The 287,927-nt window shown below is 46.8% G+C and overlaps 1 protein-coding gene across 1 annotated transcript; it reads right to left on the bottom strand.

The window, feature by feature from the left end:
- Positions 1-83,981: 83,981 nt before the first annotated feature.
- On the bottom strand, positions 83,982-208,831 carry NIPSNAP2 (nipsnap homolog 2). The gene is made up of 10 exons (XM_078679395.1): positions 208,648-208,831; positions 143,099-143,238; positions 142,976-143,021; positions 127,422-127,516; positions 118,541-118,611; positions 117,334-117,474; positions 105,873-105,904; positions 95,659-95,753; positions 95,006-95,089; positions 83,982-85,081 (listed from the first exon to the last, which is right to left on the bottom strand). Exons 1-10 carry the CDS (start codon positions 208,728-208,730, stop codon positions 85,017-85,019), a joined length of 852 nt encoding a protein of 283 aa, XP_078535521.1. The 5' UTR covers positions 208,731-208,831; the 3' UTR covers positions 83,982-85,016.
- Between the last annotated feature and the right edge of the window lie 79,096 nt (positions 208,832-287,927).

The following is a 287,927-nucleotide window of genomic DNA, read 5'->3' on the forward strand; positions in this document are numbered from 1 at the left end:
GAAGAGGATACATACCCTTAATAAGGGCATTCCTCTGTCTGTCTGACTGTTCGGTTTTAACTCGTTCACCTATCTCGATTAGTTCCCTTTCTTGGGCTCTTTCTGAGGATTCTCTACTTAATTCTGACTTTCTGATTTCTTTTTCGGTTCTTTTATGAGATTCTTTGCGCCATAACTCGATGGCATCTTTCTGTGACTGTCTGGCTTTCTTTTTCCATAATGCTTCTTCTACTCGCATGATGCACTCGGCATCCCATGTACCCGATACGGGCCATTTATACTTTTCTTCTAACTGTTTGGTGTACTCCACCCACAAATCTAGATACAATATGGCACTTATGCCATGCTTTTGATACATAAAATGACCTGGTCTGTCCCTAGGCGGGACAGGAACTGCTTCTTCTAACAGACCTTTTCTAGTTCTTAACTGACGTAATTTTGAGAACAGAGGCATGACTGAACTGTAGTCTAGACACAATACAATGCACAATGAACACGATAATTACTGAAGATACACCACTTTCATACCACGACATTGAAATACATGAATGACATTTGAAATAACAGTTCGGACAAAATACTACCTGGAGTACTGAGAACAGAATACATGAATTTCTCGAGAACAGAACAGACTAGAACAGAAACTAGATGCACTGCTAAAACAGTACGAAACTTACCGGTCTCATAAAGAGACACGTCAGGACCCGCATCCACCTAAGTGGACACTTCGTGTTGGATCTGCGTACCCAAACCCACGGACCAGAGACAATGCAATTGACCCTGTCTAGATACTACCCCAGCAACGGTACTCACCGGGCAGCAAGAACGGACGGCCTCGGACTGGACTGGACTGCTACGACGCCGGACGGACGAACTTCGGACTTCTGTTACGGGTGGGCCTCTGGATACCTCGGACCTTGGACTCTCGGCTTGGGCTCTGGTCGGGACTCGCCGCGTTCCTCCACCGCCTCGTCTGGATGCTGGACCACAACCTCCGTCTCCTCCGTGGGCCTGAGGGATACTTGAAGCAGAAATATCTGCATGTGCACGGTATGGTTCCGTCACGGCTGCAGAGGATCAGGGGGCTTGCGTGGCTTCACCGGCGCGTGGGGAAAGGGCAAGTCCCTATTCGGGCGCCATTATGTGGTAAATAAATAAATAATACCTCTATTTTTGACTAGACATACAATAACAGATAGCTCAATAAATAAGAGTCAAGATTCGAGGTAGCTAGAGTTTGCAGGTTTAATACAGCATAAAGGACAGGAACAGGACAACCTGCACGGGAATAGGATGGCAGCGCTGCCGGGGGCAGGATCGGGACAACAGCTAACTTTTAATAACAGTGCACAAGTATATATAGTTAAACAAAATACATGATGTTCAATACAATAGGCGTAACAGTGGGCAGGGCCTGTAGCAGTCACGAAAGATAAGGCAGAAAGTAGGTGTAACAAGAGGCGTGAACAGGGCGTATACATAGACATGTGATGTAAACGTAACAGAATATGTCATAAATGGGGCGGAAACATGGAGGGGGCTACCTAAGGAGCCGGGACCTCTAACCTAGTGGTGCGCGCAAGCTGGCAATGACGTGTTACTAGGGAGAAGCTGGGGGCTATGACTTCTGCGCTAGAAGGAGAGACTGAAGTCTGGAGAGTCAGAGCGACATGTACCTAAACACTATCTAGTATCTGATGTTTAGAGAACATGTTGATAGAATCCAAAAGTTATCGGGGTAAAGGCTAACAGACTCTAAGACTGGTGCATGCATAATTCTACATGTAGTGCGTGTTGAGGAATATTAAATGACCATTAATACAGTATTTCTCTTACATGGAGACATAAAAGCTAGACTGTGACGGAAGCTATTGATGCGATTCAGTAGCTTAGGAATGCAGGGAAGGAGAGCTGGACAGATAACTAGAATCATAACATACTCTTGGCAGACCAGCAGGCAGAGCCAGGCCGAGCCGGGCACTGTGAGGCAGGAAGTAAGTGAAGGGTCAGGGATACAGGTGGGGGCTGTATCGCTCCTCGGAGAGGGTTCAGGAGACAGGAGCTGAATCTGAGTCCGGGCCCTTTTGAGGCCTAGAAACGGGGACTTTACAATGAAATAACGTGCACACTGTGAAACGTGGCAACATAACTTTACATAGGCCTAATACTCGTAGCTTTCACGAGAACTGGAACTGGCATACTAGAGTTGGACACAACTGTAATTGCGTCGTTAATTGATCATAAGGGAATACATACGCATATTAATCATGCACATATAGCATAAGATGGGGAACACGTAGGGACACAGAACATGGCAAAATTTACTTTTCCACACACGGCCCCACGCCCAGCCACCTCACCTTGGTAAAATATATTTAATTTATACCAGTGCTGCAAGTGCGTGGAGCACAGAATAAAAAGTCATCCCGTTCATTTGAAAACTGTACTTCCGCAGCCTGGAGAAACGCGTGACATCACTGCCTTTGTAGAGTTTACCTTCTAGTGTATGCACGTCGCGTCATGACGCTACGTGCTGGTGGCCATCTTTAGGATGCGCGCGCAGCAGAGAAGGCAATTCGGCGCGAGTCTCGGAGCACAGTTGCATCGGCTCGGCGCTCTCTGGAAGAGCACTTAATAAACACAGCGTGCCACCTGACCACGGTGTACTGTCGTTCCTGGGGGGCCCTGGTAACTTTACAATGGCGACGAGGTCGAGATGAGGACCTAAAGGAAAAAAAAAAAAGAAAAAACGGAAAGAAGCCAACAGGACAGCAGAGAGGCCACAAAAACAGAAACCAAGGGCCATATGTATCACGAGAATCATCTGCCTGTAAGCAGCCACCACATACAGGCAAGTGGACACCAGAGAGCGCGGCAGAGCCTACAGGCACACTGGGGGAGTGAATTGGAGCATAGAGGAAGTAACGTCAGAGCGTGCAGGGGGGCAGACGACCCTAGACACCCCACTACACCAACCTATCAAGGGCAGGAGCACTGGCGACCTATGGGAAGAGCGAAGGGGCAAACACAGAGATCCCCCAGCCAAAAATAGAGAAGCTAGAAGAAGACAGTGCACCAGGCAGCCCCAAAAGCCACAGCAGCACCCCGCCCACAGAAAAGCGCGAAAGGATGGGTGCGCAAGCAGCGTCTGCGACGGCCCCTGTGCAATTTTTACCCAAGCCAGGAGAACCACTCATGAGATGGGAGGATTGGAGAGACTATATCGACAACTATATTGAGGTGTTAGAAGACGAGAACGAGGAAAAGTTTTCAAGCAAAAGAAAGAGGCGAATACTGTTATATAATCTGGGCTCAGGATCTTCAAGAATGTAGTGCCCAAACAACGAGGGAGCACAGATGACGACGTGTATGACCACGCAATTGAGGAATTGAACGAACATTACAAACCGGCGGTTTGTGTTTCAATTGACAGGTACAACTTTTAGCAAAGAAAGCAACGACCAGGGGAGTCAGTGGAAGAGTATGTGGCGGCGTTGAGGAAATTGGCATCCACGTGTAAATACAACACGTTCCAAGATGAATTTATCAAGGATCAGATCGTGATGCACACCACGAGCACCGCGGTGCAGGACAAGCTGTTGGCCAGCGGGGACGCCACACTGCAAGAAGTAATGATAGTTGTCAAAAGAGCGGAATTGGTGCGAAGATGTGCGGAAGCGGCAAAAAGAGAAACCGCAGCAAGTCCGATGGTGAACAGGATAGAAGACGAGGAGCCCCGTAAGGACAGCAGAAGCAGGGGGGCCACGCCGAAGGGACCGAATAGGTGGCAAGGGAACCCGGGACCACCAGGGAAGCAGGTGGGGAACAACAAGAAAGCCTGCTACAGATGCAGAAGTTGGGCACATGAGGCCCACGACAGGAAGTGTCCGGCGTTTCGCGCCAAATGCATGTACTGTGGAATCGTAGGGCACTACGAGAAAGTGTGCCGCAGGAAATCCTCCAGAAGCATGGTTAAGTACATCGACCAAGGACAAGAGGACAGGGAAGAGAATGACCATGAGGAGGAGGACACTGTTCTCTGCATCTACGACCAGGTGTTGAGCGTAGACAGCAAAATGTCAACCAAACCAGTACTGGACATGACAATTGGAGGAGTGCCGATAAGCATAGTGGCAGATACAGGATCGCCCTACACCATAGTCCAGAGAGCGTTGTGGAACGAAACCTTCAAGCCACATTTGGGCCCAGACCTGGAGAAGCTGGACATAAGGCCGGTCACGTACAACGGAGATCGCATACCCATTTTGGAATTCCGAGCGCTTAAATTTGAATTCAGAGGACGCACCGCCAACTGCAAATTGTACATATCCGAAAGGGGACCATCGGTGCTAGGATGGTTAGACCAGGGCTACCTGGGCATCAAACTGGACCCTGGAGGTAAGGAGCAGATCCTCCTCACCGAGCCGGAGGTGTGGCCGAACCTGGACAAGTGGAAGGAAGAGTACCCCAAAGTATTTGGAGGTGCGGTGGGAAAGCTTGAGAAGTTTGCACACAAAATTATCCTCAAGGCAGGCGCCATACCAGTGTCTCACAAGGTGAGAAATGTACCTCTTGCAGTGAGAGAAGCGGTACAAGAAGAACTGCAAGGATTGGAAAGACGAGGAATCATTGAACCAATCACGTGCGCTGAGTGGCTGGCGCCATTGGTAGTGGTCATGAAATCCAGCGGAAAGGTCAGGCTATGCGTGGACCTACGCGAGTTAAATAAGAACATCGTAGTAGAGAAGTTTCCCTTACCAAGAATCGAAGAGATGTTGGCCAAGACGAGAGGGGTCAAGTGGTACTCTAACATTGATCTGACCTCAGCATACCATCAAATCGCACTACACCCGGAGAGCAGGAGGTTGACTTCATTCATTACCCCCTTCGGGTGCTACCAATTCCGACGCATGCCGTTCGGACTGGCATCGGCGGCAGCGGTGTTCCAGAAGTTGATGCACCAGCTGTTCAAGAATATAGACGGCATCCAGTATTTCCAGGATGACATCCTAGTGATGGGACGAGACAAACTAGACCACGACGCCAAACTAACCAAAGTGCTAAGAGTGTTAGAAGAGAAAGGCCTCACGGCAGAGTGGGAGAAGTGCCGCCTGGGCATGGAATCAGTGACCTACTTAGGGCATGAAATCGGAGTGCAAGGGATCACCCCCAAGGCAGACAATGTGAAGGCGATTTGCGAAGCACCTCCACCCACCAGCAAAGAAGAGGTCAGGTCTTTCCTAGGAATGGCCGAGTACTAAATTCGTGCAGCATTTCGCAACAAAGACGCACCACATGAGGAAGTTAACAAGAGAGAGCTCGGTGTTCTGCTGGACTGAGGAAGCGCAAGGGGAATTTGAGAGCATAAAGAAAGATGTGGTAGGTGCAATACCCTTGCAAGGATACGACCCTCATGGAAAAAACTGTACTCACAACGGATGCCAGCGATAAAGGCTTGGGCGCTGTATTGATGCAAGATCGAGGACAAGGGGTAATGGACACGCTAAGTTTTGCGTCTCGCACCTTGAGCGACACAGAAAGAAAATACAGCGTCATTGAAAAGGAGATGCTAGCTGTAGTGTGGGCAATGACAAGATTCAGACAATTCTTGTGGCGCACACGATTTCAGTTAAAAACAGACCACAAGCCCCTAGTAAAGGTCCTAACCTCCAGTGGACATGCGAGCGCCACCCCCAGGATCTCAAAAATGACATTAAAGCTACTGGAATTCAGGTATGATGTGGAGTACATCCCTGGCAGTCGGAACAAAGTAGCAGATTATCTAAGCAGGGCGGTAGCCATGGAACCCGGAGGAGACGACCAGGCAGGCGGGGAAGAGATGGTGGCCCTGATGGAGGATCAAACTAAGGTAATAAGCAACCTGGAGTGGAAGGAAGCATACAACAAGGACCCAGCCATACAGGAAGTGAAAACGAACATAGTACAAGGATGGCCAGAGAAGAAGCGCATCAGTGAAAATCTAAGGATGTACTATGAAGTCAGGGAAGAACTATCTGTGGACGATCAAGGAGTGTTTGTCTACAGGGGGGACAAGGTCATTCCCCCAGCTGGCATAGTTCCCAAACTACTGGCGATACTCCATGAAGGCCACTTGGGGATAGGCAAGATGAAACTAAGGACCAAGCAAGGCTACTGGTGGCCAGGTATGGACCTAAGAGCGGAACGGTATGTCAGAGATTGCCCACAGTGCCAGGGAGCAGACAAGACACTCAAACCACTGCGCCCGGCGCTGGGAAGATTTGATCCTCCACAGAACCCATGGGAGGAGTTGTCCATAGACATATTGGGTCCCAGCTTGGATGGACAAGGCATTCAAAAGTATGTGTGTGTCCTCGTGGATAGATACTCGAAATGGCCGGAGGTGAAGGTGGAGGAAGTAATGGACACAGAGACGATATTAAGGTTTTTGAGCGACACATTCGTGAGAGAGGGCATTCCAAAATCCATCCTGAGTGATAATGGCCCTCAGTTCACCTCAGACAAATGGACCAGCTTCATGGAAAGAAATGGCGTTCTCTCCAAACACACATCAATCTATCACCCAGCAGGGAATGGACTAGTAGTAAATATCTTTATTCGGCAAATTGATCACCATAAAAGCATACATATACATAACATTTTAAATCACCGGTAAAACTTTAAAAGTACGGATAAAAAGGAAGAAATACCACGCAATCACTAATTTGCTACAGCTGAATCAAGCATCAGACCGTCGATCCCCCCGTGTGCAATTTCAGTAGACGGGAGCGCGTCGCCCACGCACTGCCCAGGAATTTTGCCACCCCGCAAATCATGGAGGAGGAAGAAGAGTCAGTAGAGAGTATACGAAGTGCCTGGCTATGGCACCTCAGCCCCAATTCCCTACACACAGGTTTCAGCCAGAATTTCCGCGCCACTTTGTAAGCGGGGCAGGCAAAAAATAGGTGGGCCACAGATTCCTTTGGTGCTGCACATCCAGGGCACGAATACTGGGCGGCACCAGAGTTAGACCACCTCGCCGTGAAGTCATGCACCGGAAGAGTCCCATATCTCAATTTTAGATATAGCGTTCGATCTAAAGGTTTGGTTATCAGGTCAAGGAAGGGTTCCAGTTTTTTCACCCATTTAATTAACAGAAATTGGTCCGTGAGTGAGCCCCCATCCATGACCCTCAGTGCAATACTCTGAACCCAATCCCAATATAACTTTTTAATCACTTCCTTGGGTGGCGGCGTTTGTGACTCCCAAGCATCCCTTAGACCCAAGTTAAGAACCAGGTCTCTCAATTTCTTCAGCCATCCTATTTTTCCCCCCGTGTCCAGCAAAAGAAGATCGTCCAACCCTTCAGCATATTTTGCGAGCTCCTCAGTTCTTCTTAAACGAGTCCAAAAGAGCAATGGGCGTAACCTTACCAAGTCCTTTAAAGATCTTCTGCCCAGATCTAATCTCAGGGGGATCAGCGGGGTAGAAGTAGGAAGAGCCACCACCTTCCTTAGGAAATTATTTTCCGCTGTCGATAGATCTGAGACGTTTTCAAACCCCCAGAGTTCAGAGCCATATAATGCCGCCGGGAGAATCTGGCCCTCATAAATCCCCATGGCAGGGGAGACTGGTTTGCTACTTGACTCACGGAGCTCTCTCAGAGTCACCCCGGATGCTCTTTGGTGACTGAGTAGCATTTTGGCCAAGTGGTCCTTCCATGTCATTCGACTATTTATGCGGACACCAAGATAATCAAATGAGTTGACCAACTCCAGGGGCGCACCATTAAGCAAGAAGTTATTTTTAAATCTTTTAGAGGGGGAAAATGCCATCAGTTTAGTTTTCGAGGTGTTGATGGTTAAGCCTCTGTTGGTACAAAAAGAACTAAACCGGTTCAAGAGTTTTTGCAGACCCACTGGGGATTTGGAGATCAATAAGGTGTCGTCGGCGAAGAGTAGAGTCGGGACTCTTTCCCCCGCCAGGGATGGGCATCCGTCTCCTCCCCTTTCAGATGGTCCACCACTCCATTCACGAATAGGGAGAAAAGAGTCGGAGCCATAACACAGCCCTGGCGTACTCCTCTCCTCACAGGGACCCTATCTGTTAACTGTCCCTGGGATCCCCATCTGACCCTCGCATAATTCCCCTCATGGAGCTTTATGATCAGACTCAGGAGCCTACTGGGAAATCCCATCTCACCTAAGATCTCCCATAGTTTTGCCCGTGGGACCAGGTCAAAAGCCGTCTTGAGATCTATGAAGGCCATGTATAAACTGCCTTTCTTGATGGTAACTGCCTTCCAATAGATGGCAAAAAAGCGAAAGACCTGGTCCATCGTGCCTACCTTCCTTCTAAAGCCAGCTTGAAGGTGGGAGAGAATGCTGGCTTCCTCCATCCAATCGCCTACCCTTGAAATGATGACCCTGCCGACCACTTTCTGAATTATGTCTATCAAGCTGATAGGTCTATAGTTCGCAGGATCATCTCTAGCCCCCTTCTTGAAAACGGTTACCACCTCTGCCCCCTTCCAAGAGTCTGGCACCTGGTGACCCCTAGTTATCAAATTCATAATTGTGGCAATTAACTTGGCCCAAGCCTGCGGCTCTGCAATCAACAGGTCCCCAGTGATCCCATCCGGCCCGGCCGCCTTCTTTGGGGTTAGATGTTTAATCGCCGTCACTACCTCAGTGGTCGAAAATTGGGGGTCATCCACCCCTACGATATCCCCAGCTCCAAAACTAGTTGCCCCGGGGCTGATTAGTTCATCATTACCTCCATATAGGGATGAAAAGTGATTAAACCATTGCTGGCTGGTTATGTGAGCTGCTAATGGTTGCAATTTCCTCTGCCTATTTCTATTAATCAAATCCCAAAAAAGGTTCGGGTTCCTTCTGCTCACAGCGTTGGCTAGGTCCTGCCAATGCTGTTCCTCCCACTCGCGTTTAGCCAGCGATAGTGCTTTTAGGTATTCCTTCCTGGCCGCTCTAACCAGCAAAGGATCCCCAGAAAGCAGGGCTTTTGTCAGATTTTTCCTTTTGCCCTTACACTGATCTGTATACCAGGGATTTTTTGAAGTGGGAGGTGTAGTCAGTTTCCTGTGGCTTTTACCTTTCGAGATAAAAAATTGGCTGACATGATCTATTGTAGCCTTATAAGCTAAGTCGAGGGAAGAGTGCGGCGACATACTAATCTCATTTTCACAGACCCAGGCCTCCAGATCAGAGGACAGACCCTCTACCAGGGATTTAATTGCCCCTAGGTCACCCTCCTTCAGGTTAGCCTTATCCCATTTCAGTCTACGATTGTTGTTATATGGGATAATCTCTTTAGATGTTTTTAGTGGGGCATTCACCCTACTATCTTTAAGAATGCCCCAATTAAACTTGCAACACAGGGGATTATGGTCACTATCCTAACTTGGAAGCACTTCCATGTCAATGAGGTCTGCCCAAAAGCTAACATCCATTATGATGTAGTCGATTCGGGATGGCCCAGTAAGTCTATTGAAGGTCAGTGCTCCTGCCTGGTCTGATATGGTCCTGCCATTAAGGGCTCTTAACTTGTGGTCCCTAGTTAGTGCATTAATTTGAATTGCCCTAGCTGACCATTTCCTAATGGGGGGCAGGGATAGAGTTGGGATGGACCAGTATGAATCTTCATCTTCAATACCCAGGGGGTCATCCCCGAGGAGAGGTTCGAACGTACAATTGAAGTCTCCCCCCACGATAATTTTTGCAGATAAAGGGCAGTTAGCTAAGGCAGAGTCCAGAGCTGTTAAAGTTGAGGAGGCGATGTCCCCTAATGCCCCTCTGGCATAAACATTGAAGAGGTCTAGCCTACCACTCTCCACATTCCCTCTAGAAGAGAGGTGGAGTATGTCCCTACACTCCAAGATGTGGCGTGTGACCACCCAGTCCAGCTCTATTTTAATCCAGACCATAAGGCCACCCGCTGGTCTACCCTTTCCTTTACTTACTGCAGGTAAAAAGTGGGTGGTATACGCCGATTTATATAAGGGTAATAGGCTCCAAGTTTCCTGAAATAGGCACACATCGAACCTCTCAATGAACGTGTGCCACTCCGGTAGATCTAACTTCCTTTTTAACCCTGCAACGTTCCAAGATAGGAGGTTTATTACCCGCCGACCCTTGGGCATTATGGTGTGTCCCCCCTTATTCGCACCCTCATTGCCCACCATGGTCGTACAGCTGTCCCCCTCTTGGACCAAGGGAGTACGGTTTACAGGACAACTAGAGGTGCTGGCCATAGACTTGGCTATCATGGGAGCCTCAGTAATGTTATTAATAATGGCAATTTCTACCAGAGGTGGACTAACTTGCACTGCATCTATACTGCCGCGAAGTCGTGGGGCCTCCTCCCCAAGATGTTCGCATGTCTCCCCCATGGGCGCTAAACTTCAATCGCAATCTTCCAGCCCTGAGAGCTGCGAAAACCGATTGTAAGTGTCCAAGGGAGTGAAGGGTCTTAGATGTTCCATCCTGCTGTCATGGTTCAACCTGTGTCTATAAGGCACCGTAGACCAGGCGGAGTGCTGGTCAGGCACCGGAGCAAAATGTTGGCCATACTGGGGATAATTGTTGTTGTATGGCACGGTGAGGGGTGGCCTGTATGTTTGAAACTTAATTGGATATTTTGGAGGAATAACCTCTGTCCTGGGGTAGAAATGAGTTAGGGCCCGAGGGATAATGCAAGTTTCCCGTTTCCAGGTGGCCAGTTTAAGATATAATCTGCTGCTCTGGGGTCTCTGACGTGCGCTGAGTGGCTGGCGCCATTGGTAGTGGTCATGAAATCCAGCGGAAAGGTCAGACTATGCGTGGACCTACGCGAGTTAAATAAGAACATCGTAGTAGAGAAGTTTCCCTTACCAAGAATCGAAGAGATGTTGGCCAAGACGAGAGGGGTCAAGTGGTACTCTAACATTGATCTGACCTCAGCATACCATCAAATCGCACTACACCCGGAGAGCAGGAGGTTGACTTCATTCATTACCCCCTTCGGGTGCTACCAATTCCGACGCATGCCGTTCGGACTGGCATCGGCGGCAGCGGTGTTCCAGAAGTTGATGCACCAGCTGTTCAAGAATATAGACGGCATCCAGTATTTCCAGGATGACATCCTAGTGATGGGACGAGACAAACTAGACCACGACGCCAAACTGACCAAAGTGCTAAGAGTGTTAGAAGAGAAAGGCCTCACGGCAGAGTGGGAGAAGTGCCGCCTGGGCATGGAATCAGTGACCTACTTAGGGCATGAAATCGGAGTGCAAGGGATCACCCCCAAGGCAGACAATGTGAAGGCGATTTGCGAAGCACCTCCACCCACCAGCAAAGAAGAGGTCAGGTCTTTCCTAGGAATGGCCGAGTACTAAATTCGTGCAGCATTTCGCAACAAAGACGCACCACATGAGGAAGTTAACAAGAGAGAGCTCAGTGTTCTGCTGGACTGAGGAAGCGCAAGGGGAATTTGAGAGCATAAAGAAAGATGTGGTAGGTGCAATACCCTTGCAAGGATACGACCCTCATGGAAAAACTGTACTCACAACGGATGCCAGCGAAAAAGGCTTGGGTGCGGTATTGATGCAAGATCGAGGACAAGGGGTAATGGACACGCTAAGTTTTGCGTCTCGCACCTTGAGCGACACAGAAAGAAAATACAGCGTCATTGAAAAGGAGATTCTAGCTGTAGTGTGGGCAATGACAAGATTCAGACAATTCTTGTGGGGCACACGATTTCAGTTAAAAACAGACCACAAGCCCCTAGTAAAGGTCCTAACCTCCAGTGGACATGCGAGCGCCACCCCCAGGATCTCAAAAATGACATTAAAGCTACTGGAATTCAGGTATGATGTGGAGTACATCCCTGGCAGTCGGAACAAAGTAGCAGATTATCTAAGCAGGGCGGTAGCCATGGAACCCGGAGGAGACGACCAGGCAGGCGGGGAAGAGATGGTGGCCCTGATGGAGGAGCAAATGAAGGTAATAAGCAACCTGGAGTGGAAGGAAGCATACAACGAGGACCCAGCCATACAGGAAGTGAAAACGAACATAGTACAAGGATGGCCAGAGAAGAAGCGCATCAGTGAAAATCTAAGGATGTACTATGAAGTCAGGGAAGAACTATCTGTGGACGATCAAGGAGTGTTTGTCTACAGGGGGGACAAGGTCATTCCCCCAGCTGGCATAGTTCCCAAACTACTGGCGATACTCCATGAAGGCCACTTGGGGATAGGCAAGATGAAACTAAGGACCAAGCAAGGCTACTGGTGGCCAGGTATGGACCTAAGAGCGGAACGGTATGTCAGAGATTGCCCACAGTGCCAGGGAGCAGACAAGACACTCAAACCACTGCGCCCAGCGCTGGGAAGATTTGATCCTCCACAGAACCCATGGGAGGAGTTGTCCATAGACATATTGGGTCCCAGCTTGGATGGACAAGGCATTCAAAAGTATGTGTGTGTCCTCGTGGATAGATACTCGAAATGGCCGGAGGTGAAGGTGGAGGAAGTAATGGACACAAAGGTTTTTGAGCGACACATTCGTGAGAGAGGGCATTCCAAAATCCATCCTGAGTGATAATGGCCCTCAGTTCACCTCAGACAAATGGACCAGCTTCATGGAAAGAAATGGCGTTCTCTCCAAACACACATCAATCTATCACCCAGCAGGGAATGGACTAGTTGAACGGTTCAACCGTGTGGTGATGGGATCCGTGCAAGCAGCGATATCTAATAACAAAGACTGGGAGAAAGAAATCTGGCAAATGAAATGGGCGTACAGAATTACTCCCACAGGAACTGGATATAGTCCCTTCCAAATCTTGAGGGGACGTGACCCCTTCACGAAGGACAACCGAGTATGGAAAGAGAAAACCATAATGAGCAAATGGTCCCCTGCAGTGGTTTAGGCGAACTTGGAGAAGGCACAGGCTGACTACGCAAAGCACTACAACAGGCGAAGGAACGTGAAGGATACCGGACTAGAGGAAGGTGAATGGGTACGAGTCAAGTTGGCAACAATGCAAAGGAAAGGGGATAGCAAATATAGTAAACCCCTGCAGGTGAAGAAGGTGTATGACAGAGCGGCCCTGTTGAGTGACGGTAACGTGTGGTCTCAGGACCGCATGGCGAGATGCAACAAAGTACTACAGTGGAACCAAGGGGGACAAGACCTGAAAGTGCGGAGGAGCCCGAGGCAGGAGATGAACGATTGGATGGAGAGATGGACTTGGGGAATGAAGAAGTCAGTGAGGAGCAAGACGACGGAAGTAGCCCCGGAGCGGAGCGAGAGATGAACAGGAGCAGATCAGCGGAGAGCCAGGCCGTGCAGAATAATAGGGGAGGTAGCGCAGAGACTCCTGAGAGAGAGGCCATGGCTACCCCGGTAAGACTGACCAGCAGGGGAAGAACAGTGGTGAGACCAGCCAGGTTTCGAGACTTTGATATGAACGGCGGACTGTAAGTTAAATGTTTCACTGTTTGGGAAAAAAGGGAGATATGTAGAGTTTACGTTCTAGTGTATGCACGTCGCATCATGACACGACGTGCTGGCGGCCATCTTTAGGATGCGCGCGCAGCAGAGAAGGCAATTCGGCGCGAGTCTCGGAGCACAGTTGCACCGGCTCGGCGCTCTCTGGAACAGCACTTAATAAACACAGCGTGCCACCTGACCACGGTGTCCTGTCGTTCCTGGGGGGCCCTGGTAACTTTACAGCCTTGTGCCTTCAAGCGCTGCTGAAGGGGTTCCGTCTGGAAAAATGTAAGAAACAAACTTTATTTCAATTTGTAAAAGCGGCTGCTGGTTGGTCATGATTTCAGAGTGACGTGATCTGCTGTTAATGGGGTTGAGGGTGTGCCGGGGGCAGCTCACTGTCTGCCTGCCAGCCACAGAACTCGTTAGGATTACGACTTTTCTCCTGTGTCCTGAGCGGACGCGCTGGTTCCCTGAAAAGAATGCTTCTCTGTGATATTGCTGCAGGACCAGCTAAAAAACAGAGTGGCATGTGGAGGGTCTTCGTAATCCCTTCGGGCGAGAAGAAAGTGTATGCTAAGATAGCAAAGTGTACTACCTGTGGGAAGGAGCTGTCCCAGGTACAAGAAAAAAATAGTCATGGGACGTCCTCTATTTGGAAGCATTTGAAGAACATTCATGAGAAGACATGCCATCGAATGATGCTTGAGAGAGAAGCAAATGCTCGTGGCTCTCGTCAACTGTACTTGCAGCTTCAACCTCAGCTACAATAACAGTGACAGACGATTGTCCTAACTTGGCTCATATGACCCATTTGCACTGCTAGCTTCTGGTTGGTTTGAACATTACGTCTGTAGCTGATTTTTTTCATGCATTCAACACTCATCCTTGTTAAACTGTTTTGGCATTATAGCATCCAGAATTGTTGGCTGTAATTTTCACCATTGAAAACAAGTTTGTTTGCTTTCAAATAGTTTCACTAAAGCAATTCTTTTCTCTGTACTTTAGTTTTATAGTAAAATAAAAAACATTATCTCCTAAAAACAAAAGGTTCTATTTAGAACTACACGAAGATATCCAAAAAGAGCTGTGTTTCTGCTTTTATTCCTTTCTCGTAAATATAGTGTTGAAGTGTGTGGATGGCTGTGTTAGTGTATGCATTAGTGAGAAGTATTGTGTGAAAAGCATGGGAATGATTTGTTCATTGTAATGGGAGATATCAATCATAAACTGAATCCAAAAAACTAGATCCCTGGTTTAAAGAAATATTGTGCTTGTATAATATAGTGCCAGCTGACTTAACTAATTGTATTTCTACTAGACAAGATTTACCACCAGGGAAGTATTTGGGGTCATAGGAGTTGTTTAGTATAAATGGTATGTTGGAAATTGATCGAACAGCAAAACAAACCTTTAGAATAAGTACTCAGCACTGCCCCATTGATTATGTGTTTATTTATGTATGGAATTTTGCAACAGTAAAAGGGTTTCAGGTAACACAAAGAGAGGGCAGCGATTATAATCCCCTGCACTTTGAATTACTTAGGAGGTCAATGAGCCACCGTGAAATAGTACTTCCCCAACAAGTGAAGTACCTTAAACGCCTGACTAACAGATGAATATGTAGAAAAATTGTCTAGCCTCCAACAGAAATTAAATATGAAAATAGCAAGGGGGCAGAAAGTGACCTTGTTTGAAGAAACAAAAGCAAAAAACACACAATTGATGGATGGAATGCTGAACAAATCAAAACATTCACCCCCAGTCAAGAGATCTGGGTTAAATCCATCATTCTTTTGCTCACCATGCCACCCCAGTTTAGACCTGGCCATGTGAAGATCAGCCTTGACCCTGTGCCTCATGAGAACAATCCAGCCCGAATTGCCAAGCCGGTCCTCCCTGGACCGGAAACAAGTAACCTGGGACCAGTTTCGGGATTTCAGCCCTCATCAGCCAGGATAGTTTGATTCCAGTGGCATAGTGAGCCCGGAACCCACGTCTGGGCATACCCTTCACACTTAGGGCGAGAAAGCAAAAGACACACAATTGATAGACAGAATGCTGAACAAATCAAAACATTCACCCCCAGTCAAGAGACTTGGAGTCAGTAAAAACATATGTCTGAACTGTTGGAGAACTTGTCTGCAATCAGTTTGCTGCTGTTCAGTAAGGCTGCCTGCCAAGGCTACTCCATCAACTGATCCATCATCAGGGTTCTGAGAGAGCCTGTACTTCATCAGTAGCCATGAGCAAGCCCATGTCTGCCCTGTCAACATATGGTTTCGATCTGTTGACATGAAGCACCCTATGGTGGCGCCTGGGACTTCCAAGATCTACCAAATAGGTACCCTCTCCCTTCTGTTCAACAATAGTGTTAATGTTAATGTTAGTGGTAATTTATAAAAACGCACGTACTCCGTTTGGCTTCATGGCGCTGATAGGCTCACTAGCTATCCAGAGTTGATTCAGTTGTATGCTTGCTGGAACAACCAGGTCTTAAGAGATTTCCTGAATTGCAAAAGGTCAGTGTTAGATCAAATTTCCTGTGGAAAGGAGTTCCAGAGTTTGGGGGCGAGGACTGCAAATCTGCAACCTCCTTGACGAACTCGGTTAAATCTCGGGATAGTAAGGCGTGAGAGGTGGGCAGAACGGAGATTGCAGACGGTGGTATGTCTAGATATCAGCTTATTGATAAACGAAGGGCTACTGCCATGCAGAACCTTAAAGACAAGACATCCTGTCTTAAAGGGCACATCGCTAGATGATGGGATGCCAATGCAATTTCTTTAGCAGGGATGTAGCTGAATGCCAACATGGCTGTCGACAGACCAGCCGAGCTGCATTGTTTTGGACCAGTTGCAGTTGTTTGAACAGATATAGTGGCATGCCAGATGTACCGAATTGGCATAGTCTAGGTGGGACAGGACAGTTGCCACTATAATTTGAATCAAGACATCATGGGTAAAGAAGCGATTAATTTTCCTGATATAGTGTGGGGCCCACTCCACTTGTCTTGGAGAGCTGCTGGGGCCACAGCCTCCAACACCCACACTTTCTGTCCTGGCTGGTAAGCAGTCAGTTCAGCCTAATGGTCATGCCAGGCTTTCTGTAATTCCTGGCTAGCCTCAAGGTTTTTAGTTGCCTTTTTCATGTACTCAGCCATCCGGGAGCGGAGATCAAGTACATGGTCCACAATATCTTGTTTAGGGGGTTTGAGAGGTAACTCCCATCCCTCCTTCACCAGACAAAGTGGTCCTCTGACAGGGTGCCCAAACAGAAGTTCAAATGGGCTGTAGCCAACCCCCTTCTGTGGAACGTCCCTGTATGCAAACAAAAGACAGGGTATCAGGATATCCCATCTCCGCCTGAGCTTTTCTGGGAGACCCTTAATCATACCCTTTAAGGTTTTGTTGAACCTTTCAACTAAACCATTGCATTGTGCATGATAGGGTGTGGTGAACTTGTATTTCACTCCACACTCCTTCCACATTGCAGTCAAGTAGCTAGACATAAAGTTTGCACCTCTGTCAGATACTACCTCCTTAGGGAAACCCACTCTTGAGAAAACTCCCAAGAGGGCTCTTGCCACAACAGGTGCTGTAGTGGTCCTAAGGGGAATTGCCTCTGGGTACCTACTGGCATCATCCACTACAACTAGGATAAACCGGTGCCCCGATGCAGTTTGGGGATCCATTGGTCCAATAATGTCAATTCCTACACGTTCAAAGGGAACCCCCACCACAAGTAATGGTATTAGGGGGGGGCTTTGTAGTGCTACCTACCTTACCACTGGCTTGACAGGTTACACAGGAGCGTCAAAACTCCTTGGTGTCTTCAGACATGTGGGGCCAGTAATAGTGAGGGACAATTCTGACCCAAGTCTTGTTCTGGCCCAGGTGTCCTGCTAAGGGAATATCTTGGACTGGTGTCAATAGGAAGCCCCTGAATACCAAAGGTATGGCCAACCTCCTCGATGCACAAGGCTTGGGGTCTCTACTCTCTGAATACAGGAATCCATGATCCCAGTACATCTTATGGGTGCCACTAGCATTCCCAGCAGCCTCAGCAGCAGCTTGCTGTCTGAGGGGTTCAAGAGAAGGGCAGCTCAACAGCGCCTGACTCAGATCTGCCATGGAAGGGCCCCCTGTCCCTAAGAACTCAACCTGATCATTCCGAAGCTCCTCTGGGACAGTTCCTTCTTCAGGCTCACAATCAGCTTCCTCAGAAGGCTGATCCTCACTCTGAGTCAGGGGGGAAGGCACTGCCCTAACCCTACTGCTCCTTGTCTTGGGAGGCAACGGGTCCATTATTCCAGAATCCAGTCTAACACCTGTCCAGTGTTAGACTTTCTGACCTGTGACCTAGTCACAGCAAACACATGTGCAGGAATTCCGAGCATTGCTGCATGGGTCCTGAACTCCATTTCAGACCAGGCTAAAGTCTCTAGATCATTGCCAAGCAAGCATTCTACAGGGAGGTCTGCATGGATCACAACCTTCTTAAGGCCAGCTACCCCGCCGCAGGAGAAATTAACAACTGCCATGGAATCGGTAGTCCTGACATTGCTGGTGTTGATCACTTGGTAAGTCTCACCAAGTATGACTTGTCCAGGGTTCACAAAGTCTGGTGTCACCATTGTGACACTTGCCCCTGTGTCCCTGTACTAGGCCAGGAACTCATCCGAGCTGACGTGGTTATTCCCAAGCCCAAAAGCGACTTATTGGCGCAATGGAATCTCAAGCCTATCAAGGGTCACCACAAGTGTGGTAACTGCATCGCCTGCTCTAGCACAATAGAAGGCGATCGCGGATTAAGAAAAAGGTCATGTCTGCTCCAATGGTGGAGCATTTCTGCGAGAAGTCTCACAATGAGCAAGAATTCAAATGGTCTGTCCTATACACTGTAAACTCCAGGTCAAAATGCCATGACGTCGAACGCGTTCTGCTACAAAAAGAAGCGTATCTAATTTTAAAATTCAATAGTTCACAGACTGGTTTAAATAACCTGTCTGAGATAGCGCATATTTGACCACATCTGTCCTGATTTGCATCGGTTAGACATCCCTGGCTTGCCCGCTGGTCTTGGTCCTCTATTGCATGAGAACAGGTCACCGACCCAGAGAAGCCACCCAAAATTCTAGTACAATCTAGCGTACTCATTTTTTGTTTTAAAATACATGATACAATAAACAATTGGAAGGACGTACCCATTACCTTTAGACTAAGATAAGGTGCTGTAGACAGCACGTCTAGCCTTTATTTTCAAGCAAATGTGACTCATGGGACTACATGCCCCACAATGCATCAGTATAGCTTTTGCATATAACAAACAGGAAATAGCGGCGGCCATCTTTACTGAGAGAAATTCGAATCCCACAGTACAGAGCAGCAGCTCCAGCCACAGGTATTTGTTCCACTTGCACTAATACCCGCTTGCTGAGTGCTGAATCAGTTAAAATATTCTACTAAGGGTGCGCTTTGTTTTTCTTTGTAGAATGCTGAAATCAACAATTCCATTTATGCGCAAATGAGAGATTAAATCAAGGTAGGCAATCCCTTCTCAAATTCTCCAAGCGAGTGTTTAACATAACGTGCACACCGCTAAGCGTCTGAATATTAATCTTTCCCATATCTCAGAACCCAAACTGATGGTCACGCCGCTTTTAATGGACCCTGCCAGCACTCGGCACTACTGAAAGTAAAAGGTATGCTTCCACTCCCCAACTTGTTTTAGTTAGTGAATATATTGTACCAATCTCGTAATGATAAAAATTAAAAACATCCCTTAAATTCTTTTAGGCTTTTCTGCTTGGCCACGCTATTTCATTTAAACAGACCCCCAAAAGACCCGATCTGAAATTCAACACTGAGCAGCCTTGGTATGTAGCGCACACCGACATTGCAGCTACTGTATGATAAAAAGGAGCCCACACACTAGATTAGTAATTGCAAACACAACAGTGATGGACAGAATGTGGATCAATGTCACACATTCACCCCAGTCCAAAGATCTGGGCCCAAATCCATCGTTTTTCCACTCCACACCACCCTGGGTTAGACAATGGCGATATGCAAATCAGCGCTGACCCTGTGCCCCATGGGAACAGTCCAGTCCGAACTACAAAAGCCATGTCCTTCCCAGAACGGAACCAAGCATCCGAGGACCGGCCCGGCCTCGAGGCAACACCTCTCATCAGCCCGGCCAGCTTGACTCCAGTGGTGTGGAGTGCCTGGGAGTCACGTCTGAGCATCCCCAGTACACTTAGAGCGGTAATTGCAAACACAACAGTGATGGACAGAATGTGGATCAATGTCACACATTCACCCCAGTCGAAAGATCTGGGCCCAAATCCATCGTTTTTCCACTCCACACCACCCTGGGTTAGACAATGGCGATATGCAAATCAGCGCTGACCCTGTGCCCCATGGGAACAGTCCAGTCCGAACTACAAATGCCATGTCCTTCCCAGAACGGAATCAAGCATCCGAGGACCGGCCCGGCCTCGAGGCAACACCTCTCAACAGCCCGGCCAGCTTGACTCCAGTGGTGTGGAGTGCCTGGGACTCACGTCTGAGCATCCCCAGTACACTTAGAGCGGTAATTGCAAACACAACAGTGATGGACAGAATGTGGATCAATGTCACACATTCACCCCAGTCCAAAGATCTGGGCCCAAATCCATCGTTTTTCCACTCCACACCACCCTGGGTTAGACAATGGCGATATGCAAATCAGCGCTGACCCTGTGCCCCATGGGAACAGTCCAGTCCGAACTACAAAAGCCATGTCCTTCCCAGAACGGAATCAAGCATCCGAGGACCGGCCCGGCCTCGAGGCAACACCTCTCATCAGCCCGGCCAGCTTGACTCCAGTGGTGTGGAGTGCCTGGGACTCACGTCTGAGCATCCCCAGTACACTTAGAGCGGTAATTGCAAACACAACAGTGATGGACAGAATGTGGATCAATGTCACACATTCACCCCAGTCCAAAGATCTGGGCCCAAATCCATCGTTTTTCCACTCCACACCACCCTGGGTTAGACAATGGCGATATGCAAATCAGCGCTGACCCTGTGCCCCATGGGAACAGTCCAGTCCGAACTACAAAAGCCATGTCCTTCCCAGAACGGAATCAAGCATCCGAGGACCGGCCCGGCCTCGAGGCAACACCTCTCATCAGCCCGGCCAGCTTGACTCCAGTGGTGTGGAGTGCCTGGGACTCACGTCTGAGCATCCCCAGTACACTTAGAGCGGTAATTGCAAACACAACAGTGATGGACAGAATGTGGATCAATGTCACACATTCACCCCAGTCCAAAGATCTGGGCCCAAATCCATCGTTTTTCCACTCCACACCACCCTGGGTTAGACAATGGCGATATGCAAATCAGCGCTGACCCTGTGCCCCATGGGAACAGTCCAGTCCGAACTACAAAAGCCATGTCCTTCCCAGAACGGAACCAAGCATCCGAGGACCGGCCCGGCCTCGAGGCAACACCTCTCATCAGCCCGGCCAGCTTGACTCCAGTGGTGTGGAGTGCCTGGGAGTCACGTCTGAGCATCCCCAGTACACTTAGAGCGGTAATTGCAAACACAACAGTGATGGACAGAATGTGGATCAATGTCACACATTCACCCCAGTCCAAAGATCTGGGCCCAAATCCATCGTTTTTCCACTCCACACCACCCTGGGTTAGACAATGGCGATATGCAAATCAGCGCTGACCCTGTGCCCCATGGGAACAGTCCAGTCCGAACTACAAAAGCCATGTCCTTCCCAGAACGGAATCAAGCATCCGAGGACCGGCCCGGCCTCGAGGCAACACCTCTCATCAGCCCGGCCAGCTTGACTCCAGTGGTGTGGAATGCCTGGGACTCACGTCTGAGCATCCCCAGTACACTTAGAGCGGTAATTGCAAACACAACAGTGATGGACAGAATGTGGATCAATGTCACACATTCACCCCAGACCAAAGATCTGGGCCCAAATCCATCGTTTTTCCACTCCACACCACCCTGGGTTAGACAATGGCGATATGCAAATCAGCGCTGACCCTGTGCCCCATGGGAACAGTCCAGTCCGAACTACAAAAGCCATGTCCTTCCCAGAACGGAATCAAGCATCCGAGGACCGGCCCGGCCTCGAGGCAACACCTCTCATCAGCCCGGCCAGCTTGACTCCAGTGGTGTGGAGTGCCTGGGACTCACGTCTGAGCATCCCCAGTACACTTAGAGCGGTAATTGCAAACACAACAGTGATGGACAGAATGTGGATCAATGTCACACATTCACGCCAGTCCAAAGATCTGGGCCCAAATCCATCGTTTTTCCACTCCACACCACCCTGGGTTAGACAATGGCGATATGCAAATCAGCGCTGACCCTGTGCCCCATGGGAACAGTCCAGTCCGAACTACAAAAGCCATGTCCTTCCCAGAACGGAATCAAGCATCCGAGGACCGGCCCGGCCTCGAGGCAACACCTCTCATCAGCCCGGCCAGCTTGACTCCAGTGGTGTGGAGTGCCTGGGACTCACGTCTGAGCATCCCCAGTACACTTAGAGCGGTAATTGCAAACACAACAGTGATGGACAGAATGTGGATCAATGTCACACATTCACCCCAGTCCAAAGATCTGGGCCCAAATCCATCGTTTTTCCACTCCACACCACCCTGGGTTAGACAATGGCGATATGCAAATCAGCGCTGACCCTGTGCCCCATGGGAACAGTCCAGTCCGAACTACAAAAGCCATGTCCTTCCCAGAACGGAATCAAGCATCCGAGGACCGGCCCGGCCTCGAGGCAACACCTCTCATCAGCCCGGCCAGCTTGACTCCAGTGGTGTGGAATGCCTGGGACTCACGTCTGAGCATCCCCAGTACACTTAGAGCGGTAATTGCAAACACAACAGTGATGGACAGAATGTGGATCAATGTCACACATTCACCCCAGTCCAAAGATCTGGGCCCAAATCCATCGTTTTTCCACTCCACACCACCCTGGGTTAGACAATGGCGATATGCAAATCAGCGCTGACCCTGTGCCCCATGGGAACAGTCCAGTCCGAACTACAAAAGCCATGTCCTTCCCAGAACGGAATCAAGCATCCGAGGACCGGCCCGGCCTCGAGGCAACACCTCTCATCAGCCCGGCCAGCTTGACTCCAGTGGTGTGGAGTGCCTGGGACTCACGTCTGAGCATCCCCAGTACACTTAGAGCGGTAATTGCAAACACAACAGTGATGGGCAGAATGTGGATCAATGTCACACATTCACCCCAGTCCAAAGATCTGGGCCCAAATCCATCGTTTTTCCACTCCACACCACCCTGGGTTAGACAATGGCGATATGCAAATCAGCGCTGACCCTGTGCCCCATGGGAACAGTCCAGTCCGAACTACAAAAGCCATGTCCTTCCCAGAACGGAATCAAGCATCCGAGGGCCGGCCCGGCCTCGAGGTAACACCTCTCATCAGCCCGGCCAGCTTGACTCCAGTGGTGTGGAGTGCCTGGGACTCACGTCTGAGCATCCCCAGTACACTTAGAGCGGTAATTGCAAACACAACAGTGATGGACAGAATGTGGATCAATGTCACACGTTCACCCCAGTCCAAAGATCTGGGCCCAAATCCATCGTTTTTCCACTCCACACCACCCTGGGTTAGACAATGGCGATATGCAAATCAGCGCTGACCCTGTGCCCCATGGGGTGAATGTGTGACATTGATCCACATTCTGTCCATCATTGTTGTGTTTGCAGTTACCACACACTAGATTAAGCAAAACATTGCTTTTGTATCCCACAGATACAAGATACATACAGCCCTGATGACAGACCAGTGACTCCAGTCTGGTCTAGAAACGCGTCGGCAGTATTGGTTGGGAGATATAAAGTATTACTGTTGCACTAAAGCTAGGACCGGCTGGTCCAGCACTAAAATATACAAGATATTTAATCATTTATCTTCCCAACCCCTAGTTTCTCTCATTTAGTGTTTGTTAGCTTTTTGTTGTTCGTAATTGATATGTTTGTATTATTATTTTTTCAATAATGTCTGATGTGAGAATATTTTTCTATTGTGTGTTCTAATGATTTCTAAATTTGTAAATAGTCTTTGCCCTTAATGTTTGCTAACATTAGTCCAGCTTTGTAAATATTTGCAATCAATGTCTTTTTTTCTGTCAGCAATTTTTTCAAATTATAGAAAATACAAAATGATTGACACAAAATAATGGTGTCCAGGGAAGCGATAATAAAGTGTTTCTTACCCTATATCAAAAAATTGTATTGAGCAACTGTGGTTTGGGCATTTTGTGTTGGTTACTAATGTTATTAGGTCTAGCCCTCACCACATAAAGGACCTAACCCCTTTTGTTCCCAACCTGTGTCCCTGTAGGCATCAGCCTTTTTCTCATTAATTAAAGGTGTTTGTCTGTACTTGCCCAAATTACTGGGACTCACAGAGGAGGTCATATCCATGCCTCCATCACAGACCAAAACAGCTTGAGTTGGCACTCTGACTAGGCCAGAGTCCATCTCAGATTCCAGGGTTAATCCTATTACACCCTTCTGCTGGGAACCACCACTTGTAGCTGAACTAGGGGGAACAGTTGCCTTAGGGGCAAGGGTGGCTGGAGTGGTCTCCTTTTTTGGTGCAATCACTAGTCCAGTGACTATTATTCTTACAAACTTTGCACCATGGTTTCTTTGGGCCTTCTTTCTTTTTGGAATGGGGACCCCCCACCATTAGAAGCTTTTTGGGGACCTTGTGAAGACTTCTGATCTTTACCTTTTTCCCCACCCTTTTGAACTTGCTTCTTTTGGTCACCACCTTGGTTCTGTACCTTGTATGTATGTATGTATGTATTGGTGCTCTTATATAGCGCAAAGGCTGTCACCCAACGGGTATCCTGGCGCTTGGACTTGAGATGACAAATCACAGTGTGCAGACAGTTGTGGAACTAAACAAAAATTCTAACAGTTTCTAGGGAACAAGAAAGTTTTTAAAGCTTTCTTAAAGGGTATGAAGTCTTCTGTGCGGCATAAGTCAAGTGGTGTCGAGTTCCATAATTTTGCCGCAGTAAATCTAAAAGAGCGGCCTCCTAGGCGAATCCTAAGGATCTTGGGAACTATCACCGTACATGCTGAGGCTGAGCGGAGGGGTCTGGTAGGTACATAACATGCAAATAGCTTCTGCAAAGAGGAGGGGCTGTGACCATGAAGGGCTTTGTGTACCAAACAGAGGGCCTTGAACTCAATCCTCTGAGGGATTGGAAGCCAGTGGAGCTCCCTAAGAGCTTGTGAAGACGAGGCAAGCCTACTCCGAGAGAGAGCCAGCTTGGCAGCTAGGTTTTGCACTCGTTGCAGTTTTGCCACCAGGGTCTTTGGAGCCCCCAGAAGTAGTGAGTTACAGTAGTCCAACCTACTTAGTATAATACTTCTCACTACTTCTGGCCTGGACTGTGCCGGGAGCATCGGTAATATTTTCCGCAGCATTCGCAGAAGGCCCATGCAGGTGGCTACTGTTTTATTTACCGACCCGTCCAACTGTGTACTGGAGTCAAACATCACCCCCAAATTTCTGACTGTTTGAGCCGACGTGCCCGCTTCCTGAAAGGTGGAAGGCCAGAAATTCGACGGCAGAGTCCTAGGGGAGAGGTCCGAAGAGCAATGCAGCACTTCGGTTTTGGAACCGTTAAACTGCAAAGAATTACGGCTCAACCAAGCCGCCGTAGTAGCCATACACTGGTGGAAAGTTTCTTGCGACACTGCCTCCTTGCCCTCAAACGCAAAGACCAGTTGCGTGTCGTCCGCGTAGTTGGTGACTGCTATGCCATAAGATTTTATCAACTGGATCAGGGGGCGGAGGTAGAGGTTAAATAGGATCGGGCTGGTGGCTGATCCCTGAGGCATGCCCTGCCCCACCTTTCTGATGTTAGATTTAAAGGGCGGCAGGGCGACCATTTGATGACGGTTATCTAGATAAGAGACCAGCCAATCCAGCGCTAATCCCGAAACCCCTATTTCCTCCAATCTCCTAATCAGGATCGTGTGGCTGACCGTATCGAACGCAGCCGACATGTCGAGAAGTACCAAGAATGCTGCTCGACCTTGGTCGGCCCGCGTCCGCAGGTCATCTAGTACTGTCACCAACGCGGACTCCGTCCTGTGGGCAGGTGGAAAGCCAAACTGGGCTACGTCCAGGCATGCGTTGCTCTCCATGAAACTGGAGAGATGTTTAGTCACCAGTTTCTCCAAGATTTTAATTGGAAATGGGAGCAGCGAAATAGGTCTATAGTTTGCTGGACAAGTGGGATCCAGAGAGTCTTTTTTTAAGAGAGGGGATATTACTGCCATCTTCCAGCAATCCGGGACCTGTGCCAACTCAAGGGACTGACAACAGATGGCAAAAAGCGGTGAAAAGAGTTCTTCGCTGAAAAATTTCCAATATTTCGGTGGAAGAGGATCGAGCGGTGATCCCGAGGAAACTCCCTCTGCCAGAGTGCAGGAATCTTCAAAGGACGGAGGAGGGAAGATGTTTAATTGCGTCGAACTTGCATTTATCCCAGGATCAGCCAAAGGGACGGTATGGTCCAGAATATGGGCCATAGAGTCTTCTGATGAGGCAAGGTTGTTCAGGATCGTTGTACTCTTATCCTCGAAGGACAAAGACAGTGCGTCACATAAGGCTTGGGTGGCGGGAATGTCCTTGACAGTACTGGCGGGAGAAGCCAGAGCTTTCACGATTTTGAATAGAGTCTGGGACATGTTCTCCGCCGCTAAGAGTGATTCCTCTAGGAAACTAGCCTTGGCCTGTTTGATCTGGGCTTTATAGGTTGCCAGGGTTTGTTTAAAAAGAACTTTGTCGGACTCAAGGTATTGCCTTCTCCACTTTCACTCAGCCCGTTTACAGTGGTACTTGAGCTGGTGGAGTTTGTCTGTAAACCATGGCATTACCTGTTTAGTTCTGCTTCTGGTTTTTCGGACGGGAGCCAGCGAATTCAAAGACATTAAAATTCTTTGGCTGAGAAGATCATAGCTGGCCGCCACGTTATCACCCAGCCTAATGCCTTCTGGAAGCAAGGTGGGGCGTGGAGAGAGCTTCAATAGCTTCGACCATAGTCTGCCCTCCTTGGTGGCTCCTAATTTACAGTTCTTCATAACTAGATTGGGGGAGGAGAGATGAAAATGTACAAGTGCGTGGTCCGTCCAGCACTGAGGGAGGATGCTTTGAATGGCCACTTGGTCAGCATCCGCAAAAATAAGATCAAGAGCATGGCCCTTTACATGTGTCTGGGATAGTACCAACTGCTGTAGCTGGATGTTTCCGTTGGCCTGCACCAACTCTTTAAAAGCAGAGTCGGTGGGGCCATCTGGCCATAGATTAAAGTCGCCTAACACTATCATCCTTGTATGCGAGTTGGCAAACTCATAGATAACATCAATGAGTTCCGTAACAGCTGCTAAGGCCCTAGCTGGTGGTCTGTAGCACAGTAGGCCAGAGTGAAGTATGCCCCCCTGGTCATTAATAGCGAAACCCATAAGTTCACACCCTGGAATGGACTTGGTGTCAAGCATGGAGAGATCTAGAGTCTCTCTGAAGATCACCCCCACTCCTCCTCCTCTAGACCCAACCCGAGGATTGTGGCGGATCTTAAAGCCCGGAGGACACGCTAGCCCCAACTCCACAAGACAGTGAGTGGAAGTCCAGGTCTCCGTCATGAAGAGTACATCTAACTCCAGAGAGTCGATGAGCAACATGATTTCTTCAGCATGTTTGCTGAGGGATCTGACATTTAGGAGGCCGCATGACAGAGAGTCCGCCCCTCTGCTAATAGCATGTAGCTGGAGACAAGGATCATTATCGATATTCAGTCTAACAGGAGGAGAGGTCCCGCCGGCGCCCAGCGCGTCCGAAACGCGAACGGGCGCAAACGGGCTTACCTCTGGCGCACCTCCGGCGCGCACCCACTGCGCGTCATCGCTGCGCTCTGACCGTCTATCCATTATTATTAGCCCTACACGTGGGAGGAGTGTGAGGGGAACAACTAGTCCCCTAGCAAAAGATGGAGCCCGTAAATCGGCTGCCACGAATGCCCTCTCCAAGATGGCGGCCGAAAACGCCGCGAAGCACCCAGTATCGGTCCCTAGCTGCCCTGATTCCTGCAAATGCAGGGTGAGCCCAACTTTTAAAGGGCAGGTAAGAGCTAACGCTATGCTAAAAGTACAGAGTACACGGCGCAAGAAAATAATAAGCGGCGCAAATACTATTAAGGGAATTACCAAAGTAAACAATAATGAGTTTAAAACACAGCAACAGCCAGCGCGCTGCAAACAGCAAGTCTACCTGTGCCAGGCAGCCCTGGAGATTAAATAAGCTCTTGCGCGCTCATTCAGACGTGGGAGGAGTGTGAGGGGAACAACTAGTCCCCTAGCAAAAGATGGCGCCCGTGAATCGGCTGCCACGAATGCCCTCTCCAAGACGGCGGCCGAAAACGCCGCGAAGCACCCAGTATCGATCCCTAGCTGCCCTGATTCCTGCAAATGCAGGGTGAGCCCAACTTTTAAAGTGCAGGTAAGAGCTAACGCTATGCTAAAAGTACAGAGTACACGGCGCAAGAAAATAATAAGCGGCGCAAATACTATTAAGGGAATTACCAAAGTAAACAATAATGACTTTAAAACACAGCAACAGCCAGCGCGCTGCAAACAGCAAGTCTGCTTCACCCTGGTTCTGACCCATTTGTCTGCCTTCTTTCCAAATTCTTGGGGAGAGGTCAGATCAGAGTCAACCAGGTGCTGATTCAACAGTTGGTTCTGACAGTTATTAAGAGTTTGTTCTCTCATGATCAGATTATACAATCCTGTATAGTCACACACGTTACTGCCCAGTAACCAGCCCTCCAGATCCTTAGTAGCACAATCTACAAAGTCAATCCAGTCCTGAGTCTGTGCCTTCTGGGTGTCTCTGAACTGTATCCTGTACTATTCAGTGGTTAAGCCAAACCCATCTATCGGAGCACTCTTCAGGACCTTGTACTCAACAGCATCCTCTTCTTCTCCTCTTACAGTGAGGACATTATCTCTACCTTTGTCAGCAAAGGAGAGCCACAAGATTACTGCCCACTGCTCCTGGGGTACCTTCTGTACTTTGCAGGCTATCTCCAGTGCAGTAATCCATTTGTGGATGTCATCCCCATTTTGATAGGGAGGGGCAATCTTGTTTAAGTTTCTATGGTCATGAGACCTATCCCCCCCACCAGGGAAGTTGCTGCCACCAAGGGACTCTAGTCCCAGCTTTTTTCTCTCTCTTTCAAGAGCTAGGGTCACCTTTTCTAAGGCTACTTCTTGTCTCCTTATTTTAAGCTGGGCTTCTCTCATCCTAGCATTATGCTCCCTCTTCTCAAGTGAGGTACCCCTCCTGTGAGCAGAGGCAGAAGACCCTACAGATGTACCAGAATGATTGGACTCGTGTGAAGGAGACCTTTCTCTTCTAGGCACACCACCAATTCTACCTAATGGGACAAAGAGAGGGCCTCTTTGGCCTTCTTCATCCCCAGGCAGATCTGGATTCCACAGGTTTAGGTCACTGACATCTACCTGGTCTGCATCATCATCAGAGTCCTGGTGGGGCAACCCACCAGGGTTCTCTTCTTCTGATATATCCATCCCATTGCTTACCTTGTCAGGATCTGATGCTTTCTTAAAGTCATCAAGCATTAACACCTCTATAAGTCGTTGGGTATTGGGGTTCTGTCCTGGCTTCAGTTTTCTCATGGCACACAAAGTCCTTAACTCTTGCAAAGGAAATGTGTCATACTTAGATGTCTGTCCTTGACTGGCATCTGGAACAGACCCACTGGGTCCCTCCTTTGAAGACATTACTAGTGAGGTGTGGTGTGTGCGCCTACCTACACTTTTTGGTTTCCTACTTAACCTCTCTTGAGTTGTGGTGAGGGTGTGCTAAGTCCTTAACACACACAACTCTAAGTTCAGTAGCACTTACTGTATTATAAGCTTGTATTATATGTACCTATGATACCTTTAGTGGATTTTCAAATTATATTCTCAAGATTATCTGGTAAAACAATGCAAGCTGGAATCCCACACGCTACACACCAATGTGAGAAGTTGGCCTGGCATATGATGTCCACTATTCTAGTGGGCACCTTGCACCAGTCCAACCGACCCTTATTGATGGTAGGTTAGACAACCTTTATAGAAAGCTATCCTAGTGTTAGCTGTGGAAAGCAGCCTTCAGGCTAAGTCTTGAAGGAATGTAAAGCAGCTTGTTTTACCAGTCTATAATCTCTTGAATGATCAAATGAAAGAGCACCACACCAGGTTTATATATATAAAATATATGTATTTATTCCAAACACAACTCATCTAGTCTCTTTATGAGGCTAGAGGCAAAAGTACAATACAAGAACTTAAATAGCATACAGCAAATTAGCACAGTATACGTTTTGCCCTGGGGGCCTCACAGACCATATACTAAGAAAGTGGCATAAGAGCCATGTGAGGGATAGAAGTTAGGCCTAGGGCCTGTAGAACCACTGGGGCAACCAGGAACCACCCAAGGTAGGGACGCAGGAGACCCACGGGGGACGCGTGCAGTGTCTAAACACAGCCGCAAATCACCATTGACTTCTATGACGAAAGTTAAAGTTACAAAGTTAAAGATTAAGGACACTTAGGAGTGGACTACGCTAAAACCCTTTCAGTACTGGACACTTCGAGAGTCAAGACCCACGGGAGCACTGAAGTACTCGTGTTACCTCATCCAGGGATGCCGGGTGCATAGGTGTCTTTTCGTGTCGGGTTTCGTTGTCGATTCCAATGGAGAGCTGCCAAGAAGTGCTGAAGAGTGTCCGGATGAATCCATGGGTGGATCAGAGATCTAAAGAACCTGAAAGCAGAGGGGACAGAGTTTGAGTCACTAGCCATTGACCAGGATGGCAACAGGAAGATGCCAGCCGATGTCGGGTGCTTTTAGGTGAAGACGGTGAAGCTTGACTCTTCAGCCACGAGGTCCAGGAGGCGTCGACGACAACCAGGAGCTGGATTCGAGCTGTCCCACATCGGATGTCGAGTGCTGCTGCATCGGTATCTGGATTGGACCCAAAAAGCCTTGGCAACAGCAACCCACGCAAGATGACAAGATTGGCTTCGGTGCAGACCAGCAAGGTCTGAGGGACTCACTCTTTGGAAGGGAGTCACTCCTTGGCCCCAAGGGAGATTTCTTCCGTCTTCCAGTCGATATGGAATGTCGAAGGTCCAAGATTTATGTTTCAGAATTTCGTCCAGGGTAATCTAAAGTCCTAGTGACTGGTTTCCTATACTTATACCAAGTTTAGGGGTTGGACAAACTCTAGGGTTCCACCTATGGGAGGACCTGGGGAGCGGGTGGTCACACCCCTTCACCTTTGTCCAGTTTCGTGCCAGAGCTGGGGCAGAGTGCCCCAGCAACTGGTTTGAACTGGGAAATGCATGGGACACCTTGTGTGCCCCAGGCATTGTCTGAAAAGCATTCACTGAATGCAACCCACCCTGCCCCAATACACTAAAGCCTGTCTGGGGAAGTGCTGGAACCTCCCTGGACAGGAAACCTATTGTCCAGGCCTCCCCTGCCGGAGTTTTGTCCAGCAGCAGGAGGTCAGACTCATGTCTGTGGCAGCAGCATCCATTTTGTGATGCTGAGGCTCTTTAAAACTATTACTGGGTAAGTAAGAGTGTACATGTCTTCTCCCTCTAGAAGGGTGGAATTCTACCCCCACAGCCAGAACTGGCAGGGGGGGGGGGGTAGGATTCCAAAGTGAGTGTTTGACACCAAACACGACATGTTTTGATAAAGCCATTCCAAAGTTAGCATTAACCGCAAGGATTATAATGCACTTAAGAATATATGATATGGCTATATCATAGAACAGCTATAAGGAAGGGATTCCGAAAGCTGCAGAGGGGCTCAGCTCATGCTTGGCCACCCTCTCACACAAAACCAAGCACTCTGCCTTCAGGATTGTCAAGTCTTGCCATAGGAGTGATTTATAGGTTAATATGTGTCTATATAATAGGTAAATATAGGTATAATATATCTAAGTAAGGGTTGCTAACACCATCTTACCTAGGCTTCAAGGGCAGACCTGTGGTGCCATTTTGGAAGGCTTCCCAGGGGTGACATAATACATGTTTCAGCCCCTGGTATGCCTCTGGGATACCTATGCCCCTGGTACCTAAGGTACCATATACTAGGGACTCACAAGGGTAACCCAGTAACCAATCTGGAGTGTACCTAATGTACAGGTAACCAATTTAGAGAGAGAACAGCTAGGCTGTGGTCCTGATTAGCAGGGCCACAGGCAGACTAAAGTCGTAAAACCAGTGAAACACAGCAAAAAGTGGGGGTAACCATAGGAAGCAAATCCTACTCTCCTACAACATCATCCTCGAACAGTGAGGAAAAATCATTCAATCGACTATAAAAAACCAAAAAACTAAACAAAAGTGTTAAGTATATCACTATGAATCTGACACTATGCATTTCACTTGCTACGATTTATAAATCAGTTGTTTTATCTGGATTAATTATACCAACTAAGCAAACCTATGTAACAAATGTTCTCTAAATTATTATAGCTGGTACAGTACTACAATTAAATGAAAACCACTGTTTAATTTTGGAGATCATCTTCAAAACATCACCTCTAGTAAGCCAAATGATGTTTAAACTGGGAAGGATCCATGTAGACAAATTGACACACAGTAGTATTTTTCTGCAAGAAGAACATTGAAGTTTGGTTGATAAAACAAAAGGGGTTAATTTTGAAGTTTCAAACGCAGTTTTTGCTTTTAACTTGATGCTGCTGGAAGTGCATTATATACATCTAGTTTCAGACTTTAATTAGAGAGTATTTAGATGTTATATTTACTCCTTTGTGGAAGATAAAAGGATTGTTGAATTTTGAAGAAGTTTTTGAAGAAATTATCCCCAATAGGCCGAATGATGTATAAACCACATATGAATCACATAGAATAAACACAGTACAGCAGTTTTTTATCTATGATTCCTGCTTTAATCCATGAATATTTAGAACTTTGGTTGAAGAAAGAAAAGATAAGAGCTCTGTCAATCGAAAGGTCGTTTTGCTTTGAATTTAAGATTCAACCGCTTGGGCGCGGACGCAATTCTGCGCTGTGCGGCCGTTTTGAAGAGTGGGTGGGTTCATGACGGCCCCTGGCCGTCATCAGCACACGAGCACTGTGATGCATGACGGACGGGGGCCGTCATCAGCACGCAAGGGGCTAAATCATTGCATTCCATCCATCCAGTTTTGCTCTTTGAATACACAGTATAGTGTCCAGATGTTGTACTAAGTCAATTGTGAAAAATGATAGCTAAAGCAGTGACAGTTCTTCCTGAAAGTGATATTGGTCCACCTTTGGAATTAGCAATTTGACTTTCCAATTTGGAGCCATCTGCTCTGCATCGCTGTAGCATTACTACAAGGAAATTTCCAGGTATTAATAGAATCAACGCAGGCATAATATCTGATCTGCAGTTTGAACAAGTCATATTTTGGCTAGCCTTTTTCAACAACTTGTCAAAAGGCACAGTTTTAAATCTGGTAATGTTAAATAGAGACCACTCGCGGGATTTATTTCAGTATTAGATGAATAATTACAATCTTCACAGTCATGCTTCAGTGTGTAACTCAGTCCAAATAAATCATCAATATTTACATCTTGTGCTAAAAGTCCAAGGATGACCATAATACATTGCTATGTGTCTTGTTGAGTATTAAGAGTAAATATGAGTGATCCTCTACATATATCTAAAACATCTCAAATAACTGAGGTAGGATGTGTCTGGGGGTGAGTGTTTAAAAAGGTGCAGCACCCTGTCCATTATCTCCTTGTGTTTGTTTTGTTCGCCCTACATTGGGAGAATATGCCCAGATGTGGGTGCCTTGCTCACTTTGCCACTGGATTCAAGCTAGCCTGGGTGATGAGGGGTGTACCCCGAAACCATTCACAGGAAGCTTGTTTCCGGTCCAGGGAAGACCATGAGGAACAGGGTCAAGACTGATTTGCATATGGCTGGGTCTGAACTGGAGTGGCAAAGTGAGCTAAAGAACGATGATGAATTCAACCCAGATCTGTGACTGGGGTGAGTATCTGAAAAGTTTCAGCGCTCCTTCCATCATCTCCTTGTGTTTTATGAGAACTTTTTTTAGAAAGCTTTTCCCTATGCCAGCTTGTCCACTGATGTATAGTAATGTTGGTTTATACGAAGAGCATTCACATTGTTTCCTCTCAAATAGAAATCTAAGCCCTATTTTATATTTAACTCCGCTGTAAATTTCTTTTTGTTCTTAGTACAGTTGTTCTACTAGCTGTTCAAAATACGGTTTCCTGTCTTGCTTGCTGCATCGCATTCTCCACCTTATTCATAGCTATAGCTGCTTCATTTTGAATTATTAGTTCACCAAGACGATCTTGACTTGCTGGTGCAGAACTTTGTCTGCTTTCTGAACTCTCCCAGGCTATTTCATCAGTGATGGTTTCTTCCTGTCAATCTCATCTTTCAAAATCTGTAAGTAGGTTGGAAAGACTGAACACACAATACTGTATCTTACAACGTTAAGTGAGTCTTCATAAGAGTCATAATCTTGAAGTAATTCTGATACAGCACGCCATGGTTTGAACAACTGCAAAAGTTTCTAAGTACAAAAACTCTCTTCTCTCTGGGGTTTAGCAACTAAGCTTTAAGTGGTTAATTAGATTCCATTTGTTGTGTCTCACCAAACAACCGTCACAACCAAGTACTCGATATCTTTCCTCTTCTATGTTTTCAATTACATTATTTCTATATGAATAGTGCTGAAGTACTTCAAAGAAACACGTTTTGAAGAGGAGGACTCCATCTTGGTTAGTATGTATCCAGCATGTTACTTGTCAGAATGTCTGTACTCTCCGGATCAAATTCTGCAAAGTATTGTATTTCTGGAAAATACTTTAATACTCTATTTTGACTGTTTACAAGGCTTAAGCTTACCCACACAATTCCTCTTGACTTGGAGAACAAACCAGCTGAGTGAAACCTGTACGAGCATTCATAGGATCAGATTTCTCAGTGGGAAAGCATTTTCAAATGTAAACTACAATTTTTAAAGATTTTTCTCAGCAGAAATTTTCTTCAACATCTCTTTCATCTCTGCCTTCTCTGATTTAGTAATGTATGAAGTGACGTACCGAGCAACAGCGATAGACAGATTGTAGATTGATATTTGCATTCCACATCTTCAGAATCCCAGTGTTGCAGTAATTGATATACCTGGAAGCCTCTCTTCTTCTGAGGTACGGTGTATTTTTGGGTGATTTTCGTGTCGAGGTGTGTCTTACGGCAGGCAAAAAGCTGTTAGTTCATCCTTCTGAGATAACTGGTCGTGGGATTCCAAAACGATATCTCATGGAAAATTTTCCTTTACATCTGTATTTTGGGCAACAGTATTTTCCATATCCATGATTTTGAAATTGTAGAACTGGTTGTCTCAAACCCTTGTAAGCAGTGTCTTTTGGGATGGCGCATGTCACATACTGTTGTCTGAAAGACAAGACAGACTCATCAGAGTCAGTTCTAAACTTCGAGGCATCTTTTACACATAACACTATGTAAATATGTGACGCACCTCTAGCTTGGTACTCTGCGCCAAAGAAATCAGTTATTTCGCAGAGAGGAGAATTTTTTGTTGCAGATGAAAGCCCTCATCACTTAAAACCTGTGGTAAACATATCTGCAAAGCATTTGCATGGTCCAATGAGCAAAGTTCTCCTGATGTATTCAGATTGATGTCTTTTATGTTTTAGTTTGATTCTGGCAAGAATTCAAGAAGGTCAGCCCATGAATTTGAGCTCACCGTGGCGACAATAACAATACTCGTTGGTGCAACGTTGACACGCCATCAGATTAATCAAGTTATATTCCAGGCTTTCATCTTTTTCTTGAACTTTGTCAACAAATTCCTCTGCTGACATAGTTTGCAGATTTACTCAGGTTTTAAGAATGTGATTTACTGCATAAGATATACCAGACAAGTCACTCTCAAATAGTAGATCAAAAAAATAGACATATACTGGGGGAATCTAGGGTCGTCTGAATAAAGTCTAGTTGTCCTGTACTCGGCTGCTGATAATTTGTACAGGCTGGTCATCATACCTACCACCTACTCCAGTAGGAAACAGATGCCGAAAACAATGAGCTTCTAATCTTTTCTCCCACACACTTATTGGAGCTCCTTTCGATTCTTTGCTTTGAAAGAGATCAATAGCATCACCAATAATATCTTTAGAATGTAAAGGATGAATACTGCAGTCTTCATACATTTCTTCTGATCTGGATGGATCCACCCTTTCAATTTGACCGCTCAATGGTAATGTGTCATCCTCCATATGTGTAATATCTTGCAAAACATCTCCATTTTTATAGTAAATGTTATTTTGTACCAGATATATATTTTTTATTTTACTAACATCTACTAAGTGTGGGAAACTGGCTCTGTATATACTATACCAAAATTATGTATAGTGTGCACAGAGTCAGCAAATGATGTCACACACTCAACTACTGAACCCAGACCAATTTGTTTGTATATAAAAAAATATTATCAAGTTATTTTATTTTTAGAACCAAGTCGGTGCAGGTAAGTGGTTATACTTTGCAGTAAACAGTAACGTTGAATGCAGTTGTGTATACTTTGTTTTGGTTACAGTTAAATCACTTGCAATGTAATACTTTGTAGTACTGTACATAGGCTTTGTAATTACTTTAGTAGTACTGGTGATTTGACTGAGCAGAATACTTTTCATACACAGTGTAGTATACCTGGATACATTCCCTGAATAAAGGTAAGCAAATGTGATTTTGTTATTAGAACACAATTGTATAGGCTTTCATAGATTTTCCAACTCCACACTTCTTATGGGAGGGAATAGAGTTATCGGTTAGCAGATAAGTACAAGTTTATGGGAGTTGGTATTCTGGGGTTAGACTCTGGGTTCCCCCAGGGCCAAGGATGCACTCTCAAAGCACCCTCAGCAGCACTGGGGCGGACAGGTGCAGAATGCTGAGGCACAAAGTTATCCAATGGGGGATAGGGGACCTCCGGTTGGTGGCTGCTCACAAGCAGGCCCAAGGTTGTGGGATTAAAGCTCCTGGTTTGAGGCTCAGGGCAAAGGGGTATCCAGTTTATCACACAAAGTACACCCACAGCAGTGCAGGGGCGGCTGGGTGCAGGGTGCTGGTTTGGTGTCGGAAGCCCTGTTGTTTGCAATGGGGAGTCTCCGGTTTCAACAAAGACTACAGGCTCAGGGACGAAAATCTTCTGGAGGGTACCACTGGTTGGAGAGGTAAGTTGGGATGCCTGGGGATGATGGGACACCGTCAGTTGGGGCACCCATGGCCGTGGGGCTTCGGATGCAGGAGTGTCTTTAGGCATTGGGTTTTCTTACCAGCTCCGGTCGAGATAAGGGGGATCCTCCAGAAAGATGCTGCAGTGTTCGCTGGGAGTTTCAAGGCAGGTCAGAGATCACCAGAGTCAGGATCACCGGGGAGACTTCCTCTTGGTGTTGGGCCACACAAACTTGGGCCGTGGGCATCGGGTGCAGAGTGGTGCAGACTTGCAGATTTGCCCAGAGTCTGTGGGTGAGCAAATCAGGTGCTCACTGGAGACAAAGTCTTTCTTGTGGAAGGCACGGCAGGTCCTCAGTGTTCTTGAGGTTGCTAACTGCAGGACACACCGGGATTTTGCTTCCGAAGGTTCGAGGTGGGCACAGGCTGGTACGACTGGGGCCAAGTCTTAGCTTTGGCACAGCTTCTTCGTTCCTTCTTCTTAGTTGATTCTTGTCTGAGGAGGCAAGGTTCAAGGTAGCCCCTAATACTCGATTTAGGGGCGTTACAGGTAGGTAAAAGGTTGGGACTGTAGTGTAGTTCCTATATTCCCAATAGGCTCTGCGCATTGGAATAATATACACTATAAATTTGACATAGATCTGAGGTCAGTATGTCTCTATCGAGTATACTAAACTTAATTGTGTGTGTGCCAGCTAGCTCAGAGGTCACTAGAAAATTTCTCGAATAAACAAGAAGGGATTAGCTTCTGACAACCGCATAAACATGACAACGTTGTTTCCCCTAAAACCGAAACATATTTTCAGGGTCGTGGAAACGACAATAGATAACTATTTTACTCAGTCAATCGTGCATGCTTAGTTTCTATAGAGTTGAATAGAAATAGAGAGACGGGCGTTTTCAATAAAACGGGTTTATTGAGCAGTCTTATTTCTCATGCAAGAGATATGAACTGTTACAATCGTTAGACAGAATGCGAAGTATAATGTGTATAGCGTAAACAGTAGAATACAATAATACTGTAATAGCATTGTCTGTTGCTACGGCATATATAAAAATATATCCATAAATACCCAGGCTAAAATACTCAACTGGTGCTTCTAAAATACGCCTATCCCAATGTACCTAACCTAGGTCTAGTACCAGGGAAGAAGTAGGTGTTGTCTAGATATAGTTTTAGTTCTGCCAAGAATTGCCAAAGGTGTCTCTAGGTTCTAATCAGCTCCATACCTTTAGAATGAGAGAGGTTGGTATCTCTTTCACGGGACTCGATTTCCCAACACCCCACAAGGGGAGTCAGAAAAACTGGAGCTGGATTCTAGGCAAGAGGATGACCACTTCTAGTCAGTGCGTCAGCTGGAGAGTTGGCTTCCTTCGGCACTTGCTGTAGCGAGCTGCGTCGTGCAAGTAGGTAGTCGAACTGCACCGAACCACACCGTGCTTTGCCATAGCAAGTGAAGGTATATTTATACCTTGAAGGTGTTTAGGAATGCCAGTATTGACGTAAAAATCGGGCATATGAACATCATGGATGAACCCCTAAGGAGTAGATGTAAATGCATAATAATGAGTTTCTTGGAGAAATCAATATCCAGGCTAGGGGAAGTCCTTTCGGCTTAAGGGTCTGGTTTTCCAAGAAATCGCTGTGACGTAGATGAACGGATGGAAGTAGCCATGCCTGTATTTGGGTAGCATGGGCTATGCCTAAATAAGGACTGGTTTTCTATGCCTATATAAGGGCAATGTGAATTGTACCTATATAAGGGCATGAATTCGGAAAATGCATACAGAATCTAAATCAATACACAACAGGACCAATGGGTCCCTTCCTTGGGGTGGGTACACCCCCTATTATACCACCCTCCGGTGGGAGGGGGACATATGCCTCACTCTGGTTGGCTAGGGCCCCCATCTACAAGATGGCGGGGACTGAGAGTTGTGCTTCACCTCGCCTCCCCCACCTCAGGGGTGGGATTGGCAAAGGTGGGCACACCTCTCTTCCTCACTTGGTTTTCCTGCCGATTTTCCCGCCCAAAGTGGGGGTCAGAGCCAGTGGGGGCCAGTTACTGGAAGCAGCAACAGGCCTGGGGAAGCTCACAAAGGCTGCAAGCCTTTGAAGCTTCCCCTTCGTGGACCCTGCCCATCCAGGGGGAGGAGGCTTGGCACCTCATGCCAGGATGTGCATTGTTTCAGACCTCCAAGAGCAGCAGGCTCTCGACCCAGGGGTCCTGAAACATGTCTGGTGGTGGCAGCTGGCGAGCAGCTACTCAGCCTGGACACTAGTGTTAGGTCGTTTTTCAGGGGGCATTTCTAAGATGCCTCTTAGTGCATTTTCATTAAATGCCACACTGGTATCAATGTGAGTTTAAAGTGCTGAGAAGTTTGATACCAAACTTCTCAGTCTTCAGTAAAGCCATCTTGGTGCTGTGGAGTTCGTAATGACAAACTCCCAGCACCATATAGTCTTAATGGCAGTACTGCACTTACAATGTCTAAGAATTGGCTTAGACACTGTAGGGGTACAGGGCTCATGCACCTGTACCCTCACCACTGGTATAGTGCACCCAGCTAAAGGGGTGGCTGATCTTTGCCAGGGTAGTGGGTTGTAGGCGTGGCACACAGGGATGTGTGCCATGTCAACTCTTTACTTTGTTCTGCACCAAAACATGCAGCCTGCAAAGGCAGTGTGTGTGAGTAAAGGTACAAGGCCTCTAAATGTGGCACAATAAGAGCTGCAGCCCTCAGAGGCCTTCCCTGGCCACAGTGCCCTGAGTACCTAGGGTACCTTTTACAAGGGACTGACCGGTGGCCAAAGAGTGCCAATTGGGTTTGATTTTCAATGCAGTTTTAGGGAAACAACATAGGCCCAGAGTACCTGTTTAGCAGGAACCCAGAGCACACTCAGTGAAAGCACATCAGCAGTTTAGCAAAAAGTGGGAGCAACCAGGCAAAAAGAGGGCACTTTCTTACATTAAGTCTTGCCATATTTTTTTATTCTTGGTAGGGACACCATTGACTATAATAACAAGCGCTTCTTCAAAATTTCTCTGCATCTCTATAGTTTTCATATTCTGCTTACAATCTAATAGCAAGTACACATCTCTGCCTTTAAGATCTTTCTGGAGCCCAGTAGGAGGTAACTTCCATTTCTTTGGCTCCATACAGACAATAGCTTGGAATGGATGCATACATTGTATCAGAATTGTTTCATAAACATTTAAATCTTGAAAATGTTGGTGGGACTGAAACTATTTCTAACTTGTTATGGACTGTTCTAGCTGCCATTTCATTTCCCTCCAACTTATCATAACAGTAGTTACATATCATTTGAAGTCTTCTCAAATCAAATTGCTGCGAGGCCTTCGGGTAGTTACGCGCTATACAAGTGCAATTTTTCATTTCATTTCATTTCTTCTACATAGAATTATGTAGGAAATTGTTGCAACTTATCACTGGTCTCTCTTTCGCTTTTCAAATACAAAGCAACATAATGAGTTTGTCTTTTGTAGTAAGTGTTTCGGCAAAAATTGCAAACAGTTTGGTTTCTCTGAATAAATGCTGTTAATCTTTGCAAAGTTCATTACAAAACTTTCAGAACTAATGTCTGCATTCTTTTTTTCTACAGTTCCAGTAGTCACATTTTCATTTTCCCAAGACTCCTGTTCAGGACCAGAAAAACTAAACTGAGCATCCTCACAAACTTTTCCTTCATCTGCTACTTTACCATGCCATAGACTTTTATTCATCTCTTCTAAACATAAACAGGAGTTTTCATATGTCTCCTAACCAAATTTTGCATTTTAGAGTGATGCACAGCTAACATTCTGAAGTGATGAAAGCTACATGTGCACACTTGCTCTAATCGACATGCCAGTGAATGCCCCTGTATATAACTGTACTCCCTAACTTGGCATGGATCTAATCCTTGCAAAATTTAACTTTTTCGCTTGATACTGCTATCTGGAAATTCACGTAAAAGTTCTCTCAGTATGTCAATTGATTGCTGCAGAACACTGCAAATACGACTACAGTTCCACTTGGATGCAGGAGCTTGTCTACGCCTCCCTTGCACCTCTTCAGCTACCATTTCCTCTACATTTCTAAGAACCATCTCCTCTTTTGCAAAAGGAGTACCATCTTTTACCTCCTAATAAGGGCAAGCTGAATCAACTGCATACAATAGTGTGTTCTCTTGTAAATAACTTTCCTCATGAAAATAAAGTTCTGTACTCGAGGTATGCCTACATTCACCTTCAGAAATCTTGCAAAAATTACTGCTGTTGATAAGCCTTTTTCTTCATACACTACTGTTTTGTCTAGTGTCCACATTCTATTCAATATTAAGATACTTTCCTCTTCCACGCAAATGCTTTGTCAACAATGCTCTCAATATGTTGTTTTTGTTTAAATACAACAGTACTTTTCTTCTTTTTAGCAAATTCTGTATTATTGTAGTCAAAACATTTTAGCTCTAAACTCCTTTAACTGTTTCTGTCTTCTTGATAAACTCCCTGTTTTCTTATAACATTTCCTCCGGTCAGAAACGTGTACTCCTTCCTTCATCCTGACCGAAGATAATATTCCATTTCTACATACCACTTAACGTTCATTTTCCTTTTTCTAAAATTTTTCACAAAAACTGCTTAGTGCGCTTATCAGCTACTCTTTTTTTGCTCTAGACATTCTCCAACTCATTTTCTTTTGGAGCTTGAGGTTGGTAGTAGTGTTTTTTCTGTCTACTTCTTGTTTGACTTTTGTCAGGCATTGTAAATGCTCTTTTTAAATAGAAGTGGATTTTTGGAAAACAAATAAATGATACATTTACCCGTACAGAATATACTATTAAAGTAATTACTTTGAAGCAAACTATTAAGTACATAAGTGTTGATTTTAGTATGTTAGTGCAAATAGATGCTCTGCTGGAGCAGGCCTGTGGCATGTTAAAACGACTAGTTGCCTGGATTTGTGAATTATTTGTGCCAGTTCCCCAGTTCATACTTAACTTGCTGTGTCAGTGCCTCTGAGGATGTATTATTGGATATGTAAATAAGTTTGCTAGTACATGGCTGCCTCTCTTAGTTACTCTTTTGATATGTAAATTTGCATGTAACCGGCTGTATAGATCCCTAACTGGCTGTTAGTTAGTATAGGGATATTTAATTTGTGTTCAACTTCCTCCCATACTACTGAATACATAAGAGCTGTATGTGTGTGGCAGTGCATGTTCAAGTGTCTCTGTCAGTGTGTGAGTAGGTGTTTTAGTGGCTCTTTCCTTTTGTATGTAGGTATGTCAATTCCAGTATAGGTTGGAGATTTGATCTATAACTGGAAGTATGGGTCTGGTAGTGTGCATATAACAATCAAACTTAGAAAGCATTTCTTATCTTTTAAGCTCATAGCTCCCAGTCTTAAAGGCTACATGCAGCCTATCTCAGGAGAGAGTTATATGTAGTAGAACAGGACTTGAACGCTGAGCAACATATTCTGATTTTGAGTGGAGTCTACTACGACAACTGCATATGCATGCTGCACTGTAGTAAGCCTCAAACATCTGTGCAGGTTTATTTGTCTGCATTGATGATTTATGCGTGCTAGTTTCCCAGGACACACTTAACTATGTCAGCGCCTATGGGGGTGTGTTATTTTATAAGCAAGTAAGCATGTTGGTACATCAATACCTCAGTTACTTACACCATGAATCTGTATGGAAGAGGCTACATAGATCCATTACTGGCTGTGTTACTTACTATTGGAATATTTAACTGTGTGTGAAGCTGCCTCCCATGATGTTGGATACATAAGAGCAGTATGTCTGTGTGTGAGTAAGTGCATGTCTAAGTATCTCTAGTGTATATGTAACAAGGACCCCCTGTATTCTACAAGAATCAGATTCCTAGACCAGGGATAAACTATGCTTGATATGTAACAATCTAGGCAATCATAGAAATCGCGGATCAATATCAGGACTATTAGTACAAAGGAAATTAGGCTACAACAATATAATAAAATTAATATGTAATTTGTTTTTTATGATTATGTCAATTCTTCGATTGTAGAATTTTTTAACCTGATTCCTTTTGAAATCTCGAAATGTGAGTTTTTGTTTAATTATCAATAAAATACTGGAATTTTATTATATTGTTGTAGCCTAATGTCTAAGTATCTCTAACAGTATGTGGGTAGATGTATTAGTGGCTCTATCCTTTTATATGTAGGCATGTAAGTTCCAGTATAGATAGGAGAGTGCATCTATAACTGGAAATATGGGTCTGGTAGTGTACATATAACAGAATCAAACTTGAGGAGCATCTACCTTTTAAGCTCATACCTTCCTGTCTTATGGCCTACTTACAACGTATCTCAGGAGCCACTTATATGTAATAAAAGAGAACTTGAAGTCTTAGCAACATGTTTTGAATCTGAACTCAGCCTACCTGAACAAGTACACATACGTGCTCTCCTGGAGTAGGTCTGAGACATGATAAAAGGCCTAGTTGACTGGAGTTGGTGGAGGAGTTATTTGTGTCCCAATTCCCCAATTAATAACTAACTTAGTGTCAGTGCCTAGAAGGATGTATTAATGGATATATAAATAAGTATATTGGTACATGGTTGCCTCTCTAAGTTACTCTATTGATCTGTAAATCTGTATGTAACAAACTGTATGGATCCCTAGTTGGATGTGATCGCACTGGGGTATTTAACTATGTGTGCAACTGACTCATACTACTAGATACAGAAGACTTGTATGTGTGCGACAGTATATGGTAAGTATCTGCACCAATGTAGGAAGGGGGAGTCTCTAGTTGGCGCAGTGCAGCACTGGCGACAAGCAGGGACTCTCTCTTCCCTGTCAGGGCTGAGGGTTACCTTCAAGAACAACCTCTGCTTACCCTCTAGGTAGTGTGGCACAAGCAGTCTAGGCTAATCTCTGGGGCACATAGGGTTAAACATTTGCAATATTACACCATCACCACCAACCCACCACACAATGACACCAAACTGTATTTGTAAAAATATATGTTCTTTATATATTGTAAAAAGCAGGCTTGTAAATACAGTCTTGGTTACTTTAAATGCAGGTTCCAGTTACTCTTTATAAATGTCACAGTTCTTTATCAGCTTGTCTTTCTCATTCCCCACATACGATATTGTGGGGGGCTTTTCTGTTCAAGTTTATCAAAAACAAAGGCGGAGTTGCCTGCTGGGGGCCTTGGCGCACCTCCGATGACTGACTGGGCCCGACCGGCCCGGGCTCACGCTTCTAGCGGGAGTGGCGGCAGGTTGGTTCGAGTCAGCCTCTCTGTGCGAGCCGCACGGCTGTGCGCGGCTGGCGGGGGAGAGAGCGGGGGCCCTGGGAGCGCTCTTCACGCGGCTCCGAGGGCTTGGCTGATCAGAGGGCGGTGCGAGCGGGCAGGCCAGATGCTCGCACCGCGGGGGCAACAACAGTACCTTTGTCTTTCTTGAACAGGGTCGAGGCAGCCCGGTCACAGGTCAGCGCGGTGATCCGCGTCGCGGTGTCTTCCTCCTGGGGTTGGAGCGAGCGGCGGCTCGGCTCGAGCTCGGAGGTTGGCGTTGCGGCGCGGGCCGGGCCACAGGGACAGAGCGCCTCGGCGTTTCCACAGAGGGGCACCCGCAGGGGGCGGCGATCCGCAGAGCACACCACAAACAATCCAGGCGGCGTTCTTGTACCCCACGCAGCAGCTGTTTCTCGGACAGCGACGGCGCGTTCAGGGGCACAAGTCACGGAGGGGTGCAAGCAGGCACCGGGCACGACCTTTCTTTACGTTGCGAGCTGCGGCTCGGGGCCAGTCACGGTGCTCAGATCAGCTGGGCTAATCTTTGCGATGCTTCTGGGCCTGGCAGGCGGCAGTCACGGTGTTCAGAGCGGTGGCAACACCCAGAGCGTTGCTGAAGAGCGCGATGGTCACAGCGCGCTCCGCTTTTCCTGGATAGGCGTGCAGAGGGAAAGCAGCGGTCCACAGTGGTTCCTCTGTCAGGGGGTAGCGCCCACTGTTCCTGGGGCGCTGGTCAGGGGGCAAGTTCAACAGCAAGCCCTTGGAGATCTTTCAGCAGAGTTTGGCACAAAGTTCAAAGCAAAAGTCTCTTGTAGTCTCTTCTTTTTCCTCTCCTTTGGCAGCAAGGCACCAGACACAGGCCAGAGACAGCACTCCTCCTTGTAGTCCTTCCAGGTCCTTCTCTTCGGGCAGAGTTTCTTCTGTAGCGCAAACAGGATCTAATTTACAAGGAGCAGGGCTCCTACTTTTATACCCAGTTTCTTTTGTTCTAGCAGGCCAGGGGGGCCTCTGCATAACTGCTCCAGTCTCTGAGCACTTGTTGTGGGTACTTCTGGCTTCTGCATGCAGTATGAGGGCAGGCACATCAGCCGCTCCCCAGGGGGGCGGAGCCGGCATTGTGGAGACAGGGGCAGCTTGAGCACTTTGTTGACAAGCTTCGGTCCTTCCTGGGCCAGGTGCAGGCTGAGTCATCAGTCGCTCCCCAGGAGGGCGGAGCCAGCATTGTGGAGGCAGAGCACAGCCTGATGCATCATTCAGGGGAAACTCCCACCACCCACTAAGGTGTCATCCTGCTATTCACTACCTGTCAACTCCCAGCCCTGTCACTCACACACACCAGACAGTCAGATCCACATCCAAGCAGAGGCGGGCTGAAATGGTTAGGCCAGCAAATGCTAACTTTCTAAAAGTAGCATTTGCAAACCCAGGATATTAAAATAAACTTTACTAAAAGAAGTATTTTATTATTCTGAGTTCAGGCATACTAAACATTAATTTCTACCATGTTCCCTGAGCTTACTGGGATTATAGAGTGTAATAATTCCAGCAGCCCATCTGGCCTAAAGGGAACTAGTAGCCTTACAATAGTGAAAAACGAAATTGGCAGTAATTCACTATTAGGACATGCCACACACATCAGAGCATGTCCTACCTTACACTTACAATGCACCCTGCCCTCAGGCCTACCATAGGGGTGACTAATAGGAAGTTAAGGGAAAGTTTAGGGGCTGGCAAGTGGGTGCACTTGCCCAGCCAGCATGACAGTACCAGACTGCACGCAGGTTCTGCAATGGCAGACCCTAGACACATCTTAAGGCTGCTTCTGTGGGTGGCGCAACCAGCGCTGCAGGCCCACTAGCAGTATTGGCATTCACAAGCCCTGGCACTCCTGGTGCACTTTACGGGGACTAACAGTAAATCCAATGAACCAATCATGGACATCAATCACATGTACATTTTACAGTAGGGAGCACTTGCACTGCGGCACGGGTTGGCCGTGGCGCAGTGCCCTGAGTAGCGGACACCAGCAAAACATCTGAGGCACAACAGCAAAAAGTGGAAGGGAAACTCACGCCAAGGTGCCAGGTCTAACACGTGTCCCTTCCAGCTGAAATGTGGGGGGAACTACCCTTCCCCAGGGAGTTCCACATCACTAAGGCGGAAAAATCTGGACAGACCATCAGCATTGGCGTGATCTGTGCCAGGGCGGTGTTCCACCGTGAAGTCCATACCCTGTAGGGAGATGGACCACCTCAACAGTTTTGGGTTCTCACCCCTCATTTGCATCAACCATCTGAGGGGCCTGTGGTCTGTCTGAACCCGGAAGTGAGACCCAAACAAGTAGGGTCTTAGCTTCTTCAGCGCCCAGACCACAGCAAATGCTTCTCGTTCTATTGCACTCCACCTACTTTCCCGTGGAAGTAACCTCCTACTGATGAAGGCTACAGGTTGGTCCCAGCCCTCCTCAGTCATCTGTGAGAGAACAGCCCCTACACCATGCTCTGAAGCGTCTGTTTGCACTATGAATTCCTTGGAGAAATCAGGAGCCAGGAGCACGGGCGCCGTGTACATGGCAGTCTTCAGGGTGTCAAAAGCCTTCTGACAGGTGTCAGTCCAAATCACATTCCTGGGCTGCTTCTTAGAAGTCAGCTCTGTCAAGGGGGTCACAATAGTGCCATAGCCCTTGACAAACCTCCTGTAATACCCAGTGAGCCCCAGGAAGGCTCTCACTGCAGTCTGGGTCTTGGGGGGTTCCCAAGCCAGGATGGTCGCAATTTTGGGTTGCAAGGGTGCCACCTTGCCACTCCCCACTCGGTGTCCCAAGTACACCACTGAGCCCTGCCCAATCTGGCACTTGCTTGCCTTGATTGTGAGGCCTGCCTTGCGCAGGGCCATCAACACTTCCCAGAGGTGTCGCAGGTGTTCTGGCCAGGTACCACTGAACACCGCGATGTCATCCAGGTAGGCGGCACTGAACTCATCCAGCCCAATCAACACCTGGTTGACCAACCTCTGAAAGGTGGCAGGGGCATTCTTCATCCCAAATGGCATAACCCGGAACTGGAAATGCCCATCTGGTGTGGAGAATGCTGACCTCTCCTTTGCCCCATCGGTCAAGGCGATCTGCCAGTACCCAGACGTTAAATCAAACGTGCTGAGGAACTGGGCAGCCCCTAGCCGATCAATGAGCTCATCAGCTCTGGGGATAGGGTGCGCGTCAGTCTTGGTGACTGAATTGAGTCCTCTGTAGTCCACACAGAACCGGAGTTCAGGTGTGGCTCCCGGCGCAGCAGCCTTTGGGACCAAGACCACGGGGCTGGACCAAGGACTGCTGGAAGACTCAACCACCCTAAGAGCAAGCATCTTGGAGACCTCCTCCTTGATGCAGGCCCTGACCCTGTCAGTCACTCTGTAAGCCTTATGCTTCACAGGTAAGCTGTCTCCTGTGTCCACATCATGGACGCACCAATCTGTGACACTAGGAACCAGGGAGAACAGATCTGGAAACTGCCCCAGCAATTGGCGGCAGTCTTCCTGTTGTTCAGGGGTCAGGGTGGGTGAGAGGTTAACTCCATCCACTGACCCATCTTTCTCACAGGCCACTAAGAGGTCAGGAAGAGGCTCAGACTCCTCTTCCATTCCATCATCAGTGGCCAACAGCATGCCCACTTCGGACCTTTTCAAGTGGGGCTTGAGGCGGTTAACATGTAGGACCCGTAAAGGGTTCCTGGGGGTCTGCATGTCCACCAAGTATGTCACTGGGCTCTTGCGCTCCACAACCTCAAAGGGCCCTGTCCACTTATCCTGAAAGGCACAGGGCTCCACTGGGGCCAAGACATACACCTCTTATCCAGGCTGAAGCTCTACCAGAGTGGCATTCTGGTCGTACCACCGCTTCATCTCTTCCTGGCTGGCTTCCAGATTTGCCTCAGCAAGTTGTCTGAAGCGCCTGGTTTGGTTTCTGAAGGCCAGCATGTAGCTATATACATTCTGGGGAGGTTTCCTGGGAGATTGCTCCCAGCCTTCCTTTACCAAACTCAGTGGTCCTCTCACGGGGTGACCATACAGCAGTTCAAAGGGGCTGAACCCTAGGGACTTCTGTGGCACCTCGCGGTATGCAAAGAGCAGGCATGGTAGGAGGACGTCCCACTTACGCCTCATTGGACCTTCCAGGCCCATGATCATGCCCTTCAGGGTTCGGTTGAATCTTTCAACCAACCCATTTCCTTGGGGATGGTAAGGGGTGGTGAACTTGTAGGTTACACCACACTCTTGCCAAAGGGACTTCATATACTTGGATATAAAGTTGGTCCCCCTGTCGCTCACCACCTCTAGAGGGAATCCCACTCGTGAGAAAATTCCCATCAGTGCACGCCCCACCACGGGGGCCGTCACTGTCCTCAGAGGGATGGCTTCAGGGTACCGGGTGGCATGATCCACCAAGACCAGGATGAACCTGTTGCCCATGGCTGTCTTGGGGTCCAGAGGCCCAACAATGTCAATACCCACTCGTTGGAATGGAGTACTGACCACAGGGAAGGGTTGGAGGGGAGCCTTGTTCTTCCCTCCGCTCTTCCCACTTGCCTGGCAAGTTGGGCAGGTCCTACAATGAGCATCTGAGCTCTTGTGCATTTGGGGCCAGTAGAAGTGGGTGACAAGCCTGTCATAGGTCTTGTCCATCCCCAAATGTCCTGCTAAAGGCACATCATGAGCCAGTCCCAGTAGGAAGGCTCTGAACTTCTGGGGTACCACCAGCACACGGGCTGACCCAGGTTCAGCAGCCTTAGGCTCTGAATACAGGAGGTCATTCTCCCAGTACACATAATGTGTTTTGGCCTGAACACCATTGGCCTGGTCTGCAGCCTGCTGCCGCATACCCACGAGAGAAGGGCATTCTTTCTGCTCCCTGCAGAATTCCTCCCTGGAGGGGCCTCCTTCTTGCTGCCAATGGGTCAGCTCAGGCAGGTCCCCCAGTTCGGCAATCTGTTCCCCAGTAGGCTCCAGGGCATCCCCCTCAAGGTCTGCTTCCTCCTGGACCGCGGGAACTTCAGGGGCCGGTTTCCCGCGCACCCTGCGCCTTCTCCCTAAGGCCGGTTCCTGGGCCTCTCCTTCAGGCCCCAGGACCTCTTGATCACCCCTACTGGCTGCCATTGACCGGGTGGTCACGCACGCCCAGTCAGGTAGACCCACCATCTTCAGGTGAGTCGTTTTCTCCACCTTTTCCCAAGGGGAGTCCTCCAAGTCATTCCCTAGCAAACAGGCAACAGGCATGGCTTTCCTCACACAGACCTGTAGAGTACCAGAGACCCCCCCCCACTCGAAGGGAACTTGAGCCATTGGACATTGGCTCTCTGAGTTGTCAGCATTGACAACCCTACAATAGGCATGGGGTACAACCTGCTCTTGAGACACCAGGTGATGCCTCACTGCAGTCACACTGGCTCCTGTGTCTCTAAGAGCCTCAGCTTTCCTACCATTGATGGTAACCACCTGCCCATATTTTTTAGTGTTAGAGGGCAGGTAGTTTGTAGGGACCATCTCACTGTCTCCTAGTGAGACTAGGGTCATCTGAACAGGATCTACACCCCCCGGGACCATCACTTCTTCTCCTAAGTGAACACTGGTCACTTGTCGGGGCGGAGCACCAGTGGGTGCTGGTTTTCCAAACAGGCGACACTTGGGGTCACTGGCTATGTGCCCCGGGTCACCACATTTGAAACAATTGAAGGGCCCCTTTGGAACAGGTCTACCTGTCGGGCCCCATTCTGCTTTGGGGGTGGGGGAGGCTGAGAACCTTTCTGCTGGTCCCCTTGGGTATTACTTTGGGGGCCTTTTTGGAACCCTTTCTGTTTTCCCTTGTCCCCCCCACTCTTCTGCTGGGGACCCTGCCCACCCTTGGCGGAGTCTCCCACTGGACCCTTGTGGACCCTGGTGCTGAGCCAGCGGTCCGCCTCCTCAGCAAGCTTCCTCGGGTTGGACAGCTTGCTATCAATCAGGTGCTGGCGTAACTCAGGAAAACATTGATCAGACAAGTGCTCCCATGCAACTAAATCAAAGAGACCTTGAAAATCATTCACTTTGTTACCCTTCACCCAACCATCCAGTGCTCTGCAAAAAAAGTCACATACTCCACATATGTATTCCCAGGCCGCTTAGTACACCCCCTAAACTTCTGTCTATACATTTCAGGGGTAAGCCCATACCTGGTCATTAAGGCTTCTTTCATATGGGGATAGGATCTCTGGTCTTCAGTGGGCAAATCTAGCAGGGTGTCCCGCCCTTCGCTAAGGAACCTTCCCCACAACCCCGCTCCCCAATCCTTGTCAGGGACCCGGTGGGAAAACATGGCTACCTCATATGCCCTAAACCACTGTCCTATGTCATCCCCCTTAAAGAACTCTTTAACTACATCTTTGGGGATGTGCACTCTAGACTCTACCTGCACCGGCGTTGCGCTGCCACCAGAGGGAGGATGATCCAAGGTTTTCTCTTTTAGACTCATCTCCCTCATTTTCACTTCATGCTCCATTTGGAGTTTTCGCTCTTCCCGAGCCATTCTTTTGCTTTCAAGCTCCATTTGGCCCTTTAAATTCAATTCTGCCAGCTTCATTTCATGATCCCTGGTTGCCTGTCTGTCTGCCAGCTCCTCTGACGACAGGCCTCTGCCAAAGCTAAGGACGCTGTCTGGTTTTTCCAGACTCACAGGATCCCCAGGTGCACCCTGATCCTCAGGTGCCTTCCTAGATTCAAGCCAGGCTTTCATGGCATTGTAGAACTCAGGTTTGTTTCTGCACCCTGCGTGTGGAACCTTGAGTTTCCTGCAAAAAAAACTCAGTTGCTTCTTTGTGTAGTCATCCAGCTTTGATGCATCCCATTCTAGCTCCAACGCACCAGAGGCTATGGAGTCTCCTCCATCAATGCTGTTTGTGCCAGGCATGACTTCAACACTAGGGATCTTCTTCTTTGGCAAAATTAAAAAAGTCTGTGGCTAAGATACTGGACTGTAATCACTATGCAATGGTCAGTAGCTAAGGTAAAACACTGCAAATGTAAATTCGCGATCCTCACCGCTGCGTCCAATGTAGGAAGGGGGAGTCTCTAGTTGGCGCAGTGCAGCACTGGCGACAAGCAGGGACTCTCTCTTCCCTGTCAGGGCTGAGGGTTACCTTCAAGAACAACCTCTGCTTACCCTCTAGGTAGTGTGGCGCAAGCAGTCTAGGCTAATCTCTGGGGCACATAGGGTTAAACATTTGCAATATTACACCATCACCACCAACCCACCACACAATGACACCAAACTGTATTTGTAAAAATATATGTTCTTTATATATTGTAAAAAGCAGGCTTGTAAATACAGTCTTGGTTACTTTAAATGCAGGTTCCAGTTACTCTTTATAAATGTCACAGTTCTTTATCAGCTTGTCTTTCTCATTCCCGACATACGATATTGTGGGGGGCTTTTCTGTTCAAGTTTATCAAAAACAAAGGCGGAGTTGCCTGCTGGGGGCCTTGGCGCACCTCCGATGACTGACTGGGCCCGACCGGCCCGGGCTCACGCTTCTAGCGGGAGCGGCGGCAGGTTGGTTCGAGTCCGCCTCTCTGTGCGAGCCGCACGGCTGTGCGCGGCTGGCGGGGGAGAGAGCGGGGGCCCTGGGAGCGCTCTTCACGCGGCTCCGAGGGCTTGGCTGATCAGAGGGCGGTGCGAGCGGGCAGGCCAGATGCTCGCACCGCGGGGCAACAACAGTACCTTTGTCTTTCTTAAACAGGGTCGAGGCAGTCCGGTCACAGGTCAGCGCGGTGATCCGCGTCGCGGTGTCTTCCTCCCGGGGTTGGAGCGAGCGGCGGCTCGGCTCGAGGTTGGCGTTGCGGCGCGGGCCGGGCCACAGGGACAGAGCGCCTCGGCGTTTCCACAGAGGGGCACCCGCAGGGGGCGGCGATCCGCAGAGCACACCACAAACAATCCAGGCGGCGTTCTTGTACCCCACGCAGCAGCTGTTTCTCGGACAGCGACGGCGCGTTCAGGGGCACAAGTCACGGAGGGGTGCAAGCAGGCACTGGGCACGACCTTTCTTTACGTTGCGAGCTGCGGCTCGGGCCAGTCACGGTGCTCAGATCAGCTGGGCTAATCTTTGCGATGCTTCTGGGCCTGGCAGGCGGCAGTCACGGTGTTCAGAGCGGTGGCAACACCCAGAGCGTTGCTGAAGAGCGCGATGGTCACAGCGCGCTCCGCTTTTCCTGGATAGGCGTGCAGAGGGAAAGCAGCGGTCCACAGTGGTTCCTCTGTCAGGGGGTAGCGCCCACTGTTCCTGGGGCGCTGGTCAGGGGGCAAGTTCAACAGCAAGCCCTTGGAGATCTTTCAGCAGAGTTTGGCACAAAGTTCAAAGCAAAAGTCTCTTGTAGTCTCTTCTTTTTCCTCTCCTTTGGCAGCAAGGCACCAGACACAGGCCAGAGACAGCACTCCTCCTTGTAGTCCTTCCAGGTCCTTCTCTTCGGGAAGAGTTTCTTCTGTAGCGCAAACAGGATCTAATTTACAAGGAGCAGGGCTCCTACTTTTATACCCATTTATGAGCACTTGTTGTGGGTACTTCTGGCTTCTGAATGCAGTGTGAGGGCAGGCACATCAGCCGCTCCCCAGGGGGGCGGAGCCGGCATTGTGGAGACAGGGGCAGCTTGAGCACTTTGTTGACAAGCTTCGGTCCTTCCTGGGCCAGGTGCAGGCTGAGTCATCAGTCGCTCCCCAGGAGGGCGGAGCCAGCATTGTGGAGGCAGAGCACAGCCTGATGCATCATTCAGGGGAAACTCCCACCACCCACTAAGGTGTCATCCTGCTATTCACTACCTGTCAACTCCCAGCCCTGTCACTCACACACACCAGACAGTCAGATCCACATCCAAGCAGAGGCGGGCTGAAATGGTTAGGCCAGCAAATGCTAACTTTCTAAAAGTAGCATTTGCAAACCCAGGATATTAGAATAAACTTTACTAAAAGAAGTATTTTATTATTCTGAGTTCAGGCATACTAAACATTAATTTCTACCATGTTCCCTGAGCTTACTGGGATTATAGAGTGTAATAATTCCAGCAGCCCATCTGGCCTAAAGGGAACTGGTAGCCTTACAATAGTGAACAACGAAATTGGCAGTAATTCACTATTAGGACATGCCACACACATCAGAGCATGTCCTACCTTACACTTACAATGCACCCTGCCCTCAGGCCTACCATAGGGGTGACTAATATGAAGTTAAGGGAAGGTTTAGGGGCTGGCAAGTGGGTGCACTTGCCCAGCCAGCATGACAGTACCAGACTGCACGCAGGTTCTGCAATGGCAGACCCTAGACACATCTTAAGGCTGCTTCTGTGGGTGGCGCAACCAGCGCTGCAGGCCCACCAGCAGTATTGGCATTCACAAGCCATGGCACTCCTGGTGCACTTTACTGGGGACTAACAGTAAATCCAATGAACCAATCATGGACATCAATCACATGTACATTTTACAGTAGGGAGCACTTGCACTGCGGCACGGGTTGGCCGTGGCGCAGTGCCCTGAGTAGCGGACACCAGCAAAACATCTGAGGCACAACAGCAAAAAGTGGAAGGGAAACTCACGCCAAGGTGCCAGGTCTAACACGTGTCCCTTCCAGCTGAAATGTGGGGGGAACTACCCTTCCCCAGGGAGTTCCACATCACTAAGGCGGAAAAATCTGGACAGACCATCAGCATTGGCGTGATCTGTGCCAGGGCGGTGTTCCACCGTGAAGTCCATACCCTGTAGGGAGATGGACCACCTCAACAGTTTTGGGTTCTCACCCCTCATTTGCATCAACCATCTGAGGGGCCTGTGGTCTGTCTGAACCCGGAAGTGAGACCCAAACAAGTAGGGTCTTAGCTTCTTCAGCGCCCACACCACAGCAAATGCTTCTCGTTCTATTGCACTCCACCTACTTTCCCGTGGAAGTAACCTCCTACTGATGAAGGCTACAGTGCAGTGCCCTGAGTAGCGGACACCAGCAAAACATCTGAGGCACAACAGCAAAAAGTGGTAGGGAAACTCACGCCAAGGTGCCAGGTCTAACAGTAAGTATCTGCCAGTGTGTGAGTAGGTGTTTTAGTGACTCTTTACTTCAATATGTAGGTATGTCAATTTCAATATATGTTGGAGATTAGATCTATAACTGGACATAAGGGTCTGGTAGTGTGCATTTAACTTAATCAAACCTAGAAAGAATCACTTATCTTTAAAGCTCGTAGCTCCCAACCTTATAGGCTACATACAGTCTATCTCAGGAGTTGGTTATTTGTAGTAGAACAGCACTTGAATGCTTAGCAACATGTTCTTATCAGGTCAGCTGCATATACATGCTGTACTGTAGAATGCCTGAATCATCTTTGCAGGTTTACTGGTCTTGTGGTGGTGAGCCTCAGCAAGGCCTACCAGTGCTAGGGGTTCTCCCTTCTCTGCACAGAGTCGTCAGACCAATGGAATAAAGTTGGCACAGAAACTGGAATAGAAAAGACAGAGTTTATTAAACCTCATGAGGTTAAACTACATTCACACAACACCCTTCGGTAGTGTATGAGGTAGCACACTGACTGGAAGGAGCTTGGTCCTTTTATACCCACACAGGGGCTCAAATTAAGGCGGTACAAGTACAGAATGCTGGTTTCAAATACATACAAGGTCATACAGAGAGTGTGCTGGCAACAAGTGGGAGGGGCTGACTGTTAGCTAATTCTGGTGGACACATCCTGACAGTTACAAGTTGGGGACAGCTGTAAGCTCAACTGAGCATGTGCGAAGCAGAAGAGGCTAAATATATCTCGTCTCTAGGCAGATTTCAAGAGCAGTTGACAGGAAGGTAGGACAATGCACATGACGAGCACATGGCAAACACAATGGCTGCCAGAAATACAAAATGGATTCCACACAATGGACAAGATAGTCTCTAAATACAAGATGTCTTCTGCTAATGCTTAACCTAATCGCTGCAAAATTACAACAGACGACCCTTTCAGCATTAGCTGAAGACATTTGTTTATCTGGGGTAATCTAGATATGCATCCTGTACATTGATGCTCATCATCTCAGCTATTTCTTTATTTAATATTTGCTGTGCTTTTAAATCTGCAATATTTCTTTTGGCAGGTGTACAAGCAGTGATGTTTACAAACAATAGGATCCTATCAATTTGTTATTTTTTGTAAATTTTTCAAATATATAGTGAAATACAAAAAATGGTGTGTATTGCTGATCCTTGTGATTGACAAGAAAGAGAACTATGTGTTTTTAAAATACCCCTCACACACTATGAATCCCATAGTAGCATGCTTCATCAGGGGGGTCTTCCCGTCCCCGGGACTGCTTACGAAACATGTCGACCAAGTAGGGTATAGTAAATATCCCTACCACAACCCCATTTTAACATTCCCAGGTAGAGAAGTGAATAAATAGTTTTTTTCTACAAGCCAGGGAATTTTTAACACTTTAATCTATCAGATAATCCTCCCACCCCCTACCACTCACATTCGTTTCACATCACATATAGCTTGACTCCACAACAAGTGCTCCCGCGTATTCCGTAGGTAGTAGCACGCCCCGCCCCGTAGAGGGATGGGAAAACCCCCATGATGAAGCATGACACTATGGGATTCATAGTGTGTGAGGGGTATTTTAAAAACACATAGTGCTCTTTCTTGTCAATCACAAGGAACAGGAACACACACCAATTGTGTATTTTTTGCATTTCACTATATATTTAAAAAAGTTACAAAAAATAACAAATTGATAGGATCCTATTGTTTGTAAACATGTGTACTGAAGGTTGATTCTATCATATACACCTCAACCCTCCCTCTTTTGTTTATTTTGGTACAAGCAGTGACGCAGATGGAGCAAAGCACAGGACCACTTTGTATACAAGTACAGCATGTAAATAGTATCACCAGTAGTATACATAGAATAGTCAGTAGTTTCTAGCCCCAAGTAACAAAGAGTGTCCATAGCCAGTTCGAAAATGTCCATGTACCTGTCTCCGGGTGAATTTCTGCAGCAATCTTATGCAGTTTAGAGATTGCATCATAAACTGAAGGTGAGTGATCAGGTATGAAAACACAGCAACTGCTACCAATGATGCGACATGCACCACCTCGATCAGCCAAAACCACGTCAAGCACCATCTTATTCTGGAGTGCTACAATTCTTGCAATTTGTAGTTCTTCTGTAATGTTCCCAAGTGCCATGGCTGTCTGATTGGGGACAGCTTCCACAACACGAGTCAATCATCTGATCTTTCTGAATTTCAAAGCAGCACCCACAAAGAAGAACAAACCCAAATTGAAATAGACATATTGTTGAAAAGTGGTATCTGTCTGGTCGACTTCATCTGTACTTATTGTTCATTTGTATCTATTCTTAGAAATATTGTACAACTTTAGGTCAAGGTGATATGATGCGGGTGCAAAAAACACAGGGGGTAACAAAAATGATATGTAACATACCCCGGACCACCCAACAGGCAATTGATAGTATCCTTTATTACGACACACGAAGTATGTATTGTGCGACGATGTAAAACTACTGTTATTAGCACCTTCAATAGTTAATGTAGAAATACATTCACTCCGTCCTACGGGAATTCTGCCAACACTGCCAATACATAAATCTGCTTTAGCTCTAGTTACAGAAATCACAAAGGGTCCAGTGTTTTTCATATTCCTTATATTTGTAAAGACATACAGTGTCGAAATATTGTCGGGTTGGTACTCTTCCCATTCCCATTTCGTCCCTTTAGCTTGAGGATAATCATCTTCATCTTGGTAGCATTCTTTATTCAACCAAAAAATGATTCCACCTACTGAGGGCTTTCCGAAAGCAAACAAAAGAGCATACCAAGCTTGACATGAACCATTATGGGAAAACGGCAGAGGAATAAAAGGCGTTCCTCCTTTCTTTTGGTGTGCAGGTATCATCCCACACACCCAACAATTGGTAGTATTCATGGCACTGTGTGTATGATGCAACATCTGGATGAATGTCTTATTCAGGTAGGATGATCGATGCTTCTGCTCATGATAAGGAAACGTATAATAATGGTGTTCCACTGGAGCTGTAGTAGTGGCAACGAAAAGCTGTTGAGCAGGAGCCACTTTCTCAACAAACCAGGTGATTATTGCCATACCCACCAGGGCAACAACAAACCCTACATCACAAATGATTCTTTTGTTATTCATTTCAGCAACAGTGATGATTGATCTTTCTAAAAACTTGTTGAAAACAATCGTTGGAGCGCTTCTCCCTGGGCAGCCGTTGATTTCTTCACCACAGGCCAAGACGGGTGTCACTACACTAATGCAGGGCTGATCCCCCCCCTTGCCACATCGGCTCTCCATTTCACAAACCCTTCCGGTCTCGTTCAACGCTGCAGATTCTTTCCTCAGTCTCAAGTGGTATCGCGATGCTCTAGGAATCGTGTGGTCCGGTAGCTCAACCAGTCTTGTTCAACGCTGAAGATTCTTTCCTCAGTCTCAAGTGGTATCGCGATGCTCTAGGAATCGTGTGGTCCGGGAAGACTTCTGGAGATTTGTCAGGTGAGATAGCTTGACCTTTCTCCGTCTCCAGAATCTCTCGATGGTCGGTCAGCGCAGCAGGTTCCACCGAGGCAGGCGGCACACGCTTGCAATGCGTGCTGTGGACCCAGTTCTTCTTGTTCGTCACTCGAACTGATGTCCTTGTAGTCAGGATCACCTGCTCCAGACCCTGCCACCTCGGTTCCAAGCTGTTCGATCTGTCGAAGACCTTGACCATCACATAGTCGCCTCACCTGTAGAACTGTCAGGAAGAGCTTCTCGAACCTGTTGATGAATAGAGATCAAACTGTCGGTTAACTGTGCCAAATAATCATTCAACAGAACCCAAGGAACATCATGTATGGGGCGTGGCTTAGGAACTACCCAAATATTCATCGGTCTCCCAAAGACCACTTCGTACGGGGTGAGACCTGATCGTGAGTGTGGCACCGATCTTATGGATAATAATGCCAAAGGTAGTGCATCTGGCCACATTAGGGACGTGGAAGCCAGTATTTTTGCCAGCTTCAATTTTAAAGTAGCGTTATACCTTTCCACCAATTCTGCTGATTGCGGGTGGAAGACTGTATGGAATTTTGGTTTGATCCCTAACCCTTTCAGGACATGCTCAACAACTTGCCCAATAAAATGAGGTCCGTTGTCACTCCACAAAAGCTTACAAACACCATACCTAGGAAAACATTCCTTCAGAAGCACCTTTGCTGTGGTAAGAGCAGTATTATCCTTTGTAGGGTACACCTCTATCCATTTACTGAAGGCACATACCACCACTAGGACATATTTTAGATTATTACAGCGCTCAAGCTGGATGCAATTCATCTGCAAAACTTCAAAAGGTGCGGTTGGTGTAGCAAACCCTCATGTAGGCGTTTGTGTCCCTTTTCCAGGATTATACTGCCAACAGATCAAACAGGACTGTACTATTCTTTTAGCTGTGCTGGCAATTTCAGGATGCTCCCAGACTTGTGTAAGCAATTTAGTTATTGCTAGGGCTCCAACATGTGCCAGCCCATGTGCCATTTGAACCATAGGTTGTAAATAGGCTGCAGGCAATTGCCATTTATTCTTGTCTTTGTTACGCCAACAACCCTCATCGTGTAACATTCCTTCTTTAGACCATTGCTCAAGTTCTTCCACAGAGGCAGATCTCTGTATATCCAATATTTCCTCTCTAACATCATGCCAATGCTCAGCTTGTGATTTTACTACGTACATGGATGTAGTGCATGGCTGCATTGCAATTTCACGGGCTACGCGGTCTGCGAAGGCATTGCCTTGTCCTATTTTGTCAATGATTTTCTTGTGTGCGCTACACTTCATAATAGCAACCTTCTTTGGGTATGTAAGTGCAGTCAAGAGATTATGTACTAATTCTCCGTGCATTATCTGCATCCCGTGGGATGTAAGAAAGCCTCTTTCCTTCCAGAGTAGGCCAAAATCATGAACCACTCCAAAAGCATAGCGGCTATCCGTGTAAATGTTCACACACAAGTCAGTGCTAAGTTCACACGCTCGTGTCAAAGCTATTAGTTCAGCTACTTGAGCCGACTTCTGAGTTATGCGAGCTGTTTCCACTACTGTCTCAAGCGTGGTGATTGAATAAGCAGCTGAAGTCGTGCCATCTGGTAACTTCAGACAGGACCCATCAACCCACAGTTCCCCATCTACATCTGGAAGGGGCGTATCTTGCGAATCGACGCAACCCTTTGTCTGTTCCTCAGTAAGGAATATACAATCGTGAGGTGCCTTTGACTGGGACTGAGTCGCAGGATATGGCAACTAAGTGGCTGGGTTCAGTATCGCGCACCTCTTCAAGGTAATAGGAGGTGCTAACAGTGTCAATTCATATCCTGTCAAACGAGCACTAGTTAAGTGTTGTGTCTTTGTCTGATTCAAAATGGCATCTACTGCATGGGGTACTAGCACCAACAGTTTGTGTGACAAAACTATCCCTTCACTCTGACGTATGGACACAGCTGTTAATGGAACAGAACGGAAGCAGCCAGGCAACGCACGAGCAACAGGATCAAGAACTGCAGAAAAATATGCACAGGGTCGCTGCTTGTCACCGTGTGTCTGTACTAAAACTGACAATGCACATCCATCTTTCTCGTGTACATAGAGTGTAAAGGCCTTCATGTAATCTGGTGTGCCTAACACTGGTGCAGAGCAAAGAGCTTGTCTTAACTGACGAAAAGCATTTTGACATTCATCTGTCCATGGAAGGGGAATCGGAGTGTTCTTAGTCAAAAGAGCTAGCAGAGGTTTAACAATGTGTGAAAAACACAATATCCACTGCCTACAAAACGAAGTCAAACCAATGAATGCACGGACATCTTTCTGTGTGAAAGGTACTGGGGTGTCTAAAATTGCTTGAATACGATCTGGTGTCAGTGCACGGCCCTCCTTAGACAGAAGGTGTCCTAAATAAGTCACCTTCGGTCTACAATATTGCAATTTCTTCCGTGATTCTTTATGGTGGTGTGTAGCAAGAAAAGAAAGCAAGGACAAGGTACATTTTTCACACTGCTCAGGCGTATCAGCTGCCAACAAGATGTCATAGACATATTGTATGAGAGCCACTCCTTCAAGCAAAGTGAAGGAATCAAGCAGTCTCTTCAATGCTTGACTGTAAATACTAGGACTCTCAGTATAGCCATGAGGAACTCTACAAAATCTATACGATCGGTTATTCAAAGTGAAACTGAACAAATATCGACTTTCAGGATGAATAGAGATCGAAAAGAAAGCGTTCTTCAAGCCTATAACAGAGAATGTAGTTGTTGTCGGAGGAACCAAAGAGAGTTGTGTCGTTATGTCAGAAACCACAGGGTACTGCGGTACTACAATCTTGTTTACTTCTCAATGATAAATCTATAAATCTTAGTGTCAGTATCTTTTTTCAAAATGGGAAGAATCGGACTATTGCAAACATTGTAAGGAACTTCTTCCACAACCCCCACTTTAATCAAATCGTGAACAATGCGTGTAAGCGCTTCTTCTCCTTCTTTAGAAATTTTATACTGAGGCAGTCTTGGCAAAGAAGCACCCTCCTTGACACTAATATGCACTGGTGGAATAACCATTTGCCCTACATCGGTGTCTGAAGTAGCCCACAAAGCACTAGGGAGTGAAGCTAGTGCAATGTCTTCTTTAACAATACAATATCTCTCAATCACAGGGTAGTTGTCATTCAAAATAACCCGTACTCCTTCCGGAGAACATCGTATCGTAGCCCTGAAATATTTTAAGCATATCAAGACCCACAATATTGTCTGGTGCGTTTGGAGAAAGCAAAAACGGACATGGATCAGTAAACCTATCAACATGAAATGCGAGTGGTTGTAACAATGGGCTACGGGAAGGTGTTCCATCGAAACCTATCGATGTAATGTTTAAGCCAGATAGGGGAGTCCTTGAAACCAATTGTTTAGACAAGGCGCTACGAGTAGCTCCTGTATCAACCAGAACCCAAAACATGTGCTGTAACATAGGGACCCCTCTGATCTACTGGAACTTCAACTGATTCCTTACCCCATCCTAGGCAATCCTATGCATAAGCAGAAACTTGTAAATCAGACGGCACATAGTCGGACATTTGATACTGGTTCCTTCTATCAAAAGTGTTAAACCCATCCTGCCCACGTGTATTCGCATCAAACCTAGCGCGATCATCTAGGCCCTGAATTTCCTGAGCAATTTCTCATTTGTCCCCGACCACGTGGACACTGCTGTGCATGCAGTACTGGACAATCAGAAAGCCAATGTCCAAATTTCTTTCAGTACGCACACTGGTCAACAGATAAATTCGAACGAGTATAAGAAGGAAAAGACGAACCATAAGATCCACGTCCGCCTCTATCATTACCTCTAGAAGGCGGTCCATATGCTTGAGCTAACATAACCTTTGTTTTCAACTCTTTAGATTTTTTATCCTCATTATTTTTAGCTTCTAATTATTGTCGCTCATAATACTGAGCCATGGTTAGGAAAGAAACCGGAGGAGAGGTAGTCCATGAACTCTCACTGGCCTTTAGGCGACTAGCTATTCCTGGCAAAAGGTTTGCGACATATTTATCGACAAACAGATGCCTACCCGTGTCATCTGTTAATGACTGGCCACTAAAATCGTGGAATGCCTCTTCAAAGCGTGTGAAGAAATCTGAAACCGATTCATCTGCCTTTTGCTTACACAACGCTAATACAATCCAGGGGGAATAATCGTCTTTAACTTAACTAATATAGCTGCCGGAAGGTCTAAAATTAACTGATACGGTTTCTGTGCAGGTTCTCTATCTTCATCTAACTGCTCTAAATCTTTCCATAATGTTCCAAATGTCGCACGGTCATCAACTTTATGCACAGTTCTCCACCTATCAGGCGTTAATATTAATCCAAAAAACAAATCAATATCAGGCAAAGTCATGGTACAAGAACTAATTGCACCCTCACCTTCCTCATAAAAGGCTGCTGGATTCTTTCGCGGATCAGGCAATGCATTTTTAAGGGCCATAACATCTGCTCTATTCCAAGGAGTGTAAACCCAATTATAAATAAAATACCCTTTAGTATTTACAAAAGTCTTATCATCATTTGTACCTGTTCCCTTAGGAGGAACATATAAAGGCACGGCTTCCCGCATGGGTTTCACATTAATTACAACATTGTTATCTGTTTCAAGAGTAGAAGTTCGTGCCATGCTGATCTGAGATGTTGGTGCAGCTGCGTCTGCTGCCTTTTTCTCCTCTCGCAAACGGGCTGCTTCAACACGCAGTTTAACCAAGCGTCTGATCGTGCCAGCCACCTGGGAGAAGACAAATAGACCGTCACGTAATTGTTTACAATCAGCTGCTACATCATCGGGCTCCATTTCTACCAAATGTTTCCTAAATCGTTCAATAACCTCTGCAGCAAATACCTCAGTAAAATATATTTGCTCCCTTTCCTGCCAACTTTTGATACTATCTAGAAGTTCAGAAGCAGTAGTAGTACTACGAACGGTTTTACGCGCAGCAGATCTAATCTGAGACGCACGTTCAGCAGATAACATTGAGCGAGTTTCTCTAGCTTTGTCCTGGTCTGTAGAAGAGTCCTCATCTGACTCATAAGGAGCAGAAGGAAGAGTATACGGAGGTGGACAACGATCTAATAAGAGAGAATCATCTTGGGATTTATTAAGAATAGGATAAAGAGGTCTACGAACAGCGTATTGGCCATTTACCTGTAAATGACACTCCCTATCTCCCCTCTCTTTAATTTCTTTAATTTCCCTATTTTTCACTTCCAATGCTTTCGCATGGATGTTCTTTCGCTGTTCTTTTTCAATCAAGGCTTGCTCACGCTTCATTTGTTCACGCACTTCTTTCTCCCACATTCGTACACAGTCAAACATATCTTGCCTAGCCTTTCGCTTAAACATCCGTTGCTCCACATGCTGAATCTTTCGCAAATTAAATGACCCATGTATAGGCCAACGCAACTCAGGATCTTTACGAGTGTATTTGTTCCATAACGTGCTGTACATTATGGACAAAATACCATACTTAATATACATGTCCCTATTAGACCCCCCCTCCGGGGGGCTGGTTGTGCTACGTCGAGTCTCAAATTGGTACCACTAAAAAAGCAACACATCCTACGAAGTGTGCTGGAAACAGGCATGCCAAAAATAGTGCAAAATATGGAGTATTATAATCAAAAGTAGCGCTTAAGGTATTCTTCGTACGTTGCGCTGTTCAAACAATTGTAAATAGAGAAAAATCTCCACCTTACCTGCCTATATGTATTGCAACACATATATATTTATCAAACGAGATTCAATATTGGCCAATCTTTCAAACAAAGCCGCAGTAAGTGTTACTAAACTACCTTACCAATCAAAGGCATCAAAACCAACAGCAAGTGCCACAGAACGGCTCTTACCAATCAAATGGTGTCCAGGTACCAACTGCCAAGTTCTCAAATCAACCAAATGGTCACTGCACGGCGAATCAACAGAGGAGATCTCAGTTGAGGACCGGCGCCACCTGGATGGTCAGATCAGAAAGAAAGGAAAAACGCCGTGGGTGTCAAGACTCTGGTCTCCTCGGGCAGCGATCGCGTCCAAGGCGAGATTCCAATCCTTCGTCGTGACCAGTCTTTCGGGCATCCGAGTCGTCGATGAGCCCGGCGTTGGCAGCGCCAATTTGTGGTGGTGAGCCTCAGCAAGGCCTACCAGTGCTAGGGGTTCTCCCTTATCTGCACAGAGTCCTCAGACCAATGGAAAGAAGTTGGCACAGAAACTGGAATAGAAAAGACAGAGTTTATTAAACCTCATGAGGTGGAACTACATTCACACAACACCCTTCGGTAGTGTATGAGGTAGCACACTGACTGGAAGGAGCTTGGTCCTTTTATACCCACACAGGGGCTCAAATGAAGGCGGTACAAGTACAGAATGCTGGTTTCAAATACATACAAGGTCAAACAGAGAGTTTGCTGGCAACAAGTGGGAGGGGCTGACAGTTAGCTAATTCTGGTGGCCACATCCTGACAGTTACAAGTTGGGGACAGCTGTAATCTCAACTGAGCATGTGCGAAGCAGAAGAGGCTAAATAAATCTTGTCTCTAGGCAGATTTCAAGAGCAGTTGACAGGATGGTAGGACAAAGCACATGGCAAACAAAATGTCTGTCAGAAATACAAAATGGATTCCACACAATGGACAAGATAGTCTCTAAATACAAGATGTCTTCTGCTAATGCTTAACCTAATCACTGCTAAATTTCAACAGTCTGCATGGATGACTTGTTAGTGCCAGTTTACCTGGACACACTTAACTAGCTCATTGCTTATGAGGGTGTGTTATTATATATGTAACTAAGCAAGCTGGTTTTCCAGTAGTGTTTCTCAGCTTGCGCTATTACATACATATCGAATCCCTCCATTTTGTTAATCTTTACATATTTTCATTCTTATGCTCTAATTGCTAATCTGTTTATTTCCATCTTAAACTCTTTTCTATACTCTATTAGTATTTCTAAAACATCCTACTCACTCCCAACTAATTATATTGCTGCAAGATGTCTGATCAGATCTTTTGGTTTCTCTCTGGTATCATATTACGATGATACCCAGATTGTGGTTTCCTTTTCTGACTCCTCTCGCAGCACTGTTCATAGATTTCACAGCTGTATGCTTGCCATAGATGATTGTATGGAAAAAAATTGACTAAAATGAAATTCCAAGAAGACGGAGGTCCTCCTTTTTGGTAAGGATACCTCATTTTGAATACCCTCCTGTTGGCCACAGAAACTAGGACCGTTGCTGTCATCAGCCAAGTAGGTAAAGAACCTAGGGGTTCTCATGGACAACAAGCTTTCCTTTGGGGGATCAGGTCAACGCTACTATTTCCACTTTTTTTTATACACTTAAGTTAGAGAAAAAGATTCTTCCTTGCATCCCTCCATCTTTGCAGAAAAAGGTAGTGTCAGCCTTGATTCTGTCAAAGCTGGATTACTGCAACAGGCTCCACCATAACATGCAAGCACAGTTTAGCAATAAGATTCAGTCTTTCAAAATGCGGCAGTCAAGTCAAGTCAAGTCAAGTCATAAGATTTATATAGCGCCCTACATACCCAGAGGGTTTCAAGGCGCTTAGGAAGGGGAGGAGGATTATTTGTCAAATATCCACGTTTTAAGCTGCTTTCTGAACGCTAGGTGATTCTGGGTGAGGCGAAGGTAAGCGGGGAGTGAGTTCCATGTTTTGGCAGCCAGGTATGAGAAGGATCTGCCTCCCATGGTGGTCTTGTTGATGCGAGGTACAGTGGCGAAGGCTTGGCTGGAAGAGCGAAGTTGGCGGGAGGGGGTGTAGAAGGACAGTCGAGAGTTGAGGCAATCTGGTCCGATGTCGTAGAGTGATTTGTGTGCGTGGGTAAGCAGTCGGAAAGTAATCCTCTTATTGACGGGTAGCCAGTGGAGGTCTTTAAGGTGACCAGAGATGTGTTCGTTGCGTGGGATGTCTAATATGAGCCTGGCTGAGGCGTTTTGGATTCGTTGTAGTTTCTTCTGGAGTTTAGCGGTGGTACCTGCGTAGAGGGTGTTTCCGTAGTCCAGTCGGCTCGTGACTAGAGCGTGGGTGACTGTTTTCCTTGTTTCGGAGGGGATCCAGCGAAATGTTTTTCTGAGCATGCGAAGAATGTTAAAGCAGGAAGAAGATACGGCGCTGACTTGTCTGTTCATTGAGAGTGAAGAATCCAGGATGACGCCAAGGTTCCGTGCGTGGTCTGTCGGGATGGGTGCATTTCCGAGGGCTTCCGGCCACCAGGAGTCGTCCCATGCGGAGGGGGATTTACCTAAGATGAGGACTTCTGTTTTGTCTGAGTTCAGTTTCAGACGGCTTTGTTTCATCCATTCGGCGACTTCTTTCATTCCTTCGTGTAGGTTAGTTTTGGCGGTGCTGGGGTCCTTGGTGAGAGATAGGATCAGTTGAGTGTCATCCGCGTAAGAGATGATGTTGAGGTTGTGTTGGCGGGCGATGGCCGCGAGGGGGCTCATGTATACGTTGAAGAGGGTGGGACTGAGTGAGGATCCTTGTGGTACGCCGCAGATGATTTCAGAGGCCTCGGACTTGAATGGTGGGAGGCGGACTCTCTGGGTTCTTCCGGTGAGGAACGAGGTGATCCATTCCAGTGCCTTTCCTTGGATTCCGATGTTTCTGAGGCGTTGTAAAAGGGTGCTGTGGCAGACTGTGTCGAAGGCTGCAGAGAGGTCGAGGAGGATGAGGGCGACTGTGTCTCCATTGTCCAGTAGAGTTCGAATGTCGTCTGTTGCTGCGATGAGGGCGGTCTCAGTGCTGTGTTTGGCTCGGAAGCCAGATTGTGAGGGGTCGAGTGATTTGTTGGCTTCGAGGTAGGCGGCGAGCTGGTTGTTGACAGCTTTCTCGATGACTTTGGCCGGGAATGGAAGAAGCGAGATGGGGCGGTAGTTTTTGAGTTCGGTGGGGTCTGCTGTTGGTTTTTTCAGAAGGGCGGTGAGTTCAGCGTGTTTCCAGTCTTCTGGGAAGGTAGCGGAGTTGAGGGAGCAGTTGATGACGCCTCGGAGGTGCGGAGCAATGACGGAGTCTGCTTTGTTGAAGATGTGGTGAGGGCATGGGTCTGTGGGGGATCCAGAGTGGATGGAATTCATCAGGCGGATGGTGTCCTCAGTGGAGATTGGGTTCCAGGCGTTAAGGGTGTTAACGGGGGGAAGATGGTCAGCTGATGGTAGGGTGGGTTGGCTTCCGGGTTGGTTGTCAAAGCTGTTGTGGATGTCAGCAATCTTGTTGTGGAAAAAAGAGGCTAGGGAATCGCAGAGGGTTTGAGAGGGGGTGATGTCGTTGGAGTTGGCCGAGGGGTTGGAAAATTCCTTGACGATGTTGAAAAGTTCCTTGCTGTTGTGGGCGTTGTTGTCAAGTCGATCCTTGAATGCTGTTTTCTTGGCTTTTCGGATCAGTTGGTGGTGAGTACGGATGGCGCTTTTGAATGTGTCCTTGTTGCTGGTGGATGGGTCTTTTTTCCAGGCCTTTTCAAGGGAGCGGCACAGTTTCTTGGACTTCTTGAGGTCATCGTTGAACCATGAGGCCTTCTTGATGCCAAGTTTGTGTTGACGTTTTTTCAGTGGTGCTAAGGTGTCGGCGGTGTTGGATAACCAAAGGGTGAGGTTGGAGGCGGCTACGTTGGCGTTAGAAGAGATGGCTGGGGAGGTTTGAAGGAGCGATGTGGAGATCTGCTCTGTGGTGATTTTGTTCCAGTTTCTTTGTAGAGTTGGTTGGAGGTGGATGATGGGTTTCGGCTTGTTGTAGGTGAAGTGAACGCAGCTGTGGTCAGTCCAGAGGAGATCCGTAGTGTGGCTGAAGGAGACATGGTTGCTGGAGGTGAAGATGGGGTCGAGAGTGTGACCTGCGATGTGGGTGGGGGAAGTGACCAGATGTTTAAGTCCGAGGTTGGCGAGGTTGTCCAAGAGGGTGGCGGTGTTGCGGTCGTTGATCTTTTCAATGTGGAAGTTGAGGTCTCCCAGAAGGATGTAGTCTTTGGAGGGGAGCGCGTGTGGGGTGATGAAGTCCGTGATGTCTTCACTGAATTTTGCGCGTGGTCCTGGTGGTCTGTAGAGGAGGGTGCCTCTGAGTGTGGTCTTGGGGTCGATGTGGATCTGGAAGTGAAGGTGTTCGGAGTTAGCGAGGTTGGCGTCAGAGCTGGTTGAGATTCGGATTGATTTCTTATGGACGATAGCGATTCCACCTCCTGTATGGTCGGTGCGGTCCTTGCGTGTGATCTTATAGTCATCAGGGATAGCGATGGCGATGTCAGGGGTGGAGGAAACGTTCATCCATGTTTCCGTTAGGAAGGCGACGTCAGGAGAGATGGTGTCTAGTAGATTCCAAAGGTCAATGGCGTGCCTGTGGACCGAGCGGGTGTTGAGAAGGATGCATTCTAGGTGGTTGGGTTCGGGAATCTGTGTTGTGGTCGTAGCGGAGATGTTGTCGGTGCCGCTAAATTTGCAGGAGAAGCAGGAGAACGGTCCATGGGTGCGTCCAGGAGCGGCTTGGACGCAGTTGGGTGAGCGACCGGGGTTAAGGGCTAGGAGGGTGGCGGCATCGTAGGTAACGCGGGGGGGCTGGGCAGCGCGAGGGGCAGGGGGTCTGGCGCTGGGCGCGGTCCAGGCGCGGACGGGCGTAGACGGGCTTACCTTTGGCGCACCTTCGGCGCGGTCGCTGCGCGTGAACGCTGCGCGCGGGAACTACTGTCATATATGGATAGTGGAGGGGGAGGGGCGAGGGCGGCTCAGCTGGGAGGCGTGGCGGGCTCAAGGGACGGGGCACAACAACAACAAGCTCAAAATGGAGAGGAGGGCAGAGCAGGGCGCCGGGGGATCTTACAAACAATGCGCAGGTCGGGTTGAAATGAGCGAGAGTGAAAAACAGAATGCACGCGCTTTTAAAATGCTTTTACAATGGCAAACTAGTCACAGTGCAGCTTTGAGGTAATTACGATATGAAAAACTAAATGCACGCGCTCTGAAATCGCCAGAGTTGGACACAGTGCAGCCTGAGAAATAATCAAGAAATGATAACTTAATGCACACGCTCTAAGGACGCAAAGCTTATTAGCAGAGCAGTTTGGAAATAACGATACCAAGTTGTACAGGGAGCGCAGGCAGGGGAGCGATCACTCGAGCCAGAAGCCAGGGGTGCTTTGTTGGGAATCCTTTATGGAAGCTTCATTGGCTCCCAATCAGACAGAGAGTAAATTCTAAAGCCCTTTGTATCACCTTCAGGGATCTGCATAATCTTGGCCCAAATTTTCTTAAAGACAAGTTTAAGTGGTATCTTCCAGGGAGGCTTCTCCATTCAAGTGCGGCAAAATACATTGTGATTCCAAAGTTCAAGTGTGCCTCCTGGGGTGGTAGGAGCTTTGAGACAGGGGCCTCCAAATTGTGGAACACGCATCCTCTGCATGTTAGGTCTCTGCCAGACCACCTGTCCTTTCGTAAGGCACTGAAATCATGGATTTTTACTTATTAATTCAGCTTTCTTTTCTCCGAACCCTGCAGTGCCTAGACGTCTCCGGGCATTTGTTTGCGCTACATAAATGTATCTAACATAACATTTAACTTTATATGTACTTATTCATTCTCTACCTAATGAGCAAGTTACTGACCTTCGGTAATGCATTATCTGGTAGAGCCAATATCTAGCTGCAGATTCCGTAACTTTGAATTTCCCAGGTGTCAGGCTGCATACAGAAACTTTTGCATGAGCAGTACCCCTGCACGTCATCGGGTGACGCCGTTCGGCTCTGCATGACGTCATTCGTATCTGTTAGGACGTTGCGGGCACCTATATAGGCACCACACAGGCGTGCAGACAAAATTTATTTTCTTTCCATGCCAGTTGAGGCCAAATCCCTTAGCCTCTTTTAACAGGCCTTTTTTGACATTTTGTCGAGGATTTTTTTTCTTGCGTTGAGGATGTCATCCAGACGTACAGGGTTCAAACCATAATTTGGACTAGTATGCTCAATGCCATTCCAAGTTAAGTGGATTTTAAAAGCACATTAATAGAAAACAATTATCATTCCAAGATGAACTGTTATGATATATTGTTATGTCATCCTACTAAATGTATATATTTACACACAAAAAAAAAAAAAATTCTTCTGTATCACAGTGTTGTTCCCCTCCCCACGGTACCTCCTGGCCCTGATGAAGGTGTGGCCTGACCCAGCCGCTTCACCGAAACGCGCGTAGGCGTCTATGGTGTTGAAGACAGTGATCCTTAGTCATCTTTTGGATCGGCCTTATTTTCCATCTTTTTTTCCATCTGATTTAGCCTCTCTGTAGTCTAAGTGTATTTCCACCTGACCTTCTATTCAGGCATTTGTGTACCATGATTTGTTTTTTAACTAGAGCAATAAGTATGAATGATGTTGTATGACTGTGTCTTGATTGAGGATTGTTGAGGTATGTGTGGTTCTGTGTGGGACTTCACAGTGAATTATGAAATATTTATGAATTGTTATTTTGTATGATTAAGTCGTTTAATCTATGTACTAAAGACTAAATTAATTGCACCATTGTGTGAGCTAAACAATAAAAATGAAAAAATAAAGAGAAAAATGGACTCTATACAAATGTAGTAATTGTCTAACCTGGCACTGCTCTCTGGTCCAAAAAAGGTATTTAAGTACACGGGACTCTAGTATAGGGCCCTTTTATCCACGGCAGGGTCCTTTCTTTCTTATTTGGTTCAAACCATATGGTGCCTGTCATGGCACCATGTCGATAACTGACCCCCACCTCATCTGCTTGTGGTACCTTAAGTGCGACCATGACACAAAGTTGTGCTCGGATTGCCAGGCCATGAATCCGAAGGCCTTGCGGGAGCGATCTTTAAAGCTCCTTGTGGCACAGCAGTCGACACTGTTGAGCGCGACTCCTTTGAGATACCGTTCGAGGAAGAGAAGGTCACGTGATAGCTCCGGGAGCCCCAAGTCCTCTTCTTCTCACTCGAGGTCCTCAGGACACTCAGGGAAGATGCACAAAAAAAAAGATGTCCAAAATGTACTTCAACTTCACCTCATCTTTTATCAGTCGACGAGACAGGTAAAGAGCACCGATGCACTAGGCACAGTTCTCCAGAGCCAGAGAAAGGTTCAGCTCCGCGCCTCCCCCCATTTCCAGAAGCCGGAGCAACCCCCACTCAAATGAAGGAATTATACGAGGCCCTGCAGCGTATATTTGAGCAGGCGTGACCCCTCCAGAGTCCCTTTGGGTCCTGCAGGGTCGGAGGAGGCTCCACCAGATTTTGCACCACCAGCTCCAACCAATCCTCCAGTTGGGTCTCATGGCTCAGATTCTGGGTCGACAGTCATGCCAACGTGACCATACCTGGCCCCACAGGCAGTGCCTAAACCCTCCCAATACCGAACGACTCTCAGTTAGATCGACTTTGGCAGACCCCAGTGGTTCTACATCATTAATTGTGCATTTTGAGGAAGTTTTAGGCATGGGTGAAGATTGGGAGGGGTCTATGGACCCTTTGGAACAACTAGACATTCCTGTGAACATTAGGACTGGTATGAGGATCTTGCGGAAGCCAGTGGACTGGACACATCTCCAAACACTGGCATAGTTCCTCCACCTAGTGTGGCTATGGTGGAGGTGGCATCTTATGCCATGGTGGTGAGGAGGGCAGCAGAGTCTTTGACCTGGAGTTGCCCTCAGTGATGGTCAGGACTAGTCGCTTGCTCAAGGTGCTTCAGCCTGGGGCTTCCACGTCCGAACCCCTTTTGCCCTTTAATGAAGCACTAACAAATGTCATTTTAGGCACGTGGTCCAAGCCTAGCCCAAGGGCTCCTGTGAACAGGACAATCGCACGCCACCATCGCACTGCCCCGGGCAATCCAAGGTTCCTCAGCCAACACCCCAGAGAGCTTGGTAGTTCTTGCTTCAACGTCCCATGGAGCATTCCCTTCCACTCGTTCAGACAGTTAATGCAAGAGGCTGGATGCACTTGGGAAGATGTTTTCTTCAACTGAACTGGGGATCTGATATATGCAATGCCACCAAGTGCCTCAAACGTCTACAAAAAAGTAAGTAGAAAAGCAAAGAAACAGGAGTGTAGGGAAAAGATGAAAATCATTACGACATCTGGCGGAGAACAACTGGCTTCTGGGGTGAAGTTCAGGCTAATCTCATGGGCATGCCCTCTGAAGGGACTGGTCTTTTTGGTGAGACTCCAAGACTCGGCCTTGGAGTGCTTCAAGGATCTTGTGCTATGGCCAGATCCTTGGGCCTCACGGTCACACCTCATGGCCAGTCTAGATTTCGCCTCTTTTGTAGTAATTGAAGGAGTTTCCACCCACATCCTAGGCGTATGGAACCATCCGAGGTACTGCTTATGCAAACGTTTCCAGATCCAGCCTGACGCCTGGAAAATTCATGCAAATGTTTCCAGATCAAGCCTGACGCCTGGAAAATGTAAGGAAGGTAAGGAATCTGCAGCTAGAAGTCTGTATCAGATATTTTTTGTGCTAGAGTTTAATTCACATACCTATTAAATATGATTGTTGGCCTCTTTTTCTGTTGCTCAGTAAAAGTTTAATTTTCTGTATGCACAAAGTTCACAAAAATCCAAGCACAACATGGTACACTACTCTTGAGCAAGGCAACAGTTAATGGCACCTTTACACCTTTGCTTTCAGGTTTACACACACTGAACAAATAACAGGGCTTGCATATTTTTTAAATAATACACCACTTCTAAATGGTCACAGCTGTTAATCCTTTCTTACCCTCCTTAAAAGAAAGCCCAAATCAGTACGAGTTTTGGGCGGCTCCACAGGTCCAGCGCGGCGCTCAGTGCGGCCCGCCGTGTAACCTCGCAGTGGATTATCAGATTCATGCAGTAATGATAAATCTTTTTTTTTAACTGCTCCTATACAGTTTCACTCAGACCACCATAGAATTCATACCATAGTTGTACCCAAACAAACCTCTTTTCTTATTTCTTGTACTACCGATCCACCTTCACCTTTACATTGTTGGTTTTTACTGACTCTTTCCCCATATGCTTGAGTAGCTCTGTTGCTATGGTACCAATATTGTAACATACTCTGCTAACAATAGGTCACAAGTTCAGAGCCTTTCTATGGTTCAATCCTTTTCATTGGTGTTTCAATAGAAGAAAAAAACAGTGCAGATACCAGCCATTCTGGTATCTCGAAAGTTCTGAGACCACTAAACAAAACAAATGTGTTTATGCAGCAAGTGGTTCGGCAAACAATCCCCTTCCCTACCCACCCCTCCCTCTCTCTCTCCACTCACTTCCGAACTATGACAAATATGAAGTGACTACATCAGTTCTTTGCTTAAGAGTGGTCTGTTTGTGGCTGAGAAGCTATCTCAGGTAGGCGGAGAAACCTAGGACACGTCAGTTTCTGGAAATCTTGTGAGTAGGGACAGATAGGGGTGCCTTAAGTCTGAACAAAGCACCCTGTCCAGCCAGTGTAAGCATCATTTTTTCCAACCCAAGGAGCCACAACCTGTGAAGCCATCAGTATGGTTAGAGGTCTGCGAGGTGCCCTAGTGTGTGAGTATGTTCTGCATCCTAGCGCCTAGCGCTAAGCCTATTTATTGTCCTCTCATAAACTTCAGAGGATACGCTAACAAATTTGGTAGGCCCAATATTATATATGCTTAGAATCATGGCAAATGGGTGTTGAGGTGTGTTATCTATTTTGTCGAGTAAAGGTGACCAGCATTGGAGAAGCCGTGGCCAGGACTCAACCTTTTCTAGTCAAGAGCCCCGCCGGGGCGGAAATATCACCGGTGGAGCGCCCAGATGAGTCGCGTGAAAATTGTGCCAACGCGACGAAACACGTGTCAGCTGGCTATGGAATGATTAAACATTCGGAAATCACAACAACGATTGCTATTTATGTCCGATTACGCAAGCTGTCTTGAATACTGCATTACCATATGTATTAATTGTTCCTTACTGTATATTGTACTCCTGGTGTGTGCATAGGCATCTTTTTGATTAGCGTTGTGTACATGTTTGTTGCGGAGGTACAACAATGTATATAGTTCGGAGATCAGTATCTTATCTGCTGGTTTAGTGAGGAGCCCTTTCTCATATTGGATGAGGTGCAGCTGAGAATGGAGTTTATTTTATTGGTGTAATATCCAGTGTCAAAGTTGCCATGATGGAGTCACTCTGTCTCGAGTAGTCCATAATCTGCGCGTATCTGAGGAGAGCACTCCCTCCTCGTCAAACAGATGGCCCATGGAGCGGATAACCTAAGTGTCGCCACCTTGCAAACCTCATGACCCCCACACCCAGGGCAAAGTCTGGGTTGTCTAGTAGCGGTGTCATGTGTGAGGGAAAGGAGGTCAGTCTGTGTCAGACGCTGGCCTGGTCCCCCGACCCTAGGGGGAAGAAAGCAGAGGGCTTTTTTCATATGGAGTCTCTTCCCTTGCCGGATAAATTGCAATAGCTCTGTCTGGAGTTTGGAGATCATGCCCAGTGGCGGCAGTAGGGGGGAGAGATTGAAAGATATAGTATCTTTGGAAGAACAGTAATTTTAATAGTCGCCACCCTTGCCAACCAGGAGATCTAAGTGCTAAGTCGCTGCAGATTTGCCTGTGCAGCGTGCAGTATTTAACAAAGGCGGTGGATTGCGGGGTAGCTGCCATGTTGATCCCCAAGTATGGGTTCGTCTTGGTAGCCCACTGAATGGGGTACTGCCTCCCCAGCTGGTCCACCAATTGAGGTGGGAGAAAGATACCTGCGATTTCTTAACACAGACCCTAAAGCCTTATGTGTTTCCGAAGGTCTCAAGTTCCTCCAGGAAAATTGCCAGGGCAGTGGCTGGTTTGTGTGGAGACACAAGCACATCATCCGCATATAGGCTTATGGTGTGGTGGTCGCCGCCAAAGGTCACTCTTGTGATTTCGAGGCAGTCCTGTACTCTCTGGGCCAATGGCTCCATATAGAGAGCAAATAGCCGGGGTGACAAGGGGCAACCCTGGTGTGTGCCACTACCTATCGGGAAAGAAGCAGAGGTATAACCATTGATTCGGACCGTCGGTGAGAAATAGCAATTTCAAATCTGGGTCCTGAACTCCTCCCTCCCAGGCCGAAATGAGTAAGGACTTGTTCTAAGTAGGGCCAAAGTACCCTGTCGAAGGCCTTTTCTGTGTCGATCACTAGAAGCATGTAGTCACCTGGAGCACGCATGATCTTCTCGATAATATGGAGGATGCGCTGGTATTGTCGCTCATCTGTCTCTGGGGGATGAAGCCGGCTTGGTCTCGGTCGATTATGGAGGGCAAATATGGATTGAGCCGGTTAGCCAGGATGCTCGTGAACAGCTTTAGGTCCACATTTAAGAGGGAGATTGGTCGGCATAAACTGCAATGCACCTGGTCTTTGCCTGGCTTGGGAATTGCCCCAGTGTCAGAGAAGGTGTTAAATAGCCATGCCAGAAGGGGCGCTACTGTGTGGCAAAAGGTTTTGTAAAAGGCTGATGTGTATCCGTCAGGACCTGGGGACTATGCTAGTTTCTGCCCGGGAGATGGCTGATATGACTTCTGCGATGTGCATCTACCCATCGAGCAACTCGGCTTGTTCTTGTGTGAGGGGGTCATTTGCGCTGATCGGAGATACCAGCTACCGTTCGTGGAGTCCAAGGGTTGGCCTGTGTACAGGTGGGAGTAAAAGGTCTTGAAGATGTTCACCATGGCTTTCACCAGCTCCCTCCCCTCGTGTGTGGATCAAGTGGACCCCTTGGTCTTGTCATAGAGCTAACAATTTATTAGCCAAGAGCAGGCCACAATTAGCCCCACCCACATAGAAGGAATGGCGCAGGCGGAGAGTGGCATATTCCTCCAGGTCCATGTCAGCTAGCTGGGAGCATAGGGTAGACAGCTGGCGTCAAACTGTTGGGGCGCCCCTGCGTTGATGGATGTATTCTATCTCCCTGATGTGCTTGGCAAGGGTATCCCGTTTCTCGCTGCGGACTTTGCTTGCGGATGAGAACCCGATAAATTTGCCCCTTATTAATGTTTCGAGCGCTTCCCACAGTACTGCGGTGGAGACGTCGGGGTATCGTTGTGTGAGAGGTAGACCGAGATCTGCGCTCCCACCTCCGGATGTTGCAGCATAGTGTCTCGCAAGCACCAGTGTATGGCAGGGTGATCTGCAGGGGGGGACCGACAACAAGACTGTCACCACTGTGTGGTCCAAGAGTGCCACTGTGAGGATCTCCGTCTCTGTCATAAGTGCATGTATGTCCTCTGTGCGCATGAGGTAGTCTAACCTGGCGTACGTCTTGGGTACGCTGGAGGAAAAGGAATATTCACGTGTGTAGGTGTGGGAGACCCTCCACAAATCCTCCAGCCCTGGGTCCCTCAGCCTTATATGACTCCCCCTTCGGCAGATCCCTGGCCTGCCAGTGCCTTTGTGTTAATCCATCTAAAGTGTTATCAAATACCAGGTTAAGGTCTCCACCTAGCAATACCTTTCTTTCGCCAGTAGACAGTGCCTATGCCAGTGCTGTACGGAAAAATGCTTCTTGCCTGTCATTCGGGGCATAGATTGAGCCTACCCCAAGGACCTCCCCCAGAAGGAGCGCACTCCCAATATGGCTACACCAGCTATCATTCGGATTACTGAGCCCCCTCACGTTGAGGGTGAGCATTTTAAGTGAGGTGGTCTGCATAGGGGTTGGTGAGAAATGTTTGGACTACGTGGTGTTGAACATCAAGCCTAGGAGGTCCTCCAGCCACCATCGTAGGCTCCGAGGCTGACCTGTGGGAGTATTGCTGTGTCAATTGTGGAAGTGAGTGTGGGGCACAACAATACAAACAAGCATTTACAATGCAATAGGTCTCGCAATGACATTGTTTTGAGCTATTGGCATTGAAATGTTATTGTTTTTTCCCCTTCCTGAAGCATTAATTAAGTAATGGCGTTGTAAATGACAATGTCTGTTACCCCCGGTTGTCCCTTGCAAAGCTCACCAGCATGTGCCCGTCATAAAAAGGAATATCTGACAATCGCATCTTAAACATTTTGCAGCAATTCTATAGCTGCGTCGCGTGCCATCAGCAAAGGAGTGTAGATATTACTAGTGCAGCAGGCACAGTGGCAGCGAAACCTAGAGATCTGTGAGGGGCCCTCTGTACCTTAATTATTGGGTATTTTTTTACTATCAAAACAGAGGACAGGGGAACAAATCTCATTTCTTACAATATTCAATTAAAAATTAGCCACTGTCACCAAAAAGCACAGATGATGATAAAACAGCTTTATGAGAGACCTTTTTTATACCCTCTCTGCTTGGCCAAAAGAATCTCTGGCTGACAGAGGGGAGGGTTTTATTAGCATGAATTAAAACTGTGAGAGTTGAGCAGTGAGGGATGACCGCTCCTCTCCTCAGTGATGCGTGTAAACAAACGCCTGCATCACAGTCAGGCTGCCGGTGCTTATTCTTAGAGTTTCGAAACTAGACAGCAGCTGCATCCTTCTGGATTGCTGGTAGCGTCTTCCTACTCCGTCTGGGAACCACGCAGAGGATGCAACATAACGGGGCGGCATTTTAATGAAACATTACAGAAAGGGGATCACTGACTTGAAACCCATATCCATTGCAGGCAGCTGGGCGGAGGCAGGCACAGTTACATGCTGCATTCGGACACCCAACTACTTTCATTAACAGTTTCATTCCTAGAAATGTGTGCAAATACACCGTGCAATAGTTCTTCCCCTACTTTTTCCTGTGCCACCCTTTCGTAGTAGAAGTGGTCGCTTCCAAACACAGCGTTCAGTATCTCTGCAGTCCCAAATTGATTCAGAAATGGCAGCAAACTGGTGCGGCACCAGGACGCAGTGTTCACTCAGAAGCTGCTGGGAGAGAGTGGGCCTCGGGATTTCTGGGAAGGGAACCGGTTTTTGGACAGGCAGATTAAAACCAGTGGTTAACCCCGTGTTTAGGTGTCACAGTGCTGCTTACTAGTGCCGCTGTCACCTGGTTCATGCCTCCCCTTCGCCTACCTCACGCCCATGCATGACACGCAGCAGATTAACCTGACAGGCAGCAGATTAACCCAACCATATGGCTGCCGGCCAATCTAGCTACCGCTCTACCCGCTGCTCTCTACCCCTCTGTCCTCGGAGCATGTTCTGTGTATCCTGTGCAGTCTACCTCGTCTCACATGTAAAGCTTCTCACGCTCTCCCAGTCTCCTTTCCCTTCTCCAAGCAGACACTTGCTTCGTTTGCCCTTTCACCTCTGGAGCTGTGTGTTGCACAGCTGCCGACTCCCCGTAAAACACTCGTGGGGCCTGTTCACTTTGTTTTCCCTTCCGTTCCTCATGAGGTGCGGAACTCGGGCAGTGTTCGGTCATAATCTAACTACAGCTCATGTAAAAGGCTTTAATACCCTTGGGCCGAGTTGGCGCTATATACAACTGCAAAATAAATATAATAAAAAAGAAAATAGAGTGGATGGAAAATAGAAATAACAGCGAAGGGAAATTGGTTGAGCGAATAAGAAACGGGGCTAGACTAGACAGAGACGGGAAAACCACGAACAAGAACTGTGAAAGAAACAGAGTGCTGAGGGTAAGAATGGAGTTTTAGAAGCGCAACGGGACAGAGTGGGGAAGTAGAGGAACAGTTTCATGAGGAAGTGCAGTGCTGGCCGCAGCACTGAGCACACAGCACGCAGAGGAACTCCTCGAAAGAGGAGATGGGACAGGCGCCACACTCAGCTGTCTGGGTAGGGGTGTACTACGGGAGGTGGGACACATGCCTACCGGAGGTCCCGGGAGGAAAGGCTGCTTTACTTAACTTTGGCACGCAGCGTGAGGGCTGTTCCCCAAGAAGAGCGTGTCAGCAGTGCGGGAATACATCCAGCTGAACCTGGGGTGTGCTGGGGGTTGTACTAGTGCCAGAACGCGAACAAGGCAGAGCTGTAGTGGAGGGCAGGGACATCCTACTTTGTCATGGAGACGAGGTGAAGCCGGGGCAATGGAGCGAGGCTGACGTGCGCTAGAGGGAGAAAGGGAAACCCGCCCGTAGGGCACCACCTCAAGAGACAGTGCTAAAGTGGCTGTGAGTGGGACACGGGGTGTCAGGCGGGGAAGACCTCTCCTCAGGGGAGAGGCAGGGGCCAGGGACTGCTGCTGATGCAGACAGGGAGGGCGGGCCATGATTTATTGCAGCTCTTTTGTTTCGAAAAAGAAAAAAAAAAAAAAGAAAAAGAGGATCCCGCCGGAGCTCATAAAGATAAGAATCCTTTTGCGACACCAGTAAGTCAAGTGAGCCAATCGCTGATAAAAACAAGCACACACGTACCTGTTTTTCAGCTTATCGCGCTAAGCCATCATCTGATGCACATGATTAATGTGCTGCCAAAATCCAAGATCTACTGCGTATGTTGTCCTGGAGGCATGCAGCTGGGGGAGGGGGACGACAATGAGGGAAGAAGGGTGACTGTATATTAAATACAAGTCCCGCGGCGACCCGGAAGCTCTTGGCCGGCCGGCCAATCCGGTCGCGGCCGACCGGAAGTCCCGCCTCCCGAGGTCCGCGAGCTGCCGGCGCATGGAGCGCCCTGCCTGTCCGAATCAGCCCGGGTCCCCAGGAGGGGGCCGGGGAGAAGGAGGAGTGTTGCGCCTGTTGCGGGGCTCCTCGGACCTGAGGGAGCCCCGATTGTGAAGAGGAGACGAGATGCTCCGTGAGGCGCGGAGCGCGAGAGGAGCCCGCCGGAAGAGCGCAGTCGGTGAGTGGGGCCCAGGGCTGAAGTGAAGTGCGTGCGTGCCTGTGTGTATGCCTGGGAGGGGTGGGGGAGGGGGAGAGTGTGCGCGCGTGTGGGAATGTGTGTGCGCATGCGTGACTGTGTGATTGAGAGAGAATGCGAGGTAGGGGATAGTGTGCCTGTATGTGTGCCTGTATGTGTGTCGTATGCCTGCGTGTGCATGCGCGCGCCTGTGTGTGTGCGTGCATGCAGAGGGGTGGGGGCTGCCTGTGTGTGTGTGTGAGCAAGGGATTTGATTTGCGCATGCGCAGCTACCAGACGCTCGCTCCCGAGGTGAAATCTGACCTCGTCAAAGCGCGCGTCTGGTAGCTGTCCACTCTCCTGAATACGGGCCACATTAGGTCTGTAGCAGACTCTCAATGCTCACGCATTGAGAGTAGTCTGCTCGACCTAAAAAAGCAGAAGAAAGGATCAGTTCACTATCTAGACCAGCATGCTAAGCCCTAAATCAACTGTAGCAGGTGTGGTTGAGTGTTAAGAGTTAGAGTCATATCTGATACGCCATTACTTTGTTACTATCGGTAAACTCAATCACACCTCATTACGTTTTTGTCAATAATACAACCTAGTGTTACCCACTACCATATTTATCCCAGCCATTCATATTTATTGTTTCAAATGTTTGTGGCAAGGCTTCTTTTTAACCGATTTCTTATACAAATCTGTCTCATTTTGCTGCAGCCTTCTCCTGTCTGCTACTACTTCCTTTGAAAATGGTTAGAGTGTTGGTCACAGAGGTTTGAATTGACATCAGTTGCTTCCATTGGTTGAAATCATTATGGATTGCCAACATCCAGACCTCTTGATTGTGCACTGTGGTAGGAATAGAAATCCTACCGAAGGATACATTTAGAAAACTAATACTTTTACCTCACACTTCTTTAGTGTTTCCCAACATATGCCAGAGGCAGAAATGGAATTGGTCCTCCGAGTTCTGTCCACAAATAGACAAAGCTAGGAAATGTTAATAAAGTGGTTTCTGCATTTCTGAGAGAGCATAACATGGGCTCTATCTACAATAATATCCTACGCTTTAGAGCTGATGGGAGTACATTTTACAGAGAAAGGCAACTGGGTGTTCCTGAACAATTTGTAGACCGCATCCTATTTTTTGTGATGACAAACATAATAAACACAATGGTTATTTTAAGAGCCACCCTACTCCCTAAACACTTGTTAATTTTCTTTGTAAAACCGGTTTGAAAACAAAAACAAATGTATCAACTCCGCAGATCAATCGCATATCTGTAAACCAAAATCACACATTAAATACAAAACAGCACATCAAAAGTGTTCATTGAAGACAGATCAGAGTTTACCTATGGATGCTTTAGTGGGTGAGTGGGTCTCTGAATGTGTGCATGAGTGACTGGATGAGTCAGAGTAGGGGCAGGAGTCTCTCAATGTGTCTGTGAATGGGTGCAGAGTACTGGAGTAGGTCTATGAGTGGGTGCATGAGTAGGTCTGAGTGTGTGTGTGGGTCTGTGAGTAAGCGAGACTGAGTGGCCGTCTGACTGCGTGCATGAGTCACTGAGTGGGTGCAGGAGTATCGGAGTAGGTCGCTTAGTGGGTGTATTAGTCTGAGTGGGTGTCTGCGTGTTCATGAGTGTCTGAATGAGTCCGAGTGGGTGCATGACTATCTGAGTGAAGATGTGAGTGAATGGGTGACTGAGTGGGTACATACATGTCTGAATGAGGGTGTAAGAGTACGTATGAGTGGATATGAGAGTCTCTGTATGGGAATCATAGTGGGTGTGAGCGTCTAGGTATGTGAGTAGGTGAGATGCATGGCTGTATGTGTGGGTGTTTCTGTAGGTGTAACTGAGTATAAAAGTATATATACATTTTATTTTGTCACGCAAGATCTGCGGATTTCCCGTGGAGTTACACGGGGGCAGCGCTGAGTCCCGAGAAGGATCCGCAGATACCACAAGAGGCAAAACAAAATGCTTTTTGGCATTTCCGACTCCAGTTTTACATGCTTATCCCTCCTTATCACACACAAGGGGTCAGAAAACCTCTCCCCTGACCCCATCATTTAATATAAAATCAACTTTCCAGCTTTGAGAACCATTCCCCCAACACGTATAATGGCAGCATCAAATTTTCTCTCAGGTTGTGGCCAGCCAATTGGGGCCCTGCTGTGGCGCGCCGAGCCGCGAAACAAACGTGGGTGAATCCGCACCCCTAAATATAATTTAGACTTTGGTTAATAGCTCTAAAACTATCGAACAGATTTACACCAAACTACCAAATGACACTGCTCTAGACCAAGATCTACCTTTCTATCAAATTTGGGGCAATTGCATCCAGAGATTCAGGCTGTAGCCTTGTCTAAAGGATGCCCCCCTCTATTTTCTCGGTCCCCACTTCACGGATCATCCCGAACCTTTCCAGACAGCAGCTGAAGTGAGCGTTGAATTAATTGGACAATTAAGAGTAGATTCTTGAAATGATGCGAAATGTATGTCAAGTTATGTAGAGTATGGAATACTTAATCTCGAATCCACTATAAGAACTTACCTTTCGATATTCTGTCCTCAGTATTCTTGTACAATGATATTCTGGTGGGTGTGGGGGGGGGGGGCGGAGGGGCAGGGGGGGAAGGGATGTAGATATTTAGAAGTCCCACTAATCACACAAATAATAGGAAAATGCACCTCAAAACATTCTGTTTTTTTAAAATCTTGCACACAGTACCTTTTCCCCTACATATATTTGGGAAAGATTTTATATTTGATTGTAGCGGAGTGCCATGCCCCCTAAAAATATACTTCTGATTATGGGCCTGGTCTGGCCTCTCCTCTGCTCTCAACGGTTACAAGGCCGGGGTAGAGAAAGTAGGAGGCAGATATGCCATTGACTAAAAGAGAGCAGGAGAGATTTGTCTTGCTCTCTGTTTTCCCAGACAATTGATAATCTCACCCTGCATTCTTACTCTTCGGTTTCTTCAGTCTTAGTATTCCAGAAAGTTGTGGGCAGCCACATTATAAATGGTCTTACAATAAAAAAAATTTAAAAAAGCCCAGCCCCTCCATCTTGGCCCAATGATTGTCTGGCTTAGTTCCCTCTCCCCAAATCGTTTACAGGCAAGGAGAAGAGAAAGTATTTTGATGCAGAAACTATAGCAATGTAACTAACATTTGTGTGACGAGGAGGACCCGGACTCGGGCCCTCCAGGTTTACCTTTACCTGTGTCCCCTCTTTTTGCACAGCATACCGACACCTGGAAGACGGCTGATGACTCATACAACCCCGCACTGGACCCAGAGGAGCCGTGTTTCTTTAATTGGGCGGAGCTGGACCCTGGTCCCGCCCACCAGCCGGAGGTAAAACTACGCCCAGAGCACACTCAGGTGTGTGTTACACCAGGAGGGAGTGGAGAGTGGTGGCGTGAGGAAGGAGCGGACTGGCGGACGGAGGAAGGAGAATCAAGGACGGAGAGTGCGAACAAGGAGGAGGCAGGAGGACAGCGGAGGAGGACGGGAGAGGAGAGCGTAGACCATCGGCAGGAGGAGGCAGGAGGACAGCGGAGGAGGACGGGAGAGGAGAGCGTAGACCATCGGCAGGAGGAGGCAGGAGAGGAACAGCGGAGGACGGAGGCAAGAAAAGAGGAGGAACGCGACCCACAGACCCGCGGAGCGGAAGGGAGAAGGAACCGCGACGACTGCGACAAGCCGGGAGGCCAACGAGAAGGCGCATCCCCCAGCCACACTTCACACGAAGTGTGGCTCGAGCAGGTACGGTCAAGGTTCACGGGGTGGGCGGGACGTAAGTGGGGAAACCCAATGTGAGACGGAACACCCGACCCTCTGTGCACCCAAAACCCCACCCTTCACTTTATCGGCACCATAATCTTTGAGAGCACGTGTGGTCCCTCACTCCCCTACCCTAAACAACCATCATATCCTGTGCCTAAATATTGGTTTCTTTCTTTATGGGCGGCGTACCTGACGGGAGTCGAGACGGCAGAAGCAAGACCTACAACTCCCAGGAGACACCGGGAGTGTCGGCAGTTTGGAACTGCAAAACAAGCGGCAGAAGATGCCAAAAACCCGCTACCCTTTTACAGAGTGCCTGTCCAGAAGAGACGTCAATATAAAACAATAAAACCCTCACTACCCAGAACACCGTTGTCAGTGAGTTTATTCGACAATCCGCACGAATGCCCACAATTTGTAATAAGCTTTCAAATATATTTATTCTCCAAAATGTATCCAAAAGGATTTGTGTTGATCAAACAATGACTAGTTACCACAGGCATTCAGAGATGTAACATGAAAGAGAAAAGTTGTTTTAAATAAAAGAGAAACTATTAGTTACATTATCTGTAGACATTGTCAACTAGTCATCATAGATTAAATGTCAAAAACAGCTAAAGGAAATAAGCGATTTTATTGTTTATGTAAGGATATCATTTGAATGTGTGTCATTTTTTCACACGTGGAAGTATTTTTTTGTAATGACTACATATTAAAGTGTATTACGCAAGGTCTATACTCAAACAGGATTTTAGGTAACAAGACAATTGCTACGTTCCTAAAACATTTAGAGGTACAAAAATTAAACTCACCGGTGCTGCACAAAAGGATACATTGCTTCTGTTTTAAGACTTATTGTTTCTACAGAGACTATCGAATCAAACCAATCTAGAATACAAAGCTTGGAGGAATTTAAAAAAATGTGGCTAAATATAATTCAGTTTGATCACTTTATTTAATAAACCACATCATATATATCCAAAGTTGTTTTATAGGTGCAGCTTTTTTTTGAGCTTTTGTTATGAATTCACAGGTTTGTCAGCTTTGTTTTAAGGCAACATTTTCACACCCAAAAATTTCAAATGGCCAAACAGTCCCACTAAAGCTCTGCCACAAAAGTCAGAAGAATTAGCAATGATTACAGTGAGCACTACTACTAGCAATTTCATTCAGCTGGATTGCAGAGCAAAGTTACATGATTTCCACTTAAAATGCAACATATTTGCCTTTATTGGATACAGATTATACACAATTTGCCCAACAAATATGTAACGTACATAATTCCACCAGAAACAGGTCTACATCTGTTCATTTCCATACAAGTATTCTTAGCCCAGCATAATCTACAAAACAAAAATAATGCTTTTTCGTATGTAACAGACAGTCAATGTAACAATGACCCATGGAGTGTGCGTGTTCAGACGACGTGCAAACCAACCCGAAAGCAGATACCTTTTAATTCAATGGTTATATAATACAATGCACAATGCTGTTGCAACATCCTGAGGAAAGTGGCATCCAAAGAAAAGTCATCTCCGTTTTAAAATTAACTACAGTATTTCGGAATATGGTACAGTTCTCTTATCACCAGTGTTACCAATCAGAAATTTCTGCCACTTCTTTCTAATTAGTCACAGGTAAGCTGATCTGTTACTGGAGAGGAGAAATCTTCAATGGTATCATTATTCGAGATTCCATTTCTTGAATAAGAGGTACTGAAATAAAAAATAAAAGGGAAAGTTAGAGTTGCACAATATATTTTTATCCAGATTCTCAAGATGTAGAAACGTGGTTTTATAGCAAGCTCATATTTTAGTTAGGCCTGTTCTCGGGATGCTGGGGCAATTAGTTGTTGGTGGACTTTCACTGGTGCTACTGGACCACCAGCGGTAGGGCACGCCAATTAGATAAACAAACTGTTTAACCTTAGCACTTCACTCTCCTGGAGCAGCCAAGTTGTGCAGCACAAGCTTACACTTGGAGGCAGTAGTGGTTAGTAACTCCTACACCTTAATACAATAATATATCATCGTATACAACAGGAGGATTGGACTGAGACGGAAAATTGGCCCGGCACCAAAATAAAAGGGGGCCCCCATTAGCGTATCTAATGGCTAAAAAGAATTCTTGCATTTGTAAATTAGGGCAATTTGGAACTTTTTTTTATTTGAAATGTTTTTATTAAATGAACAGGTAGGGCGACAAAGCATACATTTGGGACATCTTGAAGCATATACATTGCAGGTACAATCAAGCTGATCTAGTATTTCAGTCATATAGCATTAGAACACAATCTGAAGCAGACACAACAGTACAGTACCACCATACAAGTACATTAATTAATCCTCAGTCCGAGGTGATCCCATCTTCAACTAGCCGTGGTGGCTCGCATATATAACCTCTGAATTTATTCCAGGCACCCCATATTTTCTCCCATTTCCCCGGGCATCCGCGGTGGACAAATACCGCTTTTTCAGCCACCATTGCATCATCCATGTCCTTACACCAATTCTTGAGCGTAGGCAGCTCAGCTGAACCCCATAGCTGGGCGACACTGTGTTTCGCTACCATCATGCCCAACATGGCCCAATCCTCTTGGCGGTGTGTTAGGTCATTGGGCTCCCATACATTCAATAAACAGCGCCGGGGATCAGGCAAAAGGGAAACATTCAGAGTCTGGGAAATGGTACGCATTACAGCCGTCCAGTACATTGCCACACGACCACAGCTCCACATAGTATGATAAAAAGTCCCCTCCTCTCCACACCCACGCAGACAATACACATGGGATGCCTTCCATATCTTGTATAATGTCGTTCTGGTATCGTACGTGCGGTGCAGTATTTTAAGTTGGACTAGTTTGAGCCTGGAAGGTATAGCCGTTTCCCGAGGGGAGGAAAGGGCCTCCTGCCACTCGGAATCGTCAAATGTGCCTACATCTCGAGACCAGTTCAACCTCAGTTTAGACGTCATATCATGAAGGTTGTTAACCAACTTTCGGCATGTGAAGGATGTTGCCTTAGTCGTCATATGTTCCGTTAGTAGCCTATCTCCAAGAGGGGGTGGATTCCTGCAGTTCAGTACCCACCGGTATGGCTGTTTGTAACGCATGCCGGATTTGAATGTATCTGAACCGTTCCATCTGTGCCATATCATATTGCGTTTGTAAGACGGAGAAGTCCACCACTCTACCTTTCTTCCAAAGGTCTCCTACCACTGATATGCCTATGTTGTCCCAAACTTGGAATCCCTTACTGTTGCGAAGGGAACCCAATCTGGACGAGTCCCATAGTGGTGTCATTAGGGTGATGACACCAGAACATTGAAGGCGCCTCTGCGCCTTGTACCAAAGATGCACCTTGTGACGTGTAGGGCCTATTAAATCCGGCGGCATCCGGCGGCTGTAGAGATTGCCCATCAGCCCTCTAGACTCCAGGCATTGTCTGTCTCCAAAGTAGGCCAGCTCAGTCTGGGGGGCATGCTGGTTTTTCATCCCACAATAGGCCGGAGACCGTCGCAGCTATCGCTCTAAAATAGAATGGCTGGACCACAAATGGAGTATTTTCTAAGAGGTACAGGAAGCGCGGGAGTGATATAATTTTATATAGGGCCGCCTTACCTAGGAGCGTGAGGGGGAGAGCCCGCCACACCTTCACATCGCGTTTGAAACGGTCTAGTGGTGGCCTCAGATTCAAAGTATAGAATTCATCTTGGTCCGATATGACATACACACCCAAGTATTTGAACGCCGCTTTAGTAGGTCGCAAGGGGCAGCTCGCGGGGAGCACAGGCGGGGGGCCTGCGAGAACAAAGAGGACCGAACAATTTGGAACTTTTAAAGATATACTATATAGGTGTTTTGTAAGGCTTGAGGACTGCATTCATTTGCACAAGCAGGCAATGTTTGTGGTACTATCTGGTAAATAAGCAGTAAAAAAAAAAAAATTCTCACCAAAACATAGAACAGGACCACAAACAACCTGAGAATCGGCCCCCCTTCTGGCACCTCCACATATCCCAGTAGGCCTGTCTGAAATTGTACTAGAGATAGCAAATCTTCTGGATAACCATTACACAAATGAGTTTAATTTAAATTCAATGTATAATTATGTATCCTCAAAATTTGGCATGAGTCCAACTCGTGGACCAAATACTTTAAAGAGAAAATTTGGAAAATGTTACTCCGTTAGCATCTGTTCACTGCATGAAGTGCTGTAGATTAATTTGCTCTGTATACTTCTGCCATCTACTGTTTGGCTCAGACGTTTGCAAATTGTTTTTCTTCAAAGCAGTCTTTCGTATCACGGTGTGCAGTGTGACTCCACCCTTAGTAGGCAATGCGCATGGGCACAGAGTATATTAGATTACCGTCCGCATAGCGGGTGAGAATAAATATGAAGTAGTGGGAGGACAGAACATGGTGTGCCACGTGTTTGGTGAAAACAAGATTAGTAAGAGAAAAGATCTGGAAGTAGGGCCACACACTTCCGAGGAGGAGGGTGGGCGCTTTGAATGTACAGCACTGCATGCTATGAAAGATGCTTACAGGATAAGTAACATTCTCCTTTTGTAGAATGTGGTTCTTTAGATATACTGGCTCTAAATAGACTGTCAACGATTCAGATGTCTGAAGCTAAGTCTGGCAAACCATAGCCTGCTGGTGGGGTATGATGTCCTCACAACAGTGTCTAGAAAAGGTGTGTGGGGTTGATGTCTAGAAAAGGTGTGTGGGGTTGACCAAGTGGCTGCCCCACATATGTCAGCTAACAGGATGTTGCCAAGGAAGGGCATGGTTGCTGCCTTTTTGCGTGTAGAGTGTGCCCCAAAGGTGAGAGGCTTGCGGCAGTTGTCTATCCAGCTATCAGTGCCAGTCTCCGAGATAGGCTAGCCATTGGGAGCTACAAAAGCTACAAGCAACACATTAGACCTGCGAAATAGCTTGGACCAGTCATGAACCTGGATGAAGGGTTCTTGTAGTGAAAGGGCCTGTATATCACTAATGAGTTTGGATGTTATGGCCATGAATAAAGCCACTTTCCATGAAAGGAATTGTAAAGAACAAGAATGGACAGGCTCCAAGGAATGACCTATGAGGCTGGCAGGGACCACACAGAGGTTCCGTATAGGGTCAGGGAGGAGTCTAAGAGGGATGACCCTTCTGAGTTAGTAAGAACTACCTTGCGATGATTTGAAGAAAGCCCTAAAGAACGAGGCATATGGCTAGCAGCTCGTGATAGTGGATATGCCATCCCTCATGACAGGGAGGCAAAATAGGGTATTGTGCTAATGGTGACTTGTGGGATGGGGTCTGAGAAAGGCCTGCCCTGCACAAGTATTGGCGTTTCAGCACTAAGAAGAGAAAGGGGTGGTTTTTGCTAAACTCTTCTCAGTAAGGGGATGGATAAAGATGCACTTCTGCCTGCATCAAATTCCTCATGTAGCTTTTAAAAGATCAACTGTTCAGAATCCTCAGAGCGGATCATCAAGGGTCTTTCCTGCATTAACAATTACTTGGGTGCCACGTCAATGGAACTTATAGCTTCAAACGGAGTCAAGTCTAGACTGTTGCGCTGAAGCTCAACACCTTTAGGCACGTTCTTCTTTCGATCCGAGGCCTTTGCTCAGTGCTGACCAGAGCCCGAAGACTGCAGAGGCCCTGAAGGATGTGCTGTTTTGTGCTCAGGCCTTGATGATAGAAACCCTTGGGAACAGTGCTACTTTGGCATGAGGCCTCTAGTAACGCTTGGAGTGGGTGTCGGAAAAGACCACAATTAATACTCTGGTCGACTTCTTCATTCGTGGGTTGCTCTTTCTGGAGGTTGATTCAGCTTCCTCTTTCTCAGAGTCGTAGGCTGTGGAGCAGATAGTGTCTTAGCTGAGAGTTGGCTTGTGCAATGGAATGCCTGAATAGCCAGCATCGTCACATTACTCGGTGTTGAAGGGGTCTTGTTCAGCGAAGATGTCAGGCATGTCGGCGGAATACTGCTGATGCATCTTCTGGTGCACCGAACACTTCTCCCTTCAGTACTTGAAAGTTTTCTTCCACAGGAAGGTGAGGCAAACTTCACAAAAGGCGGTGTTGTGGTCTGGGGACAGAGGTTATAAACCTCATGGTGATCCGACCATAGGCACTTTGAGTGGCACTGGGGGCAGTACTGAAAACAGTACCCTCCCCATTACTCTATGAGGACACACGCATGAGTAATGCTCTTGCATTCTGAATACGGTTTCTAAAAATAGCGTTTTAACTGTTTTTTAAACTCTTAAAACTCCTAATCTGCGCCTACTTTACACAAACTTGTAATTTGCTGCACTTTGCTCCAAATTCTACTTGATTTTGTTTTCGTCGCACTGCTCACCTTGCAGGCAGGCACCTTCCGCCCAGCTCCCCAGTCCACCACGGGTTTTTCCTGATTGTGTGGAGGGAGCAGGTAGCATCTCAGGTTCCTCAATTCCGGTCCTAAGGCGGGGGGGTGGAGCTGGACGGTCAACTTTCTAGCTACTGCTGCCTACTTAAGCCCAATGCCATTCACGACGCGCAGCGGCCGCACCGCCAGCGCGCCAAAGGCAAGCCAGTCTGCGCCCGGCCGCGCACAGCGCCAGCCATGCTGCTGGTTTGGAAGCAGATTCTACAGAGAGAACCCATCACAAAGACACAAGGGAACAGCTCCTGATGTTAGGTGAGCAAGGGGACGATGCTCCCATTCACACTAACCAGTCGCAGGTGAAAACACCCCTGGAGATAGTACAAGTGGAAAGCCTCAAATGTGGACTAATCAATGAAAGATCCCTAGTGAAACATCACCAGGAGATGTATATCCTGGTAGAATCCTTTAACCTGGATGCTTTGTTTCTAACAGACAAAATGGGCACGCCCCCATTCAGATGTAGCACTAGGGCTGGTATGTCCACCAGGCTATAAGGTGCTACACAAGCCACGGCCCAATGGGAGAGGAAGGGGAGTGGAACTAATTTACAAAGATAGTTAGAACTTCACCCAGACCACCATTGATGAAGCCGAGGGTATTGATCTCCTGGGGTTCTCCCTGAAGGACCAGAATGGTTTATTCTGGGGGATTTTTATCTATGGGATAATGGGAATTTAGTCCCAGCGCTTAAAGACCTTCTTCAATCCTGAGAGAATTTAAATTTGCAGCAGCTGGTGAAGGAACCCACACACCAAGGTGGCCACATTCTAGATTTGATTTTTTCTGAGTAAAATGTGGCCAAAGTGGAAGAAATTCTACCTCTGTGCTGGACTGACCACTTTCTCATCACATTTACAGTGTCCAACCTTAGATAGAGCAATGACTCCCTTGTCACGGGAAACGATCGTCAAGGCAGGGAGTGGAACAAACCATTAAAGATAACAAAACATTCTCCAGTATTTACTGACAAAGTTGACTTTGATGGAAGTAAATCTGTGGAGGATAACTACTTTTAATCAGATTACCAACATTCTCCACCTTCATAAATTAATTCATGACCCTCTGAGTCCCACCAGCCGCATTTCAACCTATTGCCCTCCCGGACCCCATCTGGATTATGACTGCACATCACTGGGCTGGTAAAGACGATCTTTTATGCCCCATCCTCGTATCAATGGAGCTCACATACATTATACGTTGCTCATTACTTTACATTAGTTTCTCCCCAGCTCATTTGACCGGTTCCTCTGGACGCCAGAACGGACGCCCTCACTGCAGCACCTATCTTGGGCATTGCAATTTTGCTTGCCTTGTCCCGAATCCCAATTGGATGGTTCTCTTTCCACAGGTCAGCACCCTATTTTCGCAGTCCTAATATAACAACCCACCTACTTCACACACACAGCAGGGCATGTTCCATGTTTGCAAGATCAGTTTTCTCACCTTCATAGTTTTTGGATGCACATCATTCTTCCACGTACCTGCATGGCATGAGAGGCCCTTGCCTTTTCATCCTAGTTAATTATTTTAATATTGAATCTTATTTTTGATTTTTTCCCCTTTCCTCCGCGCCCCCTTTTCCTACTCCTTTTGTTTTATTCTGGTCTTTCTTGTGACTTTAGTTATGAACAGGCAATTCTTCTCTCAGGAATATATTCTAAGTCCTGATGATGGTCCCCATATCCCAATGAGCAATCGAAACGTCGTCAACAAAGTACCTTGACTATTGCAAACGTTCCTTATTTTGAAAAGAATAGCATTGGTACTTTATAAAAAATAAGTGCCAATAAATGTCTAGTAAGTGTGGAGCTAATCTGTAAATGTCCGAGTTCAGGTAATCTAATTGTTCGTTTTCCTGTCTATTTCTCACTCATGTTTTTTTCTCAATATTTATTAAATTCAAGCTTAGCATGATTCTACTTAAAGTGGTTATAGAAATTATTTGATTTCTATATACACTTGTAAATATTCCTTCGGAACGGGCCTTTTGTTCCTCTATAAAAACCTACTCCCATGGTTCCTGTCACACCTTTGGGTTTCCTTATCAATTACAACACATACTCAAAGGTTGATGCATGGTCCATAAAGACCTGTACCAACCTCCTCTTGATAGACAGAAGGAGGGATTTGATTTGAACATTTATCAAGCACTCAACTGCCCATGGGCGTATAGGAGCTAGATTTCAATTCTAACTGGATGGCCCTCAGCCTCAGAAGGTTGATATGGAGCCGGAACTCTGCCGGAATCCAGAAGGCTCTAATCCGCATTGCTCCCAGATGGCCACCCCAACCCAGAAGCGATGGATCATTCACTACTGTCAGCTCTGAGTGCGGAAGGGAGAGGGGCCTGCTTGCGCTCCGGCAGCCACCACTACAGATATTTATTAATCTCCTCCGAAATCTGGATATGGTCAGAGAGGTCCCGTTGATATTGAGCTCACTGAGCCTTCAGATACAATTGCTGAGAGTGCATATGCCACCTGGTATGATTAACCTGACGGATTCAGGAGGACATCAGTCACAGCAGCCTTAGAGCTCCCCTTACTGAAATTCAGGACTACGGTGAATGACTGGGATAATAGTCAGAGTGTCTTTGTCTCTCCTTTTCGGGGAAAAGGCACAAAACAAAACCCTTTCCAGAGTGGCTCCAATGAAGGGGTGCATCTGAGGAGTCAGGTGTGACTTTGGAGCGTTCATAGTTAACCCTAAAGATGACAGGAGGTACTTCGTAGTTTGAAGGTGGCTGACTACCACCTAGGGGGAGACCGCTTTCAACAGCCAGTCGTCACCTCTGATTTCTGAAGGTGTGCTGCCACCACTGCCATCACTTTTGGGAACACCCAAGGGAAGACTGGTGACACCAAAGAGAAGCACCATGAACTGGAAATGCTTCTGTCCTACCACGAACCGCAGGTAGCGTCGATGGGTCTGCAGGACGGGTGTATGGAAACAGGCATTTTGCAGGTTCAACACGGTATGCAGCATTTAGAACGCAAGCACTACCACGGAATACCTTTACAACGCGGGCGTAACAACGAAAGTTGTTACCACGCATTGCGCTGGGGGGCGCTCAAGGATAGTAAAGGATTTAATTTACTATCCCAACACCTTCCCTACTATCCACGGGGACTGGTGTTGGAATAGTAAATTAAATTAATCAATTTTGCGCCCCCCAGCGCAATGCGTGGTAACAACTTTCGTTGTTACGAACGCGTTGTAAAGGTACGCGTTGTCAATGTATGCGTTCTAACGTCATACATCCGTTCAACACTACTATCCAGCCTTTAGGATCAAGCGCATACAAGACCTGGGCCAGTGTGAGTATTTTGAATATTTCCTTGCAAAGGAAGATGTTGAGGGAGTACAGGTCTAAATAGGACAAAGGCTTCCATTCTTCTCGGGAACCAGAAAGAACAACCATGTCTGACTTCTGGCATGGGCGCTCTCTCGATAGATCCTTTGGCAAAAAGGATTGCATTTCTTGCCGCAAAACGGACAGACTGTCTTATGCCAGTTCATGGGGGGCGGTGGAAGGGGGTGCAGCATGGAAAGGAATGGTAGGGCATACCTCTTCCAACAATTTGCAGGACCTACCTGTCGGATGTTATGGCCTGCAAACCCCGCAAGAACTGTAGGATCCTACCTTCCACTAGGCGGCTGTGCTCCACCAAGGGCACACCAAAGGGAACACCCTTTAGTGGGGCTGCATGGGGGCAGTTGACCTTTATGGTGGGCACCACTGCCTCCACCACAAGAATACTGGGCATCTTGTGGAGGTTGGATCGGCTGGTAGTACAGTGAACCTCTGTGCAGCCATGAAAGGAGCGATTAGCTAATGCAGCTGGTGAGATAGGGCAGATAACACCAGGGAGCGTGACATGACCCTATTCTCCTTGAACTATTCTACAGCTGAACTTGCCTTGTCTTCAAACAGGCGAGTCCCATCAAAGTACATGTCCATGAGGGACCACACAACAGCGGAAAAAAATGTTTGACCACAGCCAATCTTAGCAGTGAATGGCGACATTGATGCTAATAGCCCGCCCAATAGAATCAGCAGTATTCAAGCCACAACGTATTGTGAAGTTGGCAGCATCTCAACCTTCCTGTATAGCCTGGAGAAGGACAGGTCGGAGATCTTGAGGAACACCTAGAAAGACTTGAGCCACCAAAAGGGTGTGGAAGTTGCGGCACAGGATGCAATTGGCGTTCACTGATCTAAGAGCGAAGCTGGTGGATAAGAAGACGTATTTCCAAATGCCTACACATATTTTGACTCCCTATCAGGGGAGTAGCTTGTAATGTAATGAGTTTGGGTTTGTCCTAGCTATTGCAGCCTGAACCACCTTTTGGTGGCTTAGGTCATCAATTCAGGGGAGGGATCAAGGCCACTACTTGCAGGTCATCATACTAATTCTCTTAGGGGTATGGCCTTCCAATCTCTTTACCACAGCTTAATCATTATCCAAAACTGTGCTAAAGAGGAAATGTAGGGTAAGCGTGGTCCCTTGTAGAGGCGGTAGGTGGGGTGGAGAAAATTGCTCCTCCACAGCAGCCGGGCGCGGGCTCTGTCGAGGTCAAACTGGCACAAACTCCGAGTCATATAGTACAATAGGCACCTCTTCTTTCGGTACCAATGGAGTCGAAGTTCCAGTAACCGGTGTGGACCATGCCACCGGAGGATGTATTCCAGATGGAGAGCCTCTTTGCTCCAGGAGGCCAAAGACACACCAGAGGGACTCGGGAAGGTTCTGAAGAGTTGGGGTATGGCATTGCGAAACTCTTCTATCTGTTTCAGAATGGCAGACAGCCCCAGAAACTCAGGCTGTGCCAAAACACATTACGGGAAAGGCTCCAACATCGATCAACTTCAGGATCAAGATGTATCGTGCAGCTCTCATCCTTCTGATGACAAAATGAGTGGCAGGAAGGGGCGAGAGTCTCAATTAGATTTCTTGTGTTTGTTTGACTTATCCGACAATTTATATTGCTAAAATACATATGGTCTAGTTATAAAACAAAAGTACTCATTCCAGGTCTCTTAAATATGAACAGATATTAGATAATACAAGCGGCAAAGTAAAGTACACTCTGCAGGGCAGATGTGTTTGCAAGAGGTTATATTGTTGTATAACCATGGCTTCAAAGGTACTGTACAAATACCTGCTCAGAAGCCATGTGAATAGATAAATAAACAGAAGAACATTTTACCTGTATAGTAAACGCACTCATCCCAGCCATCCTTCTGCCATGCAGAATTTCGTGTATCATCTCTACTTTGAAGGTCTGGATATGCTGTGGGGAAACCAGATCATCAAAAGAGGTTCAACTAAAAGTGAAAACATTTAAACAACACACCGACACAAGACAGTAGCTTAAATAACGCAGTTCCCCTATGTCAGCGTAATTCAAACTCAATATGCAACACCCAACAATACCAACTGCAGGAGGAAATCGTATACAAGAGCATGCAGGGATGGCAGACCCAACACGATACACAAAGTGATCTGTTCAACCCATTAAGTATGACTTAGAGTAGAACATCCTGGAACCATAGCAAAGGTAGTAGAGAGAAAATTAACTGTTTGCAATGGTTCTAAAATATATTAGTATACTGTCGCACTCTTACTACTAAAAACCTGCATTACAACATTGTCTCTCCAGTAGTCTGTCCCTCGCATTCACTCATTAATACCAAATAGAAAAAAAAAGATACTACCATCCAAAATTCTTTAAGATATTAGGGGGTGTGAGGCAAACCTTGGAGGTCATGACAAAGAAACTTTCTGAATAAATTATGTAAAGAAATAGTGAAGAATGTGGAAAGAGAATTATAAATATTCTGAACAAAATGAAATGTGTACCCCAGAGATGATGAACCATATATAACTGTCCAATCTGTGAAAAAAAGCCAGCAACTGCTTCATTATTGTCTTGCCGATAGCCAATAGCTCGAGCCCTGAAAGAAGAAAAGAAGGGATTTAGGAGTTCACAAAACATCATTTTCTGGGTCACATTTAGTTTAGCATTTGACAAAAGGAGTGTGTGATCTGCTTCAAACAAAACTACAAATTTTGAGCAGCTATCAAGTATTCAGATGTTTTGTAGACAATTGTAGATAGGCCAGCAGGAATAGCAAGAAAACTGATATTTCTAGATGGTATTGATTAACAGAAATACGACCCTGCCATAGAACATAGTTACTTACCTGTAATCTGTGATTCTCCAGTATTGGTGTCTTTCATAGGATTCACATGCCTGAATCATTCCCCGTCGTCGGAGTGGGAGTCCCACGGTCCATAAAAAAAGCAATAATATCCTTAGAAAAAACCTGGTAATAACCAACCAGGAAGTAAAGTAGCCCAAGCTACCAAAGAAAAAACTTCCACACTCATGACTATCCTAGTCATTTTGTATAGCCCAAACTGCAGCCAATCAGGCGACAGCACCCACCAGAAAGTCCTCCTCAGAGTCTCAGGCTCTCAGAATTCCTCGCACTGGAGTGAAGGTAATACCAACCTAGCCTAAGATCCTCTGAGGGGGAGGTGGGGGGATTGCATGTGAATCTATGAAAGGCACCAATACTGGAGAACTACAGGATTACAGGTAAGTAGCTATTGTTCTTCTCCTGTATTGGAGTGTCTTTCATAGATTCACATGCCTGAATCAGAGTAGATAGCAGTATATAATAATGCTTGGAAGACGCTATTTGTAGCATAAGACAGTGCATATGAAAGACACATAATCATATAATGAAATGCATCATTCCTAGAAGCAGGATACTTCATAGTCTTATAAGAATGTACATAATAATAATAATAATATTAGTAAACATGAAATAAGCGTTTGGAAAGCAATAAAGAGGAGGGAAACAGAGGCTCACCTTATCTGAAAAGATTACGCAGAACTGCTTGGCCCACTGAAGCATCAGTTTCGCTGGCTGCATCCAAACAATAATCCTTGGTGAAAGTATGCCTGCTGGCCCAGGTTGCTGCTCTGTAAATGTGCCGAAGAGGAACCCAAGCGAAAAGAGCAGTTGAGGAAGACATGGCTCTATTAGAGTGAGCCCTTGGAGCTGCCTGCAAAGGTCTTCCTGCTTGTATATGGCTGCAGAGATCCATCTTGCTATTGTTTCTTTAGAAACTGCATGACCTTGACGAATTTTTCGATAGGCGACAAACAACTGGTCAGATTTGCGTATTGTAGAGGTTCTTTGTAAATAGAACTTAAAACACCTTTTGATGTCTAATGTATGCAATGCCCTCTCTGCAGGGGATTTGGGTTAGGAAAAAAATGTCCTTAAGATTACTGGCTCGTTCAGATGAAAATCCGAAGGTACCTTAGGCATGAATTTTGGGTTAGTGCGGAGCATAACTTTATCGGACGTGAATTGTAAGAAGGGTGGATGGACCGTGAAAGCCTGGACATCACTGACCCTTCTAGATCAAGTCAAGGCCAACAAAAGTGAGACTTTCCATGTAAGAAATTTTAAATCCACTCTGTGAATTGGTTCAAAAGGGTGGCGCATTAATTGCGCTAACACTACATTGAGATGCCACGATGGCGGTGGACGACGCACCGGAGGAAACATTCTAGAAAGTACTTAAAAAAATTGCTGTATAAGTCTTGAAGAGTAAAGTGAAGAGGACCCATCCTGACGATATCTTGAAATGGCAGCTAGGAAAACTTTCAAAGTTGCGTGAGATAATCTCGATTTTGTCAGATGTAAGAAAAAAGGAAATATCGGATCTGTTCTTGCCTGAAAAGGATGAATCCCAGCCGATTGACACCAGATACAGAACCTCTTCCACTTAAGCCTGTATGTCTTTATCGTAGCAGGTTCTCTTGCTTTGGCTAGTACCTCCTTGCAATCTGCAGGGATATTCAGGTGGGCAAATTCAAGGTACTCAGGCGCCAAGCCGCTAATTTCAGAGATGTCGGGTCCGGATGGTAAATCTGACCGTCCTGAATTGAGAGGAGATCCGGTATTGGGCGAAATTGGATTGGTTCACATTCCGATAGGAGAAGGAGCTCGGTGAACCAGTATTGGCAAGGCCATAGGGAGGCAATAAGAATGAGGCGACACGGTTCTTTCTTCATCTTCCGGAGCACTCTGGGAAACAACGGTATCGGAGGAAAGGTGTAAGCATATATTTGAGACCAGTTGATCGAAAACGCATTCCCCTGAGAGTCTTTGTGGGGATGCCAGCTTGCAAAGGACAGGCATTTGCTGTTCTTCTTGGTCGCAAAGACGTTTAGATCTGGATGACCCCACTGTTGAAAAATCCGATCCACCGTAGGTTGATGAAGTTCCCATTCGTGGGTGGACACCGTTGTCCTGCTGAGAGTGTTCGCAAGAACGTTCGCCTTCCCCGGTACGTGGACCGCCAGAATATTGATTCTGTGACATATTGACCATGCCATATATCTTGGGCTTCCTGAGACAGAAGAGCCGATCTTGTCCCTCCCTGTCTGTTCAAATAGTGCATGCTTGTAGTATTCTCTGTGCGAACCAATACCGTGGCCCCTTGAACGATAGCCCGAAAGGACTTGAGGGCTAGGAAGATGGCTCTTAGCTCCAACAGATTGATGTGCCAGACCTTCTGTTGAGGACTCCATCTCCCGCTGACCGTCAGCCCTTGAAGATGTGCTCCCCAACCTTCGAAGGATGAGTCCATGGTGATTGTGAAGTTTGGCGCGTCTTGGAGGAACGCGCAATCCTGTTGTAAATTCTTTCTTTGAATCCACCAGCGAAGAGCACCTCAGGTGCAAGGGGTGATCCGGATGATGTCCTCGAATGAGCAGGAGACCTGCAGCCACTGAAGGTTGAGTTCTTCTTGAAGAGGTCTCATCCTGAGACGGCAATTCGGTATCAAAGGAATGCAAGAAGAAACCATCCCCAGAAAGGACTTGTACTGTCAAACTGAAACGGACTCTCTTGAGAGTAAGATTCGAGCCATGTTCTGTATTCTTTCTTGCCTTTCGTCCGACACAAAGGCTTGTACCAGCTGTGTGTCCAAGGTTGCTCCCAAGAAAGCTGGTCTTTGGGATGGTTCCAGCTGTGACTTGCGGACATTGATGGAGAGACCCAGTGACTGGAATAGAGACAGACACCGACGGATATGGTTGTCTGTGTCTGCGTAAGAACTCGCCTTGATAAGGCAGTCGTCTAAGTAGGGAAAAATCTGTATTCCCTCCAGCCAGAGGTATGCTGCTACCGGAGCCAAGACCTCTGTAAACACCCTGGGTGCTGAACGCAGTCCGAAGGGGAGGACCTTGAACTGAAAGTCCCTGCCAGCCACTCTGAATCGCAGGAATCTCCTGTGACGAGGTAAAATGGGGATGTGGAAATATCCATCTTGGAGGTCCAAGGTGGCCATAAATTCTCCCGCCGAGAGAAGATGCAGTATTTCCTGAAGTGTTAACATCCGGAACGTTAGCTTTTTCAAATACTTGTTTAGGGCCCAAAGATCCAGAATTGGACGCCACTCCCCAGACTTTTTCTTTATTAGGAAGAATCTGGAGTAGAATCCTGCTCCTTTCTGAATCTGAACAACCTTTCGATTGCTCCTTTTTTAGCACCAAATTTATCTGGGAAAATAGCTCTTTGAGATGAGCTGGAGGTGGGCCCCTTGGGGGGACGTTTGGAGGAAACTTTTCAAATTCGAGGGCATGGCCCTTGGCCACAATGTCCAAGACCCACCTGTCTGTTGTTATTGAGGACCATTTCGAGTAGAATTTTGAGATTTTTCCTCCAATTTTTATGGGAGACTGCGGCAGTAGCAGTGGCAGGCGATGGTACTCATTGTCTCTTATCCTTTCAGCGGTAGGCAGGCTTTCTTTTGTTTTGGGAATAATTAGTGTTGCGCTGGCTGTAGGACTGGTAACGTTGAGTTTGGTAACGTTGATTCCCGTGTCTGTAGGAGGACTGCTGATTATATCCTCCTCTAGTAGAGGACGATCCACGTCATCTCGCACCTCGAAAGGGCGGCTTCCGAAATTGTAAGGTGCCAAGGGATCTTGCTGTTTGTGTCCTTTTTTTATCGTCTGCAAAGCTTCCTCTACTTGCGGACCAAACAAAAACTCTCCATCGAAAGGCATATCTAATACCTTAGCTTGAACTTCTTGACGGAACGAAGTCGCTCTTAGCCAGCCTTGTCTACGCAAGACAGCAGCTCCTGCTAACTGCCTGAATCCAGTTGAAGCCACATCAACTGCAGAATCAATTATCTCAGCCGAGATCTTTTCACCTTCCTGCAATATTTTCAGAGCTTCTGATCTGGAGGGGTCTGCAAGCATGTTGACATATGGCGAGATGTCAGACCACATCTGTCGGTCATATCTGCCCAGAATGGATAATGAGTTGGCAGCCCGGACTGTAGTTGCTGCAATCGTAGACACACGCTTTCCAATAGCGTCTAGATGCCTGCCGTCTCTATCTGGTGGGGCTGCGATTGGAGAGAATGGATTTCTAGATCGCTTCTGTGCAGCCTCAATGATCACTGAATCCAATTTCGGATGTCCTATATGGCAAGCTGGGGACTTTTCAGGAGCCTTATATTTTTTATCTATCCTCTGCAGGATAGATGCAGGAGTAGATGTCGGAGGGATGGTCGGAAGCAGAAGCGAGGGGGCAGTATGGGGTGAATATTGAGAGGTTTATTAAGTTTAAAGATTGCTTATTGCGGGGTAAACTGTAGTCATGAGTGTCCAGTTAAAAAAAAAACAATAAGGGGAAATCCAAAAGTCCGGAAACAGGAAGGTTGACTCCAGGAGTGTAGGAAGGTCCTCTATGTCTGGATTGCAGCTTGGGTGACTCTTCAGTGTTGGGAAACCTATTACGGGTTTCTGTTGGTTCGGGGTCCCGGAGTGGCTCAAAATAAAGAGAGAGTAGACATTAGGATTTTGCTCTAAATATAAAAGGGGTTACCGTCACCACAACCATGTGCTATTTTTAAGGGAAAAATGTTTTGTGAGGGTGTTTGGGAATTTTTAAGTAGGAGGAGATTGCGAGGGTGCTCGAGGATTTTAAGGTGGGAGGGTGCTTAGCAGGACACGTTAAGGCTCAAAAGAAATACTCTTCCTCCAACCCCCCCCTTGGCAAATGAGGCAGACCAGAGTATTCAGGCTTCTAGTTCACCGCCAACCGCCCGTATCACACACACACCCACCCCTTCCCTAAAACCTGCTCCCCGACACGTACCAGCGCTGACCACAACTCTCCTGAGTTGTGGCGGCTCTTGCGTCCTCCGGGACCCACCAATCCTCCGTCCAGGTCTCAGGCTCGTCTTCTTCGAGCACGTCTGCTCCTTTGGCATCGTCCGTCCTTGGAGGGTCTTCCGCTTTGGTGACTACCGGGGATGCGTTGCTGTTCTTGGTATCTTCGGCGTCCTCAAGGTCTTGGCAATCCTCTTCCCGATTCGGCTCTGCTGACACACCTGTTTCTCCGGCTGTTCCGCTTTTCTGCGCGTCCTGATCTCTCGTCCAGCCTTCCGATTGGCTGTTGTTGCTGTTGGTTCTGCCTTCGTAGGCACGAACTACATCCGGGTTATTTCCGGCAGTCTGTGGGAAGCGGGAAGAGTTTGTTAGCTGTGCCGTCGGAAGGTCTTCGTCCCCTCAACGGTAAGGCACCCAGGCTGCTGTAGTCTCAGGTGTCGGTGTCTGGACCGTACGTTCGGCCCCGGACCCTAACCCTTCCTCACAGTATACATGACCTTAATTCCTTCTTTCCAGATGAAATCAATAATAGGAATAGATTTAACCTGCTTCCTAGGCTGGTCTTTGAAATCATAGAGGAAGCATTCCTGCTGTGTAATGTCCATGTCAATATGGAAACGTTTTGTAGCTCTTTCCATTAGAAGATGGAACCCTCCTACATCCACAGGAGGTGAATCAGCAGTTACCAGAGGTGAAGGAGAAGGTGTTTGGACTTGATAATCGTCCCACTCCGACATCATGGATTCGTCATCGACTTCCCCTTCTTCTCTTTCTTCTTCGTCAGAAGAATGTTGTTGTTCCTGCTGATGGGATGCTACAGGTGGTGGAGACCCTGGATGTCTGAAATCAGATCTAGGCGTTTGCACCACAGGTGTAGGAGGCACAGAGTCAGCTGACTCCGACGATGGAAAACGTCTATAATAGTCATTCAGCATGTGCTGTAGATTTGTTAGCAATGTTATTGGCATCTGAGCCGATGGAACATTAGTAACAGGCAATGCCATATGCTCAGGTGAATGTTGGTCGTCCTGCTCGTCCTCCTGGTATTTGATGTTTAATTCTGAAGGACTTGTAGCCGTCCCAAACCTTTCATCCATGTCAGAATCCTCCTCACTATCTTCAGAGTCCAGTAACTTGTCAGGGACCTGTAGAGGTACAGATTGAGGTGACAGTCGTAGAGGATATAAAGGTTCTAGGTTAGAACCGCGCCTCTGAAACAAGGATGACTTTGGTGTCGACATAAAAGCTGTGAACAGTGACCAAACCTGCATGGTGGTATATGTAGACAGTTGCGGCGTCGACGGAGGCCCCATCGACGGGCTCGTCGACGGGGGTTTAGATCCAGACAATGAAGAGGACCTCATTGACGATTGAGTTGTCCTCGTCAACGACGGTGTCCTCATCGACGAGCTCGTCAACGGCGGGATGTTCGTCAACGGCGATGGAGCAACCGTCGACGATGATGTCAACGAAGCTGTCGTCGACGGAATCTTCTTCAGCCTGGCCGTCGACAGGGCGCTGACGATGGCCGTCAACGATTCTCTCGTCGACGAGATAGGTCTGACAGCGACATAAACCATCGTCGACGGTGAAGACGCCGTCGACATTAACATCTCAGGCTTTGGAGAAGTACAAGTTACCGTAGACGTAGATGTTGCGTCGACCGGAATCTTCGTCGACAAAGGAGTTGACGACGGCGGCGTCGACGACAGGGTCTTTTTCTGAGGTAAAGTCTTGTCAGAAGTTGATTTTTGAGGTAAAATTTTTGTTGCTCTTCTCGGGGATGACATCAGTTTTGTCTTGTTAGGGGGAATAGATTTATAAGTGGAAGGCCCCTCAGATCCCTTAGAAGATTGTTGCTTCCTTACAATCTTGGCCCCAGGAGAAGATAACATCTCATCAGCAGCTCTCTTCCTGGAAGCTGCAGTAGATCCAGAGGCAATACTGCCCACCTCAGAAACAGGATTTTCTTGATCCTTGAGCTTTTGTAGCCACAAAAGCAAGCGGCCCTCCCTGTCCTTGAGGGTTTTCGGAGAGAAGGTCCTACAAATCTTGCAGTCCTTCACCTGATGGTCAGGGTACAGGCAGTAAATGTACCTCTAGTGGGGATCTTCTTTGAAAAGTCTGAGCTTACCACAAGAGTCACAAGGCCTGAATAAAGACTTCTTAGATGAAGACATCTTCAAATCCAGATACTTGAAGGAAATAGAGAAGTACTGAGCAGAGCTCAGGGAGACTCCCTTCACACAACGTGCGGTATAAAATCTGCAAGCCTGAGCCTCTGAGGAGGACTTTCTGGTGGATGCTGTCGCCTGATTGGCTGCAGTTTGGGTTATACAAAATGACTAGGATAGACATGAGTGTGGAAGTTTTTTCTATGGTAGCTTGGACTACTTTACTTCCTGGTTGGTTATTACCAGGTTTTTTCTAAGGATATTATTGCATATTATTGCTTTTTTATGTACCGTGGGACTCCCACTCCGACGACGGGGAATGATTCAGGCATGTGAATCTATGAAAGACACCCCAATACTGGAGAAAATAAGTTACTTTTAAGCAACAAACAAGGAACAGTGGCATTATAAATTGGCTCCAAATATTGGGGAACCTGGTAACCCAGAAAATCTGGGTGATCAATAGTGTTTAGAGAACATTGATTCCCTACGAAGAAAGCCTAAAGCCTGGCCCTTCCTGGTGTAACAAACAACATGCACGCATATCTGATATTAACAGAATCGACTGTGATCAAGAGGAATAAAAGAAATCCAGGCAAATATAGACTATACAGGTGCTCCAGTGAATGGTGCAGTGAAAGTGACATGTGAATAGATGTACCCTAAGAATGTGAACAAATTAGAAACACTTCAGATACATTTGCAATGTTAATCAATAATGTGTCTCTGAATTAGAGTACAATTGAGGCAAATATCAATAAATGTCACTCTACAAGTCAAAACACGTTGATGTTTCGACTCCGGCTAGTTATTTGGTAGGCATCTTCATCAGGATTGTTTGGAAACACCTACAAAAAATTTGATTTGAAAAATAGAGAAACTCATGAGGCCCAGCTAACCTTAGATTGCACAATAAATATCCAGCTGATGTGCATGTTGCAGTTATCAAAAGAATTGTGGGGGACTCGGGGGTATAAACCACCAGTCCATAGTCCATAATCTGCATAATGTTGTACAGAAAAACATACGGAGGTCCATTCTGTGGTATGGTTTGGCTCAATTCTGGTTGATTCGTTGACATTTGCATGCTCTAAGGTCATTTGTTCCTGATATATTGCAACACATTTTTTCTGAAGAACAATATATTGTTTATGGACTACAGACCGGGTGATTTATTCCATCCTACCCTAACCAAACTCCCCCCACCCCCTCAGTACCCCCCACACTCTTGCAACCTCCAGAACTCTTTTGGTAAGTGCAACAGGCCCATCAGTAGTTAATTTATTGTGCACTGCCATGAGCTGGGCCTCATAAGCTTCTCTATTTTCTGACATAATTTTTTGGAGGTTTTGCTAATCAGTCCAGGTGAAGAATCCGACCAAATAACTGATAGGGGCTGAAACGTTTAGAATTATTATTTGTAGACTGCCATTTATTGATCTTTGCTTGCACTGTACTTCCGAGACAAAATTGGAAGTAGTATTGTGAAATGGGTTCACAGTATTTCTACTTTCTTTGTTCACGTTTTTAGGGCACAGCTATTCACTTATGTTACTTTCACTGCACCACTAACTGGAGCACCCCTATATTATATATTTGTCTGAATTTGTTTCATTCCTTTTAAGGACAGTAAATCCTATCAATATGAGATATGTGTATGTTGTTTGTTACACAGGGAAGCTCAGGCTTGAGGCTTTCAATGAGGGAACCACTGTTCTCTAAATCATATTATGAATAACTGAGCAAACACTGAAAATGTTTGGCAGCCAAAAGCACAGTTATTCACAGTCCAATCGTTATCTAATTAGTGCAAGCCCTTAGGCCATTGTGCCATTTATACCACAGAATGCCTGAATTAATAAATTGCAAATATTTATGGTGACAAAATATTTATAACAAATTGTAATCGCTTGTTTTGCTATCCCACATAATTATCATTCTACAGCATGCAAATAATCATCCTCTAGAATCAATATCAGTAACAGCTTTAATGGACAAATCGATAAACCAACATTGGGTTCAACTCTGTGAAAGGCAGATGGAAATCTGGCTGATAGAACATATTGCATATTAATTTGAAAATGAAACTAAACTTTGGTTTTTTGAATTGCATTATTTCAGAAATGTTCCTAATTCTTCAATTTTTTTTTTTTTTAGATTAAAGCAGTGTAGATTTAGCTAGCTGGAATGTTTTTATTTATTTTTGCATCACATTAGAAATGTACCTTTTTGTAACTGCCTTTATACGAAATAAAATATAAAATGCAATGTATACACGTTTGACCAGGGTTATTTCCAAACAAGGTTATCATTCCAGTCCTTAAAGAGAAAGTGAATAAAAATGCACAACAGGTAAAAAAAAAATACAAATCAGTCTATCTTGAGTTTCTGACATCATTAAACTTTATATGCAAACTATTTAAATAGCTTCTAAAAATGTTTTAAATAAAAGGAACACCGAGATACGCAAATTGCTGTGCACATATCATACCCATTATTATTGTAGCATGCATTTGTAATTGAACGAGAACTCTCGGCAACCAAAAACATGAACATAGAATTTGTGTTCTCCCACATAAACTTTGCTATTTTACAGGGATTTACAAAGAGATAAATACATTTCCGATAAAAGTAAAAGTAAATCAACTACATTTCTTAAAGGTGTGAATGCAACACCACAAACTCACCAGTTGTTGCCCCATTCAATCATAGTTCCAGGCTAAAAGAAAAAGAAAATAGCCAAACATCATACCTAGGCGTCAACATTTAGGTATTGCTACAGACTGTTTTACTGTCTGGTAGATCTATTGTTACCAGTATCGTAATAGATACCTAATGTAGGCTTCCAGTTTACCCTTTGCCCGGCTCCATATTTTGATTTGTGGAGTTCTATCATTCCATTGCTTACATCAGGAAACTATTTTTCGGTTACGTGTTTCCCTATTTCTTCACTTTTCGACAAGAAAATAAGGCCCCTCCATTTCTCCTTGTGCATCTGTATCTTGTTGCTCTCTTCCACCCCTCTTTTTCCCCTGTATGTCGGCTCCTCCTGTGTGCCCACCTCCCTCTTGCGTCCAATTGCTCAAAAGCTCCATCTCCCTTTCCTCTCTGCTCGCAACCTTTTCCAATGCATTCCTGTTACAAGAAGGGGAATATGAGTACAGTGGGTAGGTTAGATCAAAATACAATACATGTTTACTATCTCTACAAGTCTAAAACATGTTTTAAACACTTATTTATGGGCAACTTTCAGAACGCAGATTGTTTTTGGGACTTCACCTGCTTCTGCAACTGCTAACAGCCCAAGCAAGCACTGTGTTCACTTGCACATGCAGCCTACAGTAAATGAATTTAATGCCGTTTCGGTCAGTCCCAGGGAGGCCAGTGAAGGTACATCAGGCTTTTAGTATCAGTACTCTAGTTCTTTGGTAGCGCTGTATATTAAAGCATTCGCTGTTCAGTCTTGAACAGCAGCTTTGATGCAGCTAGAACAGTCACTATGGAGCAGCTGCGGTGGTCACATTTGTGATGGTGGATATTTGCCCAGAAAGGGCCTTCATTTTTTAACCAACTGTAGGTCTTATGTACAGGTAAAGCCAACCTGTTGCTCCAAGTACAGTCCCTGAGCCGATCAGTTAATTTTAACTAGCTCTCCCTACCTTCGGTTCTTAAAGTACTTTAAAAATGTAAGCAAAGTGAAAGCCGGTTTAATTTTTAAGACCATCCTCTTTAAGATTGGGAGGTAAATCCTGAGTATGGGAACAGCCCAATATCTTCAGGGCTGTTGGAGTTTGTGACTGCATTGTAGATTTAGAACTGTAATGATGGTTTACACAGTGTGGGCCAATGAACATACTGGAGTGTATGAGACAAGTCCGCCTTTCTCTAGTATTTGCTTTCAGTCTATTTTCTCATTTCAGCTCCACACTTTAAATTCTATGTTGCTTTTTTTCCCCCATATGCAACTCCATAGGAAAAATTAGCTAACCATAGAGATAAAAAATGGCTGAACAGTATTAGACCAAATTTGGCAGAAAGCTACAGATCTATCCAGGAACCATGCTTTTGAGATATGGTATAAATCTGTTCAGCCATTTTAGAGAAATGAAGAGAACAATGTATAGCTATCTGATGCCATTGGTAGTCCTGCAGGGAAAAAAATGTAGATTGGTCAGGTCCTCAGGAGTCGCACAGGACTGCATGATGTGAATAGTGGCCACAACATGAAGAAACATGTTGCAAACACATTACTGGACTTGGGCCGCAGGGCCAGAAAATACTTTTTTTATGAACAATTTTATTGATGGTTTTGCAGCAAAAACATTACACAGCGCAGTACAAGAGTTGATCCGTGTACACGCACGGCTTGACAGCAATCTCAGATATCAATAGTATACAACAGTGAAATATCATATCAATAAACCATAATAATTACACCGTTTCCCCCATTACCTTCATGTTGCTTCCGACAGCCATGTGTCTCAAAAATTGTCTTCTCTTGCTGCGCGCACCAGTCCACCGCTGTGTGCCAACCTCTAACATTCGGTGACTTTTCTCGATTCCTGACCCGGGCCACGTCTCGCTTAGCAACTAAGCAAGCGGTCCCCAGAAAGGAGCACTCAGCCCTAGGGGCCCCTTACCTCCTCAATAAGCCCTAGTAAAGCAACAGGGGGCGTCAACTCCAGTTGGATGGTCTAGGGCAGTGGATAATATTCGACCCACCCCCTCCCAAAAAGGCTTCAGTACCAAGGACTCACAGGCAATATGGAAAAAGTCTGCCTTGGGAAGCACGAAAGCCGCTCACGCTTTGGAGTGTACATGTTATAAGTGCCTCGGGCTGCTGTACGACATGTGCAGGTATTACCATGCTCAGCCGCACCGAGATCGCCAGCTCCCTAGGTGCCATGCATACCTCTCAAGTCATCATGATCCAGTTCTCCCACCCAGGACGCCCGCCTCTGCTTGACCTTCCCAAGACCATCCGGGGATGGATTACTAAGAAACTACCGAAGTGGCCCTCTTACCTGGCCGCCACAAGAAAAGTTTTGCCTCCAGCGGATTGTATTCTGGCAGGGACTCACTCGGGAGTGTGTGAGCTAGCAAGGCATGGCGTTATTAGAGGTACCAAAAGTACAGCAAATTAGACAGTGAGTACTTGTCACCCTTGTAGACATCTCCCAGGTATGCGATCCCATGGCAGAAAATCTTCCAGCGTCAAAAGTTGACCTAGCCATGTTCCTCGTGCAAAAACAACAGTTGACGGACAGAATGCAGAACAATGTCATACATTCACCCCAGTACAGCGATCTGGGCCTACATCCATCCTTTTATTACACTGCACACCACCCCAGTTCAGACATGGCCATATGCAAATCAGTCTTGACCCTGTGCCTCATGGGAACATACTAGCCCGAACTGCCAAGCCATGTCTTCCCTGGACCGGAATCAACCATCCTAGGACCGGTTTCTGGCTATCAGCCGTCATCAGCCAGGATAGCTCGACTCCAGTGGTGTGGAGAGCACGGGACTCACATCTGAGCATACCCGTCCCACTCGGGGTGACAAATGCAAAAACAATAGTTGATGGACAGAATGCAGAACAATGTCCTACATTCACCCCCGTACAGAGATCTGGGCCTAAATCCATAGTTTTTTTTGCACTCCACACCACCCCAGTTCAGACATGGCCATATGCAAATCAGCCTTGACCCTGTGCCTCATGGGAACAGTCCAGCCCGAACTGCCAAGCCATGTCTTCCCTGGACCGGAATCATGTTCCTCGCCACAAAGGAGTCGTCTCGGTGAGGCAATGGTCCCAACCAATAAGGCGAAGAGCCGCTCTCTAACAAGTGAGGGATACCCGCGTGCATGAAGACTATGTACCAGGTAATGTGCCCCATAGAGGAGATCAAGCAAGCCATCCATACCCAGTGAATATATTTCCAACCGATATGCGGTTCATCCCATCCCCTGGTGAGCCAGTCGTTAATTGGCATCGTGTGTGCTGCCAACTGGTATAACTATAGATCTGATAAACCTAGGCCACGGTAAAAAGGAGATTTGTGCAGGGAGTGAAATGTCGCCTTATGCCGACCCCCAGACTACCAAAGTTAGCAATATTAGCAGTCCTAGAATTAAACCATTTCCGGGGAATGCAATACAGAGAATTACCCAAAATGTTTAAATAGCAGGGGAGTAGTTCCGTATCCAATGGGGTTAACCCAGTACCCCTATGAACCTGGGCAGCAAATCAATATTTATCAACAGTTGGTTCATACGGGTGCAATGTATTTCTTTCACTATCTCAGAGATATATGTAGCATTCAAATGACACTTTACTTAATAAAGGTATTTCAACAAAAAATTCTTTCTAAAAAACAGAATCCAAACCATCTATATCTTCATGTAACGTTTTATGAATTGTACTCATTCATGTATGCTTCAAATATTCATCATTTACAAAAAGGCTGAAAGGTGAACAATAAGAGCAATTCGTGACATTTAGTGCTCTGTGCTCACGGCGCAAGTGTGACCAACAAAATGTACAGGTATTATTTACAAATGGGACATAAAAAGAGGATTTATCTTGGCCTATATTCTCCACTATTCAACTGTATACTGCCTTTGTCAGTATTCAATACAGGATTTGCCGTAATAGGTCCACTATATTGTACGTCGAAGTTTCGACCCTCTGGAAGCGCACTTGAGGCGTCAAGGCGGGTCTTCCTCAGGACTGTGTGGGACGGGGAGACAGCCTTCTACTTTTATGCCCAGCCGGGCATATGGTGGTGAGGGAACTGTGGGAATCAGCTCTGTCGGTGCGACAGCCACTTGTGCCCCCGACGGTGACCTCGTTAAATAATGCGTACTTAATTATGCCAGCAATTGCTCCTTTCTCAATTACGGTCTAGAGCATCACCCTTCACCTCCACTAAACAGGATATGCCTTCATCAACCTGAAGCCCGGTTGCCTCACCGTATAAATCGGAGAAGTGTCAGGCAGCGGGCCCTCATCGCCAATGCTCTCTTAAAAACAGAAGCATGTCATCCTTGCATGGTGCTAGCCGGTTTTCAAGGCCAACCTTCAAATTCCAGCCTGAAACCGGAGTGTGGCAGCGTATCTGCTGAGTTAGAGGCTCCATCACCAATGCAAAAAGCAGAGGGGACAATACAATGGACACCCCTGGTGCATGCCCCACTCAATGGGAAATGCAGGATCAGAACCCCATTCACCTGAGCCTTCGGAGAGTGGTAGAGAAGACAAACCATACAACGGTACCCCTCCCCCATACCAGCCTGACAAAGAACTCCATCCATGACGGCCCATGGCACAGTATCAAAAGCTTTCGTAAAATCAACACGAGGACCAGATTGCCACTGAGCTCCGATACCCGGGACAGCACTACATGGACCCTCCTAATACAGTGACGCGAACTATGGCCAGACATGAATCCACATTGATCCGGGTGGACAATATAGCTGAGCAGCTCGGTCAGGCCTGTCCTAACACTTTAGCATAGATCTTAATTTCAGGGTTGATCAACGAAATCAGGTGGAAAGTGGAGCATTGGCCCCTAGGAAGACGTTCCTTGGGCAGGTCCTTCTCTGGCGGAAAGGACCCCTGCTCCAAGGCGGTTGTATAAAGATTCAAAAGGTGAGGAAATATGATTTGTAGTACTCAATAGGGTAACCGCCTGTGCCGGCCATTTTCCCGCATTGCAACCCAGACACCGCGGCAGTTAATTCCTCAATCGTTAGGGCTTGGTCCAATACTTGTGCCAAGACACTGGGTATAGTCGGCAGTGGTATGGTATCCAAAAGGGGATTGGCAACCTCTGCTAGTGGCGGAAGACAACGCGAGTATAACCCTCAGTAGAAATCAGCAAAGGTATAGGCAATTGCCGAAGCTCCTCCTGGGGACAACCTGATGAGTCCCGAATCACCAGAACTATTCGGTCAGATACCCCATGGGTGGCCACCCAGTACAACGATTTGCCTGGTTTGTCCCCCGAGGGGTACACCCTCTGAGAGTAGGCCTTCCAAAATTGTCTGGCCTGTTCCAAGGAAATCTGCTCCAGTTCAGTCTGGTATATAAGAAAAGGGGTCCCAGTGTATGGAAGGGATTACATAAACAGGGGGGAAAAAAAAATCATGGAACATTTGCAACAGTTTTCAAGAAGCAAAAACTTGACTCGGGGAGGGCATGAAATGACAAGGCCAGAGTCTGGCCTTGTCATTGCATGCCTCCCCCGAGTCATGTTCTTAGCTGCCAATGGCGTCCATAGTAACCATGGCGCCAGGTGCAGTCTTTCTTTACTCTCCTACACGCTTTCGACGTCACGCTAAATCTGAGCGTGCACGCTAGAAGCGGGCACTTTGCCCTATTTATTTTAGTGAGGAGCACAACAACGGTTGCACTCATGGACACAGTTTCGTGATCAAGCAGGTAAGCCGCTGCTCTGTTTCCCCGTACTGTCACACGATGGCGCCCTAACACTTCGGTGTAGCCTTTAATCATGCTTTTTCCTTAGCGTACTTAGTAGGTTTAAGATTGAGCCCGTAAAATGTTTAGCGTTTCCAGTTGATCTCACAGTTTGCTGACGGACGAGTTCAGCATTCATTGGACAACTCTCTGCCCTAGCTTTTATTTAATATAGCGTTTTGATACACATTTATTATTCAGATATGATACATTTACCAGCACGTAGGGCCGAGAGCATTGTCTTTTAATTAGTGTCATGAACGCATGCTACTTGAGACACATCTTGCACTTTGCGGGGTGGCCTCCCTATGACTGCGTGGACTTTAACCGCGGTCCCTGCAGTTCCACGCAGTCTTCAGCATTTTTGCTAATGCCTTACTCATATTGCCACTCGATACATCCAAGAAACCACCCGGTTGTCCCTCTGTTTTAGTACATGTTTTCACGTTAACAATTTAGTGTCAGTTGACCTTCGCTTTAATCTTTAAGCTGTGTTGATGTGTCGCAATGTAATTTCAGCTCAATGATCTTTCATTCAAGAATTGGTTGACCCACAGGTTAAACTAGAGTTGTTTGTTTGCTCCTCCCCAGATCCATTCTGTTCTTCTTCCCAGACTAATCCCGGATCCTCATAATAAACCGTGTGTTCATTCAATACTCCCGTTTCCTACTAAGAAGGAATACGCTACCACGATTGCCTTTGTGCCCCCGTTTTGGCGCACAATCAGTAAGTGCAGCATGGCCTAAAACCTTTATTCATTATCACACTGTGTGCCGGTTATCCGGCTAATGGTCACCTTTATTGTTTAGGTGACGTCTCCTTTCTCTGCCACAAATCATTGAGGAGCCCTGGAGCCCCGTATTATCCCAACAAATGAACTGTGAGAGGTACCCCCATTCCCTTCGCTGCCGTCATGGTAAGACAAATTACTTAGCTCAGTTCACTGGGATTCCTTTTAACATTTTTAAATTTCACTGTATATGTGCGGGTTCTAAAAAACACACCCCTTTCTCCCATAGGTGCCCCTTTTCCCTCTCACACCACATCAGTCCTGATGAAGACCCCAGCAGTAAGGTCAAAGACACCTACGGTCAAGGGGTGGAAACGTCGACTCTTGAATACCTGCCAGTAACCATTCAACAGTGATTTAATAACTGTGATATTGTGTGTTATATGGCTTTATACTTTTAGTGTTTAGACGTGGGCTATTTGGTATATAAACATCTGTATACCTGAACTGTCTGTGATTTATTGTCACTATCTTTCAACCACCCTACCCTTCACTAACTACCTTGCACTACCCAGCCCCCTTCGGGCACCGCCTTTGTGAATTTTCCATGACACGGTTTCCCTAAAAATGACATGTGTATTTTTGAATTTCCACCAATGTGATTAAATAACATTGTGTGTTAATCTATTGCGTTTTTGCTTCTTGAAAACTGTTGCAAATGTTCCATGATTTTGTTTTTCCTTGTTTATGTAATCCCTTCCATACACTGGGACCCCTTTTCTTATATACCAATTAGTACCCAGGTCTTCCGGATTTACCCTTTTTTGTAACCAGTTCAGTCTGGGCCGCGGGCAGGAGGCGACGATATTGCCTGGTATCCCGGTGGCGAAGAGCCACTTCCAACCATGCTATCCGGGTTTCCAAATCTGTCAGGCACGCCAGACGGTACACCTCGGTCCGCCGAAAGTGGTCTTTAATTTAGCCTCTCAAGAATGGCTTACTAGCCGCTCATGGTGTCGCCGCCGATGCTACAGAACCTGCGTTACGAAATTTCACCTCTACTAAGGTCTGACATGCAAGAATCTGAAAGTACCATGCATTGAATCTCCAGGCCGGCCGTACGACAGCAAGTGGAGTTACCTACCAAAGCAACAGCAGAGCGTAATCGGAGAGATACCGAGAGGAGATCCGCGGCCGGCAACCACGTCAGGTCTATGCAAGATTCTGCCACATGCACTGCAGATCAGTGGATGTAAGCCCGCTGAGTGGGATGCCAGGAATGCCAGGCATTGCAGAGGCCTAGGAAGTCTGCCCACGAGGAATGCCTGGCTGGGTATGGGGAGGAAGAGGCGTCCAGGACCGGGTCCGGAAGAAAATCAAAGTTTTCTCCCATTATTTTGATGCCCTGAGGGAGAGTCAGTCAACAAGGGATTTCAGCGACTGCAGGGAAGGCTGCAGTAAGGGCGGTGGGATATAACAGGATATAAAATTAATGTGCCTCGCTTCCAACTGGCCCCAATACCCATGTAGCAACCCTAAGTGTCCGTGCAGTGTGCTGTAACTGCCATGGGAAGGGATTTGTGTAGTAATATAGCGACTCCTCTGGAGCCGTATGTAAAACCTAAGTGGTAGACCCTTTCGTGGCCTAACCGGCCCAGGAATGGGTAATTCTTACCTAATAAATGGGTATCCTGCAGGAGAATGACTGCTGGCCTGTGGCGTTTAATATATCGTGGTACAAAAGGGCGTGGTAATGGACGGAGCATCTGAACCAATCAAACACTCTCACCCAGTCAAAAGATCTGGGTTTAATCCATCACCATTCTTTAGCCCACTCTGCCACCCCAGTTCAGACATGGCTATATGCAAATCAGTCTGACCATGTGCCTCATGGGAACAGTCCAGCCCGAACTGCCAAGCCATGTCTTCCCTGGACCGGAAACAAGCTTCCGAGGACCGGTTTCTGGCATTACAGCCGTCTTCAGCCCGGCTTGCTTGAATCCAGTGGCAAAGTGAGCAAGGGACTCACGTCTGAGCATACCCTGCCACACTTATGGTGGCCAAAAGCGGTACAAAAGGGGGTGGTAATGGACGGAGCATCTGAACCAATCAAACACTCTCACCCAGTCAAAAGATCTGGGTTTAATCCATCACCATTCTTTAGCCCACTCTGCCACCCCAGTTCAGACATGGCTATATGCAAATCAGTTTGACCATGTGCCTCATGGGAACACTCCTGCCCGAACTGCCAAGCCTTGCCTTCCCTGGACTGGAAACAAGCTTCCGAGGACCGCTTTCTGGCATTACAGCCGTCTTCAGCCCGGCTTGCTTGAATCCATGCTCAGACATGGCTTGGCAGTTCGGGCTGGACTGTTCCCATGAGGCCCAGGGTCAGACTGATTTGCATATAGCCATGTCTGAACTGGGGAGGCAGAGTGGGCTAAAGAACGGTGATGGATTAAACCCAGATCGTTTGACTGGGTGTGAGTGTTTGATTAATTCAGATTCTCCGTCCATCACCAGCTCCTTTTGTACCGTTTAATATATCGTAACACAGCAGATCGCTTAATGTGATCCAGGAGACCATTCACATTCCAAAAGAGTACTGTTTTCTGAAGAGGGGCTATGGCGCAGCAGAAAAAAACAAGTAGGGTCTCCACCCAACAAGATTAGACAAGAGACCCCAGTAACCTGGATTGCTGATCCTTTGTGAGCGAACCATTGTTGAGCCTAGTAGCCGCTGTTAAACTAGATGGGAATAACATTGGCAAGACTAAACAGACAGAGATAAACTAGGCTCAAAAGCCCCGAAAAACTACCCTTCCCCCAACATCCTCCCTTCACACACCTCTAACTGTGGGAGGGGGGTTATAAACCACTGTGGTCCATAGGTACCCATACAACAGGATATAGTGCCTGACAAAAAATTATACCTCATGAAAATGTACTTGGCCTCCAGTGTCCCACAAAAATAACACCCAGAGCAGAAGGCCAGCCATATCAGCCAAGATTCACAGCAAAAGAGGAAGGTAAGCCAGCACACCCCCATCACCCCCGGTACACACTCCTAGTCCATCTTCCACAACGTGAACAGCATTGTAACTCCTAAGGAAACATCCAGGTCAAGGCAGACCAGAGAGTTGAGGCGAGGAGCCCAAGCCCACCTCCGCAGAGAAGGGGGACAGTTTATTTCCAGGCATTCACAGTTTGAACCAGTCATCCAGCACACTAGCTAGGCCCATATGTTCCACGGATTCAGGCAGGCTAATGAGTCTAAGATTATTACGCAGCCGCAGTGGAATGTCGGGGTAGTCAGTCCTGCTCCTCCGTTACCATCAACGAAGGAAGGGCGCCTCTCCGTCTCCACCGGCAATGGAGGGCCTACTTGGGCCCACCCCCAGCAAGGCTCAAATTCACAGGGCAGCTCTACACCTTGCGGCAAGCGTAGTCCAGCACTGACCGTTACCTGCCACCACCCGGTCCCGTTGGCAATTTCAGGCAAGTGGGGAAGCATTCTACTTCGGGGCCCACTGCCAAGAGCACCTTAGTCCAGCTGGCCATTTTCACCCGTCTCAGAAGAGAGGGTGGTCCCAGCAGAGGCCCCGCACTGCAAAAGGCCTTCACTTTGCTGCGGTAGCAGCCCAGCATTACTAAATCAAGTCAAGGAATGGTTCTTTCAACACGCAGAGCCTTGTAAGGAGCCATCCGAAGCAGGAATGATGTAGTTGTCAGGCAGGATGACAAAAGATCTGCCTTGGGCAACAGGAGCAGTACTAGAGGTCGACCCCATCTCTGCCGCCTGAAAATATTTACAAAAAAATTCAGAATGGGGAAATTGTGGTGGTACCCTGACACAATAGCCCTGGGAGTGCGGGGGGGAAGGGGTCCTTAGACGGGTGACTGTGTTATGTGGTCCCAGAGGGATCCCCCGACGGGCCAAGAAGCTTTTTTTGGCATCATCACACTTTTTTTGGCTCATCATGGTCCTGCTGGACCTAGACCCAGAACAGCCCCTACCATGTGAACTAACTGTTTTGTTATTTCATGTTATTTTTATATAGAGCAGGCTCAAGAGGTTGCTTATACCGCAAAGCGATTCACTGAACATTTTAAAATGAGACAGAGCGACATTTAATTGGAAAGGCCACCTGTAACTCATGCTTTTTTAGCAACTAGGGACAGACAACTTTAAAAGCCTGTTGCGAGTTCCAGTTCTTATGTAATCAACCCCGGGCAATTACTCTGTGCCACTGACTTTATATTATGGATTTGGCGATATGGCAAAGTAGATCCTTATGCAGGCAGCGTAAATCTGTCAGCAGCAGAAGCAGCTTCTCCAGCCCTGGCAGACGCTTCACACCGCTAGCTGCTCTCCAGTGGCAACTCAATGAAGAGCTTTTCACACATGCAATCTAGATTGTTGACTTTGCCAATGTGTGTTTAATATGCCCCTCAACTGTTATCAGGGTCCATCAGGGAGACACTAGTGTTCCACATATACAAGTCTTTGTGACGTGTGCAAGGCTGAGTGTATGCACTGGCTAGGAGCAAAGACATCTGAATGGAATATTGTTTTTTGTTCAATGAAAACAATGCAGTGACAAAAGGTGCCATTCTGTGCAACTGCCACTCAAAGTATGGCGGCAAGACGGTGCTTTATAATTAAGAGTATGTTCCTGAAGTAATGTTCTCAAGGTACAAGAGGCTTGGCCAACTACTTTAGAATGAGAGGAGGGTAGTGATGGCTTCACTGTCTTCACACAGGAATATTTTCACTAGCGCTACAACCTGTGGAACCCTAGACAGGCTTTCAAGTGATAGGATGCCTTGGCTTATAATTGTATAGTTGTATTTTTGCATGGCATCAAGAAATACTTTCAAAACATGGTTCTACACAGCTATTTAAGGAAAGTGTTCTATATCGGTCACACTTACTCGCAGTTGATATGATCTCAGTTCATAAATATTCGGTCCTTCCCTAGGTACTGGCTCATTCCAGAAGCTGAATTCCAATAGAAGCTGGTTCTTGCGAGAAAGAAGCATGTTTCCTCTCTCTTTACGAAATTCTGTAAACTCCTTTAAAATGGGAGAAAAAAAATACAAATTACATTTTAGAAATACATTTGCGCATTGCTATCAGCCTTATATAAACGGCTACACTGCCCCACAATTCTTATGTGCATTATGCTTTTAAGAAATACTGAAGACATAATATTTGATATGGTGATTTTTTTTGTACTTTGCGACACACGCTCCAACTTCTTGTTGGATTCTTCAGAGGAATTTGCAAGATGTGGTCTAGATTTTGACTGACTGGGAAGAACACGACTGGAAGAGAGGCCCGCAAATCTTTAATAGCGGAACTCAACTGTGAAAAAGCATGAGCTCAACCAGGATGATGAAGCTAAGATTGCAAGATGAGCCTTCCCGCAAAAGTAAGACCGAATATGATAGCAGAACGTCAAATCAAAATCGACACAGGAATATAGTATGCTAATTTAATATGTTTATTTTTGATTTTAGGAACTTAAGTACATGTACCCTTGATAAAGGGTACAATTAATAATGAAACTTAAGGATTCGATAGAAAAATAAATGTTTTACATTAGACTGGAGGAATTGCAATGTTTAGTGTAGAACGTACATGAGACACAGAAGAAACATTATTACTCTAAATGTTTCCTGACTGGGTGCCCTTATTTAGGCTTTTAACCCCTTAAGTGCATCCGTCTGCCGTAGGCCGTCGCCAGAACCACCTGGCTGGTGCGGAATGTTCGAAGCAGCTATAGTGTTAAATAAAACTGTTACTACATTAGTTTGAGAGATCAAAGAGATGACGTGCATGATTCTGGTTTTCAGATATTCAGTTTTAACATTTCAAAATTATTGTTTTGTTGAAATAATCTACTTTTTAAATTAAACACTTCTTTTCTGTGAGACAAACCAAACAGTGAGCTACTGGCTTTACAATTCCGACCCCCGTTATGCACAAATTGCTTTTCAACCAACATTATTAATGGGGGGTAACTCTTCTAAGAGGAATTAATGTACCAACAGGATGACTGTAAATACACTGAAATGACAATATATCTTGGTCACAGAAATTAAGATTTGATTATAATAGATATTATTCAGATCTAACCTGGTTTTTTCGGAGTTTACTCATCACTTCAGTGAGAGCTGGGTACCCCCCCTCGTACCGCCAGAGATGCACTAAAATATATTCATGAAAAAATAGTTATATTAATTTAGAACATTTTCAATTGAGAAATCATTCACCCACACCGCTACAAATAACTCCACTTTTCCAGGGGTTAAACAAACATTTAACATGCTGTCATGCAGAGCAGATTCCTCTGACAATACCTTAGTTCCTGGAGCATTTCGAGAACCTAGCTACCTCGCAAAGAGTTATTTTCAATACCAGCAAAAACTGTAGAACATTAGAAGCATATGATATCAATGGGTTCTTAGTAATATATAGGCTAGTGTTGAACAGGGATAACTAAAGAGCTCAAATGTGCTCAGATTGGCTGTGGCAGAAGTAGAAAATTAAATATAATTGTAAGAAATTCTAAAATTAAGAAAAACATGGAAAGATATAACTCTTAAATGTAAAATAATTATCAATGGACAATAGATACATCGTCTCCCCATACGACTGGGACAGCTGCGTTGAAATGAGTAAAATAATCCTAAAATCAGTCTTTAAAAATCAACCAGAACTATATGCAGAAATAAGCAGACACAGCAGCTAGATAGACTCTCCCCTTCGAAATCACCTCAGAAGAAACTCTTAATTCTCACCTAATCCTTGTAGTATATAGAGCTTCCAAGGACAAACTAGGGTGTCTCAGTTCCTAATGCTTACGAAGCATTAGCATCATGTGTCCATTGGAAAGAAAATGGGGGTTAAAAAATTCTTAAGCATAGATGACTTCAACACCCAGCTGGAGTATGGGAATTTCAACCCACTCCTAGAATTTATAATCATTTTGAGGGTGCTGCAAATCCACAATATATATCTTTTACAGGTTTTGAAACCCAGTTTCAAAGGCACAAAATTACAAGCTTGGAAGAAATCAGGGTAAATTACTGATTTCCTTTGCAACAGATAAATATTATCAGATCCTAAAAGTCAAACATCCCCACTCGTATATAGTGGTGTCCATGAACCATGCTGAGAGAATGAGAAGCTTGTTTCCGGTCCAGGGAAGGCATGGCTTGGCAGTTCGGGCTGGACTGTTCCCATGAGGCACAGCGTCAGACTGATTTGCATATGTCTGAACTGGGGTGGCAGAGTGGGCTAAAGAACGGTGATGGATTAAACCCAGATCTTTTGACTGGGTGTGAGTGTTTGATTGGTTCAGATGCTCCGTCCAACACCACCCCGTTTTGTACCAATATAGATGTTCAGGGCACAACTCTAATTTAACACCTTCACTTCGAAAGAAAATATTTGAAGAAAAAAATAACAGTGTTGGTTGCCTTCTTAAATACTTCTCCTGTGTGATGAAATTTACCTGAAACCTACACAAGTAAGGGACACCACCTAAAGAAGAAAGGAAAGGAAATCACAGATGGAAATTTAGACTGGAATTCTGGTACTTGGACAACAATATATTTTTACTTGAACGGTTACTGCTGTAAGGATCACTATAAGCTGCTCCCCAAACTGGAATCTTAATACCCAGACAGCTCAAGAGAGTGTGAGTAAAGGGAGGGACAACACTGAGACTGGGCAATGTGAATGCTCAACCACTATCTTAAAAAAACCAGGTAACTCGTCAAGAGCACCACAAGCTTCCACAAGAGGCAGGGTTGATTACTATGGATTATAATGACCCCACAATGCTTTGTGCTCAGGTCGATATTTTAAAAGCAAATGGGCAGCATACGGAGACACTATCTGCCACAGAAAAAGGAACGATTTATCAATGAACAAGAAGTGGTTTGTAAAGATGACTCTGATAGCAGGTACTCAAACCACTCTGAGCTCCCAGACTCTGTTGCACAGTAACAGGCGAAACACCAGAACAAGCTTTGATGCAGTTGTGTTACACAAGTTTAGTAGAAAAGTCCGAATTAAAGAGATACATATTGTGCGAGAACACCAAATTCTAAACTGTTTGAGAGTAGGACAAAAAGAAAGGGATTGATTGTGTTTGGAAGTGCATTTTGTAGTTAGTGAGGAAGGCATATTCCAGGTGTTTAACAATATGCTGCAGTGCATCGACATTTGCATTTTGGTTCGGTTGAGTTGCACCAGTTCCAGCGGTGGTATAGAACATTACCACGGAAAGCTATAAATTGCAATTAGCATTTTGAATCAATACCAGATGAGCTCTCCATACAAGAGAATGGCAGCACGTTAAGGGAGTACAAGATGCACTCAATCGGGATGCTAGTCTGAGAGGACAGAAAAGAAACTAGACAGTTTAGATGCTAAAGGAAGGTCTGTAGTCATTTGTCGGAACTAGGAAGCAAAACAAAAAATAGAGAAAAACATACCAATTGTAGAAAGCGATCGAAACATATTGAATAACTTCATAAGAAGAAAACAAAATTCAGGGAACCAGATGTTTGGGAACGGAGCAGATAAATATCTGCAGCCTCAGGAGTTCTACAAGCAAGGTTAAAGGTATTAAATATAAATATATGTAGTTTAAGCCAATATAAACACTGACAAGCAGATGAAGGAGAAAAATATAGGCAGCACAGATTTTAAAGGAGAAAAGGGAGATGTATAGGATGTTTAAAAAACTCTGTCTAGTGGATCATCTTCCAACGTTCCATACGGCATAGAGGCAGAGATCACATTTAAGAAAAAAGAAGACAAAGGAGAAGGTGTATGTAGTGGGAGAGGACCAGGAACGGTTAAATAAGGAACAATGAGAGCAAACTGCACATTTTAAAGCCTGGTGATGGGTGTAAAATTCTATAAGTGGCACTTAGTGCTCTGGCTGAGTCGTTTGTTGAAATCTATCCAAGTATTCATAAAGACACAAGGCAAACTGAGAAATCTTAAATACTGCATTGAGCATAAAAGATGTCTTGGATCAAAAGTGCTTAATATATCATTAAAAGTAGAAGAACAATTGAAGGGTAAATGTGACCCACTGCGAGGCAGAGACATCTGAGAAGACTGTGGTATCAGTCCAGCCTTTATCATATGCATGTCAGAGAGATTATAGGAAGTAGGCCGGACTTCCACGACATGAATAATAGTATCAGCATGGGCAGCCATTAATTACCGAACAAGGGCATTAAGGGGCTGATTTTGATGTCTGTGGTGGTCCCCCAACACACAGCCCTATGGTCCAACTGCTGCATTATGATGCAGGCGGTCAGACCAAAACAATCGGAGGTGGGGAGAGGAGGTGGGGGAGAGAACTGGGCCTGAGGCACATGTAGTGCCCCTATGCACTGTGTGCATGGCACACGTTGCATGGATGTGCACAAAGTGGTCTTTCACACTCGCATGGGCTGCAGCCCTTTCCTTGGGCCGCAGTGTAATAGAGCACTTTCCGACTGCCACCACAGTGGTCTTCTCGTAATTGGGTGGTCGGACCGCCAAATGCTTGTCAGACGGTCTCCTGACTGCAACAGCGGTCAACCGCCCGATATCAAATTTAGAAAAGCACTAAAGGCAGAGCGGTTTGCTAGACTTTACCTCAAATGGACATAGCACCAGATGTACTTCACCTAGATCCTTGTCCATAACGCCGTTAAGCGTATACCGTAAAAAGTGTTTGCCATTTGGATTAGAATCTCATTCAAACATTTTCCAGAGAGTGCTAGACATGTTAGTGGGATGAAATAAGATAATTTGGCTTTACAAGGATCACATTCTGTTTAGTGGGAGCACTATGGATGAACCAGATTGTGACTCAAAAGCAGGGATTAACAATCAAAATATAAAATCACGGTAGTGGAGGTAAGGTGAAATCCACTTTACACAAGAAGGGAATCGCTTCCAAAGCTAATTTGAGAAGGAGTATTAAAAAAATTGCTTACTCACCTACAGACGAAGAGCAACTTTGTTGTTACCTTGAGTTACCACATTGATCAATATTCAATTCTCTGACCAAACAACTTCACTTACTGAAGGATGCATGTACTACGATTAGTTTTGATGTGATGAAAACTGTCCGTGTTGACAGTGGTAGTTGGTGACAATAGGCTGGAGCAGTAGTATGCCAAATATATGGTGTGCTGTCAAGTATGTATATATGCATGTATGTATGTATGTATGCATGTATGTATGTAACTGAGCTTATAAAGCGCCTGGTTACACTGACCAGTGTGTCCCCGCGCTAAAATATCAGCCCACCACAGCCTCCAGTGTCGTCCTATCACCCATTTCCCAAACCGAACCGCTCTCACCTACCCCCCGGGGAATAAGTGTGTTTTCAGCTCTTTACGAAAGACCAGCTCTGGGGTTTCCAACCGGAGCGTAAGGGGTAATCTGTTCCATAGTTGGGCTGCCAGAAAGCGAAACGAACGCCCTCCCATTCTCGCTCTTCTGATCTTAGGTACCTTCACCTGGCCCGCCCCGCTGGATCTTAATTGCTGGGTCGGATTGTAAGGGGATAGCAGATTCAGAAGGTTAACGGGCCCTTTCCCCTGTATGATCCGGTGACTGACACATAGGGCTTTTAACTGCACTCGTTCTTTGACTGGCAGCCAGTGTAGTGTCTCCAGAGCTTTCTTGGAGGGAGCTCTCTTAGGCAGCATCAACACCAGACGGGCTGCCACATTCTGAATGCGCTGAAGCCTCTGGATGCACCTCACATTTGCTCCCAAATGGAGGGCATCGCCATAGTCCAGCCTCGAAGTAACAAGGGCATGGACTAGGGATTTCCCAGCTGTTGTAGGTAATAGGTCCAGGGTCTTTCTAAGGCCTCGTAGAATGCCAAAACAAGTGCCTGCAACACATCTAGTGTGGTACTCGAGTGAGATTTTATGATCAAATCGATACCCCCAGGTTCCTAACTTGTCCACTGGGTGAGGGTAGAGAGCCAAGCGTCTGAGGTCACCACACTGAAGTCCAGACTGACGGCGCCTTCCCAACAATCAGCACCTCAGTTTTATCACAGTTTAATCTGAGACAGTTGCTGGCCATCCAGACCGCCAGTTCTTGTAAACAGGAGGTGAAATTACTGGCTGCACTCTGAACTGGCTGTGCTAAGGCCACAACCAGCTGAGTGTCATCTGCCTATGGCACAACCTTCACCCCATGTTAATCGGTAATCTCAGCCACAGTTGCCACATAAAGATTGAAAAGGGTTGGGCTGCGGGTGGACCCTGGAGGGACCCCTTGTTTTAGGCTTATGGATTTTGACCTATAGGGTCCCTGTGCTACTTGGAAACTACGGTCATGGAGAAAGGATTCCAGCCATTCCCACGCCTTACCAGCCACTCCTCCCCTTTTTAGACACTGCAGCAATGTGTGATGAGCTACAGTGTCAAATGCGGCACTTAAAACAAGTAAAATGAGTGCCGCCGTAACCACTACAATTGCTTGTAGAGCACTAGAGAAGGCGGAGACCAGATGTGCAGAAAATGAATAAGAAACATTAGCATATGCATGGGGGTGGGTAAGTTTGCTCACCTTTTTCTACGAAATGCCACATAGAATACGATCAGATAACAAGTTAGTGCTGTTTTAGTGTTGATAAAAGTTTCTGATCAGGTGCCTACTCTTTTGACATAATATGTTTTATACAAGTGGTTATTAACCATGACATACTAATGCAATAGTACATTTACAAAATCGAGTACATAGGAGTGTGGCTAATGTAGAGCTTGGAAAGTGTATGGAGACAGTAGCGGGTTGATGCAACAGTGGTAAAACAGATCTCAAAAGGTGAACAATACAATACAGGATGATAAAAAAATAATAATGAATTGTGTAGTAGACAGATGGCACAAAGTTGCAACAATCATAGAATTTTTGACAAAGAACGAGGACCTATGGAAAATGTTAAAAAGAAGCAGTTTAGTGTTTCCTCTCTAAACGAGAAGAAAGGTCAAATAAATATGAAGCAATAATGGTAAGGGTTAAGACAAAGAAATGAAGGAAAAACCGCAAATTTGGACAAGAAGTAGATAACTTATTAAAGTATTACATGGCATTTGGAAATAACACTTAGGTAGGGAGGACAAGGATGTGATCTTTATAGGCAGTAGAGGTACTGCAATTGGCATGGGAAAAGATAGCATAGGAGTATTTGGGAAGTACGAATTAGTATGATCAGTCAAGGTTGCTCAATTTTGCGGAATCACCAAACAATTATAAAAATTTTAGAAAAGCTATTTCTAAAAGAATGCACAACTGAATACATTCTATCAGACGCTCACAGCCTGTAGACTTCCACGTTTATCCAAGATTTACTGAGAACATAGGGAAATTAAGGTGCTGTATTGTCCAGTACCAATTGATTAACAAAGCTGGCTACCCAGGTTTATGAAGTGGAGTATTCATTTGGTGTTTTCTAGTAACTTTTAATTAGAGAATTTGAGAAATTATTGGGCACATAAAGAAAGATTGTTACATAACAAAATAAGTTCATTTCAGACAAAGGGAAGGGAAGAACGGAAGGAAGTAAAACTTATACATTTGGGATGAAGAGAAGGGATGAGATTGGCAATAAAGAATGAATTGCTGGAGAATGTGATCCAGAGACAAGTAAAAAAATTATTTTGATGTTAAGGAATATGGTAAATAAGAGAGTAGTGAGCAAAGGTGGCTTCCCAAGGGGAAATATTATCAACCTACAACAGGGGTAAACTGAACATATGTTTTAGAGGGCGGTAGTGTGGGAGTTTCTGGCTGCAACGGTGTGTTGTAAAGTGTATATAAACAGAGTGGACAAATAGTCCTGACAGTAGGCTGCAAAGAAATAAGTATTGCTCTTCCGATGTTCTGCTTTTTTTTCATTTGCTCGCGTCTTCATGGTGCAAAATCGCGGTCTTGTGCCATGCTGGCGACAGGCAACAAATCTATTTCGGAGTAGAGATTTTAGGTACAAAAATGTCTTTAAATTCCATGACAGAGATCAGTTTGCGTGGACTCCCAGGAGTCCTGCCATTGTAGTGGTGCCAGACAGTAGTATATTGTCATGCAGTTCCAGCTAATTTGATAAGGAAGGAACTTGCCATTAAATGCAGTGTACTCACTGGTACCCACACAGACAGTTCGATTTTTCTCCCACACTGTCAGTTAATTTATACTGTATGTTGGCTTTTGAACGTACTGTGATTCGGAGGGGAAACTGAGGAATGGATCTACTGGTGAAGGTTTAAATTATATCATTTTAAGCAATGAAGGCATGCCAGACAATATTGATAGTGGAGTCTTATTTTGGATGTCAAGTACCCCGTTTTCAGTTTGTATTGGCATATTAAATTCTGACCCGATTAGCTCCATGCTAGGGTCTTGGGAAAGCCCTGGAGTTGTGCTCTTTTGACCGCCTCAAACTTGGGAATGTTATCTCAAAAACACAAAAAGCTTAAGAAAAATTGGGACCAGTTACACTTTTTTCAAAAGTAAGAAATCTGAACCTCTTCTAAAAAAAATCTATAAATAGCAATTACAAACTGAACACTACAGGTCATTAGGGAGGGCGCAAAAGTGACTGTCTACCTAATGAAAGAAATAAATACTAGCAACACAGAGAATGAGATTCACAAGTAGAAAATGTGCAACTGTATGATAAACATGCTAGAAATCTGGATTTAAAAGAATAAGTGTACTCAAAATAAAATATGATAAAAGTAGTACATCCAATCGAGAGCTAGCAATATTTAAAAAAACTGTTCAATAACAGCCGTAGGGAGAATTGTACATCCGGGGACTAAAGTGAATGAGGCAGAGAAGCCGAATGTGCAATGCACCCATAAACGCAAACACGTGCTGTTGCTTTGGGGTTAGAAGTGATTGTTAAGGCTGTGGAAAAAGAGTACATAACTGATGAGGAACTGGAGTAGTCTGTGATGTTCCTTGTTTGCCTTGAACTGATGTTTTCCTAATATTATCGTTTACATGCCGAAGCAATAACCACAGTGGATACCAAACATGTATGTAAATCAGTTTGAATTAACCAGATAATTTGGCTATAATCAAACAAGTCTGTGAAGTCATGTTAACATTAAATGTTTTTACTTTGGATTTGTACTTCAGTGTTATAGGTTAGGACGATTTGACGTTTGTTTTTATTATTTTATTTTCTGCAGGCGATACCACCACATTCCATATTGATAATGTAATGTAAGTTTATTCAGCACTAAGACAAATGTGGTGTTCCAAAGCACCAGTAGATTACACATATAGATATATAAAACAATGGCATGAATTATATATCATCAAGGCTAAACTCCAACTTTCATTAAAATGGCTTTAAGTGTTTTCTGAATTATCTACCACACTTGCAAGCCTTTAAAACCAGTTAAAACACTGGAACTGAAATGGCTGTATTATTATCCGGACATTTGCAATATTCAACTAATTTTCTATTTCCGAAAACAACAAAAATATTAGGAAAATTATGCGTACCTACAGAAAAAGCAAATTCTCACAGACCTATTGTTTTGCCATTATAAAACTAGACGCACAGCATATGATGTAGGTTGATGCAGCAATACAAAACCGTAAAAGCATTCTAGTAAAGATATACATGCTAAAGGAAACACTGCAAGAGTCACTTTAAAGGCAAAGAAAAACATAAGCCGTGCATTTATAAGGATTGTGTCGCATCACACTTCAATAATCCTTATGAATTCAAAAAATATAGATTTAGATGCATCCATTAATGTAATTTAGGAACTTACAGAATAAGTGAGACATACATGACATCATAAACTTGCAGTAAGTTTGACCTCTGATCTCAGGTTTTAAATGTACAGTATCACTCGGCACACAAAGATTATCAATATGTGGATAAACGTTTTAAGAAAATATCTGGCAAGCAAACACTATTACAGTTAGCACATTTATATTCTGTTATACTGCTATCTCATACCAGCCTGATCTTGTTCTCCGTACCACGTGTTCCAAGTTCCCACCAGTGTGCACGGGTAGTTTTTTTCTTCATGAATCTTTGGCAGCACCTCTTCACTTAAAAACAAGGAATATTGACACTATATTGCATTCTTCTCGGTGCCCAAAAATCATCAAATGCCACTAATAACTAAATTATTAAGAAATCAGTCTAATGTGTGACTTTTATTTCAAGATGGACTTGAACCTTTCATCCAATTCTTCAAGCAAGGCTACAAAGCAGACAAAATCTATCTCAATCAAGTAACATGTCACAATGCTACTTTATTGAGGAAAATGACAAATGTCAAAGGTTTCGCTAGACCTCTTTCAGCCATGTGTCACTTATAACATACAAGACTACGGTTTGGAATTGGGTCAAATTGGTCAATGAGCATTATTATCATTGTTTAAAAAACATTGGACCTCCAACAGCCAGGAGCACTAAGGATTCATGGAACCAACATAGTCTGCAGTGGGGTGCAAACAGAAATAATGAACTTACCATTTAAGATAAATTATTTGGCAGAGCTCACCATCACAAAAGCTTGTGATGAAAAATGTGGTACATAAATGCTTATGAGTAAGTAAAGCCACACAATCATCAACAACTGTTCTTCAGTATATGTTCACAATTGAATTAAAAACAGAACACTTCAAAAACTACCCATACCTAAGCACCTCGATATGACGCCCTAAACAGAAATCTGTTCTAAACAAAAATTCAATTCACTACGAAAAAAGCTCATAATTAACTGAATATTTAAGGTCACTTTAATTAGGAGAATAAGTAGCATAGCTGTGTTCTAATGGTATGCAGATTTGGAGAGCGCACTATCACCCAGGGGGGTATCCTGGCACTGAGCATGTGTCACTATAGCCAAACCTATGGCCTAGTGGGACTTTTACGAAAGGTCAGGCCTTGAGCTTCTTGCAGAATACAAGATGAAAGGAAGAGGCTCTTATGTGTAACAAAGGGTTCTTCCAGTCCGTAGGAGCAATGTTGGAGAAGGCTCGGCTGTCGGATATGGTTTACAGTATGCTTGGGATATGTGCAAGTAGTTGTCCGGACCAGCGGAGGTGTCTGGAAGGTTTGTCAACGCAGATTAGCTTGCCGAGGTATGCTGGGCCAGTGTTTTGAAGAGTCTTGAAAGTGTGGGTGAGTAATTTGAATTGTTATTTAGCTTATCGAGCACAACATGTGGAACACTTCAAGGCATCCTAAGTACATAGTGCAGGCAGAACCCGCTACAGCCAATTGATTTAAGACCACAGGATGTGAATGTAAGAGTCAACTAGTCTCTTGACTTTGCTGCTTCGAAAAAATGGCAGCCTACACAAGCCAGATGCATTGAAGGGTGGGAACTTGCTTAAGTGGCCATCACGAGGAATGCAGAGCAGATGAGTTACTAGAGGGGCCACAGAAGGATAGGTTCTGCAGGCACAGTACTTCTGTAGAACTGGGGGCATACGTCAGTGTCGCTTGCAGAATGATCAACGGGGAGCTGATGGCACCAGAAGAGAAGACTCGATGTTGAAGCAGGGAGTGGCTGTATATCAAGAGGAGAAGAAGAGAAACAAGTCTTTCTGTGTAAATCAGCTAGCGTGCGAGCCTTCGCAAGCCTTTCAGGAGATGGGGAAAGAGTTAACATCACAGGACATGTAGACAACGTTCTCCAAGAGGAACTCCCTGACCTCAGTCTTAGTAAAATGCGGTGTGGGAAAACGAAGGAGAAGAGAGGCTAAATTGACCAAATGGAAGATTTGAAAAGGGAGACAGAAGGAGCTATAAAACTGCAAAGAGACCAGATAGCAGGTGGGGGGTGCGACAGAGTACTCACACTTCACCTTCTGAATTTCAGGAGAGGATTTAAGAGTCACTGGAATGGACTTGCAAGCTATGTCACCATTTCTCCTCCAAAAATGGATCACTTATCCGTATGGATTGCCATATCCAAGCAGATTACTAAAAGCCCAGTCCTATGGTTTGTGCCACTGTCCAAGGTTTAGTGGGATGCAAAGCCAGACATTCACTGGTCCAAGACAAATAAGATTTTGCGACCTTTCAACTAAATGCACGGTGGTAGAATATGAAGAATGGTTATTGTTCAGCGATGCCTGAGCCGAACCTTGCTCAAAAAGATAAATACTAACAAATTCATAAGAGTCACAACCAATAGCCTAGGCCTCAATATTGCTTAAAATTATACAAAGAAACTGAATTGAGGTGTTATCAATGTCAAATCAGCATTTCGAAAAAAAGACGTCAGTAGAGATAAATTAGTATATCTTGAACTGGATGTTTGAATACTTATTTATTTTTAGTACTGTTTACGTGGACAGTCTGAGGTTTGCGTATAAATTACTGACGCCTGGTCCATGTCTGCAATGATTCATAACTTTCTCAAACATAGCATGCAAAGCAGCCATCTTAGCACTAGTGATCGGCAATAAGGACGAAGCAAAGTAGATGTTGTGCCTTTATGGGCTTTGTTTTAAGAAGAGACATATCCTGAATGTCACTTTAATGAATGAGATAGAAGTTAACTTATGTTACCTTGTTTCTAGCACGACCATGGTATCTGAATTTGGAACACAAGCCTAATATTGCATAACTTTATGCTCCTTAGAGGAGCTGGTATTGGGACATTTAGAGCCACATTGGAAAGGAGCTCCTTTACATTAAAATTATAACAGACTTCAACCCTGAGGGATATGATGCGAGGATCGGTCTTGAAATCTTTTCAAGATCTGCAGAGGGACTTTCAAATGGCGAAAACTTAATTGTATTGCTATCTTCAGTTCCGCCATGTTATCTCCCCTAGCTTGGAGGGGTAAGAGTCACTTGCTGAGTTTAGCTCAATTGAATTGAAGGTATCTATAGGAGATCTACAAGATCATAAGATTTCTAAAATATACCAACCCCTGGTTACCCATAGCTCCTACTCATTACAGAAGCTTAGAGAGGCCTGGAAGGGTGATGTTGGTCAGCTGGACGGGGAGGACTGGACGGAGGCGCTGGTACCTTCACCGGGTATATTTTACTAGGGGTTAGATTGCCGAGAGCGCGATTGGTGGCCTCCCCTACATGTCTCAGGTGCGAGAGGGAAGAGGGAACCCTGATACACATGGTCTGGCATTGCACTCCTCAGACACGATTCTGGAGGGGAGTTATGACCTGCCTCTCGGAGGAACTGGGCTGGGACCTACCCCGCTCGCCGAAGCTGGTACTCCTACACATTATGGAAGGGGTGGGGGACAACATATACAAACGCCATCTTATGCTACTGGGGTTTACTCTGACCAAAAGAGAGATCGCAAAGTCATGGAAAGCACCGGCGGCACTCTCGGTGACCGCATGGAAGAATGGCCTGGATTTTTGCATGGGCTTGGAGGAGGTCCCTATTTTTGCGGCACGGGGGTGTCTGCACAAACATTTTAAAATTTGGGAGAGATGGGCGGACTATCCGGGCCTGCAGTTAGAGCCAGTCTCTATGGCAGTGCCCCATGACCCAGTATTATCTTATTTCGGTTGGTGCAAGAAGCAGTTTTAGGTGTAATAGAGTGCTGAAGCCAACGAGGTGGTACCATTTCCTAATGATATGCGGATCGAGATGAGATGTTAGCGCGAGGTTTGTTATGTGATAATTTCTCTGTTGATCTGTTTTCTTTTCATCTGTATTGCTTTCCATTTTTCCTCGATTATTCTTATGTAAAAGTCAGTCATAATGATGTAAGTTTAGTGTGCAGAAGTTTCTGGGGTTCAGAGCTCTGCTCTTTAAGTGCTATTTTACAAATATAATTGGTTTAAATAAAAACATATATAACAGACATGATTGTGAATGCAGATTAGATGTAGAGGTATGACTCACTGAATACAAGTGCGTTGATACAAATAACATAAGAATATTAGGTGAACAGCTGGATTAGCAATGATGGATTAGTTACTTACCTGTAATCCTAGTTCTCTTCCAGGGGTATCCTCATCAAAGTCATAAGCATTAGAATATTCCCGCCCATGCGCGGGACCCCGGAAACAATATATTATATGTGCCCCACATATATTATAGACATATATATAAATATATATATATATAAAAATAAGCAATTGCAGCCAAATAAACAATAGAGCTGGAATATGCAGTGAAGAATTTCCACAATACAGTGAATTCTGTATTAGAAACATGAGAAACAACACCAATGCTTGTTTAGAAACTTTTAATGTACAGAAAACAGTAGAAATTCTCATAACACACTGTAAGCATATACAGCTCCCAGGCTGCATTGCAAAATCCCAGTCTAAAAAGACTGAAAAGCTAACCTGTAGCTGAATGCACTAAAACGGACGCTGTGCCTTTAAGGCACCTCTGCCCCTAGCTTCCCATCATGCCTCAGGGGTTACAGTTAGGTCAGTTGTTCTTTTCGGAGACTGAAAACCAAACCATGGTAATAACAGGTTAAAAAACATCTCCTATTAAATAAACAAAGTCCTTTGCCCGGGGAGGCGGGAGGGTTGCTTATGACTTTGATGAGGATACCCCTGGAAGAGAACTAGGATTACAGGTAAGTAACTAATCCTTCTCTTCCAGGGGATCCTCATCAATAGTCATAAGCATTAGAATAGAGTAGCGAGCCTCACCTCATCCCTGCGGGCAAAGGAATCAACAGATAACATTTATATCCGTAGGCCCAAAAATAGGCCTTTTTCTACCCAAATAGGTTTCTCAAGGAGGCTTGCCCTACTTGAGAATCCGCTCTGGAATCAGACTCTAGGCAATAATGCCTTGTAAAGGTATGGACTGATTTCCATGTCGCAGCCTTGCATATTTCTGACATAGGAATGTCATGCAAAAAAGCTATTGTGGCTGCTTTCCCTCTAGTGGAATGAGCTTTGGGTGATTGCAACAAAGGTTTGCCAGCCAGCTGGTATGCTAGTTTGATACAAGAGACAATCCATCTGGAGATGGATCTTTTGGCTGCTGCAAACCCGGACCTCATTGCACCATAATTGACAAAGAGTTGGTCTGTCTTTCTGGTGTCCTTTGTTCTTTCTAGGTAAAACTTTAGCACCCGTTTAAGATCTAACGAGTGCAACGACCTCTCCGCTGGGGTCGATGGATTAGGAAAGAACGAAGGAAGGGTAATCGTTTGATTTATATGAAAATCCGATACCACTTTTGGAAGAAAAGAAGGGTGAGCCCTCATTACTACTCTGTTGTGGTGAAACACAGTGTAAGGTTCCTTGGTGCAGAGTGCTTGAATCTCGCTAACCCTGCGCGCAGAGGTTATTGCCACCAAGAAGGCCGCCTTCCAAGTGAGATGCTGCAAGGAGGCCTTGTGTATAGGCTCAAACGGTGTAGACATCAGTCTGGAGAGAACCAGGTTCAACTCCCAGGGAGGAGAAGGATTTCTCACAGGGGGATAGACCTTCTTTAATCCCTGAAGGAAATCTTTCACCACCGGGACCTGAAAAAACGATGTTTGTGTAGGTGATTTTCTGTACGCTACTATGGCAGATAGATGAACCCTAATAGAAGCGTATTTCAACCCTGATGTCGCTAAGTATAGGAGGTATGGTAGGACTACCTCTTCTTGCCCTTTGGTGGGATCAAAGCCATGGTCCTTACACCAAATGAAAAATCTTTTCCACTTGAACGCATAAGACGTCCTTGTGGAAGGTCTCTTCGCCTCTCTTAAAATATTCATACATTCCGGAGGCAGATTTAAGTGTCCATATTGCAAGACCTCAGGAGCCATGCAGTCAGGTTCAGCGACTGGAGGTTGGGATGCAGGATCCTCCCGTCCATTTTGCTCAGCAGGTCTGGCTTGCACGGCAGCCGTCTGTGTGGACACCGCGACAGATGTAACAGATCTGGATACCACCATTGTCGCGGCCAATCCGGAGCAATTAGGATCATGTCCATGCTCGATCTGATGAGCTTGGCCACCACCTTCGGAATCAGAGCCAGAGGGGGAAAAGCATAAGCGAACATTCCTGTCCACTCCAGCAGGAGAGCGTTCCCTTGCGTCCCTGGCCGGTGGAACCTGGACGCGAAGGCGTGGCATTTGGCGTTTTCGTCGTCCGCAAATAAGTCTATGTCTGGACGACCCCAGCAACGGAAGAGTTCTTCGACCACTTCGTCGTTTAGCACCCAGTCTGGCTGATCTTCGAAGTGCCTGCTGAGTGCGTCTGCTTTTGTGTTTAACTCGCCTGGAAGGTGTACTGCCACCACCGACAGTCCCCGAGCCAGCAGCCAGTGCCAGATCGCCTGGGCTTCCAGAGACAGAGGGCGAGATCGAGTTCCTCCCTGCTTGTTCAGATAGAACATAGTTGTAGTGTTGTCCGTCTGAACCAGGACTTTGTCCGTTGTTATTGCTGGAAGGAACGCCTTGAGCGCCAGATGAACCGCTCGAAGTTCCAGCATGTTGATGTGGTATGTCTGAAGGTTGGTCGACCAGCGACCCTGAATCTGAAGATGACCCATGTGAGCACCCCAGCCTTCTAGAGATGCGTTCGTTACCACAGACAGAGAAGGTAGAGGTTGCTGAAAAGGGACTCCCTGCAGGACATTCCGAGGGCGAGTCCACCACTGTATTGAGGTCAGCGCTGCTTGAGACAGGATGATTCGATCCTCCCAATCTCCAGACGCTTGGTCCCACTGATCCTCCACCGACTCTTGAAGAGGCCGCATTCTCAACCTGGCGTTCGGTATTAGGAAGATGCAGGACGCCATGGAGCCCAACAGAGACGCTACGTCTCGCACCTTTGGACGAGGAATCTGAAGTAACTTTTTGCATTTTTGTCCCATGGCAGAAAGTCTCTCTTGCGAAGGAAACGCTCTTCCTAACTTTGTGTCTAGAACTGCTCCCAGATAGTGGATAGTTTGTGTGGGCTGCAGGATCGATTTTTCTGAGTTTACATGGAGGCCGAGCCTGTGTAGCTGTTGGAGACACAGGTGACAGTCTTTGGTGGCTTGCCGAGGCGACGGACTCTTCAGGAGCCAGTCGTCTAGATATGGGTACACAAAGAGACCTTTTTTGTGTAGACACGCCGCTACCACTGCCATGCACTTGGTGAAGACCCTTGGTGCGGATTTGAGTCCGAAAGGGAGCACTTTGAACTGGTAATGCCTGGACCCTACCAGGAACCTCAAGTACTTTCGATGACCTGGTGTAATAGGAATGTGGAAGTACGCGTCTTGTAAATCCACCGAACACATCCAATCTCCGATCTGTAGATGAGGACATATTTGATGGAGTGCCAACATGCGAAACTTCTCTTTGACCACCACTTTGTTGAGGAGTCGAAGATCCAAAATTGGTCTGAATTTGCCTTCTTGGTCCTTTTTGGGAACAAGGAAATATCTTGAGTACACTCCTTTCCCCCTTTGGGAGAGGGGTACCACTTCGATTGCGTTTTTCTTTAAGAGGACGCTCACCTCCTTTTTGAGGAGCTCCAGATGGTACGAGCGCGACTTTTTTGGAGGAGCCGGTTGTGGTTTCTTCCTGAAACGTAGCGCATATCCATTGCGCAGTATATTCAGCACCCACCGATCTTTCGTGATGCTGACCCACTCTGCCAGATGTTGTGCAGCACTTCCTCCCACTGGAGTGGGTAACGGTGACAGAGGAAGCCACTGCTCAGGCCTTGCCTCCTCTAGGTGTGGTAGAGGATTGATTATGTCCGCCTCTACCTCTGCTTGACCTTCCTCCTCTGTATTGTGGCTTTCCTTGCGGCTTGTTTTGAGACCATTGAGGGGTTTGAACCCTCTGTTGGCCTCCCCGGTTCTTGTTGGTCTTGAAGCGTCGTTTGAACGGTGCTTTCTGTTTCTCCAGACCTACTGCCTTTACTGTGTCTAACTCGGTCTTCATCCGGGCCATTTCCTGATCGGCATGCTCCCCGAAGAGTGAAGATCCGGAAAAAGGCAGATTGAGTATGCGCTGCTGGGCATCTGGCTTGAGCCCAGTTAAACGCAGCCAAGAGGATCTCCTCGCACATACTCCATGTGAGTAGTTATGTCCAGCTAGAAGGGCGTTATCTGCTGATGAACTAATCATTTGGTTTGCCACCAAACAGCCCTCCGTCACGGTCTCCTCAAAGTCCTTCTGGTCCTCCTTGGGCAATTTCTCTTTGAATCATTCCATGGAGTCCCATAGGGCTCTATCGTACCTTCCCAGAAGGGCTGATGCACTAGAGACTTTTAGGGATGAAGCTGCTGTGTTGCACACCTTGCGTCCCCAAGAATCTTGCGTCTTGCTGTCTTTGTCAGGAGGAACTGACGAAGAAGGAGCGACCGTGTGATTCTTCCTAGCTGAGGCTACAATAACTGAGTCCGCTGCAGGCTCACCTTTAACGAAGATAGGATCTGAGTCAGCCGGCCTATATTTTTTCTGGATACGTGCCGGAACTGCTCTGATCGTTGCTGGCGTGAGGAAAACCTCTTTGATTGGGTCCATTATTCCTGGGACTAATGGAAGCAACGGCCGTGCATATGATTTGTGATGAAGAGTCTCAAAAATCACAGTAGTGGACACCTCTGGAGTGGTCATTTCTATATTCAGCTTGTAAGCACCCCTTTGCAAAACGTCCAAATACGTGTTGACATCGTCCAGAGGGGAAGCTCTTGAGCGAGGGCTGTCTGCCAGCGTCGGAGAGTAGTCCCCTTTAGAAGATCTAGGCGAAGCTGGAGGAGAGGATGAAGGAGTTCTTCTTCTCCTGTGGTGAGAATGCTCCTTCCTCAACGGAGATCTCCTAGGTCGTTCCTCCCTTCGAGGAGAACGTGATACCCTCTGATGTATTGGAGATCTCGATCTCACATCTCGTACCTCCTTTCTCGGTGTTCGAGATTTGGGTTGCTCCCTCCTTGGTGATCGGGAGACCCTAGGGGCATGTGACCTGTCCACTCTTCTCTCTCGTGAGCGTGATCGCTCTGTCTCTTCTGCTTGCTGAAGAGGAGACCTGTGGATTGGACTCAAGTACCTTTGAAGTCTCTCTGGTGCCTTAGAATCCTTCCAATTACTCAAAGGAGCGTACCATCTTGGCGAAAGTCTTATATGTGAAGTGTAACCCCGATGGGGATTCTTCTGAACCGGACTCCTACTCCTCGAAGATGACCCGGTTGACCCCGAGGCACTTGAGGAGGAATGGAGTGAAGCAGATTGTGTCACCAGGACTGTCGAAGGCACTGAAGGTGATCTCCGTCTCACCGGTGTTGGAGGACGTCTCAAAAGCCTTTCCCTCGACGTCGAACGCCTCTGTGGCGTCGACGGGGCGATAACTTTCGGCGTTGAATGCCTCGACGATGATCTGTGGTCCCTCGACGTCGATCGGTGATGATGTGCCGACGACAGAGTCATCTCCTTCGACGTCGAACGGCGTTGTCCTGCCGTCGACGGAGGTCTCGACGTCGAACGGCGTTGTCCTGCCGTAGACGGAGGTCTCGACGTCGAACGGCGTTGTCCTGCCGTCAACGGAGGTCTCGACGTCGAACGGCCTAGTCCTGCCGTCGACGGAGGTCTCGACGTCGAACGGTCTAGTCCTGCCGTCGACGGAGCTCTCGACGTCGGCCGACGTTGATCTGTCGGCGACGGAGATGTCATCGACCTGGCATGTGGCGACGGCGGAGGATCGGACATCCTCGACGACGAGCGCCGACGTGCCTTAGATGATCCCTTCCTCGACGACGATCGCCTCCGTGGAGACGTCGACGGAGGTGTTACACTCTTCGAAGCCTGTCGACGTCGAGACGACGGCGAGTGTGATCTGTCTCTCGACGCCGACCGTCGCCTGGTTGACGGCGGCGGAGTTGACTCATGTCTTGAAGCCGAACCTCTCGTCGACGGCGATCTCGTGGCTTCTCTCGACGCCGATCGTCGCCTAGTTGACGACGGCGGAGCTTTCCTCGACGACGGCGAACCTCTTTTCGACGACGATTTCCTCATCGACGCCGATCTCGACGCCGACGGAGCTTTTTCTCTTGAACTGTCCATCAGATGTCGTTTTTTCAGCGCCGAGCCCGGTGCTGAGGTTGATGGACGTTCTGACTTGCCTTTGGAGGGAGTTCTGGGTCTCTTTGAACTCTTTCTCTCCGCAGATCTTCCTCTCATGGATTTCTGGGCCAGACTATAGAGTCTGTTCCTCTCTCTGTCTTTAAGTGTTCTGTCAGACAGCTTTTTACAATGAGAACAGTCTTTAGGATCATGATCCTCTGGCAAGCATAAAATACAGACCTCATGAGAGTCTGTTTTTGCCTTCTTGTGGCCACAAGAAGGGCAATCATCAAAAAGTGAGGGCATCCTGAAAGGAAAAACCTCACAAAAAATTGACTGCTAAGCAGTTATTTACTTGACTATGATGTGAAAAGTCAAAGTAAATCAAAAAAATTGTTCTTTAGAAGATTTTCTGACTGAAAAAGGCAGAAAAGTGTGGAGCTGTGTATCCAGGGTCCTTCCTGAAGGAGCCGGAAAGAACAACTGACCTAACTGTAACCCCTGAGGCATGATGGGAAGCTAGGGGCAGAGGTGCCTTAAAGGCACAGCGTCAGTTTTAGTGCATTCAGCTACAGGTTAGCTTTTCAGTCTTTTTAGACTGGGATTTTGCAATGCAGCCTGGGAGCTGTATATGCTTACAGTGTGTTATGAGAATTTCTACTGTTTTCTGTACATTAAAACAGTTTCTAAACAAGCATTGGTGTTGTTTCTCATGTTTCTAATACAGAATTCACTGTATTGTGGAAATTCTTCACTGCATATTCCAGCTCTATTGTTTATTTGGCTGCAATTGCTTATTTTTATATATATATATATATATTTATATATATGTCTATAATATATGTGGGGCACATATAATATATTGTTTCCGGGGTCCCGCGCATGGGCGGGAATATTCTAATGCTTATGACTTTGATGAGGATCCCCTGGAAGAGAACTGTGGACGATTTTGTGAAGAGTGAGGGAGAGGTAAAGGCGAAGATTTAACAGGACTCTTCAACATGCAAACACAGCTTTGTGTTGTATGCAAAGTTTTTTAAAGATTAAACCTAAACACAAAAATATAATGCCTGGTGCCAATGGGAAAGTTATTTTTAAAAAACTTGTCATTGGGGAAATTGTCCTCATACTCTGCAGTGGTGGAATAGCACATTACAAGCAGTTTGGTGCCATTATTTTCACAAATACCCTACTTTAACTGAGGGTTCGTGTGTCAGTTTACAGTGGAACCAGTGTCCACAAGAAGGGAAGAGAGTGAGTGTGTGTGTGTGTCTTCAGCAATGACTATGTTGTGCCATGTCAACCAATTCTTTTTTTATTTAATCCACTGCAATGTGTGAACCAGAGGCCAGTCGAATATTTGGGGTTGCAGGTTTTACCGATACAGGTTGGGGCAGCAAAGAGTCACCTGCAACAATCTGCTACATGAGGATGGTCTAAGTGTATCACGTCTCAATTGTGAGTGTTTTTACCTATGGTAACATCAGGACAAACTCGATTATTCTATTAAAAGGCCAGAGAAGAATGCTGCTTATAGATAGATAGAGCCTGTGTATGGCATCCTTGCATAAGCCACAGAAACATTACGCTCTGGGTTAAACCTGAAAAAAGCCAGCTAACCGTTTTTCTAATTACAGCATTATAACATTAACCGCCCATGTGGAATCTGAAACCAGACATCAGTAGTTGATGCAGGTACAAAATGCAGTAAAGATCCAAATTATAAATGAAGTTCTAGAGATCTGAAAATCCATCTTCACGTATGCATGTAGAAGTACTTGAAATGTGGGAAACTGGGAACCATTGTATGCAAAGCAGTTGGCAAGTGAAAGTTTGTATGCTTCACAATTAGGCAGTTAATACGAAGGTTCCGTCTGTGTTAACTGGTATTTCTCTTTGAAGAGCGGTCTCATCAGTTTCTTTATTGACTGAAATAGATTAGAAGTTGTCCTGATGTGAATGGAGATGTTGTTCTATATCCGAGAATGGTACGGTCTTTTCTCGGTTTCCAATTCGGTGATATCCAGGCTCTTGGAGTAGCAGTATATGACAAAGTTCTTGAAGATGCTGCATGCTTACAGATGGATGAATGTAGTTCCTTCAGCGTGGATCTGATGTGACTGAATATCCTGAACACCATTGAGGAGACGAGCTACAGCAGGAATATTCATTCCACGAGTGCCACTGTGATATCAGAAAAGCCAGTGAGCAGAGAGTTGCCTCTGTCTAAGTGGGAGAGGACCACACCTTGCTTTCTTGGTCTGAAAACCGCTTCCCTTTTTCGTTGCGTGGAACTCTAAACACGTTGTCTTTTTTCTCTAGGCCATGTGTTTATTGAAGGAATGTTCTGTGCAGAAAGAGAATCCAAGTAATTTCACAATGGCTGTTTGATAGATTGCGTAAAGACATTAGCCAAGCTTGAATTTGTGGTTCCTTGGTCCTATTCAAGGACGTTCTGAGATGGTTGGACTGAGTTTGACATTGAATTCTGAATCAGCTTGAGGTAAGTTTTGAGTCAGTGAATTACAAGAGCTGAGGAAACTGTGATATAGAGGTATGTCATCATTGTGTTGTACGCTGATGATGATGATGAAGAATATGGATTCTGAGGGTTTAGTCAAGAGTTTGAATATGAAGACTGCTCTGCAAGAGAAAGGGAGTTTCTGGGATCTCGGTACTACCATCTCAAAGAGATGGCTGTCGAGGTAAGAGGGGGACCATTGTAGGACTCGGTCAGAGAAACCCAAGCATGTTTCCAAGGTGTGAATCAACGTTTGGTGGTCAGCTGTGTAAAAGGCTGCAGATCGGTTGAGTCACACCAGGAGAAATAAGTTATTTTTGCCACTGATGGCCTCATCAGCAAACGGAAGGGTAGCCGTCACCAGGCAAAAGTATGCTGCTATGAATTACTTATTACAGTAAAAGGGACAAAGTGAAAACATCTTTTTACTGCATATTGTATATAGCGGTTTGATTAATAAATAGTAATTCTTAATCGACAAAGATGGATGCTGATAGAATCCTGTTCCTTTTTATAAGTGCCTACCATTAGTGCATGGTCTCAAGATTTACGCTATTGGTTTTGTCACATTCCAAGGCGGTTTGATGGAATGCCTTCCATTCGCGCAAGCGAGGTCTTTGCACAGGCTAAAATCACAGGTCATGATTAGAACAACTTCTGCTTGTACCGGAGTTATGATATCAGAAATTGCATGGACATTTGGATCATAGGAACACTTCCTCTTCAAAGACGACGTCCAGTCTGTTCTTTAGGCAAGTACGCACAAGGGTGAATCAATGCACCTCAAAGCAGTGGTGGCACATTTAGGAAGTGGCACTCTAGGTAGTGGGAGAAGAACAACCAAAAATAGGTGTAATCATTCCTGTAAGGGCTGAGTGCCTTTTGAAGGATGGAGAGAAAGGTTAGGCTTTGCTACAGGCTCTCAATGGCAGCATGGAGCCAATGACTCCACACCACTCCACCTCCTCTCCCCACCCCCCCACACACCCACAAAAAAAGAGTGATGTTTGCTCAAGTCAAGAGGTGTTTGAAGTTGTATTGGACAGAATTTTGCATAAATCTAAACTAAACAAGAAAGTCATAAATAGGGTTTTTGGACAATGACAAGTCTAAAAGGAAACTCCTTGAGACATGGCATGCTACACAGTTTGTAAATACCATCCAATATCATTAATTCGACCTGGGCGGTTGCAGTATATGAAGACAATAAAGGGCCGTCCTTGACAAACCAAGATGAGCGGAGCTCACCTGAACACACAGCAGAGGTCATGCCAAACATTTTTGTTTGCTAGTTTCTTACATTTGCAAATGATTTGTTACTTTTTTCAGAAAAAAATTACAACTGAATATTTTGTGATTTTAAATGTTATTCTTATCATTCATTCAGCAGTCTCAGATGCGACTTGAACATTAGCACCTTAGACCGGAGCTGAACTGTTCATTCTTGACATTAACATGGCCTGTACATAGGTATTCCCTTCATGTGATGGATACATTGGTCCCACAGGGGTTACAACTTTTGCAAGCTGATCATACATGAAAAACTAGCAGTAGAGTGGTCTCTATTTTCAGTTCCAAAATTCTTGTAAATGTAATCTCAACTGACAATTTTCTCTTGAAGAATGCATTCTAGTTTAATTCTATTTAAATATATCTGTAATCTAGTTCTGAAAGGTAATAAATGGAAATTGTGGACCAAATAAGGAATTCATTCACACTATCTATTCGATGTTGTCAGAACGTTTTCCCCTATAGATATACTAATTTAGAGTGAATATCCAATTCATGTTAATTCTATAATGACCCATAGGAGTTTCTTTCCCTGTAGTCTATGAAACAACAATAATAATCTACAACACATTAAAAACACCTTTGTTAGATCTAGTTACCAATCAGACCAACCTAAAAACGGCTCCTACTTAATTATCTAAATGTTGATCAAATTAATTTAGCAATGAATGGGGACGTTTGTTCAATAAGAGATTCTGCATAGCAGCAAATGAAAATCCACCATGTACGTACTATCTCTTCAATGCTCAAACTTCAGTAGATGATCTGACAAATTCATACAATAAGCATTCAGAGGTGTTGGTCGTATAAGACCCCTACCCCATGACACTCAAACGGCAGTCAATTGCGTGCTTGTCTCTCATGGCATTCAATGGATTAAAAGGCTGCAAGCAGAAAACAAGCAATGTGCTGGTGCCAAGCTCCAGTTAACACAAGGGAGCACAGTGATTTTCTGAACTCAATATTACCATAAACAGGTTACAATTTTCTCAAATTAGAGTTGTTTGTAGAAAACATTATTTTATGCTTTTTTATGCGCTACATAAAATCAAATATTCATCCAAAATTACTGGTCGTCGGTTCTGCTATTAAGTCAACTACTCGCTATCACTCGAATACTTTTTTAGGATGCCTAGCTAGTTGGTTCTTTCCTGTAATTTCTCTATTTTACTACTGGGGTGTAATCTGTGAGATGAAAATGCTTTTTCACTTTATATTGCAGTGGTTATTGCAACAATGGTTTTCACAAAACAAACGATGCCTCTGAAGATACAGCACATAATAAATGACTTAATGTTATATGTAGCATGGAACTTTCAAATATTATTTCTATAGCCTTTATTTTACAGAAAGTCTGTACATCTTACTAAAAACAAACTGCTTTCTTTCTCCATTTTTTATGTACAAGAAATACTTTAAACGGATTGAAAATGTGTTTTCTCAGTATGCATGAATGTATGCACGTTACGATGTGCAAAATGCCGATTTCCTGCAATGCACTGTCAATTAATTAACAAATAACTCAAGTTAAAGTACGAGAATTGGGCATTGCTATTTACCAATTTCAGAGGACAGCCTCAGGTACAGGATGCCTATATGTGCTGAATAGGAAAATCCAAAAAGTCACTCATCGTGATAACTACATTCACTATTACCCAACACTGATCACAATAGGATACTTGTGGCTATGATACTAAACGAATACTTTAAAAACATCATTTAGATACTACACTTACCACAGCTTGTTGTAGGCTTCCAGGTATTCTGGCTTCACGTTATGAACTGAAAAGCAAACATTCATCTGTCAGTTTAGCACAAACGGACAGAAATGTATTCAAAAGAGTCCGCTTAATACTTACACTGTATTTTGTACAGACTACTCGTCTCTCTTTTGGCCAGAAGATTGGAGTGGGCATCTTTTCGTGGATCGACTTTACGGACGAAGAGGGATTTTAACCAGCTGTCTTCTCGAGCTCGATTACTGGATGATGCAAGTCCCCTAAACAAAGAGATTGGAGGTAAACATCTGCTTGCTTTAATTGGTCGATCAAACAAGCTGTTCATCCATATTGTTTTCTATAAGATTTTCTGTAACAGCAAGCAGAGGTGTTCTAGGACCTACTGCAAACAAGAAAAGAAATGACTCCTGGTAGCCTAGGCCTCGTAGCCTAGGCCGGTATCAAACGACGTCCATATTTGGAATGCAGGGAGCCTCTTGCATGCCCTAGCCACTGGTGCTACTAAACCTGCTGTACTACTGATAGCTGTGTCACTGCTTATTGTTCTTTGAGGTTATCACCCACCCGTCTTTACTCTACCCTCCCTATCTTCATCCCACTCTTCGCTGATCTCCCTCTTCCTTCCAGGCCTTTTCTTCATTATTCCTTCCAATGCCTCTCTTCGTCCACCTCTCCTTTGTCCTTAGCTCTTTCCTCCACTATACTTAAATCTTCTCTTCTTGCTTCCCTTCACCCATCTTTCCACCCATTCCTCCCTCTCTCTCTCTCGTCTCCTCTCTTTGCTAGCTACATACAACCATTCTCTTCCCCACTCTACATTCTTTCCATTTGTCTATACCCTCTATCTTTCTGCTCCCTTTTTCTCCTCCATATCTGTTTCTCATCTCCTTTATCACTCGCCCATACTTCCTTCACCCTTCTGTTACATATTACTTGCCTTCCTGTTTCCTTTCAGATTCTATTCGTCCCCCATCCTCGCTTTTCTCCATTTCTCATTTAGCCTCTTCTCCCTAGCTCGTGATATTCCCTTTATTTTCTGCTCAACCTTCTTAACTTTAACCTTCTCTGTCTCGCTCTCCTCTCAACTTCGGCTTCATATCTTCTTTCTCCTGTCCCCTCCTATCCTTCTTTACATAATTGTTGCTGTTCATATCTTTTCTCACTTCCTTCTTTTCATATTTAACCCTCCAAGCATATTTCTCGTTTTATTTCTTTCAGACATATCCTTTAAGTTCACCCCACAAACCACCCACCCTACCTCCTCCACTTTCACTTTCTAAGGAAATGTAATTTCAGATGCAGCCCCCAGGATTCTGACGTTTAAAAAAGACACACACTGAGCGGAAGTTAAACTGAAGGCAGTACAAGGAATGCTGGCTTCCCCAACAACTGGGCCCCGGTACCTCTGCACCATTGATAGCTACGTGTACGTGGATTTCTGTGAAAGTATTCAAAGCCAAATAGTCTGCTGACCCAGCAGCTGCTTCGCTCACAGTCTTGTGTAGTGCACTACAAGCAAAGCACACGTGGAAGGCAAACATTGCCTCACAGCTATTTTATCATAATGCAGTACATACCAGTCCCGTGCAGCAAGAAAGGATGCTTACATCAAGAAAAATAAAGAAACATGAGGGGAAAAAAAACTCAAGTTGTATAAAATATTTAAAAAGTGAATAAAACATGTGCAAGCTGGTAGTTAATGTGTGTATGTTAGCTATGGATAGGTGTTTATATCCTTAGCGTTTTGCGACCACCAGAGGAATAAGACTTAAACGTGCAACTAAACTACATAATGGACACATACAACAGCCATGAGATTGGCTCTATTATGTCACCAGGTTATATAATTAAAGTAATTTAAATGCGGTCAACCTAATTCACGCGATGTGAATGCCTGTGAGTACTGTAGATGCGCTAAACTTTGACAAGTTTGAATCCCAATGGGTGTAGCCCATCCGTTTATGATCCTGAAGTTTACAAGTAAACTCTCAGGTAAACATGCCTGCCAAGTATCACGCAACAGGTGTGACACGCATTTCAGTGTGGTGATCCGCATCACCGCACTGAAATGCATTGTCACGCATTTATGACACTCGCCAGCGCGCGCTAGCGTGCACCACTGGCGGCGCCTGATGGGCACCTCTGTGCGAACTTCAGCGCCAGCTCTTCTGCTCTGAGACGTGCTGCCAGCAGCTGCTTGTGGGCTCAGTAAGTAAAATCATAATTAGTTCTGTTAAGTCCGGAAGAAGTTGGAAGTCAGAGGCAGAAGGGCGGGGCGGGACTCAATCTGAGTCGATGAGTCCTCGCCGGGTGCACTGCTGACAAGACTGTCTGTGGTGCGCAGCGCCGCAATAAAACCCCCAGTGCCGCGTTCATTTTGCCAGAGAGACCGCCGGGGAGCCGAGACGACCAGAGTGATTAATTTGTAACTTATCACTCAGTGCAGTGCAGCTACTGCACTGCTCTGCTGTTTAACTAGAATTTAAATTTTATCATCTGCCAGGCGGTGGTTCCGGTCGCGCCGGCCAGCCAGCCAGGCTGGCTCAGCTGAGCTCCCACTGGGGCTGCAGCACCACGGCAGCCTTTGAAACATTACACATTTCCCGCCTGAGACAGAAAATTAAGACATAGGTGGTGCGAGCGGGCGGAAGTGGTTTGTAACTTTCGTTTTTGCAGAGGCCGCCTGTAGGAGAGTAGGGTCTGCAATCCTATGATCACCCAGATTTTTTGCTTTTTGCTGCACTGGTTTACGACTTTGCCTGGCTGTGGGCCTGCTAATCAGACCCACAGCCTAGCTGTTCTCTCTATCCAAATTGTACTCAGGTACTGAATTGGCACTGGGCCCTCTCCAAGTCCCTGTACCCAGGGCTGAGGTGCACCCAGAAGTCTCCCAGGGGCTGAAGCATGTATTATGCCACCCCTGGATTGACTAACTAAAACTGACACAACTGGCTGCACGACAGCTGGGGCAAGGTGGTGTACTCACCCTTTGCTTTAGATATAGTATACCTATATCTAACCCTAAATGGACACACAGATCTCCTATCAGTCACTCCTATGGCAGGCCTTAACAATCCTGAAGGCAGAGTGCTTGGAATCGTGTGAGATGGTGCTCTGGCATGAGCTGAGCCTGTCTGCGGCTTTCGGGACCCATCCCTTAGCCGTTTCCATGATATCGCATACCATATACTCTTAAGTGCATTATAATCCTCGTGGTTAAATGCCAACTCTGGTATCGCTTTATCAAAACATGTCGAGTAAGGTGTCATACGAATTGGAATACTAACCCCTCGCCAATTCTGGCGACGGGGTTAGCATTCCACCCTTCTAGAGGGACACGACATGCATGTAACCTATAACCCGGTTAAAAGTCAGACAGAGCCTTAGCGTCCACAAAATGGATGCTGCCACCGAGACACAAGTCTGCCCTCCTGCTGCTGGGAGTCCTCCCAGAGCAGGAGATAAGGACAAAGGGTTTCCTGCCAGGGGCGGTGCCAGCACCGTCCCAGACAGGGTTTTGTGTATTGTAGGTAGGCAGGGCTTTAGAGGAAGGTGACTGCACGTGGCACCCCGGTGCTCACTGTGCATAGGCTGGCTGGAACCAGTTCCAGGGACACTCCAGACCCTGTGCTGGGGAAAAGCCCGCCAAGGAAGTGGGTGTAACCACCCCCCTCCTGGTCCCACCCATAGGGCAGGACTTAGTCGCGTGCCAGCCCCCTTTTCCCAGATAAAGGTAGAGACTGGCCCCCTTCCAAATCAGATCATCTTTGGAATCAAGATACCACTTTCCACGAAAGGACTTCACGATTTCTTCCTCAAGATTCTCCCTTGTGGCTAAGGAGTAGTCACCCTGCATCCGCAGGCACCATCCAAGAACACTGCGGTCTGCTGCACGTCCTTGCTCCGGAATCCGACTGCCCAGCTCGACGAGACCCGGCTTCCCTGGCACCTCTGACCTCTACCCACCTCTACAGCACAGCTGAGAACCGTGGGTGCGACGAGACCTCGAGGGACCGGCCATCGCCAAGACTGCACGACTTCTGCACAGCAAGCCCACCGAGTAATTTCCTGGTGAGTGCTTTGGGGTCAGAGAAGCCCCCACCCTGAGCAGCTCCAGCACCGAAGAGCAGCCCCCCAGCATCTCCACGATCGGCGTGGGGCCCTTCTGCTTTTAGCTGCTCACCGCGTTGTTTGGCTACTAGCCCGCTGGCTTGTGGCCTTCCGAACGACGCCCGAGGACAACACTGCTGCTGGTCTGGTTGCTCCAGACTGGCCCTTGCTTCCCCCCATCGGAGAAGTACCCTGGACCCTCCTGGTCCGGCTGAGACGCCATTTTAGGTCCACCGCGTGGGCCTTGCATTTGCCAAGACTTGTTGCCCAATCCTGGGTCCAGCGACGTCGACAGCAAGAACCTTCGTGGGACAGCTCGCACCTCCATCCTGGTCGCCGACAACGCCTCCTGGTCCGAGAGACTGCAGAGCCCAGCAGCGCCCACTCACCTGACTGCGGTGACTTCGCCCGGTGCCATCCTGGTGCCCACTTAATCACTGGCTAGTGATTCAAGAACTTGGTCCCCTCTGCTTTCAGGTTTCCTTCTTCCTTGATCCAGGCTTGGATCCGTCGTACTTTCCTTCACTGGTCGCCTGCCAGCAACTTCCTTCTTCCAGGCTCCTGGTCCGGCAACGAGATCCCCGACGTCTTTTCAGACCTATGCAGCTGCAGCCCCTGGGCTAGGTAACTTCGGCACTTCGGTGTCCCAGCATAGCCTCACTATCCAAGGGTCAGGATCCACTGTCGTTTTCTCCCTACCAGGTCGGGTTCGCCCGTGAACACTAACTTTGTGAATTCTAGCTCCCATAGACTTTGTCCCGCATCCCGCGTGAGAGTGCACACTCTGCACCCGAGTTCCCTAGGTCTCCTGCTAGTAATCTAAAGGTTCAGTAGTCAAGTCCTAGCGATTCCAAAGCCTATTAGTACTGTTACTTACCTGCTAGTAATTCGCATTCCACTTTTAGAGTATATGGTTTTTCGTGCCCCTCGGGCATTTGTGTATAACGTGCTAACTTAAGTATTTTCATAAGAGTTTTGTTGTGTGCTTAGCACCCTGTCCTCATAAAGAGCACAGGGTTGTTGTGATTCTAATAAATACATTGTTTATTTTCATAACACTTGTGTGGTGTCCTTTCACTGGGTGTTCAAGGGGTAATGTGATGGTAAAACAGCTGGCTTAACACGCCCTCTAGAGTCTTAGCCTTAGACTGCTCGTATCCATGCTACTAGGATAGCTGGTCTATAAGGTTGACTTACAACCAATCATCAATAAGGGTTGTTTGGACTGATACATAGTGATCACTAGAATAGTGAGCACTGCATATCAGGCCAACTTACCACATTGGTGAGCAGCGGTTGGGATTTGAGCTTGCTGTTGTTTTACCACACATGCCCTAAGAATATCTTGTGAAAGATCACATAAGTACTAAAGGTACATATAACTTAGCTTAGAATACTCTGAGTTCTACTGAACCAGCTGTTGTAGCTCCTAGGGCCTAGCACACCCTAAACTACAACTCTAGCAAGGGATCAGTAGGCAAACATATAGTGTAGGTAAGTGCACCACTTACACCTCACTAGAAAAGCATGTCTACCCAGGGAGAATCTACTGAGACTCCCCTGGTCAGTGTTGACCCTCCACAGGTCACTTCAAGATATGCAGCTCTCAGTTTCAAGGAGATGAGACAGATCTGTGTCTCCAGGAAACTGAAGCAAGGGTCTAACCCCACCATTCCATTTCTGATAGGTCTCTTAGAGACATATGATGCCAGGAAGATTTCTCAGTTACATGAGAACATGCCAGCCTTGGAGGGAACCTCTGGAGATCCAGACCTCCCCAACACTGCTACTGCAGTCGAGGAGGAGGAGGGTCAGGAGGAACTCTCTGGGGATGAGGTAGACAAAGGTCTTGAGGTAGTCAGAAGGCTAACCAGGGCCAACTTAGACTTACTTGGGCTAGGATCTGGGGGACCCCCAGTACTAACCCGAAGTGGGCCTAACCTTGGAGTTAGGAGAGATAGATCTCTTTCTAGGGACTCCAATAGGTCTCTGCACTCTAATGCCTCTTCCCAGAGGAGAAGGAGCTCTCCCCAGTGGAGATTTACTTCCCCTCAGAGAAGGGAGCATGAAGCTAGGATGAGACAAGCTGAACTGAGGATTGAAAGGGAAGAACTTGCCCTGGCCAAAGAGAAGCTTGCCTTTGCTAGAGAGCAGCAGATGAGTGGGGTAGTTCCCACTGGTGGCAGCAATCTCCCAAGAGATAGAGAGAAGGGTTTAGATACTAAACACCTGACTAAGATAGTGCCCCCCTTTAAGCAAGGGGATGATATCCAGAAATGGATGGCTGCTCTGGAGAGGGCCTGCACTGTGCAGTGCATTCCCCAGAGTCAGTGGGCAGCTATACTGTGGCTCTCCTTTGATGGTAAAGGTAGAGATAAGCTCCTCACTACAAGAGTGGAGGATGCTAACAATTACCAGGTCCTGAAGAATACACTGGTTGATGGGTTTGGTTTAACCACTGAGCAGTACAGGTTGCTGTTCAGAGACACCCAGAAAACTCAGTCTCAAGACTGGTCTGACTTTGTGGATTGTGCCACTAAGGCTTTGGAGGGCTGGTTGCTGGGTAGCAAGGTTACAGATTACACAGGATTGTATAATCTAATGATGAGAGAACAAATGTTAAACAATTGTCAGAACCAGTTGTTGCACCAGCACCTTGTTGATTCAGATCTGACCTCTCCCCAAGAATTGGGAAAGAAGGCAGACAAATGGGTCAGGACAAGGATCAAGCAGAACCAGAACCAGAACCAGGGTGGTCAGAAGAAAGCAGACCAGAAGGGTAATGTTAAGAATGAGCAAAATGACCAGAAGTCTTCACCAGGTCCCCAACAAACCAAAGAGGGTGGGGGTCAGGCTTCCCAGAAGAAGAAGACTCAAGAAGGCCAGTCCAAAAGGTGGTGCCAGTACTGCAAAAGTAAATCTCACTGGTTTAGTGAGTGCACCAAAAGAGGAGGACAAACTCCTGCCACTACAGCCCCTAAGGCAACTGCACCCCCTAGTACAGTCAGTAGTGGTAGTGTACCTCCCAAGGCATTAGTTGGGTTAACCTTGGGTACTGAGGGGTCTGACAACTTAGTTGGCACACTCACTCAGGCTGTCCTTGTCTGTACAGGGGATATGGATATGTCCCCTGAAATAAGTCCCAATACTTTGGGCAAATACAGGCAGACACCGTTGATAAATGGCAAAATGGCTCAGGCCTATAGGGACACTTGTGCCAGTGTCACCATGGTGACACCTAACTTTGTGGACCCTGGACAGATCATGCCAGGTACTGATGTCCTGGTGACCAATGCCAGCAATGTCACTACTAGTCATAGTGTGGCAATTGTGGCTTTCTCCTGGGGTGGAGTGAAGGGACAAAAGAAAGTTGTAGTCAGTTCAGACCTCCCAGTTGATTGTTTGTTGGGCAATGATTTGGAGTCATCACAATGGTCAGAAGTGGAGCAGAGGACTCACATGGAGATGTTAGGCTTGCCAGCACATGTGCTTGCGGTGACTAGGTCACAGGCCAGAAGATGCCCCACTGAACAGGTGCTGGATCCTGAAATTATGGACCAGACACCTTCCAAGAAGAAGAGCAGTAAGGGTAAGGCTTTGCCTTCCCCCTTGCCCCAGGTTGAGGATCAAGTCTCTGAGGAGGCTGATCTGGAAGAGCTGAGGGAAACTGAGCCTAAAGAGCTTGAACTTGATCAAGTTGAGTTTCTGGGCTCAGGGGGACCCTCCAGAGCAGACCTGGGGAAGGAACAGTTGAGCTGCCCTTCCCTTGAACCCCTCAGACAGCAGGCTGCTGCTGAGGCTGCAGGGAATGCCACAGGTGCCCACAGGGTATACTGGGAAGATGGACTCCTGTACTCTGAGTCAAGAGACCCCAAGCCTGGTGCAACCAGGAGGCTGGTCATCCCCTTGTCTCTGAGAGGTTTCCTTCTCACCTTGGCCCATGAAATTCCCCTTGCAGGTCATTTAGGTCAGACAAAGACTTGGGACAGGCTTGTCTCACACTTTCACTGGCCCCATATGAATGAGAATACCAAGGAGTTTTGTCGCTCCTGTGTCACTTGCCAAGCCAGTGGTAAGTCAGGTGGCACAACAAAGGCCCCCCTCATACCACTACCTGTGGTGGGGGTTCCCTTTGAAAGAGTGGGGATTGACATTGTTGGTCCAATGGAACCCCAGACAGCATCAGGGCACAAGTTTATACTGGTGGTGGTGGATCATGCCACCAGGTATCCTGAGGCTATTCCCCTTAGGACCACTACAGCACCTGTAGTGGCAAGAGCCCTAGTTGGAGTGTTCTCCAGAGTGGGTTTCCCTAAGGAGGTCGTTTCTGACAGAGGTACAAACTTCATGTCAGGATATCTGACTGCCATGTGGAAAGAGTGTGGTGTGAACTACAAGTTCACCACACCCTATCATCCACAATGCAATGGGCTTGTTGAGAGATTCAACAGGACCCTGAAAGGGATGATTCATGGACTACCTGAAACTCTTAGGAGAAGATGGGATGTCCTGATCCCCTGCCTCTTGTTTGCTTACAGAGAGGTCCCACAGAAGGGGGTTGGCTACAGCCCTTTTGAGCTTCTGTATGGGCATCCTGTAAGAGGACCCCTGTGTTTGGTGAAGGAAGGATGGGAGAGACCTCTCAAAAAGCCTGCAACCAACATAGTGGACTATGTACTTGGTCTCCGCTCCAGGATGGCTGAGTATATGGAAAAGGCATCTAAAAACCTTGAGGCCAGCCAAGAACTTCAGAAAGCTTGGCATGACCAAAAGGCTGTTCTGACTGTGTACCAGCCAGGACAGAAGGTGTGGGTGCCGGAGCCAGTGGCCCCAGCAGCTCTGAAAGACAAATGGTCTGGGCCCCACACCATCATTGAGCAAAAGGGAGAGGTTACCTACTTGGTGGACCTTGGAACTCCCAGGAGCCCTCTCAGAGTGCTCCATGTTAACAGGCTCAAGGCATATGTTGACAGGAAGGACATGAGCTTGCTCATGGCCACAGATGAGGGACAGGAGGAAGAGAGTGACCCTCTCCCAGACCTGCTCACTCAGAATCCTGATGATGGATCAGTTGATGGTGTTGTCTTTTGTGGCAGCCTCACTGAACATCAGCAACAGGATTGCAGGCAAGTCCTGCAATCCTTCAGACATATGTTCTCTCTGACACCCAGCCAAACTGATTGGTGTACCCATGATGTTGACACTGGAGACAGTCTGCCTGTCAAGAGTAAAATCTACAGACAGCCTGATCATGTTAGAGACTGCATCAAAACTGAAGTGCAGAAAATGTTGGAACTGGGAGTCATTGAGCCCTCAGATAGCCCTTGGGCTAGCCCAGTAGTTCTAGTGCCAAAGCCTCACACCCAGGGTGGTAAGAGAGAGATGAGGTTTTGCGTAGACTACAGAGGCCTCAATGCAGTCACTAAGACTGATGCCCACCCAATACCAAGAGCAGATGAACTTATAGATAAATTGGCTTCTGCCAACTTCTTAAGTACATTTGATTTGACAGCTGGGTATTGGCAAATCAGGTTAGCTGAGGAAGCCAAACCCAAGACAGCATTTTCTACCCCTGGTGGGCATTATCAATTTGTGGTAATGCCCTTTGGATTGAAAAATGCACCTGCCACCTTCCAAAGGTTGGTGAATCAAGTCCTCACTGGGCTGGATGACTTCTGTGCAGCATATCTGGACGATATTGCTGTCTTTAGCTCCACCTGGGAGGATCACCTGGTCCACCTGAGGAAAGTGTTAGAGGCTCTGCAAAAGGCAGGCTTCACTATCAAGGCCACAAAGTGCCAGATAGGGCAGACACAGGTTGTATACCTGGGCCACCTTGTAGGTGGAGGTCAGGTTCAGCCACTGGAGAGTAAGATACAGGCCATCAAGGACTGGACTCCTCCAATCACCCAGACTCAGGTTCGAGCTTTCTTGGGCCTGACTGGGTACTATAGGAAGTTTGTCAGAAATTATGGGTCCATAGTGACCCCTCTTAATGACCTGACAAGCAAGAAGATGCCAAAGAAAGTTCAGTGGACAGCAAGCTGTCAGAAAGCATTCAATGACCTAAAACAGGCCATGTGCACAGCACCTATCCTCAAGAGTCCAGATTACTCCAAGCCATTCATTGTCCAAACAGATGCTTCTGAGTTGGGTGTGGGAGCTGTTCTGTCTCAACTGAATTTTGATGGTAATGATCAGCCTATTGCTTTCATTAGCAGGAGGTTGACACCCAGAGAGAAAAATTGGTCAGCTATTGAGAGGGAGGCCTTTGCTGTGGTCTGGGCCCTGAAGAAGCTGAGGGCCTACTTGTTTGGCACTCACTTCACCATTCAGACAGACCATAAGCCCCTCTTGTGGCTAAATCAGATGAAGGGTGAAAACCCCAAACTGCTTAGGTGGTCCATTTCCCTACAGGGGATGGATTTTTCAGTGGAGCATAGACCTGGTACTGATCACAGCAATGCTGATGGGCTCTCCAGGTATTTCCACTTAGAGCAAGAAGACTCACCTGGTCAAGGTTAGTTTATTGTCCCAAAGTTTGGGGGGGGGGTCATGTAGGAGAGTAGGGTCTGCAATCCTATGATCACCCAGATTTTTTGCTTTTTGCTGCACTGGTTTACGACTTTCCCTGGCTGTGGGCCTGCTAATCAGACCCACAGCCTAGCTGTTCTCTCTATCCAAATTGTACTCAGGTACTGAATTGGCACTGGGCCCTCTCCAAGTCCCTGTACCCAGGGCTGAGGTGCACCCAGAAGTCTCCCAGGAGCTGAAGCATGTATTATGCCACCCCTGGATTGACTAACTAAAACTGACACAACTGGCTGCACGACAGCTGGGGCAAGGTGGTGTACTCACCCTTTGCTTTAGATATAGTATACCTATATCTAACCCTAAATGGACACACAGATCTCCTATCAGTCACTCCTATGGCAGGCCTTAACAATCCTGAAGGCAGAGTGCTTGGAATCGTGTGAGATGGTGCTCTGGCATGAGCTGAGCCTGTCTGCGGCTTTCGGGACCCATCCCTTAGCCGTTTCCATGATATCGCATACCATATACTCTTAAGTGCATTATAATCCTCGCGGTTAAATGCCAACTCTGGTATCGCTTTATCAAAACATGTCGAGTAAGGTGTCATACGAATTGGAATACTAACCCCTCGCCAATTCTGGCGACGGGGTTAGCATTCCACCCTTCTAGAGGGACACGACATGCATGTAACCTATAACCCGGTTAAAAGTCAGACAGAGCCTTAGCGTCCACAAAATGGATGCTGCCACCGAGACACAAGTCTGCCCTCCTGCTGCTGGGAGTCCTCCCAGAGCAGGAGATAAGGACAAAGGGTTTCCTGCCAGGGGCGGTGCCAGCACCGTCCCAGACAGGGTTTTGTGTATTGTAGGTAGGCAGGGCTTTAGAGGAAGGTGACTGCACGTGGCACCCCGGTGCTCACTGTGCATAGGCTGGATGGAACCTGTTCCAGGGACACTCCAGACCCTGTGCTGGGGAAAAGCCCGCCAAGGAAGTGGGTGTAACCACCCCCCTCCTGGTCCCACCCATAGGGCAGGACTTAGTCGCGTGCCAGCCCCCTTTTCCCAGATAAAGGTAGAGACTGGCCCCCTTCCAAATCAGATCATCTTTGGAATCAAGATACCACTTTCCACGAAAGGACTTCACGATTTCTTCCTCAAGATTCTCCCTTGTGGCTAAGGAGTAGTCACCCTGCATCCGCAGGCACCATCCAAGAACACTGCGGTCTGCTGCACGTCCTTCCTCCGGAATCAGACTGCCCAGCTCGACGAGACCCGGCTTCCCTGGCACCTCTGACCTCTACCCACCTCTACAGCACAGCTGAGAACCGTGGGTGCGACGAGACCTCGAGGGACCGGCCATCGCCAAGACTGCACGACTTCTGCACAGCAAGCCCACCGAGTAATTTCCTGTTGAGTGCTTTGGGGTCCGAGAAGCCCCCACCCTGAGCAGCTCCAGCACCGAAGAGCAGCCCCCCAGCATCTCCACGATCGGCGTGGGGCCCTTCTGCTTTTAGCTGCTCACCGCGTTGTTTGGCTACTAGCCCGCTGGCTTGTGGCCTTCCGAACGACGCCCGACGACAACACTGCTGCTGGTCTGGTTGCTCCAGACTGGCCCTTGCTTCCCCCCATCGGAGAAGTACCCTGGACCCTCCTGGTCCGGCTGAGACGCCATTTTAGGTCCACCGCGTGGGCCTTGCATTTGCCAAGACTTGTTTCCCAATCCTGGGTCCAGCGACGTCGACAGCAAGAACCTTCGTGGGACAGCTCGCACCTCCATCCTGGTCGCCGACAACGCCTCCTGGTCCGAGAGACTGCAGAGCCCAGCAGCGCCCACTCACCTGACTGCGGTAACTTCGCCCGGTGCCATCCTGGTGCCCACTTAATCACTGGCTAGTGATTCAAGAACTTGGTCCCCTCTGCTTTCAGGTTTCCTTCTTCCTTGATCCAGGCTTGGATCCGTCGAACTTTCCTTCCCTGGTCGCCTGCCAGCAACTTCCTTCTTCCAGGCTCCTGGTCCGGCAACGAGATCCCCGACGTCTTTTCAGACCTATGCAGCTGCAGCCCCTGGGCTAGGTAACTTCGGCACTTCGGTGTCCCAGCATAGCCTCACTATCTACGGGTCAGAATCCACTGTCGTTTTCTCCCTACCAGGTCGGGTTCGCCCGTGAACACTAACTTTGTGAATTCTAGCTCCCATAGACTTTGTCCCGCATCCCGCGTGAGAGTGCACACTCTGCACCCGAGTTCCCTAGGTCTCCTGCTAGTAATCTAAAGGTTCAGTAGTCAAGTCCTAGCGATTCCAAAGCCTATTAGTACTGTTACTTACCTGCTAGTAATTCGCATTCCACTTTTAGAGTATATGGTTTTTCGTGCCCCTCGGGCATTTGTGTATAACGTGCTAACTTAAGTATTTTCATAAGAGTTTTGTTGTGTGCTTGGCACCCTGTCCTCATAAAGAGCACAGGGTTGTTGTGATTCTAATAAATACATTGTTTATTTTCATAACACTTGTGTGGTGTCCTTTCACTGGGTGTTCAAGGGGTAATGTGATGGTAAAACAGCTGGCTTAACACGCCCTCTAGAGTCTTAGCCTTAGACTGCTCGTATCCATGCTACTAGGATAGCTGGTCTATAAGGTTGACTTACAACCAATCATCAATAAGGGTTGTTTGGACTGATACATAGTGATCACTAGAATAGTGAGCACTGCATATCAGGCCAACTTCTCACACCGCCGCACCCCCCCCCCCCCCGAAGGGGGGGGGGGGGAGGCTCAAGGGCCGGCGCCATAACCCTCGCCGAGCCCCAGTGGAGGAACCGGTTCTGGGCGCCCAGAAGCGGCAGGCAGGAGCAACACCTCCCAAGGGAACATCCGGTTGGCACCAAGGAACCCCCTAGCCAATAGGGGGGACCGCTTGGTACGAACCCCCCAATGGGGGGGCAGCTGCACGTTGTGGACGAGCAGAAGCGGGGATATAAGCCGTCGCTCCCCCAGATAGCTCCTAATTTCGTGGAGCGGGGGAAGCGGTGCACCTGAATTTTTGGAGAGAAGAACCCGGACCAAGAGCAAGGCGAAGCGCTGTCGGCGGTACCAGCAGAGGAGGAAGCGTTGGGGACCAGCGCTGGGTTCCGAGATCAATGGTGCGCCGGTGGCCCCCTCCGAGGCGGGCTGGACAATTATTTCTCCCTGCACCTCCATGACCAGACCGCAATATTCGGCGAGGTGAGCCGGCTAAGTGAGGCGATTGGCGGGGGACCAAGGACCGAGCAGTCAGGAACGCAGGTGATCCACCCCTCGGTTGAGGCCTACAACAGCTGCGGACCACACAGGCCTTCCGTCACCCGCCAGGAGCTGCGCCCTGCGCCGCAATCAGCTGTCCGATCAGCGAGGGAGCACGGGCAGGTCGGAGTGTCGACCGTGGGCATGACCAAAGGATCCTAAAGGGCCCACCACGGGAGGAACGCCGGGGCCGAACGGCTCGGCGACGAAGAAATATCGAGCTCCGGGTCGACGAACAAAGGAGCCAACATGCGACTGGCATCGAAGAAAAGCATCGGGCAGCGTTCCCGGCAAAGGAGATGGATCGAGCAAGGATGCCGCGAACTAGGAACCAATGCAGGGGTCCCCCGTGCCGGCAGAGGCCTAAGTGAGGACTCAAGTTTCGGAGACTGAGTCAGGAGGCCAGCATGCAAGGTTTGCGGGCGCGGTGTGGCCCGCAACGAGGTTATCACGAGTGTTGGAGGTAAGGCGGCCAGGGGGGCAGAAATGACGGCATGTCCTATGGCGGAAAGGTGTTGGCCTAACGGCTAGGGCGCTCGACCTCGGACCTGGGGATCTGGGTTCGAGTCCCGGTAACGACGCCAAAACCGCCTGTGATACTGGGGAAAATCACTTAATCTCCCCGTGCCTAAAATGAATGTAACTGGGAAATATGTAAAGCGCTTCGATACCGGATTCGGTTCGGGTCCAGTTCTGCAAAAAAATAAAATAAATCGTACACCAGGGAATAAATATGTCGACTTTGGGGATTTCGTGATGAGAATTATTTACGGGGCAGGAGTCCTTCGTTGCCACACTGCAGCGCGCCCCCAGGTAATTTAAGAAAGACAGACCGGTAGCGCGTTGGCGGGAAGAGCGAGACAGAATGCATTCTTGTCCAGGTAGAGTTTATGTCCACCCGCTCTCGCTGCTAGTCCGCTTCCTGGTCCCGTGCACACCTAGATGCTGTGCCTGGACGGGATAATGACATAAAGGGACATTCCCCTCCTTGGGGTACCTCGTCCGATATACTGGGTGCTTATTTTGAGTGGAAACGTGGTGCTTCCGCCACACTGTGTAGGCTTTCACCTAACTATCTTCAGAGGTAATATCAGACAGTGTGCATGCGAGGAAGAGATAGAGAGGTACACGCGTGGTAAATATGAACGAGCGAGGCGGGTCATGGCACCCGGAGAGAATCGGGCAAAACCTACAGCCGCCCCCTGCACGCTCCCTACATATACAGCACCTGGGACGTAATTTGTCAAACAAACCGGGGAACGCCGCCCTAGTTTCCCAAGGTGCCGGCCCTGTCGTTACACCAATGGGGTAGGGGCGAACAGGAAATCTGAATAGTTGCTGCTGGTAAGGATATGTGACCCGGTGAGAATTAAGCACCAAGCAGATTCAAGTAAAACGTTTAAAATGCTGTTTTCCGTTTGTCAACGTAACTGGGTTTCAATTAGGTCTCCGGATGTAAGGCAAAGTAAGCATACATATACAGAGGAAATAATCGGTGAACAGAGCGCGAGCGCGCTCTCGGCTCCTTGACCAGGGCAGAGCTGCGAGTGCGTACAGGTATTGAACGAAGTCACACAGCCAGCTGGAGAGTTTGTATTGTGGTAGCTGCCACGCAGTGCACAGATTTGGACATGCGGAATGCCGGAAAGGTCAATAATAAAGAACCCCTTGCAAGTGCAGTTAACATATCTATACGCCCCTGACAGAAAAATCCGGCCGGAAATGGCCAGCGCAGAGGATGCAATGGTATCGGGCGCATTAAATAGGGTGATTTAGGACCATGCAGCACACGCTAACTCTAATTCATGTACAGGAGATGTCCTCGTGTAAGGCAACATGTGTTCATAGAAGGCGCTCTAATACCTTCGGGTTGAGCTTGCGCTATTGAGAAGTGCAAGACAATAAATAAATAAAAAAAATAAAAAAAATTTTTTTTTTTAAAAAACGCTTCGCAGACAGGGGTGGCATCTCCCACCATACGAATGATGTGCGAGCGAGTGATGCACCATCTAGCAAGAAAATAGTAGCAGAATTAAGCATGCGTGTTCCAGCTAGCATCGCCGTGCTTCCCAGCCTACTTGCGCCCATAACGAAGTGCCGGCGCAGTTGGTATGGTTCTAGACTGCCACCAAATCCCAGATCTCCCTCCAGCAAGAACATCAATTACGTCGGTTGCTTCAATCTTCCCCAGACAATTGTTTTAATGTTGCCTGGAAACTTCTGGGCACACATGGGAACCCTGTGAAGTGCGCTTTCCACAGCCGCACCCCTAGCTTAGCGCTAGGCGCAGCTGCATACTGCCAGTCACGTGGGATCGCCCTTAACAGTCGACCCTCCAGGCACCCAGAGTGCCGTCTGGCCCCGCGCCGGCGCCCTGTAATTTGAACTACTCCATGCCCAGCAAAGTTAGCTGCCTGCAGTCAGACTTTCATTAGCACTTACCTAAACCTGTTTCGGAAAGGAAACCAAAATATAGGTCGAATTTGAGCAACATAATACCTTTCATGGGCAGGTAGAATGGTGGCACGGATCATGTTCAAACCGAGGCATGTTTCAGATCTGTCCGTGATGGCAGAGAACAGTGGGGAGTCGTGGGCATAGGTAGGGTGACCATCTGGCATGGGTACGAAGGCAGGGCAGTGAGTATAAAAATTCAGGACGAAGGGATCAAGAACACCAAAGTGTAAGTGGTACCCCGAGGCATACCACTAGAGGTCAGTGTTGCACAGCCGGAGCTGTGACTAATAATGCGCAGAGGTATAAATGAACGTTGCGGCGGGAGAGAGATGGTTTCAGATCGCTTCTCCCTCTTTATGGTGAAAGCTATCATGGCGCAGTGATATATGCAGGCATATGCAGTGCAACTGAATGCCTCCAGAAGCCCTTATCCATACTACTAGGTGCTCAGCGACACCGGGAGATGCCTAGGTTAGGAATGGCGGTCAGGCTTGAGAAACAGGAAGCAGACAATATGCGCGCCATGCAGGGGAAGGGCTGCGACTCTCGGCGAGGGAATGCAAGGGGTGCTTATTGGGCACAATTTAGCAATTGCGCACGTATATTTTGCAAAACAGTACAGTTTGGCTGGGTTGAATGAGCAGGAAGCTAGCTCCAAATGGGCTGAAATTATATTAGGCTTCTCGGCAAATCCAGGGGGGTACGCCCAGCGAGAGAAGGATCAATGTTGCCAGCAGGATGGGGAAGTCGACCAAAGCAAAGAGCCCAAAAAAAAAAAAAAGAAAAAAAAAAAAAAAAGTAGAAATGCATACGACATGGCGCGGCCCAATAAGGCCAGAGGAAGGAATCCAGACAGGGGCAGGTTAAGCATGCCTTAAACCACAGTCCAGCCTCGACAAGGAGGCTCAAACATCCTGTGATTCTGGGCAAATCACTTAGTCTCCATGCCAAAGGGAATGGCTGTTGCGCTGGGTGCGAGTGGCCCCGAGCACAGATCCTGCGCCCACCCCGGTGTGGGTACGGGGGCCGGCCTCACAAAAAGGAAAAAGCACAGCCGCGCACAAGTGCACAAGGCCGGCTCAGAATACGTATGGCGGTTTTCACCTGGGGTTTGCCCTGGTCGCCTCGAGCCATTCGGCCACGACCGAGTCTAGCTGGCGGAAGGAAGGTTGAGAGTCAGTGAAGTGCCTTCCGGTGGCGCAATTGCGCAGGTAAGCCACAATAATCACGAGAGCTGGGGGGAGCCGCAGGAAGACGTGCGCCTCCCTGCGGCGTGGCGGAAATTGTTACAACGGATGGCTGAGGAGACACACCAACAGGGCGGTGTGTAGAAGTAGGCCACTCATTTTGGGATGCCGCACGGCAGGGTGAGGTGGCCGGGCCAAGGAGGGGAGTAGCAAACGGAGACGGCGCTCGCGGCCCAGACCCAGCCGGACGGCAGGGCACAAAAAAGGTAGCGAGTTGGGCCTAACTCCTTGGAGAAGCTACCCCTCCCTACACGCAAAGGGCGAGGGTGACCAGCCAAATGGCGGTCCCAGAGGTAACACGACAAAGAGGACTACCAAGGACTAACAAAAGAACTGGTTTGGTAGGCGTGCCATCTACGAACGGAATGTACCACAATATGATCTGCACAATATGATGATGACATGTTTATGACCCAGATATGAATTATGACAATGATGATGACATGTTTATGACCCAGATATGATTTATGACTAGGGTTAGGACGTGCATGATTTATGACCCAGATATGATTTATGAATATGATGATGACATGTTTATGACCCAGATATGATCTACGACTATGGCGATGGCATGTATGATTTATGACCCAGATATGATTTATGATTATGAGGATGTCATGTTTATGACCCAGATATGATTTATTGGCTATGGTGTTGACGTGTATATGACCCAGATATGATTTATGATCCCAATAAAACTGCGGCCAACAACCACCACAACAAATACGACCTTGTTGGCTAAGTATATTGGGATGACAGGGGTACTTGTCTTGGGGTAAATACTTCCACGGTATGGGGGAGTCCGAGGGTTATTGCAGAGGCCGCCGCACCCCCCCGAAGGGGGGGGGGGGCTCAAGGGCCGTCGCCATAACCCTCGCCGAGCCCCAGTGGAAGAACCGGTTCTGGGCACCCAGAAGCGGCAGGCAGGAGCAACACCTCCCAAGGGAACATCCGGTTGGCACCAAGGAACCCCCTAGCCAATAGGGGGGACCGCTTGGTACGAACCCCCCAATGGGGGGGCAGCTGCACGTTGTGGACGAGCAGAAGCGGGGATATAAGCCGTCGCTCCCCCAGATAGCTCCTAATTTCGTGGAGCGGGGGAAGCGGCGCACCTGAATTTTTGGACCCACCCACCCACACCTAGGAACCAGCAGTTGTCGCAGTGCTGGACAGCAACACAAGCATGGGCGGAAATTGTTACAACGGATGGCTAAGGAGACACACCAACAGGGCGGTGTGTAGAAGTAGGCCACTCATTTTGGGATGCCGCACGGCAGAGTGAGGTGGCCGGGCCAAGGAGGGGAGTAGCAAACGGAGACGGCGCTCGCGGCCCAGACCCGGCCAGACGGCAGGGCACAAAAAAGGTAGCGAGTTGGGCCTAACTCCTTGGAGAAGCTACCCCTCCCTACACGCAAAGGGCGTGGGTGACCAGCCAAATGGCGGTCCCAGAGGTAACACGACAAAGAGGACTACCAAGGACTAACAAAAGAACTGGTTTGGTAGGCGTGCCATCTACGAACGGAATGTACCACGATATGATCTGCACAATATGATGATGACATGTTTATGACCCAGATATGATTTATGACAATGATGATGACATGTTTATGACCCAGATATGATTTATGACTAGGGTTAGGACGTGCATGATTTATGACCCAGATATGATTTATGAATATGATGATGACATGTTTATGACCCAGATATGATCTACGACTATGGCGATGGCATGTATGATTTATGACCCAGATATGATTTATGATTATGAGGATGTCATGTTTATGACCCAGATATGATTTATTGGCTATGGTGTTGACGTGTATATGACCCAGATATGATTTATGATCCCAATAAAACTGCGGCCAACAACCACCACAACAAATACGACCTTGTTGGCTAAGTATATTGGGATGACAGGGGTACTTGTCTTGGGGTAAATACTTCCACGGTATGGGGGGAGTCCGAGGGTTATAGCAATTAAAGACCCCATTGCTCGCACCGCCGCCTGTGCCTCTCATGCCCTGCTGTGCCTCACCCGGGACAAGGCTGCTTGGAGGCTCCTCGTCATGGCTGTTGGCATCTAGTGCTCAGCAGTCAGCACGAGACTGTGCCTGCTGCGCCGATCACATGAGCTAAGAAGCACTTCACACCTCCGGCTGTTTGCATCAACAACCCAGTGGCCTGTTCTATTGTCTCGTGATATCTGAAAGCAGAGCCCAACTCCGACTTGCGTACAAGATGACTTTGATTTGTCACGTGCTCAGCAACTTTACCACACTCCTTTAAACCCGACCGGTTTCGGCGACCACGCCTTATACGCAGGTGAGTGTAGTCTGTAACCTCCCAGTGGTCATGTGACCCCCAGTCAAATACTGCAGGCCCCAGAATGCACCATAATGTTAACATTAATATCCAAGTGGCAAATGTCAAATTTAAGTGCAAACAAAGTTCGAAAATTGCATCACAGACACAGTGCCCTTGGTTGCCAAGCACAAATAGGTTTACTTGTACTGCGGAGTCCCATAGGAAGAAACGACTCCCTCATCTCCCTTTCTCCATTCACGCTGCCAAATATCCTCAGAAGTCCTGTGGCTGGCGCGCTGAAGAGCGGGTCATGCCACCTCAATTTCACTGTTACAAAGGGCTCCATTTTACCGAGGGCCCCCGACAAGATGTCTTTAATTTGTCACGTGCTCAGCAAATTTACCACCCTCCTTGTGCTTGGCAACCAAGGGCACTGTGCCTGTGATGCAATTTTCGAACTCTGTTTGCACTTAAATTTTCCAGCAGAGTAAGGGGGTATGCTGAAGCAGTAGCTTCCACGGTGTTATCAAGCCCCCTCCGAAGCTTTCTGTTTTGGTGTCAAAACTCTCATCAGAATAAAGTTGCATTATAGTGCCCCTAGTAATATTTTGTCGCGGGGATTAATTCATCACTTCACACTGTTCAGACAGGCTTCTTCCTGGTTCTCAGATGTCTCCATCAGGGCAGGGTAGGACCTATAGCTGATCAGGACTGCAAAGGTCGGATACTTTTGCATTAAAATTGTTTTTTTTTGTAAAGCGTGAACTCGACCCAAATGTATTGAAGGGCTTAAGATGAACACTATTTACATTACACAGGGTTGCATTTCGTTTTTTTAAGGCAGGAGATTATCAAGTGATCTGCACAAAATCACAGGACTTTGAGCTGACAGACTCTCAAACCTGGGTACCCAGTTCTGAATTCGGCTCCTTTCAGAGTAACGCCACATCCTCTGCCACTTATTTGCAGTTGTCCCATAGTAGCCTCAAACTCAAATGGTTACCGAAAAAAGTTAAACAAGCAATGACCACTTTTAAAAAAATGTAATTAAAGAATTTATAAAGAGTGACTAGGAGAAGCGGAGTTCTATACATATCCCCAGAGATCGAACATAAAGCTTTGTGGGAATTATACAGAGACGAGAAGCCTTATACATGCAATACATAAATATCAACGTTTACGATTGTCAAGAGTTCACTAGGCCTTCTTGTAGGCAAGGGAGTTTTAGTTCAGAATAATCGAAGTAAGTTTTTCAAACATGTGGGCAATCAACACTATCCTAAATTATGGTAGTGGGAGGAACAGACTTTGAACCAAGCAGAGCCTGTGAGCATCTAAGAAATCTTCCAAGCTTTCTTTAATAATTTCTAGATTGTTAATGAATGCTAAATCCTGGATGGTTCCATACTAGTTGACCATGGGGGATTGAATGACCTCGTAACCTGGCTTACTTGGAGTGATAGCTTTTATGAATGTATGTCGATAATTCACACTGTATCTATTTTGCAGATGAACTGCCTGCTAAATGTCCGGCACTTCTCACTTAAGAGCACGAATGCAGCATACTAAGTATGGACTATTCAGTGAGGATAAAGGTTGGTAAGCACCATTTTCTCTTTCTGCAGCCTGTAAATTGCGAGGCACATAGAAACTGGCTGCAACTAAGAAATTATATACAGGAGTCCGGTTGCAAAAAAGAAGAAAAGACTGATAGCAGGGGTGGAAAGCTAGTGGGAAAGCTACCTTATAGAACTTTATAAATCAAATATAGAGCACTCCCGTTGTAAAAAAAGATCCATTTTGAGTTCTGTTGATGAGACAATCTATATCCTCTCCCTCAGGAAAACAAATTGAGCTCTATATCAAGAAGGCGAAAACTTCAGCAGCCATGGGTCCGAACAAGAAACCAATAAAAGTCTTGCAAAGTGATCGGGTGAAGTGGGGCTCGTTTCTGGCACCCCTTTTATGAAACGGTTATGCCACTGCTCAATTTGCGTATCCATGGACTGGGAGTATCATTGTTCCAATATTGAAACAGGGCTGCCGATTTAACCCAGGGAACTATCAGCAAATCACACTTTTGGATGCCACAGAGAAAATATTTGCTACACGCATTCTTGAGCATCTAAGAGAATGGGCTTTCTCCAAGGGCATTATTCCGAAGTTTCAAGCAGGCTTTCAGCCCAATCATTCTGTAATTGATAATATATGTATTCTACAGTCAATAATTGCTAAGGATGTTCTATCTAAATCTCAAGTAATATATAGCCTATTTGTCGATTTCTCAACAGCTTTTGATAGGGCCGACAGACCGTCGCTCTGGAGGAAACCAAAAGAAATAGGGATGCCGGGATTTTTCAAAAAGTAAACAATTCCCTCCTAAAATAGCTTTAGAAAATATACACGTGCTAATGTATGCTGATTATGTGGTTCTTTTTGATCCTACCCCATTGGACTTACAGAAAAATATAGATGCCATCACAAAATACTCAGAAACAAACTACCCAAAGGTGAATATTTCTAAGACCAATATAGTCCCATTTAGGGGTAGGAAACACCATATCCAATATGAATGGAAATTAGGCAAAAAAACAATTGAGGTAGCAAAAACATACACCTATCTCGGGAAGGTCTTTTCGCAAACCCTAGAAGTCCACTCCCGCCTACTTTAGACGAATCAAAAAGCAGTGGCACATACAAATGCATAAAGGAAATTTCAATCTTACTCAGGCACTTTCAAGCTCTTTTAGAAGTTTATAGGGCAAAACTTCCTCCAACTATAAACTATGCTACAGAGTATATCCCCATACCTAGATGGAGTGTTCTGAATAATGCTTAAGGCAAAGTACTACGGCAACCAATCTTATTAAGCCAGGCTGTTACAGTACAGAACCTGCGCTTAGAACTCGCCATAGTAAGTACATTCTCAATAGCTCTAGCCAGTATAATAAGATAGGCTTTCATACTACCTTGTGCAGAGGAAGGATCTTTAAGGGCCTTATTAAACTATGAAACTTTCAAGTCAGGAAACAACCATTATACCTTTCAAACAAATCCCAAAGCAGTCTTAGAGTATTTTCAATGTAATGACACCATCCTTCAACCCTGGTCCCCAGCACACCTGAAGCATTCCTTGAAATATAGGACTCCCCGATTAAGTTACGAGCTTGATAAAGGCGCATTGCCTTCAACTTTCTCATTATATTGGCATTGAGTTGTCCAAAAGGTGCATGAATTTTGGGAAAAGGTTACAGGTATACGGATGGAAATGGTGGGGGAACAGATGGAAAGTAATATGAAAATATGTTAAAAATCAAAGCTGTGCACCGAAAACTGGTGGCCATAGCTTTTACGCTTAGCAAAACGTAGAGTCTCCATTCACTGGGGTGGCAGACCTGCACCCAAGCATGAACATTGGTTGAAAGATATAGCATATTGTCGTGAACAACTTACATGTTATGTGAGGAACTACCCAGCACATTAAGGCAGCCTGAAATTTGGGGTCCATTCACTACGTATATGAAGACTAGAAAAGAAGACTAATGACATTCTGTATGAGATCAATCTACACACGGTTTGTTTCAGCCATGGTCTGTGTTTCGCTATCACGGCTACATTGTTGCTGTGAGGAAACCACATAATACATTTTATTCTGGAAACATGTGAAAATAATGATGTACTTTATGGTTGTTGTACTATGAAAATCAATAAACAAAAAAAATCTCATTATAAATCTCTCACCGCTACCATCGAGTTTTAGCTCTCTCAAAAATACGAAAGATTTCCTTTGGAGCAGAGAATCAGGAGATAAATCATCATGCTGCGTTTAGGTATACTCCCACTAAAAGCTCATACAAGAAGTTGGAGTAACCAAGATTAAGATAGTGGGGTTTGGGACAAATGCTATAATGGAACTCCGGATTTAATACAGGTTTTAAGTTTATGCTCCTATAAGAAGTAGTTGATGCTAGAGATCGTTATATAGAACCTACTGTTTTTAGATAGAACCTCTCCTCTATTACTGATCCGATTGCTTTTTGTAAATGCCCACCAAATTAATTTGTCGTAAAGTGTACAAATTCTATTTTATTCATGTTCTAAAATGACCTTCTTTAATATGTATAGAATTTTTTTTATAAAGTGATAGAAGTATGTATAATTGTTGATCTTGTTAGAGATCTAAAACTATTAAAAAAATTATAAAATTAAATTGTCAAACGGTGCAAGGTCTCAGGGAGAGTCAGTGGCTTACCGTTTATCTGTCTAGCTTGACATTTTATGTACACCCCAGCCAGGGGAAATTCTTCACATCATACTGCCCCAAAATGCTTTTCCAGTCTAGTTCTTCCTTTCCTCTTAAAGGGCCTATGACCTCCGAGTATTCACAGAGAAAGGTGCTAGGTAATTGCCCCCAACGCCTATCCTAATGAAGGTTCCTAAATAACTTCAGCGGGATCTAAGCATTGTCAATATTGTGCCTTTGGAGGGTTCTGAAATATGACATACAGTGAGACTCTGAAAATTAATGAACAAGTTACTTACCTTCGGGTAACGCATTATCTGGTAGAGACTATCTAGCTACATGTTTCTTATCGTGAAATTTTCGTAGGCTTCAGGCTGGATCCAGAAACTTTTTGCTGAGCAATACTCCATGCGCGCACAGTCGGGTGGCTCCATTCGGGTCCGCGTGACGTCGTAAGTTATGATGTTGCGGTACATATATAGGTGCGACCAGGCACACACACGTCAGTATTTTTCATTCTTTCCATGCCAGACGCACAGAGCCATGAAGTAACTGATGTAGTCGTGTGCTAACTAGGGCCCTGAAAGGGGGAGTAACCCTAGCTCTACAATATTAGTCTGCAATGCAGGGAGGCATGGGTGGGGCTGTACTGAATATGCAGCTAGATAGAGTCTCTACCAGATAATGCGTTAACGAAGGGTAGTAACATGGTCATCTCATAGAGACTTCTAGCTGCAGATTCCTTATCTTTGAATTAGATACCCAAGCCATACCGTCCCAGCAGTGGGCTGCCGACCAATATCTTAAACAATAAAGTCCTGCAGGACAGAGTGGGCAAAATGCCCATCTCTGCGGACCTGACCGCCCAGACAGTAGTGTTTTGTAAACGTGTACAAAGATGCCCACGTTGCTGCCCGACAACTGTCCAGGACTGGGACACCCCTAGCCAAGGCCGAAGTTGCAGCCTTTTCCCTGGTGGAATGGACCCTTAACCCCTCAGGGGCTGCTTCTTTGCCAGGGCATAACAGATCTTAACACAGAAAATGACCCAGTAAGAGATGGTCCTTTTCTGCACTGCCCTTTCCTTCTTCACTCCAAAGTACTCCACAAAGAGTTTGTAGTCAGCCTGGAACTCTTTTGTGCAGTCAAGGTAGAACGACAATGCTCTTTTTGGGTCAATTCGATGGGGATGCTCCTCCTCCTTAGAGGGATGCTCGGGAGCAAAGAATGTTGGCAAAGTGATGGATTGACCCAAATGGTAAAGAGGAAGCCAGAGTGCGAAGCACCACTTTGTCTGGAAAATATATTAGATAGGGAGGCGAGCAAGATAACGCCTGCAACTCACTCACACTCCGGGTAGATGAAATCGCCACTTCGAAGGCTGTTTTGATGGTCAACAACCAGAGGGTAAAGTTATGTAAAGGCTCAAAGGGAGCACACATTAAGTAGGTGATGAGCAAATTAAGGTCCTGCTGAGGCATAACAAAGGGCATGGGTGGAAACAAGGTAACCAGCCTTTTTAGAAATCTATGTACCATAGGAGACTTAAAGAGAGAAGGCTGGTGTGGCCGCCGCAAAAAAAGCAGAAAGGTAACCCTTGAGAGTTCCCAAGGCAGAGCCCTGCTGGACAAGTGTCAGAATGAATATTAGAAAAGTCAATAAATCATTCACAACATTTGTAAAGCGCGGGTCTCAAGGCGCTTGGGGTGGGAAGGGCTGCTGCTCGAATAGCCAGGTCTTGAGAAGCCTCCTGAAGCTTAGTAGGTCCTGGGTCTGCCGTACGAGAATGGGGATGGTGTTCCAGGTTTTGGCGGCGAGGTGGGAGAACGATCTGCCACCGGTGGTCGTTCTTCTGATGCAGGGGACGGTGGCGAAGGCAAGGATTGCGGAGCGGAGCTGACGAATCGGGGTGTAGAAGGTGAGTCATCTGTTGAGGTATGCCGGTCCGGTGTTGTGGAGTGCCTTGTGTGCGTGGGTGATGAGCTTGAAGGTGATCCTCTTGTTGAAGGGGAGCCCGTGAAGGTCTCTCAGGTGGGGTGGGGTGTGATGTGGCTGTGGAAGCCGAGGATCACACGTGCAGAGGCGTTCTGTATGCGTTGTAGTCATTTCAGGACTTTGGCTGAGGCTCCTGCATAGAAGGTATTACCGTAGTCCAGCCTGCTGCGGACGAGGGCCTGGGTGACCGTTCTTCTGGTTTCGGTGGGGATCCACCTGTAGATCTTGCAGGGCATGCGGAGGGTGTTGAAGCAGGAGGATGAGACAGCGTTGACCTGCTTGGTCATGGAGAGTGTTGAGCCGAGGATGAAACAGTGGGAAGAGAAGGAGAAAGAAGGCCAATAGACCATTCTGTACTGTAAAATACAAATTTCTGCCAACAGCAGGCGTATACCATCTTAGTGGAGGACTGCCTGGCTGCCAAAATAACATTACAAACTTCGGGAGGAAGGTCAAATGCTATTAACTGCCACCACTCAATCTCCACACATGGAGGCGCAGAGTTGGCCGGTTCGGGTGGAGGACTCTCCCCTGCTGCTGTGACAGAAGATCCTTCCAAAGGGGCTGCCTGATCAGAGATCAATGCTTATTTTCAGAAGCTCTGGATACCAGAGCCACAAGGATGACTTGGGCCTAATCACTGAGCAGGAGTGGTAGGGGCGGAAAGGCGTACATGCTTGAGTTCCACTTGCAACTAAAAGCAGAACTGAGCGATTGCTGCCTTGGAAACTCCAGCACGCAGTATTACTAACACTACACGTTCTCTTCAGAGGCGAACAAATATAACCAAGGTTCTCCCCATTGATGGAAGATACCTTGCACCACCACCGACAGGAGACGCCATTCGTGATCCACTGGGCATCAATGGCTGAGTTTGTCCGTCCTGGCATTCAGAGAACCTGCCAGGTGCGGAACTACTTGGTTTATGCCCTGCTGTTCCAGCCATGTCCAGAGACACAGGGACTCTCAACAAAGGGTCCACGGCCCCACCCCGCCCTGTTTGTTGCAGTACCACATGGCGGTGGTGTTGTGCGGATTTTAAATCACAATTATGAAAATGCTACTTTTAGAAAGTTAAGAAACACAAAGCCACGTGACTGACACACCAAACTCATGCACTACTTTAAATGGGACCTTTTCCCATATTTAATATGTCTTTTTAATCCATATTTCTTCAAACTTGAACGATGTAATAACTGATTTAATCGAATCTTTTTAAGTAGATATCACGGAGACAAAGAAATTCCTTGAAAAAGTTTATTTGACATTTTCAAATGCTGATGTTTTCCGATCCAGGTTTTAAACAACAACACGTGTAATAAAAGAAACTTCAACGTCTGCCCAGCTCATGTAACCCAATGCATTTCGTGCCTAAAGGCACTTCATCAGGGGTTGCTGTAAAATACAACAAAATCAGCTGTACCAGTTGCTCAAAACAAAACAAAAAAGCGATTAACAAACAAAATATACTCCACCATCTTATCCTCCCACTCTTAAATAACGTGCAAACTATTCACTCGTAATCATCGTGATACCCCCGCTAAAAACTACCATTATAGCCACCCACTGTTATCTCAAGCTACACCTCAACCGAAGATAAATTCACTAATGTGTGCCTATTAGTTTACCTGAAGCCAAAATTTATGTTTGTCAAACGAACGATTTCCTCCTCTCTGACTCTCCCGCAAATTGCTCTCACATTCACCCGCCCAACCGAACCGTTATAACCAATACTACTCCCAATCACGTGCCCTCAATCATACCGAACCATCCAACCACATGAAACACTCATCTCAATCACAAAACGCAAACACCCATAATGCACTGCCTTAGCCTCAAACAAAAACATACTACCGCATCAGAGCCAGGACAGGGAAGCAGGAAATTCAAAGCACCTCTGGGGGTGGAAACCTCCAGAACCCTCTCCAACTTTAAATTGGTCACAGCGTATAAATAACAGACTCTCAAACCCAACTCTGTGCTGTTCTGGAAGAAGGTCTGTTCTGGAACAACTAAACAATTAAAAGTGACTAACGCAAAATAATGGATGTGGAAAAAGAAAACTTTAATTTCAATGGAGCATTAACAACAGTGACCCGGAGGGAGTAATACTCGCAAAAAAAAAAAAAAAAAAAAAACGAAAGGCCCCCCGATGTCTTAAGATTTAACGAATGTGATGGCCCACTATCTATGAGCCAAATGTTAAATGCAATTCCCCGCAACACTATTTAAATCGTTTTACATGGCAGTGAAATTAAAGTCTTAGAAAGTAAAATTCATTATGGGGCTCTTGAAGATGCACTAGACTTCTCTTTGAGCAAAACGTTACAAGCTATCAGTATAGGAACTTCGCGAGTGACCACTACAATCTGTACATCAATGTATAAACTTCATCAATAAACTTTATGAAACTGCAACTGCTAAGCTGTCAATACATTGTATTATCGAAATTAGATCTTATAAAAATACATTTTCCAAACACCTAGCCTTAAGCATTGAAAAGCTACCTTTAGAATGGTATATGGCAAGAGATCTGTGTCAAACAGTGAGATTAAAGGATATTAAGAAAATCATTTAAGGCCAAGAATTAAAGGCAGGGGGTGTGGCTTGGCCAAAGAGAGCGCCTGCATGTTCCTAGGCTCCTGCTGGCTGTCTTGACATCCTTTGTAATCCGGTAACAAAGGTGGTGCCCAAGTTCCTAAGAGCAGTGTAACACCTGGCCGGACTTTTGATCATTAAAGCAGCCTGGAAGCGAGGAAAAGTGTAGCGCAGCCAACCTGTGCGGCATGGAATCCCTGCCAGCACTGTGTGGCATTGCTTGTTGAAGACATACTGCCAAATTAGGCTTTAGGCTGCCCTGTGATCTCAGCAGAATTGAAGAGTCGGGGGAAGCTGACAGACACACAGATCACAGCGCTTCGGGGTGGCCTTCGAGTCAATTCATACTTGAGTTCGACAGTGGAGAAAGAGGAGATCCAGTCAGGAAGTGCCAGACGGCAATGGCCATGGCAAGATCCCAGATGCCATCTCACCAGTGGAAGACCAGAGGGCTGCTGTAGGGTCGTGCAGTTGGTGGCGGAGTCTGCCAACGCAGCTAGGAGCAGAAATGAAGAGCACCAGTGCCACAGGGGCAGCTCCAGCTTCAAGCACAGATGCAACACACAGCTTTTGCGGGCAGGCTGGGGCTGGACAGCTGCCTCAAGCCAGGCATGTTCTTCCCCCAAAACAGTGTTAAGTCTTGTGCTGCGCTAGAACAGGGACTGTTGACCCCCAGACAGAGGAGAAGAGCGCCAGATCTGGGCAATCATCCAGCCAAAGTTACACTCAGTTTTTTTATGCCTCCAAGGTCGTCATTCTCTGACTGAGACGTCCTGTGACCCCAAATACTAGGCGAGTGGACATAAATGCTTGGCGTAGGCCCACTGGGAGCTACTCGTGCCCTCAGAATTGTTGGGATTTCGTGTGGGGTCTACTGCCAATGATCGGGGCATACGGGGAGAACATCGACAAATCGACATTCTGTTTGGGTGCTGCACCTTTCCACATGCCTTCACAACTGGGGCATTTAATGCTAATCCTAGCTACAAAGAGATACTACACTAACTAGCACGCTATGAGAGAAGGAATGGCAAATGTGGTTGGTGGTATCCCCTTTTTCACCCATAGATATGGGGAAAGATAAAACAGGCTCATCAAGGGCCATACGTATCAAGATACCCATTTGCGATTCTCAAATAGCGATTTTTAAGAAATCGCTATTTGAGAATAGCAAATGGGTATGTATGTACAAAATCGCATTTTTTTTGCGATTCCTTAAAATTCCTTAATTGCGATTAGCAAATTGCGAATCGCAATTAAGGAATACTTTCCCATTCATTTCTATGGGCCGGGAGGCCCATAGGAATGAATGGGAAGTTATTCTCAATTTGCGATTCGCAATTTGCTAATCGCAAATTGAAAATAATTTCAAGGATGCAGGGGTGTCCAAAGGACACCCTGTTGCACGCCTGAAATATGCATGGGTGCACATGTGGCGCACATACATGCCCTAGGGGCATGTATGTGCGTCACATGGCACTTTTTTTTTTGCTACATACATTGCATTTAAGGAATCGCAAAATTTGCGATTCCTTAAATGAAATTGCAAAATAAGTAATCACAAATTTTGCGATTCCTTATTTTACACCAAATTTTTCTTAATACATTCCATTTAGCAATTTCGCATTCGCAAAGGCCGATCGGCCTTTAAGAATGCGAATTTGCTTGATATATATGGCCCCAGGTGAGCAGATCACCACTGATAAGTTTACCAGACAACCAGCATCCGCGGGGATGCCACAGATTCCATCTGGTTAGACGACCTGCCGTAGACACGATCTCATCTATGTTGCAAGCTACTAGGGGCAAGCGCTCCTCACTTGAAACTAAAATTAGCTAAATTAGTACAAACATCCTCCTCCTCCAGCAAGATCTCCATACCGTAACAGACAGAGTGACAGAGACAGTTTCGATAATCCCTGGAGCAGGGGATACCATACAAACAATCCAGAAACATGTTTCCCAGTTCCATTGAACCACTAGAGAACTAGAAGAATGTGCCAAGGATGCGGAAGGCTGCTGTTGGCGGAACAATATATGTAATACTGGAAGGACTGAAAGGGGAAAATCCAACCTAATTCATATTATTTATTTAAGAGGTTTTATATAGCGCTAGCCAGACCCGAAGGTATCGGACCGCTTCACAGCATATAGGGGAGGAAAAAAAAAAAACACATAAAAGAGGCAAAAGAAAGCGTAAGTGTTCAAAAGTTCCAGTGTGCTGTGCGTCCGAGGAGCACATTGAGGTAGAGGTAGTCTCGATGCGTGGATAAAGTCCTGAGCTAAGTCTTCCTCCAGGAGTAGAGGCAAGTAGGGTGTTAAAGGACGAGGATGCGGTGGGGAGTGTTGGAGCATTTGCCAGGTGGCAGCAGGGTGCCGGCTTGTGCATTTCGGAATTCAGTTTGGGAAGGCACGGTTGAGGTAGAAGTCTTTTATGAGTCTTTTAAATTTTATGAAGGAGGGAGTAGTCCTGATATCAACCGGGATGGAGTTCCAGATTTTGGGTGTGTTTCCTGCAAAGGAACGTGCCGCAGTTTTTTGCCTGCATGTTTTCAGGGGGATTAGTAAGAGGGTGTTGGAACTTCTAAGGTTCCTTGACTGGCCGGCTTTCTTGAGCTTGGAGGCCAGGTATTCCGGCTTCCCTGTGTGCAAGGCTTTGTGAGTCAGGCAGGCAGTTCTAACGCTGGCACACATTTCCACTGGGAGCCATTTTAGTTCTCTGAGTGCGGGAGATAGGTGGTCGTATTTATTTACTCCAGTGACCATTCTGGCAGCAGCATTGAGAGTTGTTTTGAGTGGGGCTAAGTGGGAGGTGCTGAAAGAAGTCTGGTCTCGGTGCTTCGTAGTTAAAAGAGTACACCGCTCCCTAGCAGCTCGAACTTTCATCTTAATACTTCTGAACTATATGGACAGGGATTTATGCTAGCACGTGGCCAGAACTGCCCGAGTCCTGTTGTTTGGGGGAGGCCCCACTATATTTCCAATTATACCATTAAAATGTATCAACAGCACTGATAATTCACAGAAGTTAAGCAAAAATTCAAAGCCGTGAACTTGACGTACATGATGCGGTTTACAGCTCGTATTAAAGTCATCCACAATAGCACATCCCACTTCTCTGAAAATCCTAAGAGGGTGTCAGGGTATTGCTGGAGGTCAGCCAGAACATCAAGAGACCTCCTGGCAGACGACTGGTTACCTATTGAACCACCAAGGAACAGAAGATAGCTGGGAAGAAGAGAATACTGCCATGGTGGAATGGGAGCAGGCTCATTAAACAGATCAAGGAGAAACATACTCGATCTGAATACATTTATTTCAAAGGTTTTATATAGCGCTACTGGACCCAAGAGTATCAGAGCGCTTTACAAGGATGGTGAACATAATGAGATAAAATTAACAATTAAGCGAAAAAGAGTTACAGTATGATAATGCATTCCACAGGGCTAAGGGGGCAAAGAAACAGAGAGATAACAATAAGTGGAAAGTGAATATTAAAAGTTAGGAGTGAGAGGGCGGTGAAGAGAGGGGGAGTGAGAAAAATGAAGGGATTGAGGGGGGTGTGAAGAGGAGCGGACAAGGGAAGAGAGAGGAGTGGACATGTTCAGAGTCAGTAACATTAGATACCCCAGTATTGGTGGAGAAGGAGTACTTCGAGTTCCTTTTAGAAGAGAGGGTAAGAGGGGTTGCAGCGAAGATCCTTGGGGATAGAGTTCCAAATTGTAGGAGCGTTACCAGAGAACGCACAGGATTGGGTCTTTTGACATTTGAGTCTGGGTGGGATCAAGACAAGGGAGTTTGTGCTCCTCAGGGACCTGGAGCAACCTGCTTTGTGTAGTTTCGTTGTAAGGTAAGAGGGGGTGTGTTGGTGAAGAGCTTTGTGAGTGATGCAGGCAATCTTGTAGGTGGATCTTCCTTCTATTGGGAGCCAATTGAGATTTTTGAGGACAGGGGAGATGTGATCAAATTTTTTACAATCAGAGATGATTCTCGCAGCTAGATTGAGGACAGATTTAATCAGTGCAAGATGGATTTTAGGGGTGCCAGCCAAAGTGGCGTTGCCATAGTCAATCCTGGAAAGGACAAGCGATTGGACAACAAGTTTGAAATCGTCTGCTGGAATAAATGGTTTAAGTTTCTTGAGGTGGAGAAGGGTGAAAAGCGCACTTTTGGATGCATTTTTAATGTGGGGGATGAGATTTAGATTCTGGTCGATACTGATGCCTAGGGATTTGACAGAATTAGAGGTGGAGAGTGGGCAGTTAAGAGCTTTGATGTCCTTTATCCAGAGTTGAATGGGAAGGGAGTTATTTTTGGGGGAGAAAAGGATGATTTCAGTTTTATTTGGGTTCAGTTTGAGATGGTTCCGATGGAACCAGGTTTGAACTCTGGTCAAGGTCTCATTGAGGTGGAGAATGTCTTTGTGGGATTTGATCTTGTAATATAATTGGGTGTCATCAGCATTTTATTTATTTATTTTATGCAATTTGTTGAGCGCACGATTACCCACGGGTGTCTTGGCGCTTGACAGAAAAAGACTGAAGGTTATACCCAAGAAATGATGGAATCTAATGATTAAATAGCCAGGTATTCAGCTGCTTTCTAAATTATATTAATGTAGGGATGTTCTTAAGATCACCTGGCAGGGTGTTCCATAGTTTAGCCGTGGCTACTGCAAAGGATCTGTCTCCCCAAGTGGCCTTATTGGTTTTAGCTACCTTCAAAAGGTTAGCATCAGCAGATCTGAGAGTGCGTGATGGTCGATCGGGACAAAGTGCATCTTTGAGAAAAGAAGGCGCTTTTTCATGAATGCTTTTAAAAGCAATACACAGGGCTTTGAATTTAATTCGCTGTCTGATCGGTAACCAATGGAGTTTGCAAATGATATTTGAGATGGGTTTAAATTTGGGTGTGCCAGTAACGAGTCTTGCAGCCGCGTTTTGGACCAGCTGAAGTTTATGGACTACTTGTTCTTGAGCATTGAGCATAACGGCGTTGCAGTAGTCGACTCGAGACATTAATAGAGTTGAAATCAAGGTATTTATGGTGTTTAAGGAAAGGTAAGGTTGAAGTTTTTTAATCATTTTAAGTGTAAAAAAAAAAAGGAGGCAGAAACTATTGAATTGGCTTGATGAACGTATGAGAGTCTGTTGTCAAAGATTACAACCAGGTTTCTAACCCCGGGTTAGGGGGGGGGCCCAAGGTCTTGAGGCCACCAAGTAGGAGACCATACAGGAATGAGTTTCCCAAACACCATCACCTCGGTTTTATCCGAATTAAGTTTCAGACAGTTTGAGTTCATCCAATTACATATGGCAAGCAATCCTTTTTGGAAATTATCAGCAACTTCCATTCCATTGTTGTTAATGGCCAGGACAAGCTGTGTATCGTCCGCGTACGATGTTACTGCTAGACGATGTGCTTTAATGACCCTCGCTAAGTCCGCCACATAAATGTTAAAAAGTGTTGGACCCGTGGTTGCGGTATGGTGGCCACGTTCCTACATATCATTTGGGAATGTCCTGCTGTACTGCGCTATTGGGCTAGCGTGCATGATGTTATGAGTGAGGTCACGGGTGTGCGGTTGATGCCTGAAGCGCGGAGATGCTTGTTGAATGTCTGGGAACCGAATGATTGTACCCAGGCGCAGCTTCGATGGGTGACATTGGGTAACATGATAGCCAAGCGTGACATTGCCCAGCTATGGGGCGCTCAGAGGCCCCCGACGATTCTGGCATGGCAACAGAACATGGACTGGTCCATGTTTCGAGAAAAGACTGTGTATGTCTCCCGAGGCAGGCCTGGCAAATGGGGGAAAATTTGGACTCAGTGGAACGCATACCGTGGAGATATATGTACCCCCCCCCCCATTTCGGAATTTGATACCGACCTGTCTTCCTCCCAACCTGATATTTCCTCCGCAGGACTATAGTTGTATTGTTTGCTTCTGTTGTCCTTCTCTTCCCCCCATCCCACAGTATTTTTCGAATGATATGATGTCTGCTTTGCATTTGTACCCCCCCGCGAACCACGTGGTGACAAATTTGTACAGTACTGCCTTGTTTTCTTTTGTTTCTCTGTTTTCATGTTCTTTAAATTCAATAAAAAGTTTTCAAAAAAAAAAAAAGTGTTGGACTCAGCGAGGATCCCTGGGGGACTCCACAAGGTAGTGAGAAGGAGTCAGAGGAGAATGCGCCCATGGAAACCGATTGCTCTCGGTCTGTCAAGAAGGAAGCAAGGAGTGAGACGGCATTTGATGAGACTCCGGCTTTTCCGACACGGTCGATAAGAATAGAATGATCGACCGTGTCGAAAGCCGTGGAAAGATCAAGTAGTATGAGCACCGCGGCACCTCCTTTGTCGAGGATCATTCTTATCTCATCTGAAGCTTTTATTAGTGCTGTTTCCGTCCAGTGTCCCTTCCTGAATCCGAATTGGGAAGCATCTAAGCAGTTGTTAATATCTATGTATTCAGATAATTGAGTATTCATGATTTTTTCAATGATCTTAGATGGATAAGGAATACATGATATGGGTCTGTAACTAGTGACTTTGGAAGGATCTAATGTGGTTTTTTAGGTCTCGCCCAGCGAGACTATAGGGGCTCATCCACACTTTATCTAACTTGCAAGGAATCGTGGCGATTCCTTGCAGTGCCCGTGACTTTTAAGCTCAATGCGCATGTGCATTGAGCTTAAAAGCGCGTGCACAGCCGCCCGCATTCCTCCGACACCTTTGAAGTGAAGCTTAGCTTCACTTCAAAGGCCCGGCTTGTTCACACCCACATGCCGCTCTGCCCCGCTCCGCCCCCTCCCCTGAGTCATCCTGCCTGCCCCTTCCCGCCGTGTCGCATTTCTCCTCCCCCCTCCCCCCTCCCCTCTCCCCTCTCTTCCCTCCGTCTTGTTATCCCTCTATTTGGCACCTTCCCTACGCACATTAATTTCCTGCAGATCTGCGTGTGACTCGAATCGCACTGCTTCCCTCGGGGTCACACAGACTTCTCTTTACCCGTCGTAATGTATTATTTAGGTCGGACATCAAACGAGTTTCCTGCTAATATATTTTTTCACAGCTGCTTGGCCGCTATCTTCTCCATCGTTTAACACCCTTGTTTTTGGTGGTCCCACTCTGGAACAGACCGTGCCCGACCCCCGCCCTGTCCTCCCATCGCCCTCCGAACTGCACCCCAACCCAAACAGCCTCAGAAGGATGAAAGGCCCCTGCTGCGACCACCCCCTTAATGTAATGTCTCTCCTGCAAGCACCCCCCTCCTCCCGCGCACCGCCGACAGCCCCCCCATTCCTCCACCTCCATTGAAAGCCCGGATCCCAGGACGCCACCCCCCCATCCCCCCTCCAGTACCCATCCCCTTTCCGCCTCCTCCCGAGCCATGCTACCCCCCACCTCCCTCACCCATCCAAACTGCGAGCCCAACTCCGCCCCACTGAAACCTCAGTCCCTCTCCCCAATTAGCCCCCCCAGCCTCCATCCTCACTGACTGGCGACCAAACCGCACCCCACCCACTACGCCAATGTACTCGGATCCAATGTACAGGGACATGGGTGGTCTCCGGGGCTTTTTTTTCGGGTCCGGCACATAAGAAAGTGTCGTCTGTTTGCATAAACGTGGATCCTGTACTCAGTGTTTACATCTTTAATAGCACTTGCTATAAACACACTTTACCACTGATGAAGACGAACTGACCCTCCTCTAAAATACCAGAAGGCTGGTCACCAATACCCCCACAAAGCCCGTGCGCTTTTACAACACACTGTAGATTATCTGTTTAAACTACGCAGCAGTGGCCAAGATGGCGGGGTAGACGGACGTGTTTGCCAGAGCTCCCGACCCCGACTAAGGCCCTGAGCCCTACCTGCAGCTGAATTCTCCCCCCCGGAGCGGCGCTGTGCGGTTGAGTGAGCGGGAGAGTCGGTGGCTGCTTGACCATCGCAGCCTGGCCCGGTACAGCGCGCACTCGCTGGGTTTGGAGTGTTGCGCGGCAGACCGGAGCGGACCTGAGCCGGAGTGGCGCCATCGTCCCAGCGGTGCTGTGGACTGCGAGACGCCGAGTAACGGAGACTTGCCTGGACGGGGTGAGGCGAGGCTGCTCTGTGCAGGCGGACCGTGGTCGGGGTCCCGATCATACCTGCCCGGCACTGTGAGGTGGAGCTTCCGCCCTTCCCCGGCGGCCCAAGATGGCGACGGGCTGAGGCCGGGACTTCTCTCCCCGAACCTGCGAGAGGACCAGCACCCAGGCGGCGTGAGCGGAGCGGGGACTGCTGATTCCGCCATCAGGTTGGTGCATTCGGAGGAGACCCGGGCGGATTGACAGCAGCGAGGACCCCTTGGCTGGCGGCTGGTGCACTCCCTGCCCCGGGACGTTGGCTCAGCCGGGGTGGGAGCTACGCGACTGCCCGGCTTTGCGGCCTTCTCCGGGCAGCGCGGTGAGCCGGAGGTAGCGGTCTTTGGAGCTCCGCCCCATGTGAACGCTGGTGGTGGCGGGAAGGTTGCTTCATCTTTGCGGGCAGGCAGCCCCACGACCCCCCAGCCCCGGTCTGCTTCAGTGAGACCCTGCCAGGGAGGCCCATACCTGCCCGGGCCACATTGCAGATGTGGGTGCAGAGGCTCTCCCCGCCCCTGCCACCTTGAGAAACGGCAGCGATCCAGGTGGCGGCCCCTGCCTGCAGGAACGAGGACTGGGGCTTAGCTTGTGGAGGAGCGGGAGCCGCCTCGAGGAGCTGAAATAGTGCGCTGACGGGAGTCGGGCTGTTGGGGAGCGGCCCTTGACCACGGATCCCGAGGCCCTTAACGCAGCTCTGGGGCCCGAGTGCCGCGGCCCGCCCCGGCGACACGGCGCCGTAAGAGCCTTTGGAGTAGTTAACATCCCATTTTGAACTGAGGAGCGTTACTGGACCACGGTGGACTACGGTCTTCGAGGGACTCGACGCCGGGCCCGGGCTGGAAGCGGACCCCTGGAGCGGTGAGGAACGGTGAGGAGCAGAGGGGTGACGGGCAAGCTAATCGGTGGGGGACCTGCACCATGACCACTCAGAGGGGTGGTAAGCGGAACGATCGCACGTTGCCAGAGATGCTCGGCAGACCCCAGACCAAAGGAGATAAGGCCGCCTCTCCCCCTGGAGCTGCTGGGACCTCACAGTCGGATATGGCGGCGGAACCCCCGGTCACTAGATCCTTTTTGGAATCCCTATTTGGCACGCTGCGGGAGGACTTCCAAGCATTGAAACAGGAAGTGGCGGGCGAGGTGAGAGAGCTCCGCAGGGAGGTGGACGGACTGGGCGAGAGGGTGGCTACAGTAGAGGGTTCCACCCACAGGCAGGATGAGGAGATTACCTTACTACAGCAGGAAGTGCTGACCCTCCGAGAACAACACTTGGACCTCCAACTGCATAACGAGGATTTGGAGAATAGGTCAAGAAGAAACAACATACGGGTCCGGGGTGTGCCGTCCTCAGAGGAGAACCCGGATATAGTCACATACCTGCAGGAACTCTTTCGGTCAGTCCTTGGTGAAGGGGATGATTTCCCCATCAGAATCGACAGAGCGCACAGGGTGGGGCCAGTTAGACGGGCTAATGGCCCTCCGCCGGACATTCTAGCGTTCCTCCCGGACTTCCCACTGAAAGAGAAGATAATGGTGGAGGCACGGAAAACACGGTCACTCACCTTTCGCGGTCACCCTGTGGAGCTGTTTGAAGATCTGTCCACGCTCACGCTTCAGAGACGTAAGGCGTTTAAGATTGTAACGGACTTCCTCAGACAGCACGATACGCCTTACTCCTGGGGTCACCCCTTCCGTATAATTTTCACATGGCGTGGAGAGACTCACCAATTGCGATCCCTACAAGATACTTGCGAAATCCTGGGCATCACTGCGGAGGAGGAAAGGTCCCAAACGCCGAGGAGGCGCCGCACAGCTGACGATGGATGGCAACGAGTGTCACGCAGGAGGACGACGGGGGTGTCACGAAGGCCGGGTTCTCCGACTATCAGAGCGGCGAGAGAAGATGCTATCCAGACAGCCTCTGAAGAACTTGGAGGCACAGTGGTGGCGGCACTGACCGCTTGAATGTGCTCCGGGGGGAGTTCACCATGGCAACGCTTCAATTGCTGGCTCGGGGTGAGGGGTGGGGGCGACGGATTGAACACGTGTGGCTGGACGTCCACTAAGGTAACATTCCACGGACTGGTCCGTCTGGGCCTGTCTGGGACACTTTCAGGTAGTTATGGGACAGTTGGGGTGTGAATTGAAGGGTGGGGGAGGGAGACTGGGGTCATTGGGATGGCGGGGAGTTGAAGAAGTTTGGGTGTTGGGTGGGGGTGAGTTGGGGTGTTGGGGGCTTGGGGCCACTCTGTCCGGCGCTCTAGGGGCATACACACATACCTGTTCTGACTCATGTGCGCCATTACTTACACTCTCTCGGTTCCAAGCAGTCGATACATTGCGCAAAGGGGAGGGCTCAGACATCTCATGGCGACGCTGAAGGTGGTAACCCTTAATGTTAAGGGGTTGAATAATCCTACGAAGCGAAGGGCGATCCTATCGCTGCTTGAAGGCTCTCAAGCGGACATCTGTCTGCTTCAGGAGACCCACTTACTGGCTGCGGACTGTCACAGATTAAGGTCCCGACACTTCCCCACGCAATTCTTTTCTTCCAACACGACTAAAACGGCCGGGGTAGCTATCCTGTTCTCCAAGTCCTTCCGGGGGGAGGTGTTGCATAAACTCGTGGAACAGAAGGGTCGACTTCTGGCCTATCGCCTCAAATTGGGGTCCCACTTGTTCACGGTGGGGACAATTTACGGCCCGAACGAACAGCAAGACAGGTTCATGCGCACCGCCCTTGATGACATTACCGCTTCTCCAGACAGGAATGTCATTCTGGGAGGGGACATTAACATGGTCTTTGATTCCTCCGCGGACAGATCTGCGCAGCGGCGTCCCCAGGCTGGTGAGTTGTCTCCGGCGCTTAAGGCCCAGCTGGTAGATTTGGACATGCACGATCTCTGGCGGAGCCTACACCCGGCGGACAGAGATTTTTCTTACTACTCGCATGCACACAAGACATACGCCAGATTGGACCACTTGCTGGTTACGGGGCCTGTCCGCGCCATGGCCACGGCCTCGGAAATAGGGGTTATCAGTCTCTCCGACCACGCGCCGGTCTCGGGGACTTTCCAGCTCCGGTTGGATACTGCTAAGCGCGGGGTTTGGCGGTTGCGGGACACACTCCTTCACAGAAAAACGGTGGTGCAGCGGATCGCAGGCTCGGTTCAAGACTTTCAGCTGCATAACTCTAACTCGGATACCTCACTCTCAACTCAGTGGGGAGCCCTTAAGGCGGTGCTGCGGGGAGAATTCATTGCAGTTTCGGCTGCGGACAATAAGGATAGGGCGCTAAAACGGGACGAGCTCACCCAGAAGGTACGGGAACTGGAACAGGTTCACCGCCGGACTGGGGCTCCGAGAATTTGGAGGCAGCTCAAAGCCGCCAGGAAACTCTTGTCCTCTTTGGATTTAGATAGAGCGGAGTACGCTGCGTTGAGAACGAAACACGCCTATTACACGGGGGGGGACCGGTGTGGCCGTTTACTGGCGGCTAAACTTAGAGCGGTACACCAATGCCGTAGGGTGAAGGAGCTACGGGATACGACCGGGGAGCTGCTCGCAGATGACGCTGCCGTGGCAGACGTCTTCCGTCGGTTTTACGCTGACCTATACGCTGCAGATGACACTCGGATTGCGGAGCCAGAGGCCTACTTGGATTCGGTGCCCCTTCCGTCCTTGACCCCGGACCAAGCTGTCTATTTGGAAAGGGAGATACGGATTGAAGAAGTGATTGCGGCAATTTCCAAGCTTAAACATGGAAAGGCCCCGGGCCCGGATGGGTACACGGCCCTTTTCTATAAAACGTTTTGCTCGCTGCTCGCCCCTATTTTAACTAAGCTGTATAACTCCTTCTCGGACCCAGGGGCTATTCCGCCAGATCTCTTGCAGGCAACAGTGTCGGTGATACCCAAGCCAGGGAAGGATAGGACCCAATGCGGCTCGTATAGACCGATCTCTCTTTTGAATATAGATTTGAAACTTTATACGGGGATCTTAGCAGCGCGGCTTGCGCGATACCTCCCTGGCTTGATTGAACCGGACCAGGCTGGCTTCGTGCCAGGCAGGCAGACAGTTGACAACACGAAGAGACTGGTGCACGTTTTGGAAAAAGCTACGCGTATTCCGGGGGAGAGGATGTTGCTTTCGGTCGATGCCGAGAAAGCATTTGACCGTGTACACTGGCCCTACCTTGAGGCTGTGATGGCACGGTTAGGGATGGGGGAGAAGTTTCGTAACATGGTGTTTAATTGTTATAAGTTCCCGTCCGCGGTGGTGCGAGTGAATGGCTGCAGTTCGGGGCGCTTCGACATTGCGCGAGGTACGAGACAAGGGTGCCCTCTATCCCCTCTCCTCTTCGCGCTCTATATGGAGCCCTTCGCTCAGAGAGTGCGACAGAATCCGGATGTGACGGGCATTAGGATGGGGGGTTACTCCCACGCGATCAGCCTTTATGCCGACGATGTGATTTTCGCGCTAGAGAACCCAGGGCGGTCATTACCAGCTAGCATGACCGAACTCGAAGCTTTTGAGAGAGTGGCGGGCTTTAAGATGAATGTAGCGAAATCCACTGCATTAGATGTCTCCCTTCGACCCGCGACTAAGCGTGAGCTGCAGGGGCTTTTCCCCCTCCGTTGGTCGCGGGACCAGGTGCAATACTTGGGGATCGCGCTGGCCCCCACGTTGCAAGCGACGATCACCATCAACTACGAGGCGATGTATACGAAAGTCAAGGAAGAAATGGGGAGGTGGAACAAGGGGACCATTTCTTGGCTGGGGCGAGTGGCAGCTGTCAAGATGACGGTCTTACCACAAATTTTATACCTGTTTCGCGCTCTGCCCTTACAGCCCCCCAAGGGGTGGCTTCAACGGATGCAGACAGAAGTGTCCCGATTTGTGTGGCAGGGCCGCGCCCCCCGAATGCGCCGCGCACTTACTACTCTGGCTCCGGAATCGGGAGGATTGGGGGTCCCGGACTTGCGCAAATACTTCCAGGCGTCTCAATTGAGATACCTGGTGGAGTGGAGCAGGTTGGAATCCGACAAGCATTGGCTTTTTCAGGATCAGGCTGTAGCCGGGCGCCCGCTGCAAGACGTACCATTTCTCCGCCGATCGCACCGTCCCCCGAATCTCTATGCCTCTTTCATCACACGGGTCCCGTTAAGGGTGTGGGACGCCACCAATCGTCTCTTTGACTTCACCACTTTCCCCTCCCCTTTCACACCTATAGTGAACAATCCCGACTTCACGCCGGGGACAGAACCTGGGGGCTTTTCGCGCTGGAGGGAGAAGGGTTGTAAGGCACTATACCACATGTACACGACTGACGGGATTGTCCCCTTCCAAAGCTTGAAAGACGAATTCCAGTTGGACGAAACGGACCGCATGAGATACTGGCAGGTTCGGCACTGGGCCCTTCACCCGCAGGTTAGGGGATCGGCGGACAGGGAACTGTTGCCGTATGAAAAATGGTTAGTGACACGCACCTCAGACACGAAACTGATCTCCGATCTATATAAGATGCTGCAGCGTCCGCCTTCACATTTCCATTTCCCCGGGAGGGAGAGGTGGCACAGGGAATTGGGGAGGACTCTTAGTCATAAGGAATGGGAACACATATCATACCGAGCGCGGCACTCAGCTTACCATGTGGGCCTCACGGAAACGTTTACCAAGGTCTCTACTTATTGGTACCGCACTCCGGAGAGGTTACACGAGATGAACCGGCTGATTGATGATAGGTGCTGGCGCGACTGTGGGCAGAAAGGCACTCTAACTCATATCCTGTGGGACTGTCCAATTATACAGGCATACTGGTCAGAGATCCTTGATGAGATTGATGTGTGCTTTGGGATTGAACTGCCCAGATTTCCTGCTTATACCCTGCTAGGCCTCCCTAACAGATTAATGTATCCTTTAAAATCCCGACGGGGGAGGCAGATAGCGATAATGTTGGGTTCAGCAGTTCAGAACATTTTAATACACTGGCGCACACCCATTGTTCCTTCCTTGACAGGGTGGCTACATAGGCTGTGGCATGTTCTGGGGATGGAAAAGCTCTCTCTCACGTTAGCTGGGGAGGTGGATGGCTTTGAGGAGTTGTGGCAGCCTTTTCATGCGCTGCTGTCCACGGAATTTAAGGAAATAACATGCCCTAGATACCTGAGGCTCATGAGGCTTACACCACCGTTGTGAAGAACTGTTGGCGTGGGTTGAAGGGTAGTGCTAGCGGGTGGTGCAGAGGAGTGGGTGAGTGCTAGAGTCTACACCAAGGCTTTGGTTTTACATGACGCCGGACGGAGTGGGGGGAGGGACTGTGGGGGGTAGGTTTGTTGGTTAATGGGGGGGTGGATTGGTTTGGGTATGGCTTTTAGGCCTTTGTTTCCTGCATGTTGCATAATGTTGGGTCGGGTGCTGGACGGCCCCAGAGGCCGGGACATTTGAACTGCATTCCAGAGATGCCTCTGGCACGAGCACTGACCCTTTGTATGATTGTCTACCTCTACCACTGTACCTCTCTAATAAAAATACTTTAAACATAAACTACGCAGCATAGGTAAAGACAACAAAGCCTAAAACAGCAGCCTTTTATTTTTATTTTGCGTGAGCAAATGATGCTAGTATTTAGTGTTCAAGCCCGGTGAAGGCAAATTATTAAACTTTCACGTATTGTCCACATCAAAACTAAAGGTGCTAGACTGGCAGAAGACGGATAAAAGCGGCAGCATCAAAAATACTAAATCTTGGTCTTGAGGCGAACCAGCAGTGCCTATTTAAGAATCTAAAACACGACGAAGCTTCCTTCTTAATGTCTTGCTTCATTCTGTTTTGGAGAACGGAGGATAAAATAGGATTTGCACAGCTTTTTATCAAATCGTTAATGTTATTACGGAGGCGTGGCTATAGCCGGCGTGCTCAGGAAATGACAGGCAGTGGCTGGACTCATCTAACCCTTTGCTCCCCGCTCTGACCAAGAAGCGCTGCAACCTGAGCCTGTGTGCAAATTCTTCGCCATTCACAAACCATCAATGGGGTGGGGGGAGGAGACTGCCGAGGAAGCACACATGCAAATCCTGTTGCATCCAGCTCTTGTCTTCTCTTTTTGTATATTCTAATAAATGCCTCCTTTGATTCATTATTAATAGGAATATCTTCAAAAAGCGTCACAACGTAAGGCAGTGAGGCTTCTAATCGGAGAATAGTTATTTTCTATCGTTTTCGTGGTGCGAGCCTGACCCTGGCGCATTACAGCTCTTTAAGGCAGAGCCACGTTACGGTCTCTTTCGGTACAGGTAGGCTGCTGCCATCATTACAGTGGCTCGATTTTCTTCTCTTTTTGTATATTCTAATAAATGCCTCCTTTGATTCATTATTAATAGGAATATCTTCAAAAAGCGTCACAACGTAAGGCAGTGAGGCTTCTAATCGGAGAATAGTTATTTTCTATCGTTTTCGTGGTGCGAGCCTGACCCTGGCGCATTACAGCTCTTTAAGGCAGAGCCACGTTACGGTCTCTTTCGGTACAGGTAGGCTGCTGCCATCATTACAGTGGCTCGATTGATTACTGCATCTCGGTGGTAGTGAGAACCTCGTAACAAGTGCTTTAGTGATATGTCCCCAGATTCGCAGGATATTGAGCCGAAGCTGGGATTTGAAGTTAGTTAGTACGCCATGTTCCAAATGTGTTCTAGGCAGTGTCTCAACCTCATCTGCGGAAAAAAATATGCATCGGTATAGACTGGGGGATTATTTTCTAGAGTGGTTACTCCTCGCCCCATAGTGTCGTAATTATAGGACACTGTGTTTCCATTCCTGGCAATTACTATAACAAATTATTGTTCACAGGTTTCGTATCCTATTGGTTTAGCAGAGGCACGCACTCGTGTCTACAACCCCAAGAACACATTTGTTGCTAAATTAAATCTCATTAGTGGTAAGGCGTGGTGTCTTGACGACAGGAAGTGGGATGAGTCAACACTAAGTTGGGAAGCAAAATATTTGTAGGCCACACGTTCGATCACGGAGCGGCAAACGTCATAGATTCATCCTTCCTAGTTTGATTATATGGATGCCTGCCAACACACCTTACTTTTTGAGGCAAAAAGGATGTTAGTTCAACTATTCACTACTCAAAATGTCTTCCCTTTCTTCTGTTGCAAGGTAATGAGGATAGTAAAGCCTGATTGTTTTCCTCCAAATGACTCTTATAGTCTTATCAAACGTTGGAAGGCATGAACATTTAAACTTGATTGTTTTAAACGACTTGCTGCCACATTCTCTGTGCCTTAAATGTTAGGTGTTACTGTTATAGAACAAATTGGTAATTATGTTTTCGTTTCACTTTGACTGTATTTAAATGGCACTACTTGCTTATTTGGCAATATTGTATTGTATTGTATTGTATTGTCCAGCCATTACTTAACACTTTCAATCCCTGAACTGATCAGCGGTGTTTACTGAAGTGGTGGTCTTTAGTGGAACAGTGCAATAGGTCTCGGAGCATTTGAGTTAGAGCTTTTACATTTGTTTATGGCTTTTTTTCTTTGTAATTCTTTAGCATTGCCTACAGGAAACAAAAATGCTAAAGATTTACAAAAAAAACCCATAAACAATTCTAAAAGCACTAACTCTAATGCTGCGAGACCTATTGCATTTCCAATGCTTGTTTGAATAGTGGCTTGATTACTGTCTTTTTCCATATGGTAGGGTAAGTACTTGATGTGATCATGGCATTGAAGATATCTGCAAGAACAGTTGAGATCGTTTCTGGAACCATTTTAAAAACAGAAGGTGGACAGGTGGCATAGAGGTGGTAATTGATATTAGCTTGTTTGAGGATGAAGGTGAGTGGTTCCATGAACAGATTGAATAGGGTTGGGGAGAGGATAGATCCTTGAGGAACGCCGAGTGAGACAGGTTGAGGTTTAGAGAGAAAGTGGCTGAGCTTGATTTGCTTGATCTGTTTTGAAGGAATGAGGAGAACATTTGAATACATTGCCATCTAATCCGAACCGGTCTTTGAGAGTGTTGAGAAGGGTGGGGTGGTGGACGGTATCAAATGCAGCTGAGAGGTCGCGGAGGATTAGTATTGAGGATTCCCCTTTGTCTAAGGAGCAATGAATGTCGTCAGTGATATTTAGCATAGCAGTTTCTGTACTGCATCCCTTTCTAAAGCCGGATTGAAAAACATCAAGGAGATTGAAGGAGGCGATATGTTTCTCTAATTGCAATAGGAAGTAATTTAGGAACAGGGTGGTGAATATCACTCTAGAACATGAATTCAGGCATGTGTGTTATATGTGGTTAACAGCTCCAGTCCGTAGAGAGACTTGTCCCTGAGAAACAAATGACAAGATAATATCAGCGGTGAATGGTTTGTCCCCCCTATGACTTTCAGAATGAATCTGACAATACAGACAAATAGAAAGGATGGGTTCTGGAAAAATATGATTCTGCTCCAATTTAAACTGTGATTCAACCAGAGGTAGCTAGAGATTAACATGGTTTATTAGTCCGTCTTTTTTTGTTATTGTTGAATGGTTTCATGATACAAGGCAGGCAAGACAACTGTCTGATAACTCAATAATGATGCCCAGTAACTAGAAAAGATCTCATACTAAATCCCATTAACCACACATTTATGTTGTGAAATGCCAATTGGCTCAACAGCAAGATAAAAAGGGGAACTGTTATGCATCACAATCTAGATCTCCTTTTCCTCCAGGAGACCCACTTAATGGGCACCAACTGTAAATTCTTCAGCAGCCACGGCTATGAAAGGGTCTACCATGCAGGCTTTGCCACTGGATCAAGAAGATGGCAGAATTAATACACAAATATTTCCCAAATGTTACAGATGGTTTCCAGGCCCACCTTAAGCAAGTATGCGCTGGTGATTGGAAGGTTACATGGACAACAATGGTCTTTGTTGGGCATTCTATCCCTTCTCCCCCATACTGAAAGCCACACTGCAGACCTTGACTGCCATTGTTGAACCTACCCCCAAACAAATTTGTAACTGGCTGGGATTTCAATGCAGTTGTAGATGACGGGTTGGAGAGGGCACAGGGGATTAGAGACAGGGGCTGGATGTTAGACAGCTGGGGGCAAGAATGAAAAAATCCCCCAAACTACAGGATTTGGTGGGCTACATGGGCCTCAGTGAAAGCTGCCGGGTTTGGCAGAGAGAAAAGAGTACATTCACATTTTACTCCATTACACGATTCATTCTCCCGACTGGAATACATATTTATGCCATCCTTAGATACAGCTAAAATGGCACTTTTACCGAGGGGCATATGAGATCAGTCCACAGTATTGTTGACATTACATGGTAAAAGATCCAGACACAAGGGGAATTGGCGGTTTGGTCCCCGGTGGCTTACGAAAGGAGACCTAGTGGCAACCCTACGATGCAACATTGAGGAATATTTTCAAATAAACCAGGACTCTTTTCCCTCGCAATATACCGTGTGGGAAGCCTTGAAAACCGTGACATGGGATTGGGCTATAGCCTTCATTAGGTTACATGAATGGGATGAAGAAGCTAAGACAGTCACCCTAGAGACAAAGTTCCTAGAGCTCGATCAGGTTACAGTACCTAACCCAGCGCTACACCTTAGGCAGCTTGAACTCTTCAGAGCTCAACTTAGATATCTGTCCATAGAAAAGGCTCAGCACATATAGATGGTTTGCAAGCCAGAATATACGAATCTGGGGACAAAACTGGAAAAACTGCATTACTGGTTGGCTACAAATGAGTCCCAATCAAATGTGATGACACACGTAAAGGTTGAGAAAGATAATGTGCTTACTGGTGCTAAAGATTCTTTAGATATCTTTGCTGCTTATTATAGTCCCTTTATGCCCACCGAACCACTTTTGCAGAAGTAATGGAAAACCCACTTATCAGACCTCCCAGTTAGATCCCTGCAGTCAATAAGATTTCGATAACTCCATAACACTTGACAGAATAGGTGAGACGATCAAGGGGCTGGCTACACTCAGGGAAAACACCAGTTCTGATTGGTTTCCCAGTAGAATTCTTTAAAATAATTCCAATCACTGATCAGATCTCCAAAAGATGAACTACGCCCTCGATTTATAATCTTAATACCTTATACTCGTAGCCCTGGGCACACAGGTATGGGTTAGCGGGGCCCTTTCGAACGAGACAGGGCTGCGCATTGTTTGCGCTGGCAATTGAACCTCTGGCTGAGTGAATTAGGAAAGATGCGCTTGTAGAAGGCTTTTGATGTGTGGATCAACTGGAGGACCATATATCTTTACATGCAAATGACGTGCTTCTGTTTCTGCAAGACCCTTAAACAACTGGTACCCACATAATCACATTTTGCACCTTTTTGCAGATGCAGGCGGTCTCACAGTTAATGGGAACAAATGTTTAGTGGTACCCCTTGGCCAGTCTGAAGACAATAAGTCATGGCAGATTCCCCTCCAGGTACACACAGGAAGGTTTAAAAACCTAGGAATCCACATAGCTTTGTTCCCATGAATCATGGAACCTTAATCAGCCCCCCCCCCCCACCTCTGACACAGCTTCATGACAATTTCAGTAGTTGGGCTGCCTTTCACCTATCCATAACAGGTAGGATAGCACTCTTCAAAATGATAACCCTTACCAAATTCCTGTACGTCCTATACAATTTAACATACACCATTCAACAATCCCTTTTTGACAAATTGAAAGCCACACCGCGGAAATATCTATTGTTAGGTAAATAACCAAGGAGAGCCTAGTCAAAAGGATACGCTCACGATATGACAGAGGGGTCGTTATGGCAGATATCCCAACTCTTTGACTGGACAGCTAAGCCCATAACCATTAAGAACAGGATGTTCGGGGATAGAAAGCATCTGGCCTACAGACTGAAACTAACAGAATTTAAAACACCAACTAAACATACCTTTTATACCAGGGCAAAACCTCCTACAAACCTCCCACAGGTTACCATAGTACTACTTACGACATGGTGCAAAGCACTATCACATATTGCATGGTTTAAATACATTACATCAGAAACCACCTTATAGAAATGCGACTGGCTCCCGACAGCAAAGATTGCTCTTGAATACAAAATCTGGGATTACATCAGTATTTCCAAACTGAACAAAATATGTGTAGGAGCCTCCATTACATCATTCACGGATCAAAGTAGAGAGTTCCACTTGCACAAGTCACAATTTTCAGATTGGGAAACAGATCTGGGTACACTCGATGACAAAATGTGGGAGAAGATGGCCCCAAATGTGGGGGGAAGATGGCCCCAAAGAAGCTTAGATGACCCCACATTTGGTAGCCATCTACTCTTGCCTCTGGCTCATCCAATTCCACTATCTGCACAGAATCTACTACACCAGAGAAGTTATCCAAAATTAAACTAGGGATATTCCCAAGACGTCAAAGAGAGGGGCACATTAATACACATGATCTGGAATTGTATCAAAAATAAAATCATATTGTATAAGGACTCAATAATATCTTACGTAAACCATGGGACAAAAAACAGACTTAACACCTCAGGCAGCCCTGCTGGGGATCAAGGATGAAATGGGGGTACCAAATCACCACATACACTATTTGATTTGTGTTTACTGTTTGGCAAGAGACGTAGCGAGGTGATGAAGAGCAGAACCCCTGCAGACAATGAGGAAATGGAAATAAAGCGTGGACAGATACTCCACAAAGTAACTTATGGTTTACATCGCAAGGGGTGTCCAAAGAACTTTGGTAAGAACTGGGGAATATAGTTGGATATGGTGTAAATACTGTGTGATGGGTAATCTGAGACCGAGATAAGACTTGTCTAGATACATTGTGGTATTTTAAAGTTCTTTGTTGAAATTTGACAATACGTTATGGACCTACTTTGCATACTTCAACAGTCAGACATGTATATTATCTTGACACAGACCCTATATCTGGATTTTTATATACAACAAAATAAAAATATACCCCCCCCCCCCAAAAAAAAAAAAAAAAAAAAAAAAGAAGAGTATAGGCAGACCTTTTGACACTCGAGTAAAAATTCAATAACTATCCATTGAGAATATTTTGGGTTTAGAACAAAAAAAGCATAAGCACACATTACTTAAGAGTTCAGGTGCAGTAGTTCATCTTTTATTGGATTGTTTGCAACTTATCCCTTTTGGACACTGATAGCCGCGCCAAATATTCTACAAATGTGAGACTGCAATGGTGATGGTGCAATTCCTTTATTAGGCCAACTTATGTCTTTATGTTATGCCTTGGGTAAAATCTGTGAAACATGGGAGAATTATTTTTAACTGTAGTGTTGTTCCTTTAATTGTGAATGGCTATCTAATGTAATCAGAAACATATACATCTGTAGTGCTTGGAAAACGTGATCATATTATTGCAAGTCAGTCTACGAACAAGCCAGAATAACCTTATAATAAACCTTACAGTGCTAATTTGAATAAAACACCAAAAGGTAAAAAATATTTTGCACAAAAACGTACGGAAATTTGTTCTGAAGAAACCCGTTGCTTTAAGGTCTCACTATTGTTTTTTCAACAACATTTCTACCCAATGTACATTCATAGAGATCTCCTAAAGGGGAGAGGGGTTGGCCTAACGGCTAAGGCGCTCCTCGGACCTGGGGAACTCGGTTCGAGTCTCGGTAACAACGCCAAAAAACCCCTGTGATTCTGGGCAAATCACTTAATCTCCCCGTGCCTAAAAAATGAAAGTGTCCTCATGTAACGTAACTGGTGCTATGTAAAGCGCTCTGATAACTGATTCGGTTCGGTTCAAGTTCGCGCTATATATAAAAAAAAAAAAACTCTAAATTGTAATTTATATTTTTCTTCCGCCACCCACAGCTCACAGCATTGGTCAAAGGGGGAGTCCACTATCATGACTGGGTTTTCCTCACTCTGAGTTACAGCATTTTGCTAGTGCACATCCACCCAAAATATAGAGATTCAATGCCAGATCTGCTGGGACAATCCTTTCTTTTATTACTGTGAGAAAGTGGATTATTAGGTGGGGTTGATGGTAGTCTACCAAGTAATAATGTAATTGTTCCTGTAATGTACAGTAAAGGTTTCAGTAATTCAAACCTGAGCTCATCTCTTGGTGTCTATGGCACAGAGCAGAAACTTAAGAAAATGTGTAAAGGTTTTAGATATACCAAAACAGTTCAAAACGCAAGAAAAAAACCTTCCCAAATTTATAAAAAAAATAATAATTTAATGAAAAAAATTACAACAAAAAGACAAAAATCAAATAAGGGAACCAGAGGTATACATTTTTAAAGCTGTAAAATAAAATAGCGCCAAAAACCATTAAGCCTCAACGGCGATTATCTTGGTGTGCTTGAACAGCATCTAGGCGCAAATTAAGACTGACCGCAATGGAGCACAGTTCGGATACAGAGACCAGATTTGTCTGGTTAGAAAAAGTTGCCTCCCGATGTCTGCAACCTTTACTGAAGCAGACAGTCAGCTGGTGTTGAGAGAAGGGTCTCGATGTCGATGGATTCCAGCATCAGGATGGAGCTTCAGCCAAACCGTTGCTGTAGGCGGGAAAGAGCTCCAGCCGGAGAAGTTAAGGGTTTTGCGCCACAGAAGTCTCTGGTGCCAGTCAGTTCAGCTTCAATGGCAGCACCAATGAAACTATAGTCTGGAACCTTAGAAGGATCGAGTCAATAGATTCCAGTGTCCAGCTACAGCAAAGTCAGGGCCAGAGACGATGCAACCTTTTTGGACCAGCTGGGCAGGTTGGTCCCAGTCTCCCGATGGTTCTACAGGTTTAAGGTTTGTATAAAGTTTCTACGTCTCACGTTTTTCCAGGATGTTATGAGGAGTACACTTTAACACAGCCAGGAGTCCAAGAAACCTAAGGACTAACACTCGGGGGTTAAAACTCGCTCCATCAAAAGCCACCAGCAGGGTTTAGGGCAGGACCAGTTGAAACTAGTCAGCTGCACCTTTGCAGGAAAAGGGGCTTGTAGCAGCTTGTTGTGTCCCTGTAGCTTAAAAGGACAGCCAACTGACCACTGAAGTCGACTACTTTGACCTGGGTCAAAGTGGGGGCAGGGTCAGCCCTCGGGGTTCTCCTCACAGGTCTCAACAGCAGGTGCAGTCTTTTTTCTGTCTTCCACAGGTTCAGTGGCGATCTGAAGCAGATGCACGGGGTGACGCATTTATATTTGCCATTAGAGTGGGGTTGAAACCTGACCCCTCCCTAACCAATGGGAAAAATGTTCCCCCAACTACTTTTACAGCAGTTCCTGTACACCTGACCCTACTGCAAACAATCCCACAGTGACCATCTACACCTAAATCCATCATGGCAGAACCTTTATGCCTTCTGTGCAGAGCTTCTCTGCCCACCAAAGAGGTGTTGCCAGGAAAATTACCAACCCCTCTTATATGGTCACGTCAAACCAGTTCTGGTGGCAGCTCCTATACCACTGGGATTGGTGCTGGTGCCTGGCTGACTAGGTGGTCAAAAGAGGACCCTGCCCAGTTGTCACCTAGCCTTTCTGAAGTTCCTGGCCATCTACTCCAGATGGTCGTTCCGTCAGAGGGACAGAACACGTCTCCACACCCAAGGTCTATGTCTCATCTCTGGGAGCAAGTTCACACGTCACGCATGTGCTATTCAGCTACTGGCTGACAGTTCTAAGCTCAAGCAAATGTGCTGCCAGAGGTTTTGGGTGGATAAAAGGTGACTTTTTTAAAGTACTGATGGTAAAATATGTATTAATAATCCACCTTTGCAATGAAATGGGCTTGTAATATTTATTTTTAAAAGCCAAAACAAGGACTTTGCAGCCGTTTCCTTAGCAAATATAACATTATTTAATTTTAATATTACCTCCCCAATTATTTCCTATGGGACAACTAACCCTGCTATAATGGAAATAGTTTTTAAAGGGTTTTCACTGTAAGGAAATGTTTAAAATTAAACTCTTACCTATCCTGCTTTTAAATACCATACAATCGGCCTTAAGGAGCAGTAAGGACTACTTAGGGGTGATTTATTCATATTTTAAAGGAGAGGTTGGGCCTGTCAAAAGGGTTTGTTTTGACTGGTTGAAATTGCTATTGTAAACTGCACTGACAAATTACCATGGTAAGCCGAGGTCATGTTTTGCACTGTCACTCCAGTGGTGGCACAATGTGAGCTGCTGTCCATTAGTGACATTGGACTTAGATGACTACACTTTGTACCATATATTAGGAACTTATAGGTTGTGGAAAAAGGCAATTAAGCCTGCAGCCAATTATGACATGTTTTAGAGGTCAAAGCACAGACACTGGTGTCTAGTTGCATAGTTCCAGTCACAAAGTTTAAAAAAAAAAACATCATGTCAAAATAGAGGTGATCATGAAAAATAGAGGCATTTTCCAACAACTGTCCTTGGCAGTAGTTAAACACATGATTTTGATTTGATTTTGTTATTCATGGCCTTGGAAGACTTGTTTTCCCCTTTTTAACCTATAACTGTGCATTTGTATTTTCCGTTCTTACTTACAATTGTGGCTTTTTTGTTTTCGTGCTGCTTTTTATTATGTGTGTGCAAACACTTGGAGGGGGGCTCAGTTTAATACATTGCTTTTTATCAGTCTGTTTTGATGTAGCTTTAAACTTAATGTGTACTCTTCTGTTTAGCTGGAATTTTACGTGGTGCCGCGTGAAATTCCTTTGTGACTATTCTCTGTGCTTTTTTCTTTTATTAATATTGGGGGTTCTTGATTACATATGGAGTCAATATGACGTACTACTTTACAGTCTTATAATCAAACTGCGTGGTTTCTAATCCAGCCTTTGACCTCCCTCGCCAAAATGAAAATTTCCTTCTAAATAACTCAAATTCACTTTGTTTATTGAACATGTAAAACAAAAGCATAAATGTTATGTAGCATACCATGTTTTTCAATGGCACTTGTCAAAAATAGTGTCATGCATTTTTTTCACTGCAAGTTTTCTGTTCTCAATTACAATTTTGGCTTTCGTGTATTCTATGCACGCTTTCATTCTGAGGTGATGTGGTGTACAGTTTAAGCTGTGACCATCTTACCAGACTTCCCTGGTTCTTATATGACCTTTGCCTTGTAAAACAAAAGCATAGATACAATGTTGCATTTATTGATATATCTACAAGTGTCAGAGAATGTGCTGAGGGCTTTCACAATCTATCTTATGGACCTTCTTAACAAGTACAGCATTTTAAATGGTACTTTTGGCTTAATGATGACTTCTGGTCTTAACTGAATACCTTTGTGATTTTCGACATTTCGCTGAATATCTATACACTTCAAATATAACCTATATGATACACTGCATATTAGGGTTACTCTAATACATTTTAAAGCTTTTGTGCCATACCTTCCTACTTATGTTAGCCAGTCTACATTTTTACACGTTAAAACTGCAAATAAAGTAAGAGAATCACTTTCCTAAGACATTCATTTCAAATTTTATAACAACTTCAAATATGTATCCTGCTTAACGTCTACTAATAAATATTTACCTTTTTATTCTACGCCTGACAGATAGGTTATAAATTATTTTATTTCTTTTGATGCAGCACAGGTGGGGTGGCTTAGGACTTAAACTAAATTACCCTAACCCAACTTATTTATTTTTTATCCTGTTTTGACCATTCCTTCACATTGGCTCGTCTGCATGACCAATGTCTATGCGTACCTTGAACTCTGATACAAATATCGCTTTTTTCAATCTTTTTCAATAGCCCTTGTCAAAACTATATTGATACTGGCATTCACATTCAGGCTTGCACATTTCACTTATAAACATAAGTTATATTATACGATAACTAAGATTTTGGGTCTTCATTTATTATAGTTTCCTTACCAGCTACCTGCGTTGTCTTTTTCCTCCCTTCAATCCCAACCCCTACCACTGGTGCTTAGGTCACTGTGCTATGCTGAAGAGCTTAAACAAGGGGAGTTCCTAAATGTGATAAAACATTGAACGGTTGTGGAGTTTACAGAGAACTCTGAGGCCAAACATAGGCCGATAACGTGTTGAGTGGGGCACGATTTGGATCTTTTGGGAACTACCATAATAGTGGACTCTTTGTAAAACAAAAATTGATTTCAGGACACTGTAGCTAAATAAAACACAAAAGAATTAAAACACTTAAATGAGGACTGTGACAAATGTCTATTATGAACTTATGTATGTGTTTTCTATAGTTTGAATAAGGTCTAGTATTTGAATATATAGTTACGGTGCGGCAATTCAATATTAAAGCAAATCAAGTTCAAGTTGCATGATCATATGAAATAATCTTTGTTCTCCAACAGTGAACTACATCTCTATTGTAGAGTTGAGATTGAGAGCATGATTAATCCCTATAGGGATCCCATTTTCTCATGAGCATATAGATGCCTAGGTTTACATAGGGTTATTCGGGCAATCCCCTTAACCATTCTCAGTAGGTCACTGTGCCACATGCCATGCTTTTTATCACCAATCCCACTCCCATCTCGAAGTTGCTAGAGTTACTTTTTAGTTGGCATTGTGATTCTTTTAAGTCTTAGAAGTTACAGCGAGAAAGTCTTTCACTAAGATTTTGGGCCACATCGAATAGCTTTGTAATCTTAGTCTGTCTGAGCATGGAGGAGGGGGCTAGTATTGCTGCTTTTTAAGTCTTGCCCATTAGCCAGCGCATATGCTTCTGTTGTAAAAAAAATATATCAGACATTCAGTGATCTTAAAAGAGTCCACCCATTGTTTATCATTAGTTGCATTCATTAACACTCATTTGCTTGCTTCTTTCGTTTAGCTTATGTGGGCTTCATTTTCTCTTTTTGTCCGTCCCCTGGAGCAAGGTCTTGTATCCTTCCACTGCTCATTTTTCAGATGCCTTTTGGTTTTCTTTTTGTTTGAGCACTCCATGAGAGTTCTTGTGCTTTCCAACTGTCTGCCTAGTGTGCTTCTCTAACCCTCATCTCTCCGTGTTGCATTCGCTCTCTTGCCCGTGTGTTTCTACCCTGTGCACTCCCCACTGATCTCTCATTGATTTACTTTTCCTACGCCACTTCACTCCACAGGTACAAATATTCTATTTTTTCCTTTGTAGGTATCCCCCCTTTTTGAGTTATATAGCTGATTATTTACAAACCAGTGACAAATATTGAATGAAGGTTTGTTTAATGCCACTTTTCTTTGCAACACGATAATCCAGTCTGCTCGAATATATTCACAGCATTTGATCTGAGCTGCAGTCTAAGTTCTAAAATAATTATTGTTGAGTTATGAACAAGGTTTCATGAAAAATGATAATTGTATTTCTCAATTATTATTATAATAGTTTTTACACAATGAAAGTGCATCAGACCACTTTTCCTTAACTGTTTATCCTAACAGACTCAACACTGGCCAAATAATGTTACATAAGCTTTGAACAGAGTGAGAAGTGTAAGAGAGGATCTTTGTGCCAGAAGACCGAGACAAGGCGGGCCTTGCAGAATCGATTCATCTTCTTTTACTGAAGGCTAATAGGAGGGGCAATGGCCTTCACTTGGAGGGGGATTATCAGTCTTCCTTACACCAGAGACGTCAAAAACAGGCTAACCTATTGTACTGAACAGGAACTTCATTGTTCAAAGCAGGTATGAGAGCGTGAACCACCCTTGAAACTCTAATTAGGCTTTTCTTTTGGTGCAGAGTGTAGCTTAGTAAGCCAAGGACATAATGGTCGAGTTGATATAAAGCAAAACAGCCAATATGTTGAATTGTTTATGTTGTTTACAATGCTCTTCAACTTTGCAGCTACTATAATAGCTACAACTCATATTGTGTGTACGAGGGCAGTATTATCATTTTAAAATTCAATTTTGAACTATATCATCCGTTTCCTTGAGTGTGCTTTTCTATCATGAAAGAGTTTTGGTTTCACTAATAAAATCGGATATTACACAAGAATGATTGTTACCTCAAATGCATATCATTCAAATACAGCTCAGTGGGTTGAGGGACAGTTGCAGTCTAACTGGCTTTCTGTCTCATACTGGCACATGGAAAAGGTAGGTCTAGAAAGGCAATTTCCCGGGCCGTATTCCAGAAGATCTTGAAAAAGTATCATAACATTGCTCTCTATCCCCATTACTGTGCTTCCATCACAGTGTCATCTGTATTGCTTCTCCCACTTTTGCCCTCCTTATTGCTTTAGCTCTGCCCTGTGTTGCTCCTCCCGCCCTCCTCTTGCCCAACCACTGTTGTCTGGGATTTTGCCCCCGCCCTTTATATTGCTTTCAACCCACACGCTACACCTTGCTGCCTCTTGCCGGTTTCTCCCTTTGCGTTTGACTCTCAGAGAAGCAGAGAAGCAGAGGATATTTGGATCTACTTTGGTAGGGAGCAAATCACACGCACAATATTTGCATCAACCCCTTCTAAAGAAATGCAGTTGCAGCTAGTACCAACATCATGGCCTGGTATATCGCAGTGGAGAGGTCAGGTCCTCTGCTTTCTTTCAACTCCCCCCTCTGACACAACACCAGCTGTGCTCTGCCCTACCATAAACGCTGCAGAGCGAGCATCACAAACAGGATTCTCTTTCTTTCTGCTCCACAAGTGTTAGATTTGACTCCAAGGACTCCACAAGTAAACATCAACGCAGTTTTTAGGTCTCGCACCTGCGAACCGGATCGCAAAGCGATCCGTCGCTGCGAGACTTATTGTGATCATTCTGCCTTTCAAGGACTGAAAGGGAGAGGACAAGAGACTGGCACGCGCACGCATGAAGCAGCCTGCCGGGATCAGGTCGCGCGCGTCAACACGCGCTCCGATTCCGGCAGGCTCTTCAGTCACCATGGATCACTCTCACGCACGCGCACACATGTAGACACACTCCCGACCCCCCCTCACCAACTCACCGTGCTCTACACACAGACACATGTACACAGACACATGTACACAGACACACGCACACACATCTCCCCACTCACCGGTCTCTTTCTCCGGGTTCCGTGTCTCTCTCTCCCGCACTGGTATCTGCTGGTCTTCACCCGGGCCCCCTCCTGGGACCCGGGACTTCAGCTGCCACTTCGTTTTCGCTCCGGGGCTCGCTCCTAAAAACGAAACTTTGGAATGACGCGCATGCGCAGGCAGCCCCCGCCCTCAGTTACAACCCAGTACTGAGCTGCTTTTACTTTCGTAGTCTTCCGTGTTCGCTGCGGTGGCTGCTGTTGTTTGTACTTGTTGGGACAGCGTTGGACTTTTAAATTTGCATTATATCGGAGTATCCTGCGAAGGGCTGTTAAGTTGAGTTCTGCGGCTTTTGAAACGTTTGGCAGCGTGGTTGGTAAGTTTATTTTTGGTAACTTTGGGCTTTTCTCTCTTCCGCTCACACATGGTTCATCTCCCTTCCCTTCTCTCCCACTTTCTCACACATGGCTCACATTTCTTTCCTTCGCTTCCACTGTCTCACACATTGCTCACCTCCCTTTTCTCTTTGTTCTATGGTCTCACACACCCACACTCGCAGTGTTCTTTTTTCCCCACCCTTATTAACGGCCGGTACTTATCTGGCAGAGTGGGCAAAGCAGAGGGCGGCCATCACAGGTGTTTCTTTTTTATTCCCTGTCATGTAAATTTACAAAGAGCTGACTCAGGCTCAAGGGGGTAAAAAAAGGCTGTTTGGCATTCATGAAACGGCAACTCTCCTCTACCGCCGTAAAAGCAATTACCTAGAAGCCCCCAAAACACAACATTACTAAAGTTAATCTTTAAATACAACTTCAAAGAACATTGCTTCAGAGGCAGCAAAAGTCTCTTTCCCCGACTTGTTTCCACGTCAGTGCACAAATGCCTACACGGGCACGGGGAAAGGTATAACATACCCTCCCTCCATGAAACGAATGTAATCAGAGAGAAAGGCTAACATACACTGTGAGAGAAAAGGCAGCTACCTATTCTAATAATATTATATGAACCACTGACAAGAGAAAATAAGAAATGTTATTTAGATCTCATTAGAAATTATTTCATTCACAGCATTACCTGTGTTCTATGGTACTTTACATTCTCGAATCTTCTAGTAAGTGCAACCTTCCTGGCTTTGCAAAGTGCTAATGAGGCACATTTGCTAAAGGACAATCACGTGATCAAATATCTATCTTAACTGACAAATCAGCATTTGACTGACTATTATATTTGGTTAACCGCTAGCCACTCCCAACGGATGCCCCATTAACCGAGGTTGTATTACATGCAAACTTGAGTATTTAAGTGTGCCAAAGACATTACTTTATTGTTATTTTAATTTGCTCTACACACATTAGAACAGAATATACAATACCCACACTCCGCCGGAAGATGGCTCCCTCACTGCCACTGGTTGCCATCACCGCAGAACACACAGAGAGGGAACACCTGTTCACAAACACTTTTAACTAATGCTATGTGATGTCCTTGTTGTACGTTAAGTGCTTGGTGCACACCATCCTTTACTACAATATTATGATAACAAGTTTGCGGAGGTGGTAATGTGACAAAGTGAGTATTTTTTGTGTGGCATTGTGCTATAGGTGTGATGTATTCTGTTGTTTTTTGTGCTGGAATATTGCAATGTGATGAGCTGTCCTTTGGCTATGATGCATTCTGTTTTTGTTGGCGTCTGTTACGTTTTAATTGTGCTATGCTGTTTTTGGTATGTTATGGTATCGCCATGGTACTGTACTGTGTTCAGTTGTTCACTTGAGATATGCCAACAAAAGATGCAACGTTTCCAATCAAAAGCAGCAGCACATTTGTGTGTCAATCAACCATTTACCACAGTCTAAGTTGGTACAATACTGCTCAAGCCCTTCAACCTACTGTAGCCCAGTTTATATGATATGGCCCCAACTAGTTTTACTTCCTACTCTGCACATCACCACATACCCACTTTCAAATAACTCTCTTCATTTATCTACTTCTCCCCCCTCCATTTGCCCCCCTCCAGTCGCCCCTCCTTTGCTTGCGGTCATGTTGCCCTGCAACCAACCTTCCCTTCTTTGTCCATGTTGCCCTCCCACACCCATCGTACCTCCATTGTCTGTGCTCCCCCCCCCAGACCCCCGTCCCTTTGGTGTCCATGTTGCCCCCCCCACTGCTCTCTATCCATTGTCCATGTTGCCCTTGACACGTGCCCTCCCTTCATTGTTCGTGTTGCCCTTGCCACCAGCCCTAACTCTGCTGCTCACCATAGCAAAACAAACAGGCATTGGTATAGCCAATAGGTCTCGCCTTTCGGACCTTATAAGTGTTTAGCCATGCAACAGTTGATGTTGTTGCACCAAGGATATTGTGCTGGATAACTAAACACTTATAAGGTCCCAAAGGCGAGACCTATTGGCTATGCCAATGCTTGTTAGGTCTTGTCTTCGAGACATTTTGTAAGTAGCTTTTAAAAGTGCCACCAGAGGTATTTGCTTGCCTACAGCTTGCATTCATGAGCTCCTGCACGTTTACAGCTGCCATCTGTGTTTTTATTGCTGTAATCAGGCTCCTCTACTTGCACAACCCCCCTCCCTTTTCCCCCTCCCTCCTGGTCAGCTTCATTTGTGTCTTCTAGCTGTGAATTGTGCTCCTCTGCTCGCACTCCCCCCTCCCTTGGTCAGTTTCATTTGTGTCTTCTATCACTGTGAATGCTCCTGCTTCCACCAGGCACACACACAATCAGTCGTCAGTGCACGCTTTCACTAGGCACACACTACCAGCCGTTGGTGCACCCTTTTACCAGGCACACACACCACCAGCTGTCGGTGCACGCTTTCACCGGGCACACGCACCACCAGCCGTCAGTGCACGCTTTCACTAGGCATACACACCACAAGCCGTCAGTGCACGCTTCCACCAGGTGCACGCATCCACCTGGCACACACACCCCCAGCCGTCAGTGCACGCTTCCACCAGGCGCACACAACACCGAACGTCAGTGCGCGCTTCCACCAGGCACACACAACACCGAACGTCAGTGCGCGCTTCCACCAGGCACATGCACCACCGGCCGTCATTGCACGCTTCCACCAGGCACACCCACCACCAGCCGTCAGTGCACGCTTCCACCGGGCACACACACCACCAGCCGTCAGTGCACACTTCCCCCGGGCACACACACCACCAGCCGTCAGTGCACACTTCCCCCGGGCACACACACCACCAGCCGTCAGTGCACGCTTCCACCGGGCACACACACCACCAGCCGTCAGTGCACGCTTCCACCGGGCACACACACCACCAGCCGTCAGTGCACGCTTCCACCGGGCACGCTTCCACCGGGCACACAAACCACCAGCCGTCAGTGCACGCTTCCACCGGGCACACACACCACCAGCCATCAGTGCACGCTTCCACCGGGCACACACACCACCAGCCGTCAGAGCAGCAGGCAGGCTCTTCTCAGAGTTTCTTGGTAAATGTGTGTTCGATGCCTGGGAGGGAGAGGGTCGAGTTTCCTTAAACCACGTCGAGTATGCAGGTGCAGTGCATCAACTCCTGTGAGAGTGAGTCATGCTGCCTGGGGCTCACTCACTCCACACTTGTAAATTGCGCCTGCACCAGGCCTTTTCTCATTTGCAAAGTTTGGCGCATGCGCACAGCTAGGCAGTCCCCACATCCACGGGAATGACTGCTTCCTACAACCAGAATGGAAACAACATTCTGAGCAATGAAAACAAGTTAATTTGATGCTAAGAACTGTTAACAAAAAGCATGTCCACCTATTGTAGATCTGGCAACTTAAACAAAACAGCAACAAAAAACAAACAAGCATTGGCATAGCCAATAGGTCTCGCCATTTGGACCCTAAAAGTTTTTAGTCATGCAGCAGAATATCCTTGGTGCAACAACACCAACTGTTGCATGGCTAAACACTTATAAGATCTCAAATGCGAGACCTATTGGCTATGCCAATGCTGGTTAGCTCTTGCCTGCGAGACAGCTTTTAGCAGTAGGCAAAAGCCTAATGTGGAACACAGTGCTTTACGTGAGACTGTCTAAAAGGGGTGTGGCCTTATTAATAAAGGGTAGGCTTAAAACATGTGGACTACAATCACGTGCTCTACGCAGCATGCCCCCTGCCCAGCATTTAGGTGCTTCTTCATGAGTTTTTTGGCGTTGCATCCAGACATATTACATAACAGACATACACCTAAAACAAGCCAGACTTATTAGGTTTGTAAATGTCTATTAGAAGTTTGATGTATGACTAGCAGTGGTTTTGTTGTACATAATTAGAATTGGTAATTCTAAATGGTACATATGTGACTATTACCATGAGCGCACTGGAGAGAAGCCAAGGATTGGATGAGCATGTAATCGACTCACTGTCTTAAGTCTCGGCTCCAGAGCTCTCAATCGTGCTCCATTACGAACACTCTCCCATAGCTAGAACTCACTGGGACACACATGCAGCGCAGATCACCTGTACCCGTACAAGCAATGGAAAGCCCAATGGCTCAACCTATTAGATCTGAGACCTATTGGCTTTGCCAATACTTTTTGAAGTAACTTCCAATTACAGTACAAAATAGAGTTTGTTTACAAATGTTAACAAATTGAAAGTACTTACTTGCGCAATACATGCAATGTATTGATGTTTGAAATATATTGCTAAACCAATTAGCAGTCAATAGGTGCCAGACGCAAGACTTATTAGCTTAGCAATGCTTGCTTAAGTTGTTGTGAGGATGTTTTTCTAGGACAGTTTTCCCATATTTGTACATCCCATTAAATTAGGAAACTACCATAGTCCATATGTTTGCACTAGGCATAATTATGATTTAAAAAAATAAAAAAAAGAAGATTTCCAGTAGGAAAAAATAAATTATAATAAAATATCTTAAATATAAAAAAATAAAAAAATCAATGCCAAGACCTGGCTGACTGTCCTGTTTGTATTTTGCCATTACCCAGAATCCTAGTTATATATAGTATAACGCTACAAATACAAGTAAAAGGCAAAAAGGAATGTGCAACATGTTTTAGCTTGGCTTTCAATTAGATGGTGGAGACGTGGTTGCTCCGACGCTCATTCTCTGGAATAAGGTTGCCAGCATACTTATTTCAGAGAACACAACTGGCCAGTTAGTTGGCCAACGCTTGCTCAGACGTTTATGGCAAACATTTTAAGATCTCACTTGTGTGCTCGAAGCCACCGAAGACAAAGAAAATCAACCGTGACTCTAGCTTAATTTTAACATACTTTGAATAATTTTCCTACTTCTGTCACTTTCCTGCAATATAATAAATTCATCCAAATTTTTTTATGAGCAAAAACCACAAATAAGCACGTTTGGATTTAATGAATTAGTCTTCCAGTTGATACATACTTTCCCCATTCCAAAGCATATATATATGGACTACAATTATACTGGGTATTTATAGCTGTTATTTTATGTGCTTAAAAATGGCAAAACTGCCGTACTAAGCTATAAAAACATTGTTTTATCAACGGATCATATCTATCAACTTGTGAACACTGGATTCTTGCAAACTATTTGAGAGAGTTACTATAAGCACCATTACAATCTAGATGTCCGAATTTGAAAAACAAGGTGTCAACCAGTTGCTGAAGTGGTGGGGGGCAATCTGAGGGAAACGATCTTCCATACTTTTTTTTAATTTTAGGAAAACAGTTTCCCTACTTTGTCAAAAGTCAAACATCGCAGGATGGTTAATTCCGACAGCTGAAATGCTTCAGCTGAAGTGTCATTCAGGGAGCCTCCTGTGCTGTGAAACAGAGGGAGGCGCAAGCAGCTAAACAAGCCTTCTTGCCAGGGTGTCTGCTTGCCTGAAATAAGTGTAAATGTGCACAACTGGTCAATCTGCAAATGTAAAGGGCACCTGGAAGCCGGTATTGGCTTTAATTGATGGAATCACTGGAAGCTTCTTCGTGACACACATTCTTTTTGAGAGGTATTGTAAGGGAGCTACCAGCTAAGAAGGAGTGGGGGCTTTTAAAAGACAGTTACCAAGAAATATTGCTTCCTGATCATACACATCCATTCTTTTTGAGCTGTATGGTAAGGGTGCTATCAGCTAAACTGTGAAAGGTGTGCTTTTAAAGATACAGTTATAACTGCACTACATACAGCCTGAAAAATAATCTATAGTTTTGAAACACGATCTTAAACATTTTTGCTCATTCTGTAGCAGCCTCTCTTATACTGGGTGTAATGCACGTTTCAAATAGTGACTTACATGTTCACAGTGCTTTCTGTCACAGACTGGTACCTTGTCTAACTGGGGTGGCATAGTGAGCAGAAGAACAATGATGGATTCAATCTAGATCTGTGACTGGGGGTGAGTGACTGAAAAGTTTCAACACTACGTCCATTATCCTATTAAATTTGCGCTGTTCGCCCTCAGTAGGAGGGTATTCCCTGACATGGGTCCAATTCTCACTTTGCCACTATATTCAAACTAGCCTGGCTAATGAGGGAGGATACCTCAAAACTGGCCCCAGGATGCTCGTTTGCGGTCCAGGGAGGACCTGCCCTGGCAATTGGTGGCTGGACTGTTCCCATAAAGAGCAGGGTCAAGACAGATTTGCATATGGCTGGTTCCACACTGGGGCAGCTTAGTGAGCTTAAGAACGGTGATGACTTCAACCCAGATCTGTGACTGGGGACGAGTGTCTGAAACGGTACAGCACTCTCTCCATCATCTTATTATGTTCTCTAAGTTACCTTGTAGCACTAAACATACAAAAGCCACTATTCTCCACTACACCATCCAGGATTTGGTGTGGTGCATTAACTAACAGAGGTTTCATAATGTACGATAATGCATTACCCCCTGATTAACAGATCAATTTTCATTTAAGCTGTATGTTATTTAATATTTAGTTACCAGAAGGTGAAAGACCAAAATAGTTGCTGAATATTTTGTTTTAGCCATGCCCACTCATCCCGCTCCCTACACCACCCCCTTGTGCGCAGCATCACTGGTCCCATACTTTTTATTAATGCCCTTCAACCACCTGTGCCAACATAAATACAAAAAGGTCAAATGAATGGTTAAATGAGACATGGAGGAATGAGCAGGCTTTAAGCACATAACTCTTGGGTTGTGACTTACGAACTAGTTCAAAAGAAGATAATGGTTATAAATCGACTAGTATGTGTTTGTAAACTATTTATTGTTCGATGTGGTAAACATACATTCGCACGAATATGTATACTTAGGTGGGGAGTACCACCAGTATCTCCAGTTCCCTCTACAAACATAGGAGCTTCTGGACAGTGGCAAATAAACATTCGATTAATTATAGAAATTCGTAAAATGGATAAATAACCGCAATAAAGGTCTTGGGGTCGGTGCACGTCCTAGTGTTAGCAGTCCTGGGTGACCTTGAAATGTCATGCACGTGCCTGCTGCAGTCGTAGTTGGAGCTGTTGTCACAAGCAGCCCAGGCGACCTACCAACCAAGTGCACAAGGACACTACATTTGCACAGAACTGAGCCATAGCTCCACACAGAGTACAAGCTTTCTGCTGACCACGCGAGTCTGCCTGCGTGCCAACGGGACCAGGCTATTGGACGTGCACACGTTAGGGCATACACTTTGTTTGCAGAACCCAGAGACTCCTCTGAGGGACCAGAAATACCCTTGATCAGAAGAACGTCACCCAAACCTCACGAGCGTTTGATATTGTAAACAAGGGCTCTTGTTGGTCGTGGCGAGTTAAGCCGATGCTGAGCAATGGACACTCGTCTGATATCGTCCTCACATCACCTGCATTAAGGCATCCAGCTCTCACCTCAGCGCAAGAACACCCGGTCCCCCATGCCCGCCAGCGCGCATCAACCCCGCTCCAACTGTCCTCAGTACGTGGCTCGCCATTTTGTTTCTCTTTGACAGCCACCGAATCCAGAAGGAGGCGCATGGGGCATCCGCCAGGAGGTGACGACGGAAGGGCACCGAATCGCGCGCACAGCCTCAGAAGCTTGAAGGAACACAGGGCTTGGAGGACGACGTGACCATCTGGCGGCCATCTTATAATGGTGCAGGATTCATTATCTCAAATAGGAGGCAGAAAGCAAAATTAAAAACCTCGAACTTTTAAAGCCGTTCTAGAAAATTAATATCTTCAAAATGTCAAGTTAACAAAACCTTACTAAACCCTATGTGGTGTAGGCTGCACGAGCACTGCCTAAGCCGCAGGGACGCTATCTCTGTCAGACAACACTATATGCAGGAGTCCATCGATCAACCCCCCTCCCCTTTCACCCTTATTTATATACTTGGGCAGTGTAGTGTCCTAGCTGACACTGTTAAGGGTTAACCATGTATGCCTACACTGAACACCCACCCACCACTGATGTCACGACATCACGTGACACAGTTAATAAAAGGAGCAGAGCGCACGTGCTCGAGGCTCACTAACCCACTGTACCCCTGGTGTCAGTGTCGCAGTTCTTCCACCATGTGGGCCTAGGGCCCCACACTATTACAGGCAGGACCATGCCCTTGGGTTGAAACTAGGATGCAAAGTATCGTAGAGGCCGGGTGGCACTCTACATCCCCATGAACATTTAATACAACAGAACAAACTGGAACTTACTACTATTACTGGTAATATACTACAAACATAGGGCCTCTTACAATATTTTGCGGTAGGGCCTGTAATTGCATATTTGATCACCTGTGTTGTGTTTTAAACTTGTGGTTTTCCCTGCTCATGATTGCCTCCAATTAGCGTGTTGCATTGTGGGATTTGCAGTCCAAACTCTGTAGTTTGTTCCTCTCCTTGTCCCTGTGCCCCAGATTGCAGTGAGCAGAGTCCAGGAAGTGGTGAGGAGACAGATTAGTCATTCCTGCCAAGTATCACGCAGGATGTGGAGAAGTGTGGCTCAGGGGTTAGAGGCAGCAGACCCGGAAGCTGAGATCGGTCCTGGACCAGGGTTCAATTCCCCGCCTCGGCGGGTCTTGGGCTAAAAATTCCACGGACTCGATAATTCTCGCCCCGGTGCCTCCTCGACTCACGGGTTCACACTCTGCGACTCTGGGCAATAGCTTGCTTAATCTCCACAACGGCCTCTTGGGCTAAAAATTCCACGGACTCGATAATTCTCGCCCCGGTGCCTCCTCGACTCACGGGTTCACACTCTGCGACTCTGGGCAATAGCTTGCTTAATCTCCACAACGGCCCCTCGCGGCGGGATGCCTGACTTTCACCTTGTGGATACCCTGCTATCTCACAGGGGAATACCAGGACGGGTTCCCTAAGCAAGCGCCGGGAAACCCACTGCGGGTAGCTGTGCGCTATATAAGCTCAACTACATACATACATACATACGCAACAGGTGTGACGCTCACGCATTTCAGTGTGGTGATCCGCATCACCGCACTGAAATGCCTTGTCACGCATTTATGCCACTCGCCAGCGTGCGCTAGCATGCACCACTGGCGGCGCCTGATGTGCACCTCTGTGCGAATTTCAGCACCGGCTCTTCTGCTCTGAGACGTGCTGCCAGCAGCTGCTTGCTGGGCTCAGTAAGTAAGATCATAATTAGTTCTGTTAAGTCCGGAAGAAGTTGGAAGTCAGAGGCAGAAGGGCGGGGGACTCAATCTGAGTCCATGAGTCCTCGCCTGGTGCACTGCTGACCAGACTGTCTGTGGTGCGCAGCGCCGCAATAAAACCCCCAGTGCCACGTTCATTTTGACAGAGAGACCGCCGGGGAGCCAAGACGACCAGAGTGATTAATTTGTAATTTATCACTCAGTGCAGTGCAGCTACTGCACTGCTCTGCTGTTTAACTAAAATTTACATTTTATCATCTGCCAGGCGGCGGTTCCGGTCGCGCCGGCCAGCCAGGCTCGCTCAGCTGAGCTCCCACTGGGGCTGCAGCACCACGGCAGCCTTTGAAACATTACACATTTCCCGCCTGAGACAGAAAATTAAGACATAGGTGGTGCGAGCGGGCGGAAGTTCTGTTTGTAACTTTCGTTTTAGCAATTGAAGACCCCATTGCTCGCACCGCGGCCTGTGCCTCTCATGCCCTGCTGTGTCTCACCCGGGACAAAGCTGCTTGGAGGCTCCTCGTCATGGCTGTGGGTCTCTCGGTCACTCTGAAGACCGAGGGCTTCCTGCCCTTGAACCCACCTCAGCCAGTGCTGCTATCTGATGCTGCAAAGGAAATAAAACTAAAGGTTTTCAGAACACACACACAGCGCTGGTGAAATACGAAGGGCCAGCAGCTACCATGCGAGAGAGTCAACCACCCTTCAAAGGGGTGTGCTCGTAGCAGATGCTACCACATACCCGTGGAATAGCTGGCACAGGAACCTGACCCCGGAAGACTCCGTCCATCAAGATCAGGTGAGAGCCTCATAATCTTAGATTTAATGAAATTAGTTTAATCCATAGTGTGAACGCATGAGCCAAGCAGTTCAAGTCTGGTTTGTATCAACAACCTTGTGGCCATTTTTATTGTCTTGTGATTGCTGAAGTACTTCCAAGTCTGTACATGTATGAACTTCAGCAATCACGAGACAATAGAACAGGCCACTGGGTTGTTGCTGCAAACAGCCGGAGGTGTGAAGTGCTTCTTAGCTCATGTGATCGGCGCAGCAGGCACAGTCTCGTGCTGACAGCTGAGCACTAGATGCTGGCACTGCTGGGGGTGCATCAGGCAGCGCTGCTGGGGGTGCATTTAATCAGGATACTCATGAGCTTTTCTTCGAAAGTTGAGGCTTCAATGTGCAAAATATTGTAGTGCCCTCCAGAACACCAGGCAGCTGCAAAAGGAAACCACGACTGACTAATTGTGATAATTTATTAACAGGTAACTGAGATAATGCCCACTGGGGCCTCTCACATCCTGTTTGGGTCAGTCCGTCTCACAGTTCCCTTCCATTCCTGATACTTTTTTAAAGCAGTTTTAAGATGATCCTATAGTTTCTCATTGCTCAAATAGTTGTTATTTCTGATATTTATATGTTTCCCTCGACTTCATAGCTTTGATTTTGCTCGAGAGAAAGTGTCACTCATAATCATTGAATGTCACTCATAATTACATTGAAATTATGAAAATGTCACGCATAAGCAATCTGAAACCTTGGCAGCTGTGCACATTGACTGCGCTTGCCAGCAGCAACCGGCCCCCAAACACACACACCTGCCCCCTTCCCTCACATCAATGCATCTCATTATACAACGCCCAGGTTGGTGGCCGGTTTGTACCACGTTCTCCCTCCCTTCAACTCCAGCAGGGAAGATTTTAATGTGTTTATGTGCCGCTACGTGTGGGAAATTGTTTGTTATGATAGTGAGTCTGTACAGTCTGAGTAAAAAAAAGCAAGTAAAACAGGAGCTATTTAAAATTTACCAATGGAGGCACTAAAAGCAAAGGGAATATTTTAATTTGTTCAAGTGCCAAATCATGGAAAAATTGGTTTTAAAAATAGCAAGTGTGCACGCGGTAAGCAAAGAAACGAGTAAAACAGTAGCCCACAGTTAAAATATAAAAAAATAGTGCTGAAACACTGGCTTAAAATGGACAGAGCGTATGTTAAGGGGAAGTTGGGGGGTACGCTCGGGAGGGCTAAACCAATGAAAAGGCATGACGTATTCATGCCGTGGACGAATAAGGAGAACGAATAACGGAGCAACGCTAATGTCAGCAAATGGCAAGCCTGTGGGTGGTCTGATTCCCACAAAGCAGATACACCAGGTTTCGACTCGAGACAGCGCATTTGTCTAGATCCAAGACCTAAAAACAAGGCGAAATATATTTCTCCTCATTGCTCCCCCCCCCCCCCCCCCCCCCGGGAGGCGTAGGCTTTTGATGCATTCACAGGTTTACAGACCGTTGTAAATCTGGGAATGTGACAAATGCTTGGGTGTTACGTGGGAACATCCACCATAATGACCATGACACTCCTCTCCATCGCAGTGTGAGGCAATGTAGTGACTTGCGATGCATTACCGCACACCGTATCTACATGGCCATGAAAAGCCACACAGGATGGATTTAGTACATATCGCACTGCAATGTGTGCGCCGGAACGTCATTGAAAGTGACGTTCTGGTGCCGCAGGGGCCTTGTAATTGAGGCCTATAGTCCTTCAGCCTCTGGTTCGGCGCAGGGATGGGCCAGAGTTCATTCTAACTCCAGCCACATGGCTCCTGGCTCCGAGGTATCCTGGATTTTCAGCCATCTGGGGGCTCACAGCTCTTGCCTCTGCCGGGGCATGCTCTTGCTCCCTTTGCGTTGAAACTTGCCGAGGGCTGAACGCTTCAGCATCGACCTTCAGTGCATCGTCCACCCATTTTAGGTTGTTATCTATATCCTTTGTTTCGGGTTCAACTCACTTAAACCAGTAGACGTTCCTGGCTATGGTGGATTAGCTCTGTTGGTCAGTGACCATTGTTGCTTTGATGCTGATGATCTCCCACACCTCCTTCTCGAATGAGCGGCGGAACTTCCACCCTCGGTGTCCGTCACTCATGATTACCTTGTCTCCATCTACCAGGTCAGGGGCCACGGCCCATGAGGGTGTGATTTGCAGAATCATTTGTGATTTTCCTCTTCTCCTGAGTGGCCAGTATGTCAATGATGGCAGTGCTCCAGCTGGGTCCTGTGGGGATGACATCTCATATCTGCCTCTTCATCAACAGGTCACTCGGGGCGCACCTCTTAGCACTGTGACGTGTCTTCTTGTACGCTCCTAGAAATCGGTGCAGGCAGCACGCCGCATCCTCCTCCTGTTCCACTTTAATTTGTAGCGCACTGTTCAAAGTTGGCTTGTGGTCACAGCAGGGTTACTTTCTGATGTTTGATGTTTAGGGTAAGAGGTACGTTCTAAAATTCCTGTCCCTGGAATGGGGGCCTATTGTCAGTCTTCAACTCCTTGAGGATTCCCAGAAGTTTACGAATCCTGTGGCTGACACCAGTTCCACGACTGGATACTTGGTGTGGCTGTCAATCTCCATGCCTGTGAGGCACCCATTGGGAACATTTCCGAAGTGCATACTGAGGCAGGACCATGGTGTTAGACATGGTTCTTCAGTGATGACTGAGGCATATGGGGGTTCTCCACTCGTTATCTCGCATGAGTGGCAGCCTCTGACTTTGCTCTCTGCACTAGGAACCATACCTTGTCCCTAAGCCTTGCTTTCATTTTCACTATGCCCTAGTGTCCTTGGTGGGCCAGTATGAAGACTCTCCCCCATAGGCTTTTTGACTTTAGAATTGGTCTTCCCCGAAGTCGCAGGCCTTCTCCGCTCATGCTTAACTCGTTTCTGTTCCTCCAGATTTGGCTCATGGCTGCCTGGTCATCTACAGTCAGGGCATTGTGGCCATCCAAGAAGTTGCGCCGCAGAGTGCTTCTTTTCTTCTTTTGCTATAGAGAGACTAGTGCCCAAATGTGATCACCCCGCCCTTTATTTATACCATTGAGCCGTGTCCCTGGGTTGAAACTGCAATACAAAGCATCATAGAAGCTGGGTGGCAGTTACACCCTTCATACAGTAATGTGTTTTCAAACATTTGCCTAACAATGCCTAAAATATCAGTCAGTCAATCAATCAGGGGGTTGTAAAGCGCGCTACCCACCCGTTAGGGTCTCAAAGAGCTAGGGGGGCGGGAAGGCAGCTCTGTAGGGGTCATTAGAAGAGGTATTTTCTGAATTGCTACTCCGGAGGTGAAGGGATAGATTGTTCCAGGTCTTGGCTGCAATGTAGCAGAAGGACCTTCCACCCGCTCTGTTCCTTCAGAAGCGTGGGAAAGTGGCTAGGGAGAGTTCGGCTGAGTGGAGGTTTCTCTTAGGGCCATAGAAGGAGAGGCGGTGGTTGATATATTGTGGTCCGATGTTCTGGTGAGTCTTGCAGGCGTGTGTGAGTAGCTTTAAAGTTATTCTTCTTTCAACAGGGAGACAGCGGAGGTCCTGGAGGTGTTTGGTGATGTGGCTGTGCCGTGGTATATCGAGGATTAGTCTGGCTGTGGCCACATTTTTCTCATTTGTGCGGGTGGGGGGATGGGGGGCACACCTGGCGTGTGACAGATTTTTGGGCTGAGTTGTGCGATGTGTGTGCGTCTTTTTAGGTCTCGCCTGACCCAATGCTTGCGCTGGTCTTGCGAGACCTTAAGTAAAGAGGGCTTCAAAAAATGCTACCGCCGGCTACAGCGTGCAGTGCATGTGCGCGGGCGCGTGTGAGCAGAGGCACCATATGGCATTCCTCATGCTCATTAAGCGCATTGCTCACCGCGCACGAACACTTTCACTTTTGTCACTTTCATTCTGGCTCCTCTACTCCTCGCATTCCCCCCTCCCTTCTCGCCCAGCCCTTTGATGCTCTGCTCGCATCTACTACAAAACTTATTTCCGCCATTTGCACACGTTCTAAATAAAAGATGTTATTGCCCGCTTTAATTAAACTCTGTTTACCGACCTCTGCAGCATGCAAGGTGAAGTCAGTCTCCCTGGCGTTCTAACTCAAAAGATGTTATTGCCCGCTTTAATTAAACTCGGTTTACCAACCTCTGCAACATGGAAGGTGGAGTCAGTCTCCCTGGATTTCTAACTTGTGCACTTCGGATAACCGCAGATGACAGTGGCGAGCGTTCACTTACAGAGCCATCCTGCTGGTTGGAAATAATGCCGATAATAGTAACATGTAGCACAGTCTTTTCTGATCCATATCCCCTTTTCGTTAAGTCCGTAAGACTTTTTCTGCATTTTATATGTACTGAAAGTGTAGGCACAAAAAAGGAAATTCCCTGGTATTGTGTGCTGTGTATTTCCTTCTCTTTTCTGCTGCAGTGTTCCTGCAAGCAGCCTTTTGTGTGGTAACGTCATGGTTGGTGCTTAGAATTCAGTGACTTTGTGGGAATGTCGGTGTTTACTGTACTCATTTGTGTTGCGGCAGAACAACGGTGCTGTGTCATGTTAAGAGTTATGCTCTCTTCTTGCTTTTGTGGAAGAGATTCTGTCTACGGTTTTCAGGAGTCAGGAAGAAATTACAAACATTATCAGCTTCCTTCCTCCGAGAGTGGCCGGGCTGCGGTGGGAGCAGATGCCGCCTCCCTGTTTATCTCTTCCAATCTCCCTTTCTCCAGATGTCCAAGTGCCGTTCTAGGTAGCAGTATGAGTATGGGCTAGTCGTACAACCTCATGCAGGGCTCAATTAACAACAACAAAGAACAATAATACTATTTTTAAATTTACAAAAAAATAATCCCAGGTCTCTCATGGGAAGCTTTGCAGTCACAGTTTTCCCTACACCACCATTAGTTTGGGGGATGCTCCTTCCCCGTTCCCACCCTGTATATGGATTTACCACAACCGTATCCAGAGTGGGGGGTGCCCCTTTGCGAGGCTTCTGAATACCCTCAGTCACAATTTCTTTTGTGAACATCAAATTTCTGTGGCACCCCCATGCCTTCCTTCAGCAGAGAGCTCATTTACTATAGAGTAACTTTACAAAATATATTTTCGTAAATATAAAATGTTAAAAATGCATTCTAAAATCATGCATCCCATGCTCAAATGGATTTCTGAATCAGGCCTGGCAAAAAGATTGCACCATAAAACTGGTGGCATTGATTCTGTGCGCGTGCATACAGGAAGTGCACATACACAACTCTTTCAACAAGCATTGGCATAGCCAATAGGTCTCACCTTTGGGACCTTATAAGTGTTTAGTCATGCAACAGTTGATGTTTTTGCACCAAGGATATTGTGCTGGTTAACTAAATTTTTATAAGGTCCCAAAAGCGAGACCTATTGGCAATGCCAATGCTTGTTTCCGGATGAGATGGCGCCTCATCAATGTCTCTGGCTGGCCAGTGCTCTCAGACAGCAAACTCATAGGCAGCAGCCTATCATGTGCGCTCATACAATAATGACATAGTTACATGAGGGTGCGAGGACATGTCGTGCACCTTAATGTAACTACTTCTGTCATTATTGGCACCATTCCTCAGTGGTGTTTAGTTACAGGGCTGCCATTCTCAATCAGTATATTCTAAAGACGGCTATGTTTGAATGGAATCCTGCGCAGTGTGTGCCCAGTCCTCCAGTAACAGAGCGACTTTTGCTTAGTAAGTCAAGTTTCACCGCGACCGGGCCTGAAATAAAAGAGTACAGGAGACTTTCTATGTCACACGTCAGGCACGCAACGCTCTTTGGGCTCAACGGGCTTCAGCCCCCCACTCGTCGCGTGTGTCTGAGGAATTTGAATTTGAATTTTAAAATATTTATAAAGCGCTCTTATACCGGAACCGGTTCCATGGCGCTAGATAGCCGAGGGTCAGTGGGGAGCGAGCTAAGCTGCGACAGATCTGGAGAACAAAAGAGTCTTCAGTTGCTTGCGAAACTCCAGATAGGAGGGAGACATCCTGAGGGAAGGTGGAAGTGAGTTCCAAAAGGAGGGAGCCAGCACAGCAAATCTGGCCCCCCCGGCCTTCTGTTTCCTAAAACGGGGGACTGACAAAAGGGACAAATGGGTAGAGCGATGTTCTCTGGACGGAATATAAGGAGAGATAGCTTCGCACAAGAAGGCGGGGGCGGTCCCAGATCTGGCCTGGTAGGTAGTGCAGCCCAACTTAAAGAGCACCCTCTCCCTCACAGGGAGCCAGTGGAGGGACTGAAGCAAGGGGGTCGTGTGATTGGACCTGGAGAGGCCGAAAATCAGGCGAGCCGCCTGATTTTGAATCAGTTGAAGTCGGTGGATGAGGTAAGCTGGGGGATGGGGATGAGGAAGCTTCCCGGGCACACACACAGCCGCACCCGAGCACTTCACAGGTCTTTATAAGACTATTTACCTATCAACGAGGTTTTGTCGCTTTTCACCCCTTTTTAGAGCCCCTGCATCTCCACTCTGCATATTCTTGGAAGAGTCAGCCCCATCCGAAATTTTGCATTGCCCACCCCCAAAATTTGGCTCTAGTTGTACCTCTGTCCCACGTCATGCTTATGACCCGGTATGAGATGAAAGAATACTAATAATGGCAAAGAAAAATGTGTTTGTTAATCCACCTTGTGCAAAGATTTGTGTTTTGTCTAATAACCGGTTTGAATCATTATAAAGCAGCACAGAGGGTTAATGTGCCTGCTGCAGAGCACACTTCTTGTTACTTCAAGTTTTTAACCTCATCACTGCTAGAGAGTTTCCCCTGCTGTGCTGGACAGCAATAAAAACGGGTGTGGTCATGACGAGCTCAGCTCGTCATGAGCACTTGAGAGGTATATGCCATGACGAGCTGAGCTCGTCATGAGCATGGAAGAGGTTAAGATGCTGATATATCGCAGTGAGGTAAGAACCGGAATCAAGGTTCTGCATTCACACTGCACGGTATAGGTTTAGTACCTTATAGTTTTTGCCAATCTTTTGTTATTCTTGGATTGCTAAAAAGGCTTTATTTGGATAGTGATAACTCATTGTTTTGTCTAGACATCCCCAGCTACTGTATTATGTGTTGAAGCAGGACTTTGTTGTTCTCCAAACCAAACACTATTAACATACATCAGCTACCAGGATGAATGATGTGTACCTCCCACACCTTGTAAAGCTCATTCTCTTATATAACATTCCTTGTAAATTGGTTTACACTGTTCTACAATTCCTTGTGTAACGTGTGTGATATAAAGTGCTCGGACACCCAACCCTTGCCCTAGGATAAGTAGTGCTACAAAATAATTCAGTTAATAAAAGTACAATTTAAATTATTACTAAAGTAATTATTGACACAGTGAGACACATCAGAGAGACCTTAAGGGTGGGTAGCCACGCTGTATAACCCCCTGATTGATTGATCAGACATTCTCATAGTGCCTGCATATCTCTCATACATAACATCAAAATCCTGACACCAACTCCTAGTTTCTCTAAGCGCTTGTGAAGTGAGAACAAAATGGGTGAATTGGCATCTAGCTTTTGGAGTCTAGATAGCTCCCAGTCGGGGCTGAGGCACCAACAGAAGGAGGGCTGGTGGGCATTTGAGTGAGGTCTTTGTGTTTCTCCCAGCTCGAAGTGACAAAACAGAAACCCCCATTCATGTATCTCTGAAAGGAATGCAGAAAAGTTGTGGATGCCGCTGAATGACTCCTTATGTTTTAAAATTACAGCAGGATAAATAGACCATATTCCACTATCCCTGGCCTAGATTTGGGTCAATAAATTCTACTGGCTGTGGCTGGGTTCCCATCAGATCCTGCACTAATGAAAGGGAGTACATAAACAAGGAGAGAATGAACACCTGGTGCTGAAAAGGAAAGCGATGACGTGAGCTATGCAGATGGAGGATTTCAGAAAGATGTGGGGTAGAAAAAGGGCTCCATAGTGGGTGTCTCACCTTGCCCAGACAAACTGACCTTAACCCAGATTCTGGCTACACAGGTTCAGTTTACATGTGACCATCATTCTATGTTCTCTGCTGAGAAGGTAAGGTTTGGATGTCGGTGTAGTGTAAACCCCTTAATGACCCAGTGGTTAGCACTATGAGAAACTCAGACTGCTTTCAGCAAAAGGACTTTCTATCGTACCCTACTATAAACATCCACCCGCACCCTGAACTCACACAGACACCTAGATGTGACTCATATCACAGTATGCACTATACAAGTGTCATACATTGTGTAGAAAGGAGAAGTATTATGTAGAGATTCTGGCTAAGCTTCACTATGCAATACTCTCACAAACCCTAAAGACAGTCCTTGAATTCACAATAATAAATCCTTAGTTCAGTGCCGGTAGAGCGGCAAAGAGCAGTTAGGCTTTACTAGAGGAGCACGTGTTAAGAATTTCAGAGTAAAAAAATGGACAATAAGTAAATGACACGACTCAAAAGAAATCCATCACCAACATCTAAAAATATATATAAATATAGACAACAAAACGAAGTAAACCAGATTAGTAGAACTAGAGCTATGGATTTTAGAAGGAATAATAAATCACAAAAAATCAATACTGTGGGTAACGTATGCATTGCGGTCAATGGTAAAATGCACTAGTGACAATCGGTCACTTGCAGGTTGAGATGCGTTGAACCCAAGGAGGGGGGAGGTGGTGCGGGTACCAGCACCAAGCCACGACTGTCAGTTCAACTTTACCTGGCTCAAGAAACCCATGAGCAGAGTTGCCCTGACGGTCCATGGTGCTGAAGAGGGAGCCACATAGGTAGTGGTTGGGGTGTGGGGGCGTGAGGGGGCTACGTTTCCCACAATGCACTGAACCATCTACTTTCAGGTGATCCCTCAGAGGGCCCGACGACCAGCGATTCTTTGGTTCTGGTACTTTGTTTATCCCTGGGGTGTGCAGGGGACTAAGCCACTAGTCCAGGGGAGCCTGGTTTGTCCTTGGATCTCAAATGGGACCTTCTGTCTGGGGCGCTGGCGCTGGGCTTTCGCCCACGACGAGTCACAGTTTTGCAGTACCAGGAAGGTTGCCACATATGCAGAGTATCACGCTTTTGATGTGTTCGGCTCCTGTTGTTACATACTCGGGTTTCTTCCATGTCCTTTGTTGTAAGTCAGATAAGGTTTGAGGTTTTGGTGTTTGGAGTGCCCCTTAAATCCGAGATTTAGGGGTGTTAGAGGTGTGGGAGCAAGTGGCCAATGGTTTACTAGCCCCAGCGGCTAATCTGGCCCTAGATGTGACCACATCCGGGGGTGTGGCTCACCTTTTCCAACCAGAACCGTCTATTCTGCCACTTTTAAAAATGGCAGAAACCTTCCTTAGCTGTACAGAACAGGTTGCCTTTAGAGGTTTTAACCTCTAGGCTTCATAATTTTCCTGCCTGCCCAGGTGAAAATGTGACTGGGAGCAGGTGGTTGTATATCACAGGTAGTGTACACTGTGTAGCGCTCCGCCTTGATGTGCCACTTCACTAGCCATCCTGTCAGGGAGGGAGGTGTGACCAGGTAATTCTTTATGACTCCTTGGAGAGTTCATATCTCCAGGCAGGGGTCAGATTTCTGCCTTGGTGGCAACAACTTCAGGCTGCCAGCCAGAGCACAGGAAAGGCTGGGGCAACCAGGTGGGCAACCTCTAAAGTAGCCCCAGGGGTGCATGCAACATCGGCCTTAACACAAGAATCGTGTCAGGGGTTATGATGCACGTTGGTAAATACCAAACATGACATTTTTAAGTAGTACCACAATGCAGCTTGCAACCTTGAGTTTGTCTGGGTGCCAGCGGTAGATCACTTATAGTAGCCGTTAGTGAAAAAGGCAGATATAGAGATATATAAGCCTGCACTTATATATCCTCACCTTTAATATAATGCACGCTGCCTCCTGGTCTCAGGATGCCTTTCATTTGGGAGACTAGCATATATTAAAAATAGTGCATTTACTTTGCCACACATGTTGAGGGCAAAGTCGAGTTTAACAGTTTGCACTGCTTCTGAAGTCTGCAAAGCAGGACTGCTTTAATCTGTTTACTTGGGTCACTCATGGTGGCACAAACAGTGCTTCAGGCACTGGGGAACCCTTTAACACCCATGCCCGGGTTCCCAATTGTACTGTATACTAGGGTCTTATAAGTACTTGCCGATTGAAGGTGCCAATTCACATGTAGCACTTTTAGGGAGAGAGCACTGCCAGTGAGACCAGGTTAGCAGACTTCAGTGCACTGTCAGAGTCGAAAACCAGCATCTAGTAGTCCAATTGGGAGCAATGGGGGGTGGGGTGGAGCACTTGCAAAAAAGGCATGTTTTCTTATACATTGCATTAAAACAAAACTGCAGAAAGACACCTAATAAAAGAAAATAGAATAGTGACATGAAAATGAAGGTGAAATGTTAACAGGAACTGCCTGGGTGGCATGGATTAGCTTAGGGTTTTTACAGTCTTTATTGAGAAATTGCTCAATGCTTTTGACTTGAAATTTAAGAACATGAATATGGGGTCTCTTAGTGACCCATTTTAAAGTCAGTTTCAGGACGTGCTCTGCCTAAAGTCGTGGGTAGGTGATAGGTTTAAAGGAGCTACACAGTCCAATGAGATTGAACTAGTCAATGGTGATATGAGACAGACATTGCTAATGATCAAGGAGAATGGATTTGAATGGGACAAGTGGAGTGATGATGGTGCCATCCGACTTGAGGGAACGTTAGTGTTAAGATGTTGGGAGGGTATCACCTAAAGTTTTGGAAATGGGTCTTTTTCTTTTCCACTCCAATTGTTTCACTTGGTCCATAAAAAACCCATCCGCTTCCTGCCAAGACTGGAAGCTTTAGTCTAGCCTTTGCTGAAACACGAAGGCAATGACGTAGATTCTGTTTAACCTTTAGTGCCATAGTAGGGAGTCATGGTGAAGGACTTTTGAGAGGAGGACAGGAGACTATTCAGAGTAAGTGACTCTAGTCACAGCTTGCCAAACAAGTTGTGCTAGAATTGCTTTAACGCCAGGGTGATTTCTTTATATGTCTATCATTGTGTGGTGTTAATCCTGTGAGATCCATGAAATGCATTAAATGTCCTGTTTGAGGAGCCACATTACTTTAAGAGTTTCAATGTTTTCGCACTTGGAATTAATTAAGATGTGTTATCGTCTGCTCTTGTAAAGTTGATTAATGTCAGGTTCAGATTTGGATTTGTGGTGACTTAAGAAACACTTGGGTACAAATGGGGACCGATCTTCAAAATCAATAGTTACTGAAAGAATTGGGACATGATTTCAGAAGTGCATTGGTGCCCATTGAAAATCTTCTCACTATATGCATATTGAATACAAATTAATCTTATACTTAAAATGCTACCCGTACGCTTTTTTTGCAAATATTGAAGGTTGCAACTGTGGGCTGAAGCTAGTTTGTGTTGGGCTAAATTTGGGCTTGAACCTGGACATCATTGGTCTTGGGAAGGGTCTGAAAATCTGACAACACTGCTCCCCAACTGCAACTGGGCCATCTTCAAGGCCAGTCCATAGCAAGCTTGTTTTTTTGGGAGTCTGAAAAGTGAGACTGCATGCCTGCGACACTAGGCATGATCCTTGGAGAGCACGAACTCCAGGATTCCAGACGCGTGGGAACAGTACCCTGTTGCGGCAGCTAGTGAAATGGGAGTAAAAAGGTATGGCTTTCTACAATCATAAACCCAGTTTTGGAACCATTTAGTCACAGGAATTTAACTTTCATCCAATAAAATATATGTTTGCTGTAATTTGTGATATTAAATAAAAATAATGATTGTTTTTAATTTGATTATGGACTTTTGCTGCCGTTAGAATACATTCGAAATTGTAATTGGTGCTGAGAAACAACCGCTGTTAGTTGTTCCTTATAGATAAGATAGCAAAAAGAACTGGTGTGGGCCAGAGCCTTGGGGAGCACCACACATAGCATGTTTGGTTTTGAAGTAGTGTTGCTGATTCACACTTGTTAGCTGTGGTTCACTAAAAAGAAGCAGACTCGGAGAAAGGGATGGCCAGAAATACTCACCAAAATTTCGAACCTAGTTGTCATAATTAAGTCCAGCTTTATGAGTACTTTATTTTGATTGACACTGAGAAGTCATTCCTGATTTTTGTCCATGACCCCTGACTGATCTGAAAACTTCTGCAAATTGGCATCATTTTCGGCTGTGCTCTAGTTAACAGTGGTGTAATGGTTGTGTGTTTCAATGCTATTGGGACTTGGCCGGGTTTGACTGATATTTATTTATTTGTTTGTTTGTTTTATAGAGCGCGAACATGACCCGTGAGGGTATCAGAGCGCTTTACACGGTATACATTGTTGAACAAGCACATGTTTAAAGTGCAGAGACAAACAAGATCAACATGTATGGTTACAATCACCGTCAGAGTCAGAAGCAAAAACAAAGGTTCCATATGTTCTTGTCGTGGGCAGTTGGTGATAAGGGAAAGCGGTAGTCATAGAGTAGTCCCGCTCAATGAGGTGGTTGCGGGCAGGCCTTAGGCGAGGAATTTACCCATGAGGTAGGTTTTGGTCTCATTTTTGAAGCGTGCTAGGAGAGGGATTTTCCTGATGGAAGGTGGGAGAGAGTTCCAAATACTTGGTGCTACTCCGGTGAACGCCCTGTTGTAGGTTCTTTTTTTTAATGGAGGCAGGTTGGAGCAGGAGGTTTCTAGCGGACTTGGAGTTCCTGCTTCCTCTGGATATCACTAATTTCTGTGCCAGATAAGCAGGGAAGTTTGGGTATATAGCCTTGTGTATAGTGCATGCCAATTTCAGCTGAATTCTGGCCTCCAGGGGGAGCCAGTTCAGCGCTTTCATGTGTGGAGAGATGTGGTCAAACTTCTTGGTACCTGTGAGTAGTCTGGCAGCCGCGGTGAGGCAGGCTTTTAGAGGCGCTAAGGAGATCTTAGGTAATCCTGTGAGGGTGGAACAGCCGTATTCCAGTCTGGAGATGACAAGTGCCTGAACTGCCATTTTTAAGTCCGGTGCATTGATGAAAGGTTTCAGCTTCCAAATGTAGCTCAAGTGGAATCTGGCTGCTTAGGCCATCGAGTTAACGTGGTCTCTCATATTGAGGTTACTGTCGAGGATTATGCCCAGGGATTTGGCAGAGTCCACCATGGTCGGTGGGCAGTTCAGGGCTGTGATGGCCTTAATCCACATCTGAATCTCCGGGTTGGCTTTTGATGGGGAGATTAGGAGAAATTCAGTTTTCTTTGCATTCAGTTTGAGTTGGTTATTGGCTAGCCATTGAACAGTTAGTTTCAGGGTCTCGTTCAGGGAGAGGATCTCATTCAGCGAAGAGAGGGTGTCGTCCGCATACATATGGTAGGAGATGTTGGCGGAACGGAGAACTTCGGTGAGTGGCTCTAGGTAAAGGTTAAAGAGGGTGCGGGAGAGGGTTGAACCTTGGGGGACTCCAACTGTGACCGGGGTGGGAACTGATAGTTTGCCGTTGATGAGGAATCTCTGAGAGCGGTTGTGGAGGAAGGACCTGAACCATTCTAGTACCACCCCATCCAGACCCATCCTGAGTCTGAGGCGTTCAAGTAGTTTTTCATGGTTGACCGTATCAAAGGCGGAGGATAGGTCAAGGAGGATTAGAAGGCAGGTTTTGCCTTGGTCTAGGACTTGGAGGGCATCGTCCACGATGTGGAGCATAGCAGTTTCAGTGCTGTGCCCTGGTCTGAATCCAGATTGGAAGTCATCGTGTAGGTGGAAGTTATTGATGTGCTGGCTTAGTTGCTGTTGAACACACTTCTCCAATACTTTGGCTAGTAGCGGGATATTGGAGATAGGTCTGAAATTGTCAGGGGAGGATGGGTCCAGTGAAGGCTTTTTCAAGATGGGGAGGACTTGGCCGGCTTTCAAAGGGTCCGGGATCAAGCCTTGCTGGAGAGAGGCATTGATAATGGTAGTCCAGCAAGGAACAATGGATTGGGAGGCAGTGGCGAGGCAGTTGGAAGGTAGCGGGTCATTGAAGTGGTTGTTTGGTTTTAAGGTAGAGAGGATTTTTGAGATGGAGTCTTCATTATAGTATTCGAAGTCAGTCCAGTGGGCTTGGTTTTTAGGAGAGGCCAGGATGGTAGGAGCGGAAGAGTGTGGCAGAACAGGAGGGGGTTGGGGGCAGGTGGTGGTACTGAGTTCAATTCCTAATTCCGTGATTTTATCAGCGAAGAAGGAGGAGAATTCATCTGACGATATTAGCGATTTGGGGGATTCTTTCAGTGTTTTAGCCAGTTTATTAGATTGGAATTTGACCAGTTCATAGAGCTTTTGGGGTCTATTTAAGGCGTTCCCCAATTCCGATCTGAAGTATTCTTTTTTGCAATTGATGATGTGCTTGTTGTAGGCATTTCTCGCCCAGCGCAGAAGTTTTAGATGCGCTGCGGAGGGGTGTTGTCTCCAGTTTCAGAGTGACGTAGGGATCTCCTCTCCAAGTTGAGGGAGCCAGTGAACCAAGGGTTTCTGTCTTTGATTTGTGTTCTTTTTAGTTTTAGAGGGGCAAGGTCGTCCAGAATGTTTGAAATGGACGATGAGTAGTGCTCATTGAGATAGCTAACCTTGGTTATGTGCAAGTGGGGGGGGGGGGGTAGGTCAGATTTGCAGCGAGCCTCAAGTTTCATAAAGTCCAGGTTCTTAGTGTCTCTAGTCCAGCGTTTGGGAATCACCGGATGAGACGACTTTGTCTTGCGGGTCCTGGGAAAAATGAAGGATATAGAGTGATGGTCCGACCAGTCACAGGGGTCTATGGAGATAAGCTTGACAGCGGACTCCTTAGAAATGATCCACTCAAGGATGGCTCCTTTTGAGTGGGTTGGCATAGATCAGGCTTGGATCAGGGCTTGGTCAGTTAGAAGGTCTTTGATGGCATTGATGTAGGGATCTTTAGCGTCATTCCAGTGCAGGTTGAAATCCCCCAGGAAGACCTCTGTGGCATTGGAGGAAATCGTTGTTGTCAGGATTTCCAGGAGGTGATCAGTGAAAGCGTCGTTTGGACCTGGTGGGTGGTATAAGATGTGCAAGTTGCAGAGGTGTAATGAGATGCTGCAGATGGAGAGTGCGAGGTATTCGCAGGAGTCTGAGGTGTCTGTTACGAGTTCTGTGACAAGCAGGGAGGATCGGTAGATGCAGGCTATGCCTCCTCCTTTCTTATTGCAGTGTCTATCCAGTCTGGCGATGTTGTAGTTGGGCGAGACTAATAAATCCAGGCAAGGGGAAGAGTATTCATTTAGCCAGGATTCAGTTAGTATGGCTAGGTCTAGGTTTTTGTCTAGGACGAGGTCAGCAATGTCAGCGGCATGTTTGACTGCTGCACGGCAGTTGATTAAAAGACCAGATGAGGGGGTATCTGAAGGAGAGTCAGGATTCTGGACATATAGAACTACAGGTGCCAGGTAGCTTTTTACCACACTTCTGTTGTGGAGGGTAGAAGGCCTGTTTGGGTTAATGGTGACCGTGCTGCTGTGTTCGGGACTCGTATTTAGCGGACGGGGGATGGCTGGGGTAGAGTTGTGGTCTTGGAGGATGGCTACGATTTCATTTCACGTGAGGTCTAGAGGATATGATCCGAAAGTAATTGATGTCAGTGGCAAGTGTTCATTCATTGCTTCCACAGGGCTTAGACACTTTGAATTTTGCAGTGATGTGAAGAACTTGTTGGGTTAAAAATGTTAAAGAGTTAGGTGGATAGAGAAAATTGAAATAGGATTTAACTTAGGATGTCTTTTTGATATTGTCAGTCTCAGTTTAAAACAAGCATTTGCAATGCAACAGGTCTCACATTTGAGAGATGTGAGCTATTGGCTTTGTAAAAGACAATTTCTTTTAGCCATTTTTTTTGGGAGAAACTGTTTGGAAAAATAGCCAATGTTTGCTTGCGCAGTGTACTTGTGCTTATCACAAGTTTGCGCTACATGAATTATGATTGCAAATGCATCCATGCACATATGTAGATATAGATGCATACATGAGTATATACATGTCGATTTACATATACAGATATGCATATATATATATATATATGGGCATATATTAATATACATGTATCCTTACATATATGAATTTATACATTTACACATACATGAGACATCAATGCGTATATACATGAATGAATACATATCACTTTCTCTTATCCTAGTCCCACGGTAATGTCGGACGCGGCTGATAGTAGTGTAGCCACCTCGACCTTAGGTCAATTCCACTCTATTTCATTTACTGAGGCACTGAAGGAAATAAAAAGATGTAAATCAGGGGCCCCCGATGACTCCTGCCCTCCTAAGCTCTGGAATATGATGTCAGATTCAATTGTAATAACACTTTTACACATTTGGAACACGTCTATTGTGTCGGGCGTGTTTCCAGAGTGTTGGAAACACGCCACACTTCTTCCCCTGAAGAAAAAAACAAATGGTGCCCCGGAGGACCTTAGTAATCTCCGACCGATCTCCCTACTAGCTGCCCCAGGTAAAATGCTTGAAAAATTAATACAGCGCCAATTGAATAGCTTCATTGAGGAAAACAGTATCCTGCACGAAACCCAGTCTGGTTTCCGGTCAGGTTTCAGTACTGAGACCGCCCTTATCGGGGTAGCTGAGTCGGTTAGGTGGTCCTTAGATTCAGGAGCATCGGCTATGCTGGTGCTCCTGGATCTATCTGCCGCGTTCGATACTGTCGACGACGGCAGACTCCTGCAGTGGTTAGAGGATATCGGCCTGAAGGATAGAGCACTGGGTTGGCTTAACTCCTATCTGACCGATCAGTCCCAGAAAGTAGCTCTGGGTTCCTTCTCTTCTAAACCGAAACGTCTCTGGTGTGGGGTCCCCCAGGGATCGGCACTTAGTCCTCTATTATTTAATGTTTATCTAGCCCCACTTTTCAGCCTGATTGCCAAATGGGTGGTCAAGGCTATTTCGTATGCAGACGATACACAGCTTGTCCTCCCTTATTCAGAAGTGTCGGAGGCGGCTTTTGGTAAATTTAAGGGCTGCCTCCGTGATGTAGCCAGCTGGATGAATTCCAATAAATTAAAACTGAACGCAGGCAAGACGGAGGTGGTCTTTTTTGGGAAAGGCATACGACCCTCTCCGGACCTGTGGTGGCCATCTGAAATGGGCCCTCCGCCACTCCCCAGTACTAATGCAAAGAATTTGGGGGTTAGATGGGATGACAGCCTTTCCTTCTCCTCTCACATCCAACAGGTCACAGCAGGGTGTCTATGTAAACTCAGGAATCTCCGCAAGTTTTTCTCGCTATTACCGGTAGACTGCCAGAAAACGGTAGTCCATTAAGCATGGGCAAAATCTGCGAAATCGCGGTCCACGAAATCGTGCGAATTCGCGATCCGCATAATTCGCGAAAACGTGCGAAATTGCGAGTTTTTGTTTTTTTGCGTGTTCGCATGGCTTTTTGCGTGTTCGTGGGGCTTTTTGCGTGTTCGCGGGCCGCTTGCACGGCAAAGTTACCCATGCGGTCGTGTATGGGCACAGCACCCTCTGGTTCACCACTGCCACCCTCTGGTTCAGCACTGTCACCTCTGGTTCACCACTGCCACTCTCTGGTTCACCACTGACACTCTCTGGTTCACCACTGCCACCCTCTGGTTCACCACTGCCACCCTCTGGTTCACCACTGCCACCCTCTGGTTCAGCACTGTCACCCTCTGGTTCACCACTGTCACCCTCTGGTTCACCACTGTCACCCTCTGGTTCACACGTGTCACCCTCTGGTTCACCACTGCCACCCTCTGGTTCACCACTGCCACTCTCTGGTTCACCACTGCCACCCTCTGGTTCATCACTGCCACTCTCTGGTTCATCACATCACCCTCTGGTTCACCACTGCCACCCTCTGGTTCATCACTGCAACACTCTGGCTCATTACTGCCACCCTCTGGTTCATTACTGCCACCCTCTGGTTCATTACTGCCACCCTCTGGTTCGCCACTGCCACCCTCTGGTTTGCCACTGCCACCCTCAGGATCATAACTGCCACCCTCTGGTTCGCCACTGCCACCCTAGGATCATCACTGCCGCCCTCTGGTTCATTACTGCCACCCTCTAGTTCGCCACTGCCACCCTCAGGATCATGACTGCCACCCTCTGGTTCACCACTGCCACCCTCTGGTTCACCACTGCCACTCTCTGGTTCATCACAGCACCATCTGGTTCACCACTGCCACCCTCTGGTTCACTCCTGACACCCTCTGGTTCACCCCTACCACCCTCAGGTTCAGCACTCACCACTGCCACACTCTGGTTCATCACAGCACCCTCTGGTTCACCCCTGCTGCCACCCTCTGGTTCATCACAGCACCCTCTGGTTCACCACTGTCACCCTCTGGTTCACCACTACCACCCTATTGTTCACCACTGCCACCCTCTGGTTCATCACTGCCACCCTCTGGTTCATTACTGCCACTCTCTGGTTCGCCACTGCCACCCTCAGGATCATCACTGCCACCCTCTGGTTCATCACTGCCACCCTCTGGTTTGCCACTGCCACCCTCTGGATCATCACTGTCCCCCTCTGGTTCTTCACTGCCACCCTCTGGTTCATCACTGCCACCCTCTGGTTCACCAGTGCCACCCTCTGGTTCACCACTGCCACTCTCTGGTTCACCACTGCCACCCTCTGGTACATCACTGCCACTCTCTGGTTCATCACAGCACCCTCTGGTTCACCACTGCCACTCTCTGGTTCGTGCGAATTTGCGTATTGTTTTAGTTTTTGCGCGTTCGTGGGGTTTTTCCGTCTTCGCGGGCCGCTTGCAGCGCAACGACCAGCGAAGTTACCCATGCGGTCATACATGGGCGCGGCCATCTTGTGCGCGTTGCGTATTTCCAGTTCCGGGTGCTAGTTGCGTGCTCGCATTATGCGCGTTTACGGGTTCGCGGGCGTTTTTGAGTGCTCGCGGGGGAAATATCGCGCGAACTTACCCACGCGGTCCTCTATGGGCGCGGCCATCTTGTTTTTCATTCACTGCTATGGTTTTGGGCATGCTACCTTTCTATCCATCTTACATCTTTGTAATCCTATGTTTTTCTGAACTTTTATTTGCTTTTTTTTGCTTATTATCTATCTCTACAATTTCCTACATCTATATTTTGTGTTTTTTAAAACTTTTTGTTACTTTATTACCTACTTTATTTCTTTCGCTCTCTCTCTTATTTTTTTCACACCTATTCTTCTTTCCTTCTTCATGTGCCCAGGGCCATGGCTAAGGGAGCCGACAAGGGCAAGGGGAAGGGCCCAGCACCCCGTGCCCGGCTCCCTTGCGGGCGTTTGAGGGTTGAGGAAGTCCAGGCCAGGGAGATCTTCTCTGCGGTGGAGGTGGCCGTCTTGATTGTTTTTGTTCAAGTCCACCTCCCTAAGACCTTGGCAGCAGGTGGGCGAATTACTTCCGGTTACGGCCTCCGGGAGCGTCGCCAGCTGTGGGAGAAGGTGTGCCTGCGCAAGTGTAAGGAGTTGGGGTCCGGCGCACCTACCAGCAAGTGACGCACCGGTGGAGTGACATCCTGGACCGGGAGCATGACATGCTCGACCTGCTAGGATTGGAGATCCCTGGCCTTGGTAAGTAGCTATTTAATAACTACTGTTTTTCCTTCTGCTCTGTTATATTGCTAATCTATTTTTTTCCTGAAGAGTACGAATGCTGCCGATTCAATTACATTGCAGGTAAATTAATGTTTAAATAACTTCTGTCATTGCAGGTGCTCACCTGGTTATTGGCGTTGCTACTATGCTTAATTGTTTGCAACTTTTTAGTCATTTGAGAGCATTACTGCGTAATGCTAGAGACAGTAGACTCAAGTCTAGTCCTTCTTTGTACTCCAGCTGCTGCCACTTTGAAGAGATAGTGGTGGATTGATACGTTGAGCATATTATTTATTACTTGTTATAGGACATTTGTTAGTGGTCTGCAATCATGATGACGGACTGTGTCTGTCACGCGACGTCTCGTGCTGCTGAGTGATGGCAGTCGTAGTAGAACCTTTTTGTTGTTGATGTAGTTAGTGAATTACATACCTTTCCTATTAGACGGTCTGCGAATCCTGCAATACTGTACTACTATCCTCCTAGTTGACCAGATCAGATGCAATTGTTGTTAATTTGTTTCCCCGACATAATTTTAGATTGTGTTCAAAGAAATCAAATATTTCCCCCAAAAAATCATCCAAGTTGTGTTTCTTTATTTCATGATCACCAGCAACTCCCAGGGGCAAGGCGCCGGCGGCGACTGAGACTCCGGCGGCAGAAGGTGGACAGGATCAGTCCCTTGCAGGCTCTTCTGCTGGCCCCAGTAAGTTGTTCTATTTTTATATTAATTATTATACTTTCCTAACTTTTACAGCTCCTATTCATTACAAACTGTTTCCTAATAATTCTATGTTTTACAAAATAGTCTTTGATCTTCTTCTAATGTAGACTACTTTCTACATTCTTATCCTGCCTCTACCATCACTCTCTGTGCTACTACTATTTACGATTATGAGTCGGTCTGTGTAGGTAGCTAAGCTTGCCCATTCGGCAAACGGTGTGATACAAAACTCTGATACAGCAATAGCTCTAGGCACTGTGTGCAGTCCTCTGCTGTCTATTCCAGTCTTCTTAATGTAAGTGCTTTGACAATTTCCAACAACAAAATGTCATTGTTTACACCAAGTAAAAGGTAGCAGTTGCCTTTTTGATTTGAGAGGAGCACATCCCATACTGCTAGTGTTTCAGGGACTATTCTGCACACAAAGAAGTATGGACAAGATAAATAGGACATTGTTGATGATAGGTGCAGTTCGACTTTCGACATACCTCAGTCCGAACAGAAGTTGAACCCCCAATCCCCTGACCGACTATCTAGTGTGTCTGACCAATGATTTTACGACCCAGAAGAACAGAAGAAGACTACCGCCGAGTCCCGGCCTATCTGAGTCACTGAAAGAAACATGACTGCCAAGTGAAGTAGTTCAAACCTTTCCGCTCACTCACTCGTGAACAAAAACCACACAGTGTTTGTTAGTTTTAAAGTTTTATTTTCAATTAAGAAATGAAAACTTTATTTCTTTATTTTTAATAGCGTAGTATTCTGAGCGAGCAATGGTGATGGATGAAGATGACGTTAAAGTTCAAACAACATTCCCATGAATGAAATTAGTATAACTCAAACTTAATATTAGTTAACAGACACATGAAATTATTAGAATAACTGTGCGGGAGCCCCCACTTTCTTTAAAGTACTTAAAGTACTGCTGGTGATGACTTACTAGTAGTTGGTGAATCGTCTGGCAGAAGGGCAATGGAATCTTCTTTCTGTAATGAGAAAAATGGTGCACGTTAAGCAAGCATTCATCAGTTGTCAAAAGAAGAAGTGTAGCATTTAATGGAATAAGCATATAAAAGGATAACACCCTCCCCAAAACCGTTACTTTTTTTCAATCCCAGTAATAAAAAATGTGTTATGTAACATTTTCTTCCATTACGAGACAAAATAGGGGGTTGTGTATGGCATCTGAAAATATGACATGTTTTTCCTAGACGTCACAACATCTGATGCGGCACAGATGACCACCAGTGCCGGGGCCAGCAGTGCGGAGGGGTCCACTCTGGTTGCGGCGGCGCCAACAGGAGGAGCTGGGGGGGAAGACTCAGCGGCGGCGGAAAGTTATTATACTCCTTACTTATTGAAATTGTTTTGAGTAGGCTCGCAAAGGAGTGTATGATGTACTGTACAGTAGTACACAGTACACTAGTATAAGTACACTGTACTGTTAAGAACATTTACTAATTTAGAACTACTTTTTGGGCTATCATGGAGAAGACAGTCAACCTTGACTTGTAATAGCATTAGCGGCGGTACTTCTCTGGTAACCAATGGCCCCCTCTATTTCACTTCAACTCAGCTGGCAAATTTTTACTGTGAAGCCAAGTCATATCAGATGCAGTTTAGGGATGTCAAGAACGAAAAGTTAAAGAAGGGTGAAATGAAGGATGAGCAAGTCTTAATATTTATGACTGTAAAGAATGGTTTTGTTAAATGCAATTCAACATAAGAAGACGGCGGTTTCCAAAATATAATGAAAAGGGTGTTAGTTGGTTGTTGACAAAAAGAAATTTTGGTACATTTGAGACATTAAGAAGAATCATAGACGTACTTTGGAAGCCTGGATGTTATCTTCTTTATCCTCCTCGTCGATAGCAGAGGTGTATGATATAGTAGAGCAGACGCTGAGTGGATGAAGTATGGCCAGTGGCAGTGCCACCCCTATAGAAAAGTAAGACATTCCTATCCCCACCTGCATGTACTGCTTAAAGTACTGCGAGTCTGCATCATCATGGCCTGTGTCTGTATTTCTTGGGTGAAAGCTGAGTGAGCTGCCATTATGGCGGCTACCACCAGTTCACGTACCAGTAATTTATTTTGCAAAACAAGAGAAAAAAAGTAAAAAAGGCCTTTTTTTAGTACTCTCTGACTATGTATGTAGTAGTGAGTCCACCCATAGTGCTGCTAGTGGAATTCCTGAAACTCACAGTAATGTCACAGGCTTACAAAGACGGCGGAAAGATACATGCCAAAATGTTATACTGTGTTTGCTACTTGCTGGTGTTACTGAGTGTCAACTTTCCGTTGAATTATTTTGACTTTATGTTAAAAACTATTGGCTACAGTATTTTTCTTTCTTTCTTCATAGATGCTACTCCCAAAAATCTCACCCGCAAGGAGATGGCTGGCCCGTAAGCTGGAGGCTATTTGTGACGAGTATCGGCGGTTGTGGGCTCGGGAGCATGAGGAGACATCAACCTCTACATCCTCCTCCACTGCCCCCGGGTCCACCAGCCAGAAGCCTCCAGCCAAACGGAGCTGTGGCCCAACAGCCTCCCGCCGCACAGCAGCACAGCAGCAACAAAATCAGCACCACCCCCCCCCCAGATCCTGGATGGTTTGTGTGCGCCGGCTATGTAGAAGAGTGGACTACCTGGAGCGGTTGGCCGAAAAACATCAGCGCCAGCTCCGGGACCTCCGCTGGCCGATATTGGCATAGTGAGTTCTGCACTGGAATGGGTGAAATCCTTTCTTTCAGATAGGTCTCAGCAGGTCTGGATTCCCCCTTACTCATCCTCGACTAAACCTCTACTTTGAGCCCCCTCCTTTTTAATGTATATCTCACTCCTCTTATTTTTTTAGCTGAACAAATGGGAGCAAAAATAATAGCGTATGCGGATGACACGCAACTCCTGTTTACGTGGCCAGATGCGAATACTAATATTGAGACCGTGCGTTCATGCCTCTCCGCTGTGTTCAACTGGTTAGCAGCAGCACAGCTGAAGTGCAATGAAGATAAAACAGAAATTTTGCTGTATGGCCAGTTCTCGCCTAACTTCAGAGAAACTCTGTGGCCTTCCGAATTTCCCCAGCCAGGCTCCGTCAATATTCCTGCTAAAAACTTAGGAGTCTGGTTCGGTGAGGATCTGCGATTCGAGGCACACATAAAAAGACTCACTGGGGTGTGCTTCGGGTCCCTAAAAGCCATGAGGAAGATCTTTCCTTATTTACCGTCTTCAGCAAGGGAGTCGGTTGCGAGGGCCCTTATTTTATCACGGCTCGATTATGCCAACTCTCTGCTGTGCGGATCTCCGGCTTTTTTAATCGCAAGGCTTCAGATTATTCAAAATGCGACTGTTCGCCTACTGTGCAATGTACCATATAGAGAGAGTACTCGGACTCACATGAAGGAACTACACTGGCTGCCAGTAGTGCAGAGGATAACATTTAAAATTCTTACCATAGCCTTTAAAGCAATTCATGACCTTGGCCCTTCTTATTTGAGGGAAAGATTTACCCGTTATGTCCCTACTCGGGCCTTGCGTTCAGCTGACTGTAACTTTTTAAAAGTACCCCGATTTCAGCGAGTTCGTTTAGGAGGCCAATCACTTGCTGTCACCGCGGCTAGGACTTGGAATACCCTCCCCCTTTCCCTGAGATTAACGGAAAATTTTGTGATATTTAAGAAGGCTCTAAAAACTTATCTTTTCAGAACGGCCTATTAAAACACTAATGGCAAAAAGAAAATTAGATTTCTGCTCTTTTTCCCTCCGGCCACTTGCTTGTTTCTTTTTTACGCGCCAGGACACTCTGGTAGTATATGAGCGCGCTACAAAACAGCTAAAAAAAAAAAAAAAAAAAAAAAAAAAAAAAGAGCAGCGGGACATGCAGACAGCTTGCCAAACTACGCCACCGGAGGAAGTGACTGTCCCTTGCCCCTTTTTTAAAGACTGTTTGGGGGGTGGGAATTGGGTGTTTGGGAAAGGGGACTTTTGGACTTTTTGACATTGGTTGGGTTAGGGAGAGGGGGTGAGTTCGGGTAATTAATTTTATTGTTGTGCTGAAAACAACATGAATATATATATTTCTTAATAATTATTTTTCTTACAAAAACACAGTATACGCGTTCATACATTATTTTGCATGGGGGTTGGCGGTGGTTACTGGACGTTTGTTTTCTTCAAACTTACCAGCATGAAAGAAACATCTAGTCCTGAAATGTACCAAAATGCAAGTAACCGAGTTAGTAAATTTAGTAGCCCTACTACTGTACTTTACTAGTAGTACTGTAAGTCTCTGCTCTCCTCCCAACTTAGTCCTCCTAGCCCATTATTCTACTACCTCTCCAATATGCTTATCTTACCTGTGATTTGTGTTTGAGAATCGGGATAGCCCCAGGGCTGGCTGCATTGGAAATGGTGATTAAGGTTGGTTGTTGACTTGAATCCTCGACGGATGCAATATCATTGTTGTACTGGTAGCAGTAATGGTACACACTGGCAGTATCACCATATGAAAAAAAGAGGAAATTAAACATTGAGTGGCCTGAACGTAACATTAGAAACAGTACAATAGATAGTAGGGTACAGAACAGTGCCCTAAATTGTAGCCTAGGCAGTGCCAACGTAAGGTAAGCATTAAGCATTTGATTGTTCACGTCGTGTAGGAGGAGGATTTTCTTATCAATCCACGATGGCGCACATGAACTTCTGGTTGCTTTGACCTTATCCTCCCCAGCAAGTGTGTGGAATTTATTGTTGTTGTCAGTCACACCTCAATGAAATACCACACAGCCCGGGGGAAGAGGGTTAGGGTTTGAAAATTGGATGGGAATGGGGGTTTTTGGGAAAGTTTGGTAGAGAGGAAAAAAAACACAGCATGAACAGTCAAACAACAAATGAAGAGAAACAAATCTTTGGATTTGAAGATATTGATAAATCTTTAAAGGGACATAAAGGAAGTGCACTACTGCATGCCAGAAGTTGTTTACTATATGGATGGTTAGGTCACTGAAAAGTAGTACTACTACTTACTGCAACTTACTAGTAACTACGAAGAAACAAGTTGACAGTACAGGGCTGCAGTCATTACGCAATTTCACTTGCCTCTCTGCCCTCAGAGAGAATAAACACTTAGAACATTAAATTAGCGTTAAACATAGCAAAGACGTATCAAATAGCTGGAGGGATGAATTTGAAGCAGAGATCAAACAAACGCACAGAGTCACACTCGTAGAAGTAAGTTCAAGTTCACAAGAATATCATTTAAAAGATAAGGAGAATTTTGGATACTGTTCCTGTTTTTTGTAGTTGTCCCGTTGAATTTGTGAATTTGATGCATCCAGCCATTCCTCTTATTCGCGGTACTCCTTCATTCCATCGGATGCTCCGTCGATCAATCTTGGTGACCAGACACACTGTCCACTGCCTGCCTGATGCGGATTTGCGGATCGCTAATTGTAAGTCTGAGTAGTACATCGATGGCACAGGGTTAAAGCCTGCCTGTAATTGATGATGGAAAAACACAACAGTAAGTGATAAATACACCTCGGAGAAAAAATATATAAGGCACGCTGTGTAGTGCAAAAATTACAATTTCACTGTCAGATGACAATCCCCAAAATCTAGAACACCCCACATTACCCTCCCAAAAACGTGCAGAATACTGCTGCTACCTTGCAGAGGCCAAAAATCAAATCGTGCCAAAACGCACTCAGAAAGTATGCCCAAAACCCCCCTTTCCCACCATGGATTTTCTTCAAACCACTTGCAATCAAAATTAGACATTCCAACAAGTGTTTCAAGACCCCACCCAGTCGTACAAATCTAGAACACCCCCAAACACATGCAATACTGCTGCTAACCCTAACGAGCCCTAAGTTAAAAAAGTGCCAAAACGCTTTTCACCAAGGATTTTCTCCAAACCACTTTTATCCGGTATTAGACCTTCCCAGCAATGCCCCAAGACCCGCCAACCCACCCGCAAAAAAGCAGAACACCCCCAAACAGGCAAAAAGCAAAAATGGAAAATCCAATACTTAGAATATTTTCGGCCTTCTTTCAATTCTGTCCAAACGCGCTGTGCAGCTAGGTCATAACTCCACTTTTCCACCATGGATTTCCTGAAAAACAAATGCAATCAAAATTAGACTGTGCCAGCAGTGCTCCCAGACCCCAAAACCCACTCCCAAACACCAGGAACCCCCAAACAGCACCCCAAAAACAGGCAAGTGAACAAAAATGGAAAAACTTTTTACCATGGATTTAGTCCAATCCGGTATTAGACCTTCCTAGCAATGCCCCCAGACCCGTCAACCCAGACGGAAACAAGTTTAACACCCCCAAACAGCCAAAAAGCAAAACCGCAATCCCAAATCACTCCGTGCGCACTCTGCAGCTAGGCCCTAACTCCCCTTTGCCACCATGGATTTTCTTCAAACCACTTGCAATCAAAACTACCCATACCCAGCGTTGCTCCAAGACCCCCCAACCCCCCCTCAAACACCAGGGACCCCCCCAAGCAGGCCCCCGAAAACACGAAAGTGAGCGAAAACTCTGAAAAGTGAAAAACTTTTTCACCATGTATTTTATCCAAAACACTTATATCCGGTATAAGACCTTCCCAGCAATGCCCCCAGACCCGTCAACCCAGGCGAAAAAAAAGTAGAAGACCCCCAGACAGGCAAAAAGCAAAACCGGAAAAACTCACACTTAGAAATATTTAGGCATCATTCCAAAATCACTCCAAGCGCGCTCTGCAGCTAGGCCATAACTCCCCTTTTCCACCATGGATTTCCTGAAAAACAAATGCAATCAACATTAGACTGTGCCAGCAGTGCTCCCAGACCCCAAAACCCACTCCCAAACACCAGGAACCCCCCCAAACAGCACCCCAAAAACAGGCGAGTGAGGAAAAACGGAAAAACTTTTTCACCATGGATTAAGTCCAAACCACTTGTATCCGGTATTAGACCTTCCCAGCAATGCCCCCAGACCCGTCAACCCAGGCGAAAAAAAGTAGAAGACCCCCAAACAGGTAAAAAGCAGAAATACAAAAACGGGCACTTAGAATTATTTTGGCCTCATTCCAAAATCACTCCATGCGAGCTCTGCAGCTAGGCCCTAACTCCCCTTTGCCACCATGGATTTTCTTCAAACCACTTGCAATCAAAACTACCAATACCCAGCGTTGCTACAAGACCCCCCAATCACCCCCCAAACACCAGGAACACCCGCAAGCAGGCCCCCGAAAACACGAAAGTGAGCGAAAACTCTGAAAAGTTGAAAACTTTTTCAACATGGATTTTATCCCAAACTCTTTTATCCGGTATTAGACCTTCCTAGCAAGTCCCCCAGACCCGTCAACCCAGGCGAAAACAATTTTAACCCCCCCAAACAGCCAAAAAGCAAAAATGGAAAAATGGGCACTTTGACAAATTTCTGCATAGTTTCCAGATCACTCTGTGCGCGCTCTGCAGCTAGGCCCTAACTCCCCTTTGCCACCATGGATTTTCTTTAAACCTCTTGCAATCAAAATTATCCATACCCAGCGTTGCTCCAAGACCCCAAAACCACCCACAAACACCAGGAACCCCCCAAACAGCCCCCCGAAAACGCTAAAGTGAGCGAAATGCCTGAAAATGGAAAAGCTTTTTCACCTCCGATTTTCTCCAAACCACTTTTATCCGGTATTAGACCTTCACAGCAATGCCCCCAGACCCGTCAACCCAGACAGAAACAAGTTTAACACCCCCAAACAGCCAAAAAGCAAAACCACAAAAAGTGAGACTTAGCAAATTTCGGGCCTACCTGGAATTCAGTCCAAATGCGCTGTGCAGCTAGGCCCTAACTCCCCTTTTCCACCATAGATTTCCTGAAAAACAAATGCAATCAACATTAGACTGTGCCAGCAGTGCTCCCAGACCCCAAAACCCACCCACAAAAACCTAGAAGCCCCCCAAACAGCACCCCAAAGACAGGCAAGTGAGCAAAAACGCAAAAACGTTTTCACCATGGATTTTATCCAAAACACTTTTATCCGATATTAGACCTTCCGAGCTATGGCCCCAGACCTCTGCAGCCACCCGCCAAAAAGCAGAACACCCCCAAACAGGCAAAAAGCAAAAAAGGGCCTACCTTCAATTCAGTCCAAATACGCTCTGCAGCTAGGCCCTAACTCCCCTTTTCCACCATGGATTTCCTGAAAAACAAATGCTATCAACATTAGACTGTGCCAGCAGTGCTCCCAGACCCCAAAACCCCACAGAAACCTAGAAGCCCCCCAAACAGCCCCCCAAAAACATGCAAGACTGGTATATTCAAAACATGGCAAATTGCGCTGTGCACAAAACATTCCTGTTTTCAGCACTTCCACTACTTCGATCCTCTTGAAACTCACCTGGACAGTCACTTGTTCCAGCGATTCACAAGAATCTCAGCAAGGCAGAACAAAATCGAACCACTGCGCTCTTTGAAGAAGAAGAAGAAGAAGGTCTACAACTAGTTTTCACTTAGTTTTCACCCAAACACACGCGCCCGCAAAACACCCAAAAAGGCCAAAATTCTGCCAATTCTGGACCAAAGAACACCAAACCCCCCTAAAACATTGCCAACATCATTATGAACGAGCCAATGTTAGAAATTGGATCCCTGGCCGGCCAGGGCTTGCGCCAAAGTCAGTCAGAGACCACCACTTCCACATCAGGGCAAGGGAGTTACGCGCCAAGATAACCCCTGCTCACCCCCTTGGTAACGTAGCACGAGCAGTAAGGCTAAACTCGGAGGCAATGTGAGTTAAGTGTTTGCGCATGCACCCCCAGCAACAACACCCGAAGGCCCATCACAAAGGAAACTCCACACAAGGTTTTGTATGAAAATAGCCTTTGTATTACACCAAAACACATTAGATAAAAACACACACTTTACAATGTGCCAACAGGCACGGGCAGAATTTACAGGGGATATGTACAAGACAGGGCCACCTGGACCACTGTCAGGAATCAGCACTTTTATAACTAGAAATACTGTTAGAATTAGCACTTAGAACATAGAGTATAAATCACTTTAACACACAACCAGTAACTACTGGTAACCGTTAAGTACCACCTACGCAACCCTAACCACCTTAGGAGCATATTACGCAGGGAACCAGGACCTCACAGGGAACACCTGTACTAGGAGAAAACAACCAACTAAATATCACCGTACATTTAGGGGTATAGGCCTGGGAACAAAACACATGATGCATAAACATACATTCAGCGGTGTAAGAACAAGGCACATGATGCATCAAAACACATTCAGAGGTGCAGCACAGGAGAACACATGATGCATAAACAACACATTCAGAGGTGTAAGAACAAGGCACATGATGCATCAAAACACATTCAGAGGTGCAGCACAGGAGAATTCGCAGAAATTACCTTAGCACAGAACTTACATCAAAGTCCAGGTTGCGCCACTGCACCAAAACCTAAACGTAGCAGCTGCCCACTACTTGCTGGGCAGCTGAGGAGAGGGACAGAACAGGGCCTAAATGCTGAGGGAAATGGATAGGGGGAGTCTGGAGGAGGAGTATAAAGGAGCATGATTGACTTGTGAACTTGTGAAGCTCAGGAATGCAGACTGATGCACCTTCAAATCAATAAGGACTATAAGATGAAGACAGTGCTGCTGATGGACCTGTTGTGATTAGGTGATTAGAGTTTTGTTGTGGTAAAAGTTGCAAAACAAAGAAAGACACACAGGAATAAAAGTTAATAAGGACGAAAAAAAGGAAGTCATTTTCAGGGCTCGGTGTCAGGGAAGTAGAGCTCGTCCTCAAACTCCATGAATTGAGACGGGAGTAGGTCAGGTAACAGAGAAGAACTTCCGTCACCTAAGTCGGTGTCCTCTTCTTCCTGCGTGCATTCACGTACTTTGTAATCTGGTGGTATCAAGTGCTGATTCATCTTGATCAGTGTTAACCTCTCCACATTTTTGGCCGAGAGGCGGGTCCTTTTTGAAGTTACAATGGCACCAGCAGCACTGAAAACACGTTCAGAAGACACACTTGTGAGTGGGCAAGACAAATAATTTATAGCCAGGTTGGTGATCAGTGGCCAAAGATCCATTTTCCTGGACCAATACAGCAATGGGTTCGTATTAGCAAAGACCTGTGTTGGCTCATCCAGATAGGCCTGCACCATCAACTCAAGGTTGCTCCACTTTGCGTACCATCTGTGGCCTTCTCAGCACTGGAACAAAGAAACCCTTTATGAGTTAGCCAATCCTCTTCCGACAATATTATGGCTGGGCCTGTTGCAGGTGAGGATGATGATACGGTTGCTGCTGGTGTCGTTAACGACTGTGAGGGAAAGTGACTCCCTTCGCCCACAGATTCAGAAGTGGAACTTGACGCTGGATGGCCTGCTGATTCAGTTGGACTTCTGACGGCTCCTTGAATTTTCTGCCGCTCTTTTTCAAACCGACTGGCTGACACAGCTAGCCAATGTTTGTACTTTCAAACATCTGCTTCCTCAAAAGGAATGAATGCTTTGCTGGCCACTGCCTTTTTGTACCGTGGATCCAGAATAGTGGCACAAATGTAATATGGTTCAGTATGTATGTTTTTAAGCCTTTCATTGGCAGCTTGGCGGCTTAATAAGTTCTCCACCAACCGATATGCATCTTGCTTTCCAACATCATCTCTCAACGTTGTAGACACGTCCTTCAGTTGGTGCTCTAGCATGACCAACAATGGGATAGCTTTGCTCAAAGAACAGTCCTCCCTGCTGACTTCACGCGTGAAGACCTCAAAAGGACGAAGCATGTTTGTCAGGCTTCTAACTAGCTTCCATTCCTCCAACTCTAGCCTCTTGTCATTATGATCAGAACCTAGTTGAAAGACATAGTCATTGATTACCATGCACTGCTCAGACAGACGCTCAAGCATGTAAAAGGTTGAGTTCCAACGTGTTGCCAGCTCCTGGATGAGTCCTTTGACTGGCACTTTACGTTCATGTTGAATGCTCCTCAGCTCCTTCCGGGCCTTAAAAGAATGGCTGAAATGTGTGCAGATTCTTCGGCAGGTGGTCAGTAACTTCTTGGCTGTGTTTTCAGTTTTCAAGAAATCTTGCACAACCAGGTTTATACAGTGCGCCAAACACGGCACTCTGAAATATTGACCTTGACGCATGGCCTTAACTATATTACTGCCATTATCCGTGGAAACATAACCAACTATGCGATTTCTTGGTTGCAGCCATTCAGAGACCTTACTGTTAAACTCCTCCAAAATGTTTTTTGCAGTATGAGTTTTCTCCATGGCAAACATGGCTAATGTTGCATGTTTCCGAGTAGCTTGAAAAACTGTGTCCCAGGTCAACAACTGCACTTGACTTGTCTCTAACCCCTGCAAACGACCCTGCAAAAGAGACCCAGTGTGCAGTGATGCACATGTAATCAAGGGCTTGGCAACTGGTCCACATGTCTGTTGTCAAGTGGATAGTGTGAACAGCACTCTTCTGCAAAGCTGCCCCAATCACCTCCAGCACATCTTGATGTAGTGCTGGAACCGCAACTCTGGCAAAATAGGACCGGCTAGGAACCTTCCATTTAGGGCAGACTGTTGCCACTAATTCTAGAAACCCCACCCCTTCCACGAAAAAAAAGGGAGAAGGTCCAACGCTAGCATTTTAGCCAGCTTTGCGCTATACAGACGTACCGTTGGGTGGTTGCGTTCAAATGGCGCCTCCGACCACAACATTTGGCGAATGGTGGGCTGGATCATTTTACATGATGATGATGATGATGACGTCTTCAAACCAGTTAGGCCCATTGATGTAGTTTTTCGCATAGGTGTCTCTCCAACACTCTTAGTGTGCCTCATAGATGTTGCAGGGGTAGAGGGTGTGGGCGATACCACTGCAGTGCTGCTGCCAGCAGAACTGGGTGTATCATAAAAAATGTCTGTCGCTTCTTCACTTCCCCCCTGCACGATCAGCCTCTCGTCATCATCAGATGCAATATCAAGGGATACATTTGGATTTGTTTTTCTTTTGCCTTCCTCGATCTTCCTCATGTGTGCTTCCCAAGTGATAGTGTGGTGTTGCTTGAGATGACCTCTCCGGCCTCCGGTACCATAGTTGGTACCAAGCTTACCCGGACTAACTAATACTTTACAAATCGAACAAACAACCATGTTTTCCACCCTGTGGCTAACAGTAAAGAAGTCCCAAACTGGGGACTGGTGATGTCTGCTGAAGGTGGAGGTGCTACTTTGACTTTCAATGCCAGATGAAGTGGAGGATGGGCGTGGCTGAATTTGTTTCTGTTGTTCACTTACAGCACCACTACTTGAGGTCAAACTGGATGGAGGTCCTGGCCGGCCTTTCTGACTAAAAAAGATGGGAGCTTTAGGTCGTGTTGGTGTTGTAGTTTAACGGTGGTGGTACCAGTGCCACGCCGCCCATATCCCGCTCAGCAGCCATTCGGGCTAGGGTGAAAATGTCTGTCTGCTGCATGCCTGCTGGGGCTGGAGTGATGACTGTGATGACTGGGTCATCGTCAGACTGTTCATCAGCAGCAGAAGACACCACTTCTTGTTCGTCGTCATCACCCATAAGTGGAAGCTTTGCAGGTAGGCTTAGCTACCTTTGTCGGCTCATGGCGTGACTCACTCTCAGACTGCATGCTGGGTTCCAATCATGATCAAGGTCATCAGAAGGAAGGGGGATTGAAGAAGAACTTGTAGTAGTAGTAGTATCCCTCCTTGACCTTTTTCTTGCTGGGGATCTGAAAGACAATGGATAATCATCATCAGGATGAGTGGCTTCCTCGGATGATACCTCCTCTTGAATATCAATTTCCTGATGTGCCCCTACTTCTGGAGGAACAAGCGTTGTAGGCAGTTTTGCTGCTCCATGAACCTCTAGTTGCACCTCTCCATGCACCTGTCCATGCGCCTCTCCTTGCGCCTCTACTTGCGGCTCTACTTGCGCCTCTCCTTGCGGCTCTCCTTGCGCCTCTACTTGCGGCTCTACTTGCGCCTCTCCTTGCGGCTCTACTTGCGCCTCTCCTTGCGGCTCTACTTGCGCCTCTCCTTGCCCATGTACTTGCGCTTGTACTAGTTGCACGTGTGGCTGTCGTTGCGGCTGTGGTTGTTGAACACTCGTCAGCTGAGTTACACCCGGCGTTGATTGGATGGTACTTTCTTGTGATGAGCCAACATCACTGGTCGATGGTGATTGAACAACCAAAGTGGCTGCCGCAGCAGCACTCATGGTCTTGGACCTAAGTTTGCGTGGTGGCACTGAGCCCAATGAAGCGGAGGTGCTGCTTCCAGTTTGGTCCCCGGCGGACACCGCTGCTGCTGCAGGCTTATTTTTTTTTTCTCCAAAAAAAGGTGTCGGTGGGCACACCAGTCTCTTTGGTAGGTGGTGCCACTTGCTTCTTCTGCTCCTTCTTACTGGCAGTGGCACTGGAAACTTTTTTTGCTGAGGCACTACGGCCAACTTTCTTTGGGGCCATCTTCTTGAGATGTCAGAACAGCAGGCCGCAGTTGCACGAGTTGCAGAGTTGTCTTGTCTGTGGCCACACGTGACGTCACGTGACGTTGTGCTGCACACACCGCTGCAGGACTTCTTCCTGGCACTGTTGGTTCTCTTGTGCACCTAAAAGCAATGGAAGCCAGAGGAACATCAGTTATACACCCCAAAAAGTCAAAAAACACTCAAAAATCACCACAATCCCATGCCATCCATGCCCTCAATGATGTTTAAATTCAAGACACCCCACAGAAAGACTAGACCCCTGGGCATAATGGTTGAAAGCAAGGCAAACTGGGTGCAGGCCTGAGCACACTGCCTGCCTTCAAAATGGCCCCTTGACCCCCACCACATGGCCAGGCCCTGCCTGTACCAGCCCTCAAAATGGCCCCCACCCACATGGCCATGCCCCAACAACACCCCAAAAAATCAAAAAACACATAAAAATCACCACAATCCAATGCCATCCATGCCCTCAATGATGTTTACATTCAAGACATCCCACAGAAAGACTTGGTCCATGCACCACTGAGTAATCCTGGGCATAATGGATGAAAGCAAGGCAAAATGGGTGCAGGCCTGCGCACACTGCCTGCCTTCAAAATGGCCCCTTGACTCCCACCACATGGCCAGGTCCTGCTTGTACCAGCCCTCATAATGGCCCCTACCCACATGGCCATGCCCCAACAACACCCCAAAAATTCAAAAAACACATAAAAAACACCACAATCCAATGCCATCCATGCCCTCAATGATGTTTACATTCAAGACACCCCACAGAAAGACTTGGTCCATGCACCACTGAGTACCCCTGGGCATAATGGATGAAAGCAAGGCAAAATGGGTGCAGGACTGAGCACACTGCCCGCCTTCAAAATGGCCCCTTGACCCCCACCACATGGCCAGGCCCTGCCTGTACCAGCCCTCAAAATAGCCCCCACCCACATGGCCATGCCCCAACAACACCCCAAAAAAAATCGAAAAACACATAAAAATCACCACAATCCAATGCCATCCAGGCCCTCAATGATGTTTACATTAGGCCTGGGCGAAGCACTACGCTCCGCTCGCGGAGTTTGCGAAGTTTGCGAAGTTTTTGCAACTTCGCACTACGCGAGCGGCACGTAGCACAGTGCGAACATGCGTAGTGCAGCGTAGCGTAGTGCAGTGCTCATTTTTTGCTTGTTCGCGGTCCTGAACGTCATGTTCGCGACCGCGAGCAAGCAAAATGACATCCCGGCGAGATTCTCAACGCGAGGAGGTCAGGTTTCTCATTGTGAGTGGTTGCGCATGCTCGCGACCGCTCTCAATGAGAAACTACCTGTTCGCGTTGAGAAAGCTGCCGCTCGAGTAATAATCTCCTCGAGCAGCAGAAAACTACAGCTCGCACTGTGCAAGATGCGTTTTCAATGCTTGCACAGTGCCGGATGCTTGTCCGCACTGTGCAATCATTGAAAACGCGTCTTGCACAGTGCGAACATGCTACTACGCGGCTCGCGTAGTGCTACGTGAAGTTCGCGTAGTGCGAAGTGCACTTCGCGTAGCTTCGCGTAGCGCTACTTCGCGAACTACGCCCACCCCTAGTTTACATTCAAGACACCCCACAGAAAGACTTGGTCCATGCACCACTGAGTACCCCTGGGCATAATGGATGAAAGCAAGGCAAAATGGGTGCAGGCCTGAGCACACTATCTGCCTTCAAAATGGCCCCTTGACCCCCACCACATGGCCAGGCCCTGCCTGTACCAGCCCTCAAAATGGCCCCCACCCACATGGCCATGCCCCAACAACACCCCAAAAAATCGAAAAACACATAAAAATCACCACAATCCAATGCCATCCATGCCCTCAATGATGTTTACATTCAAGACACCACACAGAAAGACTTGGTCAATGCACCACTCACTACCCCTGGGCCTACTGGCTAGTGAGGCTTTACAGGCACCCCAAAATAAAAATAAAAAACAACATATAACAGTGAGCTAAAATTCCATGACATAAATGAGAATTAAGTTAAAAGAAAATCACAGAAACAGTTGTATCATGCACCCATGAATTACCCTGGGCCTACTGGATACTGTGGCTAGCTACCCACCACAATATATATTTTGTTGTGAAAAAAGTTTTAGAACTGGAGTTGCCTCAACTGCAATGCCCCAAACAAACAACACCAACTTACTTGTAAAATCTCAAGTCCAAAAGTGCTCCAAACTCCAAAGTCCAAAAAGTCCTCAAGTACAAATATCCAGCAGCAGCCACAAAAAGTAATACTTCCAGCTCCACAGCCAAATGAAAAGTGACCAGGACATGGACAAAGCATTGGGAGGAGCCTGCTGGACAGGAACAGGAAGTTGGAGACTCAGGGGCGCTTCCTTCCTCCCACCCCACCCCAAAAAATGGACTCCTGCACCAAAAAGTGCAGCCAAATGTCAATCTGAGGAGTTATTCTGATCAAAATCATAATTTTTACAAGGTTTATGCTTCCTGCGGTGGATTTCTTGTGCAAGATGGCAAGCCGCGATAACGTAATTGCGTTCCAAAAACTCTCGCGCAATCACGCAGCAAGATCGAAAATGGCGCAGCACACGCAAAAATCGGGAGAAAAACAACTCGGCGGACTCAGAATCACGGCAAGTCAGCGCCGCGCGTGCGCGATATTGTATTTTTCAAGCACGACCAAGCAAAATAATTCGTAGCTTGCGAATTTGCGGATTATTGGGTAAATTCGCGCGATACCCGGATCGCAAAATCGTCAAAAATCCGCAAATTCGCCTGCTAAACGGATTTTACGCCCATGCTTATAGTCCATGCGACTGTCACTTCAAGGCTGGACTACGCGAACGGCCTTTATTTAGGCCTACCAAAATATTTGATTCAACGACTGCAGACCGTGCAGAATGCAGCTGCGAGGCTAATAAAGCATATCCCCTTTAAACAGCATGTCTCTCCGCATCTGCACGATCTGCACTGGCTCCCAGTGGCAAGCAGAATCAAATTCAAGGCACTGACCCTGGCTTTCAGGGCTCTAGGTGGCTCCTGCCCTAACTATCTAAAACGGAGACTCCCTCGCTATCAGCAGGCGAGATGCCTGCGCTCAAATTCCTTATTTCAACTACACGTCCCGCGAGTCAGAAAGGCTCGTCTTGGAGGCAGGACCTTTTCTGCTGGCACGTCGAAGCTGTGGAATGCTCTTCCGCCTTCCATTCAGGCTGCAACTTCAGAAGCAGGGTTTAGGAAGCAATTAAAGACCTGGCTCTTTTCTCCGAGAATCTAAACCACCTTTGTCACATTCTCATCTAGCTGCTCACATAGCGCCGGGACACCTCCAGGTGAGGTTGCTGTTCGCGCTTTACAAGCTTAAGTATTATTATCATGGATACAACAGGAGCATCATGCACAGTTTATGAAGCTAACAGATTGGGCAACTTCCGAAAACAAGATTGCGTGCAAAGTCAAACACTTTGATTGGAGAAGAGACTCCATCTGGAGCTGGGAGAAAACAAAGCCATCCCTTGAAGAAGACACCGGCATTAAAGTGGTAGGATCCAGGTAGAAGAAATGTGACTATCTGCAAAGAGAGTTCTGCAGCCACACCAAGTGGAAGTTCCTCTCTCAGCTTTTTATGAAGCAGCTGCACATGAAACAAGTGATATTGTGTATTCTTTATCTTGGAATGATGAAAGTCTAAGTGGAAATTCGATCACAGTGGTAATAATAGCATTGTACAAAATGCACAGTCCGCCCCTCTTCCTGATGCAAAACTTCACTTAATCCCTTATAGCAACTTCCTTGGACAAGCCTCATACTCTCCAAAACATTGGTCCTGTATACAGTGCAGAGAAGCAGTTTTATACTAGCAGTCGGGTCTGCAGTTCATGCCACTGTATTTTGAATAATAAACTCAGGAACCCAGAGAAGACAAACAGGGCAATATGTGCCTTTCTGCTCACAGGGGTTTTAAAAGAGCAAGTGTCCCTCTTTCTACTGCCAACGAAGCCTTACGCCCACGCTTCTTGATCCAAATCCAACATGACTTCAGATGTGCTGCCACCAACAAACAGAAATTAACACGGCTCTTTCCACCATGCAATGTGCTGCTTTAACGTAAGGTTGTTTGTGCCCCCAGCTGAAAAAGCCTCCTCGTTCCTCCCTTCGTTCAAATCCTTTCATAAACCAAAGGGTGCTAAGGGGGGCGTGGCTTGGACGCCGATCGAGATGGCGGCGTGAGCCCACAGCTCCGTGCCTGATCCCTCATTAATCCTGTGAATCCCTCGCTTCTGGGCGAAGCAAAAGCCCAGGAATCGAGGTCTGGTCGCCGGACGCACCACGGGGATCGATCGTGGGCCGGCAGGTGGCCGTGGACGGGGTGGAACGCGAGGAATGGATTGCGGTGCCCCGGGACGGCGGACAAAGAGCCCAAGATGGCGGTGGGGCCAAGCGGCAGAGCCGGAGTGGCAGAGCGCTGAGGATCGCGGCTGCGGAGCGGGGTGAGCAGCGGCCTGAAGGCACAAGCGGGCGCAGCCCAACCGAGATTGCGGGAGAGGAGAGACCGCAGGGGAAGTGCGGCGACGGGGACCCCCGGCAAAGACTCGCGGACTGAGAGCCCATCCCCCCATCCCCCCACCGCTGGCGCCGGCAGCCATAGTGCCGGGGAACGGCATCTGCGGTGCTCTGGATCCTGAGCAGGCGCTGTGAAGCTGGTTGCGGCGCGGCACGGAGGCTTTGTGGAGGCGGACCCGGACCGTGCTGGATGAAGAGCGGTCGGAGGGGAGAGCGCACGTCCTGGCCGGCCGACCGCGCCTGCTTGCAGGGAAGGTACGGACTGGCGCAATTGATGTGGAGCCGGCCAAGGGAGCTGGAATTAGACGGCGGTGGGGGTCTGCTGAGCTGCACCATCGAGGAGAAGCACCCGAGCCCAGTGGGGGCTGGGCTGCGTGGAGAGCCTGAGGGGGAGCGGTGAATCATTGGACCCAGCGCCTGTCGGGTCCTGGTGTGGAGGTGAAGCGCGGGCTGACGGAGCCCTTGAGTGGAGGTGAACCGGTTGGGGCGGGCTCGCCAGGAGGCCCGGGGACAAGTTCGCCCTGAACAGGGGGGGTTCCTTCAGGAGCGGGGAGCGAGCCCTCTGGAGGGGGCAGCCAAACTCGGGCCCGACGCTTGGGCCTAAGGAGGGTGAGAAAGGTTCGAGGAGCAGACGCCCGGCAGTGGGTCCTTTGGACTAGCCAGACACTCGGGGGCCACCCAGAGTCGATACACACGGTTGCCCAGATGGCCGCCACCGGCAGTACTGGGAGTGCGGTCGGAGGTGGCGGATCGCTGGCCTGGCCGGACGCGGGTCTCCAGCAGCGCAAGATGCGTCAGCGCAGGAACTCCGACTGAACGCGCGGCTAGATGGCATACTGGATGCAATCACGGCAACCAAAGAATCTCTACACCAGGACATTGCTCAGGTGGCCACTGGATTGGGCCTGCTGAGGGCGGATCACGCAAAATTGTCCGACAAAGTTAAGGATCATGACCAATTGCTCCTAGAACTGAAACCTGCGGTGGTCACTGTAGAACGCAAATTGTCTGATGTCATGGAGAGGCTGGCGACGCTGGAGAGACGGGCGGAGGACTCCGAAAGCCGCAACAGGAGGAACAACATACGGGTGGTGGGCCTGCCAGAAAAAATTGAGGGTGATGATGCGGTGGCCTATATGGAGGGCTGGTTGAGAACGGTCGTGGCCCCGGAGGGCTTGTCTCCGTTCTTCTCCCTGGAGCGAGCGCACAGGGTCCCGACGCGTCCACCCTTGCAGGGGCGCCCCCCACGGCCGATGGTGATCAGACTCTTGCACTTCAAAGACCGGGACTACCTGATACAAAGGGCACGCTCGGTGGGCCCCTTCAAAGTGGATAACAGCTCGGTCACGATCTTTCCAGATTATACGCAAGAGGTTCAGAGGAGTAGGGCATCGTTTCTGGCCGTGAAGAAAGAGCTGAGAAATGAGGGTATTCAGTATTCCCTGCTCTTCCCGGCCAAACTACGAGTAATCCTGGATGGGGCGACCCAATTCTTCCAGACCCCCGATGAGGCGTGGACTTGGCTGGAGTTGTACCGCGCTGGCACGGACCGCCCACAAAAAGGCGACCGGGTACGACAGCAGCCGGTGCGAATCCGGAAGTCCCAGCGCATTCGCAAGAAGAACAAACTTAAACAGGCACAGCGAGCTGCCGAGATGGCGGAGGACAGAAAGGGGGCGCTGGTAGCGACGGCGTTCATCACGGGTTCGCAGCAGGAGAAAGAACTGGGAGACTCAGACTCAGAAGTGGAGAGCAGAAAGTCTGGGGAGGAACTGTCCGAGGCAGACAACGCTGTGGGACCGGAGGTCACCCCGCAGACGGCGGATGGGCTGTTCAACGAGTGACAATAGCTGAGTGGGCCTACACTGTGGCTGCGGCTGGAGCGGACTATCTGGGGTGTCTGGCGGACCGGCAGGTACTCTGATGTGACAGTCGTAAGGGATCCAGGGCTTGGAGCGGGGACTCGGTCTGCCCCGGATCGGCCCGGGCCTCCCCTCATTGCCCTTAAGGCCTTCTGTGGTGACGACCACAGTATAGTGGACTGTGTGTGATGTTTTTGGTTTGGATGGGGGCTGATGCTTTGTTATTGGGTCCTGTTCTGGGGAGTGGGGTTGGGAATGTTTTTGGGGATGTTTTACGTTGGGGAGAATGCTGCCGGGATGTGGGGGTTCAGTTGATGTTGCCGAATTGGAGGGGGAATAGAGGCAATGGGAACGTTACCTGATTTAAAAGCCCTTACATGGAACGTCCGTGGCCTCCGTACGATGTCCCGGAGAAGCAGGGTGCATGCTTACTTGGTGAGGCGGGGCATTCAGATTGCATTGTTACAGGAGACCCACCTGACCAAGCAGGAATGTGCGGCGTTGCAAAAGAGATGGCGAGGTCAGGTGTTTGGCACGACGTATTCGGCGTTTGCTAGAGGGGTACTGATCTGGGTGAGAGCGGGAGTCCCATTTCAGGTTACGAACCAATTAGTGGATCCTGAGGGCCGATTTGTGGTAGTGGAGGGCAGGCTGTATGACCGGGAGGTTGTGCTGAGCAGTATCTATGTCCCCAATGTGGACCAGGCCCGTTTCTTAGACAAACTCTCCGGATCGCTGGCTCACTTCCTGGCGGGCCCCATTATAGTGGGAGGAGACTTTAATTCCATCACGGACGTGGCACGGGACAGATCACACCCACCGCTGGCCGACTCTGCGGTACGGAGGTTGGCCGCGCACAGGAAGGATTGGCAGGAGAGGTGGGGCCTGGTGGATGTGTGGAGGGAGCAACACCCTGAAGTTAGGGACTACTCATTCTTTTCAGCACTGCATGCACTACATGTTAGAATAGACTCTATCCTTTGTAGCGGTAGTATGGCAGCACTGGTGACACACACGGAGTACCTGGCCAGGACTATCTCTGACCATAACCCCTTACTGCTGACAGTACTGGCGGCGGGTGAGGTCTGCGGTGCCGACGTGGAGGCTGGGCCCTGACACATTGGAGGATCCGGTGTTTAGCGCCACAGTCCAGCAGGGCGTCGAGCAGTATTTTGAGGTGAATGAGGGTACGTCCACCGCGAGATCGGTGGAATGGGATGCGATGAAGGTGGTGGTGAGAGGAGTGTGTATGGGCAGGATTTGCGAATGTCAGGACGACGGTAGTGGCGGATCTGGAGAAGGCAGAAAGTGCGCTAAGGGACCTAGAGCGGCGCAGGCCAGAGTGACCGGAGCTACAGGGCAGGTTACTAGAGGCGAAAGACGTAGTGGCAAGGGAAACGGAAAGACTGAGATGCTATGATTACAAGTTGTACCTTACCAAGGTGCACGGGGAGAGAGATAAGGTGGGCACGCTTCTTGCCAAACTCGCCAACCCAGAACCTAGAGGCAGCCCGATCATGAGCATTAAAACGGGGACCGGGGAAGTGGTCTATACCCAGTCAGCGGTCTTGAATCGCTTCCAATCCTACTATACGACTCTATATGAGAGCCAGTTGGGCGGGGAAGGAGTTAGGATAGATGAATACCTGGATGCTGCTCGGCTCCCGACATTAGATGATGAGACTGCGAAGGGATTGGACGGCCCGATAACTCTATCGGAAATTCGGGTGGCCATTAAACAGATGGCTAGGAATAAGACGCCGGGGGTGGACGGCCTGCCGGTTGAATTTTATGCGAAATTCATAGATATTTTGGCTCCGAGACTCTTGGTGGTATATTTAGAAGCCCAGACCTTGGGACGCCTCCCCCAATCGATGAGGGAAGCCTTAGTGGTGCCGTTGCTGAAGCCAGGGAAAGATGCCACAGAAGTGACTTCATATGTCCCTGTCTCCCTGTCTATGCTGACGGTCGATTACAAGATCTTAAGCCGTATTCTGGCGACTAGATTGCTGCCACACATGACCACATTGGTCCATGAGGACCAGGCGGGGTTTATCCCCATGAGAAATACGTCCCTTAATATCCGCCGCCTGATTCGTATATTGGATGGTGCCCAGGTCATGGACGGTAGATCCGCAGTGTTGTCAGTGGATATAGAGAAGGCCTTTGATAGCCTGGAATGGCTATATCTTGATAAGGTCCTGGAGAAGTTTGGCCTAGGGGGTGGCTTTGGCCGCTGGACGAGGGTCCTCTATGCTGATGCAACGGCCAGGGTCAGATTGGGACAGGCAATTGGGACAGTACAATGTAGGACAGGACGTGCCGCTGAATACCCCTCCCTGGGACAGGCAATTTCTCCTGCCTATCCGGTGCGTAGAGGGACGAGGCAGGGCTGCTCGCTGTCCCCCCTCCTGTTTGCATTGGCGATGGAACCGTTGGCGGCGCAGGCGCGAACGGGAGTGCTGTATCCAGGAGTCTGGAGCAACGGGGGACTCCATCACATCTCGCTATATGCGGATGATCTGCTGCTCTACTTGGAGGACACGGAAGGCGCCCTTGATGGGGCGACGGAAATGCTCTCCCGGTTTGGCAGGATGTCGGGCCTTAGGGTAAACTGGAGTAAAACCTGCATTTTCCCGCTGAAGGGGAAAGTGTCGTACCCCCCTCTGACAATGGACGTGGTCTGGGAGGGCTCCTGCTTCACCTACCTGGGGGTCCGGGTTTATCATGAGGCTGCTGACCTATTGGAGGGAAACGTAGGCCGTTGCATACGGGGGTTGCGGGGCTGCATGACTTTTTGGGCCTCTCTCCCCTTGTCGGTGCAGGGCAGGGTAGCGCTGCTGAAAATGGTGGCACTGCCGCGGTTGCTTTATTATTTCCGCACCTTGCCGGTATGGATCCCTCTGAGGATTTTTAGAGAGTTGCGATCGATGGTAGTTGCCTTCCTTTGGGGCCACGGAAGACGCAGAGTGGCGTTGCATACTTTGCATAGGCCCAAGCTTGAGGGGGGGATGGCGGTCCCCGATTTTGAGTTGTACTACCTAGCGGCCCAGCTCCAGATCTTGACGCAGAACGTCGCGAGAGAGTTCAGGGGCCCCAACCAGGGACGAGGGAGGGGTATTCAGCGGCACGTCCTGTCCTACATTGTACTGCAGCAGAAGCTGAGATTGGGCGATCTCACGATTGAAGAGAAAACCCTCAGGTCGTGCTGGCTTAGGAGCCTGAAGAGAGCGGGTTCTGCTCGCCCTTATGCTCCAGAGATCCCCCTGGGAATGCTGACGGCACTGCCTCATGGAGGGGATTGGTCTCAGTTGGCGGAATGGGAGGACATGGGATTGCAGATGGTGGGAGATCTTTATGCGGACGGGGTGCTAGTACCCTATCGGGTGTTGCAGGACCAATTTGGGCTTGCGGATGGGAGCTACCTCTTGCATGCCGCAGTGACTACGGCGATGCAAAAACACTGGCAGGGGGGACTGGGCGAACCAGAAACGACTATGGCCTGCCAGTACGTTGTGATGGCTGCGGGTACGGTAAAGGCGGTGACCTGTCTTCATTCGAGAATGTTGAACGAGGGGCTGGCACCGTTGGCTGAGCTGAAGGGGAAATGGGAGAACAGCATAGGTAGGCCCATACCGGATTCGGTGTGGGGCCACATTTGGAAGAGAACTTGGAAGGGTTGTAGGAACGCGCGCTTCCAACAGGTCCATTTCTTCATATTACATAGAGCATACCTGACGCCAGGGAAAATCAGATGGCACTTTCAGGTACAGGATGCAGCGTGTCCGAGATGCTTGGCACCTGCAGTTGAGTTGGATCATATGCTGTGGGGTTGCCCGCGGTTGGGGACGTACTGGGCGGAGGTGGGAGAGCTTTTGAATGCTGTCACGGACAGGGAGGTGGACTTTGACATGGCCGCATGCATATTGCTGTGGTTCCCACATACGGCGAAGACCAAAAACACGAGCAAATTTATCGACTTAGGACTTATTCTGGCGCAGAGGGAGATTACCTGGCACTGGAAGTCCAGGGAGGGCCCGTCTGTTCGGAGATGGTCGAATGAGCTGCGCAAATGGTCCCAATGTGAGAGTGTGATCAGAATGCGGCAGGCTACGCAGACAGGTAATGAGAAGAGCTTGGAGCTTGCGAGAGCGTGGGAAATGATTGTGCAGGCCCTGAACGATTACTTGACCAGGGATGCAGAGGAGGGAAGCCTGGACGGGGAGGTTCCATGAGGCTAGGAAGACCACAGCTCGACCCCGATGGGCACTTTGACGTCATTTTTGGAACCCACAGATACTACCCACATCTATGGCAGCAGGGGGGGAGTCGGGGGGGGGATAGATACTAGGACACTGCTGACACACCGAAGGGGGCTTCCGAGACAGGGGAACTCACCTGTTCATCAGCAATCGGTGGTAAGGAGACACGTAGGGTTCGAAGAGGAATGAATGGTATTAGATGCGATCGGACAGATGCTCTAGTAGAGAACCAGGGTAGACCTGCCGGGGTGGATACTGGGAGCCCAGACATAGCATAAAAGAAAATGTGGGAAGTATCAGCGCTGGGGGGGGAGTTGGTTAGGTAATAAAAAGCAGATACATGATCGTGCTGTTGACCGGATGTCCTTTTGGCCGCTATGTGGAACAGACTGAAAGAGATTGTTGGTACGCCGCCCGGCCTCCGGGATGTGGGCTAAATGGCTGTGTACTATTTTGTTACGAAGTGGTGCCTCGCGTTGTAAGAGGATGACTGGTCGTTTGACATTGAAGATTGTCTATAATTCTGCAATAAAAACAAATTAAAAAAAAATAAATAAATAAACCAAAGGGTGCTAAATGAGGTCTTAATCTGACTAGAATGTCATTGAGGTCTGTCAAAGAAGCCATACATTGACACATAGGTGTAAGGCAGGCAGGCTGTTCAAATGCTGCTCGTGAGCCACAAACTCAGACACGTACTGTGACATGGTCATGTGAATCCTGCGGCTGGTGTAAGCGCCCTGGACGTGCGTCCTATATTTTTGTGTCACTGAAATACAAATGTGATGCATAAAATATAGAGATTAGTACCGCCCCCTGCTCAGCGACCATTTAGACTCCGCGCACTGCGAATGTTCAGAATTTAGCATTCTCAATAAGAACAAAAATTAGTACTCACTTTCACACTACAATCACCAGGACGCTAAAATCCGCCAGCAGTCACAAAGCAGAAAATAACACCCAACTGCAAGGGAGTGGCACAGCCCCTTGTCTTTCATCGCAGACCGATGGGAAACAGTGCATTGGCCACAAGATTCCTGCAGAGTTTACAGAAACGAAAGCGATTTGTGTCTCATTCCGAAGCGAAGCCGGCCAGGTCCATTGAGAAAAACAGTTTCAGGATTCTCCAAGGGGCCACTCTCTCATAACACATCCTGGTCGATAAGGGTACACAGCAGGCAGCAGCTGCGTAGCGCGCAGATGGGCGGTGGCAGCACGTGCCGTGCGCTCTCTTTAATCGTATCTTCTCACCAGTGACGTTATTTATTAGCCACGGTGATAATCTAAGTAATGTGGTAGCCACCGTTTGGGTACATTTAATTAGTGCGTGCACACTTGCCTCACGCACACCCATTGTCCACAGCTGTCAAATTACAGTAAAAAACAAGCTGTCGACATTGCACAAATGGAAAAAAGTGCTTACTGACTAATCGAAGGAGACAGTATAACGCTGCAAGTAAAAGATCCACTCCTGATGGGCAGCCCAAAAAGCAGACTGTTAGGACCCGGAGTCTTTAGGGCATGTTCTGAGTGTGTTGTTAGGTGAATTTTGCTCCAACAGGGACTACAAGTCCCAGAATGCCGTGAGGCACGCTGCGGATGACCATGATCCTCCTGCACCAATCAGATACCGATGGGGAGGTTCTTATGTCTTCCTTCCCCTATCGATGGTGCTTGGTTTTCATTTTGAATCCTGCCTGTATCCCGACCCTTGGATCACCGCTGCTTTTTGTTGCTCATTGAACTGGTTCGTGATTACTTGTCCCCGCATCCGCTGCAGAAGCCTCGCGCGGCCGCGCTGGCTTTTTGCTGCATCTCCTTTTACTTCCTTATCCCTGCTCTGTGTCAACTCCCCCACGCCGCAGAGCTCATCGGAGTCGTTCACCTCCCTTCCCGTTCTGCTGTTTGCGGATCTCCGTTGTTGACATTCCTGTCCAAACACCCGACCCGTAAGCCCCTGCTGAGGCCCTACGACGTCTTACCTGAGGCTGGAGTTCCCGTTGTGATTTCTCGACGGGTCAGTGGCCCAACAGAAAAAATACTTATTTCTTTCTCCGGAGTGAAGGACGCCGAGTGTTAGCGTCTGTCAGCTGTTTCTCGGGGAGACTCGCCCGTGAGCGGCTCCATTGGAGTTCACGTTGTTTTGTTTTGTACTTTACGAACTCAGTGAGAATTATCACGAACTTTAAAGAAACTTACTTTTGGACTCTGCATATTGGACAGAGAAAGAGAGACTGTGTTTGGACTCCTTTGTTCTTCCGAGGATACCTTCCCTGGAAAAGAGAGACCTACATATCCACCCTGCCTTTTTTTGGTTCGTATGTTATTGTTTTTTTGTGGATACCTTTTGGGTGCGATATTCAAGTTGGGCAGGTAAGAGCCTTGCAGCACACTCATTACAGGAAAACGTAGGTGACCCTGTTCTTCTATAGTAGTGTTCTAAAATACCCTGTTGTGTGTCTGTTCTCTTCTCTCCCCTGCAGGCTGCTGCTTCCTATTGGGCGTTCCTTGTCTAAAGTACCCTGTCTTCCTACAAAGAGACTTAAGGGTTTTAGGTCTCTCTCTTTTCTGGCGTCACGGCCCGCTCTGTGTGTATTTACGAGAAGCAGAGGGTGTTGTGTCGTAGGAACAGAGGGAGGCACTGTCTACTCTTCTGAGGAGCTGGTTTCTGCTTCGAGCCTGTTGCTCGCCCGACAGAAAACCAAGCCCACGTTTATTCCTCCTCCCGAGGGTAGACAGTCATGGACGACGCGGTCATGCAGGGAGAGACAGACGAGATAACCCTCAGAGAACTAGCCGCCACAGTTGTGAATCTCCAAACCGAACTGAAACTGATGAGGAATGAGAATCTGAGGTTATCGACAGAAAACACTAGACTGGTAGAAGCTAGTAGAACTCATGAGGTACAAGCTAGGCATAGGAAAAGCTATATCCACCCTTCACATTTTCAGGTACCTAGTGGTAGTACTCCTGAGGTCCCTCCTACCCCTGTCGCATCCGCCTCTCCTGTTCAGGTTACTGTAGTCACCCCCCCTCAAACACCATTAGCGATGCCAGAAAGATTTAGCGGAGATAGCCAGAACTTTAAGGTGTTCTTGAACCAATGCCACCTGATGTTTTTGTGTAAAGCCTCCTCATTCCCTGATGACGCAGCTAAGATCGCTTTTATAATTTCTTATCTGAGTGGAAACGCCGCCTCATGGGCAGTTACACTGGTAGAGAACGATGATCCCGTGTTATATAACCTCACCCTGTTTAAGGAGCGTATGAAAGGCCTTTTTTCTAGGCATACGTATATGCAGGCGAGTGATAATGAGCTCCTTAATCTGCGACAGGGCTCAAAAGATTTACTGTCCTATATCACCGCCTTCAACCGTCTAGTGACAGAGACACACTGGCCTGACGATAAACGGACTTCGTTGTTTTATAGAGGGCTGAAAGATGAGCTTAAAGACATCTTATCCCAAATAGTGGATCCTCCTGAAAATTGTGCTGAATTCATTGATCTTGTGGTCAAATTAGACCACCGCCTGGCTGAGAGAAAGGGTGAAAAAACGCGCGGGGATTTCCCCAAGTTTTTGCTACCTAAACCTGAAAAACGAGATCCCAAAGATACAAGTGAACCAATGCAGATAGGAGGTATAAGGGGCCCTCTAACACCTGAAGAAAAAGAGAAAAGACGAAAGTTGAATCTCTGTTTATACTGTGGAAAGGCTGGCCATTTCGCCCGCGAATGTCCAGTAAAACCGAAAGGAATACCTAAATACACCAAGCCCATGCCTTCGGGAAACTAGTTGACTTGGGGAGTATTGAGGTCGCTCTTCCAAGTCCTTCGTTATCCCTGACCTCCAAACAAGTGGCCAACGTCTATTCTGCCATTCCCAAACCCTTTACCATCTCGGTGGTGTTGGTGTTCCCTTCACAAGGAAGACATACCATGTCCATTCTTTTGGATTCAGGAGCCACGGGTAATTTCCTGGATATTACCCTAGCCAAGTCTTTGGGCATTCAGTTCATCAAGAAAGATACCCCTGAAAACGTCAGGGCTGTGGACGGGTCTGCCCTGTCTTCAGGAATGTTAAAATACCACACACCTGAGATCATCGTGTTGTGTGATAATGGACACAGCGAATGCATTTCGTTTGACCTGATTGACACACCCAACTTCGGTGCGATTCTAGGGGTACCCTGGCTGCAGACCCACAACCCCCATATCGATTGGGTGGCTAGGACTGTTACCCTACGCTCCGCTCACTGTCTTACCCATTGTTACAGAGACATCAACCACTGGCACACCCCTGTGTATTGTTCCGCAACCACAATAGACGGGGCTACGTTGCCTCCTGAATACCTGCAATATGCTGATGTGTTTGATGATGTGAAAGCTGTCGCCTTACCGCCTCATCGTTCCTACGATTGCAGGATAGATCTTATACCTGGTGCGGAACTGCCTGTTAGCCGCATTTATGCGCTTACGGAGACAGAGACCAAATACCTTCAAGAGTATCTACAGGATATGTTGGCGAAGGGGTTTATCAGTCACTCTACCTCTCCTGTATCCTCCCCTATTTTTTTTATACCCAAAAGGGAAGGGGGATTAAGGGCCTGCCTGGATTATAGGGTATTGAACAAAGCCACTATCAAGAACAAATACCCGCTCCCCCTCATTTCCACACTGCTCGATCAGGTTAGGAAGGCCACCATATTTACCAAACTCGATTTGAGAGGAGCCTACCACCTGATCAGAGTCAAAAGAGGGGATGAATGGAAAACCGCCTTTAGGACAAAATTTGGGCTTTATGAGTATAATGTGATGCCCTTCGGGCTATGTAATGCTCCCGCAGCGTTTCAATTTTTTATAAATGAGATACTGCGGGAATATTTGGATATCTTCGTCATCGTGTATATCGATGATATTCTGATATACTCCTCCAATGAAACCGACCATGTATCCCATGTACAAGCCATATTGAGGAAACTACACGAACATCACTTGTTTGCCAAACTCGATAAATGCATCTTTCATACTCACAGTGTGGCCTTTTTGGGGTTCATCATCTCTCCTAAAGGGATACACATGGATCCGGCAAAAATTTCTGCTATCCTAGAATGGGCATGTCCGAAGTCGGTGAAGGACATTCAGTCTTTCCTGGGATTCGCAAACTTCTACAGGAGGTTTGTGGATCATTTCTCAGACATGGTAGCACCCATCACTCGCTTGCTCAAAAAAGGGGTTGAGTTCCATTGGGACGAGAAAGCAGAAAAGGCCTTTCAGACCCTTAAGGCACGTTTTACTTCTGCTCCCATCATGAAACACGCTGACGAAACACAACCCTACTTCCTAGAGGTAGACGCTTCGCAATATGCGGTGGGTGGCGTGTTATCACAAAGAGATCCACTCAAAGGCACTCTCCATCCTGTGGCGTACTTCTCCAAAACCTTGACCCGATCTGAGCAGAATTACACCATCGGAGAAAGAGAACTCCTTGCCATCAAACGTGCCTTCCAGGAGTGGCGTCACTACTTGTTAGGATCCTCCCACGTGATCACTGTCTATTCTGACCATCAAAACCTGCAATATTTTCGCACTGCTAAAGCCCTTACACCTAGACAACTACGGTGGGTCGCCTTTTTTGGAGAATATGATTTCCTAATACACTTTAGACCCGGAATTCGTCAAGGCAAGGCAGACGCTTTGTCCAGGCTAGGAGAGGAGAACAAGTGGGTTCAGGAGAAACCCTTGCCTCTTATTCCTGAGAACAGAATAGTGGCTTTAGGAGTACAGATGCCTGATGCCCCTGCCTTCATGGACCTTTTAGAACAGGCATATTCACCTCTAGATCAGGCCACTTGGTTACGAGAACCACACAACACCATCGTGGACAATCTGTGGTATCATGAGAATAAAATCTTTTTGCCTAACAACGAATTACACCGCCTTGTGTTGCAATGGTGTCATGACATGCCCTTAGCTGGTCATCCCGGGGAAAACAAGACCAAAAGCCTTTGTCAACGATGGTTTTGGTGGCCGAGACTATCTCATGATGTGAAGCAACACGTCAAGGCCTGTTCTACTTGTGCCCGCCAGAAGGCTTCTCATGCTGTACCTGCGGGGTTATTACAACCACTTCCCGTTCCCAACAGCCCTTGGACTACCCTTAGTATGGACTTCATCACAGACTTGCCTAACGTTCAGGGGTACACCACAATCATGGTGGTTGTTGATCTGCTATCCAAGATGGCCCATTTTGTCCCACTAAAAAAGATCCCCTCAGCTGTGGATTTAGCAGGCATTTTCATCAAGGAAATAGTTCGGTTACATGGATTGCCTTCTGTTTTAGTATCAGATCGAGGTCCCCAGTTTATCTCCAGATTTTGGCAAGGATTGTGTAAAACCCTCTACATTGAACACAGGTTGTCTTCCTCCTACCATCCTCAGACCGATGGCCAAACCGAAAGGACTAACCAAACATTAGAACAATACCTCAGGTGTCTGATAACTACTACATGTCAGGATTGGGTCCAAGCTTTGCCCCTTGCAGAATTCGCATACAACAATTCTACCCATGCTTCCTCCAAGATCTCTCCGTTCTTTTTTACCACTGGTTATCATCCCAAAATAATTCCTCTTGAAGTGCTCCCTACTGACACACTGAATCCTGCGGTTCTTGACCATCACCAAACACTGTCTCAGATCTGGGAACTGGCGACAAAGGAACTGTCACAAGCTAAAGAGACCATGAAGGCCCAAGCAGACAAACATCGTAGACCCGCTCCTGTTTATGCTGTGGGCGACAGAGTTTGGTTATCGTCAAAGAACCTAAGAATAGAAGGGCCACGTAAGTTACAACCTCGCTGTCTTGGTCCTTTTGCAGTACAGAAAGTCATCTCTCCAGTGGCCATCAAATTGGAGCTGCCCCCCGAGATGCAAATACATCCTGTTTTTCATACGTCCCTTCTGAAACCCTATGTGACCCCAATGCTTCCTGAACCCCCTCCTCCTCCTGTCACGGTGGAAGGTGAAAGTGAATATGAAGTGAGAAGGGTATTAGACTCACGCAGACACAGAGGTAGACTCCAGTATCTTATTGATTGGGTGGGTTATCCGCCAGAGGATAGGACTTGGGAACCTGCTGAAAACATTCATGCCCCTAGACTGGTGCGTAGATTCCATGCTCTCAATCCCTCCAAGCCTAGACCCGTGAGAAGACCTTTGGGGGGGGTACTGTTAGGACCCGGAGTCTTTAGGGCATGTTCTGAGTGTGTTGTTAGGTGAATTTTGCTCCAACAGGGACTACAAGTCCCAGAATGCCGTGAGGCACGCTGCGGATGACCATGATCCTCCTGCACCAATCAGATACCGATGGGGAGGTTCTTATGTCTTCCTTCCCCTATCGATGGTGCTTGGTTTTCATTTTGAATCCTGCCTGTATCCCGACCCTTGGATCACCGCTGCTTTTTGTTGCTCATTGAACTGGTTCGTGATTACTTGTCCCCGCATCCGCTGCAGAAGCCTCGCGCGGCCGCGCTGGCTTTTTGCTGCATCTCCTTTTACTTCCTTATCCCTGCTCTGTGTCAACTCCCCCACGCCGCAGAGCTCATCGGAGTCGTTCACCTCCCTTCCCGTTCTGCTGTTTGCGGATCTCCGTTGTTGACATTCCTGTCCAAACACCCGACCCGTAAGCCCCTGCTGAGGCCCTACGACGTCTTACCTGAGGCTGGAGTTCCCGTTGTGATTTCTCGACGGGTCAGTGGCCCAACAGAAAAAATACTTATTTCTTTCTCCGGAGTGAAGGACGCCGAGTGTTAGCGTCTGTCAGCTGTTTCTCGGGGAGACTCGCCCGTGAGCGGCTCCATTGGAGTTCACGTTGTTTTGTTTTGTACTTTACGAACTCAGTGAGAATTATCACGAACTTTAAAGAAACTTACTTTTGGACTCTGCATATTGGACAGAGAAAGAGAGACTGTGTTTGGACTCCTTTGTTCTTCCGAGGATACCTTCCCTGGAAAAGAGAGACCTACATATCCACCCTGCCTTTTTTTGGTTCGTATGTTATTGTTTTTTTGTGGATACCTTTTGGGTGCGATATTCAAGTTGGGCAGGTAAGAGCCTTGCAGCACACTCATTACAGGAAAACGTAGGTGACCCTGTTCTTCTATAGTAGTGTTCTAAAATACCCTGTTGTGTGTCTGTTCTCTTCTCTCCCCTGCAGGCTGCTGCTTCCTATTGGGCGTTCCTTGTCTAAAGTACCCTGTCTTCCTACAAAGAGACTTAAGGGTTTTAGGTCTCTCTCTTTTCTGGCGTCACGGCCCGCTCTGTGTGTATTTACGAGAAGCAGAGGGTGTTGTGTCGTAGGAACAGAGGGAGGCACTGTCTACTCTTCTGAGGAGCTGGTTTCTGCTTCGAGCCTGTTGCTCGCCCGACACAGACAGGGCGGTAATAAGGAGGGACTAAGAAGCGGCATTATCAATTGGAAGCCAGCATTTACCATGGACGATGACGACAGCCAATGAAAAAAATGGGGGGGCGGGGGGAGGTTCCACACAACTTCTAAAACATACCCTAATACAGCAAGCCTCGCAAAGCGTGCAGCGCAAGCGCTGCAACATTAGGCTTGACCTAATGAGTGAAGGAGACTTTTGTGAAATTATTGGGTTGCTGTTGTAATGTTTTTGATGGCATCTGAATCTGAGCTCTATCTGAAAATGTGGAGAATTCTCTGGATGAATTCACTTTCAGGATACTAAACGTGTTTGTGCTGTATTTTATGCCTCTCTGTATTTTCATGATAAATTGAAACTATTAGACCTAATATTTTTCTTCATTTGTTTTTTAACTCCTAGAATAAGGGCCGGTTGGCAGTATCCTGAACTGTTCTGTGTGCTGCCTCATCACAGTCTACAATACGTCTTTCATGGTGATTGTAAATCTCTGACCAAAAACTGTCTTGAAGGAGCCAGTGGAGTGTGCGCAGGACCTGGGAGATGTGGCAGTGTCTTGGCAGGTTGAGGACCAGTCTTGCGGCGGTGTTCTGGATGTTTTGTGGCTTGCGGGTGAGGTTTTTGCGTATTCCGGCGTAGAGTGCATTGCCGTAGTCAAGTCTGCTGGTGACGAGGGCGTGAGTGACGGTCTTTCTGTGCTCGAGGGGGATCCATTTAAAAGTCTTGCCTAGGAGGCGGAGGGTGTGGAAGCAGGAGGGTGCGACGGAGTTGACCTGGCGGTCTATTTTGAGTGAGGAGTCCAGGATACTTCCGAGGTTGCGTGCATGGTCCGTGGGGGTGGGCGGGATTCTGAGGGTGGGGGGCCACCAGTTGTTGTTCCAGGCGTCGGGGTGTGGGCCATGATGAGTGGAGTGGAGAAGTGTGGCTCACTGGTTAGAGGAGGCAGACCCTGAAGCAGAGGTCAGACCCGGGACCAGGGTTCAATTCCCGACGCGGCAGGGTCTTGAGCCCAAAATGTCCAAGGACTCGATAATTCTCGCTTCGGTGCCTACTCGAATCACGGGTTCACACTCTGCAACTCTGGGCAATAGCTTGCTTAATCTCCACTACGCCCCCCCCCTGCGGCGGGATGCCTGGCTTTCACCTTGGGGATGCCCAGTACGGGTTATCTCACAGGGAAAAGCCAGGACGGGTTCCCAAAGCAAGCTCCTTGAGACCTTGCGGTGAAAAGGCGCTATATAAGAACCTTTGACATGACATGACATGACATGAGTACTTCTGTTTTGTCAGTGTTGAGTTGTAGACAGCTGCTTTTCATCCATTTGGCGACTGCTTCCATGCCTTCTTGAAAGTTGTGCTTGGCTGTGTTGGGTTCGTTGGATAGGGAGAGGATGAGTTGGGTGTCGTCTGCATATGAGACAATGTTGAGTCAGTGTATTCTGATGATGGGGCAAGAGGAGCCATGTAGACGTTGAACAGCATGGGGCTGAGGAAGAATGGGGACTCCGCAGGAGGTTGGTGTAGGGTCTGAGAGAAAAGGAGGGAGTCTGACCCGCTGCATTGTGCAACAGAGGAAAGAGTGGATCCAGTCAAGGGCCTTGCCCTGGATCCCTGCGTCGTGAATTCTGCGTGTTAGGGTGCGGTGAGAGACTGTGTCAAAGGCCGCTGAGAGGGCGAGGATGATGAAGGCTACTGTCTCGCCTCGGTCCAGGAGGGAGCGGATGTCATCTGTAGCAGTGAGGAGGGCGGTTTCTGTGCTGTGGTTTTTTCTGAAGCCGGATTACAGTCCTGGGCGACTTTAATTTACATGTCGACGATCCCTCCTACTCTCATAGTGCGAATTTTATTTAGTCGCTTGCTGGTTTTAACCTGATTCAATTGGTCTCTTCTCCTATGCACAAAGCAGGCCATATACTGGACCTTATCTGCTCTAATCTACAGGAGGTTATAGTGAATGCTCCCTCTCCGTTGATTTGGTTGGATTATTTCTTGGTCTCTTTCCAAAAACACCTGAAGGTTACGGCTAGGGTTACCTCTCTACAGAAGGAATTGAGGAGGAACTGGAGTAGGGTTTCCGAGCCCTTCCTCTCAAATAACCTTGATGACAGCATTGCAAACTTAAATGCATGGTTTAGGGAGCCTGTGGATAAAACGCGCCACTGAGGCCTGTTAGCTCTTCAAGAGCAACACTTTCCACTCCTTGGTTCTCCAAGGACATCCGAGCCAAACAAAGTGATGGCAAAAGACTGGAGCGTAATTGGAGAAAATCTTATACTACGGAGGACAAAATTGGTTATCGAGCGGCTCTGAAAGAGTACCGCAAACTCCACATTATTAAGAGAAGAGATTTCCTGGCCGATCGCATTGCCATCGCTAAGAACTCCTCTAGGGAAGTTTTTAAGATCGTGAAATCCTTCCCCAACACCTCGGCACTTTTGCACCCAATTATCCCTTCTTTGGAGATGTGCAGCAGTCTTTCGAATTTCTTCGAGAAAATCTCTCAGATCTATGCCTCGTTCCCGGCGGCCCTCTACCCTAATGGGGGGGACACCTCTCGTGGCCTCAGCCAGAACCAGCCGGTGTTTTCTGAATTTGCAATGATCCCTGTGGATGCTTCCCTGGTCGAACTTCAGAAATGCTAATCCGGGTCACCTGGTGATCCCTGGCCAGCGAAACAGTACAGCGTACTGGCAGAGTGGCTTAATTCACCCCTTAATACCATCTGGAATTCCTCACATGCGTTTCTTCTCCCTATACTGAAAAAACCCAACACTGACCCTGAAGTCACCAGTAAATTCAGGCCCATTTCTCTGCTCTCGGCCCCTGCAAAAGTCCTAGAGAAAGTAGCACATCAGCAGCTGGCTGCCTTCATCGATTCCAATGGGCTACTGCATGATTCCCAGTCCGGCTTCCACCCTGGCTACAGCACTGAATCCGCGTTGATTGAGATGGCTGATTTCATTCGCTGGGTGGTGGATGGAGGTTCTGCAGGCATGTTGGTACTCCTCGACCTGTCAGCGGCGTTTGACATGGTGTCTCACTCCATCTTGCTTGATTGCCTTAAGCAAATTGGCATTCGGCAGATGGCGCTGGACTGGGTCATGTCCTACCTTCATGGCAGAGAACATCAGGTCTTTCTCCACCCTTTTACCTCTGCCGCAAAACCGTTAAGATGAGGGGTGCCTCAGGGCTCGGCCCTTATCCCACTGCTCTTTAATATCTATTTGACACCACTGGCGGAGCTCAGCGCTAAAACCGGGATCAAGGTAATATCCTACGTGGATGATACTCAACTGATATTCGTCTTCAGTGGGGTATCTGCATCAGTCTTTGACTCCTTCAGAGATTGTCTAAAAAGCATTTCCATCTGAATGAACAACAATTTTTTAAAGCTCAATGCAGATAAGACGGAGGTTCTGGATTTTAACCAAGCAGCACCACCTCCGGCGGCCCTGTGGTGGCCAGCAGAACTGGGATGTGCTCCTGCACCTAAGGACTCGGTCAAGAATCTTGGAGTCAGATGGGACAATGACTTATCCCTCACTACCTACGTTCAGCACATATCTGCGGCCTGCTTTGGTAAGATGAAAACTATTAGAAAATTCATTGACTTCTTGCCAGAAATAGCTCGTAAAACTGTAGTCCATATGTTAGTCACCTCTCACCTCGAATACGCCAATGGACTCTACATGGGTCTGCCTAGCGGCCTGATCCGTAGGCTCCAGATAGTACAAAACACGGCCGCTAGATTGGTCTGCAAGGTTCCGCTCCGTCAGCATAATTCCTCCCACCTTAGACAACTCCATTGGCTCCCGGTGGCCAAAAGAATAGAATTCAAGGCCCTTCCGTTTGCATTTCTGGCCTTCCAGGGTAAAGGCCCCAACTATCTGAGAAAGAGACTTAACCTTTACAAACAGGGCAGATCACTGAGGTCCAACCATAAACACTACCTCTCCATCCCCCGTTTTGCTAACACGAGAATGGGGGGGGTAGGACATTTGAGGTGGGAACTACTAAATGCTGGAATGACTTGCCTTTTCAACTATGTATAATGCACTCTGAACAGGAATTTAGAAAGGCCTTGAAGATCTGGCTATTTAGTCGTAAAGACTAGATCTGCTCCATCACTGCTCTGTGGTTGTCCGTTTTTAGGCCGGGACACCTCAGTCGAGGTAGCTGTGCGTTCTACAAATGCCTTTATTATTAATATTATTATGTTGCATACAATATTTTGAACTCAGTCAAGAATACACAGTAACTGTCCAGCTATGGTTACATTGAGTCTACCAGAGTCATAGCTCAAGACAGAGCCTGCACTGACAGATAACCATTAAGGTCACCACCAACCATACCATACAGAATTATGGTGCGTGAAGGGCAAGTTGCCTCATCAGGAAATTTTGTTGCGTAGTGGTGAACATGTCTAGAAATGGGCACTTTTGCTGACCAGGATAACCTTTGATGTCACAACCGGTTTAGGGTTGCATGCAAAGGCTGCTTTTTAACCTTGTTTCAAGAGGCCCCAAGCTATGCTGTGGATGAGGATCGGTCATGTGAACAGATGGGTGTGTAACGGAAGACGCCCAGTAAATAGTGCACAAAATGAAGTAGGAAAGACTTTAAAAAAAATGATAAACACAGAATCCATAATGGGACCTTTAGGAATGAGCAAGCACAGAACTAGAGCAATTCTGGGATGCAATTTTTCAATACCAGAGGGGAGATCTAAACAGGAAAACAGCAAACCAAAACAAATTAAATTAGTGCAATATACTAGTAGACAAAAACTGCAAACTAATGCTGTGCCCCCTGAATCTTGACCCCAGAATATCGCTGGAACATAATACAGAACAAAATATCAAAAGGTGATTAAGTGTACATTTTCTATACCTAACTTCACATGTATGTATCTACGCAGTACATATATCTTCAAGTTATATAGATGTGGAGTTAGGAATAGTAAATCTATACTTCCCTATATGCACTTACTTATCGATATTGTCCCTCAATATGCTTGTACCACAGTATCTGGGCGGGGAAGGGGCCGATACTCAGTAATACAATCCAAAATAACCCCCAACTGGAACTAAAAGTAAGGGGAAATATTTGAGTGGAGAACCAAACTACTGAGGGGAAAAAGAAACAAAGTATGGTTAATCATAGGAGGGTAACACAGGTGAGGAATCATGAAGGACATTGTGCGTGGTGTATCAGCTTGCTGGTGTACTTTTTAAATATATTTTCCTAATTGTGCACCTCTCAATCATTGTGCACTGTTTTTATTTGATTAATCAATTAATCATGATGCATTTTAAAAGCAAATTAGATAATGTGTGCCTTCTCGAAATAGGTAGCACTTTCTTACAGGTTTGTGTATACCTACAATTGTTGAATTGGATTTGCATTGGTAGGGTTTCTGATTTTCAATTAAAAGCTATTTTAACTGATAAAACGCCACCAAAGGGAGAATCTGCTTCCAGCTCCACAGCCAAATGAGAAGTGACCAGGACATGGACAAAGCACTGGGAGGAGCCTGCTGGACAGGAACAGGAAGTTGGAGACTCTGGGGCACTTCCTTCCTCCCACCCCACCCCAAAAAATGGACTCCTGCACCAAAAAGTGCAGCCAAATGTCAATCTGAGGAGTTATTCTGTTCAAAATCATCATTTTCACAAGGTTTATGCTTCCTGCGGTGGATTTCTTGGGCAGAATTGCAATTTTTGCAATTTCGGGAACACAAGCTGTTCAAACCTCCCGCCGGAAGTCAGCTGCGCGCCGTCGCGGGCCTTTATGACGTACTCGCTTTGTCAAACTCTCGCCGTGCAAGATGGCAAGCCGCGATAACGTAATTGCGTTAAAAAACCTCTCACGCGATCACACAGCAAGATCGAAAATGGCGCAGCACACGCAATAATCGGGAGAAAAACAACTCTGCGGACTCAGAATCACGGTAAGTCAGCGCCACGCGCGCGATATTGTATTTTTCAAGCGCGACCAAGCAAAATAATTCATAGCTTGTGAATTTGCGGATTATTGGGTAAATTCGCGCGATTCGCAGATTACGAAATCGTAAAAAATCCGCAAATTCACCCGCGAAATGGATTTTACGCCCACGCTTATAGTCCATGCGACTGTCACTTCAAGGCTGGACTACGCGAACGGCCTCTATTTAGGCCTACCAAAATATTTGATTCAACGACTGCAGACCGTGCAGAATGCGGCTGCGAGGCTTATAAAGCATATCCCCTTTAAACAGCATGTCTCTCCGCATCTGCACGATCTGCACTGGCTCCCAGTCGCACGCAGAATCAAATTCAAGGCACTGACCCTGGCTTTCAGGGCTCTAGGTGGCTCCTGCCCTAACTATCTAAAACGGGGACTCCCTCGCTATCAGCAGGCGAGATGCCTGCGCTCAAATTCCTTATTTCAACTACACGTCCCGCGAGTCAGAAAGGCTCGTCTTGGAGGCAGGACTTTTTCTGCTGGCACGTCGAAGCTGTGGAATGCTCTTCCGCCTTCCATTCAGGCTTCAACTTCAGAAGCAGGGTTTAGGAAGCAATTAAAGACCTGGCTCTTTTCTCAGAGAATCTAAACCACCTTTGTCACTTTCTCATCTAGCTGCTCACATAGCACCGGGACACCTCCAGGTGAGGTAGCTGTTCACGCTTTACAAGCTTGAGTATTATTATCATGGATACAACAGGAGCATCATGCACAGTTTATGAAGCTAACAGACTGGGCAACTTCCAAAAACAAGATTGCGTGCAAAGTCAAACACTTTGATTGGAGAAGAGACTCCATCTGGAGCTGGGAGAAAACAAAGCCATCCCTTGAAGAGGAAACCGGCATTAAAGTGGTAGGATCCAGGTAGATGAAATGTGACTATCTGCAAAGAGAGTTCTGCAGCCACACCAAAGTGGAAGTTCCTCTCTCAGCTTTTGATGAAGCAGCTGCACATGAAACAAGTGATATTGTGTATTCTTTATCTTGGAATGATGAAAGTCTAAGTGGAAATTCTATCACAGTGGTAATAATAGCAGTGTACAAAATGCACAGTCCGCCCCTCTTCGTGATGCAAAACTTCACTTAGGGCCAGATGTAGGTCAGCAAATACCGGTCGGTAACGGCCGATTTCGGCCGTTACCGACCGGTATTTGGAGTTTGGGATGTAGGGGCATGTTAAAATACAGATTCGGTAATTTTACCGAATCGGTATAATTACCGAATCAGTATTTTGACATGTAGGTAGCACTGTAATCAGTGCTACAGGGATTTAAGAAATCCTAATTTACCACCAACTAGAAGTTGGTGGTAAATTATGAAAACCCTTTAAAAAGCATTTTTTTTTGCTTTTTTAACAGTGCCATGTTGCAGACAAACATGCCCTAAGGGCATGTATGTCTGCAACAGGTGCACCCATGCACAATTGAGGGGTGCAACAGGGTGTCAAAGTGACACCCTGCCACCCTTCAATGTTTCCCCCAATTACCGAATCGGTATTTACCGATTCTGTAATAGACATTGATTCCTATGGGCCTCAAGGCCCATAGGAATCAATGGCAATTACAGAATCGGTAAATACCGATTCATTAATTACCGAATCATACCGATTCGGTAATTAATTCGGTAATATTACCTACATCCCGATTGCCAGTTCCTAAATACCGAATCGGTATGATTCGGTATTTAAGAATCGGTAATCTGGTATTACCTACATCGGGCCCTAAATCCCTTATAGCAACTTCCTTGGACAAGCCTCATACTCTCCAAAACATTGGTCCTGTATACAGTGCAGAGAAGCAGTTTTATACTAGCAGTCGGGTCTGCAGTTCATGCCACTGTATTTTGAATAATAAACTCAGGAACCCAGAGAAGAGACAAACAGGGCAATATGTGCCTTTCTGCTCACATGGGTTTTAAAAGAGCAAGTGTCCCTCTTTCTACTGCCAACGAAGCCTTACGCCCACGCTTCTTGATCCAAATCCAACATGACTTCAGATGTGCTGCCACCAACAAACAGAAATTAACACGGCTCTTTCCACCATGCAATGTGCTGCTTTAACGTACGGTTGTTTGTGCCCCCAGCTGAAAAAGCCTCCTCGTTCCTCCCTTCGTTCAAATCCTTTCATAAACCAAAGGGTGCTAAATGAGGACTTCACCTGACTAGAATGTCATTGAGGTCTGTCAAAGAAGCCATACATTGACACATAGGTGTAAGGCAGGCAAGCTGTTCAAATGCTGCTCGTGAGCCACAAACTCAGACACGTACCGTGACATGGTCATGTGAATCCTGCGGCTGGTGTAAGTGCCCTGGACGTGCGTCCTATATTTTTGTGTCACTGAAATACAAATGTGATGCATAAAATATAGAGATTAGTACCACCCCCTGCTCAGCGACCATTTAGACTCCGCGCACTGCGAATGTTCAGAATTTAGCAATCTCAATAAGAACAAAAATTAGTACTCACTTTCACACTACAATCACCAGGACGCTAAAATCCGCCAGCAGTCACAAAGCAGAAAATAACACCCAACCGCAAGGGAGTGGCACAGCCCCTTGTCTTTCATCGCAGACCGATGGGAAACAGTGCATGAGCCACAAGATTCCTGCAGAGTTTACAGAAACGAAAGCGATTTGTGTCTCATTCCGAAGCGAAGCCGGCCAGGTCCATTGAGAAAAACAGTTTCAGGATTCTCCAAGGGGCCACTCTCTCATAACACATCCTGGTCGATACGGTTACACAGCAGGCAGCAGCTGCGTAGCGTGCAGATGGGCGGTGGCAGCACGTGCCGTGCGCTCTCTTTAATCGTATCTTCTCAACAGTGACGTTATTTATTAGCCACGGTGATAATCTAAGTAATGTGGTAGCCACCGTTTGGGTTCATTTAATTAGTGCGTGCACACTTGCCTCACGCACACCCAGTGTCCACGGCTTTCATATTACAGTAAAAAACAAGCTGTCGACATTGCACAAATGGAAAAAAAGTGCTTACTGACTAATCGAAGGAGACAGTATAACGCTGCAAGTAAAAGATCCAGTCCTGATGGGCGGCCCAAAAAGCAGACAGGGCGGTAATAAGGAGGGACTAAGAAGCGGCATTATCAATTGGAAGCCAGCATTTACCATGGACGATGAAGACAGCCAATGAAAAATATGGGGGTGGGGGGGGTAGGTTCCACACAACTTCTAAAACATACCCTAATACAGCAAGCCTTGCAAACCGTGCAGCGCAAGCGCTGCAACACTTGGCTTGACCTAAAAAGTGAAGGAGACTTTTGTGAAATTATTGGGTTGCTGTTGTAATGTTTTTGATGGCATCTGAATCTGAGCTCTATCTGAAAATGTGGAGAATTCTCTGGATTAATTCACTTTCAGGATACTAAACGTGTTTGTGCTGTATTTTATGCCTCTCTGTATTTTCATGATAAATTGAAACTATTAGAACTTATTTTTTTTTTCATTTGTTATTTAACTCCTAGAATAAGGGCCGGTTGGCAGTATCCTGAACTGTTCTGTGTGCTGCCTCAAGACAGTCTACAATTCGTCTTTCTTGGTGATTGTAAATCTCTGACCAAAAACTGGAGTGTGAGCAGGTGCTGGGAGATGTGGCAGTGTCTTGGCAGGTTGAGGACCAGTCTTGCGGCGGTGTTCTGGATGTTTTGTGGCTTGCGGGTGAGGTTTTTGCGTATTCCGGCGTAGAGTGCATTGCCGTAGTCAAGTCAGCTGGTGACGAGGGCGTGAGTGACGGTCTTTCTGTGCTCGAGGGGGATCCATTTAAAAGTCTTGACTAGGAGGCGGAGGGTGTGGAAGCAGGAGGGTGCGACGGAGTTGATCTGGCGGTCTATTTTGAGTTAGGAGTCCAGGATACTTCCGAGGTTGCGTGCATGGTCCGTGGGGAGAGGATGAGTTGGGTGTCGTCTGCGTATGAGACAATGTTGAGTCAGTGTATTCTGACGATGGGGGCAAGAGGAGCCATCTAGACGTTGAACAGCGTGGGGCTGAGGAAGAATGGGGACTCCTCAGGAGGTTGGTGTAGGGTCTGAGAGAAAAGGAGGGAGTCTGACCCGCTGAATTGTGCATTGCGCTGCAAGAGTGGATCCAGTCAAGGGCCTTGCCCAGGATCCCTGCTTCGTGAATTCTGCATGTTAGGGTGAGGTGAGAGACTGTGTCAAAGGCCGCTGAGAGGGCGAGGATGATGAAGGCTACTGTCTCGCCTCGGTCCAGGAGGGAGCGGATGTCATCTGTAGCAGTGAGGAGGGCGGTTTCTGTGCTGTGGTTTTTTCTGAAGCCGGATTACAGTCCTGGGCGACTTTAATTTACATGTCGACGATCCCTCCTACTCTCATAGTGCGAATTTTATTTAGTCGCTTGCTGGTTTTAACCTGATTCAATTGGTCTCTTCTCCTATGCACAAAGCAGGCCATATACTGGACCTTATCTGCTCTAATCTACAGGAGGTTATAGTGAATGCTCCTTCTCCGTTGTTTTGGTTGGATCATTTCTTGGTCCCTTTCCAGAAACACCTGAAGGTTACGGCTAGGGTTACCTCTCTACAGAAGGAATTGAGGAGGAACTGGAGTAGGGTATCCGAGCACTTCCTCTCAAATAACCTTGATGACCGCATTGCAAACTTAAATGCATGGTTTAGGGAGGCCGTGGATAAAACGCGCCACTGAGGCCTGTTAGCTCTTCAAGAGCAACACTTTCCACTCCTTGGTTCTCCAAGGACATCCAAGCCAAAAAAAGTGATTGCAAAAGACTCGAGCGTAATTGGAGAAAATCTTATACTACGGAGGACAAAATTGGTCATCAAGCGGCTCTGAAAGTGTACCGCAAACTCCACATTATTAAGAGAAGAGATTTCCTTGCCGATCGCATTGCCATCGCTAAGAACTCCTCTAGGGAAGTTTTTAAGATCGTGAAATCCTTCCCCAACACCTCGGCACTTTTGCACCCAATTATCCCTTCTTTGGAGATGTGCAGCAGTCTTTCGAATTTCTTTGAGAAAATCTCTCAGATCTATGCCTCGTTCCCGGTGGCACCCTACCCTAATGGGGTGGACACCTCTCGTGGCCTCAGCCAGAACCAGCCGGTGTTTTCTGAATTTGCAATGATCCCTGTGGATGCTTCCCTGGTCGAACTTCAGAAATGCTAATCCAGGTCACCTGGTGATCCCTGGCCAGCGAAACAGTACAGCTTACTGGCAGAGTGGCTTAATTCACCCCTTAATACCATCTGGAATTCCTCACATGCATTTCTTCTCCCTATACTGAAAAAACCCAACACTGACCCTGAAGTCACCAGTAATTTCAGGCCCATTTCTCTGCTCTCGGCCCCTGCAAAAGTCCTAGAGAAAGTAGCACATCAGCAGCTGGCTGCCTTCATCGATTCCAATGGGCTACTGCATAACTCCCAGTCCGGCTTCCACCCTGGCTACAGCACTGAATCCGCGTTGATTGAGATGGCTGATTCCATTCGCTGGGTGGTGGATGGAGGTTCTGCAGGCATGTTGGTACTCCTCGACCTGTCAGCGGCGTTTGACATGGTGTCTCACTCCATCTTGCTTGATTGCCTTAAGCAAATTGGCATTCGGCAGACGGCGCTGGACTGGGTCGTGTCCTACCTTCATGGCAGAGAACATCAGGTCTTTCTCCACCCTTTTACCTCTGCCGCAAAACCGTTAAGATGAGGGGTGCCTCAGGGATCGGCCCTTATCCCACTGCTCTTTAATATCTATTTGACACCACTGGCGGAGCTCAACGCTAAAACCGGGATCAAGGTAATATCCTACGTGGATGATACTCAACTGATATTCGTCTTCAGTGGGGTATCTGCATCAGTCTTTGACTCCTTCAGAGATGGTCTAAAAAGCATTTCCATCTGAATGAACAACAATTTTTTAAAGCTCAATGCCGATAAGACGGAGGTTCTGGATTTTAACCAAGCAGCACCACCTCCGGCGGCCTTGTGGTGGCCAGCAGAACTGGGATGTGCTCCTGCACCTAAGGACTCGGTCAAGAATCTTGGAGTCAGATGGGACAATGACTTATCCCTCACTACCCACGTTCAGCACGTATCTGCGGCCTGCTTTGGTAAGATGAAAACTATTAGAAAATTCATTGACATCTTGCCAGAAATAGCTTGTAAAACTGTAGTCCATATGTTAGTCACCTCTCACACGCCAATGGACTCTACATGGGTCTACCTAGCAGCCTGATCCGTAGGCTCCAGATAGTACAAAACACAGCCGTTAGATTGGTCTGCAAGGTCCCGCTCCATCAGCATAATTCCTCCCACCTTAGACAACTCCATTGGCTCCCGGTGGCCAAAAGAATAGAATTCAAGGCCCTTCCGTTTGCATTTCTGGCCTTCCAGGGTAGAGGCCCCAATTATCTGAGGAAGAGACTTAACCCTTACCAACAGGGCGGATCACTGAGGTCCAACCATAAACACTACCTCTCCATCCCCCGTTTTGCTAACGCGAGAATGGGGGGTAAGACATTTGAGGTGGGAACTACTAAATGCTGGAATGACTTGCCTTTTCAACTATGTATAATGCACTCTGAACAGGAATTTAGAAGGGCCTTGAAGATCTGGCTATTTAGTCGTAAAGACTAGATCTGCGCCATCACTGCTCTGTGGTTTGTCGTTTTTAGGCCGGACACCTCAGTCGAGGTAGCTGTGCGTTCTACAAATGCCTTTATAATTAATATTATTATGTTGCATACAATATTTTGAACTCAGTCAAGAATACACAGTAACTGTCCAGCTATGGTTACATTGAGTCTACCAGAGTCATAGCTCAAGACTGAGCCTGCACTGACAGATAACCATTAAGGTCACCACCAACCATACCATACAGAATTATGGTGCGTGAAGGACAAGTTGCCTCATCAGGAAATTTTGTTGCGTAGTGGTGAACAAGTCTAGAAATGGGCACTTTTGCTGACCAGGATAACCTTTGATGTCACAACCGGTTTAGGGTTGCATGCAAAGGCTGCTTTTTAACCTTGTTTCAAGAGGCCCCAAGCTATGCTGTGGATGAGGATCGGTCATGTGAACAGATGGGTGTGTAACGGAAGACGCCCAGTAAATAGTGCACCAAATGAAGTAGGAAAGACTTTAAAAAAAATGATAAACACAGAATCCATAATGGGACCTTTAGGAATGAGCAAGCACAGAACTAGAGCAATTCTGGGATGCAATTTTTCAATACCAGAGGGGAGATCTAAACAGGAAAACAGCAAACCAAAACAAATTAAATTAGTGCAATATACTAGTAGACAAAAACTGCAAAATAATGCTGTGCCCCCTGAATCTTAACCCCAGAATATCGCTGGAACACAATACAGAAAAAAATATCAAAAGGTGATTAAGTGTACATTTTCTATACCTAACTTCACATGTATGTATCTACGCAGTACATATATCTTCAAGTTATATAGATGTGGAGTTAGGAATAGTAAATCTATACTTCCCTATATGCACTTACTTATCGATATGGTCCCTCAATATGCTTGTACCACAGTATCTGGGCGGGGGAGGGGGCGATACTCAGTAATACAATCCAAAATAACCCCCAACTGGAACTAAAAGTAAGGGGAAATATTTGAGTGGAGAACCAAACTACTGAGGGAAAAAGAAACAAAGTATGGTTAATCATAGGAGGGTAACACAGGTGAGGAACCATGAAGGACATTGTGCGTGGTGTATCAGCTTGCTGGTGTACTTTTTAAGTATATTTTCCTAATTGTGCACCTCTCAATCATTGTGCACTGTTTTTATTTGATTAATCGATTAATCATGATGCATTTTAAAAGCAAATTAGATAATGTGTGCCTTCTCGAAATAGGTAGCGCTTTCTTACAAGTTTGTGTATTCCTACAATTGTTGAATTGGATTTGCATTGGTAGGGTTCCTGATTTTCAGTTAAAAGCTATTTTAACTGATAAAACGCCACCAAAGGGAAAATCCGCTTTTCTGTAGAAACTGGACAACACTGAATTTTGCACCACTTTTACTGCTTTAATGTGCTCTGGTAACAAAGCAGTAGTTTTGCAGGCTGTACCTCTAAGCACTTTTCTGTGATGGATGCTCCAGCTATTACCCTCGTTGGCAATGGTAAGCCATTTAATATGTCCTTTTGATAATATGCAAGACGTCTGGACTCCCTGTACCTCCTTCAGGCCCACTTTGGGAGCATGGCTCACCTCATATTGATTCAGCTGTTTGTTGCTGTTTAGTGGCCAGAAGGTTGACAGCTGAACTATGAGCAGGGTCTCAGGCCAAGCCAAGACATACCAAGTCATCCTTTTTCATTGAGAAAGGGACAGAATTCTGCTTTCTGAAACTGAGATATCAAGAATGTGTCAGCAAAGATCTCTGCATACGGACACCTCTGGAACCAATGTCCTCCCAAAAAACGCAGTATCTAACACCCGGGGTCTTACAATTATATGACATTGGTCTGAAAATCCGACCTATAGAATATGCATCTCCTCATAGAGGAGGACAAGGAACATATTATGAATATCATGAGTAATCAAGAATAGGACCATAAGAGAGCCATGTGCCGGATTTACTGAAACTGAGCTGTATACTAAAGTAAACCATATTCAGGATTCAGCACTGGAATCACCAACCTAATGCATGAATTCACGCTATACAAATTATGGTGATGTATTTCAATGAATCATACTGAGCTATACTCATTCATTCTCAGAGCCCAAAAAGTGCACTAGAACAGTGAATGCAGCATATAACACAAAGGTAAAGTGCCTTTTGCTACTCTCACATGCCAGGAAGGATCACAGTCCCCCATGCTAAAAATCAATTCTTAGTGGAGATTGTGCTGGATAAACACAAAATCCCATAGGTGTGGCCAAACCCTGTAAAATAAATGTTAATCAATGCGGAAGCTAACAACCCAAGACATCCTAAAGTTTCTTTAATACCACCAAAGATCATTTACCTAAATGTCTGTATATTAATTCCTTAGCAGACATCTCCCTTATTACAATGGAGAGCAGGAATATATCCGATCAGACAATACCACTACATTTATTATCCAGTCCTTTCTGGGGTTAAAAGAAACAGCAAGGCCCTGTACCACTAGATAGCAATAAGCGAGAACCTTTCAATGAATATCTCATTTCCCAAAGAAGAAAATCCTCATTCAGTCAATCTTTGTCATTTGTCTGAAGAACAGCAGGAAAGTGTTGAATGCTCACCATTAACCGTTTGTCTGCTGCAATAAAATCTTAATGATGTGCAAACCTATCTTTATCCATGTGCACCCTGACTGTACTGCTGGAAAGAGGAGTTTAAGTGTTAGAAAAAGAGAAAAGCATGGGGGTGAGGAAAACAATTAAAAGTTAATTGGTAAAGCAAATGGAACAGTGAAGCGTTTTAGGATAAGGAAGGAATAATGAACAAAAGGAATGAAATAGGGAAAGAAATAAAAGCCAAATTCTTACAGGTTGCAGAAAAACACCACCCATGTGAATTTTTTACAGAGCAAAATGTTTAAATCCTGACACCAGTGGGTTTTTATCACAATTTTTGAAATCACAGAAAAAACGTTACCAGAATTCACAACTAACAGAAACAGGAAAGCCTAAGCATATTTTTTTGTGTTATAATTCTGAGCAGAGAATGTGTAACTTGCACTGGCCAGCAAGAGATATTGCACACGCCCTTGCTTCCAGAGCTGTAACCATCATGTAGTGCAGCAGGTGCAATGGCACAAAGGCTCAGGGTTGGGAAATGTCCACTGAGCCCCATTTACAACTGCAATTTTGATTGAAAACGTATAGTGGAGGAATAGAAGAGGGAAGGGTTTGCATTTATATAGCGCTTGCTACCCCTGATGAGGTGTCAAAGCGCTTTTCGGCAGGTAGCACGCTACTCCGGAACCCAAATAAGATTAGTGAGGAATTAGTATTGGGGAATACAAAATTAATTTGAGTGGTGGACATGTTAGTCTGTTAGTTGAATTGAAAAGTATAGTGGAGTGATAGAAGATGGGATGATCTAGAAAGTGCTTTTTTTGGAACTCATAGCAGTAGGAGGAGGTTTGAGATGGATAAAGGGGAGGTGAAGGGGGCAAGAGTCAGAGGGAAGTGTTTAGAAAGGCTTGTTTGGGGGATCTGACTAGTAAAAGAGGTATGAGGGATAGAGGAGGGAAGAGTCTAGAAATTGTTATTTTGTGGATCATAGTAGTAGAATGAGGTTTGGGATGAGTCAGAGAGTGGCGGTAGAGGCTATATTGCTAGATGTATATGCGGATATAAGGTAGTACACTGAAGATGCTGAATTAGAAGTAAAGTAATAAAGATACAGAAGTACATGGACGGTATATATAAGGTAGGTAATATATGTATATTTAAGTTGTATGCAATAAACTCAGACTTTAAAGTGTTGCTGTTCTTAACTTATTTGTTTTATATATATATTTGTAATTCAACAGTGAAGCAATTGTAGCAGATTTACTTATGTATGCAGTCACATATAGACATGTTAAACTTAGAATAATATAACCATAAGTAATATGTACATTTGTTAAGCAGAACTAACAAATATCTATATATTTATAAACATAATTATTATACACGTTTATACAAAGCAATACACATATGTAGGTACACAGCTAAATAAATGCTTAAATACAGAGGGATATGCTGAATATTTATTTTAGAGTATGGTGGTTATGTGGGGGAAGAGCCAACTCTTGAGTAGTCTTCTGAAGATAAAGTAGTTAACTGAAGGATCTTATGTATGGGAGTAAAGTGCTCCATACTTTCGCTGCTCCAACAGAAAAAGGATGCGCCACCTATGTTTTTATTCTTGTATAGTGGGATTTTAAGGCGAGATGCCAATCTAGAGCAGAGGTTCCTTTGTTGAATGTATTTGATTTTATTCCCGATGAAAAGCAGTCCTGTTCCATGCGTCGCTTTGTGGGGGATACAAAGCAGCTTGAATGTTTATCTTCTGGCTACCGGTAAACAGTATACAGCTTTCGAGGCAGGGAGAGGTGGGCATGTGGCTTTATATGTAAGAGTAGTCTGGCAGCAGAGTTCTGAATCTGTTGCAGTCTTTACATAGCTGTTAAAGAGGATCAGTGGTAGAGGATATTGGTGTAATTGAGTTTAGACAGAACAAGAGAGATAGTAGACTCGACCTAGTGTGGAAATCTCTGGTGGGGGCAGATGCATCACAGAGTTTTTATAGTAACAAAGCTTGATCTTGCTAGCTTGTGAACTTGGGCATTCATTGATAGCTTGGAGTCTATGGTAATTCAGAGTTTTCGGACTTCCTTTGATACTTTAGGTGTTCCCAGATCGTCAGGCGAGGCGACACATCGTTGTTGGTGTGATGGCAGCCATTCAGATCTTAGTAAGAGACCAGTCAGATCCATGAAGTCTCCGCAGTGTAAAATATACAATTTATTTGAGCAAAAATTGCTGAGTGGATTTACACAAAATCACAAAAACACTCTTTCTGGACCAAGTAATTTTCTGCGAAATTCATGTAAATTCATTCAGTAGTTGGGCTGTAGCAGTGTCTAAAGTTCCAATGGAAAATGTGCTTTGCCCCCCCTCCCTTTTCTTAGCCCCCACTTGACAGACCCCCTAACATTTTTCAGTTAGGCGCTGCAGTGGAAAAACATTATTGGGGCAAAGGTTCATGAACATTTGTCAAACTGACCCAAAGTTATTAGGAAATAAACAAAATGCTTCTCCCTATGGAAACCTGGCCCTAACTAGAACTGCCAGATGACAACTGCCATTGGATAATATGCATACATATAACACAGCATCAAGACACTGGAGCAACTCTGCCATCTGGAGACATTTGTACAAAAAAAAAAATCACCAAGTTTTACCAGGGATCATTCTTGACTTGAACGTTATTAGTCCTTAAAATTAATCGCTATTTGCACATCGGTAGCCTGTTCTTTTTCAGAGTACTGCCTAGCTAGCCACAGCTTTGTGCCTTGAATGCTTTTGACTGATGCCGCTACTCAATTAGTAATCACAGGATATAAAACTGTGACTAGTCACTAAATGACATGGAATACCCAATATTACTTTTAATTAGAAGCACCTATTTTCCTTACTGAATTGTATGAACAGAGATTAGAGGTACAAACAGTTAATGATATTACATCCTTGTATGTCCGGCAACCGGTATTCCTAGTATTTTTGCCTGAATGGCGCACTAATGCTGCACTTCAGTCAATGCAAAATTACTACATTTTAACTCCTTCTTAAAAATACTTGCAACATTTGTAACTTTCCCTAAAACATTCCAGAACAGAAGGTAGGATAGTAAATGGGCCAGTGTTATCTAAAGGGCACACTTTCTTGGTCTGTGCCAAGGTGCACCTTTATACGAGTACGCAGGCTATGGCAGTGTGCCCATTACATTTAATGTGCTGCTCAACGTTCAGCCACAAACTTTCGACTGCCCAATGGGCATTGCAATAGTGAAAGACAGACTGCCTGTTTGAAGCAGCCAGCCCATGCTTTAGTGTGCCAGTGGCAACACAACTTGCTTTGGAAAGGGAAGCACACATCCCCCTGCATTTGGTTTCAGTGATGACTGCACCATCTTGCAAAGGAATGCATATGGGGTCAGCGGTACCCCTTACTCCCCCCTTTTCAAAAGGCACCCTTGGGGTGATACAGGCTGTGCGCCACCTCTTTGTTATCAGTTATGTTATCATAACTTCTATAGCGCACTACTACCCTTATGTGTGTAGGCGCTTACAGACAGCAAACTGTACAGGGAACTTGGTTTTTGAAAAGCCAGGTTTTACGTTTTTTTTTTTAACTCAGAGAGGGTATTTTCCTGAGATCAAGCGGAAAGGAGTTCCACGGCCTAATGGTGCTATGACTGAAACTCCCCCCCCACCCCAATTCGTTGTCCTGACTCTAAAAGTGGGCATTAAGAAGGCATTTGCCGATCACAGTTGTCTACTAGGGGAGTACCAATTGAAGGTATGCCAAATAAATCGTGGACCTACTCTGTGGGCCGTGCCTTGTGTGCTATACACAGTGCCTTGTTTTCACGCATTGATGGACTGGCAGCCAGTGCAGCTTTTGTATCCCGGTCCTAATGGAATGCTGTTTAGGGACATCTAGCACCAATCTGGCAGCGGCATTCTGTGCCGACTGCAGTCTTCTAAGTTGATTGGACGGTAAATTCATATATAAAGCATTGCAGTAGTCCAATTTGGACCCAACTAGGGAAGTTAGAACAGTCTTTCTTGTGTATTTCGGAATAAATGGTAGAATTTTACACACTGTTCTAATGGTGAAAAATGCAGAGGACACCACCTTAGAAACTTGTGCTTTAAAATTCAGCTTCTCATCTATTATGACTCCCAGGTTTTTAGCTTTCACTATCGGGATAGGAAGGGGGCCCAAAGTGCTTGGCCTCCAAGCTGGTAACCAAAAGGGAGCCAACTTACCAAAAAGCACCACCTCGGTTTTGCTCGAGTTAAGCTTTAAACAATGCTTGCTCATCCAAGTACTAACAGAGACCATGCACTAATGCAATTTATTAGAGTGATCGACATCCTGGTCTATGGTCGAGATGACCACTTGAGTATCGTCAGTGTACGAGGTCGGCATTAGATTAAAACTTCTGATCAAGGCTGCTAATTTGGACACGTATATGTTAATAAGCGTAGGGTTCAAGGAAGAGCCCTGCGGCACCCCACAAGGCAGAGTAAAAGGTGATGATTTAAAATCGCCCAATTGCACTGTCTGCGACCTATCTGCTAAAAAGAATGTTAAAAGCGACAAGGCCTTTCCTCCTAGTCCAATAGTTTTCAGGCGGTGTGTCAGTAGGTTGTGGTCCACAGTATCAAATGCCGCAGACAGATCAAGGAGGATCAGAGCTGCTGATCCGCCTCCATCTAGTGCAGTGCGGATCTCCTCTGTGGTATTAATTAACACCGTCTCTGTACTATGGCATGAACGGAAGCCAAATTGGCTATGGTCTAATACATTATTGTCTAGAATGTGTGTAGAAAGTTCCAGATTAACAATTTTCTCAAATATTTTTGCAGGCAGCGTTAGTCTTGCAATCGGCTTATAATTGGCCGGATCGTTACATCAGAGCTTTCCAAACTGTGTGTTCCGACACAGTACTGTGTCGCCTGCAAATGGTGGGTGTCTCGCGGGATGACACCGGTATTAACGGGCACTTAGCACATAACTGCTGCTAATTAAGAGGCATTCCTTTGAAAGCTTCGTTCTCATTATGCCTCATCTATTGCATAACGTCTCCCAGTAAATAGTCTTTTAAAGACGTGCAAAGTACTTAGGTGCCGCTGTGTGTGCCCAGGAAGCTGGGGTGAGGTGACAGAGGGAGGGAGGGAGGCAGAGGGAGGGAGGCAGGCAGACAGACAGAGGGCGGGAGGTAGGGAGACAGAGGGAGGGAGGGAGGCAGACAGACAGACAGAGGGCGGGAGGGAGGGAGACAGAGGGAGGGAGGGAGGCAGACAGACAGACAGAGGGCGGGAGGGAGGGAGACAGAGGGAGGGAGGGAGGCAGACAGACAGACAGACAGACAGACGGAGGGAGGGAGGGAGGGAGGCAGACAGAGGGAGGGAGGGAGGCAGGCAGGCAGACAGACAGAGGGAGGGAGGGAGGCAGAGGGAGGGAGGGAGGCAGACAGACAGAGGGAGGGAGGGAGGCAGACAGACAGACAGACAGACGGACGGAGGGAGGGAGGGAGGGAGGGAGGGAGGCAGGCAGGCAGACAGACAGAGGGAGGGAGGGAGGGAGGGAGGCAGGCAGACAGACAGACAGAGGGAGGGAGGGAGGCAGACAGACAGACAGACAGAGGGAGGGAGGGAGGGAGGCAGACAGACAGAGGGAGGGAGGGAGGGAGGCAGACAGACAGACAGACAGAGGGAGGGAGGGAGACAGACAGACAGAGGGCGGGAGGGAGACAGACAGACAGAGGGCGGGAGGGAGACAGACAGACAGACGGAGGGAGGGAGGGAGGGAGGGAGACAGACAGACAGAGGGAGGGAGGGAGGGAGGGAGACAGACAGACAGAGGGAGGGAGGGAGGGAGGGAGACAGACAGACAGAGGGAGGGAGGGAGACAGACAGACGGAGGGAGGGAGGGAGGGAGACAGACAGACAGACGGAGGGAGGGAGACAGACAGACAGACGGAGGGAGGGAGACAGACAGACAGAGGGAGGGAGGGCGGGAGGGAGACAGACAGACAGACGGAGGGAGGGAGGGAGGGAGACAGAGGGAGGGAGGGAGGCAGACAGACAGACGGACGGACGGACGGAGGGAGGGAGGGAGGGAGGGAGGGAGGGAGGGAGGGAGGGAGACAGACAGAGGCAGACAGACAGAGAGGGAGGCAGACAGACAGAGAGGGAGGCAGACAGAGAGGGAGGCAGACAGACAGAGAGGGAGGCAGACAGACAGAGAGGGAGGCAGACAGACAGAGAGGGAGGCAGACAGACAGAGAGGGAGGCAGACAGACAGAGAGGGAGGCAGACAGACAGAGAGGGAGGCAGACAGACAGAGAGGGAGGCAGACAGACAGAGAGGGAGGCAGACAGAGGGAGGCAGACAGAGAGGGAGGCAGACAGAGAGGGAGGCAGACAGAGAGGGAGGCAGACAGAGAGGGAGGCAGACAGAGAGGGAGGCAGACAGAGAGGGAGGCAGACAGAGAGGGAGGCAGACAGAGAGGGAGGCAGACAGAGAGGGAGGCAGACAGAGAGGGAGGCAGACAGAGAGGGAGGCAGACAGAGAGGGAGGCAGACAGAGAGGGAGGCAGACAGAGAGGGAGGCAGACAGAGAGGGAGGCAGACAGAGAGGGAGGCAGACAGAGAGGGAGGCAGACAGAGAGGGAGGCAGACAGAGAGGGAGGCAGACAGACAGAGAGGGAGGCAGACAGACAGAGAGGGAGGCAGACAGACAGAGAGGGAGGCAGACAGACAGAGAGGGAGGCAGACAGACAGAGAGGGAGGCAGACAGACAGAGAGGGAGGCAGACAGACAGAGAGGGAGGCAGACAGACAGAGAGGGAGGCAGACAGACAGAGAGGGAGGCAGACAGACAGAGAGGGAGGCAGACAGACAGAGAGGGAGGCAGACAGACAGAGAGGGAGGCAGACAGACAGAGAGGGAGGCAGACAGACAGAGAGGGAGGCAGACAGACAGAGAGGGAGGCAGACAGACAGAGAGGGAGGCAGACAGACAGAGAGGGAGGCAGACAGACAGAGAGGGAGGCAGACAGACAGAGAGGGAGGCAGACAGACAGAGAGGGAGGCAGACAGACAGAGAGGGAGGCAGACAGACAGAGAGGGAGACAGACAGAGAGGGAGGCAGACAGACAGAGAGGGAGGCAGACAGACAGAGAGGGAGGCAGACAGAGAGGCAGACAGACAGAGAGGGAGGCAGACAGACAGAGAGGGAGGCAGACAGAGAGAGGGAGGCAGACAGACAGAGAGGGAGGCAGACAGACAGAGAGGGAGGCAGACAGACAGAGAGGGAGGCAGACAGACAGAGAGGGAGGCAGACAGACAGAGAGGGAGGCAGACAGACAGAGGGAGGCAGACAGACAGAGAGGGAGGCAGACAGACAGAGAGGGAGGCAGACAGACAGAGAGGGAGGCAGACAGACAGACAGAGAGGGAGGCAGACAGACAGAGAGGGAGGCAGACAGACAGACAGAGAGGGAGGCAGACAGACAGACAGAGAGGGAGGCAGACAGACAGAGAGGGAGGCAGACAGACAGACAGAGAGGGAGGCAGACAGACAGACAGAGAGGGAGGCAGACAGACAGACAGAGAGGGAGGCAGACAGACAGACAGAGAGGGAGGCAGACAGACAGACAGAGAGGGAGGCAGACAGACAGACAGAGAGGGAGGCAGACAGACAGACAGAGAGGGAGGCAGACAGACAGACAGAGAGGGAGGCAGACAGACAGAGAGGGAGGCAGACAGACAGACAGAGAGGGAGGCAGACAGACAGACAGAGAGGGAGGCAGACAGACAGACAGAGAGGGAGGCAGACAGACAGACAGAGAGGGAGGCAGACAGACAGACAGAGAGGGAGGCAGACAGACAGAGAGGGAGGCAGACAGACAGACAGAGAGGGAGGCAGACAGACAGAGAGGGAGGCAGACAGACAGAGAGGGAGGCAGACAGACAGAGAGGGAGGCAGACAGACAGAGAGGGAGGCAGACAGACAGAGAGGGAGGCAGACAGACAGAGAGGGAGGCAGACAGACAGAGAGGGAGGCAGACAGACAGAGAGGGAGGCAGACAGACAGAGAGGGAGGCAGACAGACAGAGAGGGAGGCAGACAGACAGAGAGGGAGGCAGACAGACAGAGAGGGAGGCAGACAGACAGAGAGGGAGGCAGACAGACAGAGAGGGAGGCAGACAGACAGAGAGGGAGGCAGACAGACAGAGGGAGGCACAAAAACTGCTTCGACTTCATTAGACAGCAAAGTAGACTTTAGAATCCATTACCTGGCCTCTTTCTGACTCCACAAGAAAATCGAAATATAGATATCTCTGCTCCTTTGACACACTTAGGACCGCTAAAGCACTATTCTGGCTAGAAGATCTCAGTTCTAAAGCCAATCCACACTTATTTTCCAAGACATTCAAATGTAATCAGGCAGAATTGACAAATTTCCTAAAATTTAACATAACATGTAAAGT

The sequence above is a fragment of the Lissotriton helveticus genome, chromosome 3_1 (assembly GCF_964261635.1).
Source record: "Lissotriton helveticus chromosome 3_1, aLisHel1.1, whole genome shotgun sequence".
Taxonomy (NCBI): domain Eukaryota; kingdom Metazoa; phylum Chordata; class Amphibia; order Caudata; family Salamandridae; genus Lissotriton; species Lissotriton helveticus.

Coding starts and splice junctions, on each gene's coding strand:
- NIPSNAP2 (XM_078679395.1), bottom strand. CDS start 208,730: ATGGCGAGCCACGTACTGAGGACAGTTGGAGCGGGGTTGATGCGCGCT. Junction 143,022..143,098: donor TAGTCTGTACAAAATACAGT/GTAAGTATTAAG, acceptor TTTGCTTTTCAG/TTCATAACGTGAAGCCAGAA. Junction 95,090..95,658: donor TATGGTTCATCATCTCTGGG/GTACACATTTCA, acceptor GTTTCCCCACAG/CATATCCAGACCTTCAAAGT.